The 251,434-nt window shown below is 41.5% G+C and overlaps 2 protein-coding genes and 3 pseudogenes across 2 annotated transcripts; 3 read left to right on the plus strand and 2 right to left on the minus strand.

Moving 5' to 3' along the window:
• The first annotated feature begins 31,949 nt into the window (after positions 1 to 31,949).
• Positions 31,950 to 186,111, plus strand: LOC139159558 (sperm-associated antigen 4 protein-like; annotated as a pseudogene).
• On the minus strand, positions 77,691 to 109,887 carry LOC139163255 (SUN domain-containing protein 3-like). The gene is given in 14 exon segments (XM_070744207.1): positions 77,691 to 77,736; positions 77,738 to 77,847; positions 79,463 to 79,552; positions 88,277 to 88,444; positions 90,727 to 90,836; positions 91,416 to 91,500; positions 94,094 to 94,250; positions 97,490 to 97,530; positions 99,760 to 99,815; positions 103,516 to 103,580; positions 105,507 to 105,582; positions 107,307 to 107,393; positions 107,906 to 108,003; positions 109,763 to 109,887. Coding segments are annotated over 14 exon segments (1,314 nt in total).
• LOC139163292 (U6atac minor spliceosomal RNA) lies at positions 177,631 to 177,715 on the plus strand (annotated as a pseudogene).
• Positions 186,112 to 188,753: 2,642 nt separating the features above from the next.
• LOC139159559 (SUN domain-containing protein 5-like) lies at positions 188,754 to 214,067 on the plus strand (annotated as a pseudogene).
• A 13,461-nt stretch (positions 214,068 to 227,528) lies between these two features.
• Positions 227,529 to 240,692, minus strand: LOC139159560 (sperm-associated antigen 4 protein-like). Its single transcript, XM_070736869.1, has 9 exons — positions 240,635 to 240,692; positions 239,589 to 239,644; positions 237,812 to 237,852; positions 236,417 to 236,573; positions 234,053 to 234,137; positions 233,498 to 233,607; positions 231,240 to 231,407; positions 229,395 to 229,484; positions 227,529 to 227,687 (listed from the first exon to the last, which is right to left on the minus strand). The coding sequence occupies exons 1-9, from the start codon at positions 240,690 to 240,692 to the stop codon at positions 227,529 to 227,531; spliced, it is 924 nt and encodes a 307-aa protein (XP_070592970.1).
• Positions 240,693 to 251,434: the final 10,742 nt, after the last annotated feature.

Genomic DNA, 251,434 nt, shown 5'->3' on the forward strand with positions numbered 1-251,434 from the left:
CCAGCACCCCCCGAGCCCCGAACCCGGAAGTTTGGAAAAAGTCCGGGGTTCGGGGGGGTGCTGGGAAGCCCCCCAGCGCGGCTGTGATCTTTTAAAACAGCCGCGAGGCTTCCCAGCTGTCTCCCGAAGCCGAACGCAAAAGCCAAACTTCCGCGTTCGACAACAGCTGGGAAGCCGTGCGGCTGTTTTAAAAGGTTACAGCCGCGCTGGGGGGCTTCCCAGCACCACCCCGAGCCCTGAAGCTGGAAGATCGGCAAAAGTTCGTGGTTTGGGGGGAGTGCTGGGAAGCCCCCCAGCGCGGCTGTGACCTTTTAAAACAGCCGCGCGGCTTCCCAGCTGTTTCCCAAAGCCGAACGCAAAAGCCAAACTTCCGCGTTCGGTGTTCGGAGACAGCTGGGAAGCCATGCGGCTGTTTTAAAAGGTCACAGCCGCGCTGGGGGGACTTCCCAGCACCACCCCGAGCCCTGAAGCTGGAAGATCGGCAAAAGTCCGGGGTTCAGGGGGGTGCTGGGAAGCCCCCCAGCGCGGCTGTGACCTTTTAAAACAGCCGCGCGACTTCCCAGCTGTCTCCCGAAGCCGAACGCAAAAGCCGAACTTCTGCGTTCAGCGTTCGGAGACAACTGGGAAGTCGCGTGGCTGTTTTAAAAGGTCACAGCCGCGCTGGGGGGATTCCCAGCACCCCCCCGAGCCCCGAACCCAGAAGTTTGGCAAAGGTCCGGGGTTCGGGGGGGTGCTGGGAAGCCCCCCAGCGCAGCTGTGACCTTTTAAAACAGCCGCGCGGCTTCCCAGATGTCTCCCGAAGCCGAACGCCAAATCCGAACTTCCGCATTCGGCGTTCAGAGACAGCTGGGAAGCTGTGCAGCTGTTTTAAAAGGTCACAGCCGGGCTGGGGGGCTTCCCAGCAACCTCCCGAACCGAACCCGGGGTTCAAAAAAAAATTGCCTCTTCTTACGAACTTTTTTTGAGTTATGAAGAGGCGTTCGGGAGGCTGCTGGGAAGCCCCGCCGCCCGGCTGTCACCTTTTAAAACAGCCGCGCGGCTTCCCAGCTGTCTCCGAATGCCGGTTCGTAACTCGAAAAAAGTTTGTAAGAAGAGGCAAAATTTTTCTGAACCCCGGGTTCGTATCACGAGTTTTTCGTAAGACGAGGGGTTCCTATCTTGAGGTACCACTGTACCAATCCACCGGAGATACTTACGGTTTTACCTGGAATGTGCCCACTTCCAATACCGGGCCATGGCCTTCGGGCTATCTTCAGCACCCAGGACATTTACCAAGTTGCTAGATGTCATAATGGCAGACTTACGCCTCCAGTCCATAAGACTCCAAGCCTACTTAGACGACATCATTATTCTATCCAGGTCGCCCAAACAAGCACAGGTCGATCTATCCCACACCATCCGGTCCCTACAGGCCCATGGATTCTCAATAAATCTCGCAAAGAGTCACCTGACACCTACAACATCTCTTCGTCATCTCGGCACGATCAAGTCTTCCTGTCACCAGACCGTCAAGCAACCCTACTAGAGACAGTACAATCAGTACGTCACGACCACAAAGTACCACTCTCCTTACTATCCAGGCTACTGGCCATGTTTGTATCATGTATCGACGTAGTCCCCTGGGCAAGACTACACACACTACAACTACAATGGTTCCTCCTGCCATTTCAGAAGAACAAAACCAGTCACAACAGCAAGCTGATTCGATTACCACCCAGGGTCCGCCACTCCCTTTAATGGTGGACAACATTGGATTTCCGGTGTGGCTCGGGACCGCAGCGGAGTCTCCCGGGCAGGGCTCTGCCCCGAGACTCCTTCTACCCCTCCAGAGGTCGCAGACTGCGATCAGATCGGGTCCGGATGGCCCGATCCTAGAACAGGGGCTCCCCCTTGTCCGAGGAGCCGCCGCCGAAGCTCCGGAGACAGCGGTCTGCCCTACAGCTCTGGACAAGGGAGAACCGATCCTCTTCCATAAGAGGATACGGCCATCACGATCCCCCCAAACCCAGCAGGAAGCAAGAAAAAAAGCTTAAAGAAAGTAAGATTTTTGCAGCTTTATAGACTGTAAAAGAATACAAAAGACAAGAAGAAATTAAGGTAAAAAATGTTATTGTTTCATGTTTGAAAATAGATTTCCTTAACAAGGCGAAGGTGAAAGTTACTAGAAAATTCGTATCCAACCGTGTAACAACAGCTGGATCTACTTTTTTCTTTTCACTTTCATTTTTTGCTTCAAACTTGAACTTTTGAACATTTAAAAATCTTGAATATATTAACTACATAATACAAATTTGATATGACATTATGAAAGACTTAATTTGCAAAGTTGAATAAAATTGAATAAAATCTGGAATTCTCAAATCTTCAATAAACATTGTATGCCGGGCTCTAATTTTGACAGCGGAGGGATTAAGAACGTCTTTGCTTCAATTCCTTTCTTTTTCTTCTAATGACAAAATGAAATAAACCAACAACTTGAATATAAATGGAAAACAAAACGAACTGATACTAAGAAGACTTATTTTCTGGACTGCTTGTTCCTGGATTATTCCCTTTGGATTATTTGCTGTTTTCTTGGATTTGTAGTGGAGAGACTGGCTGCTTTGTCTTGGGCTACGAAATATAAACTGACTCCATTTAAAAAAAATAAATTCAAATTTGATTTGATTCTAACTGGAAAATTGTGACTGTATAATATTGAAATTTCTTTTTTGATATCATTGGATTAACGAGACTTGCATCAATAAGGATTATTTGATTTATAAGAAGAATATCAGTATATAATATTTGTATCTGCTCTTTAAATTTTACAGCGTTAATTCCTAACTTTTTCTCCTTTTCTTTTTTCCTTTTGTTCTTTTTAAAAGAAAATTAACTTAAAACATATGCACTGCTAACTGCCCTTGGTCTCCTGCTCTACTTTAGTAAAATTAAAACCTCCTTCTCTTCCAAAAACTGCTTCCTCTTTACTATCCCCTTTTCTTTCTTCTTCTTAGTTATACAGCTAATTTTCTATTTTTCCTCTCTCATTATTATTTCTTCTTCTTGTGTTGAATCTCTCCTTCTTCCTTTTCTTTCAAATCGTTTTATTTGTTTTCTCTCCTTCTGGTTTTGTTAATTTAAGGTAATAAGATAATTTACTGTGATATTTGCTAACAATTTTACTGATATTTTGGCTATATTAATAGTTAAATTTTATTGTGATATCTCAAGGGAAATTTGTTGAAAAATCAATTGAACAGGTTTGGAATTTATAGTGATTCTTTTCTTTTCATGAAATATAAAACAATAAGAATTGAAAGTTTGAAAATGTCGAGTACTTCAACCCATACTAAAACAGTTAAAAAGCAAAAAGCAACTGTAACTTCATCACCCCAAGGATCACCTCACCCCTCTCCGGCACACCAGACTTTATCTGTAACCATGTTTACTAAGAAGAAGGAGAAAGAGAAACCACAACAGCCCACTCTTACAACAATACAAGAGACTTTGAATGCAATGAAGGACTTTATGCTTAAATCACAAGATGATGCAACCCAACAAAGAGAAGCTATAAAAACAGAGATGGCTGAATTCAAAACAGAGATGGCTGAACTAAAAGCAGACACGGGAGAAATGAAGGCGCAGATGAAGGAGATTCAACAAACTCTGAAAGAGAGTGAGGATCGAGTAAAAACAGTTGAAGAAAAGACTGATAAAATGGAGACAAGAATGGACTATCTCGAGGACAGAGCTGATTCGAGATATAGAAGATATGATGAATCAATCACTCATTTGGAAATGCAACGTGCTTCGTATGGGCTACGATTTCAAAACATAATAGAAGAAAAAGATGAAGATTTAAAGATGACTATGGCTGAAACCATTGGAGGAAACTTTCAGGCGGATCCCACAGAAATAATGAAAGAAATCGATGAAGTTTTCAGAATTTCAAATAGCTACATACGTCGCCACAACCTTCCGAGAGAGATTCACATCAAGTTTGTAAGAAGAACTTTGAGAGATGATATACTCCACTGGGCAAGAACTGGAAAATTGCAACATAAAGGAATAGAAATAAAAATATTAAAACAAGTCCCAAGAAGTGTCAGAGAAAGCAGAAGAGATTATCATTTCCTAACCAGAATTCTGATTAAAGAAAATATAACTTTTCGTTGGCTCATTCCACAAGGACTATCACTAACTTGGCACTCTACAAGATATAAATTGGAAAATCTGGATCAAGCAAGAGATTTCTTTGAAGACAAAAAGCTGAAAATTGATTCGGTCGAAAAAGCAGAAGAATTTTTTGATAAAAACTTTCCCACTGAACGGACATCCGAGATACAAGATCGTAACGGAACAAGGAATCTCCCATCTACCAGTGCACAACCTATAGAACAGACCCCAATTAGTTCGGAAGGAACTCAGGCTACTGATAACTTAACTTTAGGTAATAATGGCTATGCAGGATACCCAAAAGAAACAAGAAGTACAAGGGCTACAAGACCCAAATATAGATAATTTAAATTCGGCACAAGAAAAACCCAACAAGGGAATTGAGTTATATTCAATAAATACAAATGGATTAAATGCACCAAAAAAAAGAAATCAAATCTTAAACAAAATTGCTAAATTAAATTTTGACATCATTGCAATGCAAGAAGTCCATATCAAAAATAAATTTGAACATTTACTCAAAAGAAACAAACTTGGGAATCTGTTCACATCCCTAGCAGCGGAAAAAAAGAGAGGTGTAATATGTTACATCAACCCTAACATCCAAACTATATTGAAATACAAAGATAGGGAGGGTAGAGTCCTAATTTTAGAACTAACCATAGAACGGGATATAATAACATTAATTAATATCTACGCTCCGAATGAAGGCCAAGAAAATTTTTATAAAAGATTACTAAATACCATTAAAGAATATTCCACAGACAATATCTGTTTATTAGGAGATTTTAACGGTATAACTAACAATGAATTGGATTATAAGAATGATAAAATGAACAAACAAAAGAAAAGAATATTACCGAAAGCCTTTTTCAATTTAATCAAAGAACAAAAATTGAAAGATAGCTGGAGAGACAGAAATCCCAACCTTAAAAAATTTACCTTCTATTCTGACAGGCATCAATCTTGGTCAAGATTGGATATGGTCTGGGCAACAACAGAAATTAATACTAAAATTCATTCGATAGAGATAGACCCTAATTACATCTCAGACCACAGTGCCCTCAAAGTAACTTGGAAAGGAACTAAACAGTGTTGTAGATGGTCTCTTCAAAAATCTATACTAAACCAGGAAGATTTTAAGCAAAAATTCAAAACCGAAATGAAATTTTTCTTTCAAGAAAATCTTAAAGACCACACTAGTCTTCAAAATGTTTGGGATACAGCCAAAGCCGTTACCAGAGGGATAGCCATTTCATATATGGCCAAAGAATTTAAATTAAAAATACAGAAATCGGCTAAACTAGAAGAAGACTATAAGGCTTTAGAAGAAGAACTACAGAAATTCCCCCCAAAAAAAGAAATTAAACAAAACATGCTACAAATAAAGCATCAACTAAATTTAATAGACCAACAAAATTTGGCACAACAAATAAAAAGAACTAACCAATATAATTTCGAAAATGCCAATAAACCTAGCAAATGGTTAGTCAATAAACTCAGAAAACAAAAAGAAAAGAAACTTATAAACCGTCTTAAAAATAAAAATGGGGAACTATGTCATGATTTGGAAAGGAAAAAAAAGATTGCTGGCGATTTCTATAGTAAACTTTATGAACATACCGATATTACACAAAACAATACTCACGATCTAAAAACTCAAGAAATTCTAGAGCTGGCCAAGCTACCCAAAGTACCACAGGAAATGGTTGACACAATTAATAAACCGATCACCGCTACAGAACTAAAAGAAGCAATAAAAAGTCAAAAAAAACAATAAAGCCCCGGGCCCTGATGGGCTCCCCATAGAACTCTATAAAGATCTCCCCGATGAAATGGAAAAGGCCATGTTAGAAACGTTTAATGAGGCTCTAGACAGAGGTAAAATACCAACTTCATGGACAGAAGCAAATTTAGCGTTAATTCCAAAAAAAGATACAGATCATATAGATATATCTAATTACCGCCCGATTTCTCTTTTAAATGCCGATTATAAAATCTTTACCTCCATCTTAGCAAGTAGAATCAAAGGATTCCTAAATTATTTTATACATTCGGATCAAAACGGCTTTCTTCCCGGGAGACAGCTAAAGAACAATATTAGAATTGTGTTAGACACGCTCGAGTATTATGAAGCCCATAATGAAAAACAAGTGGCGTTAATATTTCTTGATGCCCAGAAGGCTTTCGACAACGTGTCTTGGGAATTTATGATCAAACAGCTTGAGTATATGGAATTTGGCTCCAAATTTATAAATGCAATAAAAGCTATTTATTCTGTCCAATCAGCCTATATTATTCTTAATGGAGATACATCGACAAAAATCTCTCTTTATAAAGGTACAAGACAAGGGTGTCCACTGTCCCCATTATTGTTTATCTTAACCCTTGAAGTATTAACTAGAATTATTAGAGATAAGGAAGATATAAGGGGATTAAAATGTAAGAAAGAAACCTATAAGCTTCAAGCCTTCGCGGACGACCTGGTTTTTATCTTAGAAGACCCTTTAGAGTCAGGTCCCAAATTACTAGAAGTTCTGGAAGATTACGGTACAGTGGCAGAACTTAAAATAAATAAGACCAAAACGCAAATTCTAACCAAAAATATGCGACAATCACAGAAAGATATCTTAACAGCTAAACTGGATATTCAAATAGTTACAAAAATTAAATACCTTGGTATCGATTTGACAAATAGAGTGTCCAGCTTAAAATCAAACAACTATGATATCTTAATAGACAAAATACAAGCTGACTTGTTAAAATGGAGAAATTTACAACTTTCCTTACTTGGAAGGATTGCAGCAATAAAGTGAAATACTTTGCCCAAAATTTTGTTTCTATTTCAAACAATCTCTATACAATTAAAAAAGGAATTTTTCAATAAATTGACCAAAATAACTAACAATTTCATTTGGCAAAATAAACGTCCCCGAATTCGATTAAAATATTTACAAAGAAAAAAAGAAGATGGAGGACTGGCACTCCCAATTTGGAAGGACTACCATATGGCTGCATCTTTATCATGGACGAGAGACTGGATGAGCCTAACAAATACTAGACTTCTTAACTTAGGCCATGACCTCCACTTAGGGTGGCATTACTATCTATGGGATGAAAAGCGGACAACCCATAAATACTTCACCAATCACATGATTAGGAAATCGCTTATTTATACTTGGAAAAAAATTAAACCTAAACTTTATAAAGGAATTCCCATCTGGTACGACCCTTTAGAAGCCTATGTTCATCCTAATTTACATAAAAGTAACAATATAATAAGATATAAGGATATTTTAAATCCAAATGGGACAATTAGATCAAGGCTAGAACTAGAAAATCTGGGTCAAAAAGTGGAATGGTGAGAATACCTACAGATTCAAACTAAATTTAACAAAGATAAAAACAAAACCGGGATAAGCAAAAATGCCCTGCTAGATAAGCTCTGTACAGGCCCACAAGATCAGCTAATCAAAAAATTTTACGGTTACTTAAACTACAATGATCTAGACAACTTTAGCACAAAAATTAATGTCAAAAAATGGAATTTGGACCTTAAAAATGAGATTAAAGAGGAGGAATGGCATACACTCTGGAGCAGGAACTATAAATTGACTATTGCCACATCCTATAAAGAAAATCTGGTCAAAATGTTTTACCGATGGCATATTACCCCAATTAAGCTAACCAAAATAAATAATAAACTCTCACCAAATTGCTGGAAATGCCAACAAGAATTGGGCACCTATTTCCATCTATGGTGGCAATGTACCAAAGCTAAACTATATTGGAACAAAATTGGAATTTGGATTAATGAAATACTAAATCTATCACTAGACAAAACTCCTGAATGCTTTTTATTGGGCATAATCAGACAAAATCTATCGAAACCCCAAGTACACTTAATCATTCACTTAACAACGGCAGCAAGACTATCTTACGCGCAGTGGTGGAAAAACGATGAATTGCCTCCAAACGAAGTAATAATTAAAAAAATAATATACTGCGCAGAGATGTCGAAACTGACTACACTAGTTAGAAATGAATCATTGGCTACGTTCAACAACTGTTGGGACCCTTTCTATAATTGGTTAGGAAGTAAAAGCGAGAACAACAGACTACAAGATTGAAATGTCAGATATAATCTTGAACTGTTACAAATCTGGTATAAAGCAACTTCTTATCTAATATAATAACATGAGACTTTATATATATTTCGATATGAATTTTATTATTATCTGTTAATTTCTCTGCAATACGTTTATTTCAACCCTTGCATTTAATCATTCTAGATAAACTATTCGAAACATGGTAATGAGCAAATATAATTGGATCTAATTTTCGTTCTTAATACAACTCCCATGTACATTCGCCGATACTTTTATCCTTACTACCTGTTTGGAATTTGTTTATTTGCTTCGCTTTTATTTTTTTTATTTTTTTCTTCGTATGTTATGTTTTACGTTTTGTATTGTACTAGATGTTGTATTAAATGTTGTATATGTTTTAATTTTAATAATAAAAATTTATTTAAAAAAAAAAAGAGAGATTTCTTTGAAAATAGTGGAATAAGCCAACTGGAGCAATCAGTAAAGGAATGGACAGTACAACAGCAACCCGTAAAGGAGCCGACAGTACAACAGGAGGAAGTTATGGGGGCAGCTGTACAAGAAGAAGAGCAGGACCAAGGCGCTAGAAGAAAACAACCTCAGCGCGAAACAAAAAAATATAACAAATGACAACATCGAAAGATTTAAAAATTTTCTCAGTAAACGTAAATGGACTGAACGAACCAAAGAAAAGAAAACAAATGTTTTCCAAAATTAAAAATCAAAAGGCTCAAATTGTAATACTACAAGAAGTACACATCAAAAAAAGCAATCAGAAATTATTATTAAATTCTAAAATTAGAAATATGTATGCTGCATTAGCAGATCAAAAAAAAAGAGTAGTGATGTATGTTGAGAATTCTATAAATTCCAAACAATTATTTACAGACGATGAAGGTAGAATTTTGATTGTCCAAGTTAATATTGAATCTAGACCTCTTGCTATTCTTTCTATTTATGCCCCCAATGAGGATCAAATGACATTTTATAAAAAATTACATCAAAAAATAACAGAGTTAAACATTGAAAATATGCTAATAATTGGAGATTTCAACGCTATTACAAATAGACAATTGGATCACTCGGGGGGGGGGGGGATAGCAAAAAGAAAAAAAAGAATCTATTACCCACCACTTTCCAAAAAATGAAAACAGAATTATTATTAAATGACATTTGGAGGGAAAGATATCTCCATAAGAGACAATATACTTTTTATTCCAACCCCCATAAAATTTGGACAAGAATAGAAATGGTATGGGCTCCAAAAATAACCGCAGAACAAATAAAAGAGGTGGAAATAGATGTTAATACATGGGCGGATCACAATCCTGTAGTAGTTTATATGAAAATTAATGAAAAACATTTTAATTGGCGGATGAATAGAAATATATTGAAAGAAAAAAATATAAGGATTGGATTGAGAAAGAATTAAAAATATTTTTTGAAATTAATAAAAACTCAGATACTACTCCACAAAATTTATGGGATACAACCAAAGCATACATAAGAGGACTAACAATATCTTATACAGCAAAATATAACAAGGAAAATAAAATAAAATATGAACAATTAATAAACGAATTAAAACAATTAGAATCTTTATCACAACAAAATATAAAGAATAAAGAACTGAAAGGAAAAATGGATGTAATTAAACATAAAATCAGATTGATAGAGCAGAATCAAATAGCGGGAAAAATAAAAAGAGCTAAACAATATTATTTTGAACATGCTAATAAACCAGGTAGATAGCTTGCATATAAACTTAGGAAACAGAGGCAATCGAAAATAATTAAAAAACTAGAAGATAAGGATGGATTAATAAAATACGACACAGAAGGGAAAGCAGATATTGTACATAACTTTTTAAAAGAATTATATAAAAAAGAAAATATTAGTGAAGATGAAGTTTTCAATTATTTAGAACATTCTGAGTTACCACAACTGATGGAAGAGCAACAGGCAAACATGGAAGGACCAATAACAATGAAAGAACTCCTTACAATAATTAAAAAACAGAAAAATAATAAAGCTACTGGACCAGATGCCATACCGGCAGAGTGGTACAAAATAGAAAATGAAACAATAAGAAATAATATGTTAGAAATTTTTAATGAATGTAGACTTGATGGTAAAATCCCTAAATCTTGGTCTGAATCTTTAATAATTTTAATCCATAAATCGGGTACAGCAACAGAAAAAATTAAAAATTATAGACCTATATCATTACTAAACGTGGATTATAAGATATTTACTGCAATATGTGCAAACAGATTTAAAAGGGTTATAAATGGGATAATTCATCAAGACCAGAACGGTTTTTTACCAGGTAGACAAATTAGAAATAATCTTAGAATGGTTATTAATACATTAGAATTCTATGAGCAACATCCTGAAAAAACATTAGCATTAATGTTTTTAGATGCCCAAAAAGCTTTTGACAATCTCAATTGGACATTTATAAAAATGCAATTGAACAAAATGAGATTTGGTCCAAAATTCGTAAATGTGATAAATGCTATCTATTCAAAACAAACAACAAAAATTATATTAAATAATGAACAATTGGAAACATTTGAACTAAATAAAGGAGTTCGCCAAGGCTGTCCTATATCACCTCTATTATTCATTATGTCCTTAGAAACTCTATTAATTAAAATAAGAGCAAATTCAAAAATAAAAGGTTTCACCATTGGAAAGGAGACATATAAAGCAGTGTTTTTCAACCAGTGTGCCGTGGCACACTAGTGTGCCGTGAGACATAGTCAGGTGTGCCGCGAAGAAGGAAGTTCAGGTTCTGGTCTCACATTTTTTTGCAGAGAGTGTGTGTGTGTGAGAGAGAGAAAGAGAGAGAAAGAAGAGAGAGAGAGAGAAAGCAAGTGTCAGAGAGAAAGAAAGCAAGAGAGAGAGAGAAAAGAAAGAGAGAAAGAAAGAGAGAGAGAGAGAAAAGGAGAGGGAGAGAGAGAGAGAGAAATGAGCAAAAAGGGGAGGAAAAAAGAGAAATGAGAAAATGATTGAGACAGAGAATGAGAGGAAAGAGAGAAACAAAAGAGAGAGAGAAGTGACTCTTGATTTAAAGCATATGATAAAAAGCACCCAAAGAATAAGAGAGAAAAAAACCCCAGCCCTCACCTGTTTTTGGAAATGGTTCAAAAGTGTGTATACAAACACACACACAAGGGTGGGGAGGAGACAGGGATGGAAAAAGAGAGGAGAGTGTACCCCAGGATTTTAAAATGTAAAAAATGTGCCTTGGCTCAAAAAAGGTTGAAAATCACTGATATAAAGTCCAAGCCTTTGCAGATGATCTGACTTTTATAATTGAAGATCCGATAACGACAGTCCCAGTATTAATCCAGACAATAGAACAATACGGAAAGGTAACAGGTCTAAAAATAAATAAAAGCAAAACACAATTTATAACAAAAAATATGAGTAAAATACAAGAAAGCAAATTGGAATGCATTTCTGGAATAAAAGTAGCTAAAAAGGTTAAGTATTTGGGAATATGGTTAACAGCTAAAACAATAACATTAAAAATGATAATTACATAAAATTAATGACGGAAATTAAGAAAGATTTAGAAATTTGGAATAATTTAAAAATATCCCTTTTGGGAAGAGTGGCCACAATTAAGATGAATATTTTGCCTAAAATCTTATTTTTGTTTCAGGTGATCCCAATAAACCCAGGGGGAAACTTCTTTAAAAATCTAACCAACATTGTTAAAAAAAATTTATGGCAAGGGAAAAAAGCAAGAATAAAGATAAATATGTTAGAAGATATTAAAGAAAGGGGAGGATTTGCACTTCCTAATTGGAAATTATATTATCAGGCAGCCGCCCTAACGTGGATTAGAGATTGGATAACTTTAGAAGATAAAAGAATATTAAACTTAGAAGGACACGATCTTATGCTTGGTTGGCATGCCTTTATATGGTATGATAAGGATAAAAACCACTCATACTTTAAAAGACACACCTTAAGAAAATACCTATTAGAAGTTTGGAAAGATATAAAGAAAAATCATTTTCTAACTACCCCTGAATGGGTTGCCTCCCTCGAAGCAATAATCCACCCAAAGTCTACAAAGGACATGAAAATAATAAGATATAAAGACTTATTAAACGATCAAATGAAATTAAAATCTAGGATTAAACTACAAGAAGAAGGGATAATAATTGATCGGTGGCATTATGCACAGATTCGATCTAGATACCAGAAAGATACAACGCTTTATATTTTTAACAAGAATAAGAACTTACTAAGTAACTTAATTACTTTTAATCAAACTAAAACAATAGGAAAAATCTATAAATATTTGATTGCACACAAAAACATAGATTTGACCCTAAAAGATAACATGATAAGTTGGTGCAAAAATATCGGAAAAGAAATAGATATAGATACATGGGAGAAAGTCTGGACCAACAATTGGAAAATGACAAAATCAGGGTCCCTAAAAGAAAACCAAATTAAAATGTTTTACAGATGGCACCTCCCACCAAATAGGATAGCAAAAATGTTTCCCAAAACTTCCCCGCTGTGTTGGAAATGCAAGAAAGAAATAGGAACTTATTATCATCAATGGTGAACATGTGGTAAAGCTAGAACGTATTGGAAGACGATAGGGAGAATAATAAAAGAAATAGTAAAGCAACATATAGAAATTACCCGGAATTCTATTTATTAGGAATTACCAATCAGATCTATAAGAAAGAAATTTTATATTTAATTATACATATCTTAACTGCGGCTATGATTATATACGCGCACAATTGGAAAGGGAGGATATCCCCAAGGAAGAAGAAGTTATTTCAAAAATATTAGATTGCGCTGAAATGGATATGATGACAAGACGCTTAAATGATCAAGAAGATATGAAATTTTATGAAACATGGAACAAAGTTTATATATGGATAGATAAGAGAAAATAATAGAAAATTAAGATATGTAAATAAATAAATGTGTGTAATTTTTTTTCCCGGTAAAAATAAGTTTTATTTTAGGTTACAATAGTATTAGATAAATTAAGTTTGTTTAAGAATTATATTAGAATTAGTTTATATATAAAGAAGTATTATGGGAAGAATTTTGTTTTATTTTAGTATTAGACTAAATACGAAAAATTAAAAATTTTTAAAAAAATTAATTACTTTTTAATATTCAAATATGTATTCAACTATGTATTCTTTTTCTGTATTTGAATTTATACTTTTGAGATAAGCGGGGAAAATGCATCCTCACCTTTTATGTTTAATGTATGTACGTCTGTTTGTCTATTTTATGAAAATTAATAAAAAATTGAAAAATAAATAAATAATGGTGGACAACATCAGCTATCCACCAAGGCACCTGCTTCAAGGAACAGATGTGCATCACTGTGACAACCGACGCGAGCCTCATAGGCTGGGGGGCACACACGGCACACCAAATAGCCCAGGGCAGCTGGACTCCAGAAGAGCTTGTCAACAACAGCATCAACTTCTTGGAGTTAAGGGCGGTATCGCTAGCCCTACGCCAGTTCCTTCCCCGGGTGGCAGGCCGCCCAGTCCTCATCCTCACAGACAATGTGGCCACCCGGGCATATATAAACCTAGCCCTCACAACATCTGCTTGAAGATCAATTCCATGAAATTCAGGACCTTAAAAACGAAATGGATCAAATGCATTCTGAGATCAGCAACCTCCAGAAAGGCCGCCTGCAGTCCACCAAGCAAATCCTTCAGGAAAGTGACTTATCAGGAGAGTAGAAAGTAGGAAGCTGCAACTAATCTCAGAAATTCTCTGGTTTCAATCTTTCCAGATTATCATTTTCTTTTGCACATCTATTAGCTACCATAGAATGTCATTTTCCCCCATTTACAAAACTGAAGTCAGTTAGTTGTTCTCATGCCCAGCCTCACTCGTACCAAATATGCTTAAAAAATACCGTAGGGAAAACATTGAACCACAGTGAGGGTTTCTTTCCTGCTGCAAAAGGGTAAATTATAATTTCATACTGGGCACTAGTATTCCATGTTGCATCCAGTTTTGGTCGCCACAATATCAACAAAATGTTGAGAAACAAGGATAGTGCTAATTGGGTATATCTACTCTAATGAAAAGAAGGATTAGGGATGACACGAAAGCAGTGTTCCAATATTTGAAGGACTGCAGAGAGCAGAGAGCATCAATCTGTTTTCCAAAGCACCTGAAGGCAAGACAAGAAACAATGGATGGAAACTAATGAAGGGAAAAAGCAACCAAGAACCAAAGAGAAATTTCCCAACAGGGAGAACAATCAACCAGTGGAATAGTTTGGACAATCCTAGACCCATGGTGGTGAATCTATAGCCTCATGCGAGAGGTGGCATGCAGAGCCCTCTCTGTGGGCACGTGCGTCATCACCCAAGCCTAGCTCCATCGCATTTCTTCATCAGTTTCATTTTCAGGGAAACAAAAGTTTGTGGGACTAAAAAAAAATGCACTCAATTAATTCCAACTTCTCATGAAAGGAGAAGATCTCACAAAGTTGGAATTGCCAACGCATACTCGCAAGGCATTGCCACGGGCATCCAGCACCAACCTCCTATGCAAAACAAGAGCCAGCAACCAGAGATATGGCCTATGGCTAATGCCCACTACACCTACCAGGACTCGCTGGGGTCTCAGCCCCTGTCACATGATGAGGGAAGTGAGGCAGAGGACGAGTTCTCGGAGGATGAAGAGACATTTGCTAAACAACCAGTTTTTACCGGCTTGTTTAAACCAGCACTGTTCAAAACCCTTTTGCACAAAGCAAAGACCACAGCTAGGCTGGGTTCCACTACCAAGCCTACCGACCCATCAGTAGAGCTGGAGCCTACTGCAGGACTTTTTACTGAACCAGAAAAGCAATCCGACTTCATCCCTTCGTCTTCAATTTTCATCGATAATATAAAACGCCTGTGGGAGAACCCTACAGCGGCCCCAGGCCCTTCCTCCATCGAAAAGAAGTTCTATGGGTTTGGCCCGGACATTGAAGGATTGCTACAGTTCCCCCCTGTGGATCAACCGGTTGCCAATCTTGTTTCCAATTCTGTAGTCCCAGCAGACATGGAAGGCCTGAAGCCAGATGACCGCAAAACGGAAACCCTCATCCGCAAGTCACATCACTCAGCAGCATGGGCATTGCGGGCTGCCAATGCAGCTTCATTTTTTAACCGCACATCCATTGTTTGGATTAAAGAAATGCAATCCAGACTGGGCCCAGAGGACGCTAGACTCCGTCAGGACTTAACTAAGCTTCTCACTGCAGCAGAGTTTTCCGTGGACGCAACATTGAACTCCGCTAAGTTCGCGGCGCGTTCCATGGCGGCCACTATGTCCTCACGCTGCCTTCTCTGGCTCAAAAGCTGGCACGCCGATGCAAGATCTAAATGGCGTCTTGCGGCAGCTCCCTTCAGCGGGGAGAAACTATTTGGCGAGTCATTAGAATCAGTATTGGTTGAGGACATAGACAAATGCAAGGTCCTCCCTAAGGCTTATAGGCGTGCTGATAGAAGACCAGCACCATATTCCCGCAGACAGACTTTTCGTTACGACACCACTACAGCCTCTCCCTTTGTGCAAGCCCAGAGAACCTATGGCCAAGGCTACTATCGAAAGGATAGACTGCCCTTCACAGAGAGGAACATGGGGGGGGGGGTACCGTCCATACACCCTACCTAAACGCCCGTTTAGGTCAACCCTCCACAAACTTTCGGAAATCCAAATGACTCATCCACAGATGCTCCAATTGGAGGAAAACTTCAAGGGTTCCTCACACAATGGGAAGAGACATCCTCAGATTAATGGGCCATAAACACCATCCAATCAGGACTGCATCTAGAATTCCTTGCCCTCCCGCCCAACCGGTTCTTCAGAAGCCCAATCCCCGCCAACAGAGCGGAAAGGGACCTACTCCAACAAGAAGTCCAACACCTGCTGGACATCGCGGCCATCGAACCGGTACCTCCGGACCAGGAGGGAAAGGGATTTTATTCACACATATTCCTAGTGCCCAAATATTCAAGGGGACATCGTTTAATCCTCAATCTAAAGCAACTGAACATTTATGTAAAGTACCGCAGGTTCAAGATGCAGTCACTCAAATCCATCCTAGCCTGCATCTGTCAGCACAACCTCCCGACCTCCATAGACTTACAGGAGGCCTATTTACATGTAACAATCCACCCGGACCACAGGAGATACTTACGGTTTTACCTGGGAGGTGCCCACTTCCAATACCGGGCCATGCCCTTCGGGCTATCCTCAGCACCCAGGACATTTACCAAGTTGCTAGATGTCGTAATGGCAGACTTATGCCTCCAGTCTATAAGACTCCAAGCCTACTTAGACGACATCATTATTCTATCAAGGTCACCCAAACAAGCACAGGTCGATCTATCCCACACCATCCGGTCCCTACAGGCCCATGGATTCTCAATAAATCTCGCGAAGAGTCACTTGACACCTACAACATCTCTTTGTCATCTCGGCACAATCATGTCTTCCTGTCACCAGACCGTCAAGCATCCCTACTAGAGACAGTACAATCAGTACGTCACGACCACAAAGTACCAGTCACCTTACTATCCAGGCTACTGGGCATGTTTGTATCATGTATCGACGTGGTCCCCTGGGCAAGACTACAAACACAACAACTACAATGGTTCCTCCTACCACTTCAGAAGAACAAAACCAGTCACACCAGCAAGCTGGTTCGATTACCACCCAGGGTCCGCCACTCCCTTTAATGGTGGACAACATCAGCTATCCACCAGGGCACCTGCTTCAAGGAACAGATGTGCATCACTATGACAACCGATGCGAGCCTCTCAGGCTGGGGGGGCACACACGGCACATGAAATAGCCCAGGGCAGCTGGACTCCGGAAGAGCTTGTCAACAAAAGCATCAACTTCTTGGAGTTAAGGGTGGTATCGCTAGCCCTACGCCAGTTCCTTCCCCAGGTGGCAGGCCGCCCAGTCCTCATCCTCACAGACAATGTGGCCACCCGGGCATATATAAACCATCAAGGAGGCACAAAATCACAATGCCTCATGAAGGAAACAGAGACACTGGTTTCATGGGCGGAACAACACCTGCAGTCCTTGAGGGCGGAGCACATAGCAGGGACTCTAAACACACTAGCGGATTGGTTGAGTCGGGCAACATTAGATCCAGCGGAATGGTGGCTGGACCCGAACATATTCCAGGACATCTGACTACGGGTCAGCACGCCACAGGTGGATCTGTTTGCCACCCAGGACAATGCACAGCTCCCCCGCTTCTTCTCATGCTCCCGTCCACAGGAGTGGAAGCCGTCAATGCCCTACGCTCCCCCTGGCCGGAAGGGCTTCTTTATGCCTTTCCCCCAACAGCACTCATCCCAAGGGTAGTGAACAAACTGCTGGCGGAAAGGGCGGAGATTCTGCTGGTAGTGCCACACTGGGCACGCCGCCTGTGGTTCTCAGACTTACAAGATCTATCGGTCTCCAGACCATGGCGGATTCTGGACAGTCAGGTATCCCTCACCCACGGGTCAGTTCAACACCCAGACCCTCAATGGTGGCACCTCACCATCTGGCATTTGAGGGGTGCCGATTGAGAGCACTGACCCTACCTAATAATGTAATAGGAACTATCCAGGTGGCCCGGCGGTCTTCAACGACCAGGATTTACGAGTCTACTTGGTCAGCATATTACCTTCTGTACTTTAAACAATCTGGACCCATTGCAAGAGTCCTTAGAACAGATCTTGTCCTTCCTCCAGGCAGGGTTCGAAAAAGGACTAGCACCGAACACCCTCCGCCGGCAGGTAACAGCATTGTCCACAGTACTTCGCCTGGAGAATTTGAGGTCACTATATCACCACCCCTACATTCGAGACTTCCTCCGCGGTGCTACTAACATCAGACTGCAGGTGGTGCACAGGTATCCCACCTGGGACCTCCCACTGGTCCTTCGGGCATTAACTGGCCCGCCCTTTGAACCAATGCGCTCAGTTCTACTTCGCATACTCTCATTTAAGACCGCTCTTCTGGTAGCAATTACTTCAGGAGAAGGGTGTCGGAATTATCAGCCTTCTCGGTACTGCAGGATTTATGCATTTTCCTTCAAGATAGAGTGGTGCTGCGACTGGACCCGGCGTTTCTACTGAAGGTCAACACACCATTTCACGGGATTTCTGCGCCCAAGCCGCTCATCCTCTGGAACACTGCTGGCATAAACTAGATGTCCGGCGAGCCCTCAAACTGTACATTCGTAGGACACAACCGATTAGAAAATCTGAAGCCTTGTTCGTCTCCTTCCTCCTGGTCACTCAGGGACTCAAGGTCTCCTCCCAAACAATTGGACGATGGATAAGATCTTGCATAGCGGAAGCATATATTGCATGGTCCCAGCAGGTACCACAAGGGATTACAGCGCACTCCACCAGAAGTGCGGCCACATCCGCTGCCTGGAACACACAGGCGTCAGTGGAGGATATTTGTCACGCAGCCATGTGGTCGTCCCCAACAACGTTCATTAGACATTACTGCCTCGATGCCTTTGCCTCTGCGGAAGCAGCTTTTGGCGGGAGAATTCTTCAACGAGTCTGTGCCGCTTCTGCTCCCCTGACCAGGCCTGATCCCTCCCTGTCTCCTTAGCTTGGGTATATCCCACGTTGGACTGTCCTAAGCAGCGCATTGGAGAAGAGCCGTTGTACTTACCTGAACGGTCTTCTCAATGGGCTGCGTGGAGAGTCCAAAACCCAACCGGCCTTGTTCTTGCCCAGGGTCGCAGTTCCTTTTTATAGTTCTGGTTTTTTCCTGTAACAAATAAAGTTTTTTTATATAAAGAATATATGTCTATGCCTTCGTTTTAAAACTGAACCCTCTGGGGCAAGCAGGGGGCGGGACAGAATTAATTATTTAAATTCAAACTCAGTCCCTACCAATAAAACTAGAGTATAACCCACGTTGGACTCTCCACGCAGCGCATTGAGAAGACCATTCAGGTAAGTACAACAGCTCTTTTCCTGCAGAGCTGCCTGTGTTGGGGTGCCATGCCTCCCTGCCAGCCAGCTGAACTTCGGTGCACTGCTCCTAGGCTCATCAGCCTCCAGATTCCCACCACCCAGCACCAGTTTTGGAGGGGTGGGGTGGAGAAACAGATGAAGGCAATGAGAGAGAGAGGGAGGGAAGGAGAGAGAGAAACAGAGGGATGGAAACAGGGTGAGAAAGAGAGAAGCAGAGGCAGAGAGGGAGGGAAAGAGGAAGAGAAAGAAAAACGCAGAGAGGAAGGGAAAGGGGAAGAGAGGCAAGGAAAGAGAGAGAAAAACAGAAAGAAAAGGAGAAAAAGAGAAATGATATTACAAAAGTTTTTCTTTTTTATTGTTATTGAGCATAATATTTCAAAAGCAGAAAAAATGAAGGGGCATAAAAGTGCATTTATCACATTTTTCATAGAACAATTAGCTGAACTCTGCCTTTATCATTATTTTAGGTAGTAAAACCTCAGTATTCAGGTTAAATTGCCTTGTTGGCACTTTGCGACAAGTAAGTGGGTTTTGGCTTGCAGTCTCTAAAAGGTTCGCCACCACTGTCCTAGTCATAGGTTTCCCACTGCTCATGATAGAGATGCTTATAACAAAAGGTGTTCTAGTATGTTTTAAGTCTTTATGGTGAAGACAAAACAATTACTCCTTTTGGAGAGTTGAGTGGTATAGAAATTAAATAAAATAGTAAATTATGGGATTACCCTTTACCAAAGGTTTAAAGGAAATTTGTACATCTCCAACCTGCTACATGAGATAGTCTGTCTGGATTGTTTGATGACTCTAAGAATTATTAAATCACCTCTCCTTTCTACATACTTTTCTTCTCCACAGAAGTTCCAGCTTTTATGTCTAAAAACCATGAGCATTGCATAGAGATTTCTGCACTGATATAAATTTTCATCTTTTGACATTAGCCCCCAAATGCCTGTGTCCCAGGGCTGGCTATAGTGTATGCTTCATAGGCATCATCTTTTCACATATTTAAATGACATATGAAAACATCTTAATGCTATCTAAAAGAATCGTGGTACACACTGTTTTAAGCACCAGCAACCATTCCTCCTTAGCTAAAATCTGATAGAAAAATATTATTAGATGTCAGTTAATATTCCTTTATGGGCTATTCATTTGGGCCCATTTATTTCCTGTCTTTACCCAGCAAACTTGAGAAACAAACCATTTGCCGAACTGGCAAATTTTGGCTTTTTTGACATGATGCTTTATTGTCCATATTTGTATATCTGTTGCTAACAGTTGGCATTAAGTCTATGGTTCTATTCATAAATTACGATGTCTAACGTATGTAACTGATATTTGTATAAAACATTTCCCTGGTGCATTTTTCTTATCCTTTGTAGGAAATGATTGATATGCTCAATTTGGCTTTTAAGAAGATTTTTGAAGACGATATACAGAAGGCTGACTGGGCTCAAAAGTCAATAGGTAATGTCCTGAAAGATGGAGTGGCTTTGGGTTTGCAACTCACAGCTAGGAGTGTCTTTGCATAAACTGCGAGTTGTGCAGTAGTTACACCCAGTTCTGGATCTTGAGAACCTGGTTGCCCTTGAGAAGTATCTGAAAGCTTCGGTTGATTTAAATGTTTAATACGAATCACATTTAAATCCCTGAACTGAAGCTTGGGGGGGGGGGGGATAAGAAAGTGATTTGAAATCATATCTGACAGATTTTTCTCTTTCTACACTAAACTCTACAAAAGATGAATTACTATTGGATAATTGCAGTATATATGAGTGAATTTAATTTCTGATGAAAAGTTTCTTTATATTTTATTCTGTACTTATTCTAGCCTTCATAAAAGTATCATCTATCTACATGGAGACTACGCGGGAAATAATATTGGGAAATTACATGTGAATGAATGTAATTTCTGATAAGAAATCTCTTTGTATTTTACTCTACTAATTCTAGACTTTAAAAAACATCTGTCACAAGAAAATACATCTAAATGTTCACTAGAAATAGAAAACAACTTGAGGTTACATAATCATCTGTCTGTCTATCTAGGAGCCACGATTGATAAAGACACGACATCTAAGTCTTTCGATTTTTTGCACCAGGAAAACTGTTGGTTTCCATTTATCTCTTCAGCCAACCCCCCTGAAACTATTTTACAGGTGCAGTATTTCTATCATTGCTATTAGTTAATTCAGTAGAATAGTACAATTTCTCAGCTAGAAAAATAGTACTGCCCTGAGTCCAGTTTCTATCACATAACTATATACATGTCATTATTTTCTTCTGGATGTTTTCTTTAGCTTCTCAATCTAGTCTACACTATAGCCCTTGGATTTCCTAGGGATCTTGTATTCCAGATCGAAATGTTGATAAAATCTGACTTCATTTAATTTTAAGAAAAGCTCAGTGCTTTCCTTAAAATTAAAGGATGCACATATTTGTGAATGGCTCTGCAAACTTTTTCTGCAGTTCTTCAGGGCCTATTTTGTTCTGACTTGAAAATCTAACTGTTGAGTATGTATAAAGCAATGTAAATAGTTGAATTTTGTTAGACGCCTCTGATTGGCTAAGACGCTGACAGTTGGGTTTCGGCGGGAAGTCTAAAAGTATAAAAGGAGCGTCTGGTGCTGTGTAAAGCCAGATGCGTTCCTTGCTGAAGTCACTTTCCAAATAGAGCTGAATAAAGGAACCGTTTAAACTCGAGCTGCCTCAGACTTTTCACTGGCGACGTCGGACGGTCGAACCTGCGATCTCCACCATGGACAACCTGCCTGTCGGAAGAGCTCCTGACTTCTTCGACCCAGAAAAATCTACTTGGGATAACTACATCTCAAAATTCGACATATTCCTAAAAGCTGCGGGCATGAAGGACGCCGACAGCGACATGAAGAGAGCAATATTCCTGAATTATTGCGGCTCAGAGATATACGATCTTGCCCAGACTCTGACAGACCCGTTGCCGGCGAACTCCATGACTTGGGAAAACCTTGAAAACCAACCTCACTGCCCACTTCCAACCTACAAAGCTGGCCATCGTTTTCCGGTATGAATTCTCCAGAATGAGTCAGCTCGACACCGAATCTATCAACCAATACGCCACCCGTCTTCGCACCGTCTTGTCAAAGTGCAAATTTGACAACCCAGAAGCCCGGCTCATTGACGCCTTGATCTTCGGCATGAGAAATGCAGCCGTAAGAAATAAGCTGCTAACAGAAGATGAGCCTTCCCTGCATACCGTAATCAAGACGGCTCAAACAGCTGAAATCTCTGAAGCTGCTGCCAAAGAACTCAAGCAAAATGACAAGAAGGAAGTCGTCGCGAAGATCGACACTCAACCTTCCTAATCCGAGTCATCAGATGAGCAAAGCCTACCAGCCAACAGCAAAGACAACTGTTTCCTGTTCAAACATGACACTGCGAGGCGACCGAGACAACCTCGTCCCATCTTTCCCTGCTCCGGCTGCCGAGGGAACCATCTGTGCCTGAAATGCCCTTTCCGGGATTCCATTTGCCGCCGATGCGACCGACAAGGGCACATCGCAGAAGCCTGCAGAGCCCCCATGCCAGAAGACTCCTTCTCTGCCCAGCATCCTCCTCGTCCTCAGGGTCAGCCTGGCCAGCCGCGCGACAACATCAATCATTGTTTTCCAGGAGGTAGAAACAACGCAAACACCAACCGAGACTACGCACGAGGTAACTCTGATTATTCAATTAATAGCACGGTAACTAAAGGCTCAAACAAAATTGTCATTTCACTGCTCCTTAACAAGAAGCCATGCCAGATGGCACTAGACATGGGGTCTAGATTTACCATCATGCCTTGGGAAAAACTAAAGTTATATATGCCTCATCTTACCCAGGTTGCTTTAAAGCCAACTGCTCTAGTAATTAAGGATTTTCAAGGGGGAAATATTCCTGTTATGGGAAAAATTGATGTACCTATACTGTTTAAAACTGTTAACTGTATGCTACCATTGATTGTGGTGTCGGGAGCCAGGCACTCCCTTTTGGGGTTACAGTGGATGGCTCCCCTTGGGATTGTAATTACTGGTATTCATAATGTGAGTGACCAAGGGATTCCTAACTTCCTACAAGAATTTCCTGATGTATTTAGCTCCACCTTGGGCTCTTACAATGGCCCACCTATATCTTTTTCCTTAGACCCCAAAGTTTCCCCTGTACAGCTTAAACCTCGTAGAGTTCCCCTACCACTACTTCCAAAACTAGACCAACAACTGGATAAACTAATAGGACAGGGCATCTTGGTCCCTGTTGACGAGGCTCCTTGGGAAACCCCCAGTTACCCCTTTAAAACCTGATGGCTCATTAAGAGTTTGCGCTGACTATAAGTCCACTCTTAATAAAGCCCTACAACACCATCCTTACCCTATTCCAGTGGTCCAACAATTGCTTCATTCCCTGGGGGAAGGGAAAGTATTTGCTAAAATCGATTTGGCGCAGGCTTATGAGCAATTGCCAGTCGATGAACCAACAACCCTCGCACAAACAATAGTCACACACAGGGGTGCATTTAAATGCACAAGGTTGCAGTTCGGAGTGAACGTAGCCCCGGGAATCTTCCAGAGTTTAATGGAGAGGCTACTAGCAGGAATAAAAGGCGCAATACCATATTTTGACAACATCTTAATTTCAGGGGAATGTCAACTACAAATAAACCAGAGAATTAGGGAGGTTTTAAAACGACTACAGCAAAAGGGCCTTAGAATCAGGGCAGACAAATGTGTATGGGGTACCCACAGTGTGGAGTTTTTAGGTTATAGAATTGATGGAGAAGGCATCCATCCAACACCTGATAAGATAAAGGCCATTAGAGAAGCCCCAGAACCACAGAACGAAACTGAATTATAGGCATTTTTAGGCCTTCTAAATTTCTATTCTGTTTTCTTAAAACAGAAAGCAACAGCAGCCAAGCCTCTCCACAAATTGCTACAGAATGAGCGTTGACTCACCTGATACGCTCTTTCTCTTGGTAGAGGAGTCGACAGTCAGGATGGGTTGTACTCGCTCGTCAGAGGCGTGTCCGAGTCATAGAAGTATAAAAAGGCTGGAACCGCCCACAGACCCAGTTTTGATGACGTAACTGAAAACATTGACTCGGAGTGGCAGCACAACTTAGACTCCTAGATTCAACTAATTCAAAAAAAAACAAAACCCTGAACTATATACAGGAAAACTTCTTCAGCTCTACATTGAAGAGGGGAAAAAACAAGGAAAGAAGAAAAAGGTAGATAAGGGGAGGGAACTGACTGTCGACTCCTCTACCAAGAGAAAGAGCGTATCAGGTGAGTCAACACTCATTCTCCTTGGAGGGAGGAGTCGACAGTCAGGATGGGACTTGTCAAAGTTATTGTCCCGAGGGATGGGCAACTTCCACTACTTGTTGTAGGACCCTCCGCCCAAAGGCCGCCTGTGCTGAGGCAAACTTATCGATCTTATAGTGGCGTATAAAAGGAGTGAGAGAGGTCCAGGTAGCCGCCTTGTATAAATCCTCCAGGGGGCATTGAGTGGCCCAGGCCGCCGAGGAGGCCGCACTCCTAGTGGAGTGTGCGGTTATACCCAGAGGCCTCTGGACGTCCTCCACGTCATAGGCTTTGGCAATGGCCCCACGGATCCATCGACCAATGGTGGATGAAGAAGCTTTGAGGCTGATCTTTTGAGGGGAGAAGAAAATAAACAGGGCCTCAGATTGCCTGATGGGCCGTGTGCTTTTCAAGTAAACGCGAAGAGCTCTCCTCACGTCAAGCGTGTGCCATCTGCGTTCCGAAGGGTGAGAAGGTCGGGAGCAGAAGGTTGGTAGAATAATGTCCTGACTCCGGTGGAAAATCGAATTGATTTTGGGGAGAAAGGACGGGTCAAGGCGGAGGACTACTTTGTCTTGGTGAAAAAGGCATAGGTCCTCTCTGACAGATAATGCTGCTAACTCGGATATCCGCCTGGCCGTCGTGATGGCAATTAGGAAGGATACCTTGAAGGAGAGATATCGTAGAGAAGCCTCTTGTAGAGGCTCATAAGGACGCTCTGTTAACGAATACAACACCTTTGGGAGGTCCCAAGTGGGGAAACGGTGGACCACAGGGGGGTGCGAGTTGGAAACACCCCTGAGGAATCTGGACACCAAAGGAACATGAACAAGGGATATCCAGGTGTCACAAGCGATGATGGAGGAAAGAGCTGCAGTTTGCCGCTTAATGGTATTCAGAGAGAGACCCTTATCTAGGCCGTGTTTTAGAAATTTAAGGACCTTTGAGAGGGGAATGCGAATTGGAGACAATCCTTGGGACTCACACCAGGAGCAAAAGGTTTTCCAGGTTGAGAAGTAAATATGCTCCGTGGAAGGTTTGCGAGCCTTATGAATATAATCAATGACATCGTTGTCAAAATCCTGACTCCTCAGGACGCTCCGCTCAAAAGCCAGGCGGTCAAGCGGCACCTGCCTGGGTCCGGGTGTAGGAGGGACCCCTGGGAGAGCAGTTGAGGATTCACTGGTATTTGCCATGGCTCCACCACCGACAACATTTTTAAGTCCGCAAACCAGGGTTGCCTGGGCCATAAGGGAGCTATCAATATTACCTCCGCTTGCTCCTCCAATATCTTGTGGATGACTTGGGGAAGGATAGGTAATGGAGGAAAGGCGTACAGTAGTCCCCTGGGCCAGGGACAGTGGAGGGCATCGTAGTTCTCCGCCCCCTGGGACGGGAAGCGGGAGAAGAAGCGGGGAAGTTGGGTGTTGAGAGGGGAAGCAAACAGATCTATTAATGGTTTGCCGAACCTCATTGAGATTTGCTGAAAAACTCTCGGATCTAATTTCTACTCCGTTTGCTTTACTGTTGCCCGGCTGAGGGCATCCGCCTGTATGTTGTCTGTCCCCGATATGTGTTCCGATTGGAGAGAGGACAAGTGTCTCTCTGCCCAGAGGCCGATCTTCTTGGCCTCTAGCACCAGAGTCCTGGACCTCGTGCCCCCTTGACGGTTGATATGTGCCTTGGTGGCCATATTGTCGGTCCTGATGAGGACGTCCTGTCCGGCAATCAGGTGGCTGAAGCTCTTGAGGGCCAGGAAAACTGTGTGTAACTCCAGCCAGTTGTTGGGGCAGGAAGACTGGCTTGCGTCCCAAAGGTCCTGAACCTGCTGCTGGCCGCAATGAGCTCCCCATCCCGACAGACTGGCGTCCGTGGTGATGGTTACGGTGGGGGAGGATCGGAACAGGGTGCCGTCCTCGATGGCTCCGGACTTCCACCACGTCAGGGATCTTTGGACCTGTGGAGGAAGATGGGTTCGTCTTGTCAAGTGGGCCTGTCCAAGCTTTTGGAAGGGAAGTAAAAACCACTGGAGATCTCGAGAGTGAAGTCTAGCCCAGGGAACAATGGAAAAACAGGAAACCATCTTCCCTAACAAGGAAGAAAGGGAGGAGAGGGTGGGGAAAGGGTCGCCCTGGATTAGGGACGCCAACCCCCTAATGCTACTTATCCGTTCAGGGGAGAGACTTACTAGACCCACTGAGGAGTTGATTACTGTACCCAAATGAAGGATGGAGGTAGCAGGGGTGAGATGGCTTTTCTGAATATTAATAGAAAAACTGTGAGCCGTAAGGACCTCGACAGTGGTCTTCAAGTGGTCCTGAGCTAGGCTAAAGGACTTCGCTAATACCAGGATGTCATCTAAATAGAATTGAAGACGAATGGGTATAGATCTAAGATGGGCAGCTAAAACTGATAAAATCTTGGTGAAAACCTGGGGGGCTGAGGATAGGCCAAAGGGAAGGGCCCGGTACTGAAAATGCCTTCCGGCATAGGAGAAACGAAGGAACCTACGGTCTTCCTTAGCTATGAGGATATGTAAGTAGGCTTCAGTTAAGTCCAGAGAGGCCATGAAGTCTCCCCTTCTGATGCAGGCTAAGATAGTTTTAAGAGAGTGCATCTTAAACTTGTGATATTCTATATACAGGTTAAGGCGTTTCAAATCCAGAATAGGTCTCCAGCCCCCCAAGGATTTGGGGACAAGGAAGAGAATAGAATAAAAACCTTGGCCCTGAAATTCAGGGGGGACGGGCTGAATGTCCCGAATGTCTAACAGGTGCTGTATGGCCTGGTCCATTAGAGCCCTCTTAGAGGGATCTTTGGGAATAGAACAGGCATTGAAGAAGGAGGGGGGAGGGGAAAGAAACTCCAAATGTAAACCCCTTGCCACTGTATTGAGAACCCAGGAGTCCGAGGAAATAGCAGACCAATGGGAGGCAAACTTAGCAAGGCGACCACCGATGGGAACTGAAAGGGGATCGGGGTGGGGGATATCACCACCTACCTCTTCGGCCCTGATGGCTACCTGCAGATCTGCGAAAGGGACGCTTGGTTCCTCTGCCTCTAGAGTTCCTGTCCTGGTCATTGCGAGGTTTGTAGCTCTGTTGAGCTGAGCCTCTGTAGTAGGAGAAGGATTGATCAGCCTGACGAAAAGGTCGACGATAGTAAGGAGATGGACGCTGAAAGGATTTCTTCTGGCTCGAGGGTAGGATCTTCTTTTTGTCTTTAGAGTAGATGAGGAAGGGCTCCAGGACATCATCAAAAAGGTTCTTACCCTTGTATTCTGCTGTAGCAAAACACCACTTGTGTTTAATATCCACTTGCCACTTCTTGAGCCAGGTCATCCTCCTGGCCGCTATTGAGGAGGCCAAGGTTTTGGCTGCAAACCATGATGTATACAGAGTAGTGTCTGCAAGTAGTTGACAGGTGGCAAACATCTTGTTCAGGCTTTGTTGGGCTGAAATGTCAGAAGCCGGAATCAATTCCTGCAACTGTCTGACATAGATGAGCATGGTCCTGGCGAAAAAGGAAGAGGTTGTAGCTCCTTTGATTGCCCAAGCAGCGGATTGATGACTCTTCTGTAGGAGCTGATCAATTTTACGGTCTTCTCCCTTTAGAAGATCCTCCTCCTTTCCCGGTAGGTTCTCTGAGGAATGCAGGGCAAGAACTGAGAAGTCTATAGCAGGGGGTTCTAGGAAGGAGGCGAGCTCCGGAGCTACATTAAAAAATCTCTTCTCTAGATTAGAAGGAGCTGGACCTGCCGCCGGGTTTAGGCATTGTTTAGTAATGGTCTCTACGAAGAGGGGCGGAGACGGTATTATGTCTTGCTCCTCCGTGTAAGGATTCCACAGGGTCTCCACCTGGGAAGCGGAAGGTTGAGATTGAGTGGGTGGAGCTGTGAGTCCAGCAGTTGAACGAGCCTTCAACAAAATGGTAGAAAACAACTCTGCTGGGAATAAGGCTGCTGATATAGGTAAAGCTGGGGAAGCTTCTTCGTCCTCAGACAGACCGGCATGACCCCCCTCTGGAGGCTCCTTGTCAGAAGAATCCAACTCCTCAGCCGAGGAATCAGACCAAGAATCTTTGGTAGGTCTGAGGGTAGAGGCAGCAAGGGAAAGAGGGGCCACTGGTGGCGCAGGTACTGGTCTAGAGGGAATGGTAGTGGGTAAGGTGCTAAGCTTAAGTTCAATGCTGCGTTGAATTGCTGAATCAATCCACCTCTGGATAGCTGCTGCATCAAAGGTTGTTGAAGAGGAGGAGTGGACTTCTGGGGGAGGCGTCGCCTGAGGTATCTGTTGAGAGACCTCTGAGGAAGGGCCAGGTTGAACTGGAGGTGCAATGAGAATCGTAGGAGAAAGAGGAACTGGGGGTCTAGAAGTGTCTGGGATCAAATTTTGATTTGGCAAGCCAGCTGGACCCCAAATGCTAGCAGCCAGAGGTACAGCGGACCCAGAAGGAGTAATAGTAGCTGGAGCCTGATTAGGAATTCTGGGAGTAGGGGAAAGAGCCCTGGCTGCTTTCTCATGGAGGCGTTGTAGAGTAAGATCCCTATGCCTCTCTGCTTTCGAAGGTTGAGGAGTAGGGTCCCTGTTCTCTGGAATAGGGGAAATGAGATCAGAATCCACCTGAAGAGGCCTGACAGATTTTTTGGTTCTTTTCCCTCCTGCTTTAGCTAGATCTGACATGGCAAGACAGCTAGAAAGAGGGAAAAGGGAATAAAAAGTAGAGGAAAAGTTAGTAAGACAAAGTCCCCTTGCAGGGGTCTGAAGGGAAAAATAAAACAAAGGTGAATAAATAAAAATAAAAATGAAACTGTCCCTTGCAAGGAAGGGCTAAATATATAGAAAATAACCTAGCCCCTATTTGCTCCTTCTTTAAGCCTGGTCTGAGTAACTTTTCCAGTATTTGGGAAGGGACTGAGACCGTTATAGAATTAAGCCAGCAGATGGCGCCAAAAGAGCTGGAGTTGCTTGGGACTGTTTAAATTCGAGCCGGCCGATAATTAAGGGGGGGGGAGAGAAAAGAAAAACCTCTCTAAGAGGTCTCACTTATCCAAAAAACAAACAAAAACCCCGAAAAAGGGATCAACAGGGGCTTGAAAAAACTTCCCTGAGTTACTAGGAGAAGCAATTAACGCCTCGTAGCTGAGGCCTGGGAATTAAGTAAACAGACAATTTCTCCTGCGTCACAAGCTATCGGCCTTTTTTACCCTCTCCCAAGCTTCCTGGAAAATCTGACACAGAGTCAGAAACCAGCTCTCTGGTAGGGAATCAAGATAAAATGAAATCACCACTAAGACTGTAGCCAGCCCCAGGGGAAAGAGGTCACTCTGAGGTCTCGCACGTTCTGACTAGGGAGGAAACGTTGGCAAAGGGGACCAGACTGTAACCAGTCAGAATCCCTCACCAGGCTTATGGCTTGCCTGCGAGTGGCTCCAAGGCAGTACTAACGGCAGAAGGAGACAAAGAAAAAAAGGAGCCAGGGGTGTGGAAGGCCTGGGGCCCTATCACCCAGCAGATAGAGCTGTACCAAGAGGTCACCGCAACCTACTGCTTCCTCAGGACCAATTTTAAACTAAATAAATTGGAATTACTAACCTAATGAGATTATTTATAAGGAGTCACAGACAAAATAGGTTGTGCTGCCACGAGGTGTCTCTGTTAGAAGCGAGTCAGAAAAACTGGGCCTGTGGGCGGTTCCAGCCTTTTTATACTTCTATGACTCGGACACGCCTCTGACGAGCGAGTACAACCCATCCTGACTGTCAACTCCTCCCTCCAAGGAGAAGGTAACACCTTGGACCTGGGGGGAAACTGAGAGCGAAGCTTTTGCACAAATAAAAAACCTTTTAACATCAAACAGTGTAGTGGTCCAATATAGCACCTTGCTACCAGTAAGATTAACGTGCGATGCCTCACCGTATGGTGTGGGTGCTGTTTTGGCACATGTTTTGCCAAATGACACGGAAGCCCCGATAGCTTATTTCTCTAGAACATTGTCTAGCGCAGAGCGCAACTATAGCCAATTAGACAAGGAAGCTTTAGCCCTAGTAGCTAGGGTTAAGAAATTCCACAATTATATTTTTGGCCGCAAATTTGAGTTCATAACAGACCATAAACCTTTATTAGGACTTTTAGCACCAAATAAACCCACACCTCCATTTATGTCACCACGCTTAATAAGATGGGCTATATTTTTAGCAGGTTATAATTATGAACTTAAACATAAGGGAGGAAAAGAAATTAATCACGCAGATGGGCTGAGTAGATGCCCCATGACCATAGCAGTAGAGGACCCAGCCTCAGCTGCAGATGTACTAATCTTAGAATTAGAAAAGAACCCAATAACAACCGCTATAGAGGTAGCTGATCACACAAGACAAGACCTAGAGTTACAGAAAGTAGTCAACTGTGTATTAAAGGGATGGCCTAACAAAAACCAGGGGGATTGTTTAAAAGAGTTCAGAAACAAAAGGCTAGAACTGTTTTATCTTAAAGGGTGCCTTTTGTGGGGAGACAGGGTCATAATTCCCTCCAGCTTAAGGTACAAAGTCTTAAAATTATTGCATATGGGGCACCCTGGTATTGTGCGAATGAAAAGCTTGGCCAGAGGACATTTATGGTGGCCAGGGCTTGATGCAGAAATTGAAAAATGGGTAGCCACTTGTGATCCATGTCAAGAGTCTAGGCCAAACCCCCCTAGAACCACACCAATGGAATGGGAACAACCAAAGGGACCATGGTCAAGGATTCATATTGATTTTGCAGGCCCAATTGGGCCACAGTACTTTTTAGTAATTGTGGATGCTTATTCTAAATGGCAACATCACCACTAGTGCCACCATTAAAGCCCTGCGCCGTCTTTTTGCCACACATGGCTGCGCTGACATATTGGTGTCAGATAATGGTCCGCAGTTAACTGCCAGACAAATGGAATTATTTTTAGATCAAATAGGCATCAGACACACCCTCATCTCACTTACTCCCCTTGGGCTAATGGGTTGGCAGAGAGGTACGTGCGCGTGGCCAAAGAAGCCTTATGCAGGTCAGGACCAGGTGAGGTGCAAGAACACCTTGACCAATTCTTATTAACCCAGCACATCACCCCAAATGCTACCACTCAAAAAAGCCCTGCTGAACTTTTGATGGGGAGAAAACTGAGGACCCCAATAGATAGACTCCATCCTATGTATTGTGAAAGCAAAAATGATGTTGTAAATCCAGAAAGAAATTTGTATTTAGGTCAAAATGTGATTGCAAAGAACATTGATGGTGGACTTAATTGGTTAAAAGGGACAATATTACAACAAACCGCGCCAAAGACATACTATGTGCGTTTAGACGATGGCCGAGTGTGGAAAAGGCACATCGACCACCTACGAAGGCGCCAAGAGTCCACACCTGTACCAAACGCCACCACAGCCCGAAACACTAACTTGGATTATTCACCCTTGCTTTCTACAGAGGACTTCAACGGACGGACTATACAACAAAATTTAATGGACACGCAAATCTACTCACCAATTCCACGATCTTCCTCCAGCGATGTCGAGCCAGCATCCTCGGGGGTCGGCGTTGTGCCCGCAGACTCTACACTGGGGGCCTTTCCGCAACCAAGACCCTGGACTTCCAGTGGAGATGCTAGCGAGCCGACCTCCTCTTTGGCCGATTGCCAAGACTCAAATGATCTGCGCAGGTCCGAAAGGACTGCACGCAGACTGAGCCGATTGGATGATTTTGTCACCTGGCTTTCTGTGTAAAACTGTTTTTTTCTAAACAATGGAGGGAGAGGTGTTGAGTATGTATAAAGCAATGTAAATAGTTGAATTTTGTTAGACGCCTCTGATTGGCTAAGACTCTGACAGTTGGGTTTCGGCGGGAAGTCTAAAAGTATAAAAGGAGCGTCTGGTGCTGTGTAAAGCCAGACGCGTTCCTTGCTGAAGTCACTTTCCGAATAGAGCTGAATAAAGGAACCGTTTAAACTCAAGCTGCCTCAGACTTTTCACTAACTATTGCGTTTAATTGCATTAAACTAAAAAGGGAGGTAATGGGACATAGCAAAAAAAAAACAAAAAAACCTCACCACAAATCTTCTTTCTAATGAATAACAATCCCAAAGCAGTTATATCAGCATTTGGGAAATAGGTCTACAGATTTATTTTATTTATTTATTTGATTTTTATGACGCCCTTCTCCTTATACTCAGGGCACCTTACAACATGTTAGCAATAGCACTTTTTAACAGAGCCAGCATATTGCGCCCATAATCCAGGTCCTCATTTTACCCACCTTGGAAGGATGGAAGCCTGAGTCAACCTTGAGCCGGTGATATATACTCGAGTATAAGTCGATATTTTCAGCACAAAAAAAGTGCTGAAAAATACAACCTCGACATATACTAGAGTCACTGACTTTCACTGACCTGAAAACTGTCCCAAAGTTCCACAGTTCCGATGTGAAAGGCAGGGAGGAAAGAAACCTCATGGCTGGCAACAGGAGGTTTTTTTCTTTCTGCTCTTGCTGCCCATGAGCTGCCTGATTGGCAGCAGGCTGAACCAATCACAGCTCCTTCTCTACACAGAAAGGAGGCACTGAGAGAGCTATCTGATTGGCAGCAAGGTGTACCAATCACAGCTCCTCCTCTACAGGAAGCACTGGGGGAAGGGGCGGGAGAGTTCAAGAGACTTTCAGAAGGAAGGAACCATGGATTTGATCAAGCCAGCAACGCTATTTTACAAGTACTGTAAATAAAATGTACAAGTAAAATGTAAGTTACCCATTTAAATTTGATTAACAGGATAGGTTATTTTGTAAGAAAATGTTGCTTAAAGTGGGGATAACTGTGTGTAATTAAACTTTTTCTTCCAACTATACTTATCCTAACCAAGCAGATTGTTAATGCTGACTTGTTTCAAACAATACAAAGGTTAGGATAATATAATAGTATGAATTTTGTCATGAATCATTTGTTCTACATAATTAATATGAATAGATTTACCTTTTTTTAAGAGTATGGTTTCTCCTTATGCAAGACAAATATCATGTAGAAGAAAGATTTTACAGTTAATGATTGAGTAACCCCCAATTGTTATTTACTGATCTATTGATATAGTAATAATGATTTTAACTTATGAAATACATTTTAAATGGAAAATCTGAATATTTATCACATGGAAGTCTGATTTAAGCAATTGTTTTGAAAGAATATATAAAATCCCAATTATTAAGAAAATTATAATGATATTAAGATAACAGGTTTTAAGATTAAGATAACATTCCTAAAGATATTTTAAAAGGTTTTTGGAATTTAAAAAAAGAAAGATTTTGGAAGGGGAGGAAGAAATGCAATAAATAAAAAACATTTTGGAAGGAAAAAAGTTATATAATATAATAATAAGAACAGGGTTGGAAGGGACCTTGGAGGTCTTCTGGTCTAACCCCTTGCCTAGGTAGGAAACCCTACACTACTTCAGACAAATGGGTATCCAACATCTTCTTAAAAACTTCCAGTGTTGGATAATTCACAACTTTTGGTGGCAGGCTGTTCCACAGATTCATTGTTCCAACTGTCAGGAATTTTCTCCTTAGTTCTAAGTTGCTTCTCTCCTTGTTTAGTTTCTACCCATTGCTTCTTGTTCTGCCTTCAGGTGCTTTGGAGAATAGGTTGACTCTTTCTTCTTTGTGGCAAACTCTGAGATATTGGAAGAATGCTATCATGTCTCCCATGGTCCCTTTTTTCATTAAATTAGATATACCCAGTTCTTGCAACCGTTCTTCATATGTTTTATTCTCCTACAAAAACAATTTTAAGAAGCCACAATAGAAGAATATTCCATTTTTATAAGTTACCAGTAGCCACTGTATTTTTCACCCTGGACTTATATTCGAGTCAATAAGTTTTCCCAGTTTTTGTGGGAAAAGTAGGTGCCTCGGCTTATAATTGGGTTGACTTATACTCGAGTATATACGGTACTTTATAAACCTTCAGAATCAACACCTTAATTGTTTTGTGAATTGTTCTGTTTCACAGAAACCATATGCTGCATTCCTAGTCTTATTGTGTATTCTATTATCTACTTTCTTCGAAAACTTTTACAATTCTGCTGCTGTATAAGGTAAGTAGCGATGTAACAATGTCCAAAACGTCTTTTGGAAAGAAATCATAATCAAGACAGCTAACTCTGCATCTAATCATCTTCTCCATCACATCTACGTTGGGTGGGGTAGAGGTTGAAAATATCATATATTAGATGACATGCAAGACTTTAAATAGGCTAAAGAGGTGTTACCCTAACACATTGATTAACATTTTTATTGTCACTTGCCGAAAGCATACTTTGACACCCATAACGCAATGCGTGTGCGACACACACCCAGCCTCGCAGTTGCCCACACAACTCCCCTGCATGCACCCCGCATATGTGCGCACTCCCCCTATGCTCCCCCACTCCCTGCATATGCAAGTGACCTCCTGCCCCTCCACTCCCTGCATGCATTTTTGACCCCCCATGCACATCCCCATGAATTTAAATATTTAAAAATTATTTTGATTATAAATCCATGTTTTATATTAAAATAATGTATTATAACTATAAAATATTCAATTATTGTGTTTTAATGGTGCCTTTTATGCACAAATTAATTATCCTTAATTTCTTCCTTCCTTGACTTTAAAAGTAACAGATTCTGCATGGTCCCATTTGCAGTTCCTCTCTCTCTCTCTCTTCCTAGTCCCAAGTCCCTCCCTCTAAATTCAAGTCTACTTCTCTCAGATTCTCCAAACCACATATCTTCTCCAGCCAACGTATTCAGCAATTTCTTTGATGGTGAAAGTTGTCCACACTGGCTGAGTTGGGAATGGAAATGGGATAAACCATTCAGAAACCCAAATGAAAGAATGAATGAGTGAGTGAGTGAATGAATGAATGAATGAATCAGTCAATCAATCAATCAACCAATGAATCAATCAATCCAGCCCAGCCAAGTAGCTGCAACCAAACCTGCCACTGTCAATTCACCATGGCCAACTCACCTCAGCACAACTCGCCATGGGACAATTTAACAATTCAATTTTATTATTTAAAATAAATTTTAAAATATTAAATTTTCCATTCTTCAGTGATTCTATTCCACCATTTCTTTGATATTAGTGTAATTCTTGTCCCGCAGTGAATCATCCTATGGAGAGTTGGCCATGTTGAAATAAACCCAGTTGAAACACACATGGACTTCTTGAATCCTTTGCATAGACTCAAGCTGCCTCTCTCCTCCATTACTTGCAGGAAGAAAGCTTATGTTATGTCTTCCTCTACTTCACAAGTAGTCTTTCTTCTGATCCTCTTGCTGGTTTTCATTAACTCTACTATTTATTTTACTCTCACTTCTGCTTTTCCATATCTCAAGCAATGTAATAACCTGAGCATTGCCTAGAATTTGATGCTTGACCTGTTTTACATGCAGGCAATTTCCAATTCCATATCTGCATATCCAGTTTGGGAAAGGCCCCTATCTGATACCTAACAATGCTGCTAACACCTTAAACTGAACTGGTTGAACTCAATAGATGCATCTTCCTAGGTCAGCGCTAGGCAAAGTTGGCTCTTCTATGACATGTGGACTTCAACTCCCAGAATTCCTGAGCTAGCATGAGTGGCTCAGGAATTCTGGGAGCTGAAATTCACAAGTCATAGAAGAGCCAACTTTGTCTACCCCTGTCCTAGGTGTTTCTTCCCTTTCTCATGCAACAGCTAGCATAGCCATAATGTATGGTGTGATACCATTGGCACTAGGGGTTAAGGAAACACCCTGTTTGATGACATCACACCATGCATTGTTTTATGGCAGATATCAAGCAAGGAAAAGAGAGGAGAGAAAAAAAACATGAAGCAGCAGCAACCCTCAGAATGACTTGTTAATAAACCTCTCTGGTTGGGAAAAGAACGAGCAATGCCCTTGAGTGGCCCTCGCCATTATCAAAATTCCCATTCTTATCCTTAACATTTTTATCCTAAGAATTTTCCCGTCTATTGACTTTTCCTTAATGATCCTACCTTCCTCCACAGAAGCCAAATGGATAACTCTGTGAAATGCTTGATGTTGCTCACCATAGCTGCTTCAGTCATTTATGGTAAGTACTTCCACTTGAGATTTGAAAAAAAAACATCTGAATAGCAGGAGGTTCTCATGGATTGAACAAAAAAGGTGCTTGTGTCGATGACCTGAGTGTCAGAAGTCCCAATGTGCCAGATTTTATCCAGAAAAGTTCATGTTTTAACTCACGTCAGGTGGGCAAGGCAGTGGCTAAGGAAGGTTTCCCACGAGGAAAGAGGGTGATAAGCAGGGGTGGGGCTACTGCCTGTCTGCAGGGGGGGGAACGCAGTGGGGTAGCAAAAATGGAGCTCCGCCCCAGAGCACCCAATTTGCATTGAAAGATGTTGAAAATAAATGCAGGGCATCTTGCATAAGCCACGCCCGCAATGTGGTAGTAAAATTTTGGTAGCCCTTCACTGGAGATAAGTCCAGAGTTTCAGCAACCAAATAAGAGTCCAAGAGTCTAAAGTCTGAGAGCTGAGACCAAGCCCAAATTTCAAGGAACAGGATCCAGCGAAGCTGGGAAGAAGCACATCAAAACAAGCAAGTGTTCCTGATAGACACGCCTTCTCAAGCATCTGATTCAATCAACCTTCCCCAGCTTTCCTTCTGAGGAAGGACGGGGCTGCTTCCTTGTAAGCAACCTCGCTGATCTCCTCTGTGCCCCTCTCCACTCTGCTCTCCTCATCCGTTCCTTGTCAGAGGCAGTCTAGAGCAGCGGCGGGTTCCACTTACCTGCATATCGTTGCGCTGCACGGGCATCCTACTCATTCGGGTGGTCATGGATGTGTGCCTGTGCGTGTGTTCCCACATGTGATTTTGCTTTTGCGCATGAAACAAAAACTTGCTGAAATCTCCTGAGGGGACACTCGCTTGCATGCAATTTCAGTGATTTTTTGCTTCCACACATGTGGAGAAGCAAAAAATCAATGACATTTCGCGCACCTGGGTATCCCCTCGCAGGATTTTTTTAAAAAAAGATGGCGCCAGTCACCAGAATATTGAAGACGGCATCAGAGTGGTTGCACGCAAATTGCGCAGTCTAGCGGAATGGAGCTCCGAGGCGTACAGGTAGCAGCCCACCACTGAGAGACTACCATCTTTGTTGGTCCTGTGCAGCTGCTCTGCTCCTGCAGGAGGATCCCCATCCGGTTGACCCCCCCACTCTCACTGCCAGACGGCCTTGGGACTTCCTCATCCTCATCCCCTCGACTTTCCACTCATTTATAGAGGACTATGTCTTCCCTGTTGGACAGTCCCAGCTCCAACTCCTGCTCCTCTGAACCAGGATCCAACTGCAGATTCTTGCAGGACGAATACGTATGGAACTGCACAGCAGAAGTGTCCAACCTGCAAACAAGGGCATGTTATTGTATATCCTATGACCATTCACCTTTCTCTCAGATACAGATTTTTCTCTCAGTACTGAAAGAGCTTCTGTAAGAGACAATTTGGGTAGGTGGTTGAAGTAAATGAAGGCTGTTTGAATAGTAAGTATCGGTAGAAAAAAGTGAGATTTTAAAAGCTCCTTCAGGTAGTGGGAAATGGTTGTGTGTGGTGATATTTTTCTTAGATGCACTTCTATATTACTCTGTGTTTATAAAACTAAAAAGCTTTTCTTTTCTTTCAAAAGGAAGGAGAGAACGTGCCCAGTGTTCAATAAAGTTGCCAAATTTCAGTGTAGGTAGGATTAATGTCCTTCTTGAAGAGTTTTGAGAAAAGAGGATAACATGCTAGAGGAACATCTTTCCTTAAATTCTGTGTAATTTTAGCATGAAGCTTCAAGACAAAATGCATTTGTAGAGTTCATTGTAGAAACTTCCCAGTTTTGTTTGTTTCTTACAGGCTCAGTTTATACTGTTTGTCAATACTTGCAATTATCTGATGGCCTGTCATCCAAGGTAAACACCATTGCATGTAAGGGACAGAAAAGGAAGTCATCGAAATAGTTTGGGGCCAGATTGGGGAACTCATAGAGAATTTGAGAATTTGGCCTCAAGACAAAAAGGATGCCACACACAAAGATCCTTTCCTCAGTAACAATTCTCAATGGAAACAAGCCCTTGCTCGATAATAAGAGGCCATGAAAGATGATGTTCACATTTGTTTTCTTGGGTTTTGAGGCTACCAGAAATGTTGTATCTGGAAAACAGCAAGTGAATTTGTGTATAATCTGTCATCATGGAAGTGACAGTTAAAATCTGGATTTTATTTTTTAAATATAAAAGAATGGCTCAAGTAGCAAACTTGGCTCCACTACTTTTGCATTCTCCAAAAATAGGTACTCCTTGTTTGGTGACTGCAATTGACAAACTACAAGTCCGTTGTTCAGCAAAGCTGTCACTAAGCAAAAAATCACATAACCACAATTCTGCTTATTATTTTACTTCAGCTTTTCTTTGCTTTGAAGCAGGGGTGTCACAATCATGGCACAGCTGCATCACACACTGGCCACCCCCACACCCCGGTTTAGCGAAGGGGGAAAAAAGCCACAATACATCACATAATGACAACATGACAACATGAGTTTGACATCCCTGCTTTACAGCATTAGGATATAACCCCAAACAGTTGTGTGAATCCAAGCATAAGAACATAAGAAGAGCCATGCTGAATCAGGCCAAAGCACATCGAGTCCAGCATTCTGTGTTACACATTGGCCCCCTAATTGTACATGGGAATCTTGAGCAGAAGGAGAAGGCAAAACTTTCCCTTGACCCCAAACAAATGGTACTCAAGGGAATTCTCCCTGCCTCAACCAACATAGAGGCGGCACATGGACATCCATTTCAATAACTACCGATACACTTGGCATCCATGAATCTGTCTAATCCTGCCTTGAAGCTATCAAGGCTGACAGCTAAATTCCATAAACCAACGACCCTTTGGGTAAAGAAATATTTCCCTTGATTTGTCCTCGCGTTCTTACCTATGTGCTTTAAGGAGTGCCCCCTTGCCCTAGTATTGTGTGATAGAGAAAATAATTTTCTCTATCCACCTTTTCTATCCCATGCATGATTTTATACACTTCGATCAAGTCACCCCTTAAATGCCGTCTTTCAAGGCTGAAGGGACCAAGGCGTTGCAACCTGGTATCATAAGGGAGGGGCTCCAAGCAGTGTGGTATAAGGTGTAGTGAGAACTCAATTTATGAAGAACCTGGAGAAATGGCCAAATCATATATTCCTTTTCCCCTACTCCCCATCGTTTGAAATGCTTACCCTGGCACTGGGATAATTAGAAAGAATGGGAATGGTGTTTGCATTTACATTCACTGGAAAGAGGGTGAACAGGTACATGATGGGGAATATGCATTGAAAGAAGTGTACCTGCAGGTTCTTAGGAGGCAAATGCCTTCAGGGGTGAAAGTGATTAGGATTTTGTCAATTCCAGGCAGCAGCTGCTACCATGCTGCAATCAACTCATTAACGTTACACAACTGAGCCTGTTAAGTTGTTCTCAGCAGTTTTGGAGTAACCACTGCTACACAAACAAGCAGCTCAGGAAATGACAGCTTGCTTGGGTTTGATATAGCAATTAAAATGCTGGCTTAGAAACTAGGAGACACTGAGTTCTAGTCCTGCCTTAACCTTGAAAGTCAGCTGGGTGATCTTGGCCCAGTCACACACACTCACCTTAACTCACTTCAGATTGTTATTGTGGGAAAAATAAGAGGAAGAAGGTATGTTGGGATATTTTGTAAAAATATATATATAATGGAAAGTAGGATACAAACAAGCAAACATAAATTAAAATGTATTGGCTCTACCAGAGGGTATGGGATAAGCACAAGGCAATGTGGACAGGTAACCAAATGATGTTGTAAAGGTAAATGTGGTTATTGATTCCCAAGTTAGTTTTTCATCATCTATGTAATGGTAAATTCTCACTATCTAAGGCAATCACTAAATGATAAGATTATAATTTACTGCATAATTCTGGCTGGGGAGGTATGGAATTGAATTTAAGTCAAGAAGCATATACTGTACATATATATATATAGATATAGATAGATAGATAGATAGATAGATAGATAGATAGATAGATAGATAGATATAGATATAGATATAGATATAGATATAGATATATATAGATATATATTCTAAAATGGTCATAAATTAACTACAGTTAACTATGATTGAGGTCCACGTTAAAAATTGTTCATATAAAAGTTGAATCATATATGTTTTTTCCCTTCCAACAGGAACTAGCAAAAATGTATGAAACTGAGCTCAACAATCTCTGGTAAGACTATTATACATCCCTCCAAAATATCTTAAAGAAAAAGACTTTACTCATTAATTAAATGTATAAACTGCTTAAATCTATCTCATGACTCTGGGAAATTTACAAAATACAATAGTTAAAAACAAGAATGCACACAAGCTTTAAAAAAAAAAGTCTGGAAATCGTCACCCAATAAACCAAAACATTGGAAAGAGGCCTCTCCCCCTTCAAACCTAAGATATGGAAGAAAAGTTATGGTTTAAAGGAAAAGAACTGTACAAATCTCAGGGAATGTGGCTTATTGAAATGCAGCCAGGCTTAGAACTACAGGAACTAAGACAGGGCTGCCCAACCTTGGCAAATTTCCAGAATTCCCCAGCCAGGCATGCATTGGTCTAGGAATGTAAGCCTCAAGTTTCATTATCTCATGTACATTAGGGTTAAAATAATAGGTTGTCCAATTCCATCCTTGGCCTACACCAGGGGTAGGCAAAATTGGCTCTTCTATGACTTGTGGACTTCAACTCCCAGAATGCCTGAGCCAATCATGCTACCTCAGGAATTCTGGGAGTTGAAGTCCACATGTCATAGAAGAGCCAACTTTGTCTGTTCCTGGCCTACACCAATCCCTTTGGAGGCAATCCTAAGACTGAAAACACATTGGAAGCCCTCTGGATAAGTATGCATTTGCTTTTGGTTAGAGACTACAGTGCAACATTCTTTCACACCCAAGGAGAAAATATTTAAGCTGCAATTCTATCCACCTTTCTGTGGAAGGAAGTTCCCTCGAATTAAAAAACATTCATTCCTGACTATATTTAGGGCAGGGCTGTCAAACCCAAGGCCCATGGGCCACATCCGGCTCGCGGGACTGCCCTGGAAACAGTAAAGATTGGCTTCTTGTTCCTCTGTTGGCAAAAACAGTGCTCGGGTGGACCACATGCGGTGGGTGAGGTCTGCAGGAGGCTTTCACAGTAAAAAAATTGAGCCTCCAGGGAACTTTTTGCTGTAAGCTGTGAGCGCGCGCTCCCCATCCCCCTGCCAGCCCGCGGGGGGGGGGAGGTGCGGCAGTAGGAGCAAAGGGAGCCGCGGCCGCCCCTACCTCCCCACAGTGCCTCCAGCCAAACGTGCCCCTGGCTTCTCAGCCCTGCTCCCCGCCCGCCCAATCTGCCCCCTCTCCTCCTCCGCCACCTCCTGCCTTGGGGCGCGACTTCTCTCACCGCAGTGGCGTCTGCAGGACGAAAGTGCTGCCAGCCAGCCAGGGGGCTGCGAGAGAGGGCTTTCTCCGAAGGCTTCGGGAATGCCTGCCCTGCCCCTCTCGCAGCCCCTTCGCTGGGAGCGCTTTCGTCCCAAACTTCCAGCAAGGGGGCTGTAGTAGAGGCAGTGCAAGCGTTCCTGAAGCGCTTGGAGAAAGCGCACTCGCAGCCCCCTCGCCGCCTCACAGCGATCACCCTGCCACCGCCCCAGGGCTACTGACCAATGCCGCTGCTAACAGAGAGAGAGAAAGGGAGGGCGGAGATAGAGATAGCAAGAGAGAGAAGAGAAAGAAAGCAATAGAGAGAGAGAAAGAAAACGAGAGAAAGAGAGAGAGAGATGAAGGGGGGGAGAGAGAGCTAGCAAGAGAGAGAAGAGAAAGAAAGCAATAGAGAGAGAGAAAGAAAACAAGAGAGAAAGAGAGAAAGAGATGAAAGGGGGGTAGAGAGAGCTAGCAAGAGAGATAAGAGAAAGAAAGCCAGAGAGATAGAAAGAAAGAAAGAGTGAGAAAGAGAGAAAGCAATAGAGAGAAGGAGAGAGAGAAAGAGCAAGAAGGGGAGAGAGAAAGAGAAGAGAAATGACTCTTGATTTAAAGGATATGGTAAAAAGCACCCAAATAATAACCCCCAGCCGTTTGTGTGTGTGTGTGTGTGTGTGTGAACTGTTGAACCATTTCCAATAGCTCACCTCTAATTGGAAATGGATCAACAGTTCACACACACACACACACACACACACACACACACACACACAAGGGGGGAGGAGACAGGGATGGAAAAAGCGAAGATAATAATAGTAATATAATTTGGTTTTGTTTTATTATTAATTTCTTTTAATAAAAAAAGAAGGGATTTTTTTTATTTATTTGTTTGTTTGTTTGTTTGTTTGTTTGTTTATCTATGCCGCCCAGTCCCAAAGGGAATGTCACTCAGACACTATACTTTTCCGCCAACACCGAAAATTTTTTTGGTACATGTGATGTTGAGCTGACCACGCCCACTATGGCCACACCTACCTACCCCCAAGATCAAACACAACCCAGATGCGCCCCTCAATGAAATTGAGTTTGACATCCCTGCTTTACCGTATTGGGGTCAGGCATGCTTAATATCTCCTTTCTTGATTCTAACATCCTTCAGATTCGGCGGAAATGCCTTAATATCCAGTTTTATGTAACCACAATAATTAGCTGGTGCATTGCAGGCCCAGGAATGCCCTGGAAAGCAGTTATGATTACAGTCAGTCCTCAATTTACGACCACAATTGAGCCCAAATGTTTCTGTTGCTAAATGAGACATTTGTTAAGTGAATTTTGCCCCTGTTTACCACTATTTTGCTACGCTGGTTAAGTAAAACTATGCCTTTGTTAAGTTGATAGCATGGTTATTAAATGAATCTGGCTTCCCTAATTGACTTTGTCTATAAAAAGGTTGCAAAAAGATGATCACAACACTGGGACTCTGCAACCGTCATAAATATGAATCAGTTGCCAAGCATCTGAATCTTTGTCATGTGACCATGGGGAGGCCGCAACAGTCCTAAATGTGAAAAGTGGTCGGAAATCACTTTTTTCAGTGCCACTGTAATTTCAGACTTATTAAATGAATGGTTGTAAGTCAAGGACCAGCTGTATTACACTAGTCTACAGCAAAAATCCAGGCAACACTAGACGGAAGCAACAATAGAACAGGTTTGTATCCTTTTGCTTTACCATTTAACAGTTTTTCAGAGTTTTGCATATAATCCTAACACCCATTTCCCCTCCTTTCTTACAAGGAAATTTCAACATCTGCTGGAAGATCAATTCCATGAAATTCAGGACCTTAAGAATGAAATGGATCAAATGCATTCTGAGATTAGCAACCTCCATAAAGGCCGCCTGCAGTCCACCAAGCAAATCCTTCAGGAAAGTGACTTACCAGGAGAGGAGAAAGTAGGAAGCTGCAACTAATCTCAGAAATTCTCTGGTTTCGATCTTTCCAGATTATCATTTTCTTTTGCACATCTATTAGCTACCATAGAATGTCATTTTTTCCCCCGTTTACAAAACTGAAGTCTGTTAGTTGTTCTCATGCCCAGCCTCACTCGTACCAAATATGCTTAAAAAATACAGTAGGGAAAACATTGAACCACAGTGAGGGTTTCTTTCCTGCTGCAAAAGGGTAAATTATAATTCCATACTGGGCACTAGTATTCCATGTTGCATCCAGTTTTGGTCGCCACAATATCAACAAAATGTTGAGAAACAAGGATGGTGCTAATTGGGTATATCCAGTCTAATGAAAAGAAGGATTAGGGATGACACGAAAGCAGTGTTCCAATATTTGAAGGACTGCAGAGAGCAGAGAGCATCAACCTGTTTTCCAAAGCACCTGAAGGCAAGACAAGAAACAATGGATGGAAACTAATCAAGGGAAAAAGCAACCAAGAACCAAGGAGAAATTTCCCAACAGGGAGAACAATCAACCAGTGGAATAGTTTGGACAATCCTAGACCTATGGTGGTGAATCTATAGCATCATGCGAGAGGTCCCATGCAGAGCCCTCTCTGTGGGCATGTGCGTCATCACCCCAGCCTAGTTCCATCACATTTCTTCATCAGTTTCATTTTCAGGGAAACAAAAGTTTGTGGGACTAAAAAAAAAAATTCAATCAATTCCAACTTCTCATGAAAGGAGAAGATCTCACAAAGTTGGAATTGATTGAGTGATTTTTTTTTTTTAGTCCCACAAACTTTTGTTTCCCTGAAAATGAAACCGACAAAGAAATGCGATGGAGCTAGGCTGGGGCGATGACACACATGCCCACAGAGAGGGCTCTGCATGCCACCTCTCGCATGATGCTATAGATTTACCACCATAGCTCAGGTGTTTCCCAATGGAGAAGATGGGGTCCCCCTCCTCCTGAAATTCATTACGACACAGAGCCGCAATGCAACTCTGGATCGTCTAGGCCAGGGGTAGGCAAAGTTGGCTCTTGTATGACATGTGGACTTCAACTCCCAGAATTCCTGAGCTAGCATGATTGGCTCAGGAATTCTGGGAGTTGAAGTAAAAAAGTCATAGAAGAGACAACTTTGCCTACCCCTGGTCTAGGCCTCTTCTGGCCTCCCGGATGTCAGTTGCTTTTCCTGCAGAGCTGCCTATGTTGGGGTGCCATGCCTCCCTGCCAGACAGCTGAACTTCGGTGCACTGCTCCTAGGCTCATCAGCCTCCAGATTCCCACCACCCAGCACCAGTTTTGGAGGGGTGGGGTGGAGAAATAGATGAAGGCAATGAGAGAGGGAGGGAAGGAGAGAGAGAAACAGAGGGATGGAAACGGTGAGAAAGAGAGAAGCAAAGGCAGAGAGAGAGAGAGGGAGGGAAAGAGGAAGAGAAAGAAAAAGTCAGAGGAAGGGAAAGGGGAAGAGAGGCAAGGAAAGAGAGAGAAAAACAGAAAGGGAAGGAGAAAAAGAGAAATGATATTACAAAAGGTTTTATTGTTATTGAGCATAATATTTCAAAAGCAGAAAAAATGAAGGGGCATAAAAGTGCATTTATCACATTTTTCGTAGAACAATTAGCTGAACTCTGCCTTTATCATTATCTTAGGTAGTAAAACCTCAGTATTCAGGTTAAATTGCCTTGTTGGCACTTTGCGACAAGTAAGTGGGTTTTGGCTTGCAGTCTCTAAAAGGTTCGCCACCACTGCCCTAGTCATAGGATTCCCACTGCTCATGATAGAGATGCTTATAATAAAAGGTGTTCTAGTATGCTTTAAGTCTTTATGGTGAAGACAAAACAATTACTGCTTTTGGAGAGTTGAGTGGTATAGAAATTAAATAAAATAGTAAATTATGGGATTATCCTTTACCAAAAGTTTAAAGGAAATTTGTACATCTCCAACCTGCTACATGAGATAGTCTGTCTGGATTGATTGATGACTCTAAGAATTATTAAATCACCTCTCCTTTCTACATACTTTTCTTCTCCACAGAAGTTCCAGCCTTTATGTCTAAAAAGCATGAGCATTGCATAGAGATTTCTGCACTGATATAAATTTTTGTCTTTTGACATTAGCCCCCAAATGCCTGTGTCCCAGGGCTGGCTATAATGTATGCTTCATAGGCATCATTTTTTCACATAATTAATTGACAGATGAAAACATCTTAATGCTATCTAAAAGAATTGTAGTACACACTGTTTTAAGCACCAGCAACCACTCCTCCTTAGCTAAAATCTGATAGAAAAATATTATTAGATACCAGTTAATATTCCTTTATGGGCTATTCATTTGGGCCCATTTATTTCCTGTCTTTACTCAGCAAACTTGAGAAAGAAACCATTTGCCGAATTGGCAAATTTTGGCTTTTTTGACATGATGCTTTATTGTCCATATTTGTGTATCTGTTGCTAACAGTTGGAATTAAGTCTATGGTTCTATTTGTAATTTACGATGTCTAACGTATGTAACTGATATTTGTATAAATCATTTCCCTGGTGCATTTTTCTTCTCCTTTGCAGGAAATGATTGATATGCTCAATTTGGCTTTTAAGAAGATTTTTGAAGACGATATACAGAAAGCTGACTGGGCTCAAAAGTCAATAGGTAATGTCCTGAAAGATGGAGTGGCTTTGGGTTTGCAACTCACAGCCAGGAGTGTCTTTGCATAAACTGTGAGTTGTGCAGTAGTTAAACCCAGTTCTGGATCTTGAGAACCTGGTTGCCCTTGAGAAGTATCTGAAAGCTTCGGTTGATTTAAATGTTTAATGGGCATCACATTTAAATCCCTGAACTGAAGCTTGGGGGGAAAAAATAAGAAAGTGATTTGAAATCATATCTGACAGATTTTTCTCTTTCTACACTAAACTCTACAAAAGATGAATTACTATTGGATAATTACAGTATATATAAGTGAATTTAATTTCTGATGAAAAGTTTCTTTATATTTTATTCTGTACTTATTCTAGCCTTTATAAAAGTCTCATCTATCTACATGGAGACTACGCGGGAACTAATATTGGGAAATTACATGTGAATGAATGTAATTTCTGTTAAGAAATCTATATTTTACTCTACTAATTCTAGACTTTAAAAAACATCTGTCACAAGAAAATACATCTAAATGTTCACTAGAAATAGAAAATAACTTGAGGTTACATAATCATCTGTCTGTCTATCTAGGAGCCACAATCGATAAAGACAGGACATCTAAGAGTTTTGATTTTTTGCATCAGGAAAACTGTTGGTTTCCATTCATCTCTTCAGCCAACCCCCCTGAAACTATTTTACAGGTGCAATATTTCTATCATTGCTATTAGTTAATTCAGTACAATAGTACAATTTCTCAGCTAGAAAAATAGTACTGCCCCGAGTCCAGTTTCTATCACATAACTATATACATGTCATTATTTTCTTCTGGATGTTTTCTTTAACTTTTCAATCTAGCCTACACTATAGCCCTTGGATTTCCTAGAGATCTTGTATTCCAGGTCGAAATGTTGATGAAATCTGACTTCATTTCATTTTAAGGAAAGCTCAGTGCTTTCCTTAAAATTAAAGGATGCACATATTTGTGAATGGCTCTGAAAACTTTTTCTGCAGTTCTTCAGGGCCTATTTTGTTCTGACTTCAAAATCTAACTGTTGCGTTTAATTGCATTAAACTAAGGCAGAGTTCAGATGTTACAATAATATGATTTCGGTTGGTTTAGAGCAGGGGGAGGAAGGGTGAAGGAGTACCAAATTTTTTACTACCGCACTGTGGGCGTGGTTTATGCAGGACGCGCTACATTTTCTTTCAACATCTTTCAGTGTAAATTGGGTGCTCTAGGGTGGAGTTCCAATTTCGCTACTCCACTGCGTTCCCTCCCATCCAAGCAGTAGCCCACCCCTGGGGAGTGATGCACAAAACTCTCCAGCTCAAAAGCAGAATATTCCAGAGAAGAACAAAATCTTCTCCTTTGTATGTTGTTTCTGAATGTATATCTGGAATAGTTTGTGAAGTTCTGAGTTGCTGTATTTAAGAAGACTTTAAATGATGGCAAAAGCTGTGATGACGCAGTAGTTAGAATGCAGGATTGAAGGGTAACTGCTCACTGCCAGAAATCCAATGCTGACCAGTTTAAAGTTGATTCAGTTTTCCTTCTTTCTGAAGTCGGTAAAATTGGGGGCTGCTAATGTTGTAAACATCTCAGAGAGTGCTGTAAAGCACGGTGGAATGGTATATAAATCTAAGTACTATTGCTATTGCTATAGTGTAGACTGTTTCTCCTTATTTATGCTTTCTGGACGTTGGAAAGCAAAAGGAGAATTCTCTCCCATTTCTATAGAAGTTTTCATTATTGGGCTTCAGAATGGAAGAAAATGGCCCCTTGTATATTGCTGAAGCATTGGCTACAGACACACACACAGAGAGAGTTCAAAAAGATAAAGGGAACACTTAACAAAATATAACTCCAAGTACCATATATACTCGAGTATAAGTCGCTCCAACTATAAGTCGAGGCGCCTACTTTTGCCACAAAAACTGGGAAAATTTATAAACCCCTGTATAAGGGTGGAAATTGCAGCGGCTCCTGGTAACTTATAAAAATGGAAACCAATAAAATTACATCAATTGAGGCATCAGTAGATTAAATATTTTAGAATATTTATTTCAAAGAAAGCCAGTAAACTAGCTCTGTAAGTTTAAAAGATGGTAAACAGGTATATATCCCCCAAGGCAGGTATAGGCAAAAAAAATGCAAGTACCTAGGTGCTTACCTGAATCCCCTGCTCCTGCTGGTTTGGGTTAGGGTTAGGATACTTGACCTCTCCTTGCCTCAAAGAGATACAATTTCCCTCTATATTTACTATTACTGAACATCCAAAATATACTTAATTCTATGTATATATGCCATATGTGTAAATAAATATTACACACAGGCACACCAAAATATACTGTACATTATCTACTATATAAACTGTATGTGTATATACAGAGAGAGAAAGAGAGAGCGTCCGAGTGGTTGGCAGGTTCCTTTGCTTGCACGCAGGAGTCAACCACTCAAACGCCGCGCTAAACAAGAAAAAAGCCGTTTGGCTAGGGGGTAGATTCTTGCTTCTTAACCGGGCAGTTGCCCCCTCTCCCAGAGCGATATCCTTAGCGGTCTCCAGGAAGCGGCTTAGGGAAAGACAGCTGTCTGCCTTTTCTTCAGCTCCAAAGAAGCTCTGGCAGAGGGGGCAACTGCCCGGTTAAGAAGCAAGAATCCACCCCCTAGCCAAACAGCTTTTTTCTTGTTTAGCACGGCGTTCAAATGGTTAGCTCTTGCGTGCAAGCAAAGGAACCTGCCAACCACTCGAACGCCGCGCTAAACAAGAAAAAAGCCGTTTGGCTAGGGGGTGGATTCTTGCTTCTTAACCGGGCAGTTGCCCCCTCTCCCAGAGCTTCTTTGGAGCTGAAGAAAAGGCAGACGGCTGTCTTTCCCTAAGCCGCTTCCTGGAGACCGCTAAGGATATCGCTCTGGGGGAGGGGGCAACTGCCCGGTTAAGCAAGTATCCACCCTCTAGCCAAACGGCTTTTTTCTTGTTTAGCGCGGCGTTCGAGTGGTTGGCTCTTGCGTGCAAGCAAAGGAACCTGCCAACAACTCGAACGCTGCGCTAAACAAGAAAAAAGCCGTTTGGCTAGGGGGTGGATTCTTGCTTCTTGACCGGGCAGTTGCCGCTTCTTTCGAGCTGAAGCAAAGGCAGACGGCTGTCTTTCCCTAAGCCGCTTGCGCCCTTTTGTGGTGACATGTCAGTCACCCCAGTATAAGTCGAGGTCGGGTTTTTCAGCCCATTTCTTGGGCTAAAAAACTCGACTTATACTCGAGTATATACGGTAAATCAAACTTCTGTGTAATCAAACTGTCCACTTGGGAAGCAACACTGATTGACAATAAATTTCACATGCTGTTGTGCACATTCAACTTTGTACAGAACAAAGTATTCAATGAGAATATTTCATTCATTCAGATCTAGGATGGTTCTTGGGGAAAAATGGGAGGTGGGAGCATTATGGACATATAGCAATGAGCTGCCAAAATGCTTACTGCCACACTGTGGGCATGGTTTATTTTGTGGGTGTGGCTTGCCTGCCATGTGACCAGGTGGGAGTGGCTTGACAATCATGTGACCAGGGTGGCTTAAAGGTCACCGGGGTGGCTTAAAGGTCATGTGACTGGGTGGTAGTGGCTTGATTCTTTTTCAGTTGATTACGTCACATTATTTGAATAGCCACAAAAAGGACAAATGATAGACACCATTATTTGTTGAGGAGCACAGTAACATTTTAAGGTTTTGTACTGAACCCATAAGGTTCAGTATAACAGATTAGGCAAGTAGCTCAATTTTCTTTAATTGCTATAAAAGTTAAGATCTAGATAATGATTAAAATGATTAAAGTGTTTATGGGTAAAACACACTATTTAATTATTTCCTATTTTAAAAGCCATTAAGGATCATACTAAGGTACTAGAGAAGGAACGACAATAAAAACAATTATTAAGTATTCTATAAATAGTGCACGAACGTACAACTCCCACTGTGTCCCCCTCCCATGGGGGCAGCAGCCCATTATTGTGTACAGATCTTAAATTGTAACAAATAAAAGTAAGATACAAATTTAAGAAAAATATTAATTAATACCTTAATTTGGGATATGCAAGCTATTGCTCCCTTCAAAAAGCTCCTTTTGAAGGGATTGGTACATAATACACTGCCAAGTTCACTGGACTGGCAACCCATCAGTAGAGGCTGGATAAACTAGCAATATGTGGGAGGAGAAGGATGAAATGGACAAAACCTTTGCCTGCTACTTCCAGCATAGCTTTCTGAAATAAGCCCTAACATAGGCATCTTAACATTCCTATATCTTCTCTTCTACTCTTTCTTAGATACATTTTACTATAAGTATATCCTCTATATAACCTACATCATGTATTTTACTATGTGTATACCCACTAAAACCCTCATTTTGTAGTGGACAAAATCAATCAATCAATCAATAAAATAAACATGTTAAAAACAACTGGCAATAATCAGGGTGAAAAATCACACCACTCTCCGTAGCTCTCTGCCCATTTCATATAAAATAACTCCGCTCACCATTAAAAGATTGCCTGCTTGTCAAGACTCAAAATTCTTTTTTTTTTTTTTTTTTTGCTTTCTGCACTGACCTGACTTTGTTGGCCAAGAACTGCTTCCAGGTTGTCCTTCAGGGCTGCTGCAGCCAGGGCCGCCGATAGGGCAGTATTACCGGTACTGGCGTCAAGGGCCCGGCCAAATTGAAAAATTAGGGGGGCCCGGCGATTGAACGGAGTGCTGGTGAGTTGGCGTGCTAAGGAAGCTCATTGGATTCAGTTGCAAAATTGTTACAATCGGGACCAGGCAAGAGCACAGATCTGGAAAAATGCAAAAAATTTCTCTATTCTGCCTGAAGAGCTTCATAGCTGTTAAAGGTAAAGTTTGGATCAGAGCTAATTTGGTATACATTTTGATTATGGTGTTAGATTTTTTTTCAAAATTGTTCCCTTCTAAGTGTGAGGAAAAGATTTGTTGCTTTGGAGTTGACATGTTTTTTGGAGCCGTCTCGCCATTTTAGATTTGAGAAGCAAACACCATCCTGGATTCGAGAAGCAAGCATTGTGGGAAGTGGGAAGATTTGAATATGCAAAGGAGAAGCTGGATACTAAGGACTTTTCAAAAAACAAACAACTACATAATATTTTGAGACTTGTGCTGAGAAGATCAGAAGCGGGAGTTGGTTATTTTACATTTTGCCTTCTAAATTATGTTAAGTGCATACACAGTAATATTTTACCGTATGCTTAATAGATATGATAACATCCTAGGAAAAGAAGAAGAAAGAAAAGAGAAAGAAAAGGTGTTGTTCTTAGAGCCACAGGCATGCTATTTGTTAAGAGACTATACATTACACATTTAAAAGCTTAAATATATTAAGTTATGGAACTCAATAGCAGGTACATTTGCTTCATAATATGGATTTGATGATACATGAGGGTATGTTTGGAAAATGCTATAAGGAGATAGGTGGAGAGGTTAATGAGAAGAAGAGGGACGGGTTTTTTACTCTTCCCTCCTCTTTCTCTTCTATTTTCTTGCACTGTGCTTTTTACACCTATGGTGGAGTTTACGTATAGTTTTAAAGATTATTGCGTATAATTTATCTTCTGGTTACCTGTTATTTATTGGTATTATTGTGTAAACAAATATTTTTCTATTGTGATGCAGGAGTATTTTGTCTTTATCCTTTGTGCCATCTTATTGCTGCTTTTAATATTGTTGATGGCAAAATTAATAATATTTTGTTAATTTGGTGTATTTGCACTGTTCTGGTAATTTATTTATATGTATGTAATATGTTGATGTCACTTGAATATATTTTCTGCGTTATTAACATATTATTAATCTGTCAAACAAGTGTACCTTGTTGTAGTGGCAGGGTTTAATTTTTTTTTTTGAAAGGTAAATTTAATACATAATTGGTATGTCACAAAATAAAGTAGTTTTAAAATGGGGGGGCAGACACTTAGGCGGTATGGGGCCCCAAAATTCCTGATGGCGGCCCTGGCTGCAGCATTCAACTCTTCTACACTGATTCCCTCCTTTTAATTTTAGGGGCTAAATGATGAAACAAAAGAGGAGATCCTGCTGGGAACATTCATGTATGATACCGAGAAGGAATTAATTCAGACATTCCAACTGAAGGTAAACTAGAAATGGGAGAAGTGGGGTAGAGGTAAAACTAAAGTAGGATAGAGTAAAACCGAAGGGGCTGTGTCAGAGGGAGTTGTTTTGAAAGCATCTCTCCAATTTCTGCCCCATCTACTAAAAACCAGACAACTTTTAATTCAGTACTTTAACGAGTGGATTAGGCCAGAGCTGGAAAACCAGAGCTCCTCCTGAGGAAATATAGTTTAGATAATCTGTGGCACTATACAGATAGTCCCCGACTTACAACGGTTCACTTAATGGCTGTTCAAAGTTTCAGTAGCATTGAAGAAAGTGATTTATGACCATTTTTTCACACGTGTAACCATTGCAGCACCCCTATTTGTACACTTGACACCTGACTCACATTTTAGACAGCTGCAGTGTCTCGAGGTCCATGTGATTAACTTTTGCAACCTTCTGACAAGCAAAGTCAATGGGGAAACCAGATTCACTTAACAATTTGTTAAGTAACAATGTATTTCTAATTAAACAAATGTGGCAAGAAAAGTCATAAAATGAGACAAAACTCACTTAGCAAAGTTCTCACTCAGCAACATAAATTTTGAGCTCAATTGGGGTCATATGTTGAGGACTATATATCTTGATGGGAGCTAATGGGACATAGCAAAACAAAAAACAAAAAAAACCCACCACAAATCTTCTTTCTGATGAATAACAGTCCTAAAGCAGTTATATCAGCATTTGGGAAACAGGTCTACAGCTTTATTTTATTTATTTATTTGATTTTTATGCCGCCCTTCTCCTTAGACTCAGGGCAGCTTACAACATGTTAGCAATAGCACTTTTTAACAGAGCCAGCATATTGCCCCCATAATCCAGGTCCTCATTTTACCCACCTTGGAAGGATGGAAGCTTCAGTGGCCTGCAGTACAGCATTCTACCTGCTGCACCACCCCGGCTCTTGTATATAGATATACAGTATAGGCTTTGCACTCTTCTATTAAACCGATAGAGCCATTCAAGAGGATGACTTCATCTCGATGGCTTTTTATTATGATTGTTCTTTTTCCTCATCTACATTTCAGAATGAACAAGAGAAGGCGTTCCAGTATGTAAAAATCAAAGTGGAGAGCAACTGGGGAAATCCAGAGTACACGTGCATTTATCGAATCAGGGTGCATGGAAGGATGGCCAATATAAACCATTTGGGCAAGAAAGTGGATGAAATCTCCCAAGATAAATAAAGAAAAACAGGAATATGAACATTTATACTGAGCAAGTGTAAAAAGCACCTAGAACTTGCTCCAGCTTTCAGTTTGGTTTCAGTTTGATTTCAGTTGAAAATTCAGTTAGAATTGTTGTTAAAATAATGTAGTTGTTAAACTAATGTGTAGTTGTTAAACTAATGTGAGTAGCATGAGTAGATTCTGTCCAATCTCTCAAAAAGATGAGGTGACTGGAGGTGATCTCCCAATAAAATATTTCAGTTCAGATTATAGTATAGAGGCAAATGTATTTCTCTTGTAAAATATTTATTATACCTTTAATCATCTCCATCGGGGTCTGGGTCAATATAATTGCATCATCTGCAAATAAATTTATTTTCATTTCTAATTCCCCTATTCTATATCCTGCCCAAGTGTTATCTTGTCTTATCTTATTAGCTAAGATCTCTATTGCTATTACGAATAATTTTGGAGACAAAGGGCATCCCTGCTTGGTGCCGTTTGATATTTTAATACTCTGCGTTCTTTGTCCATTCACTCTTATATATGCTTCATTTCCTTTATAAATCTCTTTTATAGTTTCACAAAATTTCCCCCCCATATTTAATTTGTTACATAATTTATATAAATAACTATGGTTAACTTTATCGAAAGCTTTATAAACATCTAATTTCAAAATTCCCAGTTTCCTTTTAGTAGCGGTAGCATGGTGCATCACATTCATTACATTTCTAATTGGTTCACTTATTTTCCTTCCCTTCACGAACCCATATTGATCCTCTTCAATTATTTTTGGTAAAATATTTTCTAATCTATTTGCCAATATTTTCATAAATATTTTATAATCCTGATTTGCCAAACTGATCGGACGGTAAGACCCAGGCTCTCTTAAATCTCGACCCATCTTCGGAATGGTAACAATTTCTGAAAGCTTCCATGTCTGCGGGATATCACGATTTGACAATATATTATTAAACAATTTCCCCAAATGCGGCAACAAAACATTCACATAAGTTTTATAAAATTCCCCTGTAAACCCATCTGGGCCCGGAGCTTTGGCTTGTTTTAACCCTTTAATTACTCTAGCAATTTCATCTTGTGTAATTTCTGCATTCAAAATTTGTTTGTCTTCTTCGCTTACTATTTTCCCAACCTTGAGGACTTCTATCTTCACTTGCTCCTCTTTATACAAATCTTCATAATATTTCCTCATTATCTCCTCTAACTGGTCGTTACCATATCTAACCACTCCACTGGTGTCCCTCAATGCTAAAATACATGATTTTTCTTTCCTCTTCTTCAGATATCTCGCCATTTGCTGCATTGATCTTGTCCCCCAACTCTGTGTTTTTTGTCGCATCGCCATTCTCATCTTATTCCATTTAATCTCATCATACACCATCAACTGTTTCTTTTTCAATTTCAATAAACTATTCCAATCTCTACTTTTCGTTAATCTTAACTGCTCTTGTATCAAATCTATTTCCCTTATCTTTCTTTCCCTCTCTCTATCCCACCTCTTCCTAATATCTGCTTCCATACATATACATTGTCCCCTCATGAAGGCCTTACATGCATCCCATACAATTGATTGTTTAATACCACCCACATCATTAATTCTAAAATATTCTGATAACTCTGTTTGCAATTTCTCTTTATCTTGTTCCCTAGCAGTTACAAATATTTTACAAGAGTTTAAGCAGGAATCGGGACTGTCGGTTAATATGGAAAAATCAGAGATTATGTGTCTAAATATAGACCCGAGAGAACAGATAGAAATTAGGAAAGAATCAGGGTTGAAATTAGGTCTTAAAAAAAATAAAATATTTGGGAATTTGGTTATTGAAAAACCCAGGGAAAATGGAAGAGGTTAATTATAGAATAACATGGAGGAAAATGTTGAAACAGATGAGCAGCTGGAAAGATAAAAAGCTAAGGAGACTCTCTAAAATAAGAGCTTTAAAAATGATGATAGCTCCCAAGATGATGTACCTATTTCAGGTGCTGTCGGGGGGGTTATCGGTATGTAAGGTTAAAGAATGGGATAAAAAATTAAATTATTGGATTGAAGAAGATAAGAGACCAAGAATAAGAAAAAAGTGGTTAATTGCGAATGAAAAAGAGGGGGGATGGGGAGTTCCATGTTTGGAGCTGTATAGAGAAGCCTTTCAAATGGAAAGGTTAATGGAGTTGCAATTAAGTGAAAATAAATGGGCAAAATTGGAAAAACAGATAAACGGGATGAATAATAGAGAATTAATTTTTAGGAAGTGGAATAGGAGCGATATAGGTAAATTAATAGGCCCTATGAAAGGGACTATGGAAATTTGGAAAAAATGGCAAGGGAAAATAGGATTATATAAATCTAAACTGTCATCGCTTTATGTAATAAATAGAGAAAACGAAATTAACTTAAATAGGGTTATAGGAGAGTTGAAGGGAAGAGGGATAACTAAGATAGAACAGTTATACGAGAAGGATGGCAGGCCAAGTAGAAATCGTATAGAATGGTGGTTAGGTAAGGGAAGGTGGCTACAAATAAATGCAATATGTAAATATCTAAATGAAAGGGAGAATAAAGAAGTATTATGGCGGGAGGAGACAGGGTTAGAGAAAATAATAAGAGAAAAAAGCGAGGGGATAAAGGCGCAAGCAACTAATATATACAAACTGCTAGTGCAGTCAGATGGAGACACGATTGATGGATTGACCAAATGGTGGCAAAATGAGATATTAGTAGAGGTACAAGAAATGGAGAATATAGTAGAAGATATAAGGAAAATTAAAAATACAAGAATTAGGGAAATGAGAAGGAAAATATTACATAAGTGGTATTTCACTCCTGTTCAATTTGCACATTTTCAGCAGAATGTCAGGGGGAATTGTTGGCACGGGTGTCAAGATAAAGGAGTCTTTATGCATATGTTTTGGGAATGCCCGATAGTGCAGGAATTTTGGCAAAAAGTGAAAGAGGATATCAATGGAATGTTAAATATACAATGGACAATCACTAAGGAAATGGCAGTACTAGTAAAAAGTAATGCGATGGGAGAATTTAGAGAAATAAAAAAAGCAGCAATAGAAAGCGCTCAGGCAGTAATAGTTTTGGGTTGGAAGGATGCGACAAAATGGACAATGCAAAATTGGTATAGGTACATGGTGGACCATATTCAAGTTGAAATTATGGAAAAAAGGATAAATTTGGATAATGAAACTGATTTGGGACGGCTGATGGGACGGTGGGACAGGGTAAGACGATATATGACGAGTAGAATCCGAGACCAAGCTGTAAGAAATAGACTGGAATCACTCTATAATATGTAGACAGATATATTGCTCTTGGGTTAAGTGGATTACAAAAGAAATACCCCCAATTTGGTGGTGGGGAATGTGTGTATGTCGGGGTGGTGGGCACAATTCACATTTCACTATGCACTGTTTTATGTTGTGTGATTTTAAATTGTTAAAAATCAATAAAAAAATATTTAAAAAAAAATAGTATAGAGGCAAATGTACAGAGATATTAAAAGTTCAAATAAATGAGTCATATTTCCAACAAAAATTACCTTAATGTGGAAGACTAATAATACACACAATAAGTATCACTGTATCAAGAAATGGGGTAAATATCCATGTAGTTATAAAATTATGTCTTAATGAATCACTCTGTTGACTGAAAAATAATATGTATCAAGAAAAGCAGTGTCATGAAATGTTAAGGAGCTTTCAACTAAGGCTCACCCTCCATAGATTTGTACACACTGAACAACATTTCAGCTTTCAATTTACAGGTAAGTCGAAAAACATTTCAATAGCAAAAATATACTTTCCACTCAGTTGATGAGCCTGGTGTAGTGTTGGCTATCTTGTTTAACATGTCCCAAGCCATGCAATCCTTCTATGGGTCAATAAATCCTTTTTAGGAAGAAAATTATTTGAAAAGATAAATATAAGGCCAATGATTCCAACAGGCAAATTAGTTGTTAAAGAAAGTTAGCTTACCAGAACCAGAAGAATTTGTCTGCTTTCACCTTAATTCCACATATCCTTTTCCTTTAGGGAAAATAAATCCGAAAAGGTTAGCATTGTGGCTATATGTGTCATACTCATGTGGTGGGCATTGCCCAACCAGATGGCTGGGTTCCATAATGTGATAGGAGAAAGGTGAAGCCAATAGTCCAAGACTTAAAACTGTCCAGTTCATTCCTATTTATTCCAGGCTGGACATGTATTATAATACCTTCCCGTGCATAACTCCCTAGATAAAATGAGATCTTTCAAAAGTCATAGATACATACATATTTCTTGTGTGAATGGATTAGTGAAGACAGCAAGAAGACATGAAAAGCTCCTGGGAAGATGAGCAAATTATCAACAAATGAATAATATGGGCTCCTCAGTTTGGGCTCAAGACAATGGAGAATATGTTGGCAGATGATGGGACGCCCCCAATCGCATGCTGATTATCATTGGCTCTTTGCATTTTCTCCCACTCTCTGGAAATCAACCCAAAATTTGTCATTGGCTCCCAAGGAACAAAGTGAAAAAAAATTAAAAGGGGGGGGGGGGGAGTGTTGGTAATGACCTTTAAAGTGTTGGTAATAAACCTGGCATTGGACTAGAATACCTCCGGAACCGCCTTCTACCGCACGAATCCCAGTGGCTGATAAGGTCCCACAGAGTTGGCCTTCTCCGGGTCCCGTCGACGAAGCAATGTCGTTTGGCGGGCCAGGCATGGGGGAATTAAGACATCTCTCCCAGGCTTTCTTATATTTTATGTTTGGTATGTATGTGCTGTATGGTTTTTTAAATTGTTGGGGGGTTTTATATAATTTTATTATTAGATTTGTTCCATTGTTATACTGTTTTTTTATTACTGTTGTGAGCCGCCCCGAGTCTTCGGAGAGGGGCCGCATACAAATCTAATGAATTGAATTGAATTGAATTATCAAAAAGCCAGGATTGACTAGGACAGTAATGGCGAACCTATGGCACACGTGCCACAGGTGGCATGCAGAGCCATATCTGCTGGCACTTGAGATGTTGCCCTAGCTCAGCTCCAGCACACATGTGCACGATTTTCAGCTTTTGCAGAGGGTCTAGGAGGGTGTTTTTGGCTTTCAGAGGACCTCTAGGAGGTGGGGGAGAGTGGAAAATTGGCCTACCAGACTCACCAGAAGTTGGGAAACTGGGTGCTCATGGCCTCTGGGGGATGGGGGAAGCCATTTTCACCCTCCCCAGGCATTGGATAATGGGTGTGGACACTCGCAAATGCCCAGTAGTGCATGCACACTGGTGCTTTTGGCACCCAAGGAAAAAAAGTTTCGCTATTACTGGACTAGAGTGTTTGACTTGTCTTCTCTCAGGTTCAATCCTCACACTGTTAGTTGATAGCACATGGACTCAGAAAAATTCTTTACTACTTGTCCACTAGTGAGTTATAAGACCTTATGACAGTGATGGCAAAACTTTTTGGGTGCCAAAAGAGTGTGTGCGTGCCAACACCCACAATTCAATGCCCCTCATGCACCATGCACCCCTCTGCACATGCACCCATGATGTCCGCATTGCCCCATGCATGCATGCATGCCCCCCTCCCCCATTTTCGAACTTTCCCGGGGGGGGCTTAAGTCTCCTTTTTGCCCTCCCCAGACTCCAGAGTCTTTCTTGGAGCATGGGGAGGGCGAAAACAGCCTCCTCCGCCCCCAAGGCCTTCTAGAGGCTGAAAATGGCCCATTTCCCAACTTCCGGTGGCCCCAGTAGGCCTGTTTTTCACCATCTCCAGGCTCCAGAGGCTTTCTGACACCCGTCAAGCGGGTGCAGAAGTTGGTGACAAATCAGTAGCTTGCCACACTTGCCTGAAGACCATAATAACACTCATACTCATTCAATCCACTAAGTCGCATAACTTTCGTTGGCCAGGGTGCAGAAGTCTAATAGCCCCAAGCCTGGTGACATAAATGAGTATTGAGACTCTTAGGGAAGTCAAGGAGGGTTTTAAAAAGTGTGTTAAGGTGAATATAATGATATATAACAGTGATAGCATAGCATAGCATTTAGACTTCTATACCACTTTACAGTGCTTTACAGCCCTCTCTAATCGGTATACAGAGAGTAAACTTATTGCCCTCAACAATCTGGGTCCTCAGTTTTACCAACCTTGTGTTGTGGTTCAGCCTGAGTCAGATGAAAGACCACCTGCGTCTCTGCTGGCTCCATGCCCGGGGGAGGATGTGAGTGAAGTGGAACATGACAAAGAGGAATGGCCTGGGAGCCCTGGGGGGGGGCTCTCTCCAGCCAATAGCTTGGAGTTTCTAGAGTCATTAGATGACGACGCACAAGCCATCATCAGTATGCAACAGAGACATATAGATCAAAGGAGGGATCAACTGAAGAAATATTATCACCGGTGAATGAGGAACACCAGGGGGTGTGTGGTCCTCATTAGCAGGGAAAGGTTTATAAGGCAGGCAAACTCTTGCAACAGTGTGGAGTGTTATCAGCGTGGAGTTGCTGTATCTGCCTTGTCTCCCAGCATTTCTGTTCCTGGCTCGTGGCCCAGCAGTCTTGAAGACCCGTGGGAGGTGTATGTCTGTTATCTCACCGGCCTCATCTTGGCATCAAGGATTCTGTGTTTTTGTGTTTCTGTTTGGAGTTCCAGTGTTTTCCTGATTTGTAAGGACATTTTCTGTTGGATTCTTTTTTATTTACCATCATAAAACTGTGTTTGGCTTCAACCGGTGTGTCTGGCTTATCTTTTTGGGTTGGTCATAGCTTCCGTAGTGAGCCGGACAGAACACCTTGGAAGGATGGAAGGCTGAGTCAACCATGAGCCTACTGAGATTCGATCTGCCAAACTGCTGGCAACCGGTGATCAGTAGAAGTAGGTTGCAATACTGCACCTCAACTACTGCACCACCAAGGCTCATCATAATACCTTCCTAGCAATAAATAAATAAATAAAATTGGTAAATTCACAATTCAAACTCTTGGCAAATAGAACAGTTAGCCCTATCAGCAGAAGTAGCTGGAAGTACTGCACTCTACCCACTGCACCACTGTGGCTATAATGATATACAACAGTGATGGCAAACCTTTAATGGCTTGGGTGCCAAAAGGGCGTGCATGCGCCCAAAAGTGCGCCCCTGCATGCCCATGTGCATAATGCAATGCACTCCTCCCCACATGTGTGCACAACCCCATTATTATTATTATTATTATTATTATTATTATTATTATTATTATTATTATTATTATTATTATTAATTTTATTATTTTATTATTATTAATTGGATTTGTATGCCAATTAATAATAATATTATTATTAGCATGCACACACACACCCGCCTCCCCCACACATGCGCACAGGCCTCACTTAAACCTCCAGACTTCTGTTTGGCCCATTGGGCTGGGATCTCCTGAAGCCTGGGGATGGCGAAAAATGGCCGAATGGGACAACCGGAAATTGGTTTCCGAATTTCCGGTTGGTCCATTGGGCTATTTTCCCAGCAAAAGGAAGCTTTCCTAAAGCCAAGGAAGAGCAAAAATGGCTGAAAAGAAGGCCGACAATCAGCTGGTCAGCACACACATGTATGCTGGATCTACATAGGGCAATGCCTTGCATGCCCTCAGATATGGCTCCGTGTGCCACCTATGGTACATGTGCCATATTTTTGCCATCATTGAAATATAATATGGTAATGCTCCACATAATAAAATATGTAAATATCCCTAGCAAATCAGATCTTCCTGGGTTTTGATCATTGAGCTTTCTTGACTGGGTTGGATTTAGATACTACCCCTATTTCAGATTGAATCTAAGTGGGTCATGATGTAAAAAGGTAAAAGCATAGTAGAAAATAGGGGGGGGGAATAGAGATTGTTGTATAAAGGAGAATCACAGCCATTCGCTGCATGCAGCGTATTTTGACTTATGACCACAATGGAGCCCACAATTTTGGTGGTTAAGTGAGACAGTTTTTAGTGAGCTTTGGCCCATTTTACAACTTTTCTTGCCACAGCCGTTAAGTGAGTCACTGCAGATGATGAATTAATAACAGTTGGTTTAGTGAATCTGGCTACCCCATTGACTTTGCTTGTCAGAAGGTCATAAAAGGTGATCACAGGATTTTGGGACGCAGCAATGTTCATAAATATGAACTGGTTGCCAAGCACCTAATTTTTGATCACCTGATTGTGAGGATGCTGCAAAGGATGTAATTGTGAAAAATGGTCATAAGTTACTTTATCTAGTACTGTTGCAACTTTGAACTAAATGAACTATTGTAAGTTGAAGACTACTTGTATATAAGGACAAAGGTGATTAATCTTCATCAGGGTCCCAGTAGGGCCAAAATAACAACAAAACATCTTTAATATATACGTATGTTTGAAGTAGCTCCATTGAAACCCAGGAATATTTTCTAACAGTTTTTCAGCCTTCTGTTTTTGAAAATCTCTGCAAAACTAAATCATAGCTGGTGCAATTAAAAGACACAGGGCTCTACAAAGGAAGTGAGGCCTGGGCGATGTATTTCTGTAATATATCTGGGATTTGCTATATTTGGATAACAAAGCAGGTTGTTTTCCTAAAGGAATTTGGCAATGTGTGAAAGTTCTTAATTTGGGGGGGGATAAAGAAAATTTGTATAAAGTCTCTGAGATAACTATATGCTGCAAGGCACCTTTTATCTTTCAGCATGGAGGGAAGAGCTGAAAATCTTGTCTCATTTTGTGTGAATGTTCCTATCTGTACCCAACAAACTGATTTTTGAAAACTTATTTGGAATGAATTAGCTTTATGGCTAATTCAGCTATGCATTAAAATTATAGTTTAGTGTGGGATAACATGATAAGTATGTACAGATAAATTTCTCTTATCTCATGGCTATTCCAGAAGGCAAAGGAGATTTGTTCCTAGCGGATTGCACTGTAGTTTGCTATTACATAAAAATAACATTAAACATCATTTTTGAATTTCAACAAATCCAATGAAATCATATTGATGCAATCAAGCAGCAAAGAACTAATTTTTAAAATTATTTTTAGGTATTCAAGATGTACAATATTGGAAAACTTGCTATAACTAACAGTATTATTCCTCTATGGATTTCCTATTATATTGTCAAGTATCATGTCCAGGTATGTATGTATGCGGAGTGTATCCTTTTGCTGATTAATTCCAATAACATATTTTATTTCTGATATTAGAAAGCTAGGCTTAGGGTATGTTAAAGCCCCACCACCACCATCAGAGTGCTGAAATCAGTGCTGAAATGTGCCTTCTATTTTAGCTTCTGAGACACAACAGATTTTTTTCTGATGAAGCAGAAATGATGTTTCCTGATTGTAATAGTGCCTGTCCTTTAAGAAGTATTACTGTGCTATGCACTCATGATTTGGTGTGGAATGGTAGAACAGGAGAAAAGAAGTGTACCATAATTTTTGGAGTATAAGATGCACCTTAGCTTTTGGGGAGGAAAATAGGAGGGAAAGCCTGCCTGCCAGATATTCATCTGGCTAGTGTCCTTAGTCTGGTCAGCTTCAGTACATTATTTTATCCCCTGGTTTGGACTTTAAAAAAACATTATTCGGAGCAAATAGCAATGAAAAAAAGCCTGCAAAGACTTAGGGCTGGAAAAAACTTTCTTAAGAGAGAGTAACAATAAAAAGTCTGCAAGCCAGTAAGACCTGGGAAGATCATTAGCACTTTGTTAGGGCTGGAAAAAAACGTATTTGGAGCGAGTAGTAAGGGGAAAAAAGCTTGCAAAGACTTAAACAGCTATATGTGACTTAACAATATTCCATATTGACATTTTATTCCAGATGGAATGTTGATAAACATTTTAAAGCACTGTAGAATGGGTAGGTCATTGTCTTCTAGTACCCTCTGGCTAAGTCTGGGGTTTTTTGGGAACTCAGAAAGAATTTTTGATCCACTAAATATAGTTCCCCTGATAAACAATAGAGAAAAGGTTTTCAAACTTGGCAACTTGTGGATTTCAACTCCCAGAATTCATAGTTGGCTGGAGAGTTCTAGGAGTTGAAGTCCACAAGTCTTAAAGTTGCCAAGTTTGGGGACCCTGAAATAGAATTTGTGCATTTTGTGGTGAGAGAGAGAGGCAATGCCATAACCAAAGGTTTTCCTTGCCTCCCCATCTGGGATGGCAAAATGCTTATAATACTGTTCCTACATGTGTAACTATGTCAAGGAACAAACCTGGAAGCACAATCCAATTGCTACTCCAACCTCAACATATGAGCACTATTTGCGCCCAATATTGTTGTGCTAAGGGAGAGAGTTCTTAAGCGAGTTTTGCCTCTCAATGCAGGTTCATTGACTGTTCCTATCGGATGTTTTAAAATAGCTGGATTGGACCCCAAATAAGTAACCTTTCCATTCAGGAGGACTTTACAGATTGTCCTCGACTTAACAATTCACTTTAGTGACCATTCGAAGTTACACCAACATTGAAAAAAGCGACTTATTAATGTTTTTCTCACTTACCCCATTGCAGCATCCTCGTGTTGATGAGTGTGCCGAGGTCATGTGATCTCCTTTTGTGACTTTCTGACAAGCAAAGTCAGTGGGGAAGCCGGATTAACTTAACAGCTGCAGTGATTCACTCAACAACTGTGGCGAGAGAGGTCATAAAATAGGGCAAAACGAGCTGTCCTGAGTCCACGAAGAGGGGCAGCATACAAGTCCAATCAATGGATGGATGGATGGATGGATGGAAGGAAAAAAAGAAAGAAGGAGGGAGGGAAGGAAGGAAATGAATGATTGAATGAATAAATAAATAAATAAATAAATTTGGGGATCAGTTCTGTTTATAAGTTGAGGACTAGCTGTATTCATATTCAAACTGGGTTGCAAAAGCCTGAACAGTCACTAGCTGCCTTCAAAAAGTTAGAGTTTTCTGTTTTGCGTTACTGCTAACTAATACTTCTCTGGACTTTGAGCCCAGATACAAGAGGCCTATAGTCATGATGGCAAACCTATGGCACATGTGCTGGAAGCTGTTGCCCGTTGTTCTTCCGGGTTCCTGCTTGTCAGCCAACAGGTTTTGATGTGCACGGGCACACTGGAAAACAAAAGAGCACTCGCCCATTGTGCATGTGCGATCCACAAAGATGACCTTGTTTCCAGTGCACGCATGTGCAGCGGCCAGCTGGTCTTCTGGTTTCCAGTGTGCATGCGAACACAAAGACCAGCAACGGCAAGAACAACAAGTGCGCGTGCCCAAAGACACGGAGAGGGGATCCTGGCAGTCACTCCTAGGGGAGCAGAGCTGTTGGCCAGGTTGGGTGGGATGGAGTTTCCCTTGATCTCTGTCTGAGGGGCTTCTTGCCTGGCCCAAGGCGATCCGGAGCACATGGCGAGGGGCGGCATAAAAGTCCAATATATATATATAAAAATCAAACTCAAACATTTTAGCTTTCTTGAGACAATGACGTGACCCAATGACCTACCGATTCAATACCTCTACTTTAAAAAGACGTCAGGTAAATACTAGAGAGGCATCTTTAAGCAAGAAAGTCAATTAGAGCAGAGTTTCCCAACCTTGGCAATTTGAAGATATTTGGACTTCAACTCCCAGAATTCCCCAGCCAGCGAAATAACTATTGCAATAATTCGACATTGCCAGCCTGAGTCCTCCGGGATTGGGTGGCATAGAAGTCAAATAAAATAAATAAATAAATTGTTACACATTTCCCTTTTTTTGTTTACACATTACACTTATTATCATCATTTCATTTGTCGTTATTGCAAAAGTGAATTTCTACCTTTAATGTAAAATGTAGGGTTGCAATCTTCAATCGATCAAAAACCTTCCTTTGCTTTAGGTAGAGGCACCTTCCCTGAAACTGGTGCCCAGGCCAGATGCTGTACTACAACCCCCATCGTCCTCAGCCGCCGTGGCCAGAAAGCACAGGAATCCGATCGGAATCCTCTATCCCCCACCACCACTTGTGCTGGGCTTCACCTGTCTCTTCCAGAACTTCTAGGGCTGGAGGAAGCGCTGCCAGAAACCTTCCTCCCAGCCGACCTTCCACGGGGGAAGGACCGGTTCCTGGGGGCTCAGCTCCTGGTCTTTGAGCCAGCGGCGGTGCAGCTCTCGCAGTTGCTGCCACCGGAGCTTCTCATCCGGGATGTACCCGATCACCTCCTCGGGTACTCTTCAGGCCCCGCGCCCCTCTGCACCTGCACGACCTTCCTGCGTCGAGAGGACAGTCTTGGGTGGGTGGAAAGGGGAACGTCACTTCCCGTGGTCGGCCATAGAGAGAGGAGTAAAGACAAGCTATATCAGGGTCTATACGGAGGGGCATCTGTTTCCGGTTATAATAAATCTATTGCCCATAGATTTTCCCTATTCAATATTTTTCTTATGATTATGGGGAATTAGACCGGGCGACTCTACAAGCGTCTTGAAATATCTTCGTTTGGTATTTTAAAACGAACGAGAAAGGATTACCTTGAATGCCTTTTCTATATGCAAGAGTTATTAATTAATTTATTTTTTATTTCATCAAGAATGCATTAGATCAGGGGTCTCTAACCTTCGTAACTTTAAGCCTGGCGGACTTCAACTCCCAGAATTTCCCAGCCCAGGTTGCTTTGCTGGCTGGGCAATTTTGCTTTGCTTTGCTGGCTGGGCAATTGTGGGAGTTGAAGTGTTCCAGGCTTAAAGTTGCCAAGGTTGGAGACCTCTGTATTAGATAGCAGATATAAAAACATAATTATGAATACATGAAATGGATATGAATAAAAGGGACCATTAGGGACAGGGACGGTAGGCACACTGGTGCGCTTATGCATGCCCCTTAATGATTAGTATTCCTAATCTTAATATTAGTGATTCCTAATAAAGTAATTGTATATAATATAGGGACAAAACATATAAAAGTATGTGTTGCACTTATTGGGCTGTATTAATTATGATATCAGGATACCTGAGCTGTCCCCATCCGAAGCGTGAAGTCAGCTCTGAGGGGCCCTTGGATCCTCTGAACTTTCTGCTTTCTTGCAGATGTTTCATTACCCTTTTCTTTGTACCAGTGAGAGTGTGAAAGATTCTTTTAAAGGGCTAAGTAAAGGAGGTTGAGCTAAAATGATTCTCTCAGGCAATTTAGCAGGCCAGAAGTGCAAGCCTGTCAAAATTGGAAACTTAAAATGAAAGGCCTAATGGATGTGGATGATGGGAGAGCTTCTAGCGCTGTAGAATAATTTTGCGGAAGACAGCAAGAAGACAAGAAAAGCACCTGGGAAGATGAGTTAATTCTGGAACTAATCCATTGTTACAATGTCTTCCCGTCTCTCTCCCCCATCCCCCATCCCCCCATTTTAAGTTTTTTTCACTTTGTTCCTTGGGAGCCAATGACAAATTTTGGATTGATTTCCAGAGAGTGGGAGAAAATGCAAAGAGCCAATGATAATCAGCATGCGATTGGAGACGTCCCATCATCTGCCAACATATTCTCCATTGTCTTGAGCCCAAATTGAGGAGCCCATATAATTCATTTGCTGATAATTTGCTCATCTTCCCGGGCGCTTTTCATGTCTTATTGCTGTTTTCACCAGTGTTCCCTCTAATTTTTGGGGTGGGTGGGCGGAAAAGTATAGTGTCTGAGCGGCAGTCCCTTCGGGACTGGGCGGCACAGAAATAATAGATAAATAAACAAACAAACAAACAAACAAAACCCCCACCCTGTTTTGCCTCAGAGAATTTCTAAATAAAATACTGTACTGTGTGTCTATAACAGTGAGCTCATAATAGGACAACTCTATCAATATCAAAATGCCACTTAATTAGTTGAGCTAGTTTCAAACTAGATTTTGATTTTCTTTCTCTCTTCCTTACTCCCATTCTTTTTCTTTCTCTTTTCCTTCCTCTCTTTTTTCTATCTGTTTCTCTCTCTTCCTCTCTTCCTCTCTTCCTCTCCCTCTCCTTCCCTCTCACTCTTTCCCTCTCGGCTTGTGGGCAGGTTTGAAAAACTCGGAGTTGATTATGATTTTTAAGTGAGCGATTGCTCACTGCTCAGCTTAGAGGGAACTATGGTCTTCACTAATCCATTCATACAAGAAATACGTATGTATCTATGACTTTTGAAAGATCTCATTTTATCTAGGGAGTTATGCACGGGAAGGTATTATAATACATGCGCAGCCTGGAATTAAAAGGAATGAACTGGACAGTTTTAAGTCTTGGACAATTGGCTTCACCTTTATCCTATCACATTATGGAACCCAGCCATCTGGTTGGGCAATGCCCACCACATGAATATGACACATATAGCTACAATGCTAACCTTTTCTGATTTATTTTCCCTAAAGGAAAAAGATATGTGGAATTAAGGTGAAAGCAGACAAATTCTTCTGGTTCTGGTAAGCTAACTTTCTTTAACAACTAATTTGCCTGTTGGAATCATAAGTCTTATATTTATCTTTTCAAATAATTTTCTTCCTAAAAAGGATTTATTGACCCATAGAAGGATTGCATGGCTTGGAACATGTTAAACAAGATAGCCAACACTACACCAGGCTCATCAACTGAGTGGAAAGTATATTTTTGTTATTGAAATGTTTTTCGACTTACCTGTAAATTTAAAGCTGAAAGGTTGTTCAGTGTGTACAAATCTATGGAGGGTGAGCCTTAGTTGAAAGCTCCTTAACATTTCATGACACTGCTTTTCTTGATACATATTATTTTTCAGTCAACAGAGTGATTCATTAAGACATAATTTTATAACTACATGGATATTTACCCCATTTCTTGATACAGTGATACTTATTGTATGTATTATTAGTCTTCCACATTAAGGTAATTTTTGTTGGAAATATGACTCATTTATTTGAACTTTTAATATCTCTGTACATTTGCCTCTATGCTATAATCTGAACTGAAATATTTTATTGGGAGATCACCTCCAGTCACCTCATCTTTTTGAGAGATTGGACAGAATCTACTCATGCTACTCACATTAGTTTAACAACTACACATTAGTTTAACAACTACATTAGTTTAACAACTACATTAGTTTAACAACTACATTAGTTTAACAACAATTCTAACTGAATTTTCAACTGAAATCAACATTAGTTTAACAACTACAGTAGTTTCACTTCCGGGTGGAGCCCGATCACGCCGGAGGAGCGGAGGCTCAGCCCTGGCTCTGCAGTCTTCCTTTCCACCCTGCAGGATGCCGTTTCGCGTTGTGCTGACTCCGGAGGGGTCAGCCCAGGACAGGGGGCCTCCTGGATCCCCCGGGAGGGATCGCCGCGGCCCCGGGGATTAGGGATAGCCCCGCAGCTGCAGGAATGGAGAGCTGTGCCCAGGCGGTTGCCTGGACACAGTCATAGCGGTCGCCGATAGTGGAAGTTAAAAATAGAACAGAAGTCTATGAGGAACAGATCGGCAGATAAAGGAGATTAACAGCACCACACGGAACTCTTTTGGTATTCCTACAAGTTTGTTAAAGAAGATTTTAGCCTGAAGGTGAACACAAACAAAAGAAAAAAAACTGTAAGTGATATCCATACGCGGAAAAGATTAGCCGGAACTACTTGACTTTGTTAAAACTAAGTACAACTTTCTCTTTTTTTTCAATTTTAAGATTATAGTGTGGTGTTTCTATTCTTTCCTGTTTGTTATTCATTTTTTTAAAATAGATTTTTCCTTTTTTCAATTAAAAAAATTAAACACTCATTTGGTAATTAACTGAGTGGATGAAGTAAGATATATTAATGAATTGAATACATGAACTTATGAGCTGAATTGAAATCACGTTATCTGAATGAAATTACATTGAAGGTATAATTATCTGGAATAAATTTTGAATTGTTTATTTCAATTTCCTATTTTTTAAATTTAGCCTTTCTTCTTTTTTCAATTTTTCTCATTTTCTCCTTTTTGGATTTGCTGGGACTATTTTTATTTTTTTTCCCATGATATTAGAGGCGTGAGGATATTTTTCGTATTTTTCTTTTTCTCTTTCTTTTTACAAAATAAGGAGACCTGGATTTTATTTTTATAATTATTTGAACTTGGAAATCATATTGGACATTGGTTTTGGATTTATATTCTTTGGATATTCTTATTAAAGCATAATGCAAATTTGGTTTACTTGGACTTATTAGAACTTTTTGGACCTTTTTTTTATTTTTGATATTTTTTCCTTTTTTTCTCCTTTTCTTTTTAACTCAAAATGTGATTATTATTGTTATTTTTTGACTATTTTCTTTTTTGTTACCTTTTTATATTTTTTGAATATTAGAAACAATTTTTAAATAAATATTTTCCTTTTCTCTTAAACAAATCTGTAATAGGTTTTTCCTTCTTTTTCTCTTCTCTTTTCTTCTTTCTCCTTTACCTATTACTTCTTTTAAAATTTTTATAAATTTCTTTATTAGAATTATATTATATATTATATTCCTATTTTTCTTAATAATTAACTATGTGCTAGAAGCTTTGTTTTCTTCCCTTCCCCACCTGATCCCTCTCTCCAGGACTACAACAAAGGACCATCACTACAATGCTGGCCAAAGAGAAAGAAAAAGAAAAGCCACCTAATATGGTATTATGGTTTTCAACTAATTAATCTCTTCTTTGTGTATTTTTCTTTTTTTCTCACTAACTAATAAGGGGAGAAGAGGGAAGGAGGGAGGAATCTTTTGATATGGTATTAAATGGGGAGAGATGGGGGAGCTTTCTAGTGGAACGCAAATCCAGGGGTGCCTCTCGATAACGAAAGGTTTTTTCATTGCCTCCCCTTGGGGGGGGGGGTGCTAGGGAAGAGGCACTAGGGTGGGGATTCATGGTAACTAAAAAGCATTTTTCCGGTAGGCTCTGTTTTGCAGGAGGGGGAAATGTATTTAAAATTATGTAAATGGGTGAGACAGTGTTATTGTCGTTGAATGTAAATGGTCTTTCATCACAGAAAAAAATGTTATAGAATCATGAAGCTGGCTAGGGATAGTAAAGCCGATATTTTATTTTTATCAGAAACTCACAAAGGGAGGGAAAAAACAGATAAATTAGTTACAAATGGCGAGTGGCAACAAGTTTATGAGTCGAGAGGGACGGCAAAATCTAGAGGAGTCGCCATCTTGATCAACCGAAGATTGTTATTTCAATTAACTAATATTAAAAGAGACAAAGATGGTAGAATGCTATTTATTAAGGGGAAAATAAATAATAAGCTAGTAACCTTAGCCGTAATTTATGCCCCCAATGTAAATGCAAAACAATTTATAATGAATGTAAAACGTAAATTAGATAATTTTGCGGAAGGTACAGTGATTTTAGCAGGCGATTTCAACTTGGAATTAACAGCAGGGAGGGGGGGAAAGAAAAAAATTACATTTAAATAAAATTAATATGACGGATTTACATGAAAATATAGTAAATAGGGACACATTTTATTCAGCAAGACATAATAAATTTAGTTGCATTGATTATATGTTAATTAATAAAACAGCCGAGGTACGGCTCGAGAAAGTGGAAGTGAAAAGCATTTGGTTATCAGACCATGCGCCATTACTAGCAGTGATTGAATTAGAGGCTGGCAGGCAACAAAGGATTTGGAGATACAACCATGTGGTTTCAGCTAATGAGGAAAATAGAATTAAATTACAAAAAGAACTGAATGGATTTTTTTGTATTAACGCAACAGGTGAAATTAAGCAAACAATAGTTTGGGATACACATAAGGCTGTTATGAGGGGTAATTGTATTAGTACTGAAGCTTTTATTAGGAAATCCTGGGAAGTTGAAAGAAAAAATCTATTAAGAGAAATAGATTTAATCCAAGAAATTTTAAAAGTTACAAGAAATAGAGCTTGGAATACACTATTATTATTTTAAGAAAAAGAAATTACAATCACTTGATGAAGAAAGATGGAATAAAATGAAGATGATTATAAAACAAAGAATCAGGGGATGGGGGAACAAATCAATGAAACAAATGGTACACTATTTGAAAAAAAGAAAAGAGAAATCCCATATCCCTGCTTTAAAGGATAAGGAAGGTGTAATTAAACGTAGTAATGCAGAAATGGAAAAAATAATGAGTGACTTTTATGGGAATTTATATAAAAAAGAACACATTACATTGCAAACCATAGAGGTTAAAGAGAAATTAACGGAAGAAGATAGACAAATGCTAAATGCAAAAATTACAAATGATGAGATATCTAGAGTCATTAAAGTGTTGAAGCCTGCTAAAGCCCCAGGTCCAGATGGTTTTACTGCTGAATATTATAAGACTTATATGAATGAATTATTACCGTATATGGAAAAATTGTTTAATAATGTAATTAAGACTTCTGAAACTCCACAGACGTGGAAAATCTCAGAAATTATAACTATCCCAAAGCCGGATCGTGATTTAACTGACCCAAGTTCTTATCGCCCTATCAGCTTATTAAATCAGGACTATAAAATATTTATGAAAATATTGGCAAACAGGGTGGAGAATATTTTACCAAAAGTAATTGGAGAAGACCAATATGGCTTTGTTAAAGGAAGAAAGATTTATGAACCAATTAGAAACGTGGTCAATGTTATACACCATGCTACCAATACCAAAAGAAAACTAAGTATACTAAAGTTAGATGTGTACAAAGCCTATGATAAAGTTAATCATGATTACCTATTTCAATTATGTAAAGATTTAAATATGGGAGATTCATTCTGTAGAATTATAGAAACAATTTATAAGGATAATATAGCTCAAATCAGAGTAAATGGTAACAGAACAGAAATGATTAAAATTCAGAATGGAACTAAGCAGGGTTGCCCACTATCCCCAATGTTATTTGTACTGGCAATTGAGACTTTAGCAAATAAAATTAGAAATTATAAGGAATGGGGAGGTTACCAAATAGGAAAATTTGAATTGAAATTAAATTTGTTTGCAGATGATGCTATAGTGATGTCTGAAACCCCAATCGAAATGATGAAAAGAATAATGATATTGCTCCAGGAATTTAAAGATCAATCGGGACTTATGGTTAATATAGAGAAATCTGAGATAATCTGTTTAAATACTGGCCCCAAAGAGCAAATTGAGATACAAAAAATATCAGGATTGAAATTAGGCTGTAAAAAAATGAAATACCTAGGAATTTGGTTGTTTAAGAATCCAATAAAAATAGTGACGGCCAACTATAATTTAATATGGAAAAAAATTCAGAAGCAGATAAAAAATTGGAAGGGGAAAAAGTTGGGAAGAATTGCTAAGATTAGGGCCCTTAAAATGATAATACCAAAAATGATGTATTTATTTCAGGTTCTACCGGGTACCTTCCCTGGGGCAAAACTAAGAGAATGGGATAGTAAATTAAATTTTTGGATTGAAGGAAACAAAAAGCCTAGAATAAGAAAACATTGGCAGTTTGCACAAGAGAAAGAGGGGGGGGGGGGGGAAGCCCGTGCTTAGTACTATATAGAGAAGCATTTCAAATAGAAAGATTAATGGAATTGCAGGTATGGGGGGAAAAGAAATGGGTAAATTTAGAAAAGGAAATTAATAATATAAATAATAAAGAGTTATTATTTAAAAATTGGAGTAGAACAGAAATCAGTAATTTAATTGACCCTCTCAAAGCATGTTTAGAAATATGGTCTAAATGGCAGAGGAAATGTGGAACTAGGCTATCAACATTACACGTATTGAATACAGGTGATGATGTTAACTTAAGCAGAATTATTAAAGTATTAAATAGCAAAGGGATAACGAGAATTGAACAATTATATGAGAAAGATGGAAGAGTTAGCAGAACTCGATTGGAATGGTGGATTGGTCAACAGAAATGGCTGCAGATTAATGCAATAAGCATATATTTAAATAAAAGTGAGAATAAAGAAGCTCTCTTACGAGAAGAAAATTGTTTAGAAAAAATAATAAGAGAAAAGATTAATGAGAGTAAAGCACAAGCCGGTAATATATATAGTATGCTTCTGCAGGTGGAAGAGGAAGTAACAAAAAGTTTGACAAGATGCTGGCAAAATGATTTACAAATAGATGAAAGTGAAATGAAAGAAATAGTAGAAAATATATATAAGATTAAAAATACGAGAGTTAAAGAGATGAGAAGGAAAATTTTACATAAATGGTACTATACACCAGTACAACTTGCTCACTTCCAGGGGAAAGAGAAGGGCAATTGTTGGCATGGGTGCCAAGAAAAGGGAATTTTTATGCATATATTCTGGGAGTGTGAAGAAATTCAGAAATTCTGGAATGAAGTACAGAATGAAATTAACAAAATGTTAAAAATCAACTGGACAATTACAAAAGAAATAGCAACTTTAATTAAACAAAGGAAACTAGGAGAATTCAAGGAAATTAAATCTGCAGCATTGGAAAGCGCTCAAGCGGTGGTGGTATTGGGTTGGAAAGATTCCACAAAATGGACATTACAAAATTGGTACTGGTACATGGTGGACCAAATTATGAAAATAAGATTAAATAATTTTGACGAGAACAAATTGGAGAAGCTGATGGTATGATGGAATAAGGTGAAAGATTATATGTTGAGTAGAATCTGTGATGTAAATGTGAAAAATAAACTGCAATCACTCTTTTAGTAATACTCAATGCAAGATAGAGCCAAGGAATTATAGATAAATAAATCAAAATCTTTGAATCCTCTTGTATGGGTGGTGGGGGTGATGGGGGGTGTCTAGTTGTTAGGTGATGGGCACATGCACTGTGCACTGTTATATGTTTGTTTTATGTAACTATCTTATAAAAATCAATAAAAAATTATTTTAAAAAAAAAGAAAAGAAAAAAAGAAAAGCCACCTATGGACTCTAATTTCCAGACTATTCAAGAAGCACTAGCAGGCATTCAAGAGGTCGTCAAAACGACACAAACTCAGACAAAAACTCAACTTGACACGAATAAAGAAGAAATGAAAATGTATCTACAAGAAATGAAGCAAGAAATGAGACAAGAAATGAAGGAGATGAAAGATGAGATTAAAAAAGAAATTGCTGAATTAAAACTGAACTAAATGTAGTCAAAGGAAATGTTGCCGAAATGGATGGAAATATAAAAGTCATGCAACAAAACTTACAAGACAGCGAAAAAAGAATACAAATGACAGAGGGAAAAATTCAAGTCATGGGACAGAGAGTGGAAGAATATGAAGATCGCAACTGTGCAACCCGCAGAGATTTTGATATAGCAATAACCAACCTAGAACTCCAATCCGCTTCACATGGTCTGAGGTTCCAAAATATTGATGAAGAAAGAGATTAAGATTTGTCCGCAAAAATGGCAGAAGTCATAGGAGGCATCATGCAGGCGGACCCAGCAGAATTGATAAGAGAAATCGATGAAGTTTACTGAGTCCAGACTGGCTATGCAAGACGCCATAACTTACCTAGAGAAGTTCATATTAAGTTTTCAAGAAAAATTATCAAAGACGAGATACTGAGACTGACAAAAAATGAGACCGCTCAATGTAATGGGAAAGAAATCATGATCCTCAAACAAGTCCCGAAGAGAGTTCGAGAGAATAGAAGAGAATATTACTTTCTTACAAGCATCTTGATCAGAAAGAACATTGTTTTCAGATGGCTGGTACCAGAGGGTTTGACTTGGCAATCAACGAGAGTGAAAATAGAAAACGTGGAATAAGCAAGATCTTTCCTAGCACGCAGCGGATTGGATAGAATTGAACAAATTCGGATAGAACCAAAGAGTAGTGATGTTACGATGGGGGCTACATGTGGTGGAGGGGAGGAACCACTGGCAGTGGAGCAAAAACAAACACAGGCTTCACAGAAGCTAATTTTGGAAACCCGACTTCGAGAACCAAAAGAAGTTAAAAGGTACTAAAAAAAAAGATGATACAAGATCTGAAAATATTTTCAGTCAAGGCAAATGGATTGAACAACCCGAGGAAAAGAAATCAAGTGTTAACTAAACTTATGAAACAAAAAGCTCAGATAAATATTTTACAAGAAGTTCATATTAAAAAATCAAAATGAAGTCTTCTTAAAAACTCAAAATTGGGGAAATTATATACTAGCTTGGCAAATCAAAAGAAAAGAGGTGTAGCAATGTATGTTGATGAATTAATTGAATGCAAAGAAATATATAATGACAGTGATGGACGGATTTTAATAGTGCAATTAGATTTAGAAACAAAACCTCTTGTAATTGTCTCAATTTATACACCAAATGACAATCAAAAACAATTCTATAAAGATCTACATGAAAAAATTAATGAATTATCAATTGAAAATATGATAATAATAGGGGACTTCAATGCAATTGCAGATGACCAAATGGATTATACTGGGAAGAGAAAAGAAAAGGAAAAAAAAGGTAATTTTACCTGGGACGTTCTGGAAAATGAGTACGGAACTATCATTAAAAATGTATGGCGAGAAGAATACCTAAAAGATAACCAATATACTTTTTACTCTAACCCACATAAGACTTGGTCTAAAATTGATATGGCCTGGGCCCCTGCCCATATAATGGAACAAATTAGTAAAATAGAAATAGAGACAAATACTTGGGTAGATCACAACCCCTTATCCATATATTGGAAAGGTAAAAGGAAAATAAAAAATTGGACAATAGAACTATAATAAAAGACCCAGAGTACAAAAAATGGATAAATTTTTTTATTAACAATTATACGAAAGAAGAAATAAGTGAGGATTTAATTTTCAAATATTTGGAAAAAATAGAGTTACCAGCATTAACTGAAACACAACAGCAAAGACTAAACAAAACTATTACAGACATAGAATTAAAACATCTATAAAGAAACAAAAAAATAATAAAGCGACTGGCCCAGATTCAATACCAGCTGAATTTTATAAATTGGACACAGAAATACTTTTCTCAAATATGCTTGAGACATATAATCAAATATTGATAGAAGGTAAATTACCAAAAACATCGTCAGAAACTTTAATAACTTTAATACAGAAAGCTGACATGGAAAAAGAAAAAATTGAAAATTATAGACCTATCTCACTATTAAACGTAGATTATAAAATTTTTATATCAATATTTGCTAATAGACTTAAAAGTATTATAAATAATATGATACATAGTGATCAAAATGGATTTTTACCAGGAAGACAAATCAAAAATAATTTAAGAATAATAGTAAACACATTAGAATATTATGAGCAACATCCAGAAAAGCAAATGGTGCTTATATTTTTGGATGCGAAAAAGGCATTCGATAATGTAGATTGGAACTTTATGAAAGTACAACTAAACAAGATGGAGGTAGGAACAAAGTTTTTTAATATAATAGACACTATATATACAGAACAAACAGCTAAAATTATAATAAATGGTGAACAGACCAAAAAAGTAAATATACAGCGAGGAGTAAGACAAACTTGTCCAATATCGCCACTATTATTTATTTTAACATTAGAGGCATTGTTGATTAAAATAAGAGCAGATAAGGAAATAAAAGGATTGAAGATTAAAAAAGAAATTTATAAAACAAGCATTCGCAGATGATGTGGTGTTTGTCTTGGAAGAACCAACAAAATCTATTTTAAATTTAATAAATTTAATTTAAATTTAATATGGGAAAGTCGCAGGATTTATTTATCTTGGTAGATTTCATCCACTTTCTTGCCCAAATGGTTTATTGGCCATCCTTCCATGCACCCTGGTTCGATAAATGCATGTGTACTCTGGATTTCCCCAGTTGCTCTCCACTTTGATTTTTACATACTGGAATGCCTTCTCTTGTTCATTCTGAAATGTAGATGAGGGAAAAGAACAATCATAATAAAAAGCAATCGAGATGAAGTCATCCTCTTGAATGGCTCTATCGGTTTAATAGAAGAGTGCAAAGCCTATACTGTAAATCTCATCACTGGCTCAAGGTTAACTCAGGCTTCCATCCTTCCAAGGTGGGTAAAATGAGGACCTGGATTATGGGGGCAATATGCTGGCTCTCTTAAAAAGTGCTATTGCTAACATGTTGTAAGCTGCCCTGAGTCCAAGGAGAAGGGCGGCATAAAAATCAAATAAATAAATAAAATAAATCTGTAGACCTGTTTCCCAAATGCTGATATAACTGCTTTGGGATTGTTCTTCATCAGAAAGAAGATTTGTGGTGGGATTTTTTTGTTTTTTGTTTTGCTATGTCCCATTAGCTCCCATCAATATAGATAGAGTTCAACATATGACCCCAATTGAGCTCAAAATTTATGTTGTTGAGTGACAACTATGCTAAGTGAGTTTTGCCCCATTTTACGACTTTTCTTGCCACATTTGTTTAACTAGAAACACATTGTTACTTAACAAATTGTTATGTGAATCTGGTTTCCCCATTGACTTTTCTTGTCAGAAGGTTGCAAAAGTTAATCACATGGACCCCGAGACACTGCAGCTGTCCAAATTGTGAGTCAGGTGTCAAGTGTACAAATAGGGGTGCTGCAATGGTTACACGTGTGAAAAAATGGTCATAAATCACTTTCTTCAATGCTACTGAAACTTTGAACAGCCATTAAGTCAACTGCTGTAAGTCGGGGACTATCTTTATAGTGCCACAGATTATCTAAACCAGTGTTTTTCAACCAGTGTGCCGCGGCACACTACTGTGCCGTGAGACATGGTCAGGTGTTCCGTGGGGAAATTAAACACGGGTCCCCAAACTATGGCCCGCGGAGGCCATTTATCCGGCCGGCCGCCAGCCACCTCCATCCGAATATAAACAATCCCTTCAGCTATCAGCAACACGAAGAGTGGAGGCACAGGGAATGCTCACTGACCAATCACATTCTAGGATTCATCCTGACCACTAGCGATGAACCAATAGCAGGCCGCCTCTCATCCACACCCAGGATGGTCCCCGCTCGGGCTGCCACACACTTGTCATCGTGTGGCTGCAGTGAGTAGTTGAAGCTGCTACTCCTCCCCATGGTCCCGATTTCTAATCCTGGTCAGAACTGGAGGTAAATGTTGCCACCACTAGATGAAGCCTCAGCTGGTTATGTCTATCCTGATGGTGTATATAGATATTTGAACTATATTATTAACTATATATATAATATGTACTGTGTTAGAGGGTCATTTTGGTTGGTGGTTTGCCCCAGGATTTTGTAAATGTAAAAAATGTGCCATGTCACAAAAAAGGTTGAAAATCACTGATCTAAACTATATTTCCTCAGGAGGAGCTCTGGTTTTCCAGCTCTGGCCTAATCCACTCCTTAAAGTACTGAATTAAAAGTTGTCTGATTTTTAGTAGATGGGGCAGAAATTGGAGAGATTCTTTCAAAACAACTCCCTCTGACACAGCCCCTTCGGTTTTACTCTATCCTACTTTAGTTTTACCTCTACCCCACTTCTCCCATTTCTAGTTTACCTTCAGTTGGAATGTCTGAATTAATTCCTTCTCATTATCATACTTGAATGTTCCCAGCAGGATCTCCTCTTTTGTTTCATCATTTAGCCCCTAAAATTAAAAGGAGGGAATCAGTGTAGAAGAGTTGAATGCTGCAGCAGCCCTGAAGGACAACCTGGAAGCAGTTCTTGGCCAACAAAGTCAGGTCAATACAGAAACCAAAAGGAAAAAAAAAAGGAATTTTGAGTCTTGATAAGCAGGCAATCTTTTAATGGTGAGCGGAATTATTTTATATGAAACGGGCAGAAAGCTACGGTGAATGGTGTGATTTTTCACCCTGGTTATTGCCAGATTGTTTTTAACATGTTTATTTTATTGATTGATTGATTTTGTCCACTACACAATAAGGGTTTTAGTGGGTATACACATAGTAAAATACATGATGTGGGTTATATAGAGGATATACTCATAGTAAAATATATCTAAGAAAGAGTAGAGGAGAAGATATAGGAATGTTAAGATGCCTATGTTAGGGCTTATCTCAGAAAGCTATGCTGCTAATTTTCAGCAACTCTGGTGTACTGATCTGGACTCTGACTTTCCCTGGAAGTAGCAGGCAAAGGTTTTGTCCATTTCATCCTCCTCCTCCCACATATTGTATTCCAAATCACTATCCTGTACAGGGGTTGTAGTGAAGGCAGGAAATGTCCCAGATTATGGGACCTTATGGAAGTATCCTATGGAGTAGGGAAAGGGACAGTCTTTAAATGAATTCATATGGGAAACAGCAAAGAAATTGTTAGTCATTTTCTGAATTAAAGACACCAGGGAAGGTGAGGCCATGTCATTGGATAAGAGAAATTAATAGACTACTTAGGTGGAAGCTGATAGAGTTGGGCAAATATAATTGATTGTCTTAGAATTCTACCGGGGGAATGGACATTTAGCTCATTACTCCAAATATTGCTAGTTTATCCAGCCTCTACTGATAGGTTGCCAGTCCAGAGAACCTGGCAGTGTATTATGTACCAATCCCTTCAAAAGGAGCTTTTTGAAGTGAGCAATAGCTTGCATATCACAAAGTAAGGTATTGATTAATATTTTTCTTAAATTTGTATCTTACTTTTATTTGTTACAATTTAAGATCTGTACACAAATACCCGGCCAACGGAGTAACCGTCGGCCGGAGTTGCCTCAGGGGCGGGGGAGGCGATGAGGCAGCAATTCTTGCTGCGAACTTCCGGTTTTCGGCAAAACCGGAAGTTCGGGTTTTGGCAACGCGCCAATCAGAGCGCGTTGCCTGCAGCTCAAGGCGGGCCAGCAGATCGCCCTATTTAAAGGGCAATCTGCAAAAAAGCGGCTCCCATTGCAGTTTCTGTTTGCAAACAAAACAGTTTGCAAACAGGCTTTGGAGTGTGCGATCGGCGGCAGCAGCGGCAGATCGCTTCCTGGAAGGACGGGGCCTATCGAGGCCTCGACAGGTTTTGAAGTCCGGGGCTCGGAAGCCCCTGAGTTGTTTTATTAATTTGTTTATTATTTTTTGACTAGCGGAGAGCGGAATAGCCTACTCTCCGGTGGGTGGGGGTTGGTTGCTGCCTCGCCCGGTGGTGTCTTGGATTCAGAGGCTTTTGCCTCTGAGTCTTTGGGTGGGCAATTTTTACTGTGTTTGTGTCGGTCTGGGGCAGTTGGGGCTCGGGTTAAAGGGGTTTATAAGTAGCCCCCCCCCGGGGGTGGTTAAGCTAACCCATCTGCCCCAGCCTAGTGCCCCTTGTAGGGGTGGACATCCCCTCTCCCCCCCCTTGGGTAGAGGACATAGGGTTTTTTTATTGGATTGTGAGGCCAGGTGGCCTTCGCTCTGGGTGCTATTTTTAGATAGGGTGACCTAGTGGTTCTCTGCATACTAGGGCTCCCATTAAGAGGCCACGCCTTAGTGGGTTTGGGCTTCCCTTTGTGGGGGTTTGCCCTGAGGGTTTTCCAGTACCCCAGTACCTCCCTTCCGGGGGGCAGAGGAGGAACAGGCCCCATCTCGGGTCAACTAAATTCATTGTGTGTTTGGGTGGCGGTTTGATATGGGCCCTAAGAAGCGTGTGGCTAAGCAGGCCCCACAGGGCCCTCGCTCTCGAAGGGCCAGGGTCCCCTCTCTTAGGGCTAGGGAGGCTGGGGCTGTAGTTATTGCCCCCCAGGCGCCACCCCCGCCTGCCGCCCAGGCTCCTCCGGGCCAGGGTGCGGTGGTATCTGCTCAAGCCTTTTCTGCTCTTTTAGATCGCCTGGACAGCATGGATGCCCGCTGGGAAGCCGCCTTCGGGGCACGCAGTGGATCCGGGCCCTCCGCAGCAATGGGAGCCCCTCCTGCCGCTGCGCAAGCGTAAGAAGCTCCGGACCAGAGCAACTCCGCGGCGCGGGATGCCGGTTCTACGGCCAGGGCCCCTGGGGCCCCTTTGGATGGCAGGGGTGAGTCCCTTTCCGTTGCACCCACACCGGTTGTTCAGGGGTTACCCACCTTAACCCCCCCGGCAGGAACGGTCGGCTTGGGCCCTCCTTTGGGGTCCAGCACGCCTGTGGTCTGCTCCCAGGTCTGGGGGCCGACCGCACCACCGGCTTTAGCTCCTGCCGGGGCGCCATTGGTGACCACGGGGTCTTTAATTGGCACGACTGGGATGTCGGGGGTCTAGGTAGCCCCCACGGGGGTGGGCGGTTCTGTGGTTCTGCCTGGATTGGCCAGCCTTCCGGCGGCCGTATCCTCGGTGGGGTTGGCCTCTAACAGTGTGGCCACCGCGACTGACCCCATGGCGGCTGCCATGGGGGCGCTTCCTGCTGGCCTTCCCTCGACCCCTTTAGGGTACCATTTACACCCCTCAATCAGAGATAAGATTTGGAGGGGGGAATACATTGATCTCTACACCCTTTTGAATAGGGAAGTGCCCAAAAAAGAAAGGGACGAGGAGGCCCGTACCGATCGGGCCAAAAAGGTCAAGGTACCTAGGTCATTCAGGTCTTGGCTTTATGCCTTTTTGACATACGCCACCGTTGTCATACAGAAGGAGCCAGGCAGGGCCACGGCGCTCCTTAAGTACATTGACCTCATCGCCATGGCGCAATTCGAGGTCAAGGGGATGCTTGGCAGACCTATGACGAGGCGTTCCGAATGAGGGTGGCGTTTGACCCTTCTCTGCCCTGGGATCGGGAAGTTCCCGATCTATGGTTTCAGGCCACCCGCAAGAGCGGGTCGGGCCAAAGGACCGATAGTGGTCATTTAATGGAGGAGGAGCCGGCTGCGCCCCGCACGGTTGCGGGGCAGGGTGTTCGAACCGCCCCGCTTTGTTTTGAGTACGGCGCCAAGGGCTCTTGCGCCCGCTCCTCCTGTAAGTTCCGGCATGCCTGCGGGAAGTGCGGTGGTTCCCACGCCACGCACATGTGCCCGCGTCCCAGGAGGAACAGGAACGGCAGGGACAAAAACAAGCCCACAGTTCCTGCGACTCAAGGGCCCCAGTCCGGTCAGGCTTAAGCCCCTGGCTGAACTCTTACGGGGATATCGACCACCCGAAAGGGCGGCTGCTATCCTACGGGGCTTTAGAGAAGGCTTTAGAATTCCGTATCAGGGTCCCCGTAGGGCCTTTATGGCTAAAAATTTGAGGTCACTTCAGGGTTATGAAGAGTTAGTTAGGACAAAGATTAAGAAGGAGGTAGATGAGGGGAGGGTCCTGGGCCCCTTTCCCTCCCCTCCCATCCCGACTTTAAGGGTATCCCCCCTTGGGGTGGTACCCAAGAAGACACCGGGTGAGTACCGTTTGATTCACCATCTTTCTTTCCCCCGGGGGGAGTCAGTAAACGACTTCATACCGGAGGAGCTGTGTTCGGTTCGCTACGCCTCGTTCGACGCGGCAGTAGCTATGGTTCGGGCTTGTGGAGTCGGGGCGCTAATGGGCAAGAGCGACATTAAGTCCGCTTTTAGGCTCCTGCCCATACACCCCGACGATTTCGATCTCCTGGGTTTCTGCTTTGAGGGAGGTTTTTACATGGATCGCACCCTACCCATGGGGTGTTCGATTTCATGCACTCTCTTTGAGAGCTTTAGCACTTTCCTCGAGTGGGCGCTCAGGAGTCGAACTGGGTCCAGATCGGTCATACACTATTTAGATGACTTTTTAGTGGCAGGCCCGGCGGGCACGCCTCAATGCCAGGCCTTAATGGCGGCATTTGAGGGGCTGTGTGTTTATTTAGGGGTGCCCTTAGCGCCTGAGAAGATGGAAGGGCCCTCCTCTAAGATGTCCTTTTTGGGTATAGAGCTGGATTCCTCCACGCAGTCTTGTAGACTGCCAGAGGACAAGCTGTCCAAGATCCGGCTCAAACTGGAGGAGGTGGCCAGCCTGAAGAGGGTGACCCTCAAGCAACTCCAGGAGCTTACAGGGCTGCTTAACTTCGCCTGCCGGGTGATTGCTCCCGGTAGGGCGTTTTTACGCAGACTGTATTCCGCCATGCAGGGTCTGAGCTCGCCTCGTCACCATGTGCGGCTCAGTGTGGGGGCCAGAGAAGACTTGCAGGTATGGCAGACTTTCCTGGCCCATTTTAATGGGATCTCCTTCTGGCGGCAAGATTTGCTTCTCCAAGCAGACTTGCAATTACACTCCGACGCCTCGGGTTCCCTTGGCTTCGGGGTGATGCTAGGAGGGAAGTGGTGCCACTCCACATGGCCGGCTGAATGGGTGGCTGCCGGTATTGGGAGGGATCTTACATTCTTGGAATTTTTTCCCTTAGTGGTGGCGGTTGAACTGTGGGGCAGTCAGCTCGCCAATCGGGTTGTGCACTTCTGGTGCGATAACCTGGCGGTTGTCCACGTTGTAAATTCTTTGTCTTCAAAGAATGAGAGGGTAATGCACCTGGTACGTATTTTCGTCAGTAAAGCCTTGGCTCTGAACGCACTGTTCTTGGCACGCCATGTGCCTGGGTTGGAGAACGGTGCGGCTGACGCTCTATCCCGTGGACAGCTTGCCAGGTTCCGTGCTTTGGCGCCTTGGGCGCAACACACACCAGAACAGATGCCAGGACACTTATGGAGCCTGGCCGGGCTACTGAACAATGGAGGCAAGAGGCGGATCGGGCCATTGGGCTGTCGATAGCCCCGAGCACCCGGGCTGCGTACCTCCGGTCAGGTAAGGAGTTTATGGAGTTCAGGGTTAGTAAGGGCTATAGGCAGGTATGGCCTATACCGGTCGACCAGTTGTTGGAACACTGCGTGCTGCTGCACCAACGTGGTCTAACCGTGAAAACCATTAGGGGCAAGTTGGCGGGCCTGGCGTTCATTGCCAAGGCTCAAGGGTTCCCTGACACGTGTAGTGACTTTCGGGTTAGGCGAATGTTAGAAGGGTGGTCCCGGGAACGGCCGACAACGACGGCTGATGCCCGGCTGCCCTTATCCGTGTTGCAGCTGTCGGCCCTAAGCCACACGTGGATTAGGCTGTGCACTTCACGCTATGAAGCCGGCCTTTTCCATGCGACAGCGACTACGCTCTTCTTTGGTGCTTTTCGGGTGAGTGAAGTTTTAGCCAGTTCTGTTCGGGACAATAGCATGCGCGCGCTCCAGCGGAGCGACGTGCAGCTACAGGCTAGTGGGGTCTCCATACGCCTGCGACAGTCCAAGACGGACCAGCTTTGTCGCGGTGTGGAGATTGTTTTAGCACCATCGACTGATGGTGCCGTTTGCCCGGTGTCGGCCCTAACTGCCTTTTGCGCTAGTCGGGGGGACAACCCGGGATTTCTATTTTGTCATGAGAACGGGACCCCCTTAACTAAGTACCAATTCTGGGCGGTGACTAAGCGGGCCCTGGAGCAGGTGGGCGCGGACCCCTCTATGTTCGGCACCCACTCGTTTCGTATAGGCGCGGCTACCGCAGCCGCCAACGCTGGTCTGACGGATCGCCATATTATGGCCATAGGCCGTTGGAGGTCGGCGGCCTTTCGTACATACGTCAGGCCCCCCCGATAGGGACCCGTTTTGGCTGTTTTAATTTTCTGTTTGTTGTTTCAGCTGTTGCTGGTTCCCGGCCCGCAGTTTGGCTCATGGGCCACAGTTTCGTGTTTTGGGCCGGCCGTTTTGCCTCACGGTCCCCTGTCGGATCACAGCTTTCCCTGGGCTCGAAGATGGACGTTGTTTGGATGGGCCGAAGGGGAATGCGCTGGGAGGGGCTCTGCCCCCTGTTTTTTGAACGTTGTCGTGCCGAGGGAGCTCCCGAGTTGTTGGTAATCCACCTCGGGGGCAACGATCTCGGCGTTTTGAGCGGCTTGTCGGTGAGCATCCAGGCTCGCGAAGACCTTCGGGCCATCGCAGCCGCGTATCCGGGCACACGCCTGGTTTGGTCTGAGATCCTTCCCAGACTTGTATGGCGGGATGCTGTTTCACCCAAAGCCGTTAACAAGGCCAGGTTGAGGGTCAACCAGGCCATTGGAAAGGTCGTTAGGGAGTTGGGAGGGTGTGTAGTGAAGCATCCACACATAAAATTTGGAACCCCCTGGCTCTACCGAGCCGACGGCGTTCACCTCTCAGATGAGGGGAACGCCATTTTCCTGTCGGACCTGCAGAGGTGCCTCCAGGAAGTGGCGTAGGAGGCTGGGTGGGGGTCGGGGGGGGCAAGATTGAGATCTGACCCCCCCTCCGTGGCAGGTTTGGGGCAGAAATGGGCAATTAGATGCAACTGCGCATGCTCCTTTCAGGGCATCATTAAAGGGTGATGGACCGCCTCTCTCCAGGAACCAGAGGTTTCAACAACGTCGGGGATTGGAGAGAGGATGTCCATGGGGAATCACCGGATCCAATGTCCCACGGGGATTGGAGGGTGATCTCCTCCCACACGCAGAAGCGTGGCTAGGATCCAGGTGATGGTGGTACCTTCACCTGGATCAGCATGGAGTCATTGCCCAATGTTGCCCAAGCATGTTATGGTAGGAATTTCCGCCCCGTTAGTTTTGCTCTGCAGGTCCTTAGTTTGTTGTTTATGCAAATTTATGCAAAATTTAAAGTTATTTAAAGTTATTTAAATATGCTAATTAATAAATGACTCTTAATTAATCCACAACTCACGTCTCAGCGTCGTTACTCCGCCTCCGGGGGCAAATACCCGGCCAACGGAGTAACCGTCGGCCGGAGTTGCCTCAGGGGCGGGGGAGGCGATGAGGCAGCAATTCTTGCTGCGAACTTCCGGTTTTCGGCAAAACCGGAAGTTCGGGTTTTGGCAACGCGCCAATCAGAGCGCGTTGCCTGCAGCTCAAGGCGGGCCAGCAGATCGCCCTATTTAAAGGGCGATCTGCAAAAAAGCGGCTCCCATTGCAGTTTCTGTTTGCAAACACCCGCCCACCCTCCGCTATCACCAGTGTGTCCTCCTGAGGTCGCCTCGGGGCCGAATAGTAATTTTTTGCGGCCTCCCCTTTAGAGGCGGCCGTTTTTTCGCCTATTCCACACTGACGGGTGCGGATTGGATTGGTTAGGGGGCGTGGTGCTGTTAGTTAAATAGGCCTCCCTTTGGTCATTGGGGTTGGCAGGTTTGGGGCGGAAATGGGCAATTAGATGCAACTGCGCATGCTCCTTTCAGGGCATCATTAAAGGGTGATGGACCGCCTCTCTCCAGGAACCAGAGGTTTCAACAACGTCGGGGATTGGAGAGAGGATGTCCATGGGGAATCACCAGATCCAATGTCCCACGGGGATTGGAGGGTGATCTCCTCCCACACGCAGAAGCGTGGCTAGGATCCAGGTGATGGTGGTACCTTCACCTGGATCAGCATGGAGTCATTGCCCAATGTTGCCAAAGCATGTTATGGTAGGAATTTCCGCCCCGTTAGTTTTGCTCTGCAGGTCCTTAGTTTGTTGTTTATGCAAATTTATGCAAATTTATTTAAAGTTATTTAAAGTTATTTAAATATGCTAATTAATAAATGACTCTTAATTAATCCACAACTCACGTCTCAGCGTCGTTACTCCGCCTCCGGGGGCAATAATGGGTTGCGGCCCCCATGGGAGGGGGACACAGTGGGAGTTGTAAGTTCATGCACTATTTATTTGCACTAATTATTTATAGAATACTTAATAATTTTTTTATTGTCCTTCCTTCTCTAGTACCTTAGTATGATCCTTAATTGCTTTTAAAATAGGAAATAATTAAATAGTATGTTTTACCCATAAACACTTTAATCATTTTAATCATTATCTAGATCTTAACTTTTATAGCAATTAAAGAAAATTGAGCTACTTGCTTAATCTGTTATCATACTGAACCTTATGGGTTTAGTACAAAACCTTAAAATGTTACTGTGCTCCTCAACAAATAATGCTGTCTATCATTTGTCCTTTGGGTGGCTATTCAAATAACGTGACTTAATCAACTGAAAAAGAGTCGTCAAGACACTACCTCCCAGTCACATGACCTTTAAGCCACCCCGGTGACTGTTAAGCCACCCTGGTCACATGATTGTCAATCTACTCCCACCTGGTCACATGGCATGCCAGCCACACCCACAAAATAAACCATGCCCACAGTGTGGCAGTAAACATTTTGGCAGCTCATTGCTATATGTTCATAATGCTCCCACCTCCCATTTTTCCCCAAGAACTTTGAGAGATGAATTGGTCTGAGGGAGAATGACTGGCCTAAACTCTGCTGGCTTTTATACTAAAGGGAGAAATAGAACTCGGAGCACTGATTTCTAATCCTTCATCTTAACCTCGATACCAGAATGGCTCCATATCCTATTTCAGCTCAATATCAAGGGCATAGTAGCCTTGGTGCTTCCTAAATTGGAGTTAGAGGAAAGATATAAGATAAGTTAAAACAGTATTGTACTTACATAAACCAAAAAATCTTTTAAGGCGCTTGTGATTCCTTCCGAAAAAGCTATTTCTTTAGAGATGTGCTGAACTGTAACGGCTGTCAGTCGGACTTTTTCAGGCAGCTTAATTACGACTTGGCCTTCAGATCCTGAGAATGCCCAGCAGTTTCCAGGGTAAACATCCGGCTACAAACAGGAGACCATTCACATAAATAAAATGCTCAAAATTGGAATCACTCTATAATATGTAAATAGATACATTGCTCTGGGGTTAAAATGGTTTATACAAGAAACACCCCCAATTTGATGGTGGGGTATGTATGCTTGTTTGGTGGTGGGAACTTTTCACTATACACTTGTTTTATGTTGTGGGTATCTTAAAATTGTTAAAAATCAATTTTAAAAAATGAATTCAGGTCCTGCAGATTGATTTGATGTGTGAGTACAATAACTACTGGGGTTTCTCCAGGAGTAGGGTGAACTTTATTGTGAATGTGTGACAAAATTGCTTCTGACCTCTAATCTGTGTTTTATCTGGCTTACTAAGAGGTCAGATACACCAGCAAAGTAAACTATTAGTGGGTAAATAGAGTTTTGTAATTAAACCAGAATAATATCCCAACTAGTGTAAATTTTCCAATCATTTGCAACCAGGAAAATGTCATTCTTCCCTCATTCCTCCGTTGTAAATGAGGCATTCCCTCTTTCTCATTCTCTTTCTGTCTATCTGCCTTTTAATCTCATTGAGGGGAGTAGTGAAGAGAATGGGCAAGAAAGGACCAGGATCTCCAACATTTTTATTTTTATCCCTCTAGAAATGAAGGGAATGGATGACGAACTGGGAAAAAGGATTACATAAAGTGAGGAGAGTACAAGGTGAAAAGAACAGAGAAAGGGGATGGATGGGATTAAAGAAATATTCCCAGAAGGTTGGCAGATTTATTTTATTTTTTAAATTTATGTGTTTGTTTATCAAAACGTGTAAGTAATAGCAGGTATTGATTTAAACACAAACATAAGTAAAGTAGGTACAGGCAAATAGGACAATAAGACAGGGATGGTAGGCACAATAGTTTGCTTATGCATACTCCTTACTAATAAACGTATTGTGTGTGTGTGTGTGTGTGTATTGCTCAAAAAAAATAAAGGGAACACTCAAATAAAACATCCTAGATCTGAATGAATGAAATATTCTCATTGAATACTTTGTTCTGTACAAAGTTGAATGTGCACAACAGCATGGGAAATAGATTGTCAATCAGTTTGATTACACAGAAGTTTGATTTACTTGGAGTTATATTGTGTTAAGTGTTCCCTTTATCTTTTTGAACTGTGTGTGTGTGTATTTATCACCAAGCATTTATCACCAGCAGCCAATGCTTCAGCAATATACAAGGGGCCATTTTCTTCCATTCTGAAGCCCAATAATGAAGACTTCTATAGAAATGGGAGAGAATTCTCCTTTTGCTTTCCAACATCCAGAAAGCATAAATAAGGAGAAACAGTCTACACTATAGCAATAGTACTTAGATTTATATACCATTCCACCATGCTTTACAGCACTCTCTGAGATGTTTACAACATTAGCAGCCCCCAATTTTACCAACGTCAGAACAAAGGAAAACTGAATCAACTTTAAACTGGTCAGGATTGAATTTCTGGCAGTGAGCAGTTACTCTGCAATCCTGCATTCTAACTACTGCGTAATCACAGCTTTTGCCATCATTTAAAGTCTTCTTAAATACAGCAACTCAGAACTTCACAAACTATTCCAGATATAAATTCAGAAACAACATACAAAGGAGAAGATTTTGTTCTTCTCTGGAATATTCTGTTTTTGAGCTGGAGAGTTTTGTGCATCCCTCCCCAGGGTTGGGCTACTGCCCGGATGGGAGGGAACGCAGTGGAGTAGCAAAATTGGAACTCCACCCTAGAGCACCCAATTTGCACTGAAAGATGTTGAAAGAAAATGTAGCGTGTCCTGCATAAAACACGCCCACAGTGTGGTAGTAAAAAATTTGGTAGTTCTTCACCCTCCCTCTCCCTGCTCTAAACCAACCGAAATCATATTATTGTAACTTCTGAACTCTGCCTTAGTTTAATGCAATTAAAAGCAACAGTTAGATTTTCAAGTCAGAACAAAATAGGCCCTGAAGAACAGCAGAAAAAGTTTGCAGAGCCATTCACAAATATGTGCATCCTTTAATTTTAAGGAAAGCACTGAGATTTCCTTAAAATTAAATGAAGTCAGATTTTATCAACATTTCGATCTGGAATACAAGATCTCTAGGAAATCCAAGGGCTATAGTGTAGGCTAGATTGAGAAGTTAAAGAAAACATTCAGAAGAAAATAATGACATGTATATAGTTATGAGATAGAAACTGGACTCGGGGCAGTACTATTTTTCTAGCTGAGAAATTGTATTATTCTTCTGAATTAACTAATAGCAATGATAGAAATACTGCACCTGTAAAATAGTTTCAGGAGGGTTGGCTGAAGCGATAAATGGAAACCAACAGTTTTCCTGGTGTAAAAAATCGAAAGACTTAGATGTCCTGTCTTTATCAATCGTGGCTCCTAGATAGACACAGATGATTATGTAACCTCAAGTTGTTTTCTATTTCTAGTGAACATTTAGATGTATTTTCTTGTGACAGATGTTTTTTAAAGTCTAGAATTAGTAGGGCAAAATATAAAGAGATTTCTTATCAGAAATTACATTCATTCACATGTAATTTCCCAATATTAGTTCCAGCGTAGTCTCCATGTAGATAGATGATACTTTGATAAAGGCTAGAATAAGTACAGAATAAAATATAAAGAAACTTTTCATCAGAAATTAAATTCACTCATATATACTGTAATTATCCAATAGTAATTCATCTTTTCTAGAGTTTAGTGTAGAAAGAGAAAAATCTGTCAGATATGATTTCAAATCACTTTCTTATTTTTTCCCCCCCAAGCTCCAGTTCAGGGATTTAAATGCGATGCCCATTAAACATTTAAATCAACCAAAGCTTTCAGATACTTCTCAAGGGCAACCAGGTTCTCAAGATCCAGAACTGGGTGTAACTACTGCACAACTCGCAGTTTATGCAAAGACACTCCTGGCTGTGAGTTGCAAACCCAAAGCCACTCCATCTTTCAGGACATTACCTATTGACTTTTGAGCCCAGTCAGCCTTCTGTATATCGTCTTCAAAAATCTTCTTAAAAGCCAAATTTAGCATATCAATCATTTCCTGCAAAGGAGAAGAAAAATACACCAGGGAAATGGTTTATACAAATATCAGTTACATACGTTAGACATCGTAAGTTATGAATAGAACCATAGACTTAATTCCAACTGTTAGCAACCGATACACAAATATGGACAATAAAGCATCATGTCAAAAAAGCCAAAATTTGCCAACTCGGGAAATGGTTTGTTTCTCAAGTTTGCTGAGTAAAGACAGGAAATAAATGTGCCCAAATGAATAGCCCATAAAGGAATATTAACTGGTATCTAATAATATTTTTCTATCAGATTTTAGTTAAGGAAGAATGGTTGCTGGTGCTTAAAACAGTGTGTACCACGATTCTTTTAGATAGCATTAAGATGTTTTCATCTCTCAGTTAATTATGTGAAAAGATGGTGTCTATGAAGCATACACTATAGCCAGCCCTGGGACACAGGCATTTGGGGGCTAATGTCAAAAGACAAAAATTTATATCAGTGCAGAAATCTCTATGCAATGCTCATGGTTTTTAGACATAAAGGCTGGAACTTCTGTGGAGAAGAAAAGTATGTAGAAAGGAGAGGTAGATTTAATAATTCTTAGAGTCATCAATCAATTCAAACAGACTATCTCATGTAGTAGGTTGGAGATATACAAATTTCCTTTAAACTTTTGGTAAAGGATAATCCCATAATTTACTATTTTATTTAATTTCTATACCACTCAACTCTCCAAAAGCAGTAATTGTTTTGTCTTCACCATAAAGACTTAAAACATACTAGAACACCTTTTATTATAAGCATCTCTATCATGAGCAGTGGGAAATCTATGACTAGGGCAGTGGTGGCGAACCTTTTAGAGACTGCAAGCCAAAACCCACTTACTTGTCGCAAATTGTCAACAAGGCAATTTTACTGAATACTGAGGTTTTACTACCTAAAATAATGATAAAGGCAGAGTTCAGCTAATTGTTCTATGAAAAATGTGATAAATGCACTTTTATGCCCCTTCATTTTTTCTGCTTTTGAAATATTATGCTCAATAACAATAAAAACTTTTGTAATATCATTTCTCTTTTTCTCCTTCCCTTTCTGTTTCTCTCTCTTTCCTTGCCTCTCTTCCCCTTTCCCTTCCTCTCTGTCTTTTTCTTTCTCTTCCTCTTTCCCTCCCTCTCTCTCTCTCTGCCTTTGCTTCTCTCTTTCTCACCCTGTTTCCATCCCTCTGTTTCTCTCTCTCCTTCCCTCCCTCTGTTTCTCTCTCTCCTTCCCTCCCTCTCTCTCTCATTGCCATCATCTGTTTCTCCACCCCACCCCTCCAAAACTGGTGCTGGGTGGTGGGAATCTGGAGGCTGATGAGCCTAGGAGCAGTGCACCGAAGTTCAGCTGGATGGCAGGGAGGCATGGCACCCCAACACAGGCAGCTCTGCAGGAAAAGCAACTGAGGCCAGAAGGAGCCTAGACCAGGGGTAGGCAAAGTTGTCTCTTCTATGACTTTTTTACTTCAACTCCCAGAATTCCTGAGCCAATCATGCTAGCTCAGGAATTCTGGGAGTTGAAGTCCACATGTCATACAAGAGCCAACTTTGCCTACCCCTGACCTAGACGATCCAGGGTTGCATTGCGGCTCTGTGTCGTAATGAATTTCAGGAGGAGGAGGACCCCATCTCCTCCATTGGGAAACACCTGAGCTATGGTGGTGAATCTATAGTATCATGCGAGAGGTGGCATGCAGAGCCCTCTCTGTGGGCATGTGCGTCATCGCCCCAGCCTAGCTCCATCCCATTTCTTTGTCGGTTTCATTTTAAGGGAAACAAAAGTTTGTGGGACTAAAAAAAAATATCACTCAATCAATTCCAACTTTGTGAGATCTTCTCCTTTCACGAGAAGTTGGAATTGATTGAGTGAATATTTTTTTTTAGTCCCACAAACTTTTGTTTCCCTGAAAATGAAACCGACAAAGAAATGCGATGGAGCTAGGCTGGGGTGATGACGCACGTGCCCATAGAGAGAGCTCTGCATGCCACCTCTCGCATGATGCTATAGATTCACCACCATAGGTCTACGATTGTCCAAACTATGCCACTGGTTGATTGTTCTCCCTGTTGGGAAATTTCTCCTTGGTTCTTGGTTGCTTTTTCCCTTGATTAGTTTCCATCCATTGTTTCTTGTCTTGCCTTCAGGTGCTTTGGAAAACAGGTTGATGCTCTCTGCTCTCTGCAGTCCTTCAAATATTGGAACACTGCTTTCGTGTCATCCCTAATCCTTCTTTTCATTAGAGTAGATAAACCCAATTAGCATCATCCTTGTTTCTCAACATTTTGTTGATATTGTGGCGACCAAAACTGGAAGCAACATGGAATACTAGTGCCCAGTATGGAATTATAATTTACCCTTTTGCAGCAGGAAAGAAACCCTCACTCTGGTTCAATGTTTTCCCTACTGTATTTTTTAAGCATATTTGGTACGGGTGAGGCTGGGCATGAGGACAACTAACAGACTTCAGTTTTGTAAAAGGGGGGAAAATGACATTCTATGGTAGCTAATAGATGTGCAAAAGAAAATTATAATCTGGAAAGATCGAAACCAGAGAATTTCTGAGATTAGTTGCAGCTTCCTACTTTCTCCTCTCCTGGTAAGTCACTTTCCTGAAGGATTTGCTTGGTGGACTGCAGGCGGCCTTTATGGAGGTTTCTAATCTCAGAATGCAGTTGATCCATTTCATTCTTAAGGTCCTGAATTTCATGGAATTGATCTTCCAGCAGACGTTGAGATTTCCTTGTAATAAAGGAGGGAAAATGGGTGTCAGGATTATATGCAAAACTCTGAAAAACTGTTAAATGGCAAAACAAAAGGATACAAACCCGTTCTATTGTTGCTTCCTTCTATTGTTGCCTGGATTTTTGCTGTAGACTAGTGTGATACAGCTGGTCCTTGACTTACAACCATTCATTTAATAAGTCTGAAATTACAGTGGCACTGAAAAAAGTGATTTCCGACCACTTTTCACGTTTAGGACTGTTGCGGCCAGTGTTCCCTCTAATTTTTTTGGGGGGTGGGCAGAAAAGTATAGTGTCTGAGCGGCAGTCCCTTCGGGACTCGGTGGCACAGAAATAATTAATAAACAAACAAACAAACAAACAAATAAAAAACCCACCCTGTTTTGCCTCAGAGAATTTCAAAATAAAATACTGTACTGTGTGTCTACAACAGTGAGCTCATAATAGGGCAACTCTATCAATATCAAAATGCCACTTAAATAGTTGAGCTAGTTTCAAACTAGATTTTGATTTTCTTTCTCTCCTCCTTACTCCCATTCTTTTTCTTTCTCTTTTCCTTCCTCTCTTTTTTCTATCTGTTTCTCTCTCTTCCTCTCTCTCTCCTTCCCTCTCACTCTTTCCCTCTCGGCTTCTGGGCAGGTTTGGAAAACTCTGAGTTGATGATGATTTTTAAGTGAGCGATTGCTCACTGCTCAGCTTAGAGGGAACTATGGTTGCGGCCTCCCCATGGTCACATGACAAAGATTCAGATGCTTGGCAACTGATTCATATTTATGACGGTTGCAGAGTCCCAGTGTTGTGATAATCTTTTTGCAACCTTTTTATAGACAAAGTCAATTAGGGAAGCCAGATTCATTTAATAACCATGCTATTAACTTAACAAAGGCAGAGTTTCACTTAACCAGCGTAGCAAAATAGTGGTAAACAGGGGCAAAATTCACTTAACAAATGTCTCATTTAGCAACAAAAACATTTGGGCTCTATTGTGGTTGTAAGTTGAGGACTGACTGTAATCATAACTGTTTTCCAGACCATTCCTGGGCCTGCAATGCACCAGCTAATTATTGTGGTTACATAAGACTGGATATTAAGGCATTTCCGCTGAATCTGAAGGATGTTAGAATCAAGAAAGGAGATATTAAGCATGCCTGACCCAAATACGGTAAACCAGGGATGTCAAACTCTATTTCATTGAGGGGCGCATCAGGGTTGTGTTTGATCTTGGGGGGAGGTAGGCGTGGCCATAGTGGGCGTGGTCAGCTCAACATCACTTGGTGGTAGCAGAGGCACCAAGAAGCCAATCTTTGCTGTTTCCAGGGCAGTCCCGCGGGCCGGATGTGGCCCATGGGCCTTGGATTTGACAGCCCTGCCCTAAATATAGTCAGGAATGAATCTTTTTGAATTCAGGGGAACTTACTTCCACAGAAAGGCGGATAGAATTGCAGCTTAAATATTTTCTCCTTGGGTGTGAAAGAATGTTGCACTGTAGTCTCTAACCAAAAGCAAATGCATATTTATCCAGAGAGGACTTCCAATGTGTTTTCAGTCTTAGGATTGCCTCCAAAGGGATTGGTGTAGGCCAGGAATAGGCAAAGTTGGCTCTTCTATGACATGTGGACTTCAATTCCCAGAATTCCTGAGCCAATCATGCTAGCTTAGGAATTCTGGGAGTTGAATTCCACAAGTCATAGAAGAGCCAATTTTGCCTACCCCTGGTGTAGGCCAATGATGGGATTGGACAACCAATTATTTTAACCCTAATGTATATGAGATAAGGTCGGTTGCAGTCGGTGTTAGTGGGGGATCAGAGGTCGAACCCGAGGTCTCTCCATTGTGGGGTGCCTCAGGGGTCGGTCCTCTCCCTCCTGCTATTTAATATCTACATGAAACCGCTGGGCGAGATCATCCAAGGGCATGGGGTGAGGTATCATCAGTACGCTGATGATACCCAGCTTTACATCTGCACCCCATGTCCAGTCAATGAAGCAGTGGAAGTGATGTGCTGGTCCCTGGAGGCTGTTGAGGCCTGGATGTGTGTCAACAGACTCAAACTCAACCCTGATAAGATGGAGTGGCTGTGGGTTTTGCCTCCCAAAGACAATTCGAATTGTCCGTCCATCACCCTGGGGGGAGGAATATTGACCCCCCTCAGAGAGGGTCCACAACTTGGGTGTCCTCCTCGATCCACAGCTCACATTAGAGAAACATCTTTCAGCTGTGGCGAGGGGGGCGTTTGCCCAGGTTCGCCTGGTGCACCAGTTGCGGCCCTATTTGGACCGGGAGTCACTGCTCACAGTCACTCATGCCCTCATCACCTCGAGGCTCGACTACTGTAATGCTCTCTACATGGGGCTACGTATGAAAAGTGTTCGGAAACTTCAGATCATGCAAAAGGCAGCTGCAAGAGCTATCATGGGCTTTCCCAAAAATGCCCATGTAACACCAACACTCCGCAGTCTGCATTGGTTGCCGATCAGTTCCGGTCACAATTCAAAGTGGTGGTCATTACCTATAAAGCCCTTCATGACACTGGACTAGGGTATCTACGAGACCGCCTTCTGCCGCACGAATCCCAGTGACCGGTTAGGTCCCACAGAGTGGGCCTTCTCCAGGTCCCGTCAACAAAACAATGTTGCTTGGCGGGGACCAGGGGAAAAGCCTTCTCTGTGGCGGCCCCGACCCTCTGTAATCAACTCCCCGCAGAGATTAGAATTGCCCCCACCCTCCTTGCCTTTCGTAAGCTCCTTAAAACCCACCTTTGTCATCAGCCATGGGGGAATTGAGACATTCTTTCCCCCTAGGCCTTTATAATTTATGCATGGTATGTTTGTTTGTATGGATGTTTAGTTTTATAATAAGGGTTTTTTAGTTGTTTTAGTATTGGATTTACATGATGTTTTTTATTACTGTTGTTAGCCGCCCCGAGTCTACGGAGAGGGGCGGCATACAAATCCAATAAGTAAATAAATAAATAATGAAGCTTGAGGCTTACATTCCTAGACCAAGGCATGCCTGGCTGGGGAATTCTGGAAATTTGCCAAGGTTGGGCAGCCCTGTCTTAGTTCCTGTAGTTCTAAGCCTGGTTGCATTTCAATAAGCCACATTTCCTGAGATTTGTACAGTTCTTTTCCTTTAAACCATAACTTTTCTTCCATAGATTTAAGCAGTTTATACATTTAATTAATGAGTAAAGTCTTTTTCTTTAAGATATTTTGGAGGGATGTATAATAGTCTTACCAGAGATTGTTCAGCTCAGTTTCATACACTTTTGCTAGTTCCTGTTGGAAGGAAAAAAACATATATGATTCAACTTTTATATGAACAATTTGTAACATGGACCTCAATCATAGTTAACTGTAGTTAATTAATGACCATTCTAGAATATATATATATATATATATATATATATATATATATATATATATACAGTATACGTTTCTTGATTTAAATTCAATTCCATACCTACCCAGCCAGAATTATGCAGTAAATTATAATCTTATCATTTAGTGATTGCCTCAGATAGTGAGAATTTACCATTACATAGATGATGAAAAACTAACTTTGGAATCAATAACCACATTTACCTTTACAACATCATTTGGTTACCTATCCACATTGCCTTGTGCTTATCCCATACCCTCTGGTAGAGACAATACATTTTAATTTATGTTTGCTTGTTTGTATCCTACTTTCCATTATATATATATATTTACAAAATATCCCAACATACCTTCTTCCTCTTATTTTTCCCACAATAACAATCTGAAGTGAGTTAAGGTGAGTGTGTGTGACTGGGCCAAGATCACCCAGCTGACTTTCAAGGTTAAGGCAGGACTAGAACTCAGTGTCTCCTGGTTTCTAAGCCAGCATTTTAATTGCTATATCAAACCCAAGCAAGCTGTCACTTCCTGAGCTGCTTGTTTGTGTAGCAGTGGTTACTCCAAAACTGCTGAGAACAACTTAACAGGCTCAGTTGTGTAACGTTAATTAGTTGATTACAGCCTGGAAGCAGCTGCTGCCTGGAATTGACAAAATCCTGGTCACTTTCACCCCTGAAGGCATTTGCCTCCCAAGAAGCTGCAGCTACACTCCTTTCAATGCATAATCCCCATCATGTATCTGTTCACTCTCCTTCCAGTGAATGTAAATGCAAACACCATTCCCATTTTTTCTAATTATCTCAGTGCCAGGGTAAGCATTTCAAACGATGGGGAGTAGGGGAAAGGGGGCATATGATTTGGCCTTTTCTCCAGGTTCTTCATAAATTGAGTTCTCCCTACACCTTCCAAACTGCTTGGAGCCCCTCCCTTATGATACCAGGTTGCAACGCCTTGGTCCCTTCAGCCTTGAAAGACGGCGTTTAAGGGGTGACTTGATCGAAGTGTATAAAATCATGCATGGGATAGAAAAGGTGGATAGAGAAAATTCTTTTCTCTATTATACAATACTAGGGCAAGGGGGCACTCCTTAAAGCACATAGGTAAGAAAGCGAGGACAAATCAAGGGAAATATTTCTTCACCCAGAGGGTCGTTGGTTTATGGAATTTAGCTGTCAGCCTTGATAGCTTCAAGGCAGGATTAGACAGATTCATGGATGCCAAGTGTATCGGTGGTTATTGAAATGGATGTCCATGTGCCGCCTCTATGTTGGTTGAGGCAGGCAGGATTCCCTTGAGTACCATTTGTTGGGGGTCAAGGGAAAGGGAGGGGTTTGCCTTCTCCTTCTGCTCAAGATCCCCATGTACAACTAGGGGACCAATGTGTAACACAGAATGCTGGACTCGATGGGCTTTGGCCTGATTCAGCATGGCTCTTCTTGTGTTCTTATGCTTGGGTTCACACAACTGTTATATCCTAATGCTGTAAAGCAGGGATGTCAAACTCATGTTGTCATGTTGTCATTATGTGACGTATTGTGACTTTTCCCCCCCTTCACTAAACCGGGGTGTGGGGGTGGCCAGTGTGTGATGCAGCTGTGCCATGATTGTGACACCCCTGCTTCAAAGCAAGGGAAAGCTGAAGTAAAATAATAAGCAGAATTGTGGTCATGTGATTTTTTGCTTAGTGACAGCTTTTCTGAACAACGGACTTGTAGTTTGTCAATTGCAGTCACTAAACAAGGAGTACCTATTTTTGGAGAATGCAAAAGTAGAGGAGCCAAGTTTGCTACTTGAGCCATTCTTTTATATTTAAAAAATAAAATCCATATTTTAACTGTCACTTCCATGATGACAGATTATACACAAATTCACTTGCTGTTTTCCAGATACAACATTTCTGGTAGCCTCAAAACCCAAGAAAACAAATGTGAACATCATCTTTGATGGCCTCTTATTATCGAGCAAGGGCTTGTTTCCATTGAGAATTGTTACTGAAGAAAGGATCTTTGTGTGTGGCAGCCTTTTTGTCTTGAAGCCAAATTCTCAAATTCTCTATGAGTTCCCCAATCTGGCCCCAAACTATTTCGATGACTTCCTTTTCTGTCCCTTACATGTAATGGTGTTTACCTTGGATGACAGGCCATCAGATAATTGCAGGTATTGACAAACAATGTAAACGGTGCCTGTAAGAAACAAACAAAACTGGGAAGTTTCTACAATGAACTCTACAAATGCCTTTTGTCTTGAAGCTTCATGTCCAAGAAATTGCTAAAATTACACAGAATATTAGGAAAGATGTTCCTCTAGCATGTTATCCTCTTTTCTCAAAACTCTTTAAGAAGGACATTAATCCTACCTACACTGAAATTTGGCAACTTTTTTTTAAAACAATATTTTTATTGATTTTTAACAACACAACATAAAACAGTGCATAGTGAATTGTGCCCACCACCCCGACACACACACATTCCCCACCACCAAATTGTGGGAGTTTCTTGTATAGTCCACTTAACCCAAGAGCAATATATCTGTTTACATATTATAGAGTGATTCCAATTTATTTCTTGTAGCTTGGTCTCGGATTCTGCTCATCATATATCGTCATACCTTGTCCCACCGTCCCATCAGCCGTCCCAACTCAGTTTCATTATCCGAATTTATCCTTTTTTCCATAATTTCAAATTGAATGTGGTCCATCACGTACCCATACCAATTTTGCATTGTCCATTTTGTCGCATCCTTCCAACCCAAAACTATTACTGCCTGAGCGCTTTCTATTGCTGCTTTTTTTATTTCTCTAAATTCTCCCATCGCCTTGCTTTTTACTAGTACTGCCATTTCCTTAGTGATTGTCCATTGTATATTTAGCATTCTATTGATATCCTCTTTCACTTTTTGCCAAAATTCCTGCACTATCGGGCATTCCCAAAACATATGCATGAACACTCCTTTGTCTGGACACCCATGCCAACAATTCCCACTGACATTCTGCTGAAAGTGTGCGAATTGAACGGGAGTAAAATACCACTTATGTAATATTTTCCTTCTCATTGCCCTGATTTTGTATTTTTAATTTTCCTTATATTTTCTACTATATTTTCCATCTCTTGTACCTCTACTTGTATCTCATTTTGCCACCATTTAGTCAATCCATCAATCATATCCCCTTTTGACTGCACTAGCAATTTATATATATTGGTTGCTTGCGCCTTTATCCCCTCACTTTTTTCTCTTATTATTTTCTCTAACCCTGTCTCCTCCCTCCATAGTACTTCTTTATTCTCCCTTTCATTAAGATATTTACATATTGCATTAATTTGTAGCCACCTTCCCTTACCTAACCACCATTCTATATGATTTCTACTTGGCCTGCCATCCTTCTCATGTAACTGTTCTATCTTATTTGTCCCTCTTCCCTTCAACTCTCCTATAACCCTATTTAAATTCATTTCATTTTATCTATTTATTACATAAAGCGATGACGGTTTAGATTTATATAATCCTATTTTCCCCTGCCATTTTTTCCAAATTTCCATAGTCCCTTTCATGGGGCCTATTAATTTACCTAAGTCGCTCCTGTTCCACTTTCTAAATATTAATTCTCTATTCTTCATCCCGTTTATCTGTTTTTCCAATTTCACCCATTTATTTTCACATAATTGCAACTCCATTAACCTTTCCATTTGAAAAGCTTCCCTATACAGCTCCAAACATGGAACTCCCCATCCCCCCTCTTTTTCATTCGCAATTAACCACTTTTTCCTTATTCTTGGTCTCTTATCTTCTTCAATCTAATAATTTAGTTTTTTGTCCCACTCTTTAACCTTACATGCGGATAGCCCCCCCGACAGCACCTGAAAAAGGTACATCATTTTGGGAGCTATCATCATTTTTAATGCTCTTATTTTAGCGAGTCTCCTTAGCTTTTTCTCTTTTCAGCTCCTCATCTGTTTCAACATTTTCCTCCATATTAATCTATAATTCATCTCTTCAATTTTCACTGGGTTTTTCAATAACCAAATTCCCAAATATTTTATTTTTTTAAAGTCCTAATTTCAACCCTGATTCTTTCCTGATTTCTATCTGTTCTCTCTGATCTGTATTTAAACACATAATCTCTGATTTTTCCATATTAACCGACAGTCCCGATTCCTGTTTAAACTCTTGTAAAATGTTTATTTGGCAACTTTATTGAACACTGGGCACGTTCTCTCCTTCCTTTTGAAAGAATAGAAAAGCTTTTTAGTTTTATAAACACAGAGTAATATAGAAGTGCATCTAAGAAAAATATCACCACACACAACCATTTCCCACTACCTGAAGGAGCATTTAAAATCTGTCGTTTTTCTACTGATACTTACCATTCAAACAGCCTTCATTTACTTCAACCACCTACCCAAATTGTCTCTTACAGAAGCTCTTTCAGTACTGAGAGAAAAATCTGTATCTGAGAAAAAGGTGAACGGTCATAGGATATACAATAACATGCCCTTGTTTGCAGGTTGGACACTTCCGCTGTGCAGTTCCATGCGTATTCGTCCTGCAAGAATCTGCAGTTGGATCCTGGTTCAGAGGAGCAGGAGTTGGAGCTGGGACTGTCCAACAGGGAAGCCATAGTCCTCTATAAATGAGTGGAAAGTCGAGGGGATGAGGATGAGGAAGTCCCAAGGCCGTCTGGCAGTGGGAGTCGGGGGGGGGGGCAACCGGATGGGGATCCTCCAGCAGGAGAGCAGCTGCAGAGGACCAACAGAGATGGTAGCCTCTCAGTGGTGGGCTGCTACCTGTACGCCTCGGAGCTCCATTCCGCTAGATTGCGCAATTTGCGTGAAACCACTCTGATGCCGTCTTCAATATTCTGGTGACTGGCGCCATCTTTTTTTAAAAAAATCCTGCGAGGGGATACCCAGGTGCGTGAAATGTCATTGATTTTTTGCTTCTCCACGTGTGTGGAAGCAAAAAATCACCGAAATTGTATGCGAGCGAGCGTCCCCTCAGGAGATTTCAGCAAGTTTTTGTTTCCTGCGCATGCGCAAAAGCAAAATCACATGTGGGAACGCAGGCACAGGCGCACATCCATGACCATCCGAATGAGTAGGATGCCCGTGCAGTGCACCGGTATGCAGGTAAGTGGAACCCACCGCTGCTCTAGACTGCCTCTGACAAGGAACGGATGAGGAGAGCAGAGTGGAGAGGGGCACAGAGGAGATCAGCGAGGTTGCTTACAAGGAAGCAGCCCCGTCCTTCCTCAGAAGGAAAGCTGGGGAAGGTTGATTGAATCAGATGCTTGAGAAGGTGTGTCTGTCGGGAACACTTGCTTGTTTTGATCTGCTTCTTCCCAGCTTCACTGGATCCTGTTCCTTGAATTTTGGGCTTGGTCTCAGCTCTCAGACTTTAGACTCTTGGACTATTATTTGGTTGCTGGAACTCTGGACTTATTTCCAGTGAAGGGCTACCAAAATTTTACTACCACACTGTGGGCGTGGCTTATGCAGGACGCCGTGCATTTTCTTTCAACATCTTTCAATGCAAATTGGGTGCTCTGGGGCAGAGCTCCATTTTTGCTACCCCACTGCGTTCCCCCCCCCCCTGCAGACAGGCAGTAGCCCCACACCTGCTTATCACCCTCTTTCCTCGTGGGACTTTGTAAACTCAGAGTGACGGAAAACCATTAGTGGGTTGTGATAATGAGCAATAAGAAAACCTTCCTTAACCACTGCCTTGCCCACCTGACGTGAGTTAAAACATGAACTTTTCTGGATAATATCTGGGACATTGGGACTTCTGACACTCAGGTCGGCGACACAAGCACCTTTTTTGTTCAATCCATGAGAACCTCCTGCTAGTCAGATGTTTTTTTTTCAAATCTCAACTGGAAGTACTTACCATAAATGACTGAGGCAGCTATGGTGAGCAACATCAAGCATTTCACACAGTTTTCCATTTGGCTTCTGTGGAGGAAGGTAGGATCATTAAGGAAAAGTCAATAGACGGGAAAATTCTTAGGATAAAAATGCTAAGGATAAGAATGGGAATTTTGATAATGGCGAAGGCCACTCAAGGGCATTGCTCGTTCTTTTCCCAACCAGAGAGGTTTATTAACAAGTCATTCTGAGGGTTGCTGCTGCTTCATGTTTTTTCTCTCTCCTCTTTTTTCCTTACTTGATATCTGCCATAAAACAATGCATGGTGTGATGTCATCAAACAGGGTGTTTCCTTAATCCCTAGTGCCAATGTTATCACACCATACATTATGGCTATGCTAGCTGTTGCATGAGAAAGGGAAGAAACACCTAGGACAGGGGTAGACAAAGTTGGCTCTTCTATGACTTGTGAACTTCAGCTCCCAGAATTCCTGAGCCAGTCATACTAGCTCAGGAATTCTGGGAGTTGAAGTCCACATGTCATAGAAGAGCCAACTTTGCCTAGCACTGACCTAGGAAGATGCATCTATTGAGTTCAACCAGTTCAGCTTAAGGTGTTAGCAACATTGTTAGGTATCAGATAGGGGCCTTTCCCAAACTGGATATGCAGATATGGAATTGGAAATTGCCTGCATGTAAAACAGGTCAAGCATCAAATTCTAGGCAATGCTCAGGTTATTACATTGCTTGAGATATGGAAAAGCAGAAGTGAGAGTAAAATAAATAGTAGAGTTGATGAAAACCAGCAAGAGGATAAGCAGAAAGACTACTTGTGAAGTAGAGGAAGACATAACATAAGCTTTCTTCCTGCAAGTAATGGAGGAGAGAGGCAGCTTGAGTCTATGCAAAGGATTCAAGAAGTCCATGGGTGTTTCAACTGGGTTTATTTCAATATGGCCAACTCTCCATATGATGATTTACTGCGGGACAAGAATTACACTAATATCAAAGAAATGGTGGAATAGAATCACTGAAGAATGGAAAATTTAATATTTTAAAATTTATTTTAAATAATAAAATTGAATTGTTAAATTGTCCCATGGCGAGTTGTCCTGATGTGAGTTGGCCATGGGGAATTGACAGTGGCAGGTTTTGTTGCAGCAACTTGGCTTGGCTGGATTGATTGATTCATTCATTGGTTGATTGGTTGATTGACTGATTCATTCATTCATTCATTCTTTCATTTGTGTTTCTGAATGGTTGTCCCATTTCCATTCCCAACTCAGCCAGTGTGGACAACTTTCACCACCAAAGAAATTGCTGAATACGTTGGCTGGAGAAGATATGTGGTTTGGAGAATCTGAGAGAAGTAGACTTGAATTTAGAGGGAGGGACTTGGGACTATGAAAAGAGAGAGAGAGAGGAACTGCAAATGGGACCATGCAGAATCTGTTACTTTTAAAGTCAAGGAAGGAAGAAATTAAGGATAATTAATTTGTGCATAAAAGGCACCATTAAAACACAATAATTTTTATAGTTATAATACATTATTTTAATATATAACATGGATTTATAAACAAAATAATTTTTAAATATTTAAATTCATGGGGATGTGCATGCAGGGTCAAAAATGCATGCAGGGAGTGGAGGGGGTCACTTGCATATGCAGGGAGTGGGGGAGCATAAGGGGAGTGCGCACATATGCGGGGTGTAAGCAGGGGAGTTGCATGGGCAATTGCGAGGCTGGGGGGGTGTCGCACACGCATTGCATTATGGGTGTGCAAGTATGCTTTCGGCAAGTGACAATAAAAATGTTAGTCACCAATGTGTTAGGGTAACACCTCTTTAGCCTATTTAAAGTCTTTCATGTCATCTAATATATGATATTTTCAACCTCTACCCCACCCAACGTAGAACTTCTGTGATGGAGAAGACGATTAGATGCAGAGTTAGCTGTCTTGATTATGATGTCATTCCAAAAGAGGTTTTGGACATTTTTACATTGCTACTTACCTAATACAGCAGCAGAATTTTCGAAGACAGCAGATAAAAGAAAACACAATAATGCTAGGAATGCAGCATATGGTTTCTGTGAAACAGAACAATTCACAAAACAATTAAGGTGTTGATTCTGAAGGTTTATAAAGTAACTGGGAATATACTTGTTTGGTCATCTGATCTGCCTGAGGACTAAGATAATAGCATTTAGACTTATATACCGCTTCACAGTGCTTTCCAGCCTTCTTTAAGCGGTTTACAGAGAATAAGCATATTGCCCCCAACAGTCTGGATCCTCATTTTTCCCACCTTGGAAGGATGGAAGCCTGAGTCCATCTTGAGCCTACTGAGATTTGATCTGCCAAACTGCTGGCAGCCGATGATCAGTAGAAGTAGGTTGCAATACTGCACCTCAACTACTGCACCACCAAGGCTCATCAAAATACCTTCCTAGCAATAAATAAATAAATAAATAAAATTGGTAAATTCACAATTCAAACTCTTGGCAAATACAACAGTTAGCCCTATTTGCTGTATGCACCATCTATGCTGTTGCTATGTGTGATTCATCATGTCACAGCCTGAGATGTAGAATTAAACCCTATTTTAGCAAATAGTGGAACATTAAACTCCAAAATAAAATAGTAGGTTGCACTGAGATTTAGATCTTCATCCCATTTTAACAAATAAGGATCTCCAAATTACTGATATGCAAAATTATTTACAAGGAAGGGGCTCAATCTGAAACACAGTACAGTGGTACCTCTACTTACGAACTTAATTCGTTCCGTGACCAGGTTCTTAAGTAGAAAAGTTTGTAAGAAGAAGCAATTTTCCCACAGGAATCAACGTAACAGCAAATAATGTGTGTGATTGGTGAAAACAAAAAGGGAGGCTGGAGGCCATGTTTCCTCCCAGGAGAACCCTAGAGAGGCCCCATAGAGGCTTCTCACTGCCTTTTCTGGCCCTGTTTTGTCCCAGGAGATTCCTAGAGGGGCCCCACAGAGGCTTCTCCCTGCCTTTTCCGGCTACAGTTTTGGAGGCTTGGGTTTGTAAGTGGAATAGGTTCTTGAGAAGAGGCAAAAAAATATTGAATACCCGGTTCTTATCTAGAAAAGTTTGTAAGTAGAGACGTTCTTAGGTAGATTATAGGTAAACTGTACATTATATTAACATAGCCAATCAGTACTATTGACCTTAGATTCAATCCAGAGAAGATTAGGCCTTCTTAAATCTTACTAAAAGCAGATGGACTTTTAGAGTTAAATGCTCATTTATTATATCCAATGGGTCAGCCTTAGTAGTGGACATTTTCTGAGATGAACTGTCCCTTTCTACATATAGGAAGATGTACAGTAGATGAGTAAAATGGGTGAGGATATTCTCAAATTGGTCATTCCTGCATTTTAGAGCTTACTATAGGCTTGGATGAACACATAAGATTCTGTATTAGAGAACAGGTGTTCCAGAAAAGCATGAGGTGAAGCAACTTGCTACTATCATTCTATCAAAAAAGCACCTTTGGGACAATTGTTGGGTCAAATAGATAAGAAAGAAACTCCAGAAGAGTTTGTATTTGCCAATCTACTTAAATATTATTCCATTATTATTAGGATTGTTGTTGTTGTTGTGATGATGATGATGATGATGATGTCTTAAAGACTAAACAATATGATACTCTAAAGTTGGAAGTTGTCTTGGAGGATTAACTTCCATCCCTGATTAAAGGCTGGTCTAACTTCTGCTTGAATAACTTTAGTTATGAAATGCACCATATTTTCAGGAAAGCTGTAGGAAAGTGGAACTGCTACATACTCAGCATACTTTCAGATGAAGCTGTGGAATCAGATGACGAGTGGCTACAGCAACTCTCACCAGCAATGACTTCTCTGGTAAAACCTGCTGTCGAAGAAAACCCATTCTCATTATCCAGTCATCACTATCATCCTATATCAATAATTTCTGTAGACAGACTGGATTTGCAGTATCTGATCTGACTTCCATCTGCATCAATATACATTTCTACAATCTGTACAGTAGTTTGTTTTCTTTCCTATTCTTGTATCTTGGCCCTCTTGAATGCATCAATTGCAAGAGAGATAACATATGAGGGTAAATGCAAAATTATGCAGGGGTCTCCAACCTTGGTAACTTTAAGTCTGGGGGACTTCAACTCCCAAAAATTTCCTAGCCAGCAGTGATGGCTGGGGAATTGTGGGAATTGAAGTCCTCTAGGCTTAAAGTTGCCAAAGTTGGAGACTCCTACTTTAGTGGATTTGTATACACTGCATAGATCTAAACTAGCAAAAAGATTCAAGATGCAATCCTGACATATTTTCTCTGGATTTTTTTTTTAAATCCCTGGCCTCTAATCATTAGTGGGTATCCAAAGCCTAAATGTTTCTTAGACTTACCCCCCTTGTCTTCTCTCTGATCATAAATTGAAGACATCTGGCTAGATGAGGTAGTAGATGTCCTTGGACAACCTCCTGAAGAATTAAGCAGGAACCAGCTGAAAGAAGAAGAGTTGCAAATGCTCTACAAATGTACTGTTATATTGGGGTGCCGGCTTTTTTAATTACCGTGAAAAATACGAACACTTTAGCATTGAGCCATAGCACATAGACATATATACCACTTCATAGTGCTTTACTGTCCCCTCTAAGTGGTTTAAAGAGTCAGCATATTGCCCTCAACCACCTGGGTCCTCATTTTACCGATCTCGGAAAGGTGGAAGGCTGAGTTAACCTTGAACCGGTCAGGTTTGAACTTCTGGCAGTGAGCAGTGAGTGAGCCTGCAATGCTGTGTTCCAACCACTGTGCCACCACGGCTCCTAAATAAAGCTTTTTTCATGCTTTTAGCTGTCATTGGGGGCTGCCTGAAATACAATACATTATCCTAAGAATGATGTTCCTTAGTGTCTTCACTCCATCCATTGTGTCAACAAAGCATATTAAAATACTATTTGCTATTCCTAAAAATTGGTTCTAGCCTACAGTTTCCCCAAAATGGTGTAACTGTCCTGCAGCAATGAAGACAGGATCCAGGGGAGGTGCATGAAAAACCTTTTAACCTCATTGTTACACCCATCTTTCCCAAAATTTCATTGTATTGTTTTCATTGTTCATGTGTGTTCATGTGAGTTCATGTGGACTATGAAAGGGAGATGTGTACATTTAAATTATACTTTTTCCCAATACTTTTTAATATTCAATAATTAAAGCACAAAATCCAAAGAGGGAAAAAATTAACAGAAGCTAAACTAAATTAAAACATTTTTAAAAAGATGTGAGTTAAAATGACAAAAATAAATAAAACATATCATCCCTACTAGTTGAACACTGACAAATACAGTATATTGCAACAATAATAGCTCTCTCCCTTGCAAAAGAGGTCCCAGTTTCATAAACTTCTACATCTATTTGCAGCCCAATTTGACCTATCATACATTTTATATAGACTGCTCAAAAAAATAAAGGGGACACTTAAACAGCACAATATAACTCCAAGTAAATCAAACTTCTGTGAAATCAAACTATCTACTTAGGAAGCAATACTGATTGACAATCAATTTCACATGCTGTTGTATACATTCAACTTTGTACAGAACAGAGTATTCAATGAGAATATTTCATCCATTCAGATCTACATGTGTTATTTGAGTATTCCCTTTATTTTTTTGAGCAATATAGGTGTGTGTGTGTGTGTGTGTGTGTGTGTGTGTGTGTGTGTGTGTGAAGAAAAATAGTTAAAGCCCTTATTAGGGCTTTAAAAAAACTTTATTCAGAGAGAATAACAATGAAAGAGCTTGCAAGCCAGTAAGAGCTGGGAACATCATTAGCACCTGGAAAGAAACATTCGCAGCAAGTAGAGCAATGGAAAAAACCCTGCAAAGACTTAGGGCTTGTAAATATTCTTAGCAGGGAATAACAGTGAAACAGCTTGCAAGCCTGTAAGAGCTGTGAACATTGTTAGTACCTGGTTAGGGCAGGAAATAAACTTATTGAGAGCAAGTTAGAGCAATGAAAAAACCGTGCAAAGAATTAGGGCTTAGAAAACATTCTTCACAGAAAGAAACAATGAAAGAGCCTGCAAGGTAAGAGCTGGGAAGATCGTTAGCAGCTAGTTAGGGCTGGAAAAAAAGCTACATTTAGAGTATAAGATGCACCCTAATTATCAACCTCTTTTAGGGAGGAAAGGGGTGCGTCTTATACTCCAAAAATACGGTATTCGTTATGTTACAGTAACTAAATCCATGCATTCTTCTTACTTCTTTGACTGGGTCTTGCCCGATCCTCTTGTTGCCCTGGGATTGCTACCTTGCTCAGCAGGGTTATCTTGAAAACCTGGCATTGCTTGAGCTGGATACCTCCGCACAGAGCGTCTCCTATCCATGACTGAAAGGACAACGTGACAATTGGACGTATTTTGAAAGAATTCTGTTGGTTGCTTCTAAATTATTGTGCTCTCAAAATCTCAGCACCAAAAAGTTACATGCACAAACAAGCACCCTGCTTTCCACATTCATCAAAATCGCCTCCATTCTGTCTTTCCAATGCACTTCTGTGATATGTGCAGATTAACCGCCTGACCTCCAGCGTGTGATTCACAATAGGCCTACAGTGAAGTATACATGATCATCTCATGACATCACAATAGGGCATATGGTATTGCCAGCAGAGAATGTTGTTCCTCTTTGGAGCATACTTCTGCATATTCGTAGAGGCGTTTTTGGTGTTAGCCAAATAGAAGCCACAACTCATGTGTCCATCACAAAAATCCTTTAATCAAGTTATTTAGGGAAGGATCAGAAAGGAAGGGTACATACTTTGTCTCAGTTGCAAAAGCAGGAATATCTGAGGGACCATCTCCTACCGATCACATCTACCCAAGCCATCAGAACAGGGAGGCGGGAAATGTTGTAGGTCCCATCCCCGAGGGAGATACACCTGGTGGGACCCAGAAGAAGGGCTTTCTCCGTGGTGGCTCCCTTTCTCTGGAACATCATTCCCCAGTAGTGGGTCCTAAAACATGTTGCTATTGGTTCATGCATGCACTTGTGCACACATTCAACACTTCTGCGCATGCATCCTGGGCAGGTGGGTGGAGCCTTCCATCACCACTACTACCAGTTCGCAGAACTCGGGCGAACTGGGAGCAAGCCACCACTGTATTTCCCACAGAGATTAGAATGGCCCCTACTCTTTACACTTGCGGAAGGCGCTGAAGACCTGGTTCTGCCAATGGTCCTGGGGAACCCAGAATGGGATGGAGCCCATTAAATGGCTCGTGTGATCTGCTACTGCCAGGGTAGGGAATGGGGTAGGGGGTGATTTTATTATATTATACTATATTGATTTATTTGATTCTTTTTATTAGCTTTATTGTTTCAAATGTGGTTTTATATTCTGTAAGCTGCCTTGAGTCACTATGGGTGAGTAATATAAAACAATATAAAACAAACAAACAAATAAATTGATCCCAGATTCAGTTCTTGGACCTGCAGTGGAGATAATATTTTACTAAATACATCAAAACAACCTTCCTTTGTTTCTAACTAACCCTCTTCTAAAAAGTTGCTTGTTATAATCATCTTCTTTGGCACAATCCAGAGAATGTATGTGTTGTGAAAAGATCTAACATTTTGCTATATTTTTTTCCCTATTAACAGATTATTGTACTTTCTGCACCATCTGAAATAGAAGTTGATCCAGAAAATCTGATCTCTGAGAATGCCTTTTTCCTTCTTTGGGAGGAATTCTCAGTATGAAATATGAGGATTCAAAGCTAAAGGACTTTTTTAATTTTATTCTATTTTTTCCAAATCACACAAATTTACTGCCAGGTGAAGAAGAAGAAAAATAAATGAGTTGAAGTGCTGGATACTTTCACTAGAGGTCAGTCTTACTTTATATAATAAACAGCTCGTGATTCCTTGTGGATGATTCTTCCAGAGATCCCTATTTCCTTAATTAAATGGAGAAACAGAATGAAAAAAACAAAAAGGGATTGGGAACCAAACTTTCTGCTTGGTTCCCCATTGAGGTTGCTTGTGGAAATCTGGGAGGGAGTTCAGAAATGAACCCTCTTCAGCTGACTGAGGAAATTGCCTGCTTGTGGAAGGGAACAAAGGAAGCTGTAGACCAGTAATGGTGAACCTATGGCATGGGTGCCACAGGTGGCACGCGGAGCCATGTCTGCTGGTATGTGAGCCATTGCCTTAACTCAGCTCCAATGTGCATGTGTGTGCTGGCCAGCTGCTTTTTGGCTCACACAGAGGCCCTGGGAGTTTTTGGTTTCCAGAGAGCCTCAGGAGGGGTGAGGGAGGGCAAAACATGAGCCTATTGGGCCCACCAGAAGTTGGGGAACAGGCCATTTTTGGCATCCAGAGGGTCTCCAGGGGACAGGGGAAGCTATTTTTGCCTTCCTCGGGCATTGAATTATGGGTGTGGGCACTCACGCATGAGCAATAGCGCGCACCCATGCTCTCTTGGCACCAGAGGAAAGAAAGGTTTGCCATCACTGCTATAGACCATAAGGAAAATTGTACCCCAGCATACCTGTAAGGGTCCCCTTACTTCAAAGAGAAAGGCCTCGCCCAGAAATCTCTGGCACTCCACAATAACCTCTGAGTCTTTCCCTGGCTCTTATTTCACCACCTTCCTTCATCCGTTATATGTCAATTGTCAGCCTGAGTTCTAAGACGGCCAACTGCCATTTGCCCATCCACCAGCTGATTGGATGCAGAGGGAGAGAGGGAGGTGTGAAAAAAAGGAAAGATACAATAGCAATAGCAATAGCATTTAGACTTATATACCGCTTCACAGTGCTTTACAGCTCTCTCTAAGCGGCTTACAGAGAGTAAGCCTATTGCCCCCAACAATCTGGGTCCTCATTTTACTCAACCTTGAGCCTCTTGAGATTCAATCTGCGAAACTCCAGGCAGCCAGTGATCAGTAGAAATAGCCTGCAATACTGCACTCTAACCACTGGACCACGGAGGCTCTTCAGTCCTCTCTTGTGTCATACAACCTATGGTTAGTGTGAAAGCGTGGTTGGATGTCACCAAAGTGACAACTTTCCCAAGCTTCCTAAGTGAGTCAACGTGTGCTAGATTTCTGTAAATAAACTCATTCTGGCTTCTTTCATTCAACAGTTCTTGTTTTAAACCTTCCCATTGAAAGTTGTATTTTATCTTAGGATGGATATATGTTTATCCCAGGCATGTTTAAATTCAGTTACTGTGGATTTACCAACCACGTCTGCTGGAAGTTTGTTCCAAGTATCTACTACTCTTTCAGTACAAAAATATTTTCTCATGTTGCTTTTGATCTTTCCCCCAACTAACTTCAGATTGTGTCCCGTTGTTCTTGTGTTCACTTTCCTATTAAAAACACTTCCCTCCTGAACCTTATTTAACCCTTTGACATATTTAAATGTTTTGATCATGTTCATTAAGTCTTTTCTGATACATTTTATGCTTATCAGGAAAGACTTAATGAACTCGATCTGTATAGTCTGGAGGACAGAAGGAAAAGGGGGCACGTGATTGAAACATTTATCTGTCTGGAATCCATACCACATCTCAGACATCAACACCCTTGAAAATGTCCAAAGATATTTCACCAGAAGAGCCCTTCGCTCCTCCACTCGAAACAGAATACTCTACGAAAATAGACTAACAATCCTGGGCCTAGAAAGCCTAGAACTACGGCGCCTAAAACACGATTTGAGTATTGCCCACAAGATCATATGCTGCAACATCCTACCGGTCAATGACTACGTCAGCTTCAACTGCAACAAGACAAGAGCACACAACAGATTCAAACTTAATACAAACCGCTCCAAACTTGACTGTAAAAAATATGATTTCAACAATCGAGTTATCGAAGCGTGGAACTCATTACCGGACTCAATTGTGTCAACCCCTAACCCCCAACATTTCTCCCTTAGACTCTCCACGATTGACCTCTCCAGGTTCCTAAGAGGCCAGTAAGGGGCGTACATAAGTGCATTGGTGTGTCTTTCGTCCCCTGTCCAATTGTCTTTCCTTTCTTTCACCTATCATATATATTCTCTTCCTTTCATATATCCTCTCCTCTTAGTTCACTTTTACCCTTATATATATTACCACATGTCTATTTTTCTTCCTATGTATTTGTGTATTGTACAAATGAATAAAATAAATAAATAAATAAATATGTCAAAGGGTTAAATAAGGTTCAGGAGGGAAGTGTTTTTAATAGGAAAGTGAACACAAGAACAAGGGGACACAATCTGAAGTTAGTTTTCTTTCCAGTTAGGTAAACGCTCAAACCAAGAATGGTGCCACCCACACAAACACACACACACCATATTTAGCTTGCCAAGAGGGTCATATTGGGGATTGTCAAGCATTTGCTCAAGGAGTGTGGAACCAACTCTCACCTCGGTGTCAATGATGGCATGACATCCCTCCATAATGCAACTCAAATTGGACACACAAGGAATTTGTCTTGGCGTATATGCTCTCAGCGTACATAAAAGAAAAAGATACATTTGTCAATCATCGCTTAATGATTGTCATAGGGGTCAAATAAGCAATGAAGAAACAATCAATATTAATAAAAATCCTAGGATACAAGCAACAAGTTACAGTCATACAGTCCTAAGTGGGAGGAAAAGGATGATAGGAATGATGAGAAAACTAGTAGAAATAGAAGTACAGATTCAGTAAAAAGTCTGACAGTGTTGAGGGAATTATTTGTTTAGTAGAGTGATGGCGTTCCAGAAAAACCTGTTTTTGTGTCTAGTTGTCTTGGTGTGCAGTGCTATGTGCTAACTTAACAACTGTATTGATTCATTTAACCCTGCAATGGCGAACCTACGGCATGTGGGCCACAGGGAGGGCACGCAAGACTTTTCAATGTTTCAGCTACAGCGCGCATGTGCACGCTGGCCAGCTGATTTTCAACTTTGGGAAAGACTGTTTCGTCCTCCAAATGCTTCAGGGAAGGCTTCCCTGAAGCCCCAGAGGCAAAAAAAAAATCCCTCACCAGGCAAACCAGAAAGTCAGAAAAATGTACTTCTGGTTTGCCAGTTTGGGCATTTTTTTTCCACCTACCATCAGTGGTGAATTCCTACCAGTGTGGTCCAGAGAGCTGTACCAGTAGGAACCCACTGATTTTCAGCTATTTTTTTTTTCTGGCATCTCCCTGTGGAAGAAGCCCTGAGCTGTGCTTCTGACGAAGAATAAAGGTCAGCATTAAGACGAGAGCACAACTTTATATTCAATCACTTTACTTTCTAACATATACTCTTCTGGAAATGAATTCCATAAACCAACGACCCTCTGGGTGAAGAAATATTTCCCTTGATTTGTCCTCGCTTTCTTACCTATGATCTTTAGGGAGTGCCCCCTTGTCCTAGAATTGTGAGATAGATTTTCTCTATCCACCTTTTCTATGCCATGCATGATTTTATATACTTCAATCAAGTCACCCCTTTAACGCCGTCTTTCAAGGATGAAGAGACCAAGGCATTGCAACCTGGTTTCATAAGGCAGGTGCTCCATTTCCTTTATCATTCTTGTTGCCCTTTTTTGCACCTTTTCCATTTCCATTATATGCCTTTGCTATGCCTTTACTAAGATCCCATAGATTGACATATTGTGTACCAGCCTGCTATTTCTGCTCAATAATATATCCCTGGCTTTATTTCCTGTTGCATTTAAAGTCTTCACATATTTTACTATTTATTTATTTACCTTCTTATGTTTGGGTATTAATTTAATTTACATATGGCTGTCCATCTTACATTTGTGACTCTTAGTGGTGTACGATTAAAACATAAATAATACCAACCAATCAATAGTAAGCAACAGCCATACAAATGTTAAAAGCAATTGAACAATTAGAAGCATACAGTACAATCAATGAGCGTTTTCTTGCACATGCATTTTGGAGCTGAGCTAGGGCAACGGCTCACGTGCCAGTAGATATGGCTCCACGTGCCACCTGTGGCACCCATGCCATAGGTTCGCCATCACTACTGCAGGCTGTTCTGAAGAAAGGAAGCATGCAGAAAGGCAATTTTAAAAGTAATGTTTTTGGTTCAATTGAAAAAAACAGAATACTGTATTTTATAAAAAGCAGCCTTTTAATTTGGAGCATTGGACTAAATAGAACAGAACAGAACAGAGCAGAACAGAACAGAATTCTTTATTGGCCAAGTGTGATTGCACACACAAGGAATTTCTCTTTGGTGCATATGCTCTCAGTTTTGGGAGTGGGGTCAACTTTCTAGGTACACCTGCGGGCACCTGTAGCCAGGTTTGGGCCCCGCCAGCTCCGGCTGCGCTCGTTCAGCCCCCAATGACGGCCTTTCCGTCAGGGTCGGGGGTGTCAGGGGCTGGGGTCGTCACGGCATGGGACCCTCTAGCCAGTATTAGGGCGGGGGCTATCCCATGGGGGCTGCTATCCACGCCCCTAGGGTTTCATTTACATCCCTCAGTCAGGAAACCATTTGGAAGGGGGAATATGTCGATCTTTTCTCCCTCCTTAACAGGGAAGTCCCCAAGAAAGACAAGGAGGGGGAGGCGCAGGTAGAGAAGCCTAGGAAGGCAAAAGTCAGTAGGTGCTTCAGCTCTTGGCTGTATGCTTATCTGACTTACGCCTCCATACTGACTCAGAGGCAGCCCGCTAGGGCTGCCTCGATGCTCAAATATATTGATTTAATAGCCCGTGCTCATTTTGAGTACAAGGGCTCAATTTGGCGTCACTATGACAAGGCTTTCAGGATGCGGGTGGCATTCGATCCCACTCTCCCCTGGGACATGGTCGTTCCCGACTTGTGGTTTGCAGCAACACACATGTCTGGGAATGAGGGTTGTGATCACACAGATAGCGGGCACTTTATGGAGGAGGAGTCTCCAGCGTCCACCCCGGCTAAGGCCACCACGGGGGGTGCGGCAAAAGCCGCCCCTCCCCCATGTCATGAATTCTTTGTGAAGGGGGTTTGTTTTCGTCCCTTCTGCAAGTTCAGGCATGCTTGTGGGAACTGTGGGGGTACCCATGCCGCTTCAGTGTGTCCCAGGCCAAAAAAGGGGAAGGATAAGAAGGGAGGGGGTCAGGCTAAACTGACCCCGCCCACGGGGGGAAAGGGGCCCAGCCCAATTAAGCTTCCAGTGCTCTGGGAATGGCTAGCGGATTATCACCCTTGCTGGAGAGCGGCTGCTCGCCTGCAGGGCTTCTCAGAGGGTTTTAGGATCCCGTATGTGGGGATATGGAAGGCTTTCATGTCCGACAACCTCAAGTCAGTTGTAGGACATGAAGACATCGTTAGGGCAAAAATACAGAAGGAGGTGGCCGAGGGCAGGGTTCTAGGGCCTTTCCCAGAGCCGCCCTCCCCAACTCTGCGGGTGTCCCCTTTAGGTGTGGTCCCCAAAAAGGGGAGTGGTGAATTTAGGTTAATTTACCATCTGTCTTTTCCAAAAGGGGAATCAGTGAATGATTTCATTCCGGATGAACTTTGTTTGGTCCGCTACGCATCTTTTGATGCGGCAGTGACCATGGTTAGGAAGTGTGGGGTTGGAGCCTTTATGGGGAAATGCGACATTAAGTTAGCATTCCGGCTCCTCCCCATACACCCAGACGAATTCGAGCTCTTGGGCTTCCACTTTGAGGGTGGTTTTTATGTGGACAGAGCATTGCCAATGGGATGCTCTGTCTCATGCTCTCTTTTTGAGAGCTTTAGCACCTTCTTGGAGTGGGCACTCAGGAGGCGCAGTGGTCTGGGTTCGGTCGTTCACTGCCTCGATGATTTCTTGTTGGCGGGGCCTGCGCATTCAGAGCAATGCTTTGCTCTAATGCAGGACTTCGAAGCCCTTTGCACTCAATTAGGGGTGCCTTTAGCTCCTGAGAAGACCGAGGGCCCTGCTACCAAGATTACCTTTCTTGGTATTGAATTGGACTCAGAGGAGCAATCTTCTAGATTGCCCCTAGACAAATTGGTTAAGATACGGGGTAAGCTCGATTTATTGTTAGGTTGTCAGAAGGTCACCCTTCGACAGCTGCAAGAATTAGTGGAGCTTCTTAATTTTGCCTGCTGGGTCATTGTGCCCGGTCGGGCTTTTTCCCGGAGGTTGTATAATGCGATGAAGGGGCTGCGTTTGCCCCATCATCGTACCCGCCTATGCACCGGGGTCAGGGATGACCTACGTGTATGGCAGGAATTTTTAGATCATTTTAATGGGTTGTCATTTTGGAGGCACGAGCTTCTCTTGGAAGCTGGGTTGCAGTTGTGCTCGGATGCTGCGGGGACCCGTGGGTTCGGGGTTATATTAGGAGACCAGTGGTGTCATTCCGCTTGGCCTCTGGAATGGAGGGCCTCTCCCCTGGTCAAGGACTTGACCTTCTTAGAGCTCTTTCCCTTGGTAGTGGCCTTAGAGCTTTGGGGGGAGCAGTTTAGAGACAAAACCATGCACTTTTGGTGTGACAACCTGGCTGTAGTCCATGTTGTAAATGCCCTGTCCTCCAAGAGCGACAGGGTAATGCGGCTTGTCCGCCATTTTGTGCACAGGTCTTTGTCCCTAAACGCCTTATTTTTGGCTCGACACGTCCCTGGGTTAGAAAACGGGATTGCTGATGCCTTGTCCCGTGGTCAGTTGTCCAGGTTTCGGACCCTGGCTCCATGGGCCCGTGCATCACCAGAGACTTTTCCCAGCCACCTTTGGGGCCTGGGCGGGCTCCCGAGCAGTGGAGAGCAGAAGCCTGCAGGGCCATGGCCCTCTGAGTGGCACCAGGCACCCTGAGGGCTTATCAGCATGCAGGTAAGGAGTTTGGGGATTTCAGGCAGGACAGGGGTTGCACCCATAGTTGGCCTGCCCCAGTGGAACACCTGATGGAATTTTGTGTCCAGCTTAGGCAGCGTGGCCTTTTAGTTAGGACAATTAGGTCCAAGCTAGCAGGTCTCGTCTTTCTGTCCAAGGTGGGGGCGGAGGGTTCTGGACCTCTCTGGTGACTTCCGTATTCGGAAGATGCTGGAAGGCTGGGTGAGGGAGCGACAGGGGACCCCTACAGATAGTCGCCAGGCTCTGACGGTGCAACAGCTGTCGCTTATTAACCAAGCTTTGGACAGTCTGTGTGCCTCTGTGTGTGAGGCCCATCTTTTTCGGGCAGCGACTTGTGCCTTTTTGGGTGGGCCCTGCGGGTCAGTGAGGCTATGGCCTCCTTGCAGGCTGACAGGTTGCTCCGTGCCTTCCAGTTTGCTGACTTAGAGTTCAGGGAGAGGGGTGTCTCCCTTTTGGTGAGACATTCCAAGACGGGTCAGTTACATAGAGGGGTTAGGATAGAACTTAGGGCAGCCACCGATCAGTCTGTGTGCTCGGTGGCTGTTCTTTATCACTTCTGTAGCATGAGAGGACCGGGGCAGGGTACCTTTTTAGGCATCAGGACGGTACCGCTCTGACCCGCTATCAATTCTGGGTTCTAGTGTCCAGGGCTATGGTCAGGATAGGTATTGATCCCGCCGGCTACGGAACACATTCGTTCCGTATCCCTGCTGCCACTAGTGCGGCAATTATGGTTTTCCTGATACAGAGGATTCGGGAAATCGGCCGCTGGCGATCAGCGGCCTATTTAGGGTACGTATGGCCGGCTGACGGTCCAGGGCAAGGTCTTAGGCTAGGTAACCTCTCTTGGCCCTCTTCCAGATAGCCCCACCAATACGAGACCGACGGCGTTGCTTTGCGGTCACAGCATGATATTTTGGGCCGGCCGCTCAGCAGCAAGGACCACCGTGGGGACCCAGCTGTCATTGGGCTGATGGGTCAACGTCGTCTGGATGGGGAGAAGAGGCATGCGGTGGGAAAGGCTTCTACTGCTATTACTGGGAGGGCGGCATCCCATTGCTGTGCCCAGGTGGTGCTGGGAGGGCGGCATCCCATTGCTGCGCCCAGGTGGTTGGTCTTGCACCTCGGTGGCAATGACCTGTGTGTGCTTGGAGGTCTACCTTTGATCTGCCAGGCTCGCAAAGACCTGCGGTGGCTTCGCACTTTGTAGCCCACCGCGCAAGTGGTGTGGTCTGAGATCCTCCCAAGGATCACTTGGAGGGACGCCATTTCCCTTAGGGCCATTCACCGGGTTAGGAGGAGAGAGAATAAGGCCCTGGGTAAGGTAGTCAGAGAGTTAGGTGGGGTTGTAGTGGCCCATCACCTTACCACCATAGATCAGCCCTGGCTTTACCGGGCTGACGGTGTTCACCTGGCACAACAAGGGAACACCATCTTCTTACAGGACCTGCAGCGGTCACTGCGTGAGCTGGTGCAGTTAGAGGGGGGAGTCGGGGAGCCAAGATAGAGATCTGACCCCCACTCCGCGGCAGGTTAGGGGTGGAAAACTGGGTGGTGGTTTAACAACTGCGTGTTCTCCATTGGGCATTTTTGGGGATGATTGACAGGTTCTCTCCAAAGGCTTGTGGTATTGGCGACCTGAGCAGTTGGGGAGAACCTGTCTTTGGGTCCCGCCCATTTAATTCCCCTTGTAGGGGTTAGCCGGCGGGACCTCCCACATGCAAGTGCATGGCAAGGTCTCAGGTGAGGGAGTGGTCCCTCACCTGGATTAGCATGGAGGTAACGCCCATAAGTTGCGCCGGAAGTTTATTATACATCATTTTCCGCCCCGGAAGCAATTGTTTGACCCTGCGGGTCCTTGTTAGGGTTATAGTTAATTATGCTAATTATGCTAATTTATTTAAACAAATTATGCTAATTTGTTTAAATAAAAATGACCCAGTTTTAAATCCAGCTCTTGTGTCCGTGTCGTTACTCTGCCTCTCCTGCAATAAGAATCAATTTGGAGAAAATTCCCACTACTTTCTCCTAACTAGCGAAAGGGTTGCTGGAGCAAGTGGGCTTTAAATCTTGGAGTAGAAGAAGAGTGTGAGAATAGCTATCCTGAAGGATCCCACAGCATCCCACAACTCTTCTTGAAAGAAAGTTGTCAGAAGACATAGGATGCCTGCTCTGTTTTTATGCATTCTTGTGTATGGCAGTTGAAATCTTACCATATAAATATTGTTTATTACAATTGGAAGCCAGTTTATTTCTATTGTGTGGTACACCCTTAACTGTTTACAGGTAATCCTTGATTTACAACCTTTTGCTAAGCAACTATAAAGCCCTTCATGGCACTGGACCAGATTATCTCAGGGACCGCCTTCTGCTGCACGAATCCCAGCGACCAGTTAGATCCCACCAGTTATGATGTTTGCAGGGTCCCCCAGACAAAGTCTATTGGGGAAGCCGGATTCTGCATGATCCATGTAACAACCCCAATAATTTCCTTCACAACGGTGGCAAAAAAAATCATAAAATAAGGCATAACTCACCTATCTTACCTTACTTGCTTATCTTGCTTCCTTTGCTTTTTTATTTTTACAACTCAATGCCTTGCTTTGCATCAGAAATTGTGATTCCAATTGTGATTATAGTTTATATAGAGGACTACCTGTATTGCTAGAGATGGTTTTGTGTGGTGATATTTTTCTTATATGCACTTCTATATTACTCTGTGTTTATAAAACTAAAAAGCTTTTCTATTCTTTCAAAAGGAAGGAGAAAACGTGCCCAGTGTTCAATAAAGTTGCCAAATTTCAGTGTAGGTAGGATTAATGTCTGTGGATGCTGTCAAAGTCTCTAGTGAAGACAATGTCCTCAAAAAGGGGCTAAGAGCAACCCAGCCATGTGGGGTCACTCACGAACGCAAATCCTAGAAAGAAAGCTTGGATACATTGTCTCTCTCTGGGTGAAGTGACATGGTGTAGAGCCATGTACTCCTTTTTATTTGGGAACATAAGGAAATGGGGATAATTACATATACATGTCAAATGATACATCCAATAATATTACTTCAAACATATCTTTTGAGTCCTTCCTTTTCCCATAGATATCAAGAAACAATTTCTTAGAAAACTCTTCCTTAGAGCAGATGTTCCTCACACCTAATTTCTCTGAAGTCTTCTGCCATATCTCACTAATCTTCCTTAATCCCCATCATCATATTGTATGCTTCAGGCAATGTAAATTCCCCCTTTGATCCTGTCCGGAGTGGTGAAAACTTTGTTTATTGTTTATTTGAGCCCTTTTGTTTCCCTGTTGTAATTGCCAGGAATGCAGATTAGGCAGGTTAGTGCCCTTCCTGTCCTGGGTTATAGAATCAGGGTAAGACTATTTTTATGCTAGAGGTCCAGATTTATAAATCCTATTCTAACATTTATGCTATACTGCAACATCTCCTCCTTTTTTATTTGTTATTGAACGCAAGTATCTATGTCAATACTCTATTCTTATTTTTTCATCACAGGAGAAGTGAAAGGGTTTCTTATTTTCCATTGGATCATCACAAAACAGTCCTAGGGGGGTTTTGAGGGGTTGAGCAGACTCATGCAATACATTGTGAACAAAGGCAGAATGACACATAGAAAACAAGGAAGGAATACATTGGATAAAACAACATAACAATATAGCGGCTGAAATGATACCTATCACATACATAAAAATTACCCTTAACCAAGAGCCACCTGGAAGCCATGACCATAGAGCATTCCACCAATTGGGTAATATGTCTGTGCCCATGTTGTCCACCAATTGTTTCATCTCCTTAATCTGTTCTTTTATGGTGGCAGAATTATCAGTGAGATTGAAACAACACATGTTCTTAACTGCCTGACAACCTTGATGGTGGAGTAACAGTAAAAAGTCAATGGCAGCCCTGTTATCTAATATCGCATGTCTCAGGTCAGATTGTTCTTCATTTAAAGCAGCCAAGGTGATGGAGGTTCTGTTAATATCTTTTGCCAAGGCACAAGCAAGATTTCCTATCAAATGCTGATTGTACACTGCCAAAGCAGGCACCCCTAGAAGTGAGGCAGTTAAAGAAATATATTCAGCTTTGTTCAATAAGGCAATGCTGTCATCACAGGTGTTATCCAAGGGAATAATAGTTCTGCGTTGCCGATAATGGTGAGACAAAAGTACATCTTGCTTGGAGGGGAGAACAGGAATTAGGCGGGTCAGGCTACAAACGGTTTCAGATAATTTTGCTGGGATATAGTTGAAGGTCCTGTCACCACATGTAAAAAATCAGCCTGGGGAAAGCAGAACATGACCATAGGCAAATGATACATTTTGAATGGTTGAGCAATTGCGCTTCCACGTGGCAGGTGACAATTTCAAGTAGCGTGGGTGGGACTGATGGGTGGAACAATTAACAATACGGGCACACGTCACATCTGCTCCTATGGCAATGTGAGGGGTATATAATGACATTGCTCCAGAAGGGAGACGATATGACTTGGGACCCCATTCATAAAACCGGGCATAATGTAGTTCCTGGGCAGTTAAAAACATCGACAAAGAGGAATCATTAAGGAACACAGAAAGGGGGGTGCATACAGGAATCAGACAATGCCCAAGAACCATATGCATATCAACAGTTTGCGACAAACAGAATGTAGACAAGTTGGAAAGATTTGCAAGACGTAGTCAAATATTATACTCCATCCGTTGTTGCAGGTCCATAGAACATCTGGGACGGGCGTAAGTGGGAGCGCGGGAACAGGTAGTAAAAGGAATAATAAAAAATATGCACAAAAACACAATAGAAAAATAAAAACATGTAAGAAAAATGGCGTACATGACATTGGTCCATTTAATTTATCCCATAGAGTGAAATGGGAGGCGTGTTTGTGAATGCGCAAAACAGGGCATCCTTGTGGTGGAAAGTGCCCTGGAGGGTCAGGAAAAACTTCATCATAAGGTGGAGGTTGATGCAGTCTGGATTCCTGGACGGGCGTGGGAACAGCCTCTGTAGCTGAGGTGGACATCATTGGTTAAGGATATAGCACTCAGAGAGGTCAGGGAGGGATTGCTTCTTTTCCTTAGTTTTTGGCAAAAATGGGCGGATGTGTCGGCCAGGAACGCACAACACACAATCCTCTAGTTGCACCGCAGCGTAACCTTGGCCCCAGGTGATGAGATCTGTGGGGCCTCTCCAGGTCAGATCTGGAAGTAACCTGTAATAAACGGGGGGGCGGGGGGGGCAAGGATTCATGTGTGGCAAAATGTCGCTGTGCAGCAGCAGTAGAGAGCGCGGAGAGCCCAGTTAAGTTTAAAAAATTAAGAGTAAAAAGTACTCTGTTTAATTGGTTTTGCAAGGACGGGAGGCCCGGAGGGATTTTCTCCGTTTTTAATTTTTCTAGCGCCCGTTTAATGGTCAAGTTAGCCCTTTCTACCAGAGCTTGACCCTGACTATTAAAAATTATGCCAAACTTATGCGTGATGCCCCAAGTATTACAAAATTGCGTAAAGGCTGAGCTAGTATAAGCGGGACCATTGTCCGTTTTGAGTTCTTTAGGGCGTCCCATCGTTGCAAAGGTGCGAATACAATGGTTGATAACATGCTTCGTGGCCTCGCCTCTCTGTGGGGAGGCCATGATAAAGCCAGAATAAGTATCGACAGAAACATGTAAATATTTCCAGGGCGCAAAAGGTTGGAATTGCGTAATATCCATTTGCCAAATTTGTAAAGCCTCAAGACCACGTGAGTTGACCCCCATAGGAATGGAGTTAACATGCTGACTACATGTAGGGCACTGCTGAACAATGGCTGAGGCTTCAGATTTTGAGATACTAAATTGTTTGGCAAGAGCTTTGGCATTTTGGTGAAAATAGGAGTGGCTTTGCCAAGGGGTTGGGGAAGACAGGGAAAAAAAACAGCAGGTGACCGTGCCGCCTTATCGGCAGTGTCATTGCCCTCGGGTTAGAATTCCTGGGAAAGGCTAATGACTGCGTATGTGAGCAACAAAAAAGGGGGCAGTCCTAGCCATAACTAGCTGCTGGAGAGTCAAAAACAGGGCCAATAAGGAGCTGTCAACAGCTGGGGACAAATAAGCATCAAAAATATTAAGAATAATCTGGGAAACATACAAGGAGTCTACAATAAGATTAAAGGGTGTATCAGTCAGTTTCTGAAAGGCCAAAATGGAAGCAGCAAATTCTGCATGTTGAGCAGAGGTTTGGGCTGGGGTGTGGTGTATAACCCATTGGCCATTTCTTTGAAAAACACAGGCTCCCCTGGTTTTTGTCCCATCAGCTAAAACAGTTAATGCCTGCAGGATAGGTTGGTCTTGCATACAGGTGTTAAAGCGGACAGGGACCAACTGAATTAATTGAATGCAAGTGTCCGCAGGTAGATGATATAAGACCTGACCAGTCCAGTCCACAAAGGCCATCTGGAGGTCTTCACTTTGAGAAAATAAGGATTCCAACATAGGGAGGGGAAGGGGGGCATAAAGTGAGATGGCTCAAAACCTATGAGCGTTAGATAGCGGCCGCGGCCGCGAACAATTAGAACAAAATATAATGAAAAGCGAGAAATAGTTTTCTGGGGTGTGTGCGGAAGATGAATCCATTCAATAATCAAGATTGATGAGGGCAACACTTGTATAATACAAGCAGTAGGAATAGAAGGAGTGTTAACCAAAAGAAGAGACAGAGGGGTGTTTTCCTGGCACCTATCCACCCACTTAATGCGCAGCGCATTATTAATTTCAGCCAATGTGTCCAGCTGCTCAGGGGTGAGCTGGATAAGATCTGAGGGGGAGGAGGCTCCCGCCAAGGCAGAAAAAAGGGGGATCAACTGAGAAGTTGTGAACCCCAAGTAAGGGTGAGCCCAATTTAGTGATCCCAAATACTGCTGGAGCTGAACCAGGGTGGCAGGGGAGGGCAAAGACAAGGAGGGAAGAACAGGGGAGGAACGGGACTGGGAAAGTTTGTGACCCAGATACAGAAAGGATTGTGTTTGCTGAACCTTTTCAGGAGCTATGGTCATGCCATTAGCGGTTAAATGTTCAATGAGAAGGAGCAGAATCTGTTGAAAGGATGGGTGAGGCATATCGGCCGAGAGCAAGAGATCATCCATGTAGTGGTATAAAGGAATATTTGCATGGGAGAGGCAAAAGGGCTCTAATAGTGAATGTACCACTGCTGTTTAACATGCCTTGAGGTAAAACTTTCCACTGATAGCGAGAAGTAGGATAACTATTGTTAAAGACAGGGAGAGTGAAAGCAAACAGCAGGTGGTCTTGAGATTGCAACGGGATTGAAAAGAATGCATCCTTTAAATCTATTACAGCCAGTTTGAAGTTTCATGGAATGAGATTGGGGTTAGGCAATCCACATTGTAAGGGGCCCATGGGAAGGATTACTTTGTTGACAGCCCTAATATCTTGCAAGAAACGGCAACGGCCACTTTTCTTTTTTATCACGAATACCGGAGTATTGTAAGGACTGTTGGAGGGCTCCAAATGACCAAGACTTATTTGCTCTTCCACTAGTGCTTTAAGTGCTGTTAATTTTTCCAATGAGAGTGGCCATTGATCGATCCATACAGGAGAAGAATTGAGCAGTTGAAGGGAAAGCAAGTGGTCAGACATATTTAGTCAAGGACAAGGGAAGCGTTAAACTGAGAAAGAAGATCACGTCTCCAGAGGTTGACGTGTAGGGGCAAAACAACGGGACGGATACGTGCCTTGGTCTTAGAAGAGGGGATTGTAGCTTCTATCCAAGCAGTACTAATCTGTGCACTCTGAATGCCGCCGCCGCCCCTCATGGCCGGTGAAGACTGCAAAGGCCAGTCAGTGGGCCAAAGAGAGGACTGGATGACCGTGACATCAGCTGCGGTATCTAAAATACCAGAAAAAGGGAATGCCATTTAGAAAAAGGGTCAGCACAGGTTTAGATGAAGAGACAGAAGAGGTGAGAAGAAGTGTACTCCATGGGTGCTCCTCATGAGTGGAAAGATCATCATATTTATGAGGATCAATTTCTAGGGGTACAGGCACAACGACAGCAACGTCAGAGCCTTGCTGCACCACAATGGGAGAAACTGGGATACAGACAAGAGCCAAGGTCATGGGCAGAAAGTAAAAAGGGGGAGGCAAGAACCCCTTTGGAAATAAGATCACGATGAGGATACAGCATAAGTGGCAAAGAAGGGGGAAAAGAGAGAGACTGAATGTTTAAGGGAAGAAAGTAGACAAAACCAGGGGTCTGCATAGACACAGTTTCTGCAGCTTGAACAATTGCGGATTGGACAAAGGTGGTAAGTTTACCAGAATCTATCACCCCAACGGGTGATGTCAGGATGGCGATAGGTTGGGCTTCCTCATGGCAGTCTATGCCCAAATGAATGGAGTCTTGTTCAGGGGGTAAGGATAAAGTAAAATGAGAAGTGGCCTTGAGAGTGGGGCTAGCCACATGCCCCGACTCTAGTTTCCCGAAATTGGTTGGACATTGCTAGGAGAGGGATTAGGAATAGAGCTGTGGCTGGCAAGGCATTCTTGGGCCCAGTGACCAAGGCGGCCGCATCTAGGACACGGAGTTTGTGGTCGCGCGCCCGTGGTTTGAAGGGCAGCACCACCGCGTGGGGTGCGGCACTGGCTTCGATAATGCCCATAGCGCTTGCAATTGAAGCAGGCACCTGCCCTGGGGTGGGAAGAAGAGACCTGCAGGGCAGAAATGGCAGAGGCCATGAGTTCAGCCTGGTAAGTAAGGGAGCCTATCCGGGCGGCTTTTTGTAAATAATCAGCCAGGTTTTTAGTGGTGTCTCCACGAAGCGGTTCAAGAACTCGCTGACAATCTACATTGGCATTTTCATAGACTAAACATATCAACACCTCTTGTTGTGCGTCAGAATTGTTAATATCCCGCTTCAAAGCTTTTTGCAAACGTTCAATGAAAGTGTCATAGGCTTCAGAGGGGCCCTGACGGATGGTAGTAAAAGAAGAAGCAGATTTAGAAGCAGGATCATCTATCTTAGAAAAGGCATGAAGGGCACACTCATTGATAAGAAGAATACAAGCCAAGTTAGTAGTGAGCTGTTGTGGTTGAGTCGAAAAAACTCCTTCCCCTTTAAGCTGATCCAAGGGAAATTGGCCAATTTGGGCATGTTTTTCCTCACATTTTTGGTAGAAGAGAGACTTCCAAATTACAAATTGAGTAGATGTCAGACATGCCTCTGCAAGTGTCTTCCAATCCATAGGAAGAAGGTTATAAATTGCAGTAAGATTTTTTAAAACAGCCTGACAATAAGCAGAGGTAAGGCCATATTCAGTGACAGCTCCTTTCAAATTCCTCAAAACTTGATAGGGAATAGCCCTATAATGCGGGGCATTACCCCCAAAATCAACAGGGAATTGGGAAATAGTTTCAAGATCCTCTGGAGAAATGGATCGGTCAGCCAGTACGGAGGCAAGCCCCCGTGCAACCACACTGCTGGAAGAAGGATCCGAGCAAAGAGGGGAGGTGAAGTAAGCAGATGCGGGAGTAGAAATTTCCTGAGAGGGTGTGAGTACGGGAGCAGGAAAATCCTGAGAGGGCACAGGCACGGGATCTGGGGGGGAGGGCATAGGTTGAGAAAGGCAGGGATCCATGAGGGAGGGGGAATAAGACGAGGGTGGTGCCGAAGACTCGGCGGGATGAGCGATAGAGAGGTTGGAAGGAGGGGGAGAATCAAAGTTGTGAAAACGAAGAGCAGCAAGGACAGCCTTCCAAGTTAAAAGAATTGTAGCAGGAGCACAAGGTTCCTGGTAAAGATACGTACCTATCTTAATCCAAACGGCAGGCTTTAATGAGCCGTGAGGAGGATAAGAGGGACAATGTTTCCAAACATAAGTTAAGAGTTGGCATAACTCGCATTTAGTAGGGAAAAGAAAGTTTTTTCTTAATTTAGATTCAAAAGCTCTGAGAATTTGCCCAAGTTCCTTTACATGAAGGTCCTTTTCCCTGGACAACTCCGCGCCCATACTTATGAAAAATAGTGCGTTCCTTCACCGATGAACAATGAGATGCGCAGGTAAGAAATGAGGGTCTCAGACACGTGACGAACGCATCGGCACGCCGAGGTAACAGGATAAACTTGCCCGTATTTCTCCACCACCTGTGGATGCTGTCAAAGTCCCTAGTGAAGACAATGTCCTCAAAAAGGGGCTAAGAGAAACCCAGCCATGTGGGGTCACTCACGAACGCGATTCCTAGAAAGAAAGCTTGGAAACATTGTCTCTCTCTGGGTGAAGTGACATGGTGTAGAGCAGTGTTTTTCAACCAGTGTGCCGTGGCACACTAGTGTGCCGCGAGACATGGTCAGGTGTGCCGCGAAGCTCAGCAAGAGAGAGAGAGAGAGAAAGAAAGCAAGAGAGAGAGAGAAAGAGAGAGAGTAAGCAAGCAAGAGAGAAAGAGAAAGAGAGAAAGCGAGAGAGAAAGAAAGCAAGAGAGAGAGAGAAAGAGAGAGAGTAAGCAAGCAAGAGAGAAAGAGAAAGAGAGAGAAAGAAAGCAAGAGAGAGAGAGAGAAAGAGAGGCAGGGAAGGAGGGAGAGATAGAAATAGTAAAAGAGAGGAAGGAAGGAAGAGAAAGGAAGAGGGATGGAGAGAGAGAGGAAGGAAGGAAGCGAGAGAAAGAGGGAGAGAAATAGAGCGAAAGGGAGGAAGAGAGAGAGAGAGAATTTTTTTGTCCAAACTTTTTTTAGCCCCCACCCACTCCCCCCTGCTCAATGTGCCCCATGATTTTGTATATGTAAAAAATGTGCCGCAGCTCAAAAAAGGTTGAAAATCACTGGTGTAGAGCCATGTACTCCTTTTTATTTGGGAACATAAAGAAATGGGGATAATTACATATACATGTCAAATGATACATCCAATAATATTATTTCAAACTTATCTTTTGAGTTCTTCCTTTTCCCATAGATATCAAGAAACAATTTCCTAGAAAACTCTTCCTTAGAGCAGATGTTCCTCACACATAATTTCTCTGAAGTCTTCTGCCGAATCTCACTAATCTTCCTTAATCACCACGTCGTCCTGTTGTATGCTTTAGGCCAGAGGTCCCCAACCGCCGGTCCGCGGACCGGCACCGGGCCGTTGGGGGTTTTCAGCCGGTCCGCGGCGCCAGGGCCCCCTCGGCCTTTCCGCACCACCAGCGGCGCTCCCCCCGCCAGCCAGCCAAGCCCCGCGCCCGCCGGAACCGGCTCCTCGCTCTCCCCCCGCCGCCCGCCGCGTTTGCAGGAGGTGGGGAGGGTCGGGCAGCCCGCCAAGGCCAGGAGGGACGCCGCTGCCCCCCCCCCTTCCCTCTCTCCGCCCGCCGCTGCGCCTCCTTGACGCCGAGAGGAAATGCCGGCGTCAAGCGGAGGTCTTCAATGTCGGGGGCACACAGGCAGTTGCACGCGCTCCCTATCTCCCTGCTAGCCCACTCGGAGTATTCAAAATAAGAAAAACCTTTGCCGGCGAAGGCTTTTCTTATTTTGAATACTCCGAGTGGGCTAGCAGGGAGATAGGGAGCGCGTGCAACTGCCTGTGTGCCCCCGACATTGAATATCACCTTCGCCGGCCCCACCTCTCCTGCAAACCCCCTTGCTGAGAGCCCGGGGCGAAAGTGCTCTCGCAAAGGTGAGGCGGGCAGGGCGTGCGCGCGTCACCGCTGAGAAGAACGGAGAACGAGAGTGAGTGATAGCAACAGACAGCAAGATAGAGAGAAAGTGAGAAAGAGAGAGTGAGAGAAAGGGGGGGGAGAAAGAGATAGCAAGAGAGAGAGAATGGGAGAAAGAGCGTGAGAAAGAAAACAAGAGAGAAAGAGTGAGAGAGAGTGAGAAAGCAAGAGACAGAAAGAAAACAAGAGAGAGGAAGTGAGAAGAAGAGAGAGAAAGAGGGGGAGAGAGAGAGAAAGAGAGAGGGGGGAGAGAGAGAAAGAGAGGGAGAGGGAGAAAGAGAGAGGGAGAGGGGGGAGAGATAGCAAGAGAGGGAGAGAGAGAAAGAGAGGGAAAGGGGGAGAGAGGGGGGAGAGAAAGAGAGAGGGAGAGAGAGAGGAGATAAAGGAAGAGGAGAGATAAGGGAAGAGAAAGAAAGAAAGAAAGAGGGATAGAAAGAGAGAGTGAGAGATGCTCAGTGAGCCTTTCTTTGAAGTTGCCTTTCTTTCTTTCTTTCTTTCTTTCTTTCTTTCTTGCTCTTTTTCTTTCTCTCTTTTACCTTCCCTTCCTCTATTTCTTCTTTTCTTTCTCCTTCCTACCTTCTTCCCTCCCTCCCTCCCTTCAGTCCTTCCTCTCTTACTCTCCCCTTCATAAGTTTCCTTGCTTCCTTCCTCTGTTCCTGTCCCTTTACCCTTCCTTTCTTCCTTTCTTCCTTCCTTTCTTCCTTCCTTTCTTCCTTCCTTTCTTCCTTTCTTTCTTCCTTTCTTTCCTTCCTTCCTTTCTTCCCTCCATTTCTTGCTTTCCTTTTCCTTCCTCCCTTCTTTCCTCCCTCATTCCCTTCTTTCACTCCTTCCTCTCTTACTCTCCCCTTTCACACCTTTCCTTGCTTCCTTTGCACCCTTCTTCTGTTCCTGTCCCTTCCCTCTTTCCTTCCTTCCTTCCCACCCTCCATCCATTCATTCACCCATTCCTCTCTTGATCGCCCCTTTTACGGCGCCGCTGACAGCTAGCTCCCCCCCCCCCCCACCGGGCCATGGAAAACTGGTCTAGCTTAAAGCCGGTCCCTGGTGCAAAAAAGGTTGGGGACCTCTGCTTTAGGCAATGTAAATTCCCCCTTTGATCCTGTCCAGAGTGGTGAAAACTTTGTTTACTGTTTATTGGAGAACTTTTGTTTCCCTGTTGTAATTGCCAGGAATGCAGATTAGGCTGGTTAGTGCCCTTCCTGTCCTGGGTTATAGAATCAGGGTAAGACTATTTTTATGCTAGAGGTCCAGATTTATATATCTTATTCTAACATTTATGCTATATTGCAACAAATGTCCTTCTTGAAGAGTTTTGAGAAAAGAGGATAATATGCTAGAGGAACATCTTTCCTAATATACTGTGTAATTTTAGCAATTTCTTGGACATGAAGCTTCAAGACAAAAGGCATTTGTAGAATGCATTATAGAAACTTCCCAGTTTTGTTTGTTTCTTACAGGCACCGATTACAGTGTTTGTCAATACCTGCAATTATCAGATGGCCTGTCATCAAAGGTAAACACCATTGCATGTAAAGGACAGACAAGGAAGTCATCGAAATAGTTTGGGGCCAGATTGGGGAACTCATAGAGAATTTACGAATTTGGCCTCAAGACAAAAAGGCTGCCACACACAAAGATCATTTCCTCAGTAACAATTCTGAAAGGAAACAAACCCTTGCTAGATAATAAGAGGCCATCAAAGATGCTGCTCACATTTGTTTTTTTGGGTTTTGAGGCTACCAGAAATGTTGTATTTGCAAAACAGCAAATGAATTTGTGTATAATCTGTCCTCATAGAAGTGACAGTTAAAATCTGGATTTATTTTTTAAATATAAAAGAATGGCTCAAGTAGGAAACTTGGCTCCTCAACTTTTGCATTCTCCAAAAATAGGTACTCCTTGTTTAGTGACTGCAATTGACAAACTACAAGTCCGTTGCTCAGCAAAGCTATCACTAAGTAAAAAATCACATGACCACAATTCTGCTTATTATTTTACTTCAGCTTTCCCTTGCTTTGAAGCAGGGGTGTCACAATCATGGCACAGCTGCATCACACACTGGCCACCCCCACACCCCGGTTTAGCGAAGGGGGGGAAAAGCCACAATACATCACATAATGACAACATGACAACATGAGTTTGACATCCCTGCTTTACAGCATTAGGATATAACCCCAAACAGTTATGTGAACCCAAGCATAAGAACATAAGAAGAGCCATGCTGAATCAGGCCAAAGCCCATCGAGTCCAATATTCTGTGTTACACATTGGCCCCTTAATTGTACATGGGGATCTTGAGCAGAAGGAGAAGGCAAACCCCTCCCTTTCCCTTGACCCCCAACAAATGGTACTCAAGGGAATCCTGCCTGCCTCAACCAACATAGAGGCGGCACATGGACATCCATTTCAATAACCACCGATACACTTGGCATCCATGAATCTGTCTAATCCTGCCTTGAAGCTATCAAGGCTGACAGCTAAATTCCATAAACCAACGACCCTCTGGGTAAAGAAATATTTCCCTTGATTTGTCCTCGCTTTCTTACCTATGTGCTTTAAGGAGTGCCCCCTCGTCCTAGAATTGTGTGATAGAGAAAAGAATTTTCTCTATCCACCTTTTCTATCCCATGCATGATTTTATACACTTCGATCAAATCACCCCTTAAATGCCGTCTTTCAAGGCTGAAGGGACCAAAGCGTTGCAACCTGGTATCATAAGGGAGGTGGCTTCAAGCAGTGTGGAAGGTGTAGGGAGAACTCAATTTATGAAGAACCTGGAGAATAGGCCAAATCATATACCCCTTTTCCCCTACTCCCCATCGTTTGAAATGCTTACCCTGGCACTGGGATAATTAGAAAGAATGGGAATGGTGTTTGCATTTACATTCACTTGAAAGAGAGTGAACAGGTACATGATGGGGAATATGCATTGAAAGGAGTGTAGCTGCAGCTTCTTAGGAGGCAAATGCCTTCAGGGGTGAAAGTGACTAGGATTTTGTCAATTCCAGGCAGCAGCTGCTACCAGGTTGTAATCAACTAATTAACGTTACACAACGGAGCCTGTTAAGTTGTTCTCAGCAGTTTTGGAGTAACCACTGCTACACAAACAAGCAGCTCAGGAAGTGACAGCTTGCTTGGGTTTGATATAGAAACTAAAATGCTGGCTTAGAAACCAGGAGACACTGAGTTCTAGTCCTGCCTTAACCTTGAAAGTCAGCTGGGTGATCTTGGCTGAGTCACACACACTCACCTTAACTCACTTCAGATTGTTATTGTGGGAAAAATAAGAGGAAGAAGGTATGTTGGGGTATTTTGTAAATATATATATATAATGGAAAGTAGGATACAAACAAGCAAACATAAATTAAAATGTATTGGCTCTACCACAGGGTATGGGATAAGCACAAGGCAATGTGGATAGGTAACCAAATGATGTTGTAAAGATAAATGTGGTTAGTTTTTCATCATCTATGTAATGGTAAATTCTCACTATCTGAGGCAATCACTAAATGATAAGATTATAATTTACTGCATAATTCTGGCTGGATAGGTATGGAATTGAATTTAAGTCAAGAAGCATATACTGTATATATATATACTGTATATTCTAAAATGGTCATAAATTAACTACAGTTAACTATGATTGAGGTCCATGTTACAAATTGTTCATATAAAAGTTGAATTGTATATGTTTTTTTCCGTCCAACAGGAACTAGCAAAAGTGTATGAAAATGAGCTGAACAATCTCTGGTAATGCTATTATACATCCCTCCAAAATGTCATAAAGAAAAAGACTTTACTCATTAATTAAATGTATAAACTGCCTAAATCTATCTCATGATTCTGGGAAATTTACAAAATACAATACTTAAAAACAAGAATGCACACAAGCTTTTTTTAAAAAAAAAAAAAGTCTGGAAATCATCACCCAATAAACCAAAACATTGGAAGGAGGCCCCTCTCCCTTCAAACCTAAGATATGGAAGAAAAGTTATGGTTTAAAGGAAAAGAACTGTACAAATCTCGGGGAATGTGGCTTATTGAAATGCAGCCAGGCTTAGAACTACAGGAACTAAGACAGGGCTGCCCAACCTTGGCAAATTTCCAGAATTCCCCAGCCAGGCATGCCTTGGTCTAGGAATGTAAGCCTCAAGCTTCATTAACTCATGTACATTAGGGTTAAAATAATAGGTTGTCCAATCCCATCCTTGGCCTACGCCAGAGGTAGGCAAAATTGGCTCTTCTATGACTTGTGGACTTCAACTCCCGGAATGCCTGAGCCAATCATGCTAGTTCAGTAATTCTTGGGAGTTGAAGTCCACATGTCATAGAAGAGCCAACTTTGCCTATTCCTGGCCTACACCAATCCCTTTGGAGACAATCCTAAGACTGCAAACACATTGGAAGTCTTCTCTGGATAAGTATGCATTTGCGTTTGGTTAGAGACTACAGTGCAACATTCTTTCACACCCAAGGAGAAAATATTTAAGCTGCAATTCTATCCACCTTTCTGTGGAAGTAAGTTCCCCTGAATTCAAAAAGATTAACTCCTGACTATATTTAGGGCAGGGCTGTCAAACTCAAGGCCCATGGGCCACATCCGACCCGCGGGACTGCCCTGGAAACAGTAAAGATTGGCTTCTTGGTGCCTCTGCTGGCAAAAACAGCGCTCGGGTGGGCCACATGCGGTGGCCGAGGTCTGCAGGAGGCCGTCACAGCAAAAAAATGGAGCCTCCAGGGCCTCCACAGGTGCCACTGGTACATGTGATGTTGAGCTGACCACGCCCACTATGGCCACGCCTACCTCCCGCCAAGATCAAACACAACCCAGATGCGCCCCTCAAGTAAATTGAGTTTGACATCCCTGGTTTACCGTATTGGGGTCAGGCATGCTTAATATCTCCCTTCTTGATTCTATCATCCTTCAGATTCGGGTGAAATGTCTTAATATCCAGTCTTATTTAACTACAATAATTAGCTGGTGCATTGCAGGCCCAGGAATGGTCTGGAAAACAGTTATAATTACAGTCAGTCCTCAAATTATGACCACAAATGAGCCCAAATGTTTTTGTTGCTAAATGAGACATTTGTTAAGTGAATTTTGCCCCTGTTTACCACTATCTTGCTACGCTGGTTAAGTGAAACTCTGCCTTTGTTAAGTTAATAGCATGGTTATTAAATGAATCTGGCTTCCCTAATTGACTTTGTCTGTAAAAAGGTTGCAAAAAGATGATCACAACACTGGGACTCTGCAACTGTCATAAATATGAATCAGTTGCCAAGCATCTGAATCTTTGTCATGTGACCATGGGGAGGCCGCAACAGTCCTAAATGTGAAAAGTGGTCGGAAATCACTTTTTTCAGTGCCACTGTAATTTCAGACTTATTAAATGAATGGTTGTAAGTCAAGGACCAGCTGTATCACACTAGTCTACAGCAAAAATCCAGGCAACACTAGACGGAAGCAACAATAGAACGGGTTTGTATCCTTTTGCTTTGCCATTTAACAGTTTTTCAGAGTTTTGCATATAATCCTGACACCCATTTCCCCTCCTTTATTACAAGGAAATCACAACATCTGCTTGAAGATCAATTCCATGAAATTCAGGACCTTAAAAACGAAATGGATCAAATTCATTCTGAGATCAGCAACATCCAGAAAGGCATTCTGCAGTCCACCAAGCAAATCTTTCAGGAAAGACCTTTTCAAAGAATCCCGGCTTCCGGAATTTTTTTTTCTCCTTCACTACTAGGTGGCGGGAAGTTTAAACAGCTGTCGGGGCTCCCGTTACAGGCTGTTTCAGCAGCAAAACACAGGTGTTTTTTCTGTGTGCCTTGAGAAGCCCGTCTCTCTAGGGTAGGCTGCCACCTGGTGGCTTGTTGTTGGCGGTGCGGGACTGGAAGCTCCAACTGCTTCAATGGCTGAGACTAAAGAACAACAACAAGGGGCAGAAGACATTGCACCACCACTAGCTGTGGTTAAGCCCAAGGACAAGGCACCTTCCACTAAGCCAAAGTCCAAATTCTCCCAGTCTTCTGCATCTGCTAAAGAGACTGAAAAGAGGATTAAAGCTCTGGAAAAAATGATGGAGCAGGCTCAGAAGCAGGCATGGACTCTGCCTTACAATCAATTTCAACAGCCTTGGAGCCTCCCACCCTCCCAAATGGGTATGCCCCCCCAACCCACAGCTAATGCCATGGATATACCAGAACCTGCCCCTACAAACACAAACAAACACTGGTCTCCTGAACGTGGGGAGACACTCCCCCTGCTCGGTGCCTCAGCTCGCACAACAACCGCGGGACAGGATGTGGGTTGCAGTCTCCACCTCTGGCAAATTCAAAGCTGGTGCCATCTGCCTCCTTCACCCCCATGGCTGCAGGCCTGCGGTTGGGCCCTGACGCTTGGCATCACCTCTCCCCAACGGTGCAGGACATGATTGCCAACGCATACTCGCAGGGCATTGCCATGGGCATCCAGCAGCAACCTCCTATGCCTAACAAGAGCCAGCAACCAGAGATATGGCCTATGGCTAATGCCCACTTCATCTACCAGGACTCACTGGGGGCTCAGCCCCCATCACATGATGAGGGAAGTGGGGCAGAGGACGAGTTCTTTGAGGATGAAGAGACATTTGCTGAACAACCAGTTTTTACCAGCTTGTTTAAGCCCGCACTGTTCAAAACCCTTTTGCACAAAGCAAAGACCACAGCTAGGCTGGGTTCCACTACCAAGCCTACCGACCCATCAGTAGAGCTGGACCCTACTGCAGGACTTTTTCCTGAACCAGAAAAGCAATCCGACTTCATCCCCTCGTCTTCAATTTTCATCGATAATATAAAACACCCGTGGGAGAACTCTACAGCGGTACCAGGCCCTTCCTCCATCGAAAAGAAGTTCTATGGGTTTGGCCCGGACATTGAAGGATTGCTACAGTTCCCCCCTGTGGATCAACCGGTTGCCAATTCTGTTTCCAATGCTGTAGTCCCAGCAGACATGGAAGGCCTGAAGCCGGACGACCGCAAAGTGGAAACCCTCATCCGCAAGTCACATCAGTCAGCAACATGGGAATTGCGGGCTACCCATGCAGCTTCATTTTTTAACCGCACATCATTTAATCCTCAATCTAAAGCAACTGAACATTTATGTAAAGTACCGCAGGTTCAAGATGCAGTCACTCAAATCCATCCTAGCCTGCATCTGTCAGCACGACCTCCTGACCTCCATAGATTTACAGGAGGCCTATTTACATGTACCAATCCACCGGAGATACTTACGGTTTTACCTGGGAGGTGCCCACTTCCAATACCGGGCCATGCCCTTCGGGCTATCCTCAGCACCCAGGACATTTACCAAGTTGCTAGATGTCGTAATGGCAGACTTACACCTCCAGTCCATAAGACTCCAAGCCTACTTAGACGACATCATTATTCTATGCAGGTCGCCCAAACAAGCACAGGTCGATCTATCCCACACCATCCGGTCCCTACAGGCCCATGGATTCTCAATAAATCTCGCAAAGAATCACCTGACACCTACAACATCTCTTCGTCATCTCGGCACGATCAAGTCTTCTTGTCAAGCATCCCTACTAGAGACAGTACAATCAGTACGTCACGACCACAAAGTACCACTCGCCTTACTATCCAGGCTACTGGGCATGTTTGTATCATGTATCGACGTAGTCCCCTGGGCAAGACTACACACACAACAACTACAATGGTTCCTCCTGCCATTTCAGAAGAACAAAACCAGTCACACCAGCAAGCTGATTCGATTACCACCCAGGGTCCGCCACTCCCTTTAATGGTGGACAACATCGGACTTCCGGTCTGGCTCGGGACCGCAGCGGAGTCTCCCGGCCAGGGCTCTGCCCCGAGACTCCTTCTACCCCTCCAGAGGTCGCAGATTGTGATCGGATGGGGTCCGGATGGCCCGATCCTAGAACGGGGGACTCCCCCTTGTCCGAGGAGCCGCTGCCGAAGCTCCGGAGATAGTGGACTGCCCTACAGCTCTGGACAAGGGAAAACCGATCCTCTTCCATAAGAGGATATGGCCATCGCGATCCCCCCAAACCCAGCGGGAAGCGAGAAAAAAGCTTAAAGAAAGTAAGATTTTTGCAGCTTTTTAGACTGAAAAAGAATACAAAAGACAAGAAGAAATTAAGGTAAAAAATGTTATTGTTTCATGTTTGAAAATAGATTTCCTTAACAAGGCGAAGGTGAAAGTTACTAGAAAATTCGTATCCAACCGCATAACAACAGCAGGATCTACTTTTTTCTTTTCACTTTCATTTTTTGCTTCGAACTTGAACTTTTGAACATTTAAAAATCTTGAATATATTAACTACATAATACAAATTTGATATGACATTATGAAAGACTTAATTTGCAAAGTTGAATAAAATTGAATAAAATCTGGAATTCTCAAATCTTCAATAAACATTGTATCCCGGGCTCTAACTTTGACAGCGGAGGGATTAAGAACGTCTTTGCTTCAATTCCTTTCTTTTTCTTCTAATGACAAAATGAAATAAACCAACAACTTGAATATAAATGGAAAACAAAACAAACTGATACATTAAAGTTAAGAAGACTTATTTTCTGGACTGCTTGTTCCTGGATTATTCCCTTTGGATTATTTGCTGTTTTCTTGGATTTCTAGTGGAGAGACTGGCTGCTTTGTCTTGGGCTACGAAATATAAACTGACTCCATTTTTTTTAAAAAAATTCAAATTTGATTTGATTCTAACTGGAAAATTGTGCCTGTATAATATTGAACTTTCTTTTTTGACATCATTGGATTAATGAGACTTGCATCAATAAGGATTATTTGATTTATAAGAAGAATATAAGTATATAACATTTGTATCTGCTCTTTAAATTTTACAGCGTTAATTCCTAACTTTTTTTCCTTTTCTTTTTTTCTTTTGTTCTTTTTAAAAGAAAATTAACTTAAAACATATGCACTGCTAACAACCCTTGGTCTCCTGCTCTACTCTAGTGAAATTAAAACCTCCTTCTCTTCCAAAGACTGCTTCCTCTTTACTATCCCCTTTTCTTTCTTCTTCTTAGTTATACAGCTAATTTTCTATTTTTCCTCTCTCCTTATTATTATTTCTTCTTCTTGTGTTGAATCTCTCCTTCTTCCTTTTCTTTCAAATCGTTTTATTTGTCTTCTCTGCTTCTGGTTTTGTTAATTTAAGGTAATAAGATAATTTACTGTGATATTTGCTAACAATTTTACTGATATTTTGGCTATATTAATAGTTAAATTTTATTGTGATATCTCAAGGGAAATTTGTTGAAAAATCAATTGAACAGGTTTGGAATTTATAGTGATTCTTTTCTTTTCATGAAATATAAAACAATAAGAATTGTAAATTTGAAAATATCGAGTACTTCAACCTATACTAAAAAAGTTAAAAAGCAAACAGCAACTGTAGCTTCATCACCCCAAGGATCACCTCACCCCTCTCCGGCACACCAGACTTTATCTGTAACCATGTTTACTAAGGAGAAGGAGAAAGAGAAACCACAACAGCCCACTCTTACAACAATACAAGAGACTTTGAATGCAATGAAGGACTTTATGCTTAAATCACAAGATGACGCAACCCAACAAAGAGAAGCTATAAAAACAGAGATGGCTGAATTCAAAACAGAGATGGCTGAACTAAAAGCAGACACGGGAGAAATGAAGGCGCAGATGAAGGAGATTCAACAAACTCTGAAAGAGAGTGAGGATCGAGTAAAAACAGTTGAAGAAAAGACTGATAAAATGGAGAAAACAATGGACTATCTTGAGGACAGAGCTGATTCGAGATATAGAAGATATGATGAATCAATCACTCATTTGGAAATGCAACGTGCTTCGTATGGGCTATGATTTCAAAACATAATAGAAGAAAAAGATGAAGATTTAAAGATGACTATGGCTGAAACCATTGGAGGAAACTTCCAGGCGGATCCCACAGAAATAATGAAAGAAATCGATGAAGTTTTCAGAATTTCAAATAGCTACATACGTCGCCACAACCTTCCGAGAGAGATTCACATCAAGTTTGTAAGAAGAACTTTGAGAGATGATATACTCCACTGGGCAAGAACTGGAAAATTGCAACATAAAGGAATAGAAATAAAAATATTAAAACAAGTCCCAAGAAGTGTCAGAGAAAGCAGAAGAGATTATCATTTCCTAACCAGAATTCTGATTAAAGAAAATATAACTTTTTGTTGGCTCATTCCACAAGGACTATCAATAACTTGGCACTCTACAAGATATAAATTGGAAAATCTGGATCAAGCAAGAGATTTCTTTGAAAATAGTGGAATAAGCCAACTGGAGCAATCAGTAAAGGAATGGACAGTACAACAGCAACCAGTAAAGGAGCCGACAGTACAACAGGAGGAAGTTATGGGGGCAGCTGTACAAGAAGAAGAGTAGGACCAAGGCGCTAGAAGAAAACAACCTCAGCGCGAAACAAAAAAATATAACAAATGACAACATCGAAAGATTTAAAAATTTTCTCAGTAAACGTAAATGGACTGAACGAACCAAAGAAAAAAAAACAAATGTTTTCCAAAATTAAAAATCAAAAGGCTCAAATTGTAATACTACAAGAAGTACACATCAAAAAAAGCAATCAGAAATTATTATTAAATTCTAAAATTAGAAATATGTATGCTGCATTAGCAGATCAAAAAAAAAGAGGAGTAGTGATGTATGTTGAGAATTCTATAAATTCCAAACAATTATTTACAGACGATGAAGGTAGAGTTTTGATTGTCCAAGTTAATATTGAATCTAGACCTCTTGCTATTCTTTCTATTTATGCCCTGAATGAGGATCAAATGACATTTTATAAAAAATTACATCAAAAAATAACAGAGTTAAACATTGAAAATATGCTAATAATTGGAGATTTCAACGCTATTACAAATAGACAATTGGATCACTCGGGGGGGGGGGTAGTAAAAAGAAAAAAAAGAATCTATTACCCACCACTTTCCAAAAAATGAAAACAGAATTATTATTAAATGATATTTGGAGGGAAAGACATCCCCATAAGAGACAATATACTTTTTATTCCAACCCCCATAAAATTTGGACAAGAATAGACATGGTATGGGCTCCAAAAATAACCGCAGAACAAATAAAAGAGGTGGAAATAAATGTTAATACATGGGCGGATCACAATCCTGTAGTAGTTTATATGAGAATTAATAAAAAACATTTTAATTGGCGGATGAATAGAAATATATTGAAAGAAAAAAAATATAAGGATTGGATTGAGAAAGAATTAAAAATATTTTTTGAAATTAATAAAAACTCAGATACTACTCCACAAAATTTATGGGATACAACCAAAGCATACATAAGAGGACTAACAATATCTTATACAGCAAAATATAACAAGGAAAATAAAATAAAATATGAACAATTAATAAACGAATTAAAACAATTAGAATCTTTATCACAACAAAATATAAAGAATAAAGAACTGAAAGGAAAAATGGATGTAATTAAACATAAAATCAGATTGATAGAGCAGAATCAAATAGCGGAAAAAATAAAAAGAGCTAAACAATATTATTTTGAACATGCTAATAAACCAGGTAGATGGCTCGCATATAAACTTAGGAAACAGAGGCAATCGAAAATAATTAAAAAACTAGAAGATAAGGATGGATTAATAAAATATGACACAGAAGGGAAAGCAGATATTGTACATAACTTTTTTAAAGAATTATATAAAAAAGAAAATATTAGTGAAGATGAAGTTTTCAATTATTTAGAACATTCTGAGTTACCACAACTGACGGAAGAGCAACAGGCAAACATGGAAGGACCAATAACAATGAAAGAACTCCTTACAATAATTAAAAAAAAGAAAAATAATAAAGCTACTGGACCAGATGCCATACCGGCAGAGTGGTACAAAATAGAAAACGAAACAATAAGAAATAATATGTTAGAAATTTTTAATGAATGTAGACTTGATGGTAAAATCCCTAAATCTTGGTCTGAATCTTTAATAATTTTAATCCATAAATCGGGTACAGCAACAGAAAAAAATAAAAATTATAGACCTATATCATTACTAAACGTGGATTATAAGATATTTACTGCAATATGTGCAAACAGATTTAAAAGGGTTATAAATGGGATAATTCATCAAGACCAGAACGGTTTTTTACCAGGTAGACAAATTAGAAATAATCTTAGAATTGTTATTAATACATTAGAATTCTATGAGCAACATCCTGAAAAAACATTAGCATTAATGTTTTTAGATGCCCAAAAAGCTTTTGACAATCTCAATTGGACATTTATAAAAATGCAATTGAACAAAATGAGATTTGGTCCAAAATTCGTAAATGTGATAGATGCTATCTATTCAAAACAAACAACAAAAATTATATTAAATAATGAACAATTGGAAACATTTGAAATAAATAAAGGAGTTCACCAAGGCTGTCCTATATCACCTCTATTATTCATTATGTCCCTAGAAACTCTATTAATTAAAATAAGAGCAAATTCAAAAATAACAGGTCTGACCGTTGGAAAGGAGACATATAAAGTCCAAGCCTTTGCAGATGATCTGACTTTTATAATTGAAGATCCGATAACGACAGTCCCAGTATTAATCCAGACAATAGAACAATACGGAAAGGTAGCAGGTCTAAAAATAAATAAAAGCAAAACACAATTTATAACAAAAAATATGAGTAAAATACAAGAAAGCAAATTAGAATGCATTTCTGGAATAAAAGTAGCTAAAAAGGTTAAGTATTTGGGAATATGGTTAACAGCTAAAACAATAACATTAAAAATGATAATTACATAAAATTAATGACGGAAATTAAGAAAGATTTAGAAATTTGGAATAATTTAAAAATATCCCTTTTGGGAAGAGTGGCCACAATTAAGATGAATATTTTGCCTAAAATCTTATTTTTGTTTCAGGTGATTCCAATAAACCCAGGGGGAAACTTCTTTAAAAATCTAACAAACATCGTTAAAAAAATTTTATGGCAAGGGAAAAAAGCAAGAATAAAGATAAATATGTTAGAAGATATTAAAGAAAGGGGAGGATTTGCACTTCCTAATTGGAAATTATATTATCAGGCAGCCGCCCTAACGTGGATTAGAGATTGGATAACTTTAGAAGATAAAAGAATATTAAACTTAGAAGGACACGATCTTATGCTTGGTTGGCATGCCTTTATATGGTATGATAAGGATAAAAACCACTCATACTTTAAAAGACACACCTTAAGAAAATACCTATTAGAAGTTTGGAAAGATATAAAGAAAAATCATTTTCTAACTACCCCTGAATGGGTTGCCCCCCTCGAAGCAATAATCCACCCAAAGTCTACAAAGGACATGAAAATAATAAGATATAAAGACTTATTAAACGATCAAATGAAATTAAAATCTAGGATTAAACTACAAGAAGAAGGGATAATAATTGATCGGTGGCATTATGCACAGATTCGATCTAGATACCAGAAAGATACAACGCTTTATATTTTTAACAAGAATAAGAACTTAATTACTTTTAATCAAACTAAAATAATAGGAAAAATCTATAAATATTTGATTGCACACAAAAACATAGATTTGACCCTAAAAGATAAAATGATAAGTTGGTGCAAAAATATCGGAAAAGAAATAGATATAGATACATGGGAGAAAGTCTGGACCAACAATTGGAAAATGACAAAATCAGGGTCCCTAAAAGAAAACCAAATTAAAATGTTTTACAGATGGCACCTCCCACCAAATAGGATAGCAAAAATGTTTCCCAAAACTTCCCCGCTGTCTTGGAAATGCAAGAAAGAAATAGGAACTTATTATCATCAATGGTGGACATGTGGTAAAGCTAGAATGTATTGGAAGATGATAGGGAGAATAATAAAAGAAATAGTAAAGCAAGATATAGAAATTACCCCGGAATTCTATTTATTAGGAATTACCAATCAGATCTATAAGAAAGAAATTTTATATTTAATTATACATATCTTAACCGCGGCTAGGATTATATACGCGCACAATTGGAAAGGGGAGGATATCCCCAAGGAAGAAGAAGTTATTTCAGAAATATTAGATTGCGCTGAAATGGATATGATGACAAGACGCTTAAATGATCAAGAAGATATGAAATTTTATGAAACATGGAACAAGGTTTATATATGGATAGATAAGAAAAAATAATAGAAAATTAAGATATGTAAATAAATAAATGTGTGTAATTTTTTTTCCCGGTAAAAATAAGTTTTATTTTAGGTTACAATAGTATTAGATAAATTAAGTTTGTTTAAGAATTATATTAGAATTAGTTTATATATAAAGAAGTATTATGGGAAGAATTTTGTTTTATTTTAGTATTAGACTAAATACGAAAAATTTTAATGAATTTTTTAAAAAAAATTAATTACTTTTTAATATTCAAATATGTATTCAACTATGTATTCTTTTTCTGTATTTGAATTTATACTTTTGAGATAAGCGGGGAAAATGCATCCTCACCTTTTATGTTTAATGTATGTACGTCTGTTTGTCTATTTTATGAAAATTAATAAAAAAATTGAAAAATAAATAAATAATGGTGGACAACATCAGCTATCCACCAAGGCACCTGCTTCAAGGAACAGATGTGCATCACTGTGACAACCGACACAAGCCTCTTAGGCTGGGGGGCACACACGACACACCAAATAGCCCAGGGCAGCTGGACTCCAGAAGAGCTTGTCAACAACAGCATCAACTTCTTGGAGTTAAGGGCGGTATCGCTAGCCCTATGCCAGTTCCTTCCCCGGGTGGCAGGCCGCCCAGTCCTCATCCTCACAGACAATGTGGCCACCCGGGCATATATAAACCTAGCCCTCACAACATCTGCTTGAAGATCAATTCCATGAAATTCAGGACCTTAAAAACGAAATGGATCAAATGCATTCTGAGATCAGCAACCTCCAGAAAGGCCGCCTGCAGTCCACCAAGCAAATCCTTCAGGAAAGTGACTTATCAGGAGAGGAGAAAGTAGGAAGCTGCAACTAATCTCAGAAATTCTCTGGTTTCAATCTTTCCAGATTATCATTTTCTTTTGCACATCTATTAGCTACCATAGAATGTCATTTCCCCCCATTTACAAAACTGAAGTCAGTTGGTTGTTCTCATGCCCAGCCTCACTTGTACCAAATATGCTTAAAAAATACCGTAGGGAAAACATTGAACCACAGTGAGGGTTTCTTTCCTGCTGCAAAAGGGTAAATTATAATTTCATACTGGGCACTAGTATTCCATGTTGCATCCAGTTTTGGTCGCCACAATATCAACAAAATGTTGAGAAACAAGGATGGTGCTAATTGGGTATATCTACTCTAATGAAAAGAAGGATTAGGGATGACACGAAAGCAGTGTTCCAATATTTGAAGGGCTGCAGAGAGCATCAACCTGTTTTCCAAAGCACCTGAAGGCAAGACAAGAAACAATGGATGGAAACTAATCAAGGGAAAAAGCAACCAAGAACCAAGGAGAAATTTCCCAACAGGGAGAACAATCAACCAATGGAATAGTTTGGACAATCCTAGACCTATGGTGGTGAATCTATAGCATCATGCGAGAGGTGGCATGCAGAGCCCTCTCTGTGGGCATTAAGTCAAATTATAGATGGAATAAGTATGGGGATTCAGATAAGTATTGGATTACAGCATTAAGGAAGGTCCTGGAAACTAAAGGGCTCCTTGAGCAGCTACCTTACGTAGTCCCATGGGGGTTTGTTGTATGGGAAGGTCCCTTGTTGGGAGGGGGCAGAGAGGTTCAAATCCTTCATGAGAAAGAGAGAGATAGGAAGGGGTGGGATCCCTTAGAATATCCCCTCTGCCCATCTTCTCCTCCCCCTGATTATGGACAGGCTGCTGGACAGGCAGGGATAGCTGGATCTCCAGGAAGGAGTGAGGTAAAGCCTGTAATATTACATTCTCCTTCCCAAAGGGTCACTAGGTCAAAGGCTCGAGTTCTTCCGCTTCGTGAAGTCCCGGGAGGCTTGAGTGTTGAAGGGGCTGTCGTCACGACCTTTGTGAATATACCCTTGACCTCCTCAGATTTATGGAATTATAAAATGGCAATGCCTAAGTTAAATAGTGACCCTATTGGAACTGCAGATTCGTTAAACTTGTTTTTGGGTCCCAATGTATATACATTTGCAGAACTGTAGTATATTTTGAGTTATTTATTCACTATGGAAGAGAGGGTTCAGATTAGAACAGCTGCTATGAATTATTGGACCAAGTCCCAGACAGGAGTCATTAATCCTATGGTTGCTGAAGTAAAGTTTCCTTTAGCATATCCAGAATGGGATGTAAATTCTCCAGAAGGGAGGAGACAGTTAGAGGATTTAAAGAAAATTATAATAGAAGGGGTAAAAACTGCAGTGCCACAGGGGACTAATTTAAAGAAAGCATTTGAGGTAGGGCAGTATAAAGATGAGACTCCTCATGATTTCCTTGATAGAATCAAAAATAGCCTAAATAAATTCTCTGGGCTTACGCCCAGTAGTGCCGAATATGAGGCCTTGCTTAAAATGCAGTTTGTGACGAATTCCTGGCCAGATATACAGAAAAAGATTCAGAAATTGGAGGACTGGGCTAGTGCTGATATTACGAAATTGTTAAAAGCTGCTCAGAAAGTTTATGTCAATAGGGAGGAGACTAAGAGTAGACAAAAGGCACAGTTGATGGCATCAGTTCTGAAAGCTGAAAAAACAAGTGAGAGAAGGGAGTTTGGAAAAGGTAGAGGAACAATATTACCAGGTCCCAATAGAAGGATGGGGATGGGGTCTTCTTGGAAAAGGCCCCTTGGAGCAGAAAGTAAACAGTGTTTTGGATGTGGCAGGGAAGGGCACATGGTGAGAAATTGTCCCCAGAAGGTCAGGGATCAAAGGAGGAATCAGAGGTTATACTCCCTAATGAGGGATGATTGACAGACTCAGGGGTTTGAAGTAAGGTCCCACACCGAACCCTTGATAAATCTTTTGGTGGGGCCAGAGAGGGAAGACCAATTTTTTTTAATAGATACTGGTGCAGTAAAAACCTCGCTTTGTGCATTACCTAAAGGGGTGGAGAAAGGTTTATACACTATGAAAATTAAGGGTGTGCAAGGAATTATATTTGAAGTACCGTTAGTACGGAATGTAAAAATACAGTTTAAAGATAAGGTTATAGTGTTGGATGTGATTATAGTACCAGAAGCCGGAACAAATCTATTGGGTAGAGATGCTTTATCTTTATTGGGATGTGAGTTGACCTTGACAACAAAAATCTGTGATATGAGGATGTTAACAGAAAAACAGGAAAGAGAGATAGACCCAATGGTTTGGGAAGCACCAGGAAATAGGGGAATATTGAAAATTCCTCCTTTGGTTGTGCGTCTAAAGGAGGGGGTACAACCAATACAGGAAAAACAATATAGGATCCCCATTGAAGGAAGAAAGGGATTAAAACCAGTAATAGAGGCATTAATACGGGATGGTTTAATTGAGCCGGCTATGTCTCAATTTAATTCTCCAATCTTACCTGTTCGAAAACCTGATGGTTCATATCGTTTAGTGGAGGATTTGAGGAAAGTAAATACATTAATTGCTACTAGGCATATTATAGTACCAAATCCATATACTCTTTTAAGCCGTATTCCAAATGAACATAAATATTTTAGTGTTATTGATTTGAAGGATGCATTCTGGACATGTCCATTAGCTGAGGAATCTCGGAATATCTTTGCTTTTGAATGGACGGATCCAGATACTAATAGAACTCAGCAATTCAGGTGGTGTGTGTTACCACAGGGGGTTTCTGAAAGTCCTAATTTGTTTGGACAAATGTTGGAACAAGTGTTAGCAAAATTTTTAGTACCGGAGGGATTGAGTCTCCTCCAATATGTTGATGATCTATTGTTGTCCGGGGAAAAGATGGAGGATATGGAAAAGGGCACAAATGCCTTATTGAACTTCCTTGGAGGACAGGGTTTGAGAGTGTCAAAAAGGAAATTGCAATATGTTGAATTGGAGGTGAAATATTTGGGTCATTTAATCAGCCATGGGAGCAAGAAAATAAACCCAGAAAGAATAGAGGGTATAATGAGGCAGGTCCTACCAAAAGATAAGAAGGAGGTGAGGAGGCTTTTAGGTCTTGTAGGATATTGCAGATTATGGATTGATGGATATACAGAGAAGGTGAGGTTTTTATATGAAAAATTGTTAGAAGAGGAACCGTGGGAGGTACGATGGAAGAAGGATGATGAGGACCGGTTGCAGGAGTTGAAAAAGGCTTTAATACAAGCACCAGTCCTGAGTTTACCTGATTTAGAGAGGCCTTTCCATCTATTTGTAGCCGTTGAGGATGGAATAGCTAAAGGGGTATTAGCGCAGGTATGGGCTGGGAAGAAGAAGCCGATAGCGTTTCTATCCAAGTTGATGGATAATGTTGTAAGGGGATGGCCTAGGTGTATACAAGCCGTGGCAGCTACTGCCTTGTTGGTGGAGGAAAGTAGAAAATTGACTTTTGGAGGGGCATTGGTCGTAAGTAGCCCCCATCAGGTGAGGAATGTTTTGATGCAAAAGGCTCATAGATGGCTAACAATTCTCGTTTATTACAGTATGAAGTAATTCTGTTAACCCAGGATAATTTAGTACTTACGACAGATAGAAATCTCAATCCAGCTGAATTTCTATCTGGAGTAAGACAAGAATGGGAGGATATAGCACATGATTGTGTAGAAGTGATTGATTTGCAGACCAAGGTACGTGCAGATCTGAAAGACCATGCAATAGATGGTGGAAGGAATTTATACATTGATGGCTCATCCCGTGTTGAAGACGGAAAGCGATGCAACGGATATGCTATAGTGGATGGTGATACGCATGAAGTATTGGAATGTGGAAAACTACCTACTGAATGGTCAGCACAAACATGTGAGGTATTTGCTTTATTACAAGCCCTGAAGTTATTACGGAATACGGTAGGGAATGTGTATACAGATTCCAAGTATGCCTTTGGCATACTGCATACCTTTGGGAAGATATGGATGGAAAGGGGTTTGGTAACTAGTAGAGGGAAGGAGTTGAAACGGGTGGAACTGATAAGGGCTGTGTTAGGGGAAGCAGATGGTCTGACACAGTTAGCTGTAATACATGTTGAAGCCCATAGGAAGGGGGATTCAAAGGAAGTATTGGGAAACAGATTAGCTGATGGGGCAGCTAAGAAAGCGGCAAGAGGAGAGGTGGAGGTGTTGAGAATGTCCTTAGTGCCAGTTGTAGAATGGGATGTTGCTCCATCATTCACAGATGAGGAAAAGTGTGAGATGAGGAAGGAGGGAGCAAAGGAGATTTAAGGGAAATGGTATACGAGTAATGGCCTACAGTTGGTGAATAAACCAACCATGAGGACTATCCTGGAGAGGGTACACGAAGGATCCCACTGGGGAACGCAGGCATTGGTGGATTTTATTAAAAATAGATATGTTTGTAGGGGCATGTATATAATAGCTATGCAGATAGTGAGGAAATGTATACATTGCATTAGAATTAATAAAAAGATTAGTCGACAACAGGAAAGGGGTGGTCGAGCTTTAGCCGTATGGCCCTTCCAGAGAATTCAAGTAGATTATACTGAAATGCCTCCAGTAGGAACATTGAAGTATCTACTTGTCATAGTAGATCATTTGACTGGTTGGGTGGAGGTTTTTCCTTGTGCACGTGCTAATGCACAGATGACTGTAAAGATACTGTTGGAACAGATAACACCACGGTATGGTCTGATTGAATCAATTGATAGTGATAGAGGTGCACATTTCACAGCCCAGGTAGTGAAACAGGTAATGCATGATTTAGGTATTACCTGGGAATATCATTTGGCTTATCATGCATCTTCGGCTGGTAAAGTGGAAAGAAAGAACCAGACGATAAAAAACACATTGAAAAAATTAATGCTTGAATTAAAACTACCATGGACGAAATGTTTGCCCTTAGCACTATTACATATTCGTACAAGTCCACGGAAGGATATAGGAATATCCCCTTATGAAATGATGTTTGGTATACCATATACCGGGAGTATAGGAATGCCTAGAATAGAATTAAAAGATGTGTTCTTAAGGCAATATATTCAAGGATTGTCGCAGTGTTTTTCTCATTTAAGGTCTAGAGGATTGTTGGCGCAGACTCCTCCGCTTGACTTTCATGTGCATGATATCAGGAGTGGTGATTGGGTCCTGATCAAGGCCTTAAAGGAGAGGAAACTGCAACCTCTGTGGGAAGGACTGTTTGAGGTTTTGCTAACCACAGAGACAGCTATCCGAACTAAGGAACGAGGTTGGGTCCATTATTCTAGGATTAAAGGACCAGTACCAGGACTGGACAATTAAAAGGAACTGTGATAAGGACTGGACCATATTCCACTGGATGGAGTGACTTATGTGGGATGAAGAAAGAGACTGAATAAAATCTCATTTGGACTTGGGTTTCATGGAATTTTGGGAGGTGGAGTTGTGTATTTGGTTAAGTGTGGTTGTTTTCTATCTGTTTATAATAGCCCTATTGAGAGAAGATATCGCTGAGTGGCTGAATTCCATGCTGTGGATGTCTGTGGATGTAAGTCCCCGAGACCAGGAGCACCGTGTGTAAAGCATAACATTACATATATATATACACTTTACAAGGGGGGGCCAGTTCACATTAGACTAGCAGTATGGGTAAAATATATACTCTAATGTTGTTATTTTGGGGGATAGTATTGTACCTACAGGTGGGTATGGGATCAGAGACTGCGTTGCCTAGTTACCCTGTTACCTGGCAGCAGCTTTGTTTCCATGCTGAATCTGAGGAGCAATATGCCCAAATAACTGCTGTTACATTGGTTGAGCATGATGAGGAAATTGATGCTGGAGTTTGTATTAGGTCTACTTATGGTGATGGAATGAATTTGGGAAAATACCCTAGATGCAACCACACATATGATGTTGATAGGGGATGGAAGGAAGTAGCATCCAAGATGGAAAATATATACACACAGTGTTATAAATATTATGGGAATTATAATCCTTCATATAGAAAGTTTCGTATAATAGAAGAAGGTTTACTGATACCGTATCATGAGATTAAGAATCATTCCAAGTTGGTATTTATTTGTGGCAATATAGCTCTACGGAAATTACCATACACTTGGAAGGGTAGATGTACAATTGGATATGTAATGAATGGAATACAGCGACAGAAGAGGGAGACCAGGGAAATAGCGAAGAAAGAAGAAAATGTGTTTCTGGAATTAATGAAAGTTGCTTTAAATAGTACTTCCTTTTGTGTAAATGGAGATACAACTGTATCAGATATAATTTCTACCTGTTTTGTCGGGGTCCCAATACCAGGGAAATTTATCTTTGATGAAGTGAAGGTCATCATAAAGCCAAATAATTACAAATTGGCCAAGGTGATGACATTGTTTGGGAATCCTATTAGACCCACGAAATGGACTAACCAGAAGAAGTTAGTAATAGAAGTAAAGAATATATTGCCTGCATATGATTGTGTACTGTATAGACACCCCGAGAAGAAATTAGAGAAAGTGACATATACAGCAGTCCCTACTGATAATGCCTTCTCCTGTAAAGAAAGGGAGGAAGTAGAAGCTTTGGGACATGTGTTATATCTCCCGAAAGGTTGGTTCCTATTCTGTGGTTTGTTAGCTTATTCGTTTATCCCAGCTCACGCGATAGGGGGTCCATGTACCATTGGTCGATTAACCACTATGATGGGGATAGCTCACATTAAAGAAATCAATCAGGAAACACGGTTTTATTATGAAATGATGAATGCTACGATATATAATGGAAATCGTGTTATACCAGATGAGGGGGAGATTACTGACAGAGAGACTAATCAGGAACATGAGCAGGAGGGAGAGGGGGTTGTACATACGACTCATGAACATATACCTCCTGATCATATCCCAGTGCAATGGCCAGTACAATGGTCGGTTTCCCCTGTGTTGTTTAATCCAGATCACGAAAATATATATAGGGGACGACGGGACGTTACTGAAATATATGATGCAGGGTGTAGTGATAAGGTGGTGATATTGTCAAAAGTAGAAGCAGGATTGATTGGCATGTTTCCCTGGTTTGCCAATCAATATAACCATCAGCAGATGGGCCATCTGGTATGTGCCCTGGCAAAAAGCATCAATGAGACATCATCTATCATAGCTGCTTTAGCTGATGAAATGGGTGAGGTGCGGAAATCAGTGTTGCAAAACAGAGTAGCCATTGATTATATTTTGTTGAGATTGGGTCATGGCTGTGAAGAGTTTGAGGGATTATGTTGCTTTGATATAGATGATAAGAAACAGTTTATAGAAGCTAAGCTTAAGCATTTGCATAATATCACTACACATTTACAATATGTTACAGACAATGCTGCATTTACTGATATTTGGAATACATTAACTTCTTGGTTACTGAATTTTAAATGGTTGAGAAATCTGTTTGTAGGAGTTATTGTGGTTATTGTATTATGTTTGATTACATGTATTTGTATTAAATGTATACCTTGTTGTATCGGTTTGTGGAAAACCCTATGGAAGAGTACCTGTACTTGTAGGAGTGACAAGAGGATTGGGGTTATCAATGATCTTCCCTCAAATAGGGAGGTCCGTATTATGATGCAGGAAATCTGACTGTAAATTACCATTCCGATGAAAAGAGGAGTAGGGATTGTGAAAAGTATATAGAAGCTGGGACTCCCAATTTGTATCGTATAGATATACTTTAGAAGAAGGGGTGAACTTCTCAACCTTGGCATCCTTGGACGGTTAGGAAGTTGCATAAGACGGAGAAAAACATGTTTATTTCAACCCAGACTGCTGACAAAGTTAGTTATGGGCCAGGGAACTATCAGGAGAGGCGAAAACACATATGATGTATGGTTCTGAAGAAGTATTGGGAAAGGATTGAGAAATAGGAAGTTGGCTGGAAACAATATGCCCATATATGGTTAATGGAGGGGGGAGATTGCTGCTATGTTGTATGCTATAAATGTTTGTCCTTATTCCTTGTTCAGTATCGCAAGACCTTTGCACCTTGCGATCCTATATATATATAGTACTCTTGATTTATTCACAAAAGAATAAATACATTTTTATCAGAGCTCTGGTGTTCCTCCATTTTTTTTTGGTCTGAGTGTTTTTTTTTATATTAGGGTTTTTTTCCTGACATCACCCAAGCCTAGCTCCATCGCATTTCTTCATCAGTTTCATTTTCAAGGAAACAAAAGTTTGTGGGACTAAAAAAAAAATTCACTCAATCAATTCCAACTTCTCATGAAAGGAGAAGATCTCACAAAGTTGGAATTGCCAACGCATACTCGCAAGGCATCCAGCACCAACCTCCTATGCCTACCAAGAGCCAGCAACCAGAGATATGGCCTATGGCTAATGCCCACTAAACCTACCAGGACTCGCTGGGGTCTCAGCCCCTGTCACATGATGAGGGAAGTGAGGCAGAGGACGAGTTCTCAGAGGATGAAGAGACATTTGCTGAACAACCAGTTTTTACCGGCTTGTTTAAACCCGCACTGTTCAAAACCCTTTTGCACAAAGCAAAGACCACAGCTAGTCTGGGTTCCACTACCAAGCCTACCGACCCATCAGTAGAGCTGGAGCCTACTGCAGGACTTTTTCCTGAACCAGAAAAGCAATCCGACTTCATCCCTTCGTCTTCAATTTTCATCGATAATATAAAACGCCTGTGGGAGAACCCTACAGCGGCCCCAGGCCCTTCCTCCATCGAAAAGAAGTTCTATGGGTTTGGCCCGGACATTGAAGGATTGCTACAGTTCCCCCCTGTGGATCAACCGGTTGCCAATCTTGTTTCCAATTCTGTAGTCCCAGCAGACATGGAAGGCCTGAAGCCAGATGACCGCAAAGCGGAAACCCTCATTCGCAAGACCGCAGGTTTTCCGTGGACACAACATTGAACTCCGCTAAGTTCGCGGCGCGTTCCATGGCGGCCACTATGTCCTCACACTGCCTTCTCTGGCTCAAAAGCTGGCACGCCGATGCAAGATCTAAATGGTGTCTTGCGGCAGCTCCCTTCAGCGGGGATAAACTATTTGGCGAGTCATTAGACTCAGTATTGGTTGAGGACAAAGACAAATGCAAGGTCCTCCCTAAGGCTTATAGGCGTGCTGATAGAAGACCAGCACCATATTCCCGCAGACAGACTTTTCGTTACGACACCACTACAGCCTCTCCCTTTGCGCAAGCCCAGAGAACCTAGGGCCAAGGCTACTATCGAAAGGATAGACTGCCTTTCACAGACAGGAACGCGGGGGTGGGGAGGGATACCGTCCATACACCCAACCTAAACGCCCGTTTAGGGGTCAACCCTCCAGAAACTTTCGGAAATCCAAATGACTCATCCACAGATGCTCCCATTGGAGGAAAACCTCAAGGGTTCCTCACACAATGGGAAGAGACATCCTCAGATTGCTGGGCCATAAACACCATCCAATCACGACTGCAACTAGAATTCCTTGCCCACCCGCCCAACCGGTTCTTCAGATGCCCCATCCCCGCCAACAGAGCGGAAAGGGACCTACTCCAACAAGAAGTCCAACACCTGCTGGACATCGCGGCCATCGAACCGGTACCTCCAGACCAGCAGGGAAAGGGATTTTATTCACACATCATCCTAGTGCCCAAATATTCAGGGGGACATCGTTTAATCCTCAATCTAAAGCAACTGAACATTTATGTAAAGTACCGCAAGTTCAAGATGCAGTTACTCAAATCCATCCTAGCCTGCATCTGTCAGCACAACCTCCTGACCTCCATAGACTTACAGGAGGCCTATTTACATGTACCAATCCACCCAGACCACAGGAGATACTTACGGTTTTACCTGGGAGGTGCCCACTTCCAATACCGGGCCATGCCCTTCGGGCTATCCTCAGCACCCAGGACATTTACCAAGTTGCTAGATGTCGTAATGGCAGACTTACGCCTTCAGTCTATAAGACTCCAAGCCTACTTAGACGACATCATTATTCTATCCAGGTCGCCCAAACAAGCACAGGTCGATCTATCCCACACCATCCGGTCCCTACAGGCCCATGGATTCTCAATAAATCTCGCGAAGAGTCACTTGACACCTACATCTCTTTGTCATCTCGGCACGATCATGTCTTCCTGTCACCAGACCATCAAGCATCCCTACTAGAGACAGTACAATCAGTACGTCACGACCACAAAGTACCACTCGCTTTACTATCCAGGCTACTGGGCATGTTTGTATCATGTATCGACGTGGTCCCCTGGGCAAGACTACACACATGACAACTACAATGGTTCCTCCTGCCATTTCAGAAGAACAAAACCAGTCACACCAGCAAGCTGATTCGATTACCACCCAGGGTCCGCCACTCCCTTTAATGGTGGACAACATCAGCTATCCACCAGGGCACCTGCTTCAAGGAACAGATGTGCATCACTGTGACAACCGATGCGAGCCTCTCAGGCTGGGGGGCAAACACGGCACACGAAATAGCCCAGGGCAGCTGGACTCCGGAAGAGCTTGTCAACAACAGCATCAACTTCTTGGAGTTAAGGGTGGTATCTCTAGGCCTACACCAGTTCCTTCCCCAAGTGGCAGGCCGTCCAGTCCTCATCCTCACAGACAATGTGGCCACCCAGGCATATATAAACCATCAAGGAGGCACAAAATCACAATACCTCATAACGGAAACAGAGACACTGGTTTCCTGGGCGGAACAAAACCTTCAGTCCTTGAGGGCGGCGCACATAGCAGGGACTCTAAACGCACAAGTGGATTGGTTGAGTCGGGCAACATTAGATCCAGTGGAATGGTGGCTGGACCCGAACATATTCCAGGACATCTGACTACGGGTCGGCACGCCAAAGGTGGATCTGTTTGCCACCCAGGACAATGCACAGCTCCTCCGCTTCTTCTCATGCTTCCCGTCCACAGGAGTGGAAGCGGTCAATGCCCTACGCTCCCCCTGGCCCGAAGGGCTTCTTTATGCCTTTCCCCCGACGGCACTCATCCCAAGGGTAGTGAACAAACTGCTGGCGGAAAGGGCGGAGATTCTGCTGGTAGCTCCACACTGGGCACGCCGCCCGTGGTTCTCAGACTTACAAGATCTATCGGTCTCCAGACCATGGCGGATTCCGGACAGTCAGGTATCCTTCACCCAGGGGTCAGTTCACCACCCAGACCCTCAATGGTGGCACCTCACCGTCTGGCACTTGAGGGGTGCTGATTGAAAGCACTCTACCTACCTGATAATGTAATAGGAACTATCCAGGCGGCCCGGCGGTCTTCAACGACCAGGATTTACGACTCTACTTGGTCAGCATATTACCTTCTGTACTTTAAAGAATCTGGACCCATTGCAAGAGTCCTTAGAACAGATCTTGTCCTTCCTCCAGGCAGGGTTCGAAAAAGGACTAGCACCGAATACCCTCCGCCGGCAGGTAGCAGCATTGTCCACAGTACTTCGCCTGGAGAATTTGAGGTCACTATATCACCACCCCTACATTCGAGACTTCCTCCGCAGTGCTACTAACATCAGACTGCAGGTGGTGCACAGGTATCCCACCTGGGACCTCCCACTGGTCCTTCGGGCATTAACTGGCCCGCCCTTTGAACCAATGCGCTCAGTTCCACTTCGCATACTCTCATTTAAGACCGCTCTTCTGGTAGCAATTACTTCAGCAGAAGGGTGTCGGAATTATCAGCCTTCTTGGTACTGCAGGATTTATGCATTTTCCATCAAGATAGAGTGGTCCTGCAACTGGACCCGGCGTTTCTACCAAAGGTCAACACACCATTTCACACGATTTCTGCGCCCAAGCTGCTCATCCTCTGGAACACTGCTGGCATAAACTAGATGTCCGGCGAGCCCTCAAACTGTACATTCGTAGGACACAACCGATTAGAAAATCTGAAGCCTTGTTCGTCTCCTTCCTCCTGGCCACTCAGGGACTCAAGGTCTCCTCCCAAACAATTGGACGATGGATAAGATCTTGCATAGCGGAAGCATATATTGCACGGTCCCAGAAGGTACCACAAGGGATTACAGCGCACTCTACCAGAAGTGCGGCCACATCCGCCGCTTGGAACACACAGGCGTCAGTGGAGGATATTTGTCGCGCAGCCACGTGGTCGTCCCCAACAAAGTTCAATAGACATTACCGCCTCGATGTTTTTGCCTCTGCGGAAGCAGCTTTTGGCGGGAGAATTCTTCAACGAGTCTGTGCCGCTTCTGCTCCCCTGACCAGGCCTGATCCCTCCCTGTCTCCTTAGCTTGGGTATATCCCACGTTGGACTCTCCTAAGCAGCACATTGGAGAAGAGCCATTGTACTTACCTGAACGGTCTTCTCAATGCGCTGCATGGAGAGTCCAAAACCCACCCGGCCTTGTTCTTGCCCAGGGTCGCAGTTCCTTTTTATAGTTCTGGTTTTTTCCTGTAACAAATAAAGTTTTTTTATATAAAGAATATATGTCTATGCCTTCGTTTTAAAACTGAACCCTCTGGGGCAAGCAGGGGGCGGGACAGAATTAATTATTTAAATTCAAACTCAGTCCCTACCAATAAAACTAGAGTATAACCCACGTTGGACTCTCCATGCAGCGCATTGAGAAGACCATTCAGGTAAGTACAACAGCTCTTTTCCTGCAGAGCTGCCTGCGTTGGGGTGCCATGCCTCCCTGCCAGCCAGCTGAACTTCGGTGCACTGCTCCTAGGCTCATCAGCCTCCAGATTCCCACCACCCAGCACCAGTTTTGGAGGGGTGGGGTGGAGAAACAGATGAAGGCAATGAGAGAGAGAGGGAGGGAAGGAGAGAGAGAAACAGAGGGATGGAAACAGGGTGAGAAAGAGAGAAGCAGAGGCAGAGAGGAAGGGAAAGAGGAAGAGAAAGAAAAAGGCAGAGAGGAAGGGAAAGGGGAAGAGAGGCAAGGAAAGAGAGAGAAAAACAGAAAGGGAAGGAGAAAAAGAGAAATGATATTACAAAAGTTTTTCTTTTTTATTGTTATTGAGCATAATATTTCAAAAGCAGAAAAAATGAAGGGGCATAAAAGTGCATTTATCACATTTTTCATAGAACAATTATCTGAACTCTGCCTTTATCATTATTTTAGGTAGTAAAACCTCAGTATTCAGGTTAAATTGCCTTGTTGGCACTTTGCGACAAGTAAGTGGGTTTTGGCTTGCAGTCTCTAAAAGGTTCGCCACCACTGCCCTAGTCATAGGTTTCCCACTGTTCATGATAGAGATGCTTATAATAAAAGGTGTTCTAGTATGTTTTAAGTCTTTATGGTGAAGACAAAACAATTACTCTTTTGGAGAATTGAGTGGTATAGAAATTAAATAAAATAGTAAATTATGGGATTACCCTTTACCAAAAGTTTAAAGGGAATTTGTACATCTCCAACCTGCTACATGAGATACTCTGTCTGGATTGTTTGATGACTCTAAGAATTATTAAATCACCTCTCCTTTATACATACTTTTCTTCTCCACAGAAGTTCCAGCCTTTATGTCTAAAAAGCATGAGTATTGCATAGAGATTTCTGCACTGATATAAATTTTCGTCTTTTGACATTAGCCCCCAAATGCCTGTGTCCCAGGACTGGCTATAGTGTATGCTTCATAGGCATCATCTTTTCACATACTTAAATGACATATGAAAACATCTTAATGCTATCTAAAAGAATCGTGGTACACACTGTTTTAAGCACCAGCAACCATTCCTCCTTAGCTAAAATCTGATAGAAAAATATTATTAGATACCAGTTAATATTCCTTTATGGGCTATTCATTTGGGCACATTTATTTCCTGTCTTTACTCAGCAAACTTGAGAAACAAACCATTTGCCGAATTGGCAAATTTTGGCTTTTTTGACATGATGCTTTATTGTCCATATTTGTGTATCTGTTGCTAACAGTTGGAATTAAGTCTATGGTTATATTTGTAATTTACGATGTCTAACGTATGTAACTGATATTTGTATAAAACATTTCCCTGGTGCATTTTTCTTATCCTTTGCAGGAAATGATTGATATGCTCAATTTGGCTTTTAAGAAGATTTTTGAAGACGATATACAGAAGGCTGACTGGGCTCAAAAGTCAATAGGTAATGTCCTGAAAGATGGAGTGGCTTTGGGTTTGCAACTCACAGCCAGGAGTGTCTTTGCATAAACTGCGAGTTGTGCAGTAGTTACACCCAGTTCTGCATCTTGAGAACCTGGCTGCCCTTGAGAAGTATCTGAAAGCTTCAGTTGATTTAAATGTTTAATGGGCATCACATTTAAATCCCTGAACTGAAGCTTGGGGGGGGGGGGGATAAGAAATTGATTTGAAATCATATCTGACAGATTTTTCTCTTTCTACACTAAATTCTACAAAAGATGAATTACTATTGGATAATTACAGTATATATGAGTGAATTTAATTTCTGATGAAAAATTTATTTATATTTTATTAAACGAAATTCTCTCTAGTTGTTGTTTTTTCTTTCTATTTGCCTTTCTTTGAAGAAATCCTTTGTATCTTTCTTTCTTTTTACTTTTTTTCTTTTTTCTTTTCTTCTTTCTCTCTCTCCCTTTTTCATCTTTCATATTTTTTTTCTTTTTTTCATTATTAAATAGCTATGTGTTAGAATATTGGTTTCTTCCTTTCCCCCACCTGATCCCCTTTTAAGGAATTTAGGAACTCACTGAAATATTTTTTTTCTACCTTTACCCCTTTACTTTCTTTATCTTTTCTATTTTCCTTTTAATTAAACTCAAAAATTAATTATAGCATTAATTGAATTGAATCAATATATTCAATCTTTCTCTTTTCCTTTTTCTGCTCCACTTTTCTATTAAGAATACATAAGATTTAGATTAAAATATTTTTTAACATAAAATAAATAACAGTAAATTTTGTATTATGAAAGGTTCCCACAGGGCACAGAGTGTGACTTCAGTGACTACAATAACGGGAAAACAACCAACTACTCCTGCCCCAATTTCTACACCCAGGACCTCCCAAACCTCATCACCGTTACAACAAAGGACCATACCCATAATGTTGGCCAAAGAGAAAGAAAAAGACAAGCCTACGATGGACCCTGGTCTTCAGATTATCCAAGAAGCATTAGCAGACATCAAGGCATTACAAACCCAGGCAAAAACTCAAAGCGACACAAACAAAGAAGAAATGAAAACCTACCTACAAGAACTGAGGCAAGAGATGAAGGAGATGAAGGACGAAATTAAAAAAGAAATTGCAGAACTCCGAACTGAATTAACTGAAGTAAAAGGGAATGTTGTCGAAATGGACGGAAACATAAAAGTCATCCAACAAAAATTACAAGACAGCGAAAAGAGAATACAAGTGACAGAAGGAAAAATCCAAGATGTGGGACAGAGAGTAGAAGAATACGAAGACCGTAACTACGCAGCCCGCAGAGACTTTGATATAGCAATAACCAATCTAGAACTCTACTCCGCACAACATGGTTTGAGGTTTCAAAACATCGAAGAAGAAAAAGACGAAGATTTGCCTGCAAAAATGGCAGACATTATGGGAGCTATTTTGCAGTTAGACCCAACAGAACTGGTAAAAGAGATCGACGAAGTCTATCGAGTTCAGACTGGATATGTTAGGCGCCACAATTTACCCAGAGAAGTCCACATTAAGTTCACAAGAAGAATTGTCAAAGATGCGATACTGAGATACACAAAAAATGAGTCTTTCCAACGTAATGGAAAAGAAATTGCGATTCTGAAACAAGTTCCGAGGAGAGTCCGAGAGGCTAGAAGACAATATTATTTTCTTACAAGTATTTTAATCAGAAAGAGCATTGCTTTCAGATGGCTGATACCAGAAGGTTTGACCCTAACATGGCAATCAACGAGAGTGAAAATAGAAAGCGTAGAACAAGCACGATCTTTTCTAGCACGCAGTGGACTGGACAGTACCGCACAAATTCAGATTCAACCAAAGCCTAGCGACGAAACGATGGGGGCCGCAGGTGGTAGAGAGGAAGAAGCGTTGGTGGTGAGGCAGAAACAACTACAGATCTCACAGGACTTAATTTTGGATCCCCGACTCCGAGAACCAAAAGAACCCAAAAGGTACTATAAATAAAGATGACACATGATCTGAAAATATTTTCAGTCAATGTAAATGGATTGAATAACCCAAGGAAGAGAAACCAAGTATTAACTAAACTTATGAAACAAAAAGCCCAGATAAACATCCTACAAGAAGTCCATATCAAAAAATCAAAAAGAAGTCTCCTTAAAAACTTAAAATTGGGAAAATTATATACAAGTCTGGCCAATCAAAAGAAAAGAGGTGTAGCAATGTATATTGATGATCTAATTAAATCCAAAGAAATATAGAAGGATCGGGATGGAAGGATTTTGATAGTACAATTAGATTTAGAAATAAAACCTTTAACAATTGTCTCAATTTATGCACCAAATGATAATCAAAAACAATTCTATAAAGACCTCCATGAAAAAATTAATGAGTTATCAATTGAAAATATGATAATAATAGGAGACTTTAATGCAATCTCAGATGACCAAATGGATTATAATGGGAAAAGAAAAGAAAAGAAAAAAAAGGTAATATTACCGGCGTCATTTTGGAAAATGAGTTCAGAATTAGCATTAAAAGACATATGGCGAGAACAGCATTTAAAAGATAAACAGTATACTTTTTATTCCAACCCACATAAGACATGGTCTAGAATTGATAGGGCTTGGGCCCCTATTCACATAATGGAACAAATAAGTGAAATAGAAATAGAGACAAACACTTGGGCGGACCATAACCCTCTATCCATATATTGGAAAAGTAAAAGGATAATAAAGAATTGGTCAATGAATAGAACTATAATAAAAGACCCTGAATATAAGAAATGGATAGAGAAGGAATTAGAGATTTTTTAAAAAATAAATAAAAATACTGATACCACCCCTCAAAATTTATGGGATACAACCAAAGCATATATATGCGGATTAACAATATCATTCATAGCAAAAAAAAAATAAAGAAAAGAAAGAATACCAAGGAACATTAGTAGAAGAATTAAGAAAATTAGAAATTTTAATGCAAAAAGAGGATAAGGACGACAAATTAAAAAATCAGAGAGAATTAATAAGACATAAACTGAGATTAATAGAACAAGAATTAATTGTAGAAAAGATAAAGAGAGCAAAACAAGATTATTTTGAACATGCGAATAAACCTGGAAGATGGCTAGCATACAAACTAAGAAAAGAGAGAGAAAATAAAATTATAAAAAATCTGACAGATTCAAAAGGTACAATAAAACATAGAATAGAAGATAAAAAGGAAATAGCATCGGAATTCTATAAACAATTATATAAGAAAGAAGAGATAAGTGAGGATTTAATTTTTAAATATCTGGAAAAAATAGAACTTCCAGTTTTAACGGAAGCTCAACAGCAAAGATTAAATAGACCTGTTACAGATATAGAATTAAAACAATCTATAAAGAATCAAAAAAATAATAAAGAGACTGGTCCAGACGCAATACCAGCTGAATTTTATAAACTAGAACTAGAAATATTCTTTTCCAACATGCTTGAGATATATAATCAAATATTGATAACAGGTAAATTACCAAAAACCTGGTCAGAAACTTTAATAACCTTAATACATAAGGCTGATACCAAGAAAGAAAAAATTGAAAATTACAGACCTATCTCATTGTTGAACGTCGACTACAAAATCTTTATATCAATATTTGCCAATAGACTTAAAAGTATTATAAATAATATGATACATAGTGATCAAAATGGATTTTTACCAGGAAGACAAATTAAAAATAATTTAAGAATAATAGTTAATACTTTGGAATACTATGAGCAGCACCCTGAAAAGCAAATGGCACTTATATTCCTAGATGCCCAAAAAGCATTTGACAACGTGGATTGGAATTTTATGAAAATACAATTAAATAAGATGGAAGTAGGAACAAAGTTTTTTTAATATAATAGACGCTATATATTCTGAACAAACTGCTAAAATTATAATAAATAGTGAACAAACAGAAAAAGTAGTTATACAAAGAGGAGTAAGACAAGGTTGTCCAATATCACCATTGTTATTTATTTTAACTTTAGAAGCATTGTTGATAAAAATAAGAGCAGATAAGAAAATAAAAGGATTGAAAATTAGAAAAGAAATCTATAAAACACAAGCATTTGCTGATGATGTAGTGTTTATTTTGGATGACCCAATAGAATCTATTTTAAATTTAATAAATGTGATTGAAGAATATGGGAAAGTTGCAGGATTGAAAATAAATAAGGAAAAGACACAGATATTAACAAAAAATATGACTGAAATACAGAGAAAATACTTAGGAGACTTATCAAACATGAAGATAACGAAAAAGTGAAATATTTAGGGATATGGATGACCTCCAAAGCCGTATCTTTAAAAAACGACAATTATTTAAAATTATTAAGTCAGATTAAAAAAGACTTAGAAATATGGAGTAATCTACAATTATCACTTGTAGGAAGAATCTCCACAGTTAAAATGAATATCCTTCCAAAAATATTGTTTCTTTTCCAAGTAATTCCAGTAAATCCAGGAACGAAATTCTTTGCCGAATTGAATAAGATAATAAGAAAATTTATTTGGCAAGGTAAAAAATCAAGAATAAAACAAAATTCATTAGAAGATCGTAAGGAAAAAGGGGGTCTGGATCTCCCAAATTGGAAACTATATTATCATGCCACCGCCCTGACATGGATAAAAGAATGGCTCACACTAGAAAATCAAAGATTGCTTAACCTAGAAGGCCACGACTTGATGGTCGGGTGGCATGCATTTGTATGGTATGATAAGAACCCACTCATATTTTAAAAATAATGTTATTAGAAAGGCATTGATAGAAGTGTGGAATGAAATAAAGAAAAATCACTTTTTAGTAATGCAAGAATGGGTTTCACCCCTTGAAGCTATAGTACACCCAAATCTTAAAGGAAAAGGTAAGATTTGGAAATATAGTGACTTGTTAGATAATCAATTAAAACTAAGAACAAAACAAGAGTTATACGAGTTAGGTATAGATTTAGATTGGTGGCATTATATGCAGATTAGTTCTAGATACCAAATAGACGTAAAGACTTATATTTTTAAAAAAGAAAACAATGTATTGAGCAAATTATTATTTCAAAATCAAACAAAGGCAATTGGAAATGTTTATAAATATTTATTAAATCATAGAACGATAGGTTGGATATTGAAAGATAATATGATCAGTTGGTGCAAAAATTTTGGTAAAGAGATTGATTTAGATACTTGGGAAAAGATATGGATGTATAATTGGAAAATAACAAAATCAATTTCCTTTAAAGAAAATCAAATTAAGATGTTTTATAGATGGCACCTTCCACCATATAGAATTTCTAAAATGTTTCCATCTGTATCGCCTATTTGTTGGAAATGTAAAAAAGAAGTTGGCACATATTATCATGCATGGTGGACATGTTCTGAGACAAAAATATTTTGGAATAAAGTAGAGAATTGGATAAATGAAATAACAAAGGAGAAGATTAAAAAATCTCCTGAATTTTTCCTATTGGGTATTTCAAATATAAAGTATAAAAAAGAAATTTACTATTTATTTATTTATTTATTTATTTATTTATTTATTTATTACTTGGATTTGTATGCCGCCCCTCTCCGAAGACTCGGGGCGGCTCACAGCATGTAAAACAAATCATAGTAATCAGACAGATTTAAGATAATTTAAATATTTTAAAAACCCAGATACTAACAGACACACACACAGACACACCATGCATAAGTTAAACGTGCCCGGGGGAGATGTTTCAGTTCCCCCATGCCTGACGGCAGAGGTGGGTTTTAAGGAGTTTACGGAAGGCAGGAAGAGTAGGGGCAGTTCTAATCTCCGGGGGGAGTTGGTTCCAGAGGGCCGGTGCCGCCACAGAGAAGGCTCTTCCCCTGGGGCCCGCCAACCGACATTGTTTAGTTGACGGGACCCAGAGTAGGCCCACTCTGTGGGACCTAATCGGTCGCTGGGATTCGTGCGGCATGAGGCGGTCTCGGAGATATTCTGGTCCAATGCCATGAAGGGCTTTAAAGGTCATAACCAACACTTTGAATTGTGACCGGAAACTGATCGGCAGCCAATGCAGACTGCGGAGTGATGGTGAAACATGGGCATACCTAGGTAAGCCCATGACTGCTCTCGCAGCTGCATTTTGCACGATCTGAAGTTTCCGAACACTTTTCAAAGGTAGCCCCATGTAGAGAGCATTACAGTAGTCGAACCTCGAGGTGATGAGGGCATGAGTGACTGTGAGCAGTGAGTCCCGGTCCAAATAGGGCCGCAACTGGTGCACCAGGCGAACCTGGGCAAACGCCCCCCTCGCCACAGCTGAGAGATGTTGTTCTAATGTGAGCTGTGGATCGAGGAGGACGCCCAAGTTGCGGACCCTCTCTGAAAGGGTCAATAACTCCCCCCCCAGGGTAATGGATGGACAGATGGGATTGTCCTTGGGAGGCAAAACCCACAGCCACTCCGTCTTATCCGGGTTGAGCTTGAGTCTGTTGACACCCATCCAGGCCCCAACAGCGTCCAGGCACCGGCACATCACTTCCACCGCTTCGTTGACTGGGCATGGGGTGGAGATGTAAAGCTGGGTATCATCCGCATATTGATGATACCTCACCCCATGTCCTTGGATGATCTCGCCCAGCGGTTTCATGTAGATATTAAATAGCAGGGGGGAGAGGACCGACCCCTGAGGCACCCCACAAGGGAGAAACCTAGGAGTCGACCTCTGACCCCCCACCAACACCGACTGCGACCGGCCAGAGAGGTAGGAGGAGAACCACTGAAGGACAGTGCCTCCCACCCCCAACCCCTCCAGCCGGCGCAGAAGGATACCATGGTCGATGGTATCGAAAGCCGCTGAGAGGTCAAGGAGCACCAGGACAGAGGATAAACCCCTGTCCCGGGCCCGCCAGAGATCATCCATCAACGCGACCAAAGCGGTTTCCGTGCTGTAACTGGGCCTGAAACCCGACTGCCGGGGACCTAGATAATCGGCTTCTTCCAAGGACCGCTGGAGCTGGAGTGCCACCACCTTCTCAACAACCTTCCCCATAAAGGGAAGGTTGGAGACTGGACGATAGTTGTTAAGCACAGCTGGGTCCAGGGAGGGCTTCTTGAGGAGGGGGCGCACAAGCGCTTCTTTATAGAGTGATGGAAAAACTCCCCTCCCCAAGGAAGCGTTGGTAATCTCCTGGGCCCAGCTCCGTGTCACCTCCCTGCTGGCCGAAACCAACCAGGAGGGACACGGATCCAGTAAACAGGTGGCGGAACTCACAGCTCCAATGGCCTTGTCCACTTCATCAGGTGTCACCAGATCAAACTCTCCCCAGACAGGTGGACAAGTACGTGCCCCAGTCACCTCGACTGACTCGTTGTCAGTCTACTCTGTTTTACAATTGGAGTCGAGGTCGGCTCGAATCCGAGCGACTTTATCAGCGAAAAACGTGTTAAAGTCCTCGGCACTACTCTGCAAGGGCTCCCCAACTCCCCCCTGATTAAGAAGGGAGCGGGTCACCCCAAACAGAGCGGCCGGGCGGGATTCCGCTGATGCAATCAAGGCGGCATGGTACGCGCATCTTGCCGCCTTGAGCGCCACTTTGTAAGTCTTAATAAAAGCTCTTACAAGTGTTCGGTCGGATTCAGACCTACTCTTCCTCCATCGCTTCTCTAGACGTCTCTTTTGGCGCTTCAACTCCCGGAGCTCCTCGTTGAACCATGGGGCTCTACGGGGTCTAACGCCTCAGAGAGGTCGCAAAGGCGCAATCCGGTCTAGAGCCTCCGCAGCAGCCGTATTCCAGGCCTCCGCGAGAGACTCTGCCGAACTGTGGACGAGTGCCTCTGGAATAACCCCAAGCGCCGTCTGAAAGCCCTCTGGGTCCATCAGGCGTCTGGGGCGGAACATCTTCATTGGTTCCGCCTCCCTGCGGGGGAGGATTGGAGCCAGGAAGTCAAGCCGTAGTAGAAAATGGTCTGACCATGACAAAGGCAATGCTTCTAAGCCCCTTAGTCTCAGACCATTACTCAATTGCTCGGAAAGGAATACCATGTCAGGTGCGTGCCCTCTCTCATGAGTCGGACCCTGTACTACTTGAGTCAGGTCCACGGCTGTCATGGTGGCCATGAACTCCTGTGCCAACCCAGAGGTTTCGCCGAGCGACGGCAGGTTGAAGTCCCCCAGGACTATAAGTCCGGGGAACTCCACCGCCAGCCCGGCTACCTCCTCGAGTAGCACAGGCAGGGCTTTAGACACGCAGCTGGGAGGCAGGTACATGAGAAATAAGCCCACCTGAACCCCTAAGTCCAATTTCATCAAGAGAGACTCGCAACCCGCAATTTCCGGAGCAATGAGTCTACGCAGGCAAAGGCTCTCCCTGGCTACAATAGCCACTCCTCCCCCCCTTCCCTGGGGTCAAGGTTGCTGCCATATCTGAAACCCGGCTGGGCAAATTTCGGAGAGAGGGACACCTCCCTCCGGGCCCAGCCAGGTTTCAGTAATACATGCCAGGTCGGCCTCCTCATCCAGGATCAAATCCCGGATGAGGAGAGCTTTATTTACCACCGACCTGGCATTAAGCAGCAGCAACCTGAGCCCAGGGCCAGAGTTACACCCATCATCAGTACCCAAGATTGGGCTCACAGAGCCGGAACAGGGGACTGTTAATAAGCAACGGTCCCTCGTTCCCCTGGAATGGCTAGCTCTGTGGCCCCCGCCATATCTGCCTCTCCCCAGCAACACAGGGATATTCCGACCCTCTGCCACCCCAGAGATCGGTGCCCCCTCCTCTCCTGTCTCCCGAGCGTCAGGTGGGCCAAATCTATCATTCACACCACTATCAGCCAACTCATCCATACCATAACCCCCTCCGAGTCCTCTATAGATCTTCCATATAGTTAGTCTTAAAGTTTGCTGTTTTTACTATAGTCTATGGTCTTGCCACTAGGGGCGCAGTTCTTCTATGATCTTAATAGTACAGTACTGTAGTTAAGGAAATGGGGGGAAAAAAGTGAGAAGAAATGGTGGGGGGTGTGTGACAGTTTATGACAATTGATGACAAAAGCAGGGATTAAAACGATACACAATAACCCCGGTCTCATTGGCCATGATGTTTCTGCCAGTAATTCATAGTTCTCGCCCCCTCTCAAGTTCTTCAGGTCTCTGTAAGCACCCATACTGGGCGTCTGTCTCCTTCGTTTCTCTCGTCGTCCCCCCCTCTTGGCACCAGCAGCTCTCACCCACCGGTGCCATACAGGGGGGGGGGGTGTTGTTTCTGGATATTCCTCGCCCATTAGATCTTCTCAGGTGCTCTCCACCACCGACTGCAGGTCGCTCCCACCGGCCCGAATCGTCAGCGGCTTCAGTCTCACGAGCAGGCAGGGTCGCCCCAGTTCCAGTGCTGGTCTCTGCTCCATTCAGCTCCGTTCTCTCCACTCCCCTCCTTTCCGTCGACCCTCGAACCTCGCCTCCACCGCCTCGGCACTGGTCACTCTCACTCACCAGTGCCACGCCAGGAAGCTTGGCTCGGTCCAGCTCTCCACCTTCACAGCTTCTCTCCTCTCTCCCCTCCTTCGGCATTTTCGCTCAGCGTTCAGGCGCGGCCGCCATCTTCTGCGCCTCAGCTGATCGGCACTACAGCCTGCAGCCTCCAACGCTCCCCAGCGTCCCCAGCAGCAGCAGCGAGAACGCTCAGTCTCTGGCTGCTTCAATGGGGGGCAAGACAACAGACCAACCTCGGGACATTTCGAAGCTGGACCGGCCCATCTCCGACGATTTTTGCCGTAGTCTCAGGAGAGCGATAGACCCACCATCTCCATACCGCTCAACCCGTCGCATAGACATGCAAAATATTACACAGGGCAAAACCCGAACTCAGAACAATCTACATACATATACCCGTGAAAATTTACGAAAACAAATATATATATATATACACACACAAGTGTATCATTTTTTAAAACATAAAGAAGCTTGATCAATAATTTTAACCTTAAAAATATAGAATTAAATTTAATGATAATGTATTTTGCAAGTGTGGGATTTCTGCTTAGATCTGGTAACAGTTAGAGTTTTTTATATTCTGTATTAGTTAGACTTCTATGATAAGCGGAGCAATGGTAGCTCCTTAAATGTTCAATGTTGTATGTTTTTGTTTGTCCTTTTTGAAAATAATAAAAAATATTTTTTTTAAAAAAAAAAGAAATAAGCTCCTAACAGAAGATGAGCCTTTCCTGCAAACCGTAATCAAGACGGTTCAAACAGCTGAAATCTCTGAAGTTGCCGCCAAAGAACTCAAGCAAAATGACAAGAAGGAAGTCGTCGCGAAGATCGACACTCAACCTTCCCAATCCGAGTCATCAGACGAGCAAAGTCTACCAGCCAACAGCGAAGACAACTGTTTCCTGCTCAAAAATGACACTGCGAGGCCACCGAGACAACCTCGTCCCATCTTTCCCTGCTCCGGCTGCCGAGGGAACCATCCGTGCCTGAAATGCCCTTTCCGGGATTCCATTTGCTGCCGATGCGACCAACAAGGGCACATCGCAGAAGCCTGCAGAGCCCCCATGCCAGAACACTCCTTCTCTGCCCAGCGTCCTCCTTGTCCTCAGGGTCAGCCTGGCCAGCCGCGCGACAACCGCAATCATTGTTTTCCAGGACGCAGAAACAACGCAGACACCAACCGAGACTACGCACGAGGTAACTCTGATTATTCAATTAATAGCACGGTAACTAAAGGCTCGAACAAAATTGTGATTTCACTGCTCCTTAACAAGAAGCCATGCCAGATGGAACTAGACACGGGGTCTAGATTTACCATCATGCCTTGGGAAAAACTAAAGTTATATATGCCTCATCTTACCCAGGCTGCTTTAAAGCCAACTGCTCTAGTAATTAAGGATTTTCAAGGGGGAATTATTCCTGTTATGGGAAAAATGGATGTACCTATACTGTTTAAAACTGTTAACTGTATGCTACCATTGATTGTGGTGTCGGGAGCCAGGCACTCCCTTTTGGGGTTACAGTGGATGGCTCCCCTTGGGATTGTAATTACTGGTATTCATAATGTGAGTGACCAAGGGATTCCTAACTTCCTACAAGAATTTCCTGATGTATTTAGCTCCACCTTAGGCTCTTACAATGACCCACCTATATCTTTTTCCTTAGACCCCAAAGTTCCCCCTGTACGGCTTAAACCTCGTAGAGTTCCCCTACCACTACTTCCAAAACTAGACCAACAACTGGATAAACTAATAGGACAGGGCATCTTGGTCCCTGTTGACCAGGCTCCTTGGGAAACCCCCATAGTTACCCCTTTAAAACCTGATGGCTCATTAAGAGTTTGCGCTGACTATAAGTCCACTCTTAATAAAGCCCTACAACACCATCCTTACCCTATTCCAGTGGTCCAACAATTGCTTCATTCCCTGGGGGAAGGGAAAGTATTTGCTAAAATCGATTTGGCGCAGGCTTATCAGCAATTGCCAGTCGATGAACCAACCGCCCTCGCACAAACAATAGTCATACACAGGGGTGCATTTAAATGCACAAGGTTGCAGTTCGGAGTGAGCGTAGCCCCGGGAATCTTCCAGAGTTTAATGGAGAGGCTACTAGCAGGAATAAAAGGCGCAATACCATATTTTGACAACATCTTAATTTCAGGGGAATGTGAACTACAAATAAACCAGAGAATTAGGGAGGTTTTAAAACGACTACAGCAAAAGGGCCTTAGAATCAGGGCAGATAAATGTGTATGGGGTACCCACAGTGTGGAGTTTTTAGGTTATAGAATTGATGGAGAAGGCATCCATCCAACACCTGATAAGATAAAGGCCATTAGAGAAGCCCCAGAGCCCCAGAACAAAACTGAATTACAGGCATTTTGGGGCCTTCTAAATTTCTATTCTGTTTTCTTAAAACAGAAAGGAACAGCAGCCGAGCCTCTCCACAAATTGCTACAGAAGGGAGCACCTTGGACCTGGGGGAAAACTGAGAGCGAAGCTTTTGCACAAATAAAAAACCTTTTAACATCAAACAGTGTAGTGGTCCAATATAGCACCTTGCTACCAGTAAGATTAACGTGTGATGCCTCACCGTATGGTGTGGGTGCTGTTTTGGCACATGTTTTGCCAAATGACACGGAAGCCCCGATAGCTTATTTCTCTAGAACATTGTCTAGCGCAGAGCGCAACTATAGCCAATTAGACAAGGAACCTTTAGCCCTAGTAGCTAGGGTTAAGAAATTCCACAATTATATTTTTGGCCGCAAATTTGAGTTAATAACAGACCATAAACCTTTATTAGGACTTTTAGCACCAAATAAACCCAGACCTCCATTTATGTCACCATGCTTAATAAGATGGGCTATATTTTTAGCAGGTTATAATTATGAACTTAAACATAAGGGAGGAAAAGAAATTAATCATGCAGATGGGCTGAGTAGATGCCCCATGACCATAGCAGTAGAGGACCCAGCCCCAGCTGCAGATGTATTAATCTTAGAATTAGAAGAGAACCCAATAACAACTGCTAGAGAGGTAGCTGATCACACAAGACAAGACCCAGAGTTATGGAAAGTAGTCAACTGTGTATTAAATGGATGACCTAACGAAAACCAGGGGGATTGTTTAAAAGAGTTCAGAAACAAAAGGCTAGAACTGTCTTATCTTAAAGGGTGCCTTTTGTGGGGAGACAGAGTCATAATTCCCTCCAGCTTAAGGAACAAAGTCTTAAAATTATTGCATATGGGGCACCCTGGGATTGTGTGAATGAAAAGCTTGGCCAGAGGACATTTATGGTGGCCAGGGCTTGATGCAGAGATTGAAAAATTGGTAGCCACTTGTGATCCATGTCAAGAGTCTAGGCCAAACCCCCCTAGAACCACACCAATGGAATGGGAACAACCAAAGGGACCATGGTCAAGGATTCATATTGATTTTGCAGGCCCAATTGGGCCACAGTACTTTTTAGTAATTGTGGATGCTTATTCTAAATGGGTAGAAATTATTGCCATGAGCAACATCACCACTAGTGCCACCATTAAAGCCCTGCGCCGTCTTTTTGCCACACATGGCTGCCCTGACATATTGGTGTCAGATAATGGTCCCCAGTTAACTGCCAGACAAATGGGATTATTTTTAGATCAATTAGGCATCAGACATGCCCTCATCTCACCTTACTCCCCTTGGGCTAATGGGTTGGCAGAGAGGTACGTGCGCATCGCCAAAGAAGCCTTACGCAGGTCAGGACCAGGTGAGGTGCAAAAACACCTTGACCAATTCTTATTAACCCAGCACATCACCCCAAATGCTACCACTCAAAAAAGCCCTGCTGAACTTTTGATGGGGAGAAAACTGAGGACCCCAATAGATAGACTCCATCCTATGTATTGTGAAAGCAAAAACGATGTTGTAAATCCAGAAAGAAATTTGTATTTAGGTCAAAATGTGTTTGCAAAGAACTTTGATGGTAGACTTAATTGGGTAAAAGGGACAATATTACAACAAACCGCGCCAAAGACATACTATGTGCGTTTAGACGATGGCCGAGTGTGGAAAAGGCACATCGACCACCTACGAAGGCGCCAAGAGTCCACACCTGTACCAAACGCCAACACAGCCCGAAACACTAACTTGGATTATTCACCCTCGCTTTCTACAGAGGACTTCAACGGACGGACTATACAACAAAATTTAATGGACACGCAAATCTACTCACCAATTCCACGATCTTCCTCCAGTGATGTCGAGCCAGCATCCTCGGGGGTCGGCGTTGTGCCCGCGGACTCTATACTGGGGGCCTGTCCGCAACCAAGGCCCTGGACTTCCAGTGGAGATGCTAGCGAGCCGACCTTCTCTTTGGCCGATTGCCAAGACTCAAATGATCTGTGCAGGTCCGAAAGGATTGCACGCAGACTGAGCCGATTGGATGATTTTGTCACCTGGCTTTCTGTGTAAAACTGTTTTTTTCTAAACAAAGGAGGGAGGGGTGTTGAGTATGTATAAAGCAATGTAAATAGTTGAATTTTTAGACGCCTCTGATTGGCTAAGACTCTGACAGTTGGGTTTCGGCGGGAAGTCTAAAAGTATAAAAGGAGCGTCTGGTGCTGTGTAAAGTCAGACGCGTTCCTTGCTGAAGTCACTTTCCGAATAGAGCTGAATAAAGGAACCGTTTGAACTCAAGCTGCCTCAGACTTTTCACTAACTATTGCGTTTAATTGCATTAAACTAAGGCAGAGTTCAGAAGTTACAATAATATGATTTCGGTTGGTTTAGAGCAGGGAGAGGGAGGGTGAAGGACTACCAAATTTTTTACTACCACACTGTGGGTGTGGTTTCTGCAGGACGCACTACATTTTCTTTCAACATCTTTCAGTGCAAATTGGGTGCTCTAGGGTGGAGTTCCAATTTCGCTACACCACTGCATTCCCTCCCATCCGGGCAGCAGCCCAACCCTGGGGAGGGATGCACAAAACTCTCCAGCTCAAAAACAGAATATTCCAGAGAAGAACAAAATCTTCTCCTTTGTATGTTGTTTCTGAATGTATATCTGGAATAGTTTGTGAAGTTCTGAGTTGCTGTATTTAAGAAGACTTTAAATGATGGCAAAAGCTGTGATGACGTAGTAGTTAGAATGCAGGATTGCAGAGTAACTGCTCACTGCCAGAAATTCAATCCTGACCAGTTTAAAGTTGATTCAGTTTTCCTTCTTTCTGAAGTTGGCAAAATTGGGGGCTGCTAATGTTGTAAGCATCTCAGAGAGTGGTGTAAAGCACGGTGGAATGGTATATAAATCTAAGTACTATTGCTATTGCTATAGTGTAGACTGTTTCTCCTTATTTATGCTTTCTGGACGTTGGAAAGCAAAAGGAGAATTCTCTCCCATTTCTATAGAAGTCTTCATTATTGGGCTTCAGAATGGAAGAAAATGGCCCCTTCTATATTGCTGAAGCATTGGCTGCTGGTGATAAATGCTTGGTGATAAATACACAAGCACAGTACAAAAAGATAAAGGGAACACAATATAACTCCAAGTAAATCAAACGTCTGTGTAATCAAACTGTCCACTTGGGAAGCAACACTGATTGACAATCAATTTCACATGCTGTTGTGCACATTCAACTTTGTACAGAACAAAGTATTCAATGAGAATATTTCATTCATTCAGATCTAGGATGTGTTATTTGAGTGTTCCCTTTATTTTTTTTTTGAGCAATACGCACACACACACACAATAAGTTTATTAGTGAGGAGTATGCATAAGCACACTATTGTGCCTACCATCCCTGCCTTATTGTCCTATTTGCTTGTACCTACTTTACTTATGTTTGTGTTTATATCAATACCTGCTATTACTTACACGTTTTGATAAACAAACACATAAATTTAAAAAATAAAATAAATCTGCCAACCTTCTGGGAATATTTCTTTAATCCCATCCATCCCCTTTCTCTGTTCTTTTCACCTTGTACTTTCCTCACTTTATGTAATCCTTTTTCCCAGTTCGTCATCCATTCCCTTCATTTCTAGAGGGATAAAAATAAAAATGTTGGAGATCCTGGTCCTTTCTTGCCCATCTTCTTCACTACTCCCCTCAATGAGATTAAAAGACAGATAGACAGAAAGAGAATGAGAAAGAGGGAATGCCTCATTTACAACGGAGGAATGAGGGAAGAATGACATTTTCCTGGTTGCAAATGATTGGAAAATTTACACTAGTTGGGATATTATTCTGTTTTAATTACAAAACTCTATTTACCCACTAATAGTTTACTTTGCTGGTGTATCTGACCTCTTAATAAGCCAGAGAAAACACAGATTAGAGGTCAGAAGCAATTTTGTCACACATTCACAATAAAGTTCACCATACTCCTGGAGAAAATCCAGTAATTATTGTACTCACACATCAAATCAATCTGCAAGACCTGAATTCATTTTTTTAATTGATTTTTAACAATTTTAAGATACCCACAACATAAAACAAGTGTAATGTGAAAAGTGCACACCACCCGACAAGCATACATACCCTACCACCAAATTGGGGGTGTCCCTTGTATAAACCATTTTAACCCCAGAGCAATATATCTATTTACATATTATAGAGTGATTCCAATTTTGAGCATTTTATTTATGTGAATGGTCTCCTGTTTGTAGCCGGATGTTTACCCTGGAAACTGCTGGGCATTCTCAGGATCTGAAGGCCAAGTCGTAATTAAGCTGCCTGAAAAAGTCCGACTCACAGCCGTTACAGCTCAGCACATCTCTAAAGCAATAGCTTTTTCGGAAGGAATCACAAGCGCCTTAAAAGATTTCTTGGTTTATGTGAGTACAATACTGTTTTAACTTATTGTATATCTTACCTCTAAGGTTCATTAAAAGAACTCCAATTTAGGAAGCACCAAGGCTACTATGCCCTTGATATTGAGCTGAAATAGGATATGGAGCCATTCTGGTATCGAGGTTAAGATGAAGGATTAGAAATCAGTGCTCCGAGTTCTATTTCTCCCTTTAGTATAAAAGCCAGCAGAGTTTAGGCCAGTCATTCCCTCTCAGACCAATTCATCTCTCAAAGTTCTTGGGGAAAAATGGGAGGTGGGAGCATTATGAACATATAGCAATGACCTGCCAAAATGTTTACTGCCACACTGTGGGCATGGTTTATTTTGTGGGTGTGGCTTGCCTGCCATGTGACCAGGTGGGAGTAGCTTGACAATCATGTGACCAGGGTGGCTTAAAGGTCACCGGGGTGGCTTAAAGGTCATGTGACTGGGTGGTAGTGGCTTGATGACTCTTTTTCAGTTGATTAAGTCACATTATTTTGAATAGCCACAAAAAGGACAAATGATAGACAGCATTATTTGTTGAGGAGCACAGTAACATTTTAAGGTTTTGTACTGAACCTATAAGGTTCAGTATGATAACAGATTAGGCAAGTAGCTCAATTTTCTTTAATTGCTATAAAAGTTAAGATCTAGATAATGATTAAAATGATTAAAGTGTTTATGGGTAAAACATACTATTTAATTATTTCCTATTTTAAAAGCAATTAAGGATCATACTAAGGTACTAGAGAAGGAAGGACATTAAAAAAAATTATTAAGTATTCTATAAATAGTGCATGAACTTACAACTCCCACTGTGTCCCCCTCCCATGGGGGCCGCAGCCCATTATTGTGTACAGATCTTAAATTGTAACAAATAAAAGTAAGATACAAATTTAAGAAAAATATTAATTAATACCTTAATTTGGGATATGTAAGCTATTGCTCCCTTCAAAAAGCTCCTTTTGAAGGGATTGGTACATAATACACTGCCAAGTTCTCTGGACTGGCAACCTATCAGTAGAGGCTGGATAAACTAGCAATATTTGGAGTAATGAGCTAAATGGCCATTCCCCCTGTAGAATTCTAAGACCAGCAATTATGTACTTCCATAAGGTTCCATAATCTGGGACATTTCCTGCCTTCACTACAACCCCTGTAGAGGATAGTGATTTGGAATACAATATGTGGGAGGAGGAGGATGAAATGGACAAAACCTTTGCCTGCTACTTCCAGGGAAAGTCAGAGTCCAGATCAGTACACCAGAGTTGCTGAAAAATGAGAGGCCAGGCGAAATATCGCCTGGACGAAAATTGCCGATGGCGGGAACCAACTCGGCTCCCCCATCAGCTGAGGGGCGTTCCCCGCGATAGCGCGGGAACGCCCCTGAGCAATCAGCGGCCGCTCGGGCATTCTGGGAAAGCCGAGGGGCGGGGCATGTGCCCTTTATCAGGGCTTGCTTGCCCCCCCCCTGGCTTCCCTTGCCGACGAGCTCGCCGCAAAGCGGACCAGCGAGGCTTTTCTTCTCGAGGCAGCTAGGAAGAAGCCGAAGACGGTGCCTTTTCGGAGCCCCTGGGATTGCTAACGATCGCCAGGGGCAGCTCAGGTTTTGCTTTGCTGGGGGAGAGGGGGAAGGTGGCCGGACGGTTTGCGGGGGCCGACGGCTCCCCCCCCGCTGTGTAAGTGGCGGCGGGGCGCGCAGGGACTTCGCCGGCTTGGATCCTGGTGTCTGACGGCCCGGCTGACGACGGTCTCGGAGCTTTCCGGTGCCGGGCGGCCAGGATGAGCGCTGGGGAGGGAGCGGCAGCAGCAGGGAGGCTTCTCCCACGCGGTTTGTCAAGTTCGGAGGTTTTCGGGCGGGCCGCACACAGGGCGACGCCGGGGTGTGTGCCTCATGGCGAGCCTCTCGCAGACACACCGTCCCCGGCGTGGCACGTCGCGCCTGGCTTTGCTTTTGTGTGTGGGGGGGCAAGGCCTGAATCGAGCATGCCGCCCCCTCCCCCCTCCCTTCACTTGATGCGTCTCAATTGGACGCTGTTCCGCGCGAGTGGTGGGTGGCTTCCAGTTCATTCCGGTTCAGTGGACCGGTAGTGGCCATGGTGTTGATGGAAGAGGCCCTTGTGGTCTTTACAACACGCGTATGGTTAAGGCTCTGCCACTTACTTCGTGGCATCTAACCAGTGTCCATCATTGTTATCAGCAATGCTGTTATCTTTATCCTATCTTTATCCACACCCAAAAGAAAAAAGAATCATCTAAAACAAACATTCTTTGTTTATATTACATTACATTTGATGTATTGCCCATCTCATTGGGGCAACTCTGGGCAAGTCATGATTTCTCTTCAGTCTATTTACTTCATCAGGGAGATTATTTGATGAGGTATGGAATAAACTATCATTTGTTTGGTGCTATTTTAGATGGTCAGTCATAACAAGTAGGCCATAAATTTATTATTGCTAAAAATGAATGTTAAAATGATTTAATTTGTTTAAACTGTATACTTGAAGGGGTTTAGCATAAATTGATTGGTAAAAAGATTTATTTATTATGTCAGTATAGTGAAACTGATTGAACTTGAATTGAATTATTAAAATGAATTAATGGATTTAAGTCAAGAGACTTGAATTGATCGAACTTAAAATGAATGAATTCAAATGATCTAATTTAATTTAAGCTAGTATACTTGAATAAATTGATCCTAAGAGGAATGAATTAAATGAGCTAAGTTATTGAAACGATTGTATGCGAACTGGTTGAACATAAAGTGATTTGGAAAATGATTTAGGTTATTAAGTCAGTATATGGGAATGGATTGTGCTTAATGAATTATCAGAATGGTTTAATTTATTAAGTTACTATATTTGAATTGAGTGAGCTTAATATGAATTAATTTGAAATTAAACTGATTTACTGGGGGTCACAACACATGGGTTGTGATATTACAGCGGGGGGGCAAACTCCCCCCCCCTCTGCCCGCCCCACCAATTCCACAGGGCAAAGGGAGCATCCCCTTAAGGCAATTTTTAGCGTACACAAATTTGGAGAAATAAGGCTCCTGCACGCCAGTTAAATATTGGGGTAGGCCAAACAAGCCACTAGGTTATGAGCATTGGTTAGAACGAGACATATAATTGAACCATAATGTGGTGGACATAGAAATGGTATGGGGATTAAAAATTTCATATTTGAAATGCTTTTCAGCAGCCTGGTCTCACTACCATTTGATAACAGTTCTTTCATACCCAGTGGATGATGGCGCCCTCCTAGGGCATTCTCTCACAAGAGAGACATTAACAATCAGGGATAGTAGCCACGAAACCAGGTTAGGTGGTGTTTGAGCAACTGGATCTATGGAAAGACTGCTTTGTCAGGAGAATGTCTTGTAGTGATCAAAAGACTGTAACATTACTATAGACCTTGCCCCCCCCCCCTTTTGTCATCATAGCTTCAGGGGACTTAGCTGGCTTCTGACAGCAACTTGGCAGTTAAAACCTTGGCTTCTGCTCATAAGCGGGTTTAGAAGAAACATTACAACAAATGATGAGGGTTTTCTGCTACTTGGGAGGCTGTTAACCTTTATTACACTTTTATCAAACATTATAAATCTCTGCACTTCATTTGGAACAGCGCTGCTGAATATAAAGGATTGGTTTCTTCCTATGTAAGGATCTCCTACCGAGAGCACTGTGCAGAAATATATCTTGTCCTTTCTTTGAAGCACTGTGGAACAGGGACCTAAGAAGCTGTTTGGCAGACAGGTCTGGCATATGTTTCTTTACCACATTGAAAATAGCAATTAGGTTATTGGGCGGTAAGTAAACATAGCCTCATGCTGCTCCCTTACCCTCATTTTAAAATAAATAAATAAATAATTGCTCTCACGCTTTAAGAAGGGTGACAGTGTTAATATAAACTGTTATGGCAGGTGAAACATAGTGAGCTATGTTCTACACCTTACATAGAAAAATTTGTTTATTAAAGCTTTTGTTGAGAATATATGCACGTTATCAGGCCGGAGGTTTACTTTTGTATGTTTTCCTCTTCACTTTCAAGTTGGCTTAATGGCAATCCTCCTGGTCAAATATGCCCTGAGGAATTATCTTTGTTAATTTTATGGCCATACTTAACTAGTGATGTACTGCACTAAAGGAATACTTGGTAACAGGGTTTTATGTGCTTGCTCCTGGGTATTTTATTATTGTTATTATTATTATTATTATTATTATTATTATTATTATTATTATTATTATTATTATCATGATGTGCCGGATCCTGGAGCAGTTGCGCATGGAAGTCATTATGTCTCCCTGAATGGTGCTACTAATATTCTGAATTTTGCCACATTTTCAAATGTGAAGTTATTGTACTGTAGGCTACAACAGTACGGGTGCAGTTGGTAGCAAGCCCCCCTTTTCTGTACAAGCAAAACTGAAATATACTATTAATACCATAACTACAGCCTGCAGATCCCCATGTCATTACCATGCTGAAGGTTGGAAATCTCCCAAATTCTGGCTAATCCTCTCATGAGTAAGACAATGAGGAACCGGATTGTGGGGGCAATAGCCTGGCTCTGTTTAAAAGTGCTATTGCTAACATGTGGTAAGCCGCCATGAGTCTAAGGAGAAGGGCGGCATAAAAATCAAATAAATAAATAAATAAATTAGCCCCTTTAGTTTTGTTTTTGTTTTTTGTTTCCATAAGAAATGGTATAGTCACTTACCGGAATGGGGGGCTTGCAAGAACGCTAAGCATTGAGGTCATCTGAATCAAACTCACGCTTGAGTTGATTTTAAGCTTAATATAAGTATTAAGCATTATATTAATTGTTTTTAATGAATAATTTAGAAAATGTTATTATCATGAACAATATTGAAGTCGTGGTGCCCGGATGGTACCATTAATATTATGGGTATATTGATTAAGTCATGTTGGTAAAGCTAATCCATGCGCTAACGGTAAAGAAAGCATTGGCATGGGCCTTTGCTTATCTTCATAAATTTCTTGCAATTATTTTACTCCCTGGGTTAGCAAGCAAGGCCACGGAACATATTGGCTAATCCCCCTGGCATTTTAATGCTGGAGGAAGAGTATTATGATTTCCTGAGAGGAATACAGGAACATGGGACTGCGACTATGGTGTACAGCTGGCCCATCATTGGAGTGAAGCGAGCCAGCAACAGGAGGCCCAGTCTGTTAACAGGGAGTATGTGTGCATGGGCAGGCGGTTAGCAGCCACATGGCATAGGCTGGGGCGCAGGGTACGCAGAATTGGGGGACGGCGCCATCGCTCAAGCAAAGGAATGCAGGTTGGACCACATGGTTACATGTAGGGGCAACAGGGGGCTTAGCTCTCCTAACAAAAGACCTCGGTGTCAAACAAAAGACCTAACAAAAGACCTCGGTGTCAAACTATTTGAGGATAGGAGGAATGACCAAGAGATGGTCCAAGGAAAGGACTCAGATTGGGGAGAAATTAGTAAGCCGCTATACATTGCCCAGTTTCAGGGGCAATGGGCATTGGATGAGACCCAGATCCTCACCCAACGAGGCGAGGCTGTTTCACACGACAGCCATAAAAATGGCCTTTGGGACATGGTGGGTCTGCAAGGTGCTGTCATGATCTCATAGTAGTGGATCATGCAAGGTTCCCTGGGCCAGCAAACTGATGTTAAATAGCGGCTGCGGCAGCCGCGTTGGTTACGCACAGTGGCTGACCAGTAACGCAGATGGTGGATTGATCACTGGCCGGGTATATCAAACAAGGATATATGCTGAGGTATGATGGACTCAGTACAAGTAAAGCGATGAAGCCAGGGAAGCGTGCCTTTTTTATCATAAGACGGGCCTCCACTGAATAAATAACAGTTAGGGGCCATTACAGGAGGATCGGCAAGATATCGGGTGGTATTCCCTCAACAATACTGAATGCAGGTTTCAACAAGTTCTCAGCAAAGTAATGAATCCGGTGGCAGATGGAAGTCAGTGGCTTTCATGAAGTAGATTCAGAGCACCTGAATACAAGCGCTTTTGGGATCGGGTGGCTAACACTGTCTTTGTATCCTTATCATTTCTCTAGGTCCTGGCCCTGCTCCACTTTGTTACGTGCGAAGTGCGAAGGAGCTGCCCTTCCGTTGCCCACAGTAGTGAACTGCAGCCACAGCGTGGCTTGGTGGCTGAATTTATTTATTTATTTATTTATTTTTTCGATTTTTATGCCGCCCTTCTCCTTAGACTCAGGGCGGCTTACAACATGTTAGCAATAGCACTTTTTTTTTAACAGAGCTAGGCTATTGCCCCCACAATCCGGGTCCTCATTTTACCCACCTCGGAAGGATGGAAGGCTGAGTCAACCTTGAGCCGGTGATGAGATTTGAACCGCTGACCTTCAGATCTACAAGTCAGCTTCAGTGGCCTGCAGTCTACCTGCTGCGCCACCCCGGCAACATTATCTTCAGGAATGTGGAGGTTGCTGAGTCGCTGGGGCTTCAGCGGAAAGGCTTGAGCTCGGAGGTCTTCGTTTGAGACGGACCTCTTCCGTTGTGAAAAATCGGGAGCAGTGAGGGCCGGACCCAGATTGTTGGTGTTGCACACGGGTGGCAACGACCTGATGATGGTGAAGGACTTGGCTCAGTGGCGTCAAGTCATGGCAGTCCCCCGGGGCTTCCAGAGCGTGTGGAACAGTTTGTTGGTGTTGCACATGGGTGGCAACGACCTGGTGATGGTGAAGGACTTGGCTCAGTGGCATCAAGTCATGGCAGTCCCCCAGGGCTCGCAGAGCAGATGGAACAGATTGCTGGTGTTGCACACGGGTGGCAACGACCTGGTGGTGGTGAAGGACTTGGCTCAGTGGCGTCAAGTCATGGCAGTCCCCCGGGGCTTGCAGAGCACATGGAACAGATTGCTGGTGTTGTACACGGGTGGCAACGACCTGGTGGTGGTGAAGGACTTGGCCCAGTGGCGTCAAGTCGTGGCAGTCCCCCAGGGCTTGCAGAGCACATGGAACAGATTGCTGGTGTTGCACATGGGTGGCAACGACCTGGTGGTGGTGAAGGACTTGGCCCAGTGGCGTCAAGTCATGGCAGTCCCCCGGGGCTTGCAGAGCATATGGAAAAGATTGTTGGTCTTGCACACGGGTGGCAACGACCTGGTGTCAGTGATGGACTTGGCACAGTGATGTCATGTCATGGTGAACCACCGGTCGTACGGGGCCTACGGCCGTGGTGTGTGGTTCTGGTGTGTGGTTCTGATACCCCCACATGGAGGGGATGCGGAGTCGCCGTCACACCAACAGCTGTTGACGGGACCAGGTTATGGGTTAACATGGCAGGGGGAGGCAAAGTGATCTGACACATGGGCATGTGTTTTTAAACCCCCCCCCCCCTAGCTTTCACTGGGTCAATTTAGGAAGATGTCAGGAGTGGCAATTTTTACACAGACCTGCAGTGGTGCCTGCGTGAGCTGGGGCAGGCTTAGGCGGGGAGCAGGGGGCCAAGATAGAGATCTGACCCCCTGCTGTGGCAGAAACGGGGCGGAAAGGGTATCAGTAGCAACTGTGTGTTCTTCTTTGGGCATCTTTTGTAAGATGATTGGCAGCCCCATTGCACAACTCAAGCTTCCTCCACGGACAGAGAGGTGTGAAGGGGGTGCCCTTGGGGTTCACCTACGTCATTTCCGGTTCCGGGTCATGCAAGGTGAGCCCTCCCACATGCTGGGCGTGGCTTTCGGGTCGGGAGTAGGCGGGACATGCCTCCCCCTGACCAGGCTTGGAGTAACGCCCATTTAAGTTGCCCAAGTATGTTGTGTTCAGGAAACTCCGCCCCATTTAGTGACCCCTGCAGGTCTTTCTGTTAATATTTAATAAAGTGACCCATTTTACCCAGCTTGGTGTCCGAGTGTTCATTTCCCGTCCAAGGCAAATGAGAGGCCAGGCGAAATATCGCCTGGACGAAAATTGCCGATGGCGGGAACCAACTCGGCTCCCCCATCAGCTGAGGGGCGTTCCCCGCGATAGCGCGGGAACGCCACTGAGCAAGCAGCGGCCGCTCGGGCATTCTGGGAAAGCCGAGGGGCGGGGCATGTGCCTTTTATCAGGGCTTGCTTGCCCCCCCACCTGGCTTCCCTTGCCGACGAGCTCACCGCAAAGCGGACACCCACCCACCCTCCGCTCAATCCAGGATGTTTTTATAGGTCGCCTGGTTTGGGGCCGAGTAGGAATTTTTGCAGTCTTAAGGGCATTTGCTACAGATTGTTTTTCGCCTACTCCATCCTGGACGGGGGTAAGGATTTGTGGTTATGGGGTGCATCTGTATGTAAATAGGTTCTGATTCAGCAATTGGATGTTTATATTCTTGGTCACTATATGGCAGAAACGGGGCGGAAAGGGTATCAGTAGCAACTGTGTGTTCTCCTTTGGGCATCTTTTGTAAGATGATTGGCACCCCCATTGCACAACTCAAGCTTCCTCCACGGACAGAGAGGTGTGAAGGGGGTGCCCTTGGGGTTCACCTACGTCATTTCCGGTTCCGGGTCATGCAAGGTGAGCCCTCCCACATGCTGGGCGTGGCTTTCGGGTCAGGAGTAGGCGGGACATGCCTCCCCCTGACCAGGCTTGGAGTAACGCCCATTTAAGTTGCCCAAGTATGTTGTGTTCAGGAAACTCCGCCCCATTTAGTGACCCCTGCAGGTCTTTCTGTTAATATTTAATAAAGTGACCCATTTTACCCAGCTTGGTGTCCGAGTGTTCATTTCCCGTCCAAGGCAATTAGCAGCATAGCTTTTTGACATAAGCCCTAACATAGGCATCTTAACATTCCTCTATCTTCTCTTCTACTCTTTCTTAGATATATTTTACTATGAGTATATTCTCTATATAACCTACACCATTTATTTTACTATGTGTATACCCACTAAAACCCTCATTTTGTAGTGGAAAAATTCAATCAATCAATCAATCAATCAAATAAACATGTTAAAATCAATCTGGCAATAACCAGGGTGAATAATCACACCACTCTCCCTAGCTCTCTGCCCATTTCATATAAAATAACTCCGCTCACTATTAAAAGATTGCCTGCTTGTCAAGACTCATAATTCCCCCCTGTTTTTTTTTGGTTTCTGCATTGACCTGACTTTGTTGGCCAAGAACTGCTTCCAGGTTGTCCTTCAGGGCTGCTGCAGCATTCAACTCTTCTACACTGATTCCCTCCTTTTAATTTTAGGGGCTAAATGATGAAACAAAAGAGGAGATCCTGCTGGGAACATTCAAGTATGATACTGAGAAGGAATTAATTCAGACATTCCAACAGAAGGTAAACTAGAAATGGGAGAAGTGGGGTAGAGGTAAAACTAAAGTAGGATAGAGTAAAACCGAAGGGGCTGTGTCAGAGGGAGTTGTCTTGAAAGAATCTCTCCAATTTCTGCCCGATCTACTAAAAATCAGACAACTTTTAATTCAGTACTTTAAGAAGTAGATTAGGCCAGAGCTGGAAAACCAGAGCTCCTCCTGAGGAAATATAGTTTAGATAATCTGTGGCACTATACAGATAGTCCCCGACTTACAACAGTTCACTTAATGGCTGTTCAAAGTTTCAGTAGCATTGAAGAAAGTGATTTATGACCATTTTTTCACACGTGTAACCATTGCAGCACCCCTATTTGTACACTTGACACCTGACTCACATTTTTGACAGCTGCAGTGTCTCGGGGTCCATGTGATTAACATTTGCAACCTTCTGACAAGCAAAGTCAAGGGGAAACCAGATTCACTTAACAATTTGTTAAGTAACAATGTATTTCTAATTAAACAAATGTGGCAAGAAAAGTCATAAAATGGGGCAAAACTCACTTAGCAAAGTTCTCACTCAGCAACATATATTTTGAGCTCAATTGGGGTCATATGTTGAGGAATATATATATTGATGGGAGGTAATGGGACATAGCAAAACAAAAAACAAAAAAACCTCACCACAAATCTTCTTTCTAATGAATAACAATCCCAAAGCAGTTATATCAGCATTTGGGAAATAGGTCTACAGATTTATTTTATTTATTTATTTGATTTTTATGACGCCCTTCTCCTTATACTCAGGGCAGCTTACAACATGTTAGCAATAGCACTGTTTAACAGAGCCAGCATATTGCCCCCATAATCCAGGTCCTCATTTTACCCACCTTGGAAGGATGGAAGCCTGAGTCAACCTTTAGCCAGTGATGAGATTTGAACCACTGACCTACAGATCTACAATCAGCTTCAGTGGCCTGCAGTACAGCATTCTACCTGCTGCGCCACCCCGGCTCTTGTATATAGATATACAGTATAGGCTTTGCACTCTTCTATTAAACCGATAGAGCCATTCAAGAGGATGACTTCATCTCGATGGCTTTTTATTATGATTGTTCTTTTCCCTCATCTACATTTCAGAATGAACAAGAGAAGGCGTTCCAGTATGTAAAGATCAAAGTGGAGAGCAACTGCGGAAATGCAGAGTACACGTGCATTTATCGAATCAGGGTGCATTGAAGGATGGCCAATATAAACCATTTGGGCAAGAAAGTGGATGAAATCTCCCAAGATAAATAAAGAAAAACGGGAATATGAACATTTATACTGAGCAAGTGTAAAAAGCACCTAGAACTTGCTCCAGATTTTCCCACCAGGGGAAAATGGGAAATAAAACATGAGGATATACTAATGATGTTGAGTTATTTGACTAACAGGTTTCAGTTTGATTTCAATTGAAAATTCAGTTAGAATTGTTGTTAAAGTAGTAGTTGTTAAACTAATGCAGTTGTTAAACTAATGTGGATTTCAGTTGAAAATTCAGTTAGAATTGTTGTTAAAGTAATGTAGTTGTTAAAGTAATGTAGTTGTTAAAGTAATGTGTAGTTGTTAAACTAATGTGAGTAGCATGAGTAGATTCTGTCCAATCTCTCAAAAAGATGAGGTGACTGGATCTCCCAATAAAATATTTCAGTTCAGATTATAGCATAGAGGCAAATGTACAGAGATATTAAAAGTTCAAATAAATGAGTCATATTTCCAACAAAAATTACCTTAATGTGGAAGACTAATAATACACACAATAAGTATCACTGTATAAAGAAATGGGGTAGATATCCATGTAGTTATAAAATTATGTCTTAATGAATCACTCTGTTGACTGAAAAATAATATGTATCAAGAAAAGCAGTGTCATGAAATGTTAAGGAGCTTTCAACTAAGGCTCACCCTCCATAGATTTGTACACATTGAACAACCTTTCAGCTTTAAATTTACAGGTAAGTCGAAAAACATTTCAATAACAAAAATATACTTTCCACTCAGTTGATGAGCCTGGTGTAGTGTTGGCTATCTTGTTTAACATGTTCCAAGCCATGCAATCCTTCTATGGGTCAATAAATCCTTTTTAGGAAGAAAATTATTTGAAAAGATAAATATAAGGCCAATGATTCCAACAGGCAAATTAGTTGTTAAAGAAAGTTAGCTTACCAGAACCAGAATAATTTGTCTGCTTTCACCTTAATTCCACATATCTTTTTTCTTTAGGGAAAATAAATCAGAAAAGGTTAGCATTGTGGCTATATGTGTCATACTCATGTGGTGGGCATTGCCCAACCAGATTGCTGGGTTCCATAATGTGATAGGATAAAGGTGAAGCCAATAGTCCAAGACTTAAAACTGTCCAGTTCATTCCTATTTATTCCAGGCTGCACATATATTATAATACCTTCCCGTGCATAACTCCCTAGATAAAATGAGATCTTTCAAAAGTCATAGATACATACATATTTCTTGTGTGAATGGAAGACATGAAAAGCGCCTGGGAAGATGAGCAAATTATCAACAAATGAATTATATGGGCTCCTCAGTTTGGGCTCAAGACAATGGAGAATATGTTGGCAGATGATTGGACGCCCCCAATCGCATGCTGATTATCATTGGCTCTTTGCATTTTCTCCCACTCTCTGGAAATCAACCCAAAATTTGTCATTGGCTCCCAAGGAACAAAATGAAAACAATTTAAACAGGGGGGGGGGGGGAGAGACGGGAAGACTCTCTAACAATGGATTAGTTCCAGAATTAACTTATCTTCCCAGGTGCTTTTCTTGTCTTCTTGCTGTCTTCTGCAAAATTATTCTATAGCGCTAGAAGCTCTCCCATCATCCACATCCGTTAGGCCTTTCATTTTAAGTTTCCAATTTTGACAGGCTTGCACTTCTGGCCTTCTAAATTCCTTGAGAAAATCATTTTAGCTCGACTTCCTTTACTTAGCCCTTTAAAAGAATCTTTCACACTCTCACTGGTACAAAGAAAAGGGTAATGAAACATCTGCAAGAAAGCAGAAAGTTCAGAGAATCCAAGGGCCCCTCAGAGCTGACTTCACGCTTCGGATGGGGACAGCTCAGGTATCCTGATATCATAATTAATACAGCCCAATAAGTGCAACACATAATTTTATATGTTTTGTGCCTATATTATAAATAATTACTTTATTAGGAATCACTAATATTAATATTAGGAATACTAATCATTAAGGGGCATGCATAAGCGCACCAGTGTGCCTACCGTCCCTGTCCCTAATGGTCCCTTTTATTCATATCCATTTCATGTATTCATAATTATGTTTTTATATCTGTTATCTAATACAGAGGTCTCCAACCTTGGCAACTTTAAGCCTGGAAGACTTCAACTCCCAGAATTGCCCAGCCAGCAAAGCAAAGCAAAATTGCCCAGCCAGCAAAGCAACCTGGGCTGGGAAATTCTAGGAGTTGAAGTCCGCCAGGCTTAAAGTTATGAAGGTTGGAGACCCCTGATCTAATGCATTCTTGATGAAATAAAAAATAAATTAATTAATAACTGTTGCATATAGAAAAGGCATTCAAGGTAATCCTTTTTCGTAATCCTTTTGTAAGACCCGGATATTTATATAATTATTACTATCCAAATAATTATCTTCAAAAGCAATAAGCGTTCAGAGCTAATTCTTCCTTTTTATATCAGAAACTTACTTTGTATTCACTGAGGATTCCTTTTCAACTGTCTCTTTAACTCTGTCTTCCTTTAATTGAGAACTTTGCATTTTTATTTTCAGTTCAACCACTTCAGTACTTATTCTCTAGATAGTTATTGGCTACCTATTTCTTCCTACCTTCTGCGCCCACTATTCCTACCCACTGAATTCTTTGCTCCATGAAATTTACAGATGGGTATGCTGTACAGACATGCACAAAGACAGCCAAATAGGTATCAGATTCCAACATTGATGTGCTCCTTTATTGGTTATAATTCCCACGTTTCCATTGTTACAAAGAACCCCATACGAGTGTTTTATTCATAATTCAAATGGCTGGGTTTTTTTTTGCCAGTTTCTGTCATTTTTTTGTTGGTGTCAGTAAAAAAAAAAGTCCAATCAAATGAATGGATTTGTTTAATGTCCATCATTTTCAGAAATTACAAATTGAATTTACAAATACGTTCACAAACAATCCTTCTCTTTAAAACCTGGCCTGGTTTAGCTCACAAGGATAGGAAGAGAAGAAAACAGAAAAACACAAAACTGGAAATGTCAGGTTGCTCAGCACTTACCAGTGAGGATGGTTTATTTATGCAGATGAAATTCATAATCAATGGAAAAACACAAAAGAGGTTTTTGAAAAGCTTCCAGCCTTCACCCATCTAATTACGGTACTTTATAACCCTTCAGAATCAACACCTTAATTGTTTTGTGAATTGTTCTGTTTCACAGAAACCATATGCTTCATTCCTAGCCTTATTGTGTATTCTATTATCTGCTTTCTTTGAAAACTTTTACAATTCTGCTGCTGTATAAGGTAAGTAGCAATGTAACAATGTCCAAAACCTCTTTTGGAAAGAAATCATAATCAAGACAGCTAACTCTGCATCTAATCGTCTTCTCCATCACAGAAGTTCTACGTTGGGTGGGGTAGAGGTTGAAAATATCATATATTAGATGACATGCAAGACTTTAAATAGGCTAAAGAGGTGTTACCCTAACACATTGGTGATTAAAATTTTTATTGTCACTTGCCGAAAGCATACTTTGACACCCATAACGCAATGCGTGTGCGACACACACCCAGCCTCGCAATTGCCCACACAACTCCCCTGCATGCACCCCGCATATGTGCACACTCCCCCTATGCTCCCCCACTCCCTGCATATGCAAGTGACCTCCTGCCCCTCCACTCCCTGCATGCATTTTTGACCCCCCATGCACGTCCCCATGAATTTAAATATTTAAAAATTATTTTGTTTATAAATCCATGTTATATATTAAAATAATGTATTATAACTATAAAATATTCAATTATTGTGTTTTAATGGTGCCTTTTATGCACAAATTAATTATCCTTAATTTCTTCCTTCCTTGACTTTAAAAGTAACAGATTCTGCATGGTCCCATTTGCAGTTCCTCTCTCTCTCTCTCTTTTCATAGTCCCAAGTCCCTCCCTCTAAATTCAAGTCTACTTCTCTCAGATTCTCCAAACCACATATCTTCTCCAGCCAACGTATTCAGCAATTTCTTTGGTGGTGAAAGTTGTCCACACTGGCTGAGTTGGGAAGGGAAATGGGACAACCATTCAGAAACACGAATGAATGAATGAATGAATGAATGAATGAATGAATGAATGAATAATTGAGTCAGTCAGTCAATCAATCAATCAATCAATCAATCAATCAATCCAGCCCAGTCAAGTCGCTGCAACCAAACCTGCCACTGCCAACTCACCATGGCCAACTCACCTCAGGACAACTCGCCATGGGACAATTTAACAATTCAATTTTATTATTTAAAATAAATTTTAAAATATTAAATTTTCCATTCTTCAGTGATTCTATTCCACCCTTTCTTTGATATTAGTGTAATTCTTGTCCCGCAGTGAATCATCCTATGGAGAGTTGGCCATGTTGAAATAAACTCAGTTGAAACACCCATGGACCTCTTGAATCCTTTGCATAGATTCAAGCTGCCTCTCTCCTCCGTTACTTGCAGGAAGAAAGCTTATGTTATGTCTTCCTCTACTTCACAAGTAGTCTTTCTGCTGATCCTCTTGCTGGTTTTCATCAACTCTACTATTTCTTTTACTCTCACTTCTGCTTTTCCATATCTCAAGCAATGTAATAACCTGAGCATTGCCTAGAATTTGATGCTTGACCTGTTTTACATGCAGGCAATTTCCAATTCCATATCTGCATATCCAGTTTGGGAAAGGCCCCTATCTGATACCTAACAATGTTGCTAACACCTTAAACTGAACTGGTTGAACTCAATAGATGCATCTTCCTAGGTCAGCGCTAGGCAAAGTTGGCTCTTTTATGACATGTGGACTTCAACTCCCAGAATTCCTGAGCTGGCATGAGTGGCTCAGGAATTCTGGGAGCTGAAGTTCACAAGTCATAGAAGAGCCAACTTTGTCTACCCCTGTCCTAGGTGTTTCTTCCCTTTCTCATGAAACAGCTAGCATAGCCATAATGTATGGTGTGATACCATTGGCACCAGGGATTAAGGAAACACCCTGTTTGATGACATCACACCATGCATTGTTTTATGGCAGATATCAAGCAAGGAAAAGAGAGGAGAGAAAAAAAACATGAAGCAGCAGCAACCCTCAGAATGACTTGTTAATAAACCTCTCTGGTTGGGAAAAGAACGAGCAATGCCCTTGAGTGGCCTTCGCCATTATCAAAATTCCCATTCTTATCCTTAGCATTTTTATCCTAAGAATTTTCCCGTCTATTGACTTTTCCTTAATGATCCTACCTTCCTCCACAGAAGCCAAATGGATAACTGTGTGAAATGTTTGATGTTGATCATCATAGCTGCCTCAGCTATTTATGGTAAGTACTTCCACTTGAGATTTGAAAAAAACAACCACATCTGAATAGCAGGAGGTTCTCATGGATTGAACAAAAAAGGTGCTTGTGTCGACGACCTGAGTGTCAGAAGTCCCAATGTGCCAGATTTTATCCAGAAAATTTCATGTTTTAACTTACGTCAGGTGGGCAAGGCAGTGGTTAAGGAAGGTTTCCTTATTGCTCATTATCACAACCCACTAATGCTTTGCCGTCACTGTGAGTTTACAAACAAATTCCCACGAGGAAAGAGGGTGATAAGCAGGGGTGGGGCTACTGCCTGGATGGGGGGCGGAACGCAGTGGGGTAGCAAAAATGGAGCTCCTCCCCAGAGCACCCAATTTGCATTGAAAGATGTTGAAAATAAAGGCAGGGCATCTTGCATAAGTCACGCCCGCAGTGTGGTAGTAAAATTTTGGTAGCCCTTCACTGGAGATAAGTCCAGAGTTTCAGCAACCAAATAATAGTCCAAGAGTCTAAAGTCTGAGAGCTGAGACCAAGCCCAAAATTCAAGGAACAGGATCCAGCGAAGCTGGGAAGAAGCACATCAAAACAAGCAAGTGTTCCCGACAGACACGCCTTCTCAAGCATCTGATTCAATCAACCTTCCCCAGCTTTCCTTCTGAGGAAGGACGGGGCTGCTTCCTTGTAAGCAACCTCGCTGATCTCCTCTCTGCCCCTCTCCACTCTGCTCTCCTCATCCGTTCCTTGTCAGAGGCAGTCTAGAGCAGCGGCGGGTTCCACTTACCTGCATACCGGTGCGCTGCACGGGCATCCTACTCATTCGGGTGGTCATGGATGTGCGCCTGTGCGTGCGTTCCCACATGTGATTTTGCTTTTGCGCATGAAACAAAAACTTGCTGAAATCTCCCGAGGGGACGCTCGCTTGCATGCAATTTCAGTGATTTTTTGCTTCCACACATGTGGAGAAGCAAAAAATCAATGACATTTCGCGCACCTGAGCATCCCCTCGCAGGATTTTGCTTCTGCGAATGTGCAGGAAGCAAAAAAGACATTTTTTAAAAAAAAGATGGCGCCAGTCACCAGAATATTGAAGACGGCATCAGAGTGGTTGCACGCAAATGGCGCAATCTAGCGGAATGGAGCTCCGAGGCATACAGGTAGCAGCCCACCACTGAGCTACCATCTCTGTTGGTCCTGTGCAGCTGCTCTGCTCCTGCAGGAGGATCCCCATCTGGTTGCCCCCCCCCCCTACTCTCACTGCCAGACGAACTTGGGACTTCCTCATCCTCATCCCCTCGACTTTCCACTCATTTATAGAGGACAATGTCTTCCCTGTTGTACAGTCCCAGCTCCAACTCCTGCTCCTCTGAACCAGGATCCAACTGCAGATTGTTGCAGGATGAATACGCATGGAACTGCACAGCAGAAGTATCCAACCTGCAAACAAGGGCATGTTATTGTATATCCTATGACCATTCACCTTTTTCTCAGATACAGATTTTTCTCTCAGTACTGAAAGAGCTTCTGTAAGAGACAATTTGGGTGGGTGGTTGAAGTAAATGAAGGCTGTTTGAATGGTAAGTATCAGTAGAAAAAAGTGAGATTTTAAATGCTCCTTCAGGTATTGGAAAATGGTTGTGTGTGGTGATATTTTTCTTATATGCACTTCTATATTACTCTGTGTTTATAAAACTAAAAAGCTTTTCAATTCTTTCAAAAGGAAGGAGAGAACGTGCCCAGTGTTCAATAAGGTTGCCAAATTTCAGTGTAGCTAGGATTAATGTCCTTCTTGAAGAGTTTTGAGAAAAGAGGATAACATGCTAGAGGAACATCTTTCCTAATATTCTGTGTAATTTTAGCAATTTCTTGGACATGAAGCTTCAAGACAAAAGGCATTTGTAGAGTTCATTGTAGAAACTTCCCAGTTTTGTTTGTTTCTTACAGGCACAGTTTACACTGTTTGTCAATACCTGCAATTATCTGATGGCCTGTCATCCAAGGTAAACACCATTGCATGTAAGGGACAGAAAAGGAAATCATCGAAATAGTTTGGGGCCAGATTGGGGAACTGATAGAGAATTTGAGAATTTGTCCTCAAGACAAAAAGGCTGCCACACACAAAGATCCTTTCTTCAGTAACAATTCTCAATGGAAACAAGCCCTTGCTCGATAATAAGAGGCCATCAAAGATGATGTTCACATTTGTTTTCTTGGGTTTTGACGCTACCAGAAATGTTGTATCTGGAAAACAGCAAGTGAATTTGTGTATAATCTGTCATCATTGAAGTGACAGTTAAAATCTGGATTTTATTTTTTAAATATAAAAGAATGGCTCAAGTAGCAAACTTGGCTCCTCTACTTTTGCATTCTCCAAAAACAGGTACTCCTTGTTTAGTGACTGCAATTGACAAACTACAAGTCCGTTGTTCAGAAAAGCTGTCACTAAGCAAAAAATCACATGACCACAATTCTGCTTATTATTTTACTTCAGCTTTCCCTTGCTTTGAAGCAGGGGTGTCACAATCATGGCACAGCTGCATCACACACTGGCCATCCCCACACCCCGGTTTAGCGAAGGGGGGAAAAAGTCACAATACATCACATCATGACAACATGACAACATGAGTTTGACATCCCTGCTTTACAGCATTAGGATATAACCCCAAACAGCTGTGTGAATCCAAGCATAAAAACATAAGAAGAGCCATGCTGAATCAGGCCAAAGCACATCAAGTCCAGCATTCTGTGTTACACATTGGCCCCCTAATTGTACATGGGGATCTTGAGCAGAAGGAGAAGGCACACCCCTCCCTTTCCCTTGACCCCCAACAAATGGTACTCAAGGGAATTCTGCCTGCCTCAACCAACATAGAGGCGGCACATGGACATCCATTTCAATAACTATCGATATACTTGGCATCCATGAATCTGTCTAATCCTGCCTTGAAGCTATCAAGGCTGACAGCTAAATTCCATAAACCAATGACCCTTTGGGTGAAGAAATATTTCCCTTGATTTGTCCTCGCGTTCTTACCTATGTGCTTTAAGGAGTGCCCCCTTGCCCTAGTATTGTGTGATAGAGAAAATAATTTTCTCTATCCACCTTTTCTATCCCATGCATGATTTTATACACTTCAATCAAGTCACCCCTTAAACGCCGTCTTTCAAGGCTGAAGGGACCAAGGCGTTGCAACCTGGTATCATAAGGGAGGGGCTCCAAGCAGTGTGGAAGGTGTAGTGAGAACTCAATTTATGAAGAACCTGGAGAAATGGCCAAATCATATACCCCTTTTCCCCTACTCCCCATCGTTTGAAATTATCCCCCTGGCACTGGGATAATGAGAAAGAATGGGAATGGTGTTTGCATTTATATTCACTGGAAAGAGAGTGAGCAGGTACATAATGGGGAATATGCATTGAAATGAGTGTAGCTGCAGCTTCTTAGGAGGCAAATGCCTTCAGGGGTGAAAGTGACTAGGATTTTTTCAATTCCAGGCAGCAGCTGCTACCAGGCTGTAATCAACTAATTAACGTTACACAACTGAGCCTGTTAAGTTGTTCTCAGCAGTTTTGGAGTAACCACTGCTACACAAACAAGCAGCTCAGGAAGTGACAGCTTGCTTGGGTTTGATATAGCAATTAAAATGCTGGCTTAGAAACCATGAAACACTGAGTTCTAGTCCTGCCTTAACCTTGAAAGTCAGCTGGGTGATCTTGGCCCAGTCACACACACTCACCTTAACTCACTTCAGATTGTTATTGTGGGAAAAATAAGAGGAAGAAGGTATTTTGGGATATTTTGTAAAAATATATATATAATGGAAAGTAGGATACAAACAAGCAAACATAAATTAAAATGTATTGGCTCTACCAGAGGGTATGGGATAAGCACAAGGCAATGTGGACAGGTAACCAAATGATGTTGTAAAGATAAATGTGGTTATTGATTCCAAAGTTAGTTTTTCATCATCTATGTAATGGTCAATTCTCACTATCTGAGGCAATCACTAAATGATAAGATTATAATTTACTGCATAATTCTGGCTGGGTAGGTATGGAAATTGAATTTAAGTCAAGAAGCATATACTGTATATATATATATATATTCTAAAATGGTCATAAATTAACTACAGTTAACTATGACTGAGGTCCATGTTACAAATTGTTCATATAAAAGTTGAAACATATATGTTTTTTTCCTTCCAACAGGAACTAACAAAAATGTATGAAACTGAGCTGAACAATCTCTGGTAAGGCTATTATACATCCCTCCAAAATATCTTAAAGAAAAACACTTTACTCATTAATTAAATGTATAAACTGCTTAAATCTATCTCATGACTCTGGGAAATTTACAAAATACAATAGTTAAAAACAAGAATGCACACAAGCTTTTTTTAAAAAAAAAAGTCTGGAAATCGTCACCCAATAAACCAAAACATTGGAAAGAGGCCCCTCTCCCTTCAAACCTAAGATATGGAAGAAAAGTTATGGTTTAAAGGAAAAGAACTGTACAAATCTTGGGGAATGTGGCTTATTGAAATGCAGCCAGGCTTAGAACTACAGGAACTAAGACAGGGCTGCCCAACATTGGCAAATTTCCAGAATTCCCCAGCCAGGCATGCCTTGGTCTAGGAATGTAAGCCTCAAGCTTCATTATTTATTTATTTATTTTTTGGATTTTTATATGCCGCCCCTCTCCGTAGACTCGGGGCGGCTAACAACAGTAATAAAAAACATCATGTAAATCCAATACTAAAAACAACTAAAAAACCCTTATTATAAAACGAAACATCCATACAAACAAACATACCATGCATAAATTATAAAGGCCTAGGGGGAAAGAATGTCTCAATTCCCCCATGGCTGATGACAAAGGTGGGTTTTAAGGAGCTTACAAAAGGCAAGGAGGGTGGGGGCAATTCTAATCTCTGCGGGGAGTTGATTCCAGAGGGTCGGGGCCGCCACAGAGAAGGCTTTTCCCCTGGGCCCCGCCAAGCAACATTGTTTTGTTGACGGGACCCGGAGAAGGCCCACTCTGTGGGACCTAACCGGTCACTGGGATTCGTGCGGCAGAAGGCGGTCTCGTAGATACCCTAGTCCGGTGTCATGAAGGGCTTTATAGGTAATGACCAACACTTTGAATTGTGACCGGAACTGATCGGCAACCAATGCAGACTGTTGGTGTTGGTGTTACATGGGGATTTTTGGGAAAGCCCATGATAGCTCTTGCAGCTGCCTTTTGCATGATCTGAAGTTTCCGAACACTTTTCATACGTAGCCCCATGTAGAGAGCATTACAGTAGTCGAGCCTCGAGGTGATGAGGGCATGAGTGACTGTGAGCAGTGACTCCCAGTCCAAATAGGGCCGCAACTGGTGCACCAGGCGAACCTGGGCAAACGCCCCCCTGCCACAGCTGAAAGATTTTTCTCTAATGTGAGCTGTGGATCGAGGAGGACACCCAAGTTGCGGACCCTCTCTGAGGGGGGTCAATATTCCCCCCCCCAGGGTGATGGACGGACAATTCGAATTGTCTTTGGGAGGCAAAACCCACAGCCACTCCCATCTTATCAGGGTTGAGTTTGAGTCTGTTGACACCCATCCAGGCCCCAACAGCCTCCAGGCACCGGCACATCACTTCCACTGCTTCATTGACTGGACATGGGGTGGAGATGTAAAGCTGGGTATCATCAGCGTACTGATGATACCTCACCCCATGCCCTTGGATGATCTCGCCCAGCGATTTCATGTAGATATTAAATAGCAGGAGGGGAGAGGACCGACCCCTGAGGCACCCCACAATGGAGAGACCTCGGGTTCGACCTCTGATCACCGACTGCAACCGACTTTATCTCATGTACATTAGGGTTAAAATAATAGGTTGTCCAATCCCATCATTGGCCTACACCAGGGGTAGGCAAAATTGGCTCTTCTATGACTTGTGGAATTCAACTCCCAGAATTCCTGAGCTAGCATGATTGGCTCAGGCATTCTGGGAGTTGAAGTCCATATGTCATAGAAGAGCCAATTTTGCCTATTCCTGGCCTATACCAATCCCTTTGGAGGCAATCCTAAGACTGAAAACACATTGGAAGTCCTCTCTGGATAAATATGCATTTGCTTTTGGTTAGAGACTACAGTGCAACATTCTTTCACACCCAAGGAGAAATTATTTAAGCTGCAATTCTATCCGCCTTTCTGTGGAAGTAAGTTCCCCTGAATTCAAAAAGATTCATTCCTCACTATATTTAGCGCAGGGCTGTCAAATCCAAGGCCCATGGGCCACATCCGGCCCGCGGGACTGCCCTGGAAACAGTAAAGATTGGCTTCTTGGTGCCTCTGCTGCCACCAAGTGATGTTGAGCTGACCATGCCCACTGTGGCCACGCCTCCCTCCCTCCAAGATCAAACACAACCCTGATGCGCCTCTCAATGAAATTGAGTTTGACATCCCTGGTTTACCGTATTTGGGTCAGGCATGCTTAATATCTCCTTTCTTGATTCTAACATCCTTCAGATTCAGCGGAAATGCCTTAATATCCAGTCTTATGTAACCACAATAATTAGCTGGTGCATTGCAGGCCCAGGAATGGTCTGGAAAACAGTTATGATTACAGTCAGTCCTCAACTTACAACCACAATTGAGCCCAAATGTTTTTGTTGCTAAATGAGACATTTGTTAAGTGAATTTTGCCCCTGTTTACCACTATTTTGCTACGCTGGTTAAGTGAAACTCTGCCTTTCTTAAGTTAATAGCATGGTTATTAAATGAATCTGGCTTCCCTAATTGACTTTGTCTATAAAAAGGTTGCAAAAAGATTATCACAACACTGGGACTCTGCAATCGTCATAAATATGAATCAGTTGCCAAGCATCTGAATCTTTGTCATGTGACCATGGGGAGGCCGCAACCATAGTTCCCTCTAAGCTGAGCAGTGAGCAATCGCTCACTTAAAAATCATCATCAACTCAGAGTTTTCCAAACCTGCCCAGAAGCCGAGAAGGAAAGAGTGAGAGGAGAGAGAGAGGAAGAGAGGAAGAGAGAGAAACAGATAGAAAAAAGAGAGGAAGGAAAAGAAAGAAAAAGAATGAGAGTATGGAAGAGAGAAAGAAAATCAAAATCTAGTTTGAAACTAGCTCAACTATTTAAGTGGCATTTTGATATTGATAGAGTTGCCCTATTATGAGCTCACTGTTGTAGACACACAGTACAGTATTTTATTTTGAAATTCTCTGAGGCAAAACAGGGTGGGTTTTTTATTTGTTTGTTTGTTTGTTTGTTTGTTTATTAATTATTTCTGTGCCACCCAGTCCCGAAGGGACTGCCGCTCAGACACTATACTTTTCTGCCCACCCCCCCCCCAAAAATTAGAGGGAACACTGGCCGCAACAGTCCTAAATGTGAAAAGTGGTCGGAAATCACTTTTTTCAGTGCCACTGTAATTTCAGACTTATTAAATGAATGGTTGTAAGTCAAGGACCAGCTGTATCACACTAGTCTACAGCAAAAATCCAGGCAACACTAGACGGAAGCAACAATAGAACGGGTTTGTATCCTTTTGTTTTGCCATTTAACAGTTTTTCAGAGTTTTGCATATAATCCTGACACCCATTTCCCCTCCTTTATTACAAGGAAATCTCAACATCTGCTGGAAGATCAATTCCATGAAATTCAGGACCTTAAGAATGAAATGAATCAACTGCATTCTGAGATCAGCAACCTCCAGAAAGGCATTCTGCAGTCCACCAAGCAAATCCTTCAGGAAAGTGACTTACCAGGAGAGGAGAAAGTAGGAAGCTGCAACTAATCTTAGAAATTCTCTGGTTTCGATCTTTCCAGACTATAATTTTCTTTTGCACATCTATTAGCTACCATAGAATGTCATTTTTCCCCCTTTTACAAAACTGAAGTCTGTTAGTTGTTCTCATGCCCAGCCTCTCTCGTACCAAATATGCTTAAAAAATACAGTAGGGAAAACATTGAACCACAGTGAGGGTTTCTTTCCTGCTGCAAAAGAGTAAATTATAATTTCATACTGGGCACTAGTATTCCATGTTGCATCCAGTTTTGGTCGCCACAATATCAACAAAATGTTGAGAAACAAGGATGATGCTAATTGGGTATATCTACTCTAATGAAAAGAAGGATTAGGGATGACACGAAAGCAGTGTTCCAATATTTGAAGGACTGCAGAGAGCAGAGAGAATCAACCTGTTTTCCAAAGCACCTGAAGGCAAGACAAGAAACAATGGATGGAAACTAATCAAGGGAAAAAGCAACCAAGAACCAAGGAGAAATTTCCCAACAGGGAGAACAATCAACCAGTGGCATAGTTTGGACAATCCTAGACCTATGGTGGTGAATCTATAGCATCATGCGAGAGGTGGCATGCAGAGCCCTCTCTGTGGGCACGTGCATGATCACCCCAGCCTAGCTCCATCGCATTTCTTTGTCGGTTTCATTTTCAGGGAAACAAAAGTTTGTGGGACTAAAAAAAAATATTCACTCAATCAATTCCAACTTCTCATGAAAGGAGAAGATCTCACAAAGTTGGAATTGATTGAGTGATATTTTTTTTTAGTCCCACAAACTTTTGCTTCCCTGAAAATGAAACCGACAAAGAAATGCGATGGAACTAGGCTGGGGCGATGACGCACATGCCCACAGAGAGGGCTCTGCATGCCACCTCTCGCATGATGCTATAAATTCACCACCATAGCTCAGGTGTTTCCCAATGGAGGAGATGGGGTCCTCCTCCTCCTGAAATTCATTACGACACAGAGCCGCAATGCAACCCTGGATCGTCTAGGCCAGGGGTAGGCAAAGTTGGCTTTTGTATGACGTGTGGACTTCAACTCCCAGAATTCCTCAGCTAGCATGATTGGCTCAGGAATTCTGGGAGTTGAAGTAAAAAAGTCATAGAAGAGACAACTTTGCCTACCCCTGGTCTAGGCTCCTTCTGGCCTCAGTTGCTTTTCCTGCAGAGCTGCCTGCGTTGGGGTGCCATGCCTCCCTGCCAGCCAGCTGAACTTCGGTGCACTGCTCCTAGGCTCATCAGCCTCCAGATTCCCACCACCCAGCACCAGTTTTGGAGGGGTGGGGTGCAGAAACAGATGAAGGCAATGAGAGAGGGGGGGGGAAGGAGAGAGAGAAACAGAGGGATGGAAACAGGGTGAGAAAGAGAGAAGCAAAGGCAGAGAGAGAGATAGGGAGGGAAAGAGGAAGAGAAAGAAAAAGTCATAGAGGAAGGGAAAGGGGAAGAGAGGCAAGGAAAGAGAGAGAAAAACAGAAAGGGAAAGAGAAAAAGAGAAATGATATTACAAAAGTTTTTATTGTTATTGAGCATAATATTTCAAAAGCAGAAAAAATGAAGGGGCATAAAAGTGCATTTATCATATTTTTCATAGAACAATTAGCTGAACTCTGCCTTTATCATTATTTTAGGTAGTAAAACCTCAGTATTCAGTTAAATTGCCTTGTTGGCACTTTGCGACAAATAAGTGGGTTTTGGCTTGCAGTCTCTAAAAGGTTCGCTACCACTGCCCTAGTCATAGATTTCCCACTGTTCATGATAGAGATGCTTATAATAAAAGGTGTTCTAGTATGTTTTAAGTCTTTATGGTGAAGACAAAACAGTTACTGCTTTTGGAGAGTTGAGTGGTATAGAAATTAAATAAAATAGTAAATTATGGGATTACCCTTTAACAAAAGTTTAAAGGAAATTTGTATATCTCCAACCTACTACATGAGATAGTCTGTTTGAATTGATTGATGACTGTAAGAATTATTAAATCTACCTCTCCTTTCTACATACCTTTCTTCTCCACAGAAGTTCCAGCCTTTATGTCTAAAAACCATGAGCATTGCATAGAGATTTCTGCACTGATATAAATTTTTGTCTTTTGACATTAGCCCCCAAATGCCTGTGTCCCAGGGCTGGCTATAGTGTATGCTTCATAGACATCATCTTTTCACATAATTAACTGACAGATGAAAACATCTTAATGCTATCTAAAAGAATCGTGGTACACACTGTTTTAAGCACCACCAACCATTCTTCCTTAGCTAAAATCTGATAGAAAAATATTATTAGATACCAGTTAATATTCCTTTATGGGCTATTCATTTGGGCACATTTATTTCCTGTCTTTACTCAGCAAACTTGAGAAACAAACCATTTGCCGAGTTGGCAAATTTTGGCTTTTTTGACATGATGCTTTATTGTCCATATTTGTGTATATGTTGCTAACAGTTGGAATTAAGTCTATGGTTCTATTCATAACTTACGATGTCTAACGTATGTAACTGATATTTGTATAAACCATTTCCCTGGTGTATTTTTCTTCTCCTTGGCAGGAAATGATTGATATGCTCAATTTGGCTTTTAAGAAGATTTTTGAAGACGATATACAGAAAGCTGACTGGGCTCAAAAGTCAATAGGTAATGTCCTGAAAGATGGAGTGGCTTTGGGTTTGCAACTCACAGCCAGGAGTGTCTTTGCATAAACTGCGAGTTGTGCAGTAGTTACACCCAGTTCTGGATCTTGAGAACCTGGTTGCCCTTGAGAAGTATATGAAAGCTTCAGTTGATTTAAATGTTTAATGGGCATCACATTTAAATCCCTGAACTGAAGCTTGGGGGGTAAAAAATAAGAAAGTGATTTGAAATCATATCTGACAGATTTTTCTCTTTCTACACTAAACTCTACAAAAGATGAATTACTATTGGATAATTACAGTATATATGAGTGAATTTAATTTCTGATGAAAAGTTTCTTTATATTTTATTCTGTACTTATTCTAGCCTTTATAAAAGTATCATCTATCTACATGGAGACTACGCGGGAACTAACATTGGGAAATTACATGTGAATGAATGTAATTTCTGATAAGAAATCTCTTTAAATTTTACCCTACTAATTCTAGACTTTAAAAAACATCTGTCACAAGAAAATACATCTAAATGTTCACTAGAAATAGAAAACAACTTGAGGTTACATAATCATCTGTCTGTCTATCTAGGAGCCACGATTGATAAAGACAGGACATCTAAGTCTTTTGATTTTTTACACCAGGAAAACTGTTGGTTTCCATTTATCGCTTCAGCCAACCCTCCTGAAACTATTTTACAGGTGCAGTATTTCTATCATTGCTATTAGTTAATTCAGAAGAATAGTACAATTTCTCAGCTAGAACAATAGTACTGCCCCGAGTCCAGTTTCTATCTCATAACTATATACATGTCATTATTTTCTTCTGAATGTTTTCTTTAACTTCTCAATCTAGCCTACACTATAGCCCTTGGATTTCCTAGAGATCTTGTATTCCAGATCGAAATGTTGATAAAATCTGACTTCATTTAATTTTAAGGAAAGCTCACTGCTTTCCTTAAAATTAAAGGAGGCACATATTTGTGAATGGCTCTGAAAACTTTTTCTGCAGTTCTTCAGGGCCTATTTTGTTCTGACTTGAAAATCTAACTGTTGCTTTTAATTGCATTAAACTAAGGCAGAGTTCAGAAGTTACAATAATGTTTTCGGTTGGTTTAGAGCAGGGAGAGGGAGGGTGAAGAACTACCAATTTTTTTACTACCACACTGTGGGCATGTTTTATGCAGGACGCGCTATATTTTCTTTCAACATCTTTCAGTGCAAATTGGGTGCTCTAGGGTGGAGTTCCAATTTCGCTACACCACTGCATTCCCTCCCATCCGGGCAGTAGCCTAACCCTGGGGAGGGATGCACAAAACTCTCCAGCTCAAAAACAGAATATTCCAGAGAAGAACAAAATCTTCTCCTTTGTATGTTGTTTCTGAATGTATATCTGGAATAGTTTGTGAAGTTCTGAGTTGCTGTATTTAAGAAGACTTTAAATGATGGCAAAAGCTGTGATGACGCAGTAGTTAGAATGGAGGATTGCAGAGTAACTGCTCACTGCCAGAAATGCAATCCTGACCACTTTAAAGTTGATTCAGTTTTCCTTCTTTCTGAAGTTGGTAAAATTGGGGGCTGCTAATGTTGTAAACATCTCAGAGAGTGCTGTAAAGCAGTGTTTTTCAACCAGTGTGCCGTGGCACACTAGTGTGCCGCGAGACATGGTCAGGTGTGCCGCGAAGCTCAGAAAGAAAGAAAGAGAGAAAGAAAGCAAGAGAGAGAGAGAACAAGAGAGAGAAAGAAAGAGAGAAAGAGAGAGAAAGAAAGCAAGAGAGAGAGAGAAAGAGAGGGAGGGAAGGAGAAAGAGGGAGGTAGGGAGGGAGAGAGAGAAAGAGCAAAAAAGAAGAAGGAAGGAAGAAAAAGAATGAGGGATGGAGAGAGAGAGAGAAAGGAAGGAAGTGAGAGAAAGAGGGAAGGGGAAAGAAATAGAGTGAAGCGAAGGAAGAGAGAGAGAGGATTTTTTTTGTCCAAACTTTTTTTAGCGCCCCACCCCCCACCCCCTCAATGTGCCCCAAGGTTTCGTAAATGTAAAAAATGTGCCGCGACTCAAAAAAGGTTGAAAATCACTGCTGTAAAGCACGGTGGAATGGTATATAAATCTAAGTACTATTACTATTGCTATAGTGCAGACTGTTTCTCCTTATTTATGCTTTCTGGACGTTGGAAAGCAAAAGGAGAATTCTCTCCCATTTCTATAGAAGTCTTCATTATTGGGCTTCAGAATGGAAGAAAATGGCCCCTTCTATATTGCTGAAGCATTGGCTGCTGGTGATAAATGCTTGGTGATAAATACACACACACACACACAGACAGACAGTTCAAAAAGATAAAGGGAACACTTAACACAATATAACTCCAAGTAAATCAAACTTCTGCGTAATCAAACTGTCCACTTGGGAAGCAACACTGATTGACAATCTATTTCACATGCTGTTGTGCACATTCAACTTTGTACAGAATAAAGTATTCAATGAGAATATTTCATTCATTCAGATCTAGGATGTGTTATTTGAGTGTTCCCTTTATTTATTTTTAGCAATACACACACACGTTTATTAGTAATGAGTATGCATAAGCACACTATTGTGCCTACCATCCCTGTCTTATTGTCCTATTTGCTTGTACCTACTTTACTTATGTTTGTGTTTAAATCAATACCTGCTATTACTTACAGGTTTTGATAAACAAACGCATAAATTTAAAAAATAAAATAAATCTGCCAACCTTCTGGGAATATTTCTTTAATCCCATCCATCCCCTTTCTCTGTTCTTTTCACCTTGTACTCTCCTCACTTTATGTAATCCTTTTTCCCAGTTTGTCATCCATTCCCTTCATTTCTAGAGGGATAAAAATAAAAATGTTGGAGATCCTGGTGCTTTCTTGCCCATTCTCTTCACTACTCCCCTCAATGAGATTAAAAGGCAGATAGACAGAAAGAGAATGAGAAAGAGGGAATGCCTCATTTACAACAGAGGAATGAGGGAAGAATGACATTTTCCTGGTTGCAAATGATTGGAAAATTTACACTAGTTGGGATATTATTCTGGTTTAATTACAAAACTCTATTTACCCACTAATAGTTTACTTTGCTGGTGTATCTGACCTCTTAATAAGCCAGAGAAAACACAGATTAGAGGTCAGAAGTAATTTTGTCACACATTCACAATAAAGTTCACCCTACTCCTGGAAAAACCCCAGTAATTATTGTACTTACACATCAAATCAATCTGCAGGACCTGAATTCATTTTTTTAAATTGATTTTTAACAATTTTAAGATACCCACAACATAAAACAAGTGTATAGTGAAAAGTGCCCACCACCCAACAAGCATACATACCCCACCACCAAATTGGGGGTGTTTCTTGTATAAACCATTTTAACCCCAGAGCAATGCATCTATTTACATATTATAGAGTGATTCCAATTTTGAGCATTTTATTTATGTGAATGGTCTCCTGTTTGTAGCCGAATGTTTACCCTGGAAACTGCTGGGCATTCTCAGGATCTGAAGGCCAAGTCGTAATTAAGCTGCCTGAAAAAGTCCGACTGACAGCCGTTACAGTTCAGCACATCTCTAAGGCAATAGCTTTTTCGGAAGGAATCACAAGCGCCTTAAAAGATTTTTTGGTTTATGTAAGTACAATACTGTTTTAACTTATCTTATATCTTTCCTCTAACTCCAATTTAGGAAGCACCAAGGCTACTATGCCCTTGATATTGAGCTGAAATAGGATATGGAGCCATTCTGGTATCGAGGTTAAGATGAAGGATTAGAAATCAGTGCTCCGAGTTCTATTTCTCCCTTTAGTATAAAAGCCAGCAGAGTTTAGGCCACTCATTCTCCCTCAGACCAATTCATCTCTCAACGTTCTTGGGGAAAAATGGGAGGTGGGAGCATTATGAACATATAGCAATGAGTTGCCAAAATGTTTACTGCCACACTGTGGGCATGGTTTATTTTGTGGGTGTGGCTTGCCTGCCATGTGACCAGGTGGGAGTGGCTTGACAATCATGTGACTGGGGTGGCTTAAAGGTCACCGGGGTGGCTTAAAGGTCATGTGACTGGGTGGTAGTGGCTTGACGACTCTTTTTCAGTTGATTAAGTCACGTTATTTGAATAGCCACCAAAAGGACAAATGATAGACAGCATTATTTGTTGAGGAGCACAGTAACATTTTAAGGTTTTGTACTAAACCCATAAGGTTCAGTATGATAACAGATTAAGCAAGTAGCTCAATTTTCTTTAATTGCTATAAAAGTTAAGATCTAGATAATGATTAAAATGATTAAAGTGTTTATGGGTAAAACATACTATTTAATTATTTCCTATTTTAAAAGCAATTAAGGATCATACTAAGGTACTAGAGAAGGAAGGACAATAAAAAAATTATTAAGTATTTTATAAATAGTGTATGGACTTACAACTCCCACTGTGTCCCCCTCCCATTATTGTGTACAGATCTTAAATTGTAACAAATAAAAGTAAGATACAAATTTAAGAAAAATATTAATCAATACCTTACTTTGTGATATGCAAGCTATTGCTCCCTTCAAAAAGCTCCTTTTGAAGGGATTGGTACATAATACACTGCCAGGTTCTCTGGACTGGCAACCTATCAGTAGAGGCTGGATAAACTAGCAATATTTGGAGTAATGAGTGAAATGAATGTAGACCAGACAGGATTAACAAGACGGTTCTGTTTATTCAGCTCTTAAAAGTGACTCCAGCAAGAATCCGTCTGAGCTGTCAGTGTCAAAACAGCTCCTATTTATACTGTTGAGTTTCGCGCCTAAAACAAAACGGCCATGCGTCTTAACCAATCAGACGCGACCTGCTTATTTCTGCCCAGACACAGCTTTCTTTTACATACAGTTTATTATACATACTTAACACCCCTCCTCCCTTAGTCTTGTGGCTGTCAATCAGTGAGCCACGTGATATAATCTTCCAATCTGCTGGGTCTGTGTACAGTTCGCTCAGACCTGCGCAGATCAGTTGAGTCTGTGATTTCGACGGTGGAGGAAGGCTCGTTGCAGGTTCCGGAGACTGGCTGGGCCCGAGTTGGGGCTCCAGCCGGACGAGATGCTGGTGTTGCGGCCTCGGATGAGGACGATGGCTCGGTGTCGGTGGAGGAAGCTTCCAGCCCCGGTAAGTCCATGCGTAGATCAAAAAGTCCCGGTTGCATATGAGAGTCTGCTTGGGGGGAAGAAGTGTTATTAAATGGTCCCTCGATGTTAGGTGCTAGACGCCCCCGCAAGTGGTCAATGTGCCGCCTCCAGGTGTGGCCATCCTCAAGTTGTATGGTATAGGACTTTGGGGCAGTCTGCTGAATTATTTTCCCTTTAAGCCAATGTAACCCCCCGTCAAAATTCCTAGCATATACAGTCTGACCCAGGAATAAACTTCTTTCAGGAGTTACACATGTTACATTATTATAATCTTTTGTACAATATCTGGGGTGCAACCTGTCCAGGGGAGATCTTAATTTTCGGCCCATCAGGATCTCTGCAGGACTTTTATTTGTTACAGAATTTGGGGTGATATGTTGCATCATTAGGAATTGATCTAAGTTATGTTGTAATTCCCCGGGACCTGCTCTTCGCAGTGCCTCTTTGGCCACACGAACGTATCGTTCTGCAAGGCCATTAACCCATGGCGAAAAAGGTGAAGTGAGGGCGTGTCTGATACCCAAGTTGCTTAAAAAACATTCAAATTGTCTTGCAGTCAATTGTGGCCCATTATCTGAGACCAGAACATCAGGGCACCCATGAGTGGCGAATAGGTGATACAACGCTTTTATGGTGGCACAAGTAGTGATATTTTGCATGGCTATTATCTCCACCCACCTGGAGAAAGCATCTACCACAATCAAGAAGTTTTGAGACCCAATGGGGCCTGCGAAATCAATGTGTATACGTGCCCATGGGCCAGTAGGTTTCTCCCAATCAACAGGCGTGGTTCTAGGGGGTTTGGGACGCGACTCCTGGCAAGGGTCACACCTTGCTACCCACTGTTCAATTTCAGAATCTAGGCCTGGCCACCACAAGTGCCCCCTGGCCAACCCCTTCATTCTAACAATTCCTGGATGGCCCACATGCAACATCCCAAGCACCTTTTGTTTCAGACTGTTGGGAATAACCACCCTGTCACCCCATAATACACATCCTTTTAAAAATGATAACTCCAACCTTTTGGCTTTGAAATCTGTGAGGCCTGCCTCCTCAGGGTCTCCTACCCACCCCTTTTGTATGCAATTTATAACTTTTTGTAAGAGGGGATCCTTTTTGGTGTGTTCAGCTACTTCTTTAGCTGTGGTGAGGGGGTTTTCTTCGAAATCTAGTAATAATACATCCTCTGATGGAGTTGGATCTTTAGCTGGTTCTACTATGGGGCATCTGCTTAGGCCGTCTGCGTGGTTAATTGATTTCCCTGCTCTGTGGGTTAACGTATATTGATATCCTGAAAGGAACAATGCCCACCTAATTAACCTTGGGGACATGAAGGGAGGTGTTGGTTTGTTTGAAGCTAGCAGACCTAATAAGGGTTTGTGGTCTGTGATTAACTCAAAGCTTCTCCCACACAGGTAATTGTGAAATTTCTTTACACTAGTTACAAGAGCCAATGCCTCTTTGTCCAGTTGGCTATAATTTCTTTCTGCCATGGACAGAGTCCTTGAAAAAAAAGCAATTGGGGCTTCAGATTGGTTAGGCATTACATGAGCCAATACTCCGCCCACCCCATAAGCGGAAGCGTCACACGTAAGTCTTATTGGCAATACTGAGCTGTATTGAACCACTACGCTTTTAGAGGTTAATAAAAGTTTTATTTTACGAAAAGCTTCGCGCTCAAGCGTGCCCCAGGTCCAGGGAACTCCCTTCTGCAGCAGCCGGTGTAGTGGTTCTGCTGCCGTTGCCTTCTGCTTTAAAAAAATTGAATAAAAATTAAGAAGGCCAAGGAATGCTTGCAATTCTAACTTATCACGGGGTTCTGGGGCTTCTGTTATAGCTTTTAATTTGTCAGCTGTAGGATGAATTCCGTGTGCATCTATCATGTAACCCAAAAATTCTATGCTGTTAGCCCCCCACACGCATTTATCAGGCTTTACTTTCAAACCCTTAACTTGTATTCTGGTCAATACTTCCCTAGTCCTTTGGTTCAATTGGGCCTGGTTTTCCCCCGAAATAAGGATGTCATCAAAGTACGGGGCAGTTCCTTTAATGCCAATTAATAACCGCTCCATGAGGCTCTGAAAAATGCCTGGAGCTATGCTAACCCCGAATTGTAGCCGGGTGCAGCGGAAGGCACCCCTGTGGGTCACTATGGTTTGGGCCAGGGATGTGGCCTCATCGACCGGCAACTGTTGATATGCCTGTGCGAGGTCAATCTTAGAAAAGACTTTTCCTTCTCCCAAAGAATGGAGTAGTTGCTGGACAACCGGGATTGGATATGGGTGGTGTTGTAGGGCTTTGTTAATGGTTGCCTTGTAATCTGCACAGACTCTTAAAGACCCATCAGGCTTGAGTGGAGTGACAATGGGTGTTTCCCATGGCCCTTGTTCCACAGGAATTAAGATTCCTTGGGCAATGAGTTTATCTAATTGGGAGTCTAATTTAGGTAGAAGGGGCAAGGGTACCCTGCGAGGCTTCAGTCTGACCGGGGGAACCTTGGGGTCTATTGAGAAGGATATGGGGGGCCCATTATAAGTGCCCAATGTTGGGCTGAACACTTCAGGAAATTCTTGCACAAAATCAGGGACATCATCATTTGACATAACATTACATACACCTGATATTTCAATTCCCAAAGGAGACATCCACATAAGACCCAGGAGGGAATGTTTAGCACCCTCGACTACCAGCAAAGGGAGAGTATACAGACATTTTTTAAATTTAACAGGCACATCTACTAACCCCAAGACAGGAATTACGTTTCCCTGAAAATCCCTGATGACAGAAGTATGTTGAACAAGATCAGACTTAAGATAGTTGGGCATATACATTTTAAATTTGTCCCAAGGCATAATAGAGTATTTGGAGCCAGTGTCCAATTCCATATTACAAGGTTTGTCATTTAGGAACAGAGAGATAACAATTTTGCTCCCTTTTTTGGTTTCAGTGCTATTTACATAATTTTGAGCTTTACCTCTTGAGTAGCTATTGTTAGCTGAGGAGTAATTTCTGCGGTTGAAACCTCGGTAGGATTTGTTGTCTCGCGGCTGTTGTTGTGGATTGGCGTACCTCTGCGAGCGAGGGGTGGAGAATGATTCTTCAGGCTGTGTGGCTCTGCATGCCTCAGCGATGTGCCCGCGCCTGTTGCAGCGGCGGCAAATGGCGTCTCGAAACGGGCAGCGTTGACGGAAATGGTTCCCTCGGCAACCAGGGCAAGGGGTGGATGCTTGTTGGTATCTGGGTTGTCTGGCCGAGTCGGTTGGAACGAGAAGACAATGGTCATCCTCGGCAGCAGCTGGGCTGAGGTCGTCTGTTGGCCTGGCATGGGCAAGCGTGGTAGAGATCTTGGAGACGGTTTCTTTGTGGTCGTGTTCCTTTAGCTCTTTTGCGGCCGCGTCAGCGACCTCGGCTGTCTGAGCGAGTTTTATGACGGATTGAAGTGTAGGTTCGTCCTCAGTAAGTAGTTTGTTGCGTACGGTGGCGTTTTTCATTCCAAAGATGAGCGCGTCTGTGAGGCGAGCTTCCGGGCTGTCAAACTTGCACTTTGACAGCACCGTTCGAAGCCGCGTGGCGAATTGGTTGATTGACTCGGCGTCTCGTTGTGTCATTCTTGAAAACTGGTGTCTGTAGACCACGGCAGGCTTCGTCGGTTTGAAGTGACTCGCCAGTTTCTCTTGTAGGTCTTTCCAAGGCACAGATTTAGCCGGGAGCGGGTCGGCCAAGGTTTGAACAAGGTCAAACATTTCGGGACCGCAATAATTCAGAAAGATGGCCCGCTTTCTGTCGGCTTCGGCTTCTCCCATTCCTGCTGCTTCGAGGAAGATTTCAAATTTAGCCATATAGGCGTCCCATGAAGATTTCTCGGGATCGAAGTAGTCGGGCGCCCGGCCGATCGGTAGCGAATTCATTCTTGACTCGTGGATTCTTCGGTTCTCTCGTCGCCAGTGAAATGAATGTAGACCAGACAGGATTAACAAGACGGTTCTGTTTATTCAGCTCTTAAAAGTGACTCCAGCAAGAATCCGTCTGAGCTGTCAGTGTCAAAACAGCTCCTATTTATACTGTTGAGTTTCGCGCCTAAAACAAAACGGCCATGCGTCTTAACCAATCAGACGCGACCTGCTTATTTCTGCCCAGACACAGCTTTCTTTTACATACAGTTTGTGATATGCAAGCTATTGCTCCCTTCAAAAAGCTCCTTTTGAAGGGATTGGTACATAATACACTGCCAGGTTCTCTGGACTGGCAACCTATCAGTAGAGGCTGGATAAACTAGCAATATTTGGAGTAATGAGCTAAATGGCCATTCCCCCTGTAGAATTCTAAGACAAGCAATTATGTCTGCCCAACTCTATCAGCTTCCACCCTAAGTAGTCTATTAATTTTTCTTATCCAATGCCATGGCCTCACCTTCCCTGGTGTCTTTAATTCAGAAAATGACTAACAATTTCTTTGCTGCTTCCCATATGAATTCATTTAAAGACTGTCCCTTTCCCTACTCCATAGGATACTTCCATAAGGTCCCATAATCTGGGACATTTCCTGTCTTCACTACAACCCCTGTACAGGATAGTGATTTGGAATACAATATGTGGGAGGAGGACGATGAAATGGACAAAACCGTTGCCTGCTACTTCCAGGGAAAGTCAGAGTCCAGATCAGTACACCATAGTTGCTGAAAATTAGCAGCATAGCTTTCTCAGATAAGCCCTAACATAGGCATCTTAACATTCCTATATCTTCTCTTCTACTCTTTCTTAGATATATTTTACTATGAGTATATCCTCTATATAACCTACATCATGTATTTTACTATGTGTATACCCACTAAAACCCTCATTGTGTAGTGGACAAAATCAATCAATCAATCAATAAAATAAACATGTTAAAAACAATCTGGCAATAACCAGGGTGAAAAATCACACCACTCTCCATAGCTCTCTGCCCGTTTCATATAAAATAATTCCGCTCACCATTAAAAGATTGCCTGCTTGTCAAGACTCAAAATTCCTTTTTTTTTTCCTTTTGGTTTCTGCATTGACCTGACTTTGTTCGCCAAGAACTGCTTCCAGGTTGTCCTTCAGGGCTGCTGCAGCATTCAACTCTTCTACACTGATTCCCTCCTTTTAATTTTAGGGGCTAAATGATGAAACAAAAGAGGAGATCCTGCTGGGAACATTCAACTATGATACTGAGAAGGAATTAATTCAGACATTCCAACTGAAGGTAAACTAGAAATGGGAGAACTGGGGTAGAGGTAAAACTAAAGTAGGATAGAGTAAAACCGAAGGGGCTGTGACAGAGGGAGTTGTTTTGAAAGAATCTCTCCAATTTCTGCCCCATCTACTAAAAACCAGACAACTTTTAATTCAGTACTTTAAGGAGTGGATTAGGCCAGAGCTGGAAAACCAGAGCTCCTCCTGAGGAAATATAGTTTAGATCACTGATTTTCAACCTTTTTTGTGTCATGGCACATTTTTTACATTTACAAAATCCTGGGGCAAACCACCAACCAAAATGACCCCCTAACACAGTACATATTATATATATAGTTAATAATATAGTTCAAATATCTATATACACCATCAGGATAGACATAACCAGCTGAGGCTTCATCTAGTGGTGGCAACATTTACCTCCAGTTCTGACCAGGATTAGAAATCGGGACCATGGGGAGTAGTAGCAGCTTCAACTACTCACTGCAGCCACACGATGACAAGTGTGCGGCAGCCCGAGCGGGGACCTTCCTGGGTGTGGATGAGAGGCGGCCTGCTATTGGTTCATCGCTAGTGGTCAGGATGAATCCTAGAATGTGATTGGTCAGTGAGCATTCCCTGTGCCTCCACTCTTCGTGTTGCTGATAGCTGAAGGGATTGTTTATATTCGGATGGAGGTGGCTGGCGGCCGGCCGGATAAATGGCCTCCGCGGGCCATAGTTTGGGGACCCATGTTTAATTTCCCCATGGAACACCTGACCATGTCTCACGGCACAGTAGTGTGCCGCGGCACACTGGTTGAAAAACACTGGTTTAGATAATCTGTGGCACTATAAAGATAGTCCCCGACTTACAGCAGTTGACTTAATGGCTGTTCAAAGTTTCAGTAGCATTGAAGAAAGTGATTTATGACCATTTTTTCACATGTGTAACCATTGCAGCACCCCTATTTGTACACTTGACACCTGACTCACAATTTGGACAGCTGAAGTGTCTCGGGGTCCATGTGATTAACTTTTGCAACCTTCTGACAAGCAAAGTCAATGGGGAAACCAGATTCACGTAACAATTTGTTAAGTAACAATGTGTTTCTAATTAAACAAATGTGGCAAGAAAAGTCGTAAAATGGGGCAAAACTCACTTAGCAAAATTCTCACTCAGCAACATAAATTTTGAGCTCAATTGGGGTCATATGTTGAGGAATATATATATTGATGGGAGGTAATGGGACAAAGCAAAACAAAAAACAAAAAAACCTCACCACAAATCTTCTTTCTGATGAATAACAATCCCAAAGCAGTTATATCAGCATTTGGGAAACAGGTCTACAGATTTATTTTATTTATTTATTTGATTTTTATGCTGCCCTTCTCCTTAGACTCAGGGCAGCTTACAACATGTTAGCAATAGCACTTTTTAACAGAGCCAGCATATTGCCCCCATAATCCAGGTCCTCATTTTACCCACCTTGGAAGGATGGAAGCCTGAGTCAACCTTGAGCCGGTGATGAGATTTGAACCGCTGACCTACAGATCTACAGTCAGCTTCAGTGGCCTGCAGTACAGCATTCTACCTGCTGCGCCACCCCGGCTCTTGTATATAGATATACAGTATAGGCTTTGCACTCTTCTATTAAACCGATAGAGCCATTCAAGAGGATGACTTCATCTCGATTGCTTTTTATTATGATTGTTCTTTTCCCTCATCTACATTTCAGAATGAACAAGAGAAGGCATTCCAGTATGTAAAAATCAAAGTGGAGAGCAACTGGGGAAATCCAGAGTACACGTGCATTTATCGAACCAGTGTGCATGGAAGGATGGCCAATATAAACCATTTGGGCAAGAAAGTGGATCAAATCTACCAAGATATATAAATCCTGCGACTTTCCCATATTAAATTTAAATTAAATTTATTAAATTTAAAATATTTTGTTGGTTCTTCCAAGACAAACACCACATCATCTGCGAATGCTTGTGTTTTATAAATTTCTTTTTTAATCTTCAATCCTTTTATTTCCTTATCTGCTCTTATTTTAATCAACAATGCCTCTAATGTTAACATAAATAATAGTGGCGATATTGGACAACTTTGTCTTACTCCTCGTTGTATATCTACTTTTTTGGTCTGTTCACCATTTATTATAATTTTAGCTGTTTGTTTTGTATATATAGTGTTTATTATATTAAAAAACTTTGTTCCTACCTCCATCTTGTTTAGTTGTACTTTCATAAAGTTCCAATCTACATTATCGAATGCCTTTTTCGCATCCAAAAATATAAGCACCATTTGCTTTTCTAGATGTTGCTCATAATATTCTAATGTATTTACTATTATTCTTAAATTATTTTTGATTTGTCTTCCTGGTAAAAATCCATTTTGATCACTATGTATCATATTATTTATAATACTTTTAAGTCTATTAGCAAATATTGATATAAAAATTTTATAATCTATGCTTAATAGTGAGATAGGTCTATAATTTTCAATTTTTTCTTTTTCCGTGTCAGCTTTATGTATTAAAGTTATTAAAGTTTCTGACGATGTTTTTGGTAATTTACCTTCTATCAATATTTGATTATATGTCTCAAGCATATTTGAGAAAAGTATTTCTGTGTCCAATTTATAAAATTCGGCTGGTATTGAATCTGGGCCAGTCGCTTTATTATTTTTTTGTTTCTTTATAGATTGTTTTAATTCTATGTCTGTAATAGGTTTGTTTAGTCTTTGCTGTTGTGTTTCAGTTAATGCTGGTAACTCTATTTTTTCCAAATATTTGAAAATTAAATCCTCACTTATTTCTTCTTTCGTATAATTGTTAATAAAATTTTCTGTCCATTTTTTGTACTCTGGGTCTTTTATTATAGTTCTATTCATTGTCCAATTTTTTATTTTCCTTTTACCTTTCCAATATATGGATAAGGGGTTGTGATCTGCCCAAGTAGTTGTCTCTATTTCTATTTTACTAATTTGTTCCATTATATGGGCAGGGGCTCAGGCCATATCAATTCTAGACCAAGTCTTGTGCGGGTTAGAGTAAAAAGTATATTGGTTATCTTTTAGGTATTGTTCTCGCCATACATCTTTTAACGATAGTTCCGTACTCTTTTTCCAGAACGTCCCAGGTAAAATTACCTTTTTTTTCTTTTCTTTTCTCTTCCCAGTATAATCCATTTGGTCATCTGCAATTGCATTGAAGTCCCCTATTATTATCATATTTTCAATTGATAATTCATTAATTTTTTTGTGCAGATCTTTATAGAATTGTTTTTGATTATCATTTGGTGCTTAAATTGAGGCAATTACAGGAGGTTTTGTTTCTAAATCTAATTGCACTATTAACATCCATCCATCACCGGCAATAGATTTATTATAACCAGAAACAGATGCCCCTCCGTATAGCCCCTGATATAGCTTGTCTTTGCTCCTCTCTCTATGGCCGACCACGGGAAGTGACGTTCCCCTTTCCACCCACCCAAGACTGTCCTCTCACCACAGGAAGGTCGCGCAGGTGCAGAGGGGCCCGAAGCAAGTGTCTGAGATCAGGCTCGGCTAAGAAGATGTCGCGGGGTCCGGGTTCGGGGATGCAACACAGAGACCTCCCCGAGGAGGTGATCGGCTACACCCCGGATGAGAAGCTCCGGCGGCAGCAGCTGCGAGAGCTCCGCCGCCGCTGGCTCAAAGACCAGGAGGTGATCCCCCGGGAACCGGTCCTTCCCCCGCGGAAGGTTGGCTGGGTGGAAGGTTTCTGGCAGCGCTTCCTCCAGCCCAAGACGTTCTGGAAGAGACAGATAAAGGTGAAGCCCAGCACAAGTGGTGGTGGTGGGGGATAGGGGATTCCCATCGGATTCCCGTGCTTTCTGGCCACAGCGGCTGAGGACAATGGGGGTTGTTGTACAGCATCTGGCCCGGGCACCAGTTTCAGGGAAGGTGCCTCTACCTAAAACAAACCAAGGTTTTTGATCGATTTAAGATTGCAACCCTACGTTTTATTGGGATTAAGAAAAAAGAAACTCCCTGGTCCACTGGATGTGAGATATGACAAGCGCTTAGCAGACGTGTGTTATGATTTGTGTGGTTTAATGCCCACATACATACCTCTAATTCAGTGTTTCCCAACCTTGGCAACTTGAAGATATCTGGACTTCAACTCCCAGAATTCCCCTTGAGACTCTTACGGAAGGCAAGGAGGGTGTTAAAAAGTGTGTTAAGGTGAATATAATGATATATAACAGTGATAGCATAGCATAGCATTTAGACTTATATACCACTTTACAGTGCTTTACAGCCCTCTCTAATCGGTATACAGAGAGTAAACTTACTGTCCTCAACAATCTGGGTCCTCAATTTTACCGACCTTGGAAGGATGGAAGGCTGAGTCAACCATGAGCCTACTGAGATTCGATCTGCCAAACTGCTGGCAGCCGGTGATCAGTAGAAGTAGGTTGCAATACTGCACCTCAACTACTGCACCACCAAGGCTCATCATAATACCTTCCTAGCAATAAATAAATAAATAAAATTGGTAAATTCACAATTCAAACTCTTGGCAAATACAATAGTTAGCCCTATCAGCAAAAGTAGTTGGAAGTACTGCACTCGACCCACTGCACCATTGTGGCTATAATGATATACAACAGTGATGGCAAACCTTTCATGGCTCGGGTGCCAAAAGGGTGTGTATGCGCCCAAAAGTGGGCCCTTGCATGCCCATGTGCATAATGCAATGCACTCCTCCCCACATGTGTGCACAACCCCATTATTATTATTATTATTATTATTATTAATAATAATTTTATTACTATTATTATTATTATTATTATTAATAATAATAATAATTTTATTATTATTTTATTATTATTTTATTATTATAAATTGGATTTGTATGCCAATTAATAATAATATTATTATTAACATGCACACACACACCCGCCTCCCCCACACATACGCACAGGCCTCACTTAAACCTCCAGACTTCTGTTTGGCCCATTGGGCTGGGATTTTTTTGCCATCGTCAGGCTTCAGGAAAACCTCCTGAAGCCTGGGGATGGCGAAAAATGGCCGAATGGGACAACCGGAAGTTGGTTTCCGAATTTCCGGTTGGTCCATTGGGCTATTTTCCCAGCAAAAGGAAGTTTTCCTAAAGCCAAGGAAGAGCAAAAATGGCTGAAAAGAAGGCCGACAATCAGCTGGCCAGCAGACACATATATGCTGGAGCTACATAGAGCAATGCTTTGCATGCCCTCAGATATGGCTCTATGGGCCACCTATGGTACACGTGCCATAGGTTTGCCATCATTGAAATATAATATGGTAATGCTCCACATAATAAAATATGTAAATATCCCTAGCAAATCAGATCTTCCTGGGTTTTGATTATTGAGCTTTCTTGACTGGGTTGGATTTAGATACTACCCCTATTTCAGATTGAATCTAAGTGGGTCATGATGTAAAAAGGTAAAAGCATAGTAGAAAATAGGGGGGGGGAATAGAGATTATTGTATAAAGGAGAATCACAGCCATTCGCTGTATGCAGCGAATTTTGACTTATGACCACAATGGAGCCCACAATTTTGGTGGTTAAGTGAGACAGTTGTTAGTGAGCTTTGGCCCATTTTACAACTTTTCTTGCCACAGCCATTAAGTGAATCACTGCAGATGATGAATTAATAACAGTTGGTTTAGTGAATCTGGCTACCCCATTGACTTTGCTTGTCAGAAGGTCATAAAAGGTGATCACAGGATTTTGGGACGCAGCAATGGTCATAAATATGAACTGGTTGCCAAGCACCTGAATTTTGATCACCTGATCGTGAGGATGCTGCAAAGGATGTAATTGTGAAAAATGGTCATAAGTTACTTTATCTAGTACTGTTGCAACTTTGAACCATCACTAAATGAACTATTGTAAGTTGAAGACTACTTGTATATAAGGACAAAGGTGATTAATCTTAATCAGGGCCCCAGTATGGCCAAAATAACAACAAAACATCTTTAATATATACGTATGTTTGAAGTACAGTAGTCCCTCGCTATATCGCGCTTCACCTACCACGGCTTCACTTCATCGTGGGTTTTCAAGAAATATTTCTTAGGATATATGAGAGAGAGAGAGAGAGATTACATATATATATGAGAGAGAAAGAAAATGTTGTTGCTTTATTGTTTTTTATTATTTTTATTATTTTTAAGTTATATTATATATGTACTACTGTGATATGTATTTTATAAGAGTGTGGGAAGGGTTTATAAACACTTAAAACCATGAAAACTTACCAAACAATTACAATATAAATACTTAAATAAGTACTATCAGTCGATAAATTCCACATCGCGGATTTCACCTATCGCGGCCGGGTCTGGAACGTAACACCAGCGATAGGTGAGGTCTTACTGTAGCTCCATTGAAACCCAGGAATATTTTCTAACAGTTTTTCAGCCTTCTGTTTTTGAAAATCTCTGCAAAACTAAATCACAGCTGGTGCAATTAAAAGACACAGGGCTCTACAAAGGAAGTGAGGCCTGGGCGATGTATTTCTGTAATATATCTGGGATTTGCTATATTTGGATAACAAAGCAGGCTGTTTTCCTAAAGGAATTTGGCAATGTGTGAAAGTTCTTAATTTGGGGGGGGGGTAAAGAAAATTTGTATAAAGTCTCTGAGATAACTACATGCTGCAAGGCACCTTTTATCTTTCAGCATGGAGGGAAGAGCTGAAAATCTTGTCTCATTTTGTGTGAACGTTCCTATCTGTACCGAACAAACTGATTTTTGAAAACTTATTTGGAATGAATTAGCTTTATGGCTAATTCAGCTGTGCATAAAAAATATAGTTTAGTGTGGGATAACATGATAAATATGTACAGTTAAATTTCTCTTACCTCATGGCTATTCCAGAAGGCAAAGGAGATTTGTTCCTACCGGATTGCACTGTACTTTGCTATTACATAAAAATACTGTAACATTAAACATCATTTTTGAATTTCAACAAATCCAATGAAATCATATTGATGCAATCAAGCAGCAAAGAACTAATTTTTAAAATTATTTTTAGGTATTCAAGATGTACAATACTGGAAAACTTGCTATAACTAACATTATTATTCCTCTATGGATTTCCTATTATATTGTCAAGTATCATGTCCAGGTATGTATGTATGCGGAGTGTATCCTTTTGCTGATTAATTCCAATAACATATTTTATTTCTGATATTAGAAAGCTAGGCTTAGGATATGTTAAAGCCCCACCACCAACATCACAGTGCTGAAATCAGTGCTGAAATGTGCCTTCTATTTTAGCTTCTGAGACACAACAGATTTTTTTTCTGATGAAGCAGAAATGATATTTCCTGATTGGAATAGTGCCTGTCCTTTAAGAAGTATTACTGTGCTATGCACTCATGATTTGGTGTGGAAGGTAAAACAGGAGAAAAGAAGTGTACCATATTTTTGGAGTATAAGACGCACTGGAGTATAAAAGGCACCTTAGTTTTTGGGGAGGAAAATAGGAGGGAAAGCCTGCCTGCCAGATATTCATCTGGCTAGTGTCCTTAGTCTGGTCAGCTTCAGCACATTATTTTATCCCCTGGTTTGGACTTTAAAAAAACCTTATTCGGAGCAAATAGCAATGAAAAAAAGCCTGCAAAGACTTAGGGCTGGAAAAAACTTTCTTAAGAGAAAGTAACAATAAAAAGCCTGCAAGCCAGTAAGATCTGGGAAAATCGTTAGCACTTTGTTAGGGCTGGAAAAAAACTTATTTGGAGCGAGTAGTAATGGGGAAAAAGCTTGCAAAGACTTAAACAGCTATATGTGACTTAACAATACTCCATATTGACATTTTATTCCAGATGGAATGTTGATAAACATTTTAAAGCACTGTAGAATTGGTAGGTCATTGTCTTCTAGTACCCTCTGGCTAAGTCTGGGGTTTTTGGGGAACTGAGAAAGAATTTTTGGTCTACTAAATATAGTTCCCCTGATAAACAATAGAGAAAAGGTTTTCAAACTTGGCAACTTGTGGACTTCAACTCCCAGAATTCATAGCTGGCTGGAGAATTCTAGGAGTTGAAGTCCACAAGTCTTAAAGTTGCCAAGTTTGGGGACCCCTGAAATAGAATTTGTGCATTTTGTGGTGAGAGAGAGAGGCAATGCCATAACCAAAGGTTTTCCTTGCCTCCCCATCTGGGATGGCAAAATGCTTATAATACTGTTCCTACATGTGTAACTATGTCAAGGAACAAACCTGGAAGCACAATCCAATTGCTACTCCAACCTCAACATATGAGCACTATTTGCGCCCAATATTGTGCTAAGGGAGAGAGTTCTTAAGTGAGTTTTGCCTCTCAATGCAGGTTCATTGACTGTTCCTATCGGATGTTTTAAAATAGCTGAATTGGACCCCAAATAAGTAACCTTTCCATTCAGGAGGACTTTACAGATTGTCCTCGACTTAACAATTCACTTTAGTGACCATTCGAAGCTACACCAACAAGTAATTGTATATAATATAGGCACAAAACATATAAAAGTATGTGTTGCACTTATTGGGCTGTATTAATTATGATATCAGGATACCTGAGCTGTCCCCATCCGAAGCGTGAAGTCAGCTCTGAGGGGCCCTTGGATTCTCTGAACTTTCTGCTTTCTTGCAGATGTTTCATTACCCTTTTCTTTGTACCAGTGAGAGTGTGAAAAATTCTTTAAAAGGGCTAAGTAAAGGAGGTTGAGCTAAAATGAATCTCTCAGGCAATTCAGCAGGCCAGAAGTGCAAGCCTGTCAAAATTGGAAACTTAAAATGAAAGGCCTAATGGATGTGGATGATGGGAGAGCGTCTAGCGCTGTAGAATAATTTTGCGGAAGACAGCAAGAAGACAAGAAAAGCACCTGGGAAGATGAGTTAATTCTGGAACTAATCCATTGTTAGAGTGTCTTGCCGTCAACCTCCCCCCCCTCTCCATTTTAATTTTTTTCCCACTTTGTTCCTTGGGAGCCAATGACAAATTTTGGGTTGATTTCCAGAGAGTGGGAGAAAATGCAAAGAGCCAATGATAATCAGCATGCGATTGGGGGCGTCCCATCATCTAGCAACATATTTTCCATTGTGTTGAGCCCAAATTGAGGAGCCCATATAATTCATTTGCTGATAATTTGCTCATCTTCCCAGGCGCTTTTCATGTCTTCTTGCTGTCTTCACTAATCCATTCATACAAGAAATATGTATGTATCTATGACTTTTGAAAGATCTCATTTTATCTAGGGAGTTATGCACGGGAAGGTATTATAATACATGTGCAGCCTGGAATTAATAGGAATGAACTGGACAGTTTTAAGTCTTGGACTATTGGCTTCACCTTTATCCTATCACATTATGGAACCCAGCCATCTGGTTAGGCAATGCCCACCACATGAGTATGACACATATAGCCACAATGCTAACCTTTTCTGATTTATTTTCCCTAAAGAAAAAAGATACAGTGATCCCTCGATTATCGCGAGGGTTCCGTTCCAGGACCCCTCGCGATAATCGATTTTTCGCGATGTAGAGTTCCGGAAGTAAAAACACCATCTGCGCATGCGCGATTTTTAAAAAAATGGCCGCGCATGTGCAGATGATGGAGGTGGGGAGCGACGAAAGTGCGGAAGCCGACAGATTGCTTTGGATGTCGGCTGCCCCTGCCCCCCCAGCGCCCGCTCGCCCGCCCTTTGCCCGGCCACCCGCCGTTCGCTCGCTGCTCGCCCGGCCACCCGGGTTCAGGGGGGTGCTGGGAAGCCCCCCAGGCCGGCTGCGACCTTTTAAAACAGCTGCGCCACTTCCCAGCTGACTCCTGAAGCCAAACGCGGAAGTTCGCCTTTGGCGTTTGGCTTCAGGACTCGGCTGGGAAGCGGCGCGGCTGTTTTAAAAGGTCGCAGCCGGCCTGGGGGGCTTCCCAGCAACCCCCCGAACCCGGGTTGGGAGTTCGGGGGGGGGTGCTGGGAAGCCCCCCATGCCGGCTGCAACCTTTTAAAACAGCCGTGCCGCTTCCCGGCTGACTCCTGAAGCCAAACGCGGAAGTTCACCTTTGGCGTTTTGCTTCAGGACTCAGCTGGGAAGCGGCGCGGCTGTTTTAAAGGGTCGCAGCTGGCCTGGGGGGCTTGCCAGCAACCCCCCGAACCCGGGTTGGGGGTTTGGGGGGGTGCTGGGAAGCCCCCCAGGCCGGCTGCGACCTTTTAAAACAGCCGCGCCGATTCCCAGCTGACTCCCGAAGCCAAACGCGGAAGTGGTTTTTTTAAAATTAATATTTTTTGAAAAATCGCGATATAGCGTTTCGCGAAGATTGAGATCGCGAAACTCGAGGGATCACTGTATGTGGAATTAAGGTGAAAGCAGACAAATTCTTCTGGTTCTGGTCAGCTAACTTTCTTTAACAACTAATTTGCCTGTTGGAATCATTGGCCTTATATTTATCTTTTCAAATAATTTTCTTTCTAAAAAGGATTTATTGACCCATAGAAGGATTGCATGGCTTGGAACATGTTACACAAGATAGCCAACATTACACCAGGCTCATCAACTGAGTGGAAAGTATATTTTCGTTGTTGAAATGTTTTTCGACTTACCTGTAAATTTAAAGTTGAAAGGTTGTTCAGTGTGTACAAATCTATGGAGGGTGAGCCTTAGTTGAAAGCTCCTTAACATTTCATGACACTGCTTTTCTTGATAAATATTATTTTTCAGTCAACAGAGTGATTCTTAAGACATAATTTTATAACTACATGGATATTTACCCCATTTCTTGATACAGTGATACTTATTGTGTGTATTATTAGTCTTCCACATTAAGGTAATTTTTGTTGGAAATATGACTCATTTATTTGAACTTTTAATATCTCTGTACATTTTCCTCTATGCTATAATCTGAACTGAAATATTTTATTGGGAGATCACCTCCAGTCACCTCATCTTTTTGAGAGATTGGACAGAATCTACTCATGCTACTCACATTAGTTTAACAACTACACATTAGTTTAACAACAACATTAGTTTAACAACTACATTACTTTAAGAACAATTCTAACTGAATTTTCAACTGAAATCAACATTAGTTTAACAACTACAGTAGTTTCACTTCCGGGTGGAGCCTGATCACGCCGGAGGAGCGGAGGCTGAGCCCTGGCTCTGCAGTCTTCCTTTCCACCCTGCAGGACGCTGTTTCCCATTTTGCTGACTTCGGAGGGGTCAGCCCAGGACAGGGGGGCTCCTGGATCCCCCGGGAGGGATCGCCGCAGCCCCGGGGATTAGGGATAGCCCCGCAGGTGCAGGAATGGATTGCTGTGCCCATGCGGCTGCCTTGACACAGCCATAGCGGTCGCCGATAGTGGAAGTTAAAAATAGAACAGAAGTCTACGAGGAACAGATCGGCAGATAAAGGAGATTAACAGCACCACACGGAACTCTTTTGGTATTCATACAAGTTTGTTAAAGAAGATTTTAGCCTGAAGGCGAACACAAACAAAAGAAAAAAAACTGTAAGTGATATCCATATGCGGAAAAGAAGATTAGCGGGAACTACTTGCCTTTGTTAAAACTAAGTACAACTTTCTCTTTTTTTTCAATTTTAAGATTATAGTGTGGTGTTTCTACTCTTTCCTTTTTGTTATTCATTTTTTTAAAATAGATTTTTCCTTTTTTCAATTAAAAAAATTAAAGACTCATTTGGTAATTAACTGAGTGGATGAAGTAAGATATATTAATGAATTGAATACATGAACTTATGAGTTGAATTGAAATCACGTTATCTGAATGAAATTACATTGAAGGTATAATTATCTGGAATAAATTTTGGATTGCTTATTTCAATTTCCTATTTTTAAAATTTAGCCTTTCTTCTTTTTTCAATTTTTCTGATTTTTCTCCTGTTTGGATTTGCTGGGACTATTTTTTTTTTTTTGCATGATATTAGAGGCGTGAGGATATTTTTCGTATTTTTCTTTTTCTCTTTTTACAAAATAAGGAGACCTGGATTTTATTTTTATAATATTTCAACTTGGAAATCATATTGGACATTGGTTTTGGATTTATATTATTTGGATATTCTTATTAAAGCATAATTCACATTTGGTTTACTTGGACTTATTAGAACTTTATGGACCTTTTTTTTAGATTTTTGATATTTTTTCCTTTTTTTCTCCTTTTCTTTTTAACTCAAAGTGTGATTATTATTGTTATTTTTTGACTATTTTCTTTTTTGTTACCTTTTTATATTTTTTGAATATTAGAAACAATTTTTAAATAAATATTTTTCTTTTCTCTTAAACAAATCTGTAATAGGTTTTTCCTTCTTTTTCTCTTCTCTTTTCTCCTTTCTCCTTTACCTATTACTTCTTTTAAATTTTTTATAAATTTCTTTATTAGAATTATATTATATATTATATTCCTATTTTTCTTAATAATTAACTATGTGCTAGAAGCTTTGTTTTCTTCCCTTCCCCACCTGATCCCTCTCTCCAGGAGTACAAGAAAGGACCATCACTACAATGCTGGCCAAAGAGAAAGAAAAAGAAAAAACACCTATGGACTCTAATTTCCAGACTATTCAAGAAGCACTAGCAGGCATTCAAAAGGTCATACAAACGACACAAACTCAGAAAAAAACTCAACTTGACATGAATAAAGAAGAAATGAAAATGTATCTACAAGAAATGAAGCAAGAAATGAGACAAGAAATGAAGATGAAAAATGAGATTAAAAAAGAAATTGCTGAACTTAAAACTGAACTAAATGTAGTCAAAGGAAATGTTGCCGAAATGGATGGAAATATAAAAGTCATGCAACAAAACTTACAAGACAGCGAAAAAAGAATACAAATGACAGAGGGAAAAATTCAAATCATGGGACAGAGAGTGGAAGAATATGAAGATCGCAACTATGCAGCCCACAGAGATTTTGATATAGCAATAACCAACCTAGAACTCCAATCCACTTCACATGGTCTGAGGTTCCAAAATATTGATGAAGAAAGAGATTAAGATTTGTCTGCAAAAATGGCAGAAGTCATAGGAGGCATCATGCAGGCGGACCCAGCAGAATTGATTGGAGAAATCGATGAAGTTTACTGAGTCCAGACTGGCTATGCAAGACGCCAAAACTTAGCTGGATAATCCATATTAAGTTTTCAAAAAGAATTATCAAAGACGAGATACTGAGATTGACAAAAAATGAGACCGCTCAACGTAATGGGAAAGAAATCACGATCCTCAAACAAGTCCCGAAGAGATTTCGAGCGAGTAGAAGAGAATACTACATTCTTACAAGCATCTTGATCAGAAAGAACATTGTTTTCAGATGGCTGGTACCAGAGGGTTTGACTTGGCAATCAACGAGAGTGAAAATAGAAAACGTGGAATAAGCAAGATCTTTCCTAGCACGCAGCGGATTGGATAGAATTGAACAAATTCAGATAGAACCAAAGAGTAGTGATGTTACGATGGGGGCTACATGTGGTGGAGGGGAGGAACCACTGGCAGTGGAGCAAAAACAAACACAGGCTTCACAGAAGCTAATTTTGGAAACCCGACTTCGAGAACCAAAAGAAGTTAAAAGGTACTAAAAATAAAGATGATAGAAGATCTGAAAATATTTTCAGTCAACGTAAATGGATTGAACAACCCGAGGAAAAGAAATCAAGTATTAACTAAACTTATGAAACAAAAAGCTCAGATAAATATTTTACATGAAGTTCATATTAAAAAATCAAAACGAAGTCTCCTTAAAAACTCAAAATTGGGGAAATTATATACTAGCTTGGCAAATCAAAAGAAAAGAGGTGTAGCAATGTATGTTGATGAATTAATTGAATGCAAAGAAATATATAATGACAGTGATGGACGGATGTTAATATTGCAATTAGATTTAGAAACAAAACCTCTTGTAATTGTCTCAATTTAAGCACCAAATGATAATCAAAAACAATTCTATAAAGATCTGCACGAAAAAATTAATGAATTATCAATTGAAAATATGATAATAATAGGGGACTTCAATGCAATTGCAGATGACCAAATGGATTATACTGGGAAGAGAAAAGAAAAGAAAAAAAAGGTAATTTTACCTGGGACGTTCTGGAAAAAGAGTACGGAACTATCATTAAAAGATGTATGGCAAGAACAACACCTAAAAGATAACCAATATACTTTTTACTCTAACCCGCACAAGACTTGGTCTAGAATTGATATGGCCTGGGCCCCTGCCCATATAATGGAACAAATTAGTAAAATAGAAATAGAGACAAATACTTGGGCAGATCACAACCCCTTATCCATATATTGGAAAGGTAAAAGGAAAATAAAAAATTGGACAATGAATAGAACTATAATAAAAGACCCAGAGTACAAAAAATGGATAGAAAATTTTATTAACAATTATACGAAAGAAGAAATAAGTGAGGATTTAATTTTCAAATATTTGGAAAAAATAGAGTTACCAGCATTAACTGAAACACAACAGCAAAGACTAAACAAACCTATTACAGACATAGAATTAAAACAATCTATAAAGAAACAAAAAAATAATAAAGCGACTGGCCCAGATTCAATACCAGCCGAATTTTATAAATTGGACACAGAAATACTTTTCTCAAATAAGCTTGAGACATATAATCAAATATTGATAGAAGGTAAATTACCAAAAACATCGTCAGAAACTTTAATAACTTTAATACATAAAGCTGACACGGAAAAAGAAAAAATTGAAAATTATAGACCTATCTCACTATTAAACGTAGATTATAAAAATTTTATATCAATATTTGCTAATAGACTTAAAAGTATTATAAATAATATGATACATAGTGATCAAAATGGATTTTTACCAGGAAGACAAATCAAAAATAATTTAAGAATAATAGTAAATACATTAGAATATTATGAGCAACATCCAGAAAAGCAAATGGTGCTTATATTTTTGGATGCGAAAAAGGCATTCGATAATGTAGATTGGAACTTTATGAAAGTACAACTAAATAAGGCGGAGGTAGGAACAAAGTTTTTTAATATAATAAACACTATATATACAGAACAAACAGCTAAAATTATAATAAATGGTGAACAGACCAAAAAAGTAGATATACAACGAGGAGTAAGACAAAGTTGTCCAATATCGCCACTATTATTTATTTTAACATTAGAGGCACTGTTGATTAAAATAAGAGCAGATAAGGAAATAAAAGGATTGAAGATTAAAAAAGAAATTTATAAAACACAAGCATTCGCAGATGATGTAGTGTTTGTCTTGGAAGAACCAACAAAATATTTTAAATTTAATAAATTTAATTTAAATTTAATATGGGAAAGTCGCAGGATTTATTTATCTTGGTAGATTTGATCCACTTTCTTGCCCAAATAGTTTATATTGGCCATCCTTCCATGCACCCTGATTCGATAAATGCAAGTGTACTCTGGATTTCCCCAGTTGCTCTCCACTTTGATTTTTACATACTGGAATGCCTTCTCTTGTTCATTCTGAAATGTAGATGAGGGAAAAGAACAATCATAATAAAAAGCAATCGAGATGAAGTCATCCTCTTGAATGGCTCTATCGGTTTAATAGAAGAGTGCAAAGCCTATACTGTATATCTATATACAAGAGCCGGGGTGGCGCAGCAGGTAGAATGCTGTACTGCAGGCCACTGAAGCTGACTGTAGATCTGTAGGTCAGCGGTTCAAATCTCATCACCGGCTCAAGGTTGACTCAGGCTTCCATCCTTCCAAGGTGGGTAAAAGGAGGACCTGGATTATGGGGACAATATGCTGGCTCTGTTAAAAAGTGCTATTGCTAACATGTTGTAAGCTGCCCTGAGTCTAAGGAGAAGGGCGGCATAAAAATCAAATAAATAAATAAAATAAATCTGTAGACCTGTTTCCCAAAAGCTAATATAACTGCTTTGGGATTGTTATTCATCAGAAAGAAGATTTGTTGTGGGGTTTTTTTGTTTTTTGTTTTGCTATGTCCCATTAGCTCCCATCAATATATATAGTCCTCAACATATGACCCCTATTGAGCTCAAAATTTATGTTGCTGAGTGAGAATTTTGCTAAGTGAGTTTTGCCCCATTTTACGACTTTTCTTGCCACATTTGTTTAATTAGAAACACATTGTTACTTAACAAATTGTTACGTGAATCTGGTTTCCCCATTGACTTTGCTTGTCAGAAGGTTGCAAAAGTTAATCACATGGACCCCGAGACACTGCAGCTGTCCAAATTGTGTGTCAGGTGTCAAGTGTACAAATAGGGGTGCTGCAATGGTTACACATGTGAAAAAATGGTCATAAATCACTTTCTTCAATGCTGCTGAAACTTTGAACAGCCATTAAGTCAACTGCTGTAAGTCGGGGACTATCTTTATAGTGCCACAGATTATCTAAACCAGTGTTTTTCAACCAGTGTGCCGCGGCAAATTACTGTGCCGTGAGACATGGTCAGGTGTTCCGTGGAGAAATTAAACATGGGTCCCCAAACTATGGCCCGCGGAGACCATTTATCCGGCCGGCCGCCAGCCACCTCCATCCGAATATAAACAATCCCTTCAGCTATCAGCAACACGAAGAGTGGAGGCACAGGGAATGCTCACTGACCAATCACATTCTAGGATTCATCCTGACCACTAGCGATGAACCAATAGCAGGCCGCCTCTCATCCACACCCAGGAAGGTCCCCGCTCGGGCTGCCGCACACTTGTCATCGTGTGGCTGCAGTGAGTAGTTGAAGCTGCTACTCCTCCCCATGGTCCCGATTTTTAATCCTGGTCAGAACTGGAGGTAAATGTTGCCACCACTAGATGAAGCCTCAGCTGGTTATGTCTATCCTGATGGTGTATATAGATATTTGAACTATATTATTAACTATATATATAATATGTACTGTGTTAGAGGGTCATTTTGGTTGGTGGTTTGCCCCAGGATTTTGTAAATGTAAAAAATGTGCCATGGCACAAAAAAGGTTGAAAATCACTGATCTAAACTATATTTCCTCAGGAGGAGCTCTGGTTTTCCAGCTCTGGCCTAATCCACTCCTTAAAGTACTGAATTAAAAGTTGTCTGATTTTTAGTAGGTGGGGCAGAAATTGGAGAGATTCTTTCAAAACAACTCCCTCTGACACAGCCCCTTCGGTTTTACTCTATCCTACTTTAGTTTTACCTCTACCCCACTTCTCCCATTTCTAGTTTACCTTCAGCTGGAATGTCTGAATTAATTCCTTCTCATTATCATACTTGAATGTTCCCAGCAGGATCTCCTCTTTTGTTTCATCATTTAGCCCCTAAAATTAAAAGGAGGGAATCAGTGTAGAAGAGTTGAATGCTGCAGCAGCCCTGAAGGACAACCTGGAAGCAGTTCTTGGCCAACAAGTTCAGGTCAATGCAGAAACCAAAAGGAAAAAAAAAAGGAATTTTGAGTCTTGACAAGCAGGCAATCTTTTAATGGTGAGCGGAATTATTTTATATGAAACGGGCAGAGAGCTACAGAGAATGGTGTGATTTTTCACCCTGGATATTGCCAGATTGTTTTTAACATGTTTATTTTATTGATTGATTGATTGAATTTGTCCACTACAAAATGGGGGTTTTAGTGGGTATACACATAGTAAAATACATGATGTAGGTTATATAGAGGATATACTTATAGTAAAATGTATCTAAGAAAGAGTAGAAGAGAAGATATAGGAATGTTAAGATGCCTATGTTAGGGCTTATGTCAGAAAGCTATGCTGCTAATTTTCAGCAACTTTGGTGTACTGATCTGGACTCTGACTTTCCCTGGAAATAACAGTAGGAAAAGGGACAGTCTTTAAATGAATTCATATGGGAAGCAGCAAAGGAATTGTTAGTCATTTTCTGAATTAAAGACACTAGGGAAGGTGAGGCCATGTCATTGGATAAGACTACTTAGGTGGAAGCTGATAGAGTTGGGCAGATATAATTGCTTGTCTTAGAATTCTACAGGGGGAATGGCCATTTAGCTCATTACTCCAAATATTGCTAGTTTATCCAGCCTCTACTGATAGGTTGCCAGTCCAGAGAACCTGGCAGTGTATTATGTACCAATCCCTTCAAAAGGAGCTTTTTGAAGGGAGCAATAGCTTGCATATCACAAATTAAGGTATTAATTAATATTTTTCTTAAATTTGTATCTTACTTTTATTTGTTACAATTTAAAATCTGTACACAATAATGGGCTGCGGCCCCCATGGGAGGGGGACACAGTGGGAGTTGTAAGTTCATGCACTATTTATAGAATACTTAATAATTTTTTTATTGTCCTTCCTTCTCTAGTACCTTAGTATGATCCTTAATTGCTTTTAAAATAGGAAATAATTAAATAGTATGTTTTACCCATAAACACTTTAATCATTTTAATCATTATCTAGATCTTAACTTTTATAGCAATTAAAGAAAATTGAGCTACTTGCTTAATCTGTTATCATACTGAACCTTATGGGTTTAGTACAAAACCTTAAAATGTTACTGGGCTCCTCAACAAATAATGCTGTCTATCATTTGTCCTTTTGGTGGCTATTCAAATACTGTGACTTAATCAACTGAAAAAGAGTCGTCAAGCCACTACCACCCAGTCACATGACCTTTAAGCCACCCCGGTGACCTTTAAGCCACCCCAGTCACATGATTGTCAAGCCACTCCCACCTGGTCACATGGCAGGCAAGCCACACCCACAAAATAAACCATGCCCACAGTGTGGCAGTAAACATTTTGGCAGCTCATTGCTATATTTTCATGATGCTCCCACCTCCCATTTTTCCTCAAGAAGTTTGAGAGATGAATTGGTCTGAGGGAGAATGACTGGCCTAAACTCTGCTGGCTTTTATACTAAAGGGAGAAATAGAACTCGGAGCACTAATTTCTAATGCTTCATCTTAACCTCGATACCAGAATGGCTCCATATCCTATTTCAGATGAATATCAAGGGCATAGTAGCCTTGGTGCTTCCTAAATTGGAGTTCTTTTAATGAACCTTAGAGGAAAGATATAAGATAAGTTAAAACAGTATTGTACTCACATAAACCAAGAAATCTTTTAAAGCGCTTGTGATTCCTTCCGAAAAAGCTATTGCTTTAGAGATGTGCTGAGCTGTAACGGCTGTGAGTCGGACTTTTTCAGGCAGCTTAATTACAACTTGGCCTTCAGATCCTGAGAATGCCCAGCAGTTTCCAGGGTAAACATCCGGCTACAAACAGGAGACCATTCACATAAATAAAATGCTCAAAATTGGAATCACTCTATAATATGTAAATAGATATATTGCTCTGGGGTTCAATGGTTTATACAAGAAACACCCCCAATTTGGTGGTGGGGTATGTATGCTTGTCGGGTGGTGGGCACTTTTCACTATACACTTGTTTTATGTTGTGGGTATCTTAAAATTGTTAAAAATCAATTAAAAAAATGAATTCACGTCCTGCAGATTGATTTGATGTGTGAGTACAATAATGACTGGGGTTTCTCCAGGAGTAGGGTGAACTTTATTGTGAATGTGTGACAAAATTGCTTCTGACCTCTATTCTGTGTTTTCTCTGGCTTATTAAGAGGTCAGATACACCAGCAAAGTAAACTATTAGTGGGTAAATAGAGTTTTGTAATTAAAACAGAATAATATCCCAACTAGTGTAAATTTTCCAATCATTTGCAACCAGGAAAATGTCATTCTTCCCTCATTCCTCCGTTGTAAATGAGGCATTCCCTCTTTCTCATTCTCTTTCTGTCTATCTGTCTTTTAATCTCATTGAGGGGAGGAGTGAAGAGAATGGGCAAGAAAGGACCAGGATCTCCAACATTTTTATTTTTATCCCTCTAGAAATGAAGGGAATGGATGACGAACTCGGAAAAAGGATTACATAAAGTGAGGAGAGTACAAGGTGAAAAGAACAGAGAAAGGGGATGGATGGGATTAAAGAAATATTCCCGGAAGGTTGGCAGATTTATTTTATTTTTTAAATTTATGTGTTTGTTTATCAAAACGTGTAAATAATAGCAGGTATTGATATAAACGCAAACCTAAGTTAAGTAGGTACAAGCAAATAGGACAATAAGACAGGGATGCTAGGCACAATAGTGTGCTTATGCATACTCCTTACCAATAAACTTATTGTGTGTGTGGGTGTGTGGGTGTTTGTGTGTGTATTGCTCAAAAAAATAAATAAAGGGAACACTCAAATAACACATCCTACATCTGAATGAATGAAATATTTTCTTCCATTCTGAAGCCCAATAATGAAGACTTCTATAGAAATGGGAGAGAATTCTCCTTTTGCTTTCCAACATCCAGAAAGGATAAATAAGGAGAAACAGTCTACACTATAGCAATAGCAATAGTACTTAGATTTATATACCATTCCACCGTGCTTTACACCATTCTCTGAGATGTTTATAACATTAGCAGCCCCCAATTTTACCGACTTCAGAAAGAAGGAAAACTAAATCAACTTTAAACTGGTCAGGATTGAATTTCTGGCAGTGAGCAGTTACCCTGCAATCCTGCATTCTAACTACTGCGTCATCACAGCTTTTGCCATCATTTAAAATCTTCTTAAATACAGCAACTCAGAATTTCACAAACTATTCCAGATATCCATTCAGAAACGACATACAAAGGAGAAGATTTTTTTCTTCTCTGGAATATTCTGTTTTTGAGCTGGAGAGTTTTGTGCATCCCTCCCCAGGGTTGGGATACAGCCCGGATGGGAGGGAACGCAGTGGAGTAGCGAAATTGGAACTCCACCCTAGAGCACCCAATTTGCACTGAAAGATGTTGAAAGAAAATGTAGCGCGTCCTGCATAAACCACGCCCACAGTGTGGTAGTAAAAAATTTGGTAGTCCTTCACCCTTCCTGTCCCTGCTCTAAACCAACCGAAATCATATTACTGTAACTTCTGAACTCTGCCTTAGTTTAATGCAATGAAAAGCAACAGTTAGATTTTCAAGTCAGAACAAAATAGGCCCTGAAGAACTGCAGAATACGTTTGCAGAGCCATTCACAAATATGTGCATCCTTTAATTTTAAGGAAAGCACTGAGCTTTCCTTAAAATTAAATGAAGTCAGATTTTATCAACATTTCGATCTGGAATACAAGATCTCTAGGAAATCCAAGGGCTATAGTGTAGGCTAGATTGAGAAGTTAAAGAAAACATCCAGAAGAAAATAATGACATGTATATAGTTATGAGATAGAAACTGGACTCGGGGCAGTACTATTTTTCTAGCTGAGAAATTGTACTATTCTTCTGAATTAACTAATAGCAATGATAGAAATACTGCACCTGTAAAATAGTTTCAGGGGGGTTGGCTGAAGAGATAAATGGAAACCAACAGTTTTCCTGGTGTAAAAAATCGAAAGACTTAGATGTCCTGTCTTTATCAATCGTGGCTCCTAAATAGACAGACAGATGATTATGTAACCTCAAGTTGTTTTCTATTTCTAGTGAACATTTAGATGTATTTTCTTGTGACAGATGTTTTTTAAAGTCTAGAATTAGTAGAGTAAATTATAAAGAGATTTCTTATCAGAAATTACATTCATTCACATGTAATTTCCCAATATTAGTTCCCGCGTAGTCTCCATGTAGATAGATGATACTTTTATAAAGGCTACAATAAGGACAGAATAAAATATAAAGAAACTTTTCATCAGAAATTAAATTCACTCATATATACAGTAATTATCCAATAGTAATTTATCTTTTGTAGATTTTAGTGTAGAAGGAGAAAAATCTGTCAGATATGATTTCAAATCACTTTTCAAGTCGCAGTTTATGCAAAGACACTCCTGGCTGTGAGTTGCAAACCCAAAGCCACTCCATCTTTCAGGACATTACCTGTTGACTTTTGAGCCCAGTCAGCCTTCTGTATACCGTCTTCAAAAATCTTCTTAAAAGCCAGATTGACCATATCAATAATTTCCTGCCAAGGAGAAGAAAAATGCACCATAGAAATAGTTTATACAAACATCAGTTACATGCATTTGACATCGTAAGTTATGAATAGAACCATAGACTTAATTCCAACTGTTAGCAACAGATACACAAATATGGACAATAAAGCATCATGTCAAAAAAGCCAAAATTTGCCAATTGGTTTGTTTCTCAAGTTTGCTGAGTAAGGACAGGAAATAAATGTGCCCAAATGAATAGCCGATAAAGGAATATTAACTGGTATCTAATCATATTTTTCTATCAGATTTTAGCTAAGGAGGAATGGTTGCTGGTGCTTAAAACAGTGTGTACCGCGATTCTTTTAGATAGCATTAAGATGTTTTCATCTGTCAGTTAATTATGTGAAAAGATGATGTCTATGAAGCATACACTATAGCCAGCCCTGGGACACAGGCATTTGGGGGCTAATGTCAAAAGACAAAAATTTATATCAGTGCAGAAATCTCTATGCAATGCTCATGGTTTTTAGACATAAAGGCTGGAACTTCTGTGGAGAAGAAAAGTATGTAGAAAGGAGAGGTAGATTTAATAATTCTTAGAGTCATCAATCAATTCAAACAGACTATCTCATGTAGTAGGTTGGAGATATACAAATTTCCTTTAAACTTTTGGTAAAGGGTAATCCCATAATTTACTATTTTATTTAATTTCTATACCACTCAACTCTCCAAAAGCAGTAACTGTTTTGTCTTCACCATAAAGACTTAAAGCATACTAGAACACCTTTTATTATAAGCATCTCTATCATGAGCAGTGGGAATCCTATGACTAGGGCAGTGGTGGCGAACCTTTTAGAGACTGCAAGCCAAAACCCAATAACTTGCCGCAAAGTTCCAACAAGGCAATTTAACCTGAATACTGAGGTTTTACTATCTAAAATAATGATAAAGGCAGAGTTCAGCTAATTGTTCTATGAAAAATGTGATAAATGAACTTTTATGCCCCTTCAATTTTTCTGCTTTTGAAATATTATGCTCAATAACAATAAAAACTTTTGTAATATAATTTCTCTCTCTCCTTCCCCCCCTCTCTCTCTCATTGCCTTCATCTGTTTCTCCACCCCACCTCTCCAAAACTTGTGCCCGGTGGTAGGAATCTGGAGGCTGATGAGCCTACGAGCAGTGCACCGAAGCTCAGCTGGCTGGCAGGGAGGCATGGCACCCCAACACAGGCAGCTCTGCAGGAAAAGCAACTGACATCTGGGAGGCCAAAAGGAGCCAAGACCAGGGGTAGGCAAAGTTGTCTCTTCTATGACTTTTTTACTTCAACTCCCAGAATTCCTGAGCCGATCATGCTAGCTCAGGAATTCTGGGAGTTGAAGTCCACATGTCATACAAGAGCCAAGTTTGGGAAACACCTGAGCTATGGTGGTGAATCTATAGGATCATGCGCGAGGTGGCATGCAGAGCCCTCTCTGTGGGTATGTGCGTCATCGCCCCAGCCTAGCTCCATCGCATTTCTTTGTCGGTTTCATTTTCAGGGAAACAAAAGTTTGTGGGACTAAAAAAAAATTCACTCAATCAATTCCAACTTTGTGAGATCTTCTCCTTTCATGAGAAGTTGGAATTGATTGAGTGAATTTTTTTTTTAGTCCCACAAACTTTTGTTTCCCTGAAAATAAAACTGATGACAGAGAGGGCTCTGCATGCCACCTCTCGCATGATGCTATAGATTCACCACCATAGGTCTAGGATTGTCCAAACCTTTCCACTGGTTGATTGTTCTCCCTGTTGGGAAATTTCTCCTTGGTTCTTGGTTGCTTTTTCCCTTGATTAGTTTCCATCCATTGTTTCTTGTCTTGCCTTCAGGTGCTTTGGAAAACAGGTTGATGCTCTCTGCTCTCTGCAGTCCTTCAAATATTGGAACACTGCTTTCGTGTCATCCCTAATCCTTCTTTTCATTAGAGTAGATATACCCAATTAGCACCATCCTTGTTTCTCAACATTTTGTTGATATTGTGGCGACCAAAACTGGAGGCAACATGGAATACTAGTGCCCAGTATGAAATTATAATTTACCCTTTTGCAGCAGGAAAGAAACCCTCACTGTGGTTCAATGTTTTCCCTACTGTATTTTTTAAGCATATTTGGTACGAGTGAGGCTGGGCATGAGAACAACTAACAGACTTCAGTTTTGTAAAAGGGGGGGAAAATGACATTCTATGGTAGCTAATAGATGTGGAAAAGAAAATGATAATCTGGAAAGATCGAAACCAGAGAATTTCTGAGATTAGTTGCAGCTTCCTACTTTCTCCTCTCCTGATAAGTCACTTTCCTGAAGGATTTGCTTGGTGGACTGCAGGCGGCCTTCATGGAGGTTGCTGATCTCAGAATTCAGTTTATCCATTTCATTCTTAAGGTCCTGAATTTCATGGAATTGATCTTCCAGCAGATGTTGAGATTTCCTTGTAATAAAGGAGGGGAAATGGATATCAGGATTATATGCAAAACTCTGAAAAACTGTTAAATGGCAAAGCAAAAGGATACAAACCCGTTCTATTGTTGCTTCCGTCTAGTGTTGCCTGGATTTTTGCTGTAGACTAGTGTAATACAGCTGGTCCTTGACTTACAACCATTCATTTAATAAGTCTGAAATTACAGTGGCACTGAAAAAAGTGATTTCCGACCACTTTTCACATTTAGGACTGTTGCCGCCTCCCCATGGTCACATGACAAAGATTCAGATGCTTGGCAACTGATTAATATTTACGACGGTTGCAGAGTCCCAGTATTGTGATCATCTTTTTGCAACCTTTTTACAGACAAAGTCAATTGGGGAATCCAGATTCATTTAATAACCATGCTATTAACTTAACAAAGGCAGAGTTTCACTTAACCAGTGTAGCAAGATAGTGGAAAACAGGGGCAAAATTCAGTTAACAAATGTCTCATTTAGCAACAAAAACATTTGTGCTCAATTGTGGTCGTAAGTTGAGGACTTACGACCACAAAGTTGGCCATAGTAGGCGTGGTCAGCTCAACACCACATGTACCAGTGCCACCTGTGAAGGCCCTGGAGGCTCCATTTTTTTGCTGTGACGGCCTCCTGGAATAGGCAAAGTTGGCTCTTCTACGACATGTGGACTTCAACTCCCAGAATTCCTGAGCTAGCATGATTGGCTCAGGCATTCTGGGAGTTGAATTCCACAAGTCATAGAAGAGCCAATTTTGCCTACCCCTGGTGTAGGCCAACGATGGGATTGGACAACCTATTATTTTAACCCTAATGTACATGAGATAATGAAGCTTGAGGGTTACATTCCTAGACCAAGGCATGCCTGGCTGGGGAATTCTGGAAATTTCCCAAGGTTGGGCAGCCCTGTCTTAGTTCCTGTAGTTCTAAGCCTGGCTGCATTTCAATAAGCCACATTCCCCGAGATTTGTACAGTTATTTTCCTTTAAACCATAACTTTTCTTCCATATCTTAGGTTTGAAGGGGGAGAGGCCTCTTTCCAATGTTTTGGTTTATTGGATGACAATTTCCAGACTTTTTTTTTTAAAGCTTGTGTGCATTCTTGTTTTTAACTATTGTATTTTGTAAATTTCCCAGAGTCATGAGATAGATTTAAGCAGTTTATACATTTAATTAATGAGTAAAGTCTTTTTCTTTAAGATATTTTGGAGGGATGTATAATAGTCTTACCAGAGATTGTTCAGCTCCGTTTCATACATTTTTGTTAGTTCCTGTTGGAAGGAAAAGAACATATATGATTCAACTTTTATATGAACAATTTGTAACGTGGACCTCAATCATAGTTAACTGTAGTTAATTTATGACCATTTTAGAATATATATATATATATGATAAGATTATAATTTACTGCATAATTCTGGCTGGGGAGGTATGGAATTGAATTTAAGTCAAGAAGCATATACTGTATATATATATACAGTATATGCTTCTTGACTTAAATTCAATTCCATACCTCCCCAGCCAGAATTATGCAGTAAATTATAATCTTATCATTTAGTGATTGCCTCAGATAGTGAGAATTTACCATTACATAGATGATGAAAAACTAATTTTGGAATCAATAACCACATTTACCTTTACAACATCATTTGGTTACCTGTCCACATTGCCTTGTGCTTATCCCATACCCTCTGGTAGAGCCAATACATTTTAATTTATGTTTGCTTGTTTGTATCCTACTTTCCATTATATATATATTTTTACAAAATATCCCAACATACCTTCTTCCTCTTATTTATCCCACCTTCCACACTGCTTGGAACCACCTCCCTTATGATACCAGGTTGCAACGCCTTGGTCCCTTCAGCCTTGAAAGACGGCATTCAAGGAGTGACTTGATCGAAGTGTATAAAATCATGCATGGGATAGAAAAGGTGGATAGAGAAAATTCTTTTCTCTATCACACAATACTAGCACGAGGGGGCACTCCTTAAAGCACATAGGTAAGAAAGCGAGGACAAATCAAGGGAAATATTTCTTCACCCAAAGGGTCGTTGGTTTATGGAATTCAGCTGTCAGCCTTGATAGCTTCAAGGCAGGATTAGACAGATTCATGGATGCCAAGTGTATCGGTGGTTATTGAAATGGATGTCCATGTGCCGCCTCTATGTTGGTTGAGGCAGGCAGGATTCCCTTGAGTACCCTTTCTTGGGGGTCAAGGGAAAGGGAGGAGTTTGCCTTCTCCTTCTGCTCAAGATCCCCATGTACAATTAGGGGGCCAATGTGTAACACAGAATATTGGACACGATGGGCTTTGGCCTGATTCAGCATGGCTCTTCTTATGTTCTTATGCTTGGGTTCACACAACTGTTTGGGGTTATATCCTAATGCTGTAAAGCAGGGATGTTAAACTCATGTTGTCATTATGTGATGTATTGTGATGTTTTTCCCCCTTCGTTAAACTGGGGTGTGGGGGTGGCCAGTGTGTGATGCAGCTGTGCCATAATTGTGACACCCCTGCTTCAAAGCAAAGGAAAGCTGAAGTAAAATAATAAGCAGAATTGTGGTCATGTGATTTTTTGCTTAGTGACAGCTTTGCTGAACAACGGACTTGTAATTTGTCAATTGCAGTCACTAAATAAGGAGTACCTATTTTTGGAGAATGCAAAAGTAGAGGAGCCAAGTTATTTTAAAAAATAAATTCCAGATTTTAACTGTCACTTCCATGATGACAGATTATACACAAATTCACTTGCTGTTTTCCAGATACAACATTTCTGGTAGCCTCAAAACCCAAGAAAACAAATGTGAACAGCATCTTTGATGGCCTCTTATTATCGAGCAAGGGCTTGTTTCCATTGAGAATTGTTACTGAAGAAAGGATCTTAGTGTGTGGCAGCCTTTTTGTCTTGAGGCCAAATTCTCAAATTCTCTGTGAGTTTCCCAATCTGGCCCCAAACTATTTCGATTACTTCCTTTTCTGTCCCTTACATGCAATGGTGTTTACCTTTGATGACAGGCCATCAGATAATTTCAGGTATTCACAAACATTGTAAACGGTGCCTGTAAGAAACAAACAAAACTGGGAAGTTTCTACAATGAACTCTACAAATGCCTTTTGTCTTGAAGCTTCATGTCCAAGAAATTGCTAAAATTACACAGAATATTAGGAAAGATGTTCCTCTAGCAAAAGCAAAATCACATGTGGGAATGCACGCACAGGCACACATCCATGACCACCCGAATGAGTAGGATGCCCGTGCAGCGCACCGGTATGCAGGTAAGTGGAACCCGCCGCTGCTCTAGAGTGCCTCTGACAAGGAACGGATGAGGAGAGCAGAGTGGAGAGGGGCAGAGAGGAGATCAGCGAGGTTGCTTACAAGGAAGCAGCCCCGTCCTTCCTCAGAAGGAAAGCTGGGGAAGGTTGATTGAATCAGATGCTTGAGAAGGCGTGTCTGTCGTGAACACTTGCTTGTTTTGATGTGCTTCTTCCCAGCTTCGCTGGATCCTGTTCCTTGAATTTTGGGCTTGGTCTCAGCTCTCAGACTTTAGAATCTTGGACTATTATTTGGTTGCTGGAACTCTGGACTTATCTCCAGTGAAGGGCTACCAAAATTTTACTACCACACTGTGGGCGTGGCTTATGCAGGACGCCCTGCATTTTCTTTCAACATCTTTCAATGCAAATTGGATGCTCTGGGGCGGAGCTCCATTTTTGCTACCCCGCTGAATTCACCCCCCCCCCCGACATCCAGGCAGTAGCTCCACCCCTGATTATCATCTGCTTATCACCCTCGTGGGACTTTATTTGTAAACTCAGAGTGACGGAAAAGCATTAGTGGGTTGTGATAATGAGCAATAAGGAAACCTTCCTTAGCCACTGCCTTGCCCACCTGACATGAGTTAAAACATGAACTTTTCTGGATAAAATCTGGGACATTGGGACTTCTGACACTCAGGTCGTCGACACAAGCACCTTTTTTGTTCAATCCATGAGAACCTCCTGCTATTCAGATGTTTTTTTTTTTTCAAATCTCAAGTGGAAGTACTTACCATAAATAGCTGAGGCAGCTATGATGAGCAACATCAAGCATTTCACACAGTTATCCATTTGGCTTCTGTGGAGGAAGGTAGGATCATTAAAGAAAAGTCAATAGACGGGAAAATTCTTAGGATAAAAATGCTAAGGATAAGAATGGGGATTTTGATAATGGCGAAGGCCACTCAAGGGCATTGCTCGTTCTTTTCCCAACCAGAGAGGTTTATTAACAAGTCATTCTGAGGGTTGCTGCTGCTTCATGTTTTTTCTCTCTCCTCTCTTTTCCTTGCTTGATATCTGCCATAAAACAATGCATGGTGTGATGTCATCAAACAGGGTGTTTCCTTAACCCCTAGTGCCAATGGTATCACACCATACATTATGGCTATGCTAGCTGTTTCATGAGAAAGGGAAGAAACACCTAGGACAGGGGTAGACAAAGTTGGCTCTTCTATGACTTGTGAACTTCAGCTCCCAGAATTCCTGAGCCAGTCATGCTAGCTCAGGAATTCTGGGAGTTGAAGTCTACATGTCATAGAAGAGCCAACTTTGCCTAGCGCTGACCTAGGAAGATGCATCTATTGAGTTCAACCAGTTCAGTTTAAGGTGTTAGCAACATTGTTAGGTATCAGATAGGGGCCTTTCCCAAACTGGATATGCAGATATGGAATTGGACATTGCCTGCATGTAAAACAGGTCAAGCATCAAATTCTAGGCAATGCTCAGGTTATTACATTGCTTGAGATATGGAAAAGCAGAAGTGAGAGTAAAAGAAATAGTAGAGTTGATGAAAACCAGCAAGAGGATCAGCAGAAAGACTACTTGTGAAGTAGAGGAAGACATAACATAAGCTTTCTTCCTGCAAGTAATGGAGGAGTGAGGCAGCTTGAGTCTATGCAAAGGATTCAAGAGGTCCATGGGTGTTTCAACTGGGTTGATTTCAACATGGCCAACTCTCCATAGGATGATTCACTGCGGGACAAGAATTACAGTAATATCAAAGAAATGATGGAATAGAATCACTGAAGAATGGAAAATTTAATATTTTAAAATTTATTTTACACTTGCGGAAGGCGCTGAAGACCTGGTTCTGCCAACGGGCCTGGGGAACCCAGAATGGGGTGGAGCCCATTAAATGGCTCGTGTGATCTGCTACTGCCAGGATAGGGAATGGGGTAGGGGGCGATTTTATTAGATTATCCTATATTAATTTATTTGATTCTTTTTATTAGCTTTATTGTTTCAAATGTGGTTTTATATTCTGTAAGCTGCCTTGAGTCACTATGGGTAAGTAATATAAAACAATATAAAACAAACAAACAAACAAACAAATAAATTGATCCCAGATTCAGTTCTTAGACCTGCAGTGGAGATAATGGTTTACTAAATACATCAAAACAACCTTCCTTTGTTTCTAACTAACCCTCTTCTAAAAAGTTGCTTTTTATAATCATCTTCTTTGGCACAATCCAGAGAATGTATGTGTTGTGAAAAGATCTAACATTTTTCTATATTTTTTTTCCTATTAACAGATTATTGTACTTTCTGCTCCATCTGAAATAGAAGTTGATCCAGAAAATCTGATCTCTGAGAATGCCTTTTTCCTTCATTGGGAGGAATTCTCAGTATGAAATATGAGGATTCAAAGCTAAAGGACTTTTTAAATTTTATTCTATTTTTTCCAAATCACACAAATTTACTGCCAGGTGAAGAAGAAGAAAAATAAATGAGTTGAAGTGCTGGATACTTTCACTAGAGGTCAGTCTTACTTTATATAATAAACAGCTCGTGATTCCTTGTGGATGATTCTTCCAAAGATGCCTATTTGCTTAATTAAATGGAGAAACAGAATGAAAAAAACAAAAAGGGATTGGGAACCAAACTTTCTGCTTGGTTCCCCATTGAGGTTGCTTGTGGAAATCTGGGAGGGAGTTCAGAAATGAACCCTCTTCAGCTGACCGAGGAAATTGCCTGCTTGTGGAAGGGAACAAAGGAAGCTGTAGACCAGTCATGGTGAACCTATGGCATGAGTGCCACAGGTGGCACGCAGAGCTATGTCTGCTGGTATGTGAGCCATTGCCTTAACTCAGCTCCAATGTGCATGTGTGTGCTGGCCAGCTGATTTTTGGCTCACACAGAGGCCCTGGGAGTTTTTGGTTTCCAGAGAGCCTCAAGAGGGATGAGGGAGGGCAAAACATGAGCCCATTGGGCCCACCAGAAGTTGGGGAACAGGCCATTTTTGGCCTCCAGATGGTCTCCAGGGGACAGGGGAAGCTATTTTTGCCTTCCTCGGGCATTGAATTATGGGTGTGGGCACTCACACATGAGCAATAGCGCGCACCCATGCTCTCTTGGCACCAGAGGAAAGAAAGGTTTGCCATCACTGCTGTAGACCATAAGGAAAATTGTACCCCAGCATACCTGTAAGGGTCCCCTTACTTCAAAGAGAAAGGCCTCGCCCAGCAATTTCTGGCACTCCACAATAACCTCTGAGTCTTTCCCTGGCTCTTATTTCACTACCTTCCTTCATCCGTTATATGTCAATTGTCAGCCTGAGTTCTAAGACGGCCAACTGCCATTTGCCCATCCACCAGCTGATTGGATGCAGAGGGAGAGAGGGTGGTGTGAAAAAAAGAAAAGATACAATTGCCATAGCAATAGCATTTAGACTTATGTACCGCTTCACAGTGCTTTACAGCTCTCTCTAAGCGGTTTACAGAGAGTAAGCCTATTGCCCCCAACAATCTGGGTCCTCATTTTACTAAACCTTGAGCCTACTGAGATTCGATCTGCGAAACTCCTGGCAGCCAGTGATCAGTAGAAATAGCCTGCAATACTGCACTCTAACCACTGGACCACTGAGGCTCTTCAGTCCTCTCTTGTGTCATACAACCTATGGTTAGTGTGAAGGCGTGGTTGGATGTCACCAAAGTGACAACTTTCCCAAGCTTCCTAAGTGAGTCAACGTGTGCTAGATTTCTGTAAATAAACTCATTCTGGCTTCTTTCATTCAACAGTTCTTGTTTTAAACCTTCCCATTGAAAGTTGTATTTTATCTTAGGATGGATATATGTTTATCCCAGGCATGTTTAAATTCCGTTACTGTGGATTTACCAACCACGTCTGCTGGAAGTTTGTTCCAAGTATCTACTACTCTTTCAGTAAAAAATATATTCTCATGTTGCTTTTGATCTTTCCCCCAACTAACTTCAGATTGTGTCCCCTTGTTCTTGTGTTCACTTTCCTATTAAAAACACTTCCCTCCGGAACCTTATTTAACCCTTTGACATATTTAAATGTTTCGATCATGTTCATTAAGTCTTTTCTGATACGTTTTATGCTTATCAGGAAAGATTTAATGAACTCGATCTGTATAGTCTGGAGGACAGAAGGAAAAGGGGGCACATGATTGAAACATTTATCTGTCTGGAATCCATACCACATCTCAGACATCAACACCCTTGAAAATGTCCAAAGATATTTCACCAGAAGAGCCCTTCGCTCCTCCACTCGAAACAGAATACCCTACGAAAATAGACTAACAATCCTGGGCCTAGAAAGCCTAGAACTACGGTGCCTAAAACACGATTTGAGTATTGCCCACAAGATCATATGCTGCAACATCCTACCGGTCAATGACTATGTCAGCTTCAACCGCAACAACACAAGAGCACGCAACAGATTCAAACTTAATACAAACCGCTCCAAACTTGACTGTAAAAAAATATGATTTCAACAATCGAGTTATCGAAGCGTGGAACTCATTACCGGACTCAATTGTGTCAACCCCTAACCCCCAACATTTCTCCCTTAGACTCTCCACGATTGACCTCTCCAGGTTCCTAAGAGGCCAGTAAGGGGCGTACATAAGTGCACTGGTGTGCCTTTCGTCCCCTGTCCAATTGTCTTTCCTTTCTTTCACCTATCATATATATTCTCTTCCTTTCATATATCCTCTCCTCTAAGTTCACTTTTACCCTTTTAGATATTACTACATGTCTATTTTTCTTCCTATGTATTTGTGTATTGTACAAATGAATAAAATAAAAAATAAATAAATAAATATGTCAAAGGGTTAAATAAGATTCAGGAGGGAAGTGTTTTGAATAGGAAAGTAAACACAAGAATAAGGGGACCCAATCTGAAGTTAGTTTTCTTTCCAGTTAGGTCAACGCTCAAACCTAGAATGGTGCCACCCACACAAACACACACACACCGTATTTAGCTTGCCAAGAGGGTCATATTGGGGATTGTCAAGCATTTGGTCAAGGAGTGTGGAACCAACTCTCACCTCGGTGTCAATGATGGCATGACATCCCTCCATAATGCAACTCAAACTGGGCCACAACTCTCATTGTCGGGCTGGTGAGCATGTGTATGTGTGTGTCTCAGAAAGCTTTCCTTGCTGTTGAACATAAACACATGCAGGCCTCCAGGGAAGTAATCCTCGACTTATGACCGTTCATTTATTGATTGCTCAAAGCACAAAAAAAAAAAAACGTCACTTGGGTCCATTTTTTTTTACCCGATGGGTTCTTCTACCCTTATTTCATTCATAGTCAGAAGGCTGGGAGGCTAATCTTACGAATGCCTGCTGAAGACATTTTCATTTACTTGTGGCATTTTAAAAACTTAAAAACTTAAATTATGAAGGCAAGACAGCAGTGGAAGGGATGTGCTGGTGCCTGGAAGCTGTTGGGGTCTGGATGGGTGTCAACAAGCTCAAACTCAATCCAGACAAGACGGAGCAGCTGTGGGTTTTGCCTCCCAAGGAATATTCCATCTGTCTGTCCATTTTCCTGGGGGGGGGATTATTGACCCCCTCAGAGAGGGTTCACAACTTGGGCATCCTCCTCGATCCACAGCTAACATTTGAACACCATCTTTCGACTGTGGTGAGGAGGGCGTTTGCCCAGGTCCACCTGGTGCACCAGTTGCAGCCCTATTTGCACAGGGAGTCATTGCTCACAGTCGCTCATGCCCTTATCACCTCGAGGTTCAACTACTGCAACGCTCTCTACATGGGGCCACCTTTGAAAAGTGTTTGGAAACTTCAGATCATGCAGAATGCGGCCGCGAGATCTATCGTGCGGCTTCCTAGATTTGCCCACGTTTCTACAACACTCTGTGGCCTGCACTGGCTGCCGATCGGTTTCCGTTCACAATTCAGAGTATTGGTAATGACCTTTAAAGTGTTGGTAATAAACCTGGTATTGGACCAGAATACCTCCCACCTTCTACTGCACGAATCTCAGTGGCTGATAAGGTCCCACAGAGTTGGCCTTCTCCGGGTCCCGTCGACGAAGCAATGTCATTTGGCAGGTCCGAGGGAAAGAGCCTTCTCTGTGGCGACCACGGCCCTCTGGAATCAAGTCCCCCCAGAGATTAGAACGGCCCCCACCCTCCTTGTCTTTCGCAAGTTACTCAAGACCCACCTATATCGCCAGGCATGGGGGAATTAAGACATCTCCCCCATGCTTTCTTATATTTTATGCTTGGTATGTATGTGCTGTATGGTTTTTTAAATTGTTGGGGTTTTTTATATAATTTTATTATTAGATTTGTTCTATTGTTATACTGTTTTTTTATTACTGTTGTGAGCCGCCCCGAGTCTTCGGAGAGGGGCGGCATACAAATCTAATAAATTGAATTGAATTGAATTATCAGAAAGTCAGGATTGAGTAGGAAAGTGATGGCGAACCTATGGCACACGTGTCACAGGTGGCATGCAGAGCCATATCTGCTGGCACTTGAGATGTTGCCCTAGCTCAGCTCCAGCACACATGTGCACGATTTTCAGCTTTTGCAGAGGGTGTAGGAGGTTGTTTTTGGCTTTCAGAGGACCTCTAGGAGGTGGGGGAGGGTGGAAAATGGGCCTACCAGACTCACCAGAAGTTGCGAAACTGGGTGCTCATGGCCTCTGGGGGATGGGGGAAGCCATTTTCACCCTCACCAGGCATTGGATAATGGGTGTGGACACTCGCAAATGCCCAATAGTGCACGCACACTGGTGCTTTTGGCACCCAAGGAAAAAAAGTTTCGCCATCACTGGACTAGAGTGTTTGACTTGTCTTCTCTCAGATTCAATCCTAACAATGTTAGTTGATAGCACATGGACTCAGAAAAATTCTTTACTACTTGTCCACTAGTGAGTTATAAGACCTTATGACAGTGATGGCAAAACATTTTCCCCTTGGGTGCCAAAAGCGTGTGTGCATCCCAACACCCACAATTCAATGCCCCTCATGCACCATGCACCCCTCTGCACATGCACACATTATGTCCGCATTGCCCCATGCATGCATGCATGTCCCCCTCCCCCATTTTCCAACTTTCTGGAGGGGCCTTAAGTCTGCTTTTTCCCCTCCCCAGACTCCAGAGTCTTTCTTGGAGCATGGGGAGGGAGAAAACAGCCTCCTCCGCCCTCTCAAGGCCTTCTAGAGGCTGAAAATGGCCCATTTCCCAACTTCCGGTGGCCCCAGTAGGCCTGTTTTTCACCATCTCCGGGCTCCAGAGGCTTTCTGACACCCGTCAAGCGGGTGCAGAAGTTGGTGACAAATCAGTAGCTTGCCACACTTGCGTGATGTTTGTGGGATCTTGGGAGGGGTGATTTTCATGAGGGAACAGATGCAACCACAAAGCATTCTTTCGAGTGGTTCAAGGCCATCCTATACCCACCCACCTGGGTAGAAGCGGAGGAAGGACTTGCTCCGCTGGCACAATCTGAGTGGGCAATGTGACATAGGGGACAAATAAGCAATGAAGAAGCAATATTAATAAAAATCTTAGGATATAAGCAACAAGTTATAGTCATATAGTCAACATGGGAGGAAATGGGTGAAAGGAATGATGAGAAAAACTAGTAGAATAGAAGTGCAGATTTAGTAGAAAGTCTGACAGTGTTGAGGGAATTATTTGTTTAGTAGAGTGATGGCGTTCGGAAAAAACTGATCTTGTGTCTAGTTGTCTTGGTGTGCAGTGATCTGTAGCGACGTTTTGAGGGTAGGAGTTGAAACAGTTTGTGTCCAGGATGTGAGGGGTCAGTAAATATTTTCCCCGCCCTCTTTTTGACTCGTGCAGTATACAGGTCCTCAATGGAAGGCAGGTTGGCAGCAATTGTTTTTTCTGCAGTTCTGATTATCCTCTGAAGTCTGTGTCGATCCTGTTGGGTTGCAGCACCAAACCAGACAGTTATAGAGGTGCAGATGACAGACTCAATGATTCCTCTGTAGAATTGTATCAGCAGCTCCTTGGGCAGTTTGAGCTTCCTGAGCTGGCGCAGAAAGAACATTCCTTGATGTGCTTTTTTGATGATGTTTTTGATGTTATGTGACCATTTTAGGTCTTGAGATATGATAGAACCTAGAAATTTGAAGGTTTCTACTGTTGATAATGTGTTGTCTAATATTGTGAGAGGTGGAAGGGTGGAAGGGTTTCTCTTGAAGTCTACCACCATTTCTACGGTTTTGAGTGTGTTCAGTTCTAGATTGTTCTGGTCACACCACAAGGATAGTTGTTCAACTTCCTGTCTGTATGCGGATTCATCATTGTCTCGAATGAGTCTGATCACTGTTGTATCATCTGCAAACTTCAGTAGTTTAACAGATGGATCGTTTGAGATGCAGTCATTAGTGTATAGAGAGAAGTGGTGAGAATACACAGCCTTGGGGGGCACCTATGCTAATTGTGGGGAATTAGGCATGACGACTCTACAAGCGTCTTGAAATATCTTCATTTTGTATTTTAAAACGAATGAGAAAAGATTACCTTGAATGCCTTTTCTATATGCAAGTTATTAATTAATTAATTTATTTTTTATTTCATCAAGAATGCATTAGATCAGGGGTCTCCAACCTTCGTAACTTTAAGCCTGGCGGACTTCAACTCCTAGAATTACAAACGACAGAAACTGAGACAAAAACTCAACTTGACACGAACAAAGAAGAAATGAAAATGTATCTACAAGAAATGAGGCAAGAAATGAGAAAAGAAATGAAGGAGATGAAAGATGAGATTAAAAAAGAAATTGCTGAACTTAAAACTGAACTAAATGTAGTCAAAGGAAATGTTGCCGAAATGGATGGAAATATAAAAGTCATGCAACAAAACTTACAAGGCAATGAAAAAAGAATACAAAAGACAGAAGGAAAAATTCAAATCATGGGACAGAGAGTGGAAGAATATGAAGATCGCAACTATGCAGCCCGCAGAGATTTTGATATAGCAATAACCAACCTAGAACTCCAATCCGGTTCACATGGTCTGAGGTTCCAAAACATTGATGAAGAAAGAGATGAAGATTTACCCGCAAAAATGGCAGAAGTCATAGGAGGCATCATGCAGGCGGATCCAGCAGAATTGATAAGAGCAATCGATGAAGTTTACCGAGTCTAGACTGGTTATGCAAGATGCCATAACTTACCTAGAGAAGTTCATATTAAGTTTTCAAGAAGAATTATCAAAGACGAGATACTGAGATTGACAAAAAATGAGACCGTTCAACGTAATGGGAAAGAAATCACGATCCTCAAACAAGTCCCGAAGAGAGTTCGACAGAGTAGAAGAGAATACTACTTTCTTACAAGCATCTTGATCAGAAAGAACATTGTTTTCAGATGGCTGGTACCAGAGGGTTTGACTCTAACTTGGCAATCAACAAGAGTGAAAACAGAAAACGTGGAACAAGCAAGATCTTTCATAGCACGCAGCGGATTGGATAGAATTGAACAAATTCGGATAGAACCAAAGAGTAGTGATGTTACGATGGGGGCTACATGTGGTGGAGGGGAGGAACCACTGGCAGTGGAGCAAAAACAAACACAGGCTTCACAGGAACTAATTTTGGAAACACGACTTCGAGAACCAAAAGAAGTTAGAAGGTGCTACAAATAAAGATGATAGAAGATCTGAAAATATTTTCAGTCAATGTAAATGGATTGAACAACCCGAGGAAAAGAAATCAAGTATTAACTAAACTTATGAAACAAAAAGCTGAGATAAATATTTTACAAGAAGTTCATATTAAAAAATCAAAACGAAGTCTCCTTAAAAACTCAAAATTGGGGAAATTATATACTAGCTTGGCAAATCAAAAGAAAAGAGGTGTAGCAATGTATGTTGATGAATTAATTGAATGCAAAGAAATATATAATGACAGTGATGGACGGATGTTAATAGTGCAATTAGATTTAGAAACAAAACCTCTTGTTATTGTCTCAATTTATGCACCAAATGATAATCAAAAACAATTCTATAAAGATCTGCACGAAAAAATTAATGAATTATCAATTGAAAATATGATAATAATAGGGGACTTCAATGTAATTGCAGATGACCAAATGGATTATACTGGGAAGAGAAAAGAAAAGAAAAAAAAGGTAATTTTACCTGGGACATTCTGGAAAATGAGTACGGAACTATCATTAAAAGATGTATGGCTAGAACAACACCTAAAAGATAACCAATATACTTTTAACTCTAACCCGCACAAAACTTGGTCTAGAATTGATATGGCTTGGGCCCCTGCCCATATAATGGAACAAATTAGTAAAATAGAAATAGAGACAAATACTTGGGCAGATCACAACCCTTTATCCATATATTGGAAAGGTAAAAGGAAAATAAATAATTGGACAATGAACAGAACTAATAAAAGACCCAGAGTACAAAAAATGGATAGAAAAAGAATTAGAGCTTTTTAAAATAAAAATACTGATACTACCCCTCAAAACCTATGGGACACAACTAAAGCATATATACGCGGGTTAACAATATCATTTGTAGCAAAAAAAAAAATAAAGAGAGGAAAGAATACTATGAAAAATTATTAGGAGAACTTAAAAGACTAGAAATGTTAATGCAAAAAGAGGACAAGGATGACAAGCTAAAAAATCAGAGAGAATTAATAAGACATAAAGTGAGATTAATAGAACAAGAACCAATTGTAGAAAAGATTAAAAGAGCAAAACAAGAATATTTTGAACATGCTAATAACCCTGGAAGATGGTTGGCATATAAATTAAGAAAAGAGAGAGAAAAAAGCTGATAGATTCAAAGGATACAACAAAACATAGAATAGAAGATAAAAAGGAAATAGTACTGGAATTTTATAAACAATTATACAAGAAATAAGAAATAAGTGAGGATTTAATTTTCAAATATTTGGAAAAAATAGAGTTACCAGCATTAACTGAAACACAACAGCAAAGACTAAACAAACCTATTACAGACATAGAATTAAAACAATCTATAAAGAAACAAAAAAATAATAAAGTGACTGGCCCAGATGCAATACCAGCCGAATTTTATAAATTGGACACAGAAATACTTTTCTCAAATATGCATGAGACATATAATCAAATATTGATAGAAGATAAATTATCAAAAACATGGTCAGAAACTTTAATAACTTTAATACATAAAGCTGACACGGAAAAAGAAAAAATTGAAAATTATAGACCTTTTATATCAATATTTGCTAATAGACTTAAAAGTATTATAAATAATATGATACATAGTGATCAAAATGGATTTTTACCAGGAAGACAAATCAAAAATAATTTAAGAATAATAGTAAATACATTAGAATATTATGAGCAACATCCAGAAAAGCAAATGGTGCTTATATTTTTGGAATGCGAAAAAGGCATTCGATAATGTAGATTGGAACTTTATGAAAGTACAACTTAACAAGATGGAAGTAGGAACAAAGTTTTTTAATATAATAGAAGCTATATATACAGAACAAACAGCTAAAATTATAATAAATGGGGAACAGACCAAAAAAGTACATATACAACGAGGAGTAAGACAAA

This window comes from Erythrolamprus reginae, chromosome 2 (assembly GCF_031021105.1).
Source record: "Erythrolamprus reginae isolate rEryReg1 chromosome 2, rEryReg1.hap1, whole genome shotgun sequence".
NCBI classification, from domain to species: domain Eukaryota; kingdom Metazoa; phylum Chordata; class Lepidosauria; order Squamata; family Dipsadidae; genus Erythrolamprus; species Erythrolamprus reginae.

Excerpts from the sequence above, each read along its gene's own strand:
- LOC139159560 (XM_070736869.1), bottom strand. The coding sequence starts at position 240,692 with ATGGATAACTGTGTGAAATGCTTGATGTTGCTCATCATAGCTGCCTCA. Across the intron at positions 237,853-239,588 it reads CTGATGGCCTGTCATCAAAG|GAACTAACAAAAATGTATGA; the intron begins GTAAACACCATT and ends TCCTTCCAACAG. Across the intron at positions 234,138-236,416 it reads ACTTATCAGGAGAGGAGAAA|GAAATTATTGATATGGTCAA; the intron begins GTAGGAAGCTGC and ends TCTCCTTGGCAG.